The sequence below is a fragment of the Mercurialis annua genome, linkage group LG2 (genome assembly GCF_937616625.2).
Source record: "Mercurialis annua linkage group LG2, ddMerAnnu1.2, whole genome shotgun sequence".
NCBI lineage: Eukaryota > Viridiplantae > Streptophyta > Magnoliopsida > Malpighiales > Euphorbiaceae > Mercurialis > Mercurialis annua.
The window spans coordinates 57,235,138-57,506,425 of NC_065571.1; the positions used below are offsets into that span (position 1 = coordinate 57,235,138).

General features: G+C 31.2%; 35 protein-coding genes across 54 annotated transcripts; 19 read left to right on the forward strand and 16 right to left on the reverse strand.

Moving 5' to 3' along the window:
• Positions 1 to 6,326: 6,326 nt before the first annotated feature.
• Positions 6,327 to 10,629, reverse strand: LOC126669588 (ribose-phosphate pyrophosphokinase 4). The gene is made up of 7 exons (XM_050363096.2): positions 10,316 to 10,629; positions 9,350 to 9,665; positions 8,539 to 8,634; positions 8,368 to 8,436; positions 8,148 to 8,276; positions 6,870 to 6,969; positions 6,327 to 6,603 (listed from the first exon to the last, which is right to left on the reverse strand). The coding sequence occupies exons 1-7, from the start codon at positions 10,462 to 10,464 to the stop codon at positions 6,473 to 6,475; spliced, it is 990 nt and encodes a 329-aa protein (XP_050219053.1). The 5' UTR covers positions 10,465 to 10,629; the 3' UTR covers positions 6,327 to 6,472.
• A 2,283-nt stretch (positions 10,630 to 12,912) lies between these two features.
• LOC126667671 (pentatricopeptide repeat-containing protein At1g79490, mitochondrial) lies at positions 12,913 to 17,311 on the forward strand. 4 transcript variants are annotated; one of them, XM_050360707.2, is made up of 4 exons: positions 12,913 to 15,902; positions 16,304 to 16,484; positions 16,621 to 16,692; positions 16,930 to 17,311. In XM_050360707.2, the coding sequence occupies exon 1, from the start codon at positions 13,365 to 13,367 to the stop codon at positions 15,870 to 15,872; it is 2,508 nt and encodes an 835-aa protein (XP_050216664.1). In that variant the 5' UTR covers positions 12,913 to 13,364; the 3' UTR covers positions 15,873 to 15,902; positions 16,304 to 16,484; positions 16,621 to 16,692; positions 16,930 to 17,311. The 4 variants fall into 4 exon arrangements, with proteins under 4 accessions (XP_050216664.1, XP_050216666.1, XP_050216663.1 ...); XM_050360709.2 differs by having other exon boundaries at positions 16,304 to 16,390; XM_050360706.2 differs by lacking the exon at positions 16,304 to 16,484 and having other exon boundaries at positions 12,915 to 15,902.
• A 1,326-nt stretch (positions 17,312 to 18,637) lies between these two features.
• Positions 18,638 to 23,780, forward strand: LOC126667672 (chromatin assembly factor 1 subunit FAS2-like). Of its 3 annotated transcripts, none has more exons than XM_050360710.2 (13): positions 18,638 to 18,861; positions 19,321 to 19,441; positions 19,600 to 19,626; positions 19,746 to 19,818; positions 20,253 to 20,356; positions 20,455 to 20,669; positions 20,762 to 20,858; positions 21,516 to 21,588; positions 21,854 to 21,942; positions 22,036 to 22,174; positions 22,581 to 22,681; positions 22,784 to 23,022; positions 23,690 to 23,780. In XM_050360710.2, the coding sequence occupies exons 1-12, from the start codon at positions 18,748 to 18,750 to the stop codon at positions 23,008 to 23,010; spliced, it is 1,380 nt and encodes a 459-aa protein (XP_050216667.1). In that variant the 5' UTR covers positions 18,638 to 18,747; the 3' UTR covers positions 23,011 to 23,022; positions 23,690 to 23,780. The 3 variants fall into 3 exon arrangements, with proteins under 3 accessions (XP_050216667.1, XP_050216668.1, XP_050216669.1); XM_050360711.2 differs by lacking the exon at positions 23,690 to 23,780 and adding an exon at positions 23,110 to 23,145; XM_050360712.2 differs by lacking the exon at positions 23,690 to 23,780 and having other exon boundaries at positions 22,784 to 23,023.
• LOC126667673 (protein THYLAKOID ASSEMBLY 8-like, chloroplastic) lies at positions 23,554 to 24,967 on the reverse strand. The gene is made up of 2 exons (XM_050360713.2): positions 24,349 to 24,967; positions 23,554 to 24,029 (listed from the first exon to the last, which is right to left on the reverse strand). Exons 1-2 carry the CDS (start codon positions 24,721 to 24,723, stop codon positions 23,640 to 23,642), a joined length of 765 nt encoding a protein of 254 aa, XP_050216670.1. The 5' UTR covers positions 24,724 to 24,967; the 3' UTR covers positions 23,554 to 23,639.
• Positions 24,968 to 25,921: 954 nt separating this feature from the next.
• On the forward strand, positions 25,922 to 27,888 carry LOC126669873 (nifU-like protein 3, chloroplastic). Its single transcript, XM_050363505.2, has 5 exons — positions 25,922 to 26,149; positions 26,221 to 26,338; positions 26,632 to 26,930; positions 27,316 to 27,521; positions 27,642 to 27,888. The coding sequence occupies exons 1-4, from the start codon at positions 26,093 to 26,095 to the stop codon at positions 27,505 to 27,507; spliced, it is 666 nt and encodes a 221-aa protein (XP_050219462.1). The 5' UTR covers positions 25,922 to 26,092; the 3' UTR covers positions 27,508 to 27,521; positions 27,642 to 27,888.
• Positions 27,889 to 27,986: 98 nt separating this feature from the next.
• LOC126669874 (uncharacterized) lies at positions 27,987 to 29,926 on the reverse strand. The gene is made up of 3 exons (XM_050363506.1): positions 29,687 to 29,926; positions 29,288 to 29,461; positions 27,987 to 28,387 (listed from the first exon to the last, which is right to left on the reverse strand). Exons 1-3 carry the CDS (start codon positions 29,830 to 29,832, stop codon positions 28,150 to 28,152), a joined length of 558 nt encoding a protein of 185 aa, XP_050219463.1. The 5' UTR covers positions 29,833 to 29,926; the 3' UTR covers positions 27,987 to 28,149.
• A 3,172-nt stretch (positions 29,927 to 33,098) lies between these two features.
• Positions 33,099 to 35,168, reverse strand: LOC126666794 (cytochrome b-c1 complex subunit 7-2, mitochondrial). Its single transcript, XM_050359667.2, has 4 exons — positions 35,012 to 35,168; positions 34,760 to 34,917; positions 34,186 to 34,233; positions 33,099 to 33,417 (listed from the first exon to the last, which is right to left on the reverse strand). Exons 1-4 carry the CDS (start codon positions 35,103 to 35,105, stop codon positions 33,349 to 33,351), a joined length of 369 nt encoding a protein of 122 aa, XP_050215624.1. The 5' UTR covers positions 35,106 to 35,168; the 3' UTR covers positions 33,099 to 33,348.
• A 1,364-nt stretch (positions 35,169 to 36,532) lies between these two features.
• On the reverse strand, positions 36,533 to 44,245 carry LOC126670136 (plasma membrane ATPase 4-like). Of its 2 annotated transcripts, XM_050363804.2 has the most exons (16): positions 43,976 to 44,243; positions 40,968 to 41,087; positions 40,632 to 40,868; positions 39,779 to 40,540; positions 39,570 to 39,692; positions 39,374 to 39,478; positions 39,129 to 39,273; positions 38,859 to 39,023; positions 38,376 to 38,614; positions 38,251 to 38,283; positions 38,074 to 38,155; positions 37,803 to 37,963; positions 37,551 to 37,724; positions 37,293 to 37,475; positions 37,026 to 37,207; positions 36,533 to 36,923 (listed from the first exon to the last, which is right to left on the reverse strand). In XM_050363804.2, exons 1-16 carry the CDS (start codon positions 44,024 to 44,026, stop codon positions 36,827 to 36,829), a joined length of 2,859 nt encoding a protein of 952 aa, XP_050219761.1. In that variant the 5' UTR covers positions 44,027 to 44,243; the 3' UTR covers positions 36,533 to 36,826. The 2 variants fall into 2 exon arrangements, with proteins under 2 accessions (XP_050219761.1, XP_050219760.1); XM_050363803.2 differs by having other exon boundaries at positions 37,551 to 37,963; positions 43,976 to 44,245.
• Positions 44,246 to 81,609: 37,364 nt separating this feature from the next.
• On the reverse strand, positions 81,610 to 87,675 carry LOC126669579 (homogentisate phytyltransferase 1, chloroplastic). Of its 2 annotated transcripts, none has more exons than XM_050363086.2 (13): positions 87,390 to 87,675; positions 87,269 to 87,316; positions 86,160 to 86,431; positions 85,954 to 86,037; positions 85,775 to 85,849; positions 85,579 to 85,662; positions 84,911 to 85,000; positions 83,593 to 83,694; positions 83,390 to 83,485; positions 83,206 to 83,277; positions 83,022 to 83,117; positions 82,353 to 82,457; positions 81,610 to 81,897 (listed from the first exon to the last, which is right to left on the reverse strand). In XM_050363086.2, the coding sequence occupies exons 1-13, from the start codon at positions 87,433 to 87,435 to the stop codon at positions 81,856 to 81,858; spliced, it is 1,212 nt and encodes a 403-aa protein (XP_050219043.1). In that variant the 5' UTR covers positions 87,436 to 87,675; the 3' UTR covers positions 81,610 to 81,855. The 2 variants fall into 2 exon arrangements, with proteins under 2 accessions (XP_050219043.1, XP_050219042.1); XM_050363085.2 differs by having other exon boundaries at positions 86,160 to 86,434.
• Positions 87,676 to 89,406: 1,731 nt separating this feature from the next.
• LOC126668973 (pentatricopeptide repeat-containing protein At2g18940, chloroplastic) lies at positions 89,407 to 92,335 on the forward strand. Its single transcript, XM_050362236.2, has one exon. It carries the CDS (start codon positions 89,497 to 89,499, stop codon positions 92,008 to 92,010), a length of 2,514 nt encoding a protein of 837 aa, XP_050218193.1. The 5' UTR covers positions 89,407 to 89,496; the 3' UTR covers positions 92,011 to 92,335.
• A 760-nt stretch (positions 92,336 to 93,095) lies between these two features.
• On the reverse strand, positions 93,096 to 94,547 carry LOC126668974 (stemmadenine O-acetyltransferase-like). Its single transcript, XM_050362237.2, has one exon. The coding sequence runs from the start codon at positions 94,502 to 94,504 to the stop codon at positions 93,203 to 93,205; it is 1,302 nt and encodes a 433-aa protein (XP_050218194.1). The 5' UTR covers positions 94,505 to 94,547; the 3' UTR covers positions 93,096 to 93,202.
• Positions 94,548 to 95,807: 1,260 nt separating this feature from the next.
• LOC126667794 (adagio protein 1) lies at positions 95,808 to 104,348 on the reverse strand. Of its 2 annotated transcripts, none has more exons than XM_050360875.2 (2): positions 103,856 to 104,348; positions 95,808 to 97,983 (listed from the first exon to the last, which is right to left on the reverse strand). In XM_050360875.2, exons 1-2 carry the CDS (start codon positions 104,113 to 104,115, stop codon positions 96,375 to 96,377), a joined length of 1,869 nt encoding a protein of 622 aa, XP_050216832.1. In that variant the 5' UTR covers positions 104,116 to 104,348; the 3' UTR covers positions 95,808 to 96,374. The 2 variants fall into 2 exon arrangements, with proteins under 2 accessions (XP_050216832.1, XP_050216833.1); XM_050360876.2 differs by lacking the exon at positions 103,856 to 104,348 and adding an exon at positions 98,265 to 98,763.
• Positions 104,349 to 105,633: 1,285 nt separating this feature from the next.
• On the forward strand, positions 105,634 to 108,447 carry LOC126666616 (uncharacterized). The gene is made up of 4 exons (XM_050359440.2): positions 105,634 to 105,999; positions 106,089 to 106,186; positions 107,903 to 107,969; positions 108,079 to 108,447. Exons 1-3 carry the CDS (start codon positions 105,747 to 105,749, stop codon positions 107,954 to 107,956), a joined length of 405 nt encoding a protein of 134 aa, XP_050215397.1. The 5' UTR covers positions 105,634 to 105,746; the 3' UTR covers positions 107,957 to 107,969; positions 108,079 to 108,447.
• Positions 108,448 to 111,626: 3,179 nt separating this feature from the next.
• On the forward strand, positions 111,627 to 112,193 carry LOC126668782 (uncharacterized). The gene has a single exon (XM_050361958.1). The coding sequence runs from the start codon at positions 111,627 to 111,629 to the stop codon at positions 112,191 to 112,193; it is 567 nt and encodes a 188-aa protein (XP_050217915.1).
• A 4,627-nt stretch (positions 112,194 to 116,820) lies between these two features.
• LOC126668783 (uncharacterized) lies at positions 116,821 to 117,321 on the forward strand. Its single transcript, XM_050361959.1, has one exon. The coding sequence runs from the start codon at positions 116,821 to 116,823 to the stop codon at positions 117,319 to 117,321; it is 501 nt and encodes a 166-aa protein (XP_050217916.1).
• A 1,618-nt stretch (positions 117,322 to 118,939) lies between these two features.
• On the forward strand, positions 118,940 to 119,449 carry LOC126670658 (RING-H2 finger protein ATL34-like). Its single transcript, XM_056104732.1, has one exon. The coding sequence runs from the start codon at positions 118,940 to 118,942 to the stop codon at positions 119,447 to 119,449; it is 510 nt and encodes a 169-aa protein (XP_055960707.1).
• Positions 119,450 to 121,010: 1,561 nt separating this feature from the next.
• LOC126667056 (rust resistance kinase Lr10-like) lies at positions 121,011 to 123,650 on the forward strand. The gene is made up of 2 exons (XM_050360020.2): positions 121,011 to 121,261; positions 122,254 to 123,650. Exons 1-2 carry the CDS (start codon positions 121,015 to 121,017, stop codon positions 123,549 to 123,551), a joined length of 1,545 nt encoding a protein of 514 aa, XP_050215977.1. The 5' UTR covers positions 121,011 to 121,014; the 3' UTR covers positions 123,552 to 123,650.
• Positions 123,651 to 124,630: 980 nt separating this feature from the next.
• LOC126668808 (uncharacterized) lies at positions 124,631 to 134,213 on the forward strand. The gene is made up of 16 exons (XM_050361994.2): positions 124,631 to 124,827; positions 124,945 to 125,118; positions 125,391 to 125,570; positions 126,282 to 126,690; positions 127,469 to 127,587; positions 127,669 to 127,746; positions 128,222 to 128,362; positions 128,478 to 128,522; positions 128,708 to 128,871; positions 129,524 to 129,602; positions 129,688 to 129,773; positions 130,122 to 130,251; positions 130,341 to 130,473; positions 131,334 to 131,497; positions 132,649 to 132,838; positions 133,689 to 134,213. The coding sequence occupies exons 1-16, from the start codon at positions 124,708 to 124,710 to the stop codon at positions 133,892 to 133,894; spliced, it is 2,418 nt and encodes an 805-aa protein (XP_050217951.1). The 5' UTR covers positions 124,631 to 124,707; the 3' UTR covers positions 133,895 to 134,213.
• Positions 134,214 to 146,296: 12,083 nt separating this feature from the next.
• Positions 146,297 to 151,341, forward strand: LOC126670699 (probable receptor-like serine/threonine-protein kinase At5g57670). The gene is made up of 7 exons (XM_050364508.1): positions 146,297 to 146,691; positions 147,093 to 147,347; positions 147,549 to 147,706; positions 147,811 to 147,890; positions 148,509 to 148,644; positions 148,792 to 148,941; positions 151,036 to 151,341. The coding sequence occupies exons 1-7, from the start codon at positions 146,520 to 146,522 to the stop codon at positions 151,219 to 151,221; spliced, it is 1,137 nt and encodes a 378-aa protein (XP_050220465.1). The 5' UTR covers positions 146,297 to 146,519; the 3' UTR covers positions 151,222 to 151,341.
• An 8,537-nt stretch (positions 151,342 to 159,878) lies between these two features.
• Positions 159,879 to 161,691, reverse strand: LOC126668784 (uncharacterized). The gene is made up of 5 exons (XM_050361960.1): positions 161,462 to 161,691; positions 161,047 to 161,141; positions 160,764 to 160,962; positions 160,385 to 160,638; positions 159,879 to 160,237 (listed from the first exon to the last, which is right to left on the reverse strand). Exons 1-5 carry the CDS (start codon positions 161,689 to 161,691, stop codon positions 159,879 to 159,881), a joined length of 1,137 nt encoding a protein of 378 aa, XP_050217917.1.
• Positions 161,692 to 165,227: 3,536 nt separating this feature from the next.
• Positions 165,228 to 171,721, forward strand: LOC126667918 (VIN3-like protein 2). 2 transcript variants are annotated; one of them, XM_050361058.2, is made up of 5 exons: positions 165,228 to 165,461; positions 165,540 to 165,614; positions 166,475 to 167,138; positions 169,687 to 170,006; positions 170,214 to 171,721. In XM_050361058.2, exons 2-5 carry the CDS (start codon positions 165,596 to 165,598, stop codon positions 171,395 to 171,397), a joined length of 2,187 nt encoding a protein of 728 aa, XP_050217015.1. In that variant the 5' UTR covers positions 165,228 to 165,461; positions 165,540 to 165,595; the 3' UTR covers positions 171,398 to 171,721. The 2 variants fall into 2 exon arrangements, with proteins under 2 accessions (XP_050217015.1, XP_050217016.1); XM_050361059.2 differs by having other exon boundaries at positions 165,228 to 165,435.
• Positions 171,722 to 173,130: 1,409 nt separating this feature from the next.
• On the forward strand, positions 173,131 to 179,403 carry LOC126669909 (pentatricopeptide repeat-containing protein At5g48910-like). 3 transcript variants are annotated; one of them, XM_050363551.2, is made up of 5 exons: positions 173,131 to 174,949; positions 175,093 to 175,210; positions 175,378 to 176,290; positions 176,514 to 176,618; positions 179,288 to 179,403. In XM_050363551.2, the coding sequence occupies exon 1, from the start codon at positions 173,306 to 173,308 to the stop codon at positions 174,881 to 174,883; it is 1,578 nt and encodes a 525-aa protein (XP_050219508.1). In that variant the 5' UTR covers positions 173,131 to 173,305; the 3' UTR covers positions 174,884 to 174,949; positions 175,093 to 175,210; positions 175,378 to 176,290; positions 176,514 to 176,618; positions 179,288 to 179,403. The 3 variants fall into 3 exon arrangements, with proteins under 3 accessions (XP_050219508.1, XP_050219509.1, XP_050219507.1); XM_050363552.2 differs by having other exon boundaries at positions 175,388 to 176,290; XM_050363550.2 differs by lacking the exon at positions 175,378 to 176,290.
• Positions 179,138 to 181,298, forward strand: LOC126669911 (ribulose bisphosphate carboxylase small subunit, chloroplastic 3-like). Its single transcript, XM_050363553.2, has 3 exons — positions 179,138 to 179,403; positions 179,487 to 179,618; positions 180,856 to 181,298. The coding sequence occupies exons 1-3, from the start codon at positions 179,254 to 179,256 to the stop codon at positions 181,084 to 181,086; spliced, it is 513 nt and encodes a 170-aa protein (XP_050219510.1). The 5' UTR covers positions 179,138 to 179,253; the 3' UTR covers positions 181,087 to 181,298.
• An 889-nt stretch (positions 181,299 to 182,187) lies between these two features.
• Positions 182,188 to 185,578, reverse strand: LOC126670293 (uncharacterized). 7 transcript variants are annotated; one of them, XR_007638710.2, is made up of 4 exons: positions 184,845 to 185,576; positions 182,968 to 183,036; positions 182,656 to 182,720; positions 182,188 to 182,574 (listed from the first exon to the last, which is right to left on the reverse strand). XR_007638710.2 is itself a non-coding variant. In XM_050363991.2 (2 exons), exon 1 carries the CDS (start codon positions 185,488 to 185,490, stop codon positions 184,846 to 184,848), a length of 645 nt encoding a protein of 214 aa, XP_050219948.1. In that variant the 5' UTR covers positions 185,491 to 185,578; the 3' UTR covers positions 182,188 to 182,720; position 184,845. The 7 variants fall into 7 exon arrangements, 2 of the variants coding, with proteins under 2 accessions (XP_050219948.1, XP_050219947.1); XR_007638711.2 differs by lacking the exon at positions 182,968 to 183,036 and having other exon boundaries at positions 184,845 to 185,578; XR_007638708.2 differs by having other exon boundaries at positions 182,188 to 182,720.
• A 2,196-nt stretch (positions 185,579 to 187,774) lies between these two features.
• Positions 187,775 to 191,017, reverse strand: LOC126670526 (dolichyl-diphosphooligosaccharide--protein glycosyltransferase subunit DAD1). Its single transcript, XM_050364279.2, has 5 exons — positions 190,857 to 191,017; positions 190,721 to 190,768; positions 188,329 to 188,416; positions 188,198 to 188,241; positions 187,775 to 188,054 (listed from the first exon to the last, which is right to left on the reverse strand). The coding sequence occupies exons 1-5, from the start codon at positions 190,941 to 190,943 to the stop codon at positions 187,971 to 187,973; spliced, it is 351 nt and encodes a 116-aa protein (XP_050220236.1). The 5' UTR covers positions 190,944 to 191,017; the 3' UTR covers positions 187,775 to 187,970.
• A 10,735-nt stretch (positions 191,018 to 201,752) lies between these two features.
• Positions 201,753 to 205,299, reverse strand: LOC126666715 (AP2-like ethylene-responsive transcription factor AIL5). Its single transcript, XM_050359567.1, has 9 exons — positions 204,888 to 205,299; positions 204,407 to 204,809; positions 204,033 to 204,115; positions 203,769 to 203,777; positions 203,354 to 203,442; positions 203,190 to 203,263; positions 202,976 to 203,026; positions 202,812 to 202,888; positions 201,753 to 202,716 (listed from the first exon to the last, which is right to left on the reverse strand). The coding sequence occupies exons 1-9, from the start codon at positions 205,036 to 205,038 to the stop codon at positions 202,064 to 202,066; spliced, it is 1,590 nt and encodes a 529-aa protein (XP_050215524.1). The 5' UTR covers positions 205,039 to 205,299; the 3' UTR covers positions 201,753 to 202,063.
• Positions 205,300 to 212,779: 7,480 nt separating this feature from the next.
• On the reverse strand, positions 212,780 to 217,549 carry LOC126666719 (replication protein A 32 kDa subunit B). Of its 2 annotated transcripts, none has more exons than XM_050359573.1 (10): positions 217,258 to 217,549; positions 217,036 to 217,140; positions 216,355 to 216,452; positions 216,202 to 216,243; positions 216,023 to 216,100; positions 214,931 to 215,009; positions 214,730 to 214,810; positions 214,568 to 214,650; positions 213,225 to 213,293; positions 212,780 to 213,130 (listed from the first exon to the last, which is right to left on the reverse strand). In XM_050359573.1, exons 1-10 carry the CDS (start codon positions 217,369 to 217,371, stop codon positions 213,046 to 213,048), a joined length of 834 nt encoding a protein of 277 aa, XP_050215530.1. In that variant the 5' UTR covers positions 217,372 to 217,549; the 3' UTR covers positions 212,780 to 213,045. The 2 variants fall into 2 exon arrangements, with proteins under 2 accessions (XP_050215530.1, XP_050215529.1); XM_050359572.1 differs by having other exon boundaries at positions 214,730 to 214,816; positions 217,258 to 217,548.
• Positions 217,550 to 220,370: 2,821 nt separating this feature from the next.
• Positions 220,371 to 221,213, reverse strand: LOC126670118 (uncharacterized). The gene has a single exon (XM_050363783.2). It carries the CDS (start codon positions 221,057 to 221,059, stop codon positions 220,460 to 220,462), a length of 600 nt encoding a protein of 199 aa, XP_050219740.1. The 5' UTR covers positions 221,060 to 221,213; the 3' UTR covers positions 220,371 to 220,459.
• Positions 221,214 to 223,388: 2,175 nt separating this feature from the next.
• LOC126669996 (uncharacterized) lies at positions 223,389 to 229,950 on the reverse strand. Of its 2 annotated transcripts, none has more exons than XM_050363649.2 (15): positions 229,653 to 229,950; positions 229,384 to 229,519; positions 229,191 to 229,288; positions 228,615 to 228,711; positions 228,442 to 228,531; positions 228,291 to 228,353; positions 228,100 to 228,174; positions 227,939 to 228,004; positions 227,787 to 227,864; positions 225,909 to 226,019; positions 225,744 to 225,821; positions 225,540 to 225,659; positions 224,976 to 225,019; positions 224,858 to 224,885; positions 223,389 to 223,626 (listed from the first exon to the last, which is right to left on the reverse strand). In XM_050363649.2, the coding sequence occupies exons 1-15, from the start codon at positions 229,700 to 229,702 to the stop codon at positions 223,618 to 223,620; spliced, it is 1,143 nt and encodes a 380-aa protein (XP_050219606.1). In that variant the 5' UTR covers positions 229,703 to 229,950; the 3' UTR covers positions 223,389 to 223,617. The 2 variants fall into 2 exon arrangements, with proteins under 2 accessions (XP_050219606.1, XP_050219605.1); XM_050363648.2 differs by having other exon boundaries at positions 223,389 to 223,629.
• Positions 229,951 to 231,042: 1,092 nt separating this feature from the next.
• LOC126670671 (uncharacterized) lies at positions 231,043 to 234,678 on the forward strand. The gene is made up of 9 exons (XM_050364472.2): positions 231,043 to 231,252; positions 231,340 to 231,449; positions 231,532 to 231,650; positions 231,756 to 231,853; positions 233,081 to 233,168; positions 233,253 to 233,384; positions 233,576 to 233,678; positions 233,995 to 234,140; positions 234,274 to 234,678. Exons 1-9 carry the CDS (start codon positions 231,191 to 231,193, stop codon positions 234,316 to 234,318), a joined length of 903 nt encoding a protein of 300 aa, XP_050220429.1. The 5' UTR covers positions 231,043 to 231,190; the 3' UTR covers positions 234,319 to 234,678.
• A 4,364-nt stretch (positions 234,679 to 239,042) lies between these two features.
• LOC126668785 (uncharacterized) lies at positions 239,043 to 242,804 on the forward strand. The gene is made up of 3 exons (XM_050361961.2): positions 239,043 to 239,544; positions 240,050 to 241,745; positions 242,067 to 242,804. Exons 1-3 carry the CDS (start codon positions 239,459 to 239,461, stop codon positions 242,802 to 242,804), a joined length of 2,520 nt encoding a protein of 839 aa, XP_050217918.1. The 5' UTR covers positions 239,043 to 239,458.
• Positions 242,805 to 242,814: 10 nt separating this feature from the next.
• On the forward strand, positions 242,815 to 244,353 carry LOC126667396 (uncharacterized). Its single transcript, XM_050360357.2, has 4 exons — positions 242,815 to 243,011; positions 243,105 to 243,287; positions 243,369 to 243,425; positions 243,894 to 244,353. The coding sequence occupies exons 1-4, from the start codon at positions 242,838 to 242,840 to the stop codon at positions 244,119 to 244,121; spliced, it is 642 nt and encodes a 213-aa protein (XP_050216314.1). The 5' UTR covers positions 242,815 to 242,837; the 3' UTR covers positions 244,122 to 244,353.
• A 10,306-nt stretch (positions 244,354 to 254,659) lies between these two features.
• On the forward strand, positions 254,660 to 259,980 carry LOC126667590 (NADPH--cytochrome P450 reductase 1). Its single transcript, XM_050360593.1, has 18 exons — positions 254,660 to 255,189; positions 255,266 to 255,325; positions 255,416 to 255,492; positions 255,584 to 255,641; positions 255,740 to 255,823; positions 255,911 to 255,947; positions 256,345 to 256,414; positions 256,487 to 256,681; positions 256,777 to 256,869; positions 256,954 to 257,179; positions 257,258 to 257,341; positions 257,430 to 257,581; positions 257,814 to 257,910; positions 258,089 to 258,238; positions 258,332 to 258,409; positions 258,491 to 258,613; positions 258,734 to 258,847; positions 259,565 to 259,980. Exons 1-18 carry the CDS (start codon positions 254,818 to 254,820, stop codon positions 259,643 to 259,645), a joined length of 2,151 nt encoding a protein of 716 aa, XP_050216550.1. The 5' UTR covers positions 254,660 to 254,817; the 3' UTR covers positions 259,646 to 259,980.
• Positions 259,981 to 263,423: 3,443 nt separating this feature from the next.
• On the forward strand, positions 263,424 to 265,189 carry LOC126669827 (auxin-responsive protein IAA33). Its single transcript, XM_050363392.2, has 2 exons — positions 263,424 to 263,904; positions 264,795 to 265,189. Exons 1-2 carry the CDS (start codon positions 263,534 to 263,536, stop codon positions 264,874 to 264,876), a joined length of 453 nt encoding a protein of 150 aa, XP_050219349.1. The 5' UTR covers positions 263,424 to 263,533; the 3' UTR covers positions 264,877 to 265,189.
• Positions 265,190 to 267,038: 1,849 nt separating this feature from the next.
• On the reverse strand, positions 267,039 to 270,941 carry LOC126670581 ((DL)-glycerol-3-phosphatase 2). Its single transcript, XM_050364345.1, has 6 exons — positions 270,715 to 270,941; positions 270,272 to 270,496; positions 269,015 to 269,075; positions 268,721 to 268,868; positions 268,481 to 268,560; positions 267,039 to 267,331 (listed from the first exon to the last, which is right to left on the reverse strand). The coding sequence occupies exons 1-6, from the start codon at positions 270,797 to 270,799 to the stop codon at positions 267,208 to 267,210; spliced, it is 723 nt and encodes a 240-aa protein (XP_050220302.1). The 5' UTR covers positions 270,800 to 270,941; the 3' UTR covers positions 267,039 to 267,207.
• Between the last annotated feature and the right edge of the window lie 347 nt (positions 270,942 to 271,288).

Consider the following 271,288-nt stretch of genomic DNA (forward strand, 5'->3'; position numbering starts at 1 on the left):
AAGTTGTTTTAGCGCAACACGCGTTTGAGTATTGCACTAACTGTTGTATATAGTAGCCTGCTAGTAACTATAGATCTTTTTTATTTCATTGTTGTTTAATTCCAAAGGTACAAAAGATAAATTAACCTAAATCATCAATAATTAATTTTTTATCTACATGTAAATACTTTGAAAATAATCATATTGGATAATGATTTTTTTTAGAAATACTGGATAATGAACCTACTTTAAAAAATAACAAAACTAGAATAAATAAAATTTGAATTTATATTGTTATCTAATTCAATAAACAACCGCATATCTAATCTATTTATTCGGATCGGAATAGATTGGGACCACTATATAAATTATTAAAAATAAAAACAAATGACACTCCTAAACATAAGGCAGTGTAGGTCAGTGAACGAGATATTCCAGACAAAGTCTTTACAAGAAATCAAGATATATGCATGAATCATGGAAAAGCTGGCTCTTCTTTACCACAATTTTATAATTAATGTGACCTAATTTGGTTATGAAGTATTTTTTAAAGTTTGTTATAATATTATATTTTATAAGTTTGTTATGATAACTTATAGATGAAAGGTATAAAAAAAATTCTTCAAATTTTTAGAAAGAGCATATAATTTTGTTTTTGTTATTTTGCTTATCATTTAGATCCTTAATATTTTTAAACTATGCACATTAGGATTGAGCATCGGTTCGGTTCGGTCGACCGAAGTTTAGAAAATTTCCATATCATACCAAACCGAACCGAACTCTTAATTTGGAGGTAAAGTAACCGAACCATATCGACCTGAAAATAAAACTTAATCAAATATTTTAAGTGAAATAGGAAAATAAATCATTTGAAAATGATCATAAGTAAAATTTATAGACAATTAGAAATGAACGAAATAAACGATCAATTATCATTATCCGAAAATAGATTAACAAATATAAAATAAATAATAAATTTCATAACAAAACGTATGGAATACAATGATTAATAATGGAAAAATAGTTGATACACAAAAATTTACAACCGATGAACAAACCAAAATATTAAAACTACAAATTCTATATCTTACAATTTTGTAGATATATTATAGGCCAAATGATTAAAAAAGGCTAATCCTTTCATAAAAGTTTCACAAAAATCCAAATCTTTCAATTTTATCCAATTTGTCAAGAAACACATGATTTCGTTTCAATTTTCTCCAATTATGTAATTTTGCTCATGTGACGCCTACGTGGTGCTGATGTGGCATATGCCACACATCATCCACATAGGTACAATTGTGTAGTTGGACAAAATTAAAAAAAACATATGTTTCAAGATAAATTAATCGGATAAAATTGAAAGATTTGGACTTTTGTGAAACTTTTGTGAAAGGTTTGGCCATTTTTGGTCATTTGGCCTATATTATACGATGAAGATGAAGGATATAGCAGCGGATGTCTACTTTACCAATAAACGCTTTTAAATAACCAAAAATTTATAAATTATATAACAACCAAAAATTTAATCTTCAATATCACGTATTTTCCTACAAGCTTCTGGTACTTTTTTTTGTCATAGGCTAAATATTATTAAATGAAGTGTGGGTATTTACAATATAAAGGTAATAATTTTTCATCATAATGAGTGAGTCATCCCAAAATCAAATAATGATATTGTAAAACAATCATCCAATAAAACTTTTCGACTATCAAATGAGTCACTCAAAAAATTAAACTGAAAATATTTTTTACTTCAATTTCTTATCATCTATAAAGAAGAAGCCAATGTGGGCCTAACTTGAATGGCTAAAACGTCTCTAAGTGCATCGAAAGGTTGTGGGTTCGAATCACGCCTCGGTAACTAACAACTAACAATTGAGACTATAAGAATCGATTATCATCCGTGATAAAAAAAAATCTATAAAAAAAAATTAATTTTACATAAACACAATAACTCATTTAAAGATAAAAGACGTTGTAGTAACAACTTTTCCGTATGTGTCTAAATTTTTTGGTGATTTTGCCATAATTAAAAATGTCAAATATTAGCCAAAATAATAGAATTAGCCAATAAATATAGATCTATGGTTAGTTGGTTACTTTATTTGTAAAAAATATTTTAATTAATTTATTTATCACCATCGGATGAAATTGATGAATTATACTAATTTTATCTAATAGGAAGTAGACCATAACAAAGTAATCATAAAAGAAAGCCATCATATGTTAATATTTATAATTTAAATGGGAGCTAAATTTCACGATGGGATCAATTTAATTATACATTTGCATCACGTTAACTATTTGAATGTATGAATTAAAAATAAAAATCAAATGGATAACAGAAATATTCAAATATTTTCAGTTTTTTATAAATCTATTTGATTTTTCAATTTTGATCATTTTATAAGTTCAATTTACAAGTTAACAGTAAATCAAATTAAATTTTAAAAAATTGTTTCATTGGTTAATTTTTTAAAATTATATGTGTAAAAATTATAAAATTAAAGTGAAACAATGCATGGAAGTATTCTTCTAATTCGTTATTAAAAATATAAAAAAATTGAGCGAAACTGACTAATATTACTATTGGATTTATAAAAAGTGAATATATTTGATTTTATTTGGGACTATCAGGTTTAAAATAAAATGCATTATACACCTAAAAACAAGCTATAATTAAGAATACTAATTTCTGAAGAAAAAAAACTTTGATTTAGACACAAAAGACTTTTCATTATTGTTAACTAATTTTTGAAAGTGACCAACCCAAATACATGCCAAGAAAAAACAATTCATAAAAGAACAGAAGAACACTTACAAGAAAAAGAAAAGGGTAATTGATCCTGAAGATCACTGAACTTTTGAGTTTTTTCATTTCAGTTACTAAACTATTTTTTTTCATTTTGATCACTGAACTTTCATTTTTTTTCATTTTGGTATTTCAGGCCAAAAATGCTTAGGTGGCAGCCGGAAATTGACATGTGACAACCGGATTTTACAAGTTTAATTTAATAATTTATCACATATACATAATTTCACTTTGAAAATGAGTTTTTAGATTAAATAATGCATATATGGCAAGTTTTCAGGTTAAAACAAATAATTCCGGCTGCCACCTAAGCATTTTTGGCCGGAAAATACCAAAATGAAAAACAATGAAAGTTCAGTGATCAAAATGAAAAAAAAAATTGTTTAGTGACTGAAATGAAAAAATTCAAAAGTTCAGTTATCTTCAGAATCAATTACCCAAAAGAAAAGGAAAAGTTCTAATCAACAGAAGATTCTAAAACCACTTTCTTTTGGGAAAAAATGTTTTTAGAAAAAAAAGTTCTCAAATTCAATGTATCAGATTCTAAATATGACTTATCAATCAATAATCATAACAATTTCGGTCATTAAATAAAAAAATAATAGTGATGATAATAATAATAATAATAATTAAACAAAAAGATTTTATCTTTATAGAGTTGTACATTTCGCTTAAAATAAACCGATTTTATGAAAAATTTAATATATCAAATCAAATTGAATGAGTCGAGCTCGGTTATTTTTCAACTCGAATTGACTTTTTAATTTTATATGTATTAAAATTGAATTCAAACTTGTTTTACCATAAAAAAATGTAATTAAATCCAAAAAGGTTTGTTGTTTTAAATTCAAATCAAACCAAATTTATACGGCCCTATCTAAACATATTTCTAAGGTTGGAGTGCATATTTCATTTAACAGATTTTATTTTATAAAAATTAGAAATGTTTGAAGTTAAATTCAACCAGTCAAATTTGATTAATTATTTTTTAGATTTAATTTGTACCAAAGTTAAATTTAAACATTTTCATTATCAAAATTGAAATAAATAGAAAATTTAAAATTTAAGTCTGATTGCATTAATTTATTTGATTCAATGAATTGAGTTTGGTTGGATTTTTGTACACCCCTATCAAAAAGGAATCTCAACATATTTAACAATGATATCTTCTCATCCCACGTTGTTCTACCACATTATTCTAATTATATTAATCCTTCAATAATTATTGTCAAAAATAATTATTAATTTCATTGGATGCAAAGTACAAAGTGGGTTTATATGTTGTAAAGCAAACAGCATCATCATCTTAACACATTGATCTGGACAAGCTTTCCCCTTTTTCCTTGTAAAATTAAAAGAAATAATAAAAATAATAAATTATATTTATTTAATGTCTACATACATTAAAATCATTTGGTATAGCTTTTATGTTTATATTTTGAAAAAAGTAAAAGCTAAAAGCTATTTAAAAAAATTAACTAAATAAGAAACCATTTTGAAAAAATTGTACTAAACATGACGATTTTAGAAATATGTTATTACGCATATTCACTAAATAAATTCAAATAAAGAATCAATTCACCCCTTAACTCGATATGAAATATCAAAATGACACAAGTTCGTCAAACAGACAAAAAACTAGTAAGTGCGAAAATCGGTCAAAACACCATTCTGACACAAAAAAAATGAGTTAACTAATTAATCCAATTTTACTCTAATTGATTTTAATTAAAATTTTAAGTAATCCTAATAATTAAAAATCTAATTAATAAAAAGCTAGGAACATTTTCTACCCTTTTTTAATTAAGTTTAAGTAATTCTAATTTATCATAATTAGACTGAATTAAATCACTAATTAACCAAATCAAATCTAATTTAAAATCGTAAACTCTAACAAGCCTTAGATGGACTGGAGGAGCCAAAGACCGAGAGAGAGATGGGGGAGAAGATGTGGAGGCAAGAAGAAGATGGTGATGAGGTGATGGCGGCGGTTAGATTTTTAGTTTCAAGGTTTTAATTTGTAGTTTATGGTTAGATAGGAGTATAAAGAAAAAATATAAAAATGTATACCAAAAAGATCAAAACAATCCATATATTTTAAATAAAATTCTAAATGATATATGAAGTTTTAAAATTATATTGATTAAATAAATATTTAAAAATCATTAAACATTAAATTAACGAATGAGATAAATATTAAGAACTATTTTTAACTTTTTTTCATTTACTAATGGAGAGTGTGTTTTAAACACAGGAGTGAGGGTGGGGAAGGATATGATGGATCCGTTTTGATATAATTGTTGGTTTGTTTACCCTAATTTTACAAAACTTGGACCATTTTGATATTTTATACCAAATTTAAGGGTGAATTGATCCTTTTTTCAAATAAACTCTAATGGCAACAATCTACCGTTTATATTCATTTAATAATAAATTATATATCTTGAAAGAAGAAATCCTAACTACCATTCTTCAACTCTTTTCTTTCTTTCTTTCTTTCTTTTTTTGTTTCTTTATCAAATTGTTTTTGTAAACTGCTGATTATTTGAATATACAAATTAAAATATGAATTTCAGCATAATTTACAATTAGAATACAAACTTTAAACTTGATAATATTAGTTACCAACTTTTATTTTTTACCTATGTCGTCTTTCGATCATATTCATTTAAATATCAACTAATCAATTTGTAGTCTACAATAATCAGTAAGTGAAACATACAGATTGCTAAATTGTAGTTCAAAAATCTCCAAAAATACAATTTTTGTTATTCGATTGACATTCTCTTTATATACGACATATTTTTAATATAATCTTTGATCAAGTTATACAAAAAGCATTGTCCATCCCTAATTCATTAATTTTTTGAATGAATTGAAAGCAATAAGGCATCACTTAATGGGCAGCACATGGAATGAAGATTAGGTTAGGTTTGTATTAAGAATTAAACAAGGGAGCAGACAAGAATCTTAACCCTGATCTACTTGCCTATAATAAGTGTTTAGAAACATTTATTTTGTAGCTAGGGATGGATCTGTTAATTAGCCCACATGTTAATTCCATAAACATTTGGATTTTTTGCTGTTCAATCACATATACTTTAACTACGTGTCTTAACCCAACAACTTGGGACTGTTATGGCCAGATTATGTCTAATAATTTCTCAATTATTAGAATATATATAGCTGTAATGTATTTAAATTCTTGTTATTTATAATTTTTGCCCACTTATTTATTTTAGTAATTATTTTAGTGATAATTATTAATATTTTTCAAACCGGATCGAACGATTACTTTTTTTAGATCTTTTTTTAGTCTTTGTAGGACGAAAGTAGTAACTAATTAATAACTGTAGTCGACTCATATAATGTTTAATTTTTTTTACTAAAAATTGCTATTAATAACTAACCAATTATTTATTACTCTAGCCATGTTTTTTTATAGCTTGTCCCTGGTATATGTCTCTGATCCTCGAAGAAACAGGAAAACCGAACTCGAACTCGAAATTGAATTCACCGCATCGAATGAATATAAGATGAAAACAAGTTCATGCCACTCATAGAAACCGATGATTTCATGGAAAAAAAAAAATCGAAAAGAGCAAATTACAATTCATCCTCTGGTTCAAGAAATTATTGCAGGAATGCATCAACATCCCACCTTATTACATAGTTTGCTCATATTTGCAGAGCATCGGCAATGGATCCAGCAAGACTAAGAATCTCGAATGGAGCTTTATTCTCTATGGCTTTGACGGTGAAGGGGCATGAATCAGTGATCCAAAAATAGGCAAATGCTTCCTCTAAGCCTTTAGAAGAAATGAGAAAAGAAACAAACGGCATTTTGATCAAAAAATTGAATAATACAATTCCGCCGAGTAGAAATAAGAACGGGTAACTATGTTGTACATGAACGAAAATGTTAAAACGGGAAATGCTGAAATTAAAAATGGCAAAATGATATTTCTTACAAAAATATGTTGTAAATAAGAGGGCTTAGGAAAAATGCTCCCAAGATTCAACAAGTTTTTGTGCAACAGAATGTGGAAGTGTATGAATAGCCAAAGGATCTTACCATTTTTTTTATGTGTAAAACGCTCCCAAGAGCGCTTAGGAAAAACGCCATGGGTGACATATGCACTCACTTTTGCTGCACCATGAGCTGCCAATACTTTCTGGAAGAAAAGAAAAGGAAATATAAGATAATTATCTTATAAAGCCCGAAAATCTAAAAAGCCCGCCGACCCCGACCCGAACCCGGCCCATGAACAAGTCTAGTTCATAGTTAGTAACTTAGGAAAAAACAAAATGAGCAGGAATATCAACTATTTACTTGTTGAAATACAAACATCCAAGATTGGATCTATATGTATAAATTCATTTGGAACAATGAGGTAATTCCTGACGAAACTCAACTCAGCCGAATTGTTAACTAATAGCTATCTCTCTATTAGTAGTCCGAATTAAAACTCCAAATTCTGATCCATCTAATTTTGGACTGTTTGTGTCAATGCATTTAACATGGATCATAGTATCGACAGTGATGCAGCATAACACACAACATTTTAAGCAAAACAAAAAAAATTAAAATTGGAAAAGGAAGTATAAAACTAAAAGCACAATGCAAATGAGCAGCTTTAATACTTAAAATTCAAAGCAACCAAGCTCTTGAGGGCTAGAGATATCTTTAGCAATATAATGGTATAAATTTGGCAATTCGTTTGACATACTTAGTGCTAAAAATAGCCATTCATTATCATAATTTACTCATTTCTGAATACAAAGTTGAAATCAACACATTTAAAATCTCTCTTTGACTCTCATTTTACAATTCCCAAATTCACGGAATGTAAAACAGAAATCATAAACATTTTTTTTTGTAGTTAATATCTTCATTCGTAGTTTTTAACAAACTCATTGAATACGCTCAGTTGAATCTTCGGACAATTAGCTAGAAAAGAATGAGAGGAACTTGATGAAACTTATAACCTTCAAGAAGTAACCATCAAGTTATTCTATGACACTCGTTATCTGCCTCTCCTTGAACAGAAAATCAATGTTTGTTTTAAAAGCTAAAAAAAGCTTTGCGATATGAGACAAAGAAGTGACTAAATTCACACCAACATATGTAATTCAATTAAATCCTTCAAAATCCATTAGCAGAATTTGATTATAGAAATAAAAAGTTTAGGAACAAAATACAAAAATCGTGGAATTCATAAAAGTTGATGTCGAGAAGAAAAGCAATATGTTACAAGAAGCATATACCAACTGAACTGATTAATAGGAATGCATTACAAAAAATAATTAAAAGAACATAAAATTGAAAAAGATGGTTTTATAGAAAATTAACCTGACACTCGATAAGGGTGCCTCCAGATTGCACCAAATCGTCAACAATGACCACATGACAACCATCAGGATTCCCCTCCTTTATTCGAACTATCCTCTTATCACCTTCACGGACCTTATTGCACACTACCTAAAAAACAACAGATGTAAATTTCCAAAACCATGTGATAATTAGGACATGAAGATATTTTGTTTGTTAGACAAAAGTTTTGAACCCCGACCATGGGAAAATGATCCAACAGCTTGTGGAATCGTTTCCATGCTCCATCATCCGGAAATGCTATAACAATCTAGAAAACATCCATAGTGATATGAAATTCATTAAGGAAATAAATCAGATAACCAGAAGGATCATTAGAACAACATAAACATTTTTAACAATGCAAGCAAACCTTATCAGCGTCTGGAAGCTGGTGAAGACGTTGCTTTAACAAGGGAATCCCAGTGTCAAACAAAGGCAAAACCTGGTCCCCAAAATAAAACCTTTCCTGCATTTACCAAAGACAATTTATGTTACTTGATATTGTAATCTGCTATAGCTATGTACAAATTCATTCCCAGTATATCACTAAGGTCTAAAGACTTTAAACCTAGCTATATCTTAAAGGATCTTATGGCGTCAAATGTTTCTTTTTCCACAAGAGCAGACATTTTATTATGAGGAAAATAAGGAGACAACCATGTGGATCCAAATCTAACACGCACAGACAATAAACAATACAAGAAAACACAACTTAAAAAGGAGAGACCTCTGATCTGCCTGCTAAATGGTTAAAGATACTCCTTTAGAAGCTTCTGAAGAATAGCCAAATAGAAAAACCAAGAAAACCAAATTGCATAACAGACTAAAACAGGCAATCGTCTTTTGGGAAAGGACTCATCTACGACAATACTTTAACAAAGTTCTGGACAAAAAAGTTCATGTAATTTAAGCAAAAGATATGTTTTGTCCAAAGGAAAAGAATTTTGGCAACCTTTTATGGTGCCCTCTGGTACCAAAAATATTAAATATGATGTAAAAAATCAGTAAATGAGTAACTTTTCAGCAACTGATATGCTTAGATATATGAAAACTCGTTTGGCCTTTCCTTGCTAAAAAGATGAAACATTATAAACACACATAAAATACAAAAATAAATGCAACCCAATTAATTTTTTAAAAAAAAATCTAAGGAAAGGGAAATAAAATAACAAGATAAAAACCTGCAGAGCATGTATGTCGTAGATAACTAGACTAGTAGGGCCGCCCCTTGATATGGGAATATTTGATAAAATTCTCGCCATGGTAAATGCAGTTGCAACATCTCCCTCTTCTTCCATTCGCTCAAAGGAGCCAGTTGGAAAGAATGGCAAAACCAATGTAAAGGATGCGACAAACAGCCGTGGGAGTGCATATATGACAGAGAGCTGTTCAAAAATGACTGCTGGGGAAGAAAAGGCCGCAAGGAAGGCAACATGCTGACCTCGCATATCTTGTGCATTGTTGATAAAAAGATTCGGAAACCCATCATCAAAATTCCTACATATATTTACAGACAAATATCAACACCAAGGTACTCAATGCCAAGCTACAGGTAAACTAGTAACGCGCAGGCATAATATGCAGCTGAAGTATTCGTTAAAACAAAGCAAAGAACATATCTTTACATCCGATAACAAAAAGACGGCTAAATCATTCGTCATTAAAAATCGGGAATTCCTAGCCTAGCCAGGAGGGTTCATGTGAACCATGCTTGCAAAGAGGCCACTATACTTAACTCTGCAATTCGTAGGTCGACGAAGAACCGGTTGAGCCAAGGATTTCACAAATTGTTGCAAACTCCAACCCGTTTTCTGACTACTAAATATGTTAATTCTTTGGTTAGACTTCAAAGATTTTGCTACAAGTTCCAAAATTCTCAATCAAAATCTAATTCTTGAAATTCAATTATCCAACATCCTCTATTCAAGTAAACACATTTTACAGAAATACAACAATTATGAATCAAAAGAAACCAATCCCAACTCAACTAAGCTCGAATCTAAACCAACTACAAGACAATAAAAATAAATAACCAGCGAGTTACAGCTCCAATGGTATAAACGCTGAGTAGAAAACCGCTAAGTTCGTGGGTTCAATTCCTTCCACAAACATTTTCCCTCCCCAATTATATAAAAACAAAAGAATACCTCCAATTGATGGACTGAAGGTTGATAATGTCAGAGTGGGCAGCAACTTTAGTAGCAAGTTCTTCACATTCAGAGCAGTAAAAGAGATGAACTTGCGGCTTCTTATTATCATGTAGCTGCTTTTTTTGCATTTCTGTGTTCACTGCCATCTTTTTTTATTACTGCGGCTTTAGAAAAGCCTCTAATTTAAAGAAATTTAAGTTTTAGATTATGGGTATCTCGGGGAGCTGAAAAATAAAGGGTTTCTTGGGTTTCCGGTGACGGAAGCTGCTGTTTTTATTTGTCAGTCGTCGACCCTTTATATATATGTTTCCGATGGAGGGCTTCGGCAAATATACTCGGTGTCCTTTCTGATTTATTAGGCTTAATCACCAAAAAAAAATACCACTTTTTAGCCCTTTTTCAGTTGCATCCTGACGTTGTAATTTTGTCAGTTACACCTTAATTTGCACATTTGAATTTCAATTCCACCTTTAAAATTAAATTGGACTCTTTTTCACTCGGAAAAAATTCATAAAAACCCTTATATAATATTTGTTTGAACTCTTTTTCACACAAAAAGTTAAAAATGGATGACTTATTTTAACTTTTTTCAAATGAAGAAGAGATCAATTTAGCACTTAAGGATAGAATTAAAAACCAAAGGTGCGAATTAGGGTGCAACTGACAAAATTACAACGTCAGAATGCATTTGAAAAGGGGTTAAAAGGTGGGATTTTTTTTAGTGATTAAGCCTTTATTATATATCACTTACTTTAATATATACTATTATGTCAAAAAAATAGATTATTGAACGTATTTTTTTAAATTAACAATTGACTAATAGATTAATTAAAGATTTATTTTAGTAAAATAATGGTTTAGCATTTTCTTAAAATATTATAGTCTAATTAGTATATATTTTAAATTTTAAGAGAAAATGTTTTTGACAGTTTTTTAATTAGTTCAATTAAGAAATAAAAGATTTTATTAATTTCTTTTATTTTTGATAATTAAAAGAAAGAGAGAGTGCGTTTTTGTGAGAATTTGAACCTATAATTTAATAAAAAAATTGTATGACGCTTATAATTTATATGATTGGAGCTATAAAGGATACAGATTTTAATGAAGAAAATAAATAAAATAATAGTGTTTTGAACAATTAGCACGTTTTTCTTTTGCCATATGTTTATCTTCATCTACAAATTTGTCCTTTTCAACCTAAAAAGTTGGTAGATTTGAATGTTTAAACCAGTGATTTAGTGTTGTAAAAATGAGCCGGCCGATTCGGTCGGTCTTAATAAGCAAAATTAGCTGCTAATTTGATTGGAACGAAGGAAATAATAAAACAAAATTGAGGCAGTTTAGATTTTTGATCGGTCTAGTCCAAATTCAGAAATATCAAACTGATAAAAAAAAAGTAAAACATTTAATAAAAATAAAATATCTATTAAACCGATTTCATAGATCAAACCATAAACCGGTGGTCTATGTGATTCGATCAAGGTGCCGACCAATAATTTAAAATAAGAGAATTTTTCACCCATTTTCAATATGATCAGCCCACCTTTTTTTGAGGGAATTTTTACCCATTTTAAATATGATCAGCCCACCTTTTTTAAAAGATATCAGCAATCAGCCCACTTTATTTGTACACTCAGAAATGTGAACATGTGATTCGAATAAATATATAACAAAATAATAAATTTGTAATTTTGACCTTTAAAATAGCGAGTTTTTTTTTATCAAAGAATAATATATTAAGACAATAAAGGGATTACAACCTAAATCGTTAAAGTACACCATAGATCAAAATTACAAAAAAGTCAAACACAACCTGAAACACTATAATCGATCTACGAAATGAAACGAGACAACAATAGAAATCTAAAACACTATTTCTATTTAATGATTTAAAAAACATAAACTGGATCAAAACACACGAAAATCACACAAAAGATCAAAGAACATATCAATTTATTCAAAAAAAAAAAAAAACAAACACAAAGCAAGAAACGAGCTGGGAGGACGATGATTTCCGACTAGAAACCGAGAATCACCGTCTCCTGCGCTCGAAACCGATCAAAGTCGAATTTTCTTTCTCTAATTTTTTTTCTCTCTCTAAAAGAGATAAGGATCACCGCGACCAAGTTAATCTAAAATAGCGAGTTTAATTAAAAAAATTACATCGTAAAAAGTCGTATGCTACAAATATTTTAAAATATTCAATTTCATTGGTGAAATAGTAAAATAACCTTTTTATACATGAATAAAGTATAATTAGTTGTTTAATTATTCTTTTGTTACAAATTAATACAAATACAAATAAACTAATAAATTAACTCATTTTTTTAAAAAAATTGATATAAAAAAATTATTTATTAAATAATTAAAAATTATAACATATTCATTTTTTAAATATTTGTATTTATTTTCAAACTGAAATAAATTAAACGACTAAATTTTATTAAAAGTTATTTTATTCATAGATTTTAAATGTTCTTTATCTTCGTTTTAGATTTCAAGAAGAGGGGATTGGAGATTATGAATTTACAAAGAGAAATTGGAGATTTTTGATAAGTTGGTCGTTTTTAAGTGATGATGTTAATTTTTGTGTGTTTTAATGCTCGGGTATAATAGTTGTTTCTAATTACATGCGGATGAGTTTTTTCTGTGTATTGTTGACACTTCATTCATACGTAGGGAGCAACAAAGTGGAGCTTTTGTTAACGTTGTTAGATCAAGGCACCGGAGTAGCCTCGATTTAAAACGTTAAATGCATAAAAATTCAAAACGAGCCTATAGTTGTTCCCCGCTATAAACTGCAGGGGCATATTTGTCCCTTTTTCCATTTATATTAGTGGACTAATTAAGCAAGAAAGCTAATTTTGGGCTTGATTGCTACCATGAAGAAGTTCAGAGGACGAATTAAAAATTAAACCATGGCAAGCTAGTTTAGGGATACGCCTGACTTGCTAGAGACAAAGCGACAATCCTCGCCGCCGTATTGCTTCTTGCTCTCGCCATTCTAGCTTCTGGTAAGCATTTGAAATTACTCGCCCCCAATTCAATGTTTTATCTTAGTAGATTATGCCGCAATCAAATTCATAATAAAATTGCTAGGAACCCTAGTTTCAAACCTCATTTTCATGCTTCCGAACTTCAAAACTCTAGCTGCTGCTCAAATGAAGTAATTGACTGCTGTTTTCAATTCAATTTACCAAACTCTAAATTGGGTCTACACTCAATTTCCCCAATTTTTAACCAATGTAAAACCCCCAATTTTGTTACTAAAGACCTGTGCTCTAACTTTGTGAGGCATCACTGTTCTGGCACTGAAGGTGGGTCTTCTCTGTGGACTGAGGAGATAGAGTATTTAGATGAGTCGGGTAGTGTAATTTATAGTGGTAAGGGTATAAGGTCGGTTGAGCCGGGGCTCGATGACCATGTGATGATTGGTGGGCTGAAGAAGACAATTCTGAATGTTGCTGCAGTTGCTAAGATTGTTGAGATTGTTAAGAGGTGGAAATGGGGGCCGGAATTGGAGACGCAGTTGGATAAGTTACAGTTTGTACCGAGTATGACTCATGTTGTTCAAGCTTTGAAAATTATTAATGATCCTGATGGATCGTTGAGTTTGTTTAAATGGGCGAAGAGGCAATCTTGGTATGTGCCGGATGATGAGTGTTTTGTGCTGTTATTTGATGGACTGAATCAAATTAGAGATTTTGATGGAATTCAGTCTTTGTTTGATGAGATGGTTCAAGATGCGAATAGGGGAGGGATATCTGCAGTTGGTGCATATAATAGGGTGATTCAACATCTAGCTAAATCCGAGAAGTTGGAGTTGTCACTTTGTTGCTTTAAGAAGGCTAAGGATTCAGGTTGTAAAATTGACACACAAACATATAATTTACTTATAACTTCCTTTTTGAATAAAGGCTTGCCTTACAAAGCATTTGAGATATATGAGAGCATGGAAGCAGCGCAATGTTCATTAGATGGCTCAACATATGAGCTGATGATACCTAGCTTGGCAAAATCAGGTCGTTTAGATGTGGCTAATAAGCTTTTTCAAGAGATGAAAGAAAGGAAAATTCGTCCAACTTTTAGCATATTTTCTTCACTTGTTGATTCAATGGGGAAAGCAGGGAGGTTGGACACATCCATGAAGGTTTATACGGAAATGCAGGGTTTTGGACTTAGACCATCTGCAAGTATGTACGTTTCTTTGATTGAGTCTTATACAAAGGCTGGGAAGTTGGATACTGCTGTGAGGCTCTGGGAAGAGATGAAGAAAGCTCGTTTTAGGCCAAACTATGGGTTGTACACGTTGATTACTGAATCACATGCTAAGTCAGGAAAGCTTGATACTGCTATGTCCCTCTTTAATGATATGGAAAAGGCTGGGTTTCTACCAACCCCATCGACTTATTCATGTCTTCTTGAAATGCATGCTGCCTCTGGACAAGTAGATTCTGTAATGAAGCTGTATAACTCGATGACGAATGCTGGTCTGAAACCAGGTCTGAGTACATATACCGCCCTTTTGACACTTCTGGCTAGTAAGAAACTTGTCGATGTGGCCGCCAAAATTTTACTTGAAATGAAGGCCATGGGATTTTCTGTTGATGTGAGTGCCAGTGATGTTCTAATGGTGTACATTAAGGATGGTTCTATTGACCTTGCCTTGAGGTGGCTGCGTTTCATGGGTTCATCTGGAATCAGAACAAATAATTTTATAATAAGGCAGTTGTTTGAGTCTTGCATGAAGAGCGGTTTATATGAATCAGCCAAGCCTCTCCTTGAGACCTATGTGAACTCTGCTGCTAAAGTGGATCTAATACTTTATACATCAATTCTTGCTCATCTAGTCCGATGCCAAGAAGAGCAGAACGAGAGGCATTTGATGTCCATTCTCAGTGCTACAAGACATAAGGCGCATGATTTTATGTGTGGGCTTTTTACGGGTCCCGAACAAAGAAAACAACCAGTGTTAACCTTCGCTAGGGAGTTTTTCCAGGGCATTGATTATGATTTGGAAGAGGGTGCTGCGAGGTACTTCGTAAATGTTTTGCTCAATTACCTTGTTCTTATGGGGCAAATAAACCGAGCTCGATGTGTTTGGAAGGTTTCCTATGAGAACAAGCTTTTCCCAAAGGCTATAGTTTTTGACCAACATATTGCTTGGTCCCTTGATGTTAGGAACTTATCCGTAGGAGCTGCTCTCATTGCAGTTGTGCACACTCTCCATAGATTTAGGAAGCGCATGTTATACTACGGTGTTATTCCAAGACGTATCAAATTGGTTACTGGACCCACTTTGAAGATTGTTGTTGCACAAATGTTGAGTTCCGTAGAGTCCCCATTTGAGGTTAGCAAGGTAGTTCTAAGAGCTCCAGGGGACTCTGTTATGGAGTGGTTTAAGAAACCTATTGTCCAGCAGTTTCTTCTTAATGAGATTCCTTCAAGGGCTGATGTACTCATGCATAAGCTGAACACACTTTTCCCGAGTTCTGCTCCTGAAATCAGATCACTGACTCCTCCAAAACCGCTTATTTCAGGGAGAGCTGCGTAAATATTTGTGATAATTGAGATCAGTTACCAGGTGATTTACTTGTTCTGGAATGAATTATAAGTTATTACTTATTAGTTTCTCAGCATGGTCCTCAGTCCTCTTTTTTTTCTCTCAGTAAAGTGAGTGATATATGAGAAGCACAAACCGACAATAGACATAACAGGAAATCGAAATATGAGATGCAAAATGGATTTTATGTTCAATTGCTGCTACACAATCAAGCTATTTTTTTTATCTTACGTGTTGTTTTGTTGAAAGATGTGATTGACTCCTATGCCTAGCTATATTTCGAGTCCATTAGCTGATATCATAATCTGCATTCAGTTTTACATTTCCATTTTTTTAATGTCAACTAAAACAAAAAGGGACATTCTTGGTTTTCTAAAGTAGAGAGGTAAATCTGATTTACAGAAGGATTTAACTTTCTGCAGTTCAGTGCCTACGAGTAATGAAAAAAGGAAGCATTTCAAGTTGGAATAATCAGGAAGTGCTGAAACTGAAACTGTCTTTCCTTTTGGGTAACTTAAAAGCAAATCTCTTCATGGAAGAGAAATAGTTGAATCCTTTGGCTTGCCGATTTGCATAATGTTATAGCAGGCAGACTATTTTTATGTTAAGTTTGTGAAAGTTGAGCTTTAATTATATACTAGATATATGGGCAATTTATTTCTTAGTCCTATATGAGCTGAAAATTAATATTGAACAATTTTTTCGGCACGGTTCTAATTGTGTTTGTGCTTGTTAACAGTCCATGGAAGCAGAATTGAAATCCAACCATGGCTTCTCTTAGTGACTTGTGTAAAAACTAATTGCTCGCAAGGTGAGATCCCAGCAGACCTTCCTCCTTTTTATTCTTTAAAAAAGAACTCCTCTGTTGATGCTTTTCTTTTCATCGACTACGGATTTGCTTCAAATGCTGAAACTGAATCACATAAACTTTCCTTATTTGCTCGTTTATTTTTATTTTCATTATTGCCATGTGTTTATACATGCTTGGTTAAGATGCCATTGAGTGTTGAGAAAGCTGATAAAATTCAGTTCTTTATCTCTGTTTCAGAAGCTGTAAAAACATATGCCAGAGAATCTGGCTTGTTGGTTCATTTTGGAAGAGGAAGGGAGAGTTGAAAGTTCGTCAACGATGTCAGACTAGTTCTGTACATAAAACATCTGAGTCGTAGTCTTGATTCATCGGAGAACATGACCTCCATACGTGCCTGGTAACCGCTTTTTTCTGCCATTGCTACAAAATGTCAGCATCCGTCGAGAGAATGTGAGTAAGAGACTTGTGATTGATGGTCAGGATGAAACGGAATTGTTTCCCTTCCATTTGACTTAAATATCAATTTGCCCCTTAAACTTGCACATAAATTAACTGTATTATAAAATTTTGTTACTGTTATCAATTTGGTCCGGAATGGGGAAGCAAATTGACATTTAAATCCTCTCCATTTGTCTTTTAGAGCTCGAATATATTAGGAGGATCAAATAGAGTTCAAAAAATAGGCTCAAGTGATACATACAGGGAAGGAAAATACTGGAGGAAACTACAGCTTCTCTGAGGGCATCGGAGTCTCTAAATTAATATTTGATGACTATATCTTTAGGAGAGTCAATAAATATCAATTTGGCATTTCTCGTTTTCTTTTTGTCGGAAAGATTAAAATCTTCATTGATAGCAATTTGATGATTATTTATCAGAGTCATTCAAATAGAAGTCACCAAAATTCAACACCAAAAATAATTTTTTCTATCTTTAATAGTTTAATCATTTTTTAAGTCTAATATTTCATATATTTTTTAACCAATTACACTCATAAATTTATTCATATTCATCCAATTAATATATTTAATATTATTTATAATTAAATAATAATAAACATTTTAATTATAATATTTTATGTTATTAAAACTTAATTTATATTAAAATTATTGAAAATAAACATTACATTAATTTATTCAAATTAACTTAATAAAAAACTAAAACTAACTAAAACACAATTCAGTTCCTATAATGATTATGTTGTATCCACAAATACTCTATTAATATATTATGAAATTTATATGAGTATTTTTATTTTTAATTTGTTTGTGTTGCGTGAAAAATTGTTAAAATTGAGTATGAGTATATACCGCTATTTTAACCGGTTCATCTGGTACTTACACTTCCATTGCATCTTGAATTGTTGCATTAATATTTCGTTCTCATCAATTATCATGTTATGCATGATAATACATGTAGTCATGATTTCATATAGCAAATACATTTCTTTTTCAAAATTTCAAAGGTCTCATAGTAATTGTAAAACACGACTTTAAAACTTCAAACATACGTGCCACATCTTTCCTGCATGCCTCTGGTTCCATTGTATATATTTTATTATAAAAAATATATGATTAAAATATTTTAATATCATCGTGTGTAAAATTATTCTATGATATACATATAAATAAATCTTTAATTAAATAAAAAAAATTCCTGTTAAATTAATATGTAATCAAATTAAAAAATATTTCATAAAATATTTTCATCAAAGAGATTCTCATTGAAGTGAAATTATAAATATAAAAAATAATTTTATGAACATATACTGGTACTATGCTTATTATAATATTCATAATCCATAATTATAAAACCATACAATTGTTTTCAACAAAATAAGAATTACCACATGAATTATGATGCATATATATTATATATACACAATAAGAGAAGTATAGGGGCTAAATCAGTTATGCTCTTAAAGTTTAGGGCTAAAATTGTGTATTAAGCCAAACAATTCGGCTTACTGCGCTTTATTTGTTAATCTTCCCGCCAAACTGTCCCTAATCTTTGCTCATCAGACAGCGTCACTCCTCATTCCTCAAACGGAGAAAAATGAAGGGAGGAACTCTGCAGATCAACTGGCACGGCACTAAACCGGTACTAACCCTAGACTTTCACCCAATCTCCGGTCTCCTCGCCACCGGCGGCGCCGATTTTGACATCAAGGTACTCTCTCGCTTTATCATTTTTGCTCAGTTTTATTTGTTTTTAATCTGACATTTTGAATTCAAACAAATTAAGTTTTATAGGTTATTATCTTATGTTCGAATCAGTGTTTTAAAAACCGAACCGGTGGCCGAACCGGTGAGGCCACCGGTTTCCGGTTCAACCGGTTGAACCGGTTTAATGACCGGTTCAACCGGTTTGATAAATTTAAAAAAAATTCTGATTCACCGGTTTTTTACCGGTTCAATCCGGTCCGATCCGGTTCAATATCCGGTTTTTTACCGGTTCAATCCGGTTCAACCGGTCCAACCCGTTCCAATCAAAAGATCCGGTTTTTTGCAGTTTCAGACCGGACCACTGGCCGGTTCGCGGTTCAACCGGTCCGACCGGCCGGTCCGGTCCGGTTTTTAAAACACTGGTTCGAATTGTTTGTTAATTTTTTTGATTCGGAATTTTCAGATATGGCTAATAAATTCAGCAGGAGTCGGCGATGCACAGAAGAAAATTCCGGAAGCTTCGTTTCAAAATAGCCTTACTTATCATAGCTCTGCTGTTAACGCGCTTCGTTTCGCTCCTACTGGTAAAAATACAGAGCTAAATTGTCAAATTAATTGTGCTACGGATTTGAAATTGATGTGTATATTAGAAGCCTGCATAAATGACTTTGTAACTGCATTATCTAAATTGTCTTACTGCGTTTTCGTGTTTCTTGATTTGATTTATGTTTGTATTATGCAGGAGAATATCTCGCATCAGGTGCTGATGGTATGACTTTAGTTGCTGCGGCTATTTGTCTTTTGTCGTAAACATGTGAATTTACAATATTTTCAGTAATTTATATGGGAACATAGCAAGACAGTTATCTTAAGTTTAACTTTGTGCAGGTGGTGAGTTAATTATATGGAAGTTACACACCACGGAAGCTGGTCAAACGTGGAAAGTTCTCAAAATTTTGTCGTAAGTGCTGCTATCAGAATGCATTTTAAGATGCTTTCTTGCAATCTTTTAGTGCTAGTTAGATTCTCGTTTGTTGGATTTTTTCTTAAAAGTTATGATTATGCTATAATATTTTTTCATGCATAGCTTTAAGATGAACCTTATCTTTAAAGGATATAATCATTTCAATCAAATTTAATTCCACATAGTAAATGAATTATTTTATTGAAATGTTTAAAGGCAACATTTTAAGAAGATTTCCTTATCTTATGGTCATCAAAATAGTAAAAATATATATCCAGGCTGTCTTGATCTTGGACTTAGCTCTAGTCTAGAGTTCATTCCATTTGAGTAAAAAATTAAAGACGCTTAATTATATTTTTGCCTTACTTCCGCTTATAATTATAGTTATCAATCTTGATCTTTGGTAATTTGTTTTATATTTTGTGCATCAGATTTCATCGCAAAGATGTTCTGGACCTGCAGTGGTCTTCTGATTCTGCATTTTTGATCTCTGGATCAGTTGATAATTCTTGCATTATATGGGATGTTAACAAAGGTATGAGTTAAAAGAAAAACCATTACCACGAGGCATATTAGTTAAGATGCTTTGATTGTTAGATTTTTTTTTTGATTTCCCTTTTATCTTATTTTCAGGTTCTGTCCATCAGATATTAGATGGCCATTGCCATTATGTACAAGGTGTGGCTTGGGATCCATTGGCCAAGTATGTTGCTTCTCTTAGTTCAGATAGAACTTGCCGAGTATATGTCCAGAAGTCTCAGACAAAAGGAAAATGTGTTGATAAGATGAGTTTTGTTTGTCAGCATGTCATCTCAAAGGCAGAGCAGCAGACACTAGATGATACTAAGGTCAGAGAATCCGATGATTATCTCTGTTTTCTGCATAATTTAATTAGATTAGTTACATATTGTAGTCCTGATACAATGTTCTCTTGCTGCAGTCTTCCAAAAGCCATCTATTTCATGATGAAACATTGCCTTCTTTCTTTCGAAGATTAGCCTGGTCACCTGAGGGGTCATTTTTAGTTGTGCCAGCAGGTGCAGATATATGCATTTTTCATTTTAAATGAATAATATCATCAAGCTTTAATGTTGTTGATATCTCTTATGCTACATCCTGGTAACTTTTCCTGGAAAAAATGTGTGTTTTACTTAAACAGTGGTTTCCAATTTTGTTCTTTCTTCTGTTTTTATATCTGCTTGCGTGCTGGTATGTTTGAGAACCTTAGAAAGATTATGCTATTTCCTGGTATCAGGGGCAGCAGGTTAAAATACTTTCCCAATGTGAACAAATTTTCTAGTGAAACTTGGCTGTTCAATTAGGATGGTCATTGCTCTTTTGAAGCTGGAATTCAAGGATGTGTAATACGCTGCACGAAGATTCGTGAAACATTGACCATATGATTCAGATGCAAAGATGCAGATATCCCTTGCCATATGCTTCATTTTGTACTACTTCTATCAGGATAATTAAGTGATGCGTGATGCTGATGTTATGACTCAGTCTTTAATTACTAAACTTGCAAACAAATCATCTTGCTGTTATCTAATATGGAGTTCCCACTTACTTTTTTAGTTTATGGCAACGAATTTGCTATCTGACATACTTCATTTTTCCCATTAATGCAGTTAATTTGCTGTCATTTTTTGTCTTTTAATGGTATGGCTGTTCATTAAACAACTTTGTTATTGCAGGTTCTTACAAAATTTCATCTGCATCAGACACTGTGAACGCGACCTATGTCTTCTCTAGAAAGGATCTTACAAGGCAAGACATGCACTTGATTTTCTTAATTTGCTCTATGACATCCGATAAAATCAATATCTGCAGTCCATTAACACCATAATTTTGAAATCAAGCTGAACTTCTTTGAACGCATAGTGATCGACTAAATTTCTTGGAATTGATTTTACGATAGTTTTTTTATATATTTTATGTGCTCATATATTTGAGTTAATAAATTAAATCTCAGAAAATTTATTTTCTATCTTGCACTTACATTTTGTAGAATTATAACATGATATATATGCAGGCCTGCTTTACTGCTTCCTGGTGCCAATAAACCGGTTGTAGCAGTTCGCTTCTGTCCTATGGTGTTTAGCCTCTTGGGATCACATTCAGGTGTCTGTTCTTTTGGTTTTGTGGGGTGCATGATAGTTGAAAATTGAGTGTAGCTGTAACTGGTTAACATAACAAGTTTTTTTGCTTGTGCAGCTGGGTTCTTCAAGCTTCCTTATCGCCTAATTTTTGCAGTGGCAACTATAAATTCATTGTATATTTATGACACAGAAAGTACCCCACCAATAGTAGTCTTGGCTGGTCTTCACTATGCAGCCATAACTGACATTGCATGGTAAGCTTGTGTTTGATAGCTGCCAGAAAATGAATTTCTAATGGAAATCACTTCGTTCTGTGTTTACTTAAAGATGTATGTAATAGCTGCCAGAAAATGAATTTCTAATGGAAATCACTTCGTTCTGTGTTTACTTAAAGATATCATATGATCACACTCGTAAGCATATAAGAAAAAAAACTCTGGGATTGAGAGATACCTATCATTTCACTACTGAAAATTTTGTTGTCTTTGTATTTTCCATACTTGCCCCAATCTGATGGTTCTGTTCCTTCAAATTAGCCAGAAAAAGTGGCTTTCCAATGTACAGTACCCATATTTTGCTTTATGGTTGTTCTGGATTCTAGTTCTATCATTTGTTAATATTTTCTTTTTTGGAATGTCTGGTTCTGTTTGTTGCTTGAAGGTCATTCAATGCCAAATATTTGGCTGTGTCCTCTCAAGATGGATACTGTACGTTGGTGGAATTCGAACTCAATGAACTGGGGGTGCCCATCTCCTTGGAAGGTTTGTGATTTTTTTGTTTTTTAATTTGTTCATTTATGTTTATTTGTTAATTGTCCATTATTTGTCTTACTTTCATACAAATTATGTTTGTATATTTTATAGAACACAAGAATGATACTGTTCAGGTGAATAGAAGCCCAGTTATTGAGAATTTAGATGAAAAAATGTCCGAAACACGTGAAGGTGATGGTTCCATCACACCAGATAGCAGAAAAGTAGAAGTAGAAAGGAATGAAGGAAAGAAGAATATACAAAGTTCAGTAAATATACCCAACTCAAGTAAACCAGCAAAGAGGCGAATTACTCCAATGGTGGTGGACATAAATTAACTCAGTACTTTGGTGAGTCTGTAACTTAAGATTTCATTTGTATAGATTTATTATTTGTCTTTATTAGTGATTTGTTTATATTATTTTCCCACTGTTTAGGAACCCACATTTTCACTAGTAGGCTAGTGATAGTGATGTAGTCCTTACTTGGAACTGAATTTTGCTAGTCATCCTTGGTAGTTAATCTCGAGTCGGAAAATTACTTTTTCTTTTTGTTGTTCATTGACTGTTAGAATATACATTTGGAAACGCATCAAGATGCCATAGTGCGGTCACCACCACACGTAAATCCCGGACTTGTTGTAGTGCATTCATAATTTTTCGTATGTAAATCATATCAAGCTTCATAGAAGTTGGCTCTTACTCATGATCACTTATGCTTGAAGTTTTATTTCTATATATAGTTAGCGGATTTGATACAGAATTTCATGAAATCTTTTTTAACTCGGTTGTTTTTATCTGCATATGAATTAATTTAAAGCAATAGTATGGCAGAATTGAAATAATAAAGGAATAGGCACATTTTTAAATGACTGACTTAAATGCAGAAACTTAAAATTTAAAACCAGTTTAAGAAAAGAGATGCAGAAGACCAAATAGATTGTTTATAACTTTATAACATGCAAAACTTAGCGTATACCAAAAATTTCTTCTGGTGGATCATAAATATGTTTCTCAGGAAAAAGCTCTTCATAATCTTGCTTCACTCTGTTCCTTAGAAGTGGGTGAGGAAGAAGCCCCTTTAACAAAACCCTAAATGGTAATTCATCGGGTGGATCAGGCGATTTCTTCATGTCCTCGTATACGTTCATTGCATCGCCCGGAGATCCATCTTTTAAGTATCCCCTGATGATTTCTGTGTACATTTGAGAGTCCGGGAACAAATTCTCGCTTCTCATTGCTTCCCACAGCTTCATCGCTTCATCCATTTTCCCGTTTCGTGATAATAGAAGGACCAAGTCCTTGTATAGATACACATCAGGCAGATACCAATCTTGCTTTTGAATCACTTCAAATATCTGCAAATCAAAAGACAACATCAATTGCAATTACGAAAGTAATGCATTTCGTCAGCAATTTAGAAGCTTAACTGTAGCCGGCCACAGCTTATTACCAGACTAATCAGCTATTTCTTCAGCAAAAGATCCGGCAGCAACAAAGAAGTATGGTATTTTATGTACCAATTGCAATGCGGACGTTTTTTAGTACATGGAGTTGAAGTGTAGTGAGTCAATGCGGATACAATAAAGTCACGAAAAGAACAAAAAATTCATTGAGACATAACATCAAACACCATACAAGCACCATAAATTTGCAAAAACCTCAAATAGACAGTACCTTGATAGCCAAAGAAACCTCTTCCTGACGCTCAAGCTCAGTGAGAACAGCAATCATATCGAGTTTTAACAATCTCAAGACATGGGATTTAATAAACTTAGCAAGCTTCTCTTCATCATCTTTAAACCTCTTTAATCCAAGGACTACAAAAAGAGCTTCTTTGCCAATGAGTTTCTTGCCTCTCCAAAGGGGTCCTCTAGGCCTCCCGTCATGGTATTGCCTCGACCCACTAGAGTTGGGATTGTGACGGTTTGATATTGTGGTGAAGTCTAAAGCTTGGAATTGTGGAGGTAATTGGGTCTGTTTTGTTAGGTTTTGAAGTAGTGCTGTACTGAGTTTCACAAATCTTGATCTTAAAATGGCGCGAATTGCCATTAGAAGATAACTAGGTCGGCTTGTGCTGTGATAGGGCTACGTTCAGTTTTCCAAGGAGCAACGACGGCCGCGTTCAGCGTTGCATAGCAGGAGCAGAGGCGGCAGCGTTCGGCGTTCGACAGCAGGTGGAGAGGTGGCGGAGTTTGGCGTTCCACAGGCGGAGCAGTGGGAAATGAGGAAGAAAAGAAGGGACAGTGGCGGTGGAAGATTATGGGACGAGGAAGAGAGGCAGGTGACCAAGGATTCGATTTAATTTTTTTAGCAAATTACTGTGATCCCCCATATTTATCATAATTCACATTTTAGTCCCTTCTGTTTGAAAATTAAACTATATGATCCCCACTTTTATTTCTGGCACGATTTAGTCCTTCTGTCCACATTTGGTGTTAGTCAGCGGAGTTAAAAGATATGGATGAATTAATTTTCAAATATAAATGACAAAATCGTTAACAGAAACAAAAATGAAAGAAAAAATCGTTGAGAGAAACAAAAATGTTTTAAAAAATAAAAATAAATACCAATATAACTCTATTAATTAATTAATATTTTGTAAATTGAGTCACATGATCATTTATTAGGAAGAAATAAATTTAAAAGATACTGGTTAAATTTTTTTAAAATCATAAAAAATTATAAATAAATATATTTAGCTAAATAAAATAAAATAAAAAATAAAAGGAATAATTAAATTATTTAATTTTCAGGACAAAATAATTTATTTTTAAATTAACACCCTTAAACTTTAAGGGTTAATTGCAAATTGAATTACAAATTTTACTCTAATTTTCAATTACAACATAAATTTGGAAATTTGGAAATGTCAGTAATCAATTTTCATTTTTTGGCGAATTGATACACCGACCAATCATGCAATGACATGTGGCGGTAAATAATAATGTCCACATCAGTGCTTTTTAGATCGGTATACCAATTTACCAAAAATTAAAATTTGGTTACTGACATTGTCAAGGTTTAAAATTTGTGTTATAATTGCAAATTAGAATAAAGTTTGTGATTTAATTTGCAATTAATCCAAACTTTAAACCATTAGTCAATTAATATGTCATTATGTTTATATAGATCTCAATTTGGATTGACTAATTTAACACACTATTCAAATTTTAAATGTTTAAAATACTGAATTAAATAACCAGTAATAAACAGAGAAGGCAAGACGTGGCATCATTGTTTTCCATTCTATCCAAAATGTGTTAGCCAATCAAACTGCATTTTCCCCTCTCCCTCCATTTTTATTTCCACTTTTACAACAAATCACAAAACAAAGTAACAAACATATGAACTAAATTCACTTATTTTCTTAATTTTTTGTCTAACAATTTATCTCAAATTCAAATGTGAATTTACTTCAATGTTGAACCCTTCTCTTTCCCTGTCTGAAAAATCTCACCACTTCTCCATTTTTAAGGTAATTTACATTTGTTAGTAATAATAAATTTTAGCATTTCTCTTCAGTAACTGTTTGCTTTATGTCTACAGAATCCAATCTCAGATTCCACTAGATTTTCTTCTACTCAAAATGCTTTTTTTAGAGGACAATTTCATGTCAAATACTTAGCTCCTTTTAAGCTGAACCGGGTCCGAAGCAAATATTCAGGTAACTTTAATATCAAATTGTTTGTTTGTTTATCTATAACACGTTGCGCCACGACATTTTCACAGCAAGTCAATGAGCATCTACATAGAGAATCTTATAATTATTACGTATTTTTTTATCATTCATTTTCCACATGACTAGCGCACTTTGGTTTATCGCGAATGACATGGCGCAGTAATTTTATTGTATTTTCCCTTTGAGTGGGGAATGTAAGGATATGTATTGATATTTTAGTGCTAAGAATTAGTTTGGTTTGGTTTGTAATTGTGTTGTGGTGTTTATTGAATTTGAAGGTTTTGTGGTATCACCAAGCTGTGTGTTGCCATTAACTGAGGAGAATGTAGAGAAGGTTTTAGAGCAGGTGAGACCTGGTCTGATGGCTGATGGAGGCAATGTAGTTTTACATGAGATAGATGGTCTTGTAGTTGTTTTAAAGCTTCAAGGAGCTTGTGGATCATGTCCAAGTTCTACCATGACATTGAAGATGGGTATTGAAACTCGATTACGGGATAAAATACCGGAAATCATGGCCGTGGAGCAGATTTTGGATACTGAAACCGGACTCGAGCTGAATGAGGAAAACATCGAAAAGGTAACATGCATAGTGATCATGTGTATATTCACCATTTCTCTTGCAATTTGCAAAAAGGCTGTTTTCACATGTCACCAATGTCGCACGGAAACTTATTTAGTCCTATGTTTCGGCTTTTTGTTTCTGTTTCTAGAAACGTTTTCCAAAGCTTCAAACCTTTATATTTATAATCTATTCTCGTAAAAGTTTGTCAGTTTGCTGTTTTTTATTTCAATATTTTCGTTTCCGTGCAACACAGCATGTGAGCAGCAATACCATTGCGTCTAGACTCGGCTTTATCTACTAACTATGTTACAGCATTAGTAAATTTTGTTTGTTTTGATGCATGATACGAGTAATAATAGCTATGCATTATGTTAAAATGGTGGAACCGGTTTGGTTTCAGGTTCTTGCCGAGATTAGACCGTATCTAGCCGGAACAGGAGGAGGAGTACTGGAGCTTGTTCAGATTAATGATTACGTTGTCAAGGTTAGACTTAGCGGACCTGCAGCCGGGGTTACGACTGTTCGTGTTGCTCTTACACAAAAGTTGAGAGATAAGATACCTGCCATTGCAGCTGTTCAACTTATAGAATGAATCATCAACCAGAGGTATAGTTTATTGTAAAGGGAAAAATACTTCTATGTCATCGTAAAACTCTTCTTGTTCTCCAGTTAACATTTTGGTTTTATGATCAGCTTTTAATCTGAATAGTAATTATCTTCCTGCAGGATACAGCCTCTGCTTGTATCTAGAGTTCTGCATAAACCGAACCAAACTGATAAATTCGATTCCGTTTTGTTTGACACTACAAAAAATTTCCAATTTTTTTATGCGGTTTGGTTTTGGACATGAAAAATTTCAGTTAAGTTGTAGTACAAAAGGAACCAAACCAAATTGTTCGATTGGAAAATTTTGATATCCTTATAAATTCGATTCTGTTTGATTAAAAAACTAAAATTATGGTTCAATTCGAAAGCATACTGTATCTAAGAAGAATTTTTTCTATTAAAAGATGTCATCGTTCATAGGTTGTGATAATGATAATATCGTCATAGTTAGAATCTCACCAAACAGATTGAACTTTTGATTTAATTGATTATTTGACATAATAACATAATTACATTACAATGTATGTGAGTATGTTACATTACATTTCTGAATTACACTAACAGCCATCTTTAAACGTATTGTGCTGCCTCAAAAATAGTTTACATCTCTATTTTAAGTTACATTTATCTACTCATCTTCATCTCTTGATCCAAAGAATCTTCTGACCACCGCGGCTGCAGCCCCGAGAAACATGAATAGGACCAAGGTGTCGAATCCACCTCCCGCACCAACAACAACACCAGGACCCGGTGCAAAGAAAGAAAACGGTGACCAACCCCAACCACCGTAGAATGGCGAACCGTAACCATACCCATATCCACCAACTAATGGTGGCGCTGTTCGTGGGTTGATGTATATGTTCGTCCTAGCAAAAGATGAAGAACAAAATTCGATAAATCACTAATGTGAGACACATTACCAATATTTATATTGAGTGTTTTACATTTCATTAGTAAAAATGAGATGTTAACCATTGTTTAAATTATACTCGAATCTATCGTTGGTCATGCTATATCCGAGCATACGGAATAATTTTTCTTTGAGAAATTGAATTCCATATCAATTAACATAAAGGTTGTTAACAAATCAAGATTAAGATCATCACAAAATCATGCCAATGATTACCAAGAAAGAAAAGAGTATCTGTCAAGCCAAATGTTCAATGTTTTATAGTGTTGTTAGATCAATTAAAACTATTTTGGGAGCTTCACCTCACCTTTTGGATTGACAATTGTATCACAACAATTGAAAAATGAATATGTATTTCAAGTCTAATAGATATTCACGCATACGAATAAATTATTATATAATTATTTTCAACTCGGCGTGTTTGAAGTCAAACGTATTGTTCCGTCCTATATTTAAAAAAAATAATTGATATGTTAATTTCATGTAATTGGAACACCCCTTATAAGAGGGTTATAATTCATTAGTACCTAAATGTAAGGGGAGAAACAACAAAATACAAGGGAGAGATAATAATTTAAACCTAATCACCAAGAAAAAGCTTTAGTTAAATAAGAAATTAAACATTAAAATGGTGCAATTAATTAGAAGCTAGGTAGCATAGGCACAGACACGGAAAAACCAGACACTTGGACACGAACAAGATAAAATAATGTTGTTTTAAAGTTTCTTATATGAAAAATGAAACTTCATGTCTGAAACGTTAAACTTTTGACATGTTCTCAAAACGAAAAACGTTGATGGTTGATCAAATGAAATGTCCGCGCTACCTAGATTAGAAGTAAGTATATATGCATACCTTGAGTTATTATTAATCCTAGGGGATGACCTAGGAGCTGATGACCTAAAAGCTTGACCACCAACTCTACCCCCAGACTTGCCTGCTGATGCATCACCCACTGAACCAAGTGTCACAACTCCAGCTGCTAGTGCCACCATTGCCAATTTTGCCAATTTGTTCTCTTTTTTAACCCTTAACAAATGAACAACCAAAGAAACAACACAGCTTCCATAAAAGAATCCAAGAAACTGATTTAACAATCAAAACGAAAATACCAACAAGCTATAGATGATATATAAATGTTATGCAGTATTCTGCTAAGATCGTAAGTTCAATCCCTCCCACAAACGCTCCCATATCCGGTGATAGAAAAAAAAAACAATCAAAAAAAACATCAAGAATTATACTTTATATTACCTGCCAGAATCATTGGGTGAGTGGTTGCATGAGATAGCAGTTGAGGAGACTGTAATAAGCTTCGAGTTGGGCTTATGGTTATGGATGAGTGGAGTGAGTGAGTTGGTGAAGAAGCTTTGTTGAGATGAAGCAATTGCTATAGACATCTTCTTCTTGATTTTCTGTTTTTAAGTGTTTGTTAAGGTTTCTCCTTAGTTTGCAATTTCTAGAACTAAACACTACTTCAGATTTTGAGGCTTGTTTTGTCTTGACAAATGTAAATGGTTTTATCCATTTCATGATTGGAATTTGGCCACGTGGTGTTACTTTAATGGCCAACAATAGCTTTACACTAAAATCTCTTCACCCTAAATTAAAATTACATGGTTAATAATTTTAGTTGTTATTTAACTAATGATTTTGTACATAACTATCAACATCTTTTTATTTATTATGTTTTGATAACACGATTTTCATTTTTACATTAATCCAAAATTATTATATGATGATCAAAATTTATTTGATTGTCCAACGTTCATGTTGCTACTTATAAACAATTTTTTTAACACAAATTGCTAAAGTAATTTTTTGTTGATGTAAAAATAAAAGTTTGTTTATCGAATATAACAAACAAGATGATAGTAACAGTTCTATACAAAATTTATACTTCTATAACTGCAAAACTTTACTATGGAAATATAATAAACGAGTTTAATTTTTTATTTTAAAAATTAATCAATAAATTAAGAGCTACAAAATTTAAAATAAAAATACATTTGGACTATTCATATTTAGAGAATTAATTTTTTCTATTTTACATCTAGCTATTAAAATAACTGAAATTATTCTTTATTATTTTTAGGTCATAACTCATAAGCTCACATACATTTCACTTGTTAACAAAAAATAAAAACAAGTGAAAAGTATGTGAAGCTTATTGGCTGGTTTTCCCGGCTAACAATGGTTGATCCGTCGACTATGATTGATGTCAGATCCTTCTTTAATTTATAAAAAATGCATCGCATCGTTGATACATCTTGTGGTTATGCTAACTGTCGATCTATTATCAAAGAAAAACTTTTAAGTAGTTTTTTTTTTGCCAAAGGAACTTTTAAGTAGTTAAGTGAGTCTTTTTATAAAAAGCGTGTTTATGCCATATTTGAATAGATTATCTATACTATATATAAAAGCACGGATGGAGGGGGGACAGACACATTTACAATAATGTCCTTACTAATTATAAAAAATTTATTAGTTTAATTAATTATCCTAATCTAATTCATAAGCAATCCCCTAATACTATTTAAACTCTACCTTCAAATGCATAAGCTATTTTCTAATGCAATTAAAACTCTACCTTTAATAATAATAACATGTTATATTAATCCTAATTCAACTCATAGTATATTTTCTAATCCAATCAAAACTCTAATTTTACTCCTATTAGTTGTCAGATAAGAAATCGTCATTCTATCAAAAAAAAAAAGATAAGAAATCATTAACTTGAATAATAAATAAATAAATTATGTTTTATATGATTTATTAATGAGTCTATTTCCATTTACCGATAGGTTTTATCATCTTTGTTAATGGTAACAGAGTTATATTATATTGTGACAAGATACAGCTCATGATCCCCCATGTTATCATGAGTCTCCAAATAGATTCTTATAACTTATAAGTTAATTATCATTTAAGTCCATATCAAATTTTTAACTATAAATCAACCTTCAAATTTGCATATATTTTCATAATTTACATTTTATTATTTACATTATTTGAAACTTAAAATTTATTATCTTCAATGATAAAAGAAAGTGTTATCTTCATTTTGTAAGTATTACTAATTAATTAAGTTTTTAATTTAGTTATATATTTAAGGGTTAATTCCTAAAAAAATCACGAACTTTACACGAAGTTTCATTTTAATCATGACCTTTAAAAGTTGTCATTTAAAGGCACGAACTTTCATTTTGTTCGTGCCTTTAAATGAAAGTTCGTGCCTTTAAATGACAACTTTTAAAGTTCATGATTAAAATGAAACTTCATGTAAAGCTCGTGATTTTTTTAGGAATTAACCCTATATTTAATAATTAAAAGAATTCAGATAACTTATTTGATTATCAGTGTTAAAGTTTTATTTGTTATTAATATTTTAAGAAGCTAATAAAACATTGAGTAGCTGCATTGGACATATATTTTATGCTTAATAAATATATATTTATTGAATTTAATTAATTATTGAATTACAATATAGGGTTAATGTATAAAAATTAACCAACTTTACACGTTTTTTCATTCAAATCATGCAGTTTAAATTTTCTCATTTCCATGCACGAACTACCACTTTTTTTCAAATTCATGCACGGTGCTGAGTTGCCACGGTCCCAAGTAATTCGCTGAGGTAGAGATCATTTTACACCAATGAATGAGTGCCACCTCAGCACCGTACATAAATTTGAAAAAAAATGGTAGTTCGTGCATGAAAATGAGAAAATTTAAATTACGTGATTAAAATGAAAAAACGTGTAAAATTCATGATTGTTTTTACATTAACCCTACAATATAATAATGACAACTATGTGGAATCATATTTTAGAACAAGGTTCGATTCACCCCTCCGCTTATTAACTATGAATGAAAACGTTTAAGCTAAGTTACAAACTTACAATAGAGTAAAGGTCATTTCAATTAATATAAAATGCATGATACTCTATTTAAATGCTGATATATATGGTTTAAAAATAGTTTAAGATATTATCTAACTGAACAAAAAAATAATATTAATATTAATGAAAAATAAAATATAATGATATAGTTATAATAAATTTAGTCCAACTCATTAAGTATCTTTTAAACCAATTAAACTTCTAACTAATTTAACATTGATTATAATTATAAAATAAAGTATAATTATAACAAATTTAATTAATATAATATTACACTTTTAATTATTAGTATGTATTAATTAACATAATTAGTTGTCTTAATCCAACTCATTAAGATATTTTTAATCCTACAAAAACTCTGATTAATCTAATATTAATTATACGTAAAATATATTAGTATAATTATAATAAATTTAATTAATATAATATAATATTATATTTATTTCCAATTAAAAGTCTAACTAATTTAATATTAATTATAAAATAAAATAAATTTAATTAATATATAAATCGACGAGTCACGTTACGAGCCACGTGCGTAGCACGTAATGCGAAACTAGTATATAAAAAAGAATTACTTCATACATAAGGATTAAAAAAACATTTTCATATTTTTTTTTAAACTGCTCATCAGGACAACATATAGATATGCAAATGGTTGCCCTCAGGTAGCAAATGAACATTAACATGACACTGAGACATCATGCAAAACAATGAGAAGAGTTTGTGGATGTAAATGTGAATACTGGTTCATCTTCTTGATGTATCCTATAAAACAGTAAAATCTGCATGATTATCGAGAAGTTAAAACAGTTGTATCTGTTTGATTATTGGAAAATTTCAGCACAAGATCGACAAGTACTAGATACAGTTCAACCTCGAGGACAAATGATTGGCAAAAACAAACATATAAGGCAAAGACATAACAATCCATCTTCATTCGGTGGACAAGTGAATTTTCAATATGAAATTCATTCACTCCCATAAAAAAACTACATAGGGACGTTATGCAGCTCAAGGAAAGGTGCGCTGATACAGAGGCAAAGCTCCCAAAGCCTCACGTTCTGCTCTCTCCCTCTTCACCTGCAAAACATAAGCAGCAAGCCAATCTTATCACAACCATCAAATTTACATTGCAGTAATGTTCTATGTGCTTCTGTTGCAACAATGCAGATTATGCCCGTGATTCCCACTGCTTTTTGGGATTTCTCTTCATGATTCATGGATTTATCTCTTGATAACATGAAATAAGTAAGGCCCAATGACCCCAAAAAATTCAAACATTTGACACTTTTAGCAATTCTAACCAAAAGTGTTAATTTTATCAATTACAGAATTTGAAGGATTTTCTTGCATCAAATATAAGGTTTAACTTCCCAAATAGTCAGTAGTGACCAATATGTGACTAAATAATTCAGAAAATAGCATAACTGTGATGCAAATGACACTTCTCAAATAGAATTTCTATAGTGCCAAATGTTCAAGGATAAACACTTTTTAACAACACATATAAGGTAGATGAGAAAAAATCATCGACATAAAAAGGAATCAGAAAATAAACATATCTTAGCAAATTATCAAGCAAAATATTGAGTGTACATTGACGAGAACATAACTGAAGTGTCAATTAATACAATTAACAGAATGGAACTAGTTCCATATCATTCTAGTATGCAGAATGATTGTACATAACAATCAATCACTAATTCAATTCAATTGACACACAAGATATAAGATAACAGCATTCTTCAGAAACCACCCTATTAGTCATTTTCTGTAATATTAAAACTTCAAAGCATTCATAATAAATTAAATGCATTATGAAGCGCACAAGTTTGTGAAGGCACTTACAAGAGCCAGCATATCTTTGAGGTAGCTCCTAAATGGTGTTTGCATCGCCTGCCAAAAGACAGAGAGTCACAATTTTAGGTTCTTGCAATCCAGTATTAAATACAAAATGTAAACATCGCAACCATGGTCGTGCCAACAACACAAGTTCCATTTCATAGAGTAACAAGCACTCTAAAACTAACCCCAACTTAATAGTTAAAAGGGTTATTGTTGCTAAATATCCACCCCTTTAGCCCTTTTTTTTTCGATTTCAGCACAATTTAATAAACATCTCGCCTCGTATCCCAACCTTTTCATCATATAGCCCGGTTGCCGTTTTATGCGTTGCTTTCCCTCGTTTTAGCAGTTTGAATGACCAAAACGATATCGGATAAGGCACGTAGGCTATATATGCTAAAAAATGGAAGATTGGAATATATGGTGCCACGTTTTTATAGATTGTGCTTTAATCGAAAAAAACACGAAAGGTGAGGATATTTTATGACTAATAAAACCCCCAGTTAAAATAACAGCTAAATCCCTAATAATTCTAATAAAAAACAACAATATAGATTGAATAAAAAAATGCAATTACCTGAAGATCCTCGCGAAGGTACTCGTGCTTCATGGAGAGGTCCATGGCACGCTTGAGTCGCTGAATACGGGCATCCACTATCTCTTTCGGTAGCCGATTCAGAGCTTCCTTAATATCCATATCATAATACGGATCATAAAGATCGTCATATCGCAGACCTGAATTTCACAAACATTTTTACATCAACGAATCAATCAATAATTAATCAAAAATTAGGGTTTCGAGTAAACAAACAAACCAAAACTAACTAACCGTATCTGCGAAGGCGATTGGAGATGGTTTTCATGTGCACTTTAGCAAGCCAGTTCTTTCTTGGATCCAGGAATGATTGCAAAAACGACGCCATTTTTGTTTCTTCTTCCTCTAATGGCTGCTGCTAAGCTCTATGTTTTTTTATGAAAGAATCGTCCAGTTTTTTTTTGTGTATAAACGGTGTCGCTTTGGTTTTCTTCTTCCTCTTCATGGGCCTGCATAGCGGTTCCTTCGTCCAGGTCCATCTATCTCAAAAAAAAAAATGAAAAATTTACGTATTTATCTAAAAGAAATAAAAACATTTGTACTTTTATCTCAGTACGGAAAAATTAAAAAAATATCTTATATTTTTCTCTGATTTGTAATTTTTTCTTTTGAAATTTATTTTGCGTAAACAAACATTCTACATGACTAAACTAGTGGTCTAAACTCAGCCATCTAGACGTCAAGATCGCATATTCAAAATCCGGTTGAACCCTTTCTTAAAATGGAGTGGTTGCGGGCGTTCTACATCCCAAAATTTGACAATAATATTGAATTTCGGATCAGTGGAGTGAGTTCCTGTCATAAAAAAGATAGTAGATAGTGATCAAGATAGCTAAATTTGACATATTAAAAAAATGAGCATTATATAATTTATAGGGACAATAGAGTTATTTGCAGTTAAAAATATAAAAATGGAGTGCAATTATCATTAAGCATGGTATAAAAATCTCTACACCAAATAAGACTGGCAATTTCTGACACGACCTGTTTACACGACAAAAAGAAATTAAATGGATTTGGATTGAATTTGGGTTCAGATCATAAACATATCATTTCGTTTATGACACGGTTAAATAGCATGTTAAACCTATCTAAACATGTTTATTAATTATATGAATTAATTAACTTATTAAATTTGACCAAATATATTCATATAGTATAATCTATTAATATTATATCAAGATTTATTATTGTTTCGGAGGTTTGTTGTTTGATTATATTAATAGGCTAAGCAGATTATTAATACACGTGTTAAACATGTGATCTATAATGTCTTGTTTTAGTAAACGGATTTGACAGTTCGACGCGTGATTGTCTGTTTAATAAATTTGTCATGTTAGAGTTTTATATTCTAATACGATTAGTTAAACAAATCGTGTTTGAATTGAGAAAATCTGTGATATTACGACACATTTATAATACGGTGATATTTTGAATTGTCAGCTCTCTCCACATAATGCTTAAGGGACTTTTAATCTATCTTACATTTTTAGACTATACAAGCCAATATTTAAGCTTGGTTCACAAGGAATAGGAAGTAAGAATCCCAACAAGATTACACTTCCTACTTAAAAACCAATAATAATAGGCATGGTTAAATATCAGAACGTTTTTCAAGAGAGCATAGTTACCGAGCTTGAAGTAGCTTGCTAAAAGAATAAGTCTGAGCAAACTAAATCATTTAATTTTATCACCACTTCCAAAAACAACTTCTTAATTTTATAATGAAAATCACTAATAACTCAAAAAGAGAAATGAAATCTAAACTCCACAAAAGAGTACAAAGATAGAGAATTAGAAGTTGAAAATTGTGTAATAAGGTTACATTACCATTGCTCTTGGCAGAGCATGAGAAAAGTTGGTAGAAACACAAACCCTTTCTTCAAGCAATATAAAAAAAAAAAACAAAGGAAAATAAAAGTAAATTAGGAGATAACTATGGCATAGACATTTTCTCCCTCTCTAGAAAAGTATTTAAGCATTTCTTGATTCGTTCTCGTTATCAAACTGCAGCACTTTTCTTCTCGAGCAATGTTTGTTGCAGGAATTTTACACTGTGTAATGCTGCTGGATCGTATCGATGTCCAATCCCTTCAGCTTCACCACCGACTCGACATGACCCTTGAGGGTGTGAAGCTCACGCAGCCTATATATTGCAACCGAAAATGGGAAGTTTTTAGCCTACTGATTGTCATGAAACAGAAATAAACAACTAAAGATCAGCGTATGAGCGAAAACGGCGACATACCTTGCAACTTCTGCTCGTCTCTTGGCCTGCTCAGCAATCTCGGAAAGCTCTCTGTAGCTGCTCTTTTCATTGAAGATGCTAGCAGCTTCGGGTGGTTGAAGTCCGTGCAATGTTCTTTGAGCAAGAGCCCATTGAGCCTCTCTCTCCTCTTTACCGAAATCTTTCTTGGTGGAGAATGCAGTCTGTTGCACATGAAAAAAAAAATGTTATAAACTTTGTTCATAGTTATGAGTTCCTTATATAGATAATTGATTCTGGGAGGTATACTTTGTTATTGAGCAAGTTGTTCCAAGCCCTTCCGCTCAGGATGTAACGAATTGCGAACTTCAGAATGTCAAGTGGGAAATAGAAAACAATACTGTAAAGCCAGATAACCCCGGCCCATCCCCAGCCGATTCCTTTGATTTCTGCAAATCCCCAGTTGGCGTATACAGCTATCAGAGTTGCGACCTGAAAAGCGAGTCGATTAGCTTCTTATAGCATGTAACAGAGACAAAGAAGACACGGTAGGAAGAAAATCCATACCAGTTGTGCAATGAAAAAAGCGGTCAACAGTAGGAGACCAGGGCGTTCAACGAAAGACCAGCTGCGAGATCGAGTCACAAAAATGAGAGCCTGGCTCACAATACTGACTTGAAGATATAAAGCACCCATCATTTCCGGATTGTTTCCCCGTAATGATCTTACACCGAATTTGTCCTGCAAATGTGAAGAGCGGAAGTTTAGTTTGTGCATCCGTACCAAATAGCAGGCAAAGCGAAATGAAACAACACTTACACTAAAGAAGTCAGTGTCATGCATGACCCAGAAGAAAACAACAGTCATCAGACCCAAGTATCCTCCGAGAACAATTCCGGTTGCAAAAATCTCTTTTAGTTTCCAGCTATCAGGCAAAGGCGATGGCTTCACCCTATCTTTCGAGATTGTCATAATAGTCCCTGACCAACATCAATTTAAATCAGATAAATACTCAAATTATATGCTGATGAGGGGAGAGCAATCAGAGACAGGCTTAAAACACACATGTTAACATGAACTAAAAACTTACCGTCATTTAGGATAGCGATGATCAAAACCATGAAAGGAGAGAAGTCATACTTCCATATCAGAGCAATAAGCATGAAACCCAACTGCAGAATTGGAATCAAACCCAAATCACATTGCTGTAATGTTTCAAATGGAAAAAAAATCATCATTGCATCGTTTGAAATCAAAATCTACTTACCACAATACGGATTGTGATGGAAACAGCATAGATCTGCATAAAATAAAGTAAAAATGTTACTAATTGCTCCACCTTAGAAATAGAAGTTCATGCTTGACCAACAAGATAACAAGAATGCAACTAACTGTGTAATTCTTCATTCTCTGGAAGATACATCTGCTAGTTAGGACAGCACTGATAATGACACTCAACCCCGGTTCTGTCAGAACAATGTCAGAAGCGCCACGTGCAGCATCAGTGGCATCAGCAACGGCAATACCAATATCTGCCCTTTTCAAAGCAGGAGCATCATTAACACCATCACCAGTCATTCCAACAATGTGTTTGCTTTCTTGCAGCTTCTTCACGATTTCATATTTGTGCTCTATAGATGGAAAAAATATGATTATTAATAAGCATTTTGAGGGGATCGTCGAAAAGGATCAAGAGCAATAGGTGCCTATCCTTCTATAAATAGCCAGTTATGTAGCCCGCGAAGGGAAATGCCAAAACATGAAATAGAGGAATGGCATTTTCTATATATAGAGTTCCGGAAACGGAAACACCAAAACTTAGGACTCAACAAGTTCCCGTGCATCATAAATAGCCAACATCACAGAATTACTAACCAGGAAACACGCCGGCAAAACCATCTGCCTTCTCAATCAGCTCTTCTACAGGAAGAGAAGCGATGTTTGCATCCTTATCCTGACCAAGTAATGTTGCAGAAGGGTACATGTTTGTTCCCATCCCAAGTCTTCGTCCAGTCTCCTTTGCAATGGCAAGCTGATCACCTGGACATTAGCATTTCCATAAAGTAAGAATCAATATAGGTGAAGGCAGCTATAACTTATAACTTATAAGTGCATTTTCCCAAAGCAGTAAATGAATTATCTTACCCGTAATCATTTTGACATTGACACCAAGGTTGAGGGCTCTGCGAATGGTTTCTGCACTATCGTGTCTTGGAGGATCAAAGAGATTCAACAAGCCAACAAACTCCCATGGACCACCTGGGCTTTCCTTGGTTTTCTCAGGCACAGTCTGCAAAAAACAAAATAGCAGAACAATAAAAATTAAAGGTTATTTCAAAGAAAAAAGAGAAAAATTATAATTATTATTGTGTCAAGTCGATGAATTAAACCTGTCTGGCAACACCCAATGATCGAAGCCCACGTTCAGCAAACTTATCTATAACAGAATGAACTTTCCTCTTCAGATCTTCTCGAGAATTACACAAGGCCAATATCTGTTGGAAGAACAGATAAAAACAATTAGTTAATCTCTCGGGTAATAAAGATGCTGGACAATCGTGAAGAAAAATAAGAGCAAAAAGTTACCTGCTCAGGAGCACCTTTACTGCACCTGTGCCAGTTACCATCAGCATCGATATAAGTCAAAGCAGTCCTCTTATCCACAGGATTGAATGGCAAGAAGTGGACCTCTCTTATACCAGCTCTAGCCTGCATCCATTTCCGTACATTTTTAGTTAAAGATTGTCAACTGCTGCCTTTTTACTTATTAGAATGGTCGAGGCAGATAAATTTACCTCTTTGGGATCAGCGAGCATTCCGACCATGGCAGCGTCAATAGCATCCTGATTCTCAACTCTAGAAGCCCTTGCAGCAAGCAGGACCACATGATCTTTTTCAACTCCCTTCGGAAACACCTCAATCAAAGATTTGTCAATACTCAACTTGTTGAGAGTAAGAGTACCAGTTTTATCACTGCACAGAACATCCATGCCGGCCATTTCTTCAATGGCGGTCATACGTTTAGTGATGGCCCCTTGTATAGAAAGTTTGTGAGATCCAATGGCCATTGTCACAGATAAGACAGTTGGCATGGCAATTGGGATACCACCGATCAAAAGCACCAAGAGATTGTTAATTCCATCTCTGTACTTGCGGTGCTGAATCGGGTACATAACTATGAGCTCAATTAACATTCCAATTGCTATAGAGCAAATACAGAAGTTCCCAATGGAAGTGAGCACTTTCTGGAAGTGTCCAACTTGGTTGGTGCTGTCCACGAGATGAGCAGCCTTTCCGAAGAAGGTGTGTACACCGGTGGCTATAACAACGGCCTCGATTTCTCCTTGTTTGCAAGTCGAACCGGAGAAAATTTCATCACCAGGATGCTTGGTTACTGGAAGTGATTCTCCGGTAAGGGCAGATTGATCAATCTTTAACGGGTCACCCTCAAGAAGACGAGCATCAGCAGGAACGATGTCTCCCAATTTGACACTTACAATGTCTCCTGGAACCAGGATTGCAGCTTCCTCCTCATGCCATTTCCCATCCCTAAGCACCTATACATGCACAAAAAGAAACTTATAATTAAAGTTATACGGAAAGATCTAACACACTTTCTTGGTGATATAAAGTTATTTACCAAATTACCTTAGTTTTAGGAGCCAGGCCAGCCATAAGAGCAGCAGCAGCGTTACCAGCATTATTTTCTTCGATGAAACTGATAGTAGAGTTGATCACCAACAGACAAATAATACCGACAAAATCTTGCCAATCTGGGGGCTTTCCATCACCATTAGCCAATGCAATAGCCATAATTGCAGCAGCTTCCATGACCCATGATAGCGGATTCCACATGAACCCCAAGAACTTGAGAAATTTGCTTTCCTGTGTGATTCAACCATAGAACATTAGTACCATAATTGAATTGAGCACGACCAATAACATTTAGAACTCGACTCCATAATAATTGATTAGAATATTAACCTTCTTCTCTTCTAGTTTGTTGGGTCCGAAGATTTGAAGCCTGTTGGCTCCTTCCTCTGAAGATAAACCTTCTCTCGTACATTTCAGTTGCTCAAACACTTCATCAATGGGAATTCGCTCCTACAAACAGAAAAGATAATTACAAAGAGAGGATCAATATATAGTTAATCTTTAAAACACATCTTTAGTCACTCGAGTTGGTCGATTTTTCTTTTTCATACGCTTAACTTCAATAAATGAAGTAAGGAAAATATAAGAATGAAGTGACGACTCCACAATATCGAGTGAGCCATTTCAAGAGTGGGTCAATTATTACATCAATCAAAGTCTGATCTCAACAAATTACAATACAATATTCACAATGGCAAGCAGTAGTTCAAGCAACAACTTCCAAATTGGCCTCAAATCAACTTGAACCAAAATGTTGATAATTTTAAAGTCAAACCAAACTGAAATTATAAAATTTAAAAAATTTCAGATCAACCCGACCGAACCAATCAGTTCGGTTCCTTGGTTTGGTTCAATTTTTTGGTTCGGATTCACCAAAACCGAACTGAAATTTTTAACAACAAAAATCAAACCAAGCTAAACAGTTAAATTTTTTAAATGTTAAACTGAACCGAACCGAACCGAAACGATCCGAATATATTGGTTCGATTCGACTATTAAGTTTGATAGTGCTTTAACAAACCTCTACTCCCAAGTCATTTTATTAATCATGTTAGCTTTGTTGTCACAAAGAATGAGACCGAATCATATGAGAGCCAAGTTGCATGATCCAAACATACAAATTATTATTAATCAGTACCATCTTGTCATTTTTTTTAACATTATGCAGCTATGTGATGTCATTTAAAATATTTTAATTAAACTTTCAAAAAAAACATTATTTTAATTAATTGACCTCAGAGGAAATTCTAACCTACACCAAGCACATATACACCATCCATTACATATTTGACAACTTCACCAATAAAAATTTAATACGTGCTTCACCACTCAAATTATATCTTAAATTTTTATTTTGGCATAGATCCATTATATAAAAAGTTCCATTACCGAGCAAAGGGTCGATCCGGTACTTAAACTTGTGATTCAAGGTCAGATAATTCACTTCCAGCTTTTTTTTATCAATTAAGGACAATTCTCTTTATATTTAGGTTAATTAAAGAACAAAATAAATTATTATTTGATCCGATTCATAAATTCAGGAACCAAATTAATCCTTTACTAAAACAATACTTACTATTATCAGCTAGGAAAATAATAAATCAACACCCGAGTCAGCACATGGGTGAGGACTCGGAGCCGAAGGCAAACTCGGGCAAAGAACAGCCAATCATAAAAAGCGTTGACTCACCCGCAGACAAAGACACAAAATGACAGGAAGAAAAAGTGGCATGTCACATGGAACACTAGTAGAAGCAGCGACTCTACTGTCCCATGTGATTGATGCGTGCAAATCACGCGCTCCATAAATTCCAACTAAAAAACTACTTTTGGGTCATTGGTGCAAATTCCAAGAGAATTCAGGGGTAAAATTGTCAAATTAATACAAAGAAAATCATAAATAGATTGATGAATCCGAGAAATTACAAGATTAAGAAAAGAAAGTGTGTCAGGACCGTTGAATGTGAAGGTTTTTATTAAAAAAAGTAAAGCAACGGTTAAAAACAAAAAGCTAATTTTTTTATGCACAAATTAAAAGAAAAGAAAAAAAAGCTAAAGTACCACGGAATTGTACCTATAAAATTCTCTTAGTAACCAACAAAAAGCACACGCGTACCCTAACATAATTTCTATTTTGCTTAAATATAAAATTTAATACTTCATCTCAAATTAAAAATTGTACTTAACAAATTGTATTTTTAAATAATTAAATTTTGAAATTAAGATCTATCATCTTTGATACAAGTCCATGAACTCATGTTCAACGGCACCTTCAAATCTTCTATATTCTATATTCTGACTAATCGTTATATGTGCATAATAAATCATTTCCGAAGGAAAATCAATCTAAACCTTCCATATTTAGACTAGTCTCTATTCATGCAGAATAAATTATTTCCGAATCCAAAGTTTAACGGCAAAAAGCGTGAATACGGTTCATTTAAGCGCACAGCTTCGGTCACGAGAGCAGCTAACTAACTCATTTCATTTGCGCTTTAAGAATAATTAAGATCTATTTCGATATAACTTTTCAATAATTTTTTGTGAGATCGAATAGCAAACCCTAAGAGACTCAAAATAAAGAATCTTATTAAAACCAGTTATAGAAATAAATCGTAGATACCTAATTAGTTTTCAGGGTCCAATTAAACAATCAAGACTGTAATAGAGGCAGAATTTTATTTTAAGTATTTAAAGGATCTATATGAAAATATATCCTTTTCAATTTAACCGCGGATAAACTATATCTACTGATATGGTTCTAACAGTTAAAAAAACAAATACTCCAGTATATGTATATAACTAAATTTCTTAAAGATAACTATTAAAAAATAAATTCACCGTAACAAACAGGCAATAAAAATCAATTAAAATATCCACTTTCAAGAATAAACAAATACTTTTTATTTTTTAAAAATTAAAAAAAATAGTGAAGTAGCGAATAAAAAAACATGAGGTGGAGAATTAAAAAATAAAAAAAGTAGCGTATAGCCAACTTCTCTTTATCTGTCGTTTCTTTCACTTTCCTCTCTAACTTTCTTTTCACATGTGAAAGATCCACTTTCAAGAATATGTTCTCATTAAATAGTCAAACAAGTCTGTTTGGCTAACGAGAAAATTTTGAAAAAATTACAGAAATGAAATTTTGCTTATTCCTATCAATCAATCAATCATTCAGCTAAATAAAGATTAAGCAGATTAAACTCAAGAAAAGAAAAAAAAGATCAAGAAAAAGAAAACAAAGAATCGGCAACTGATCTAAACGGGAAAATCAAGAAAACAGTAAAAAGATCTCGCATGCAAATATAAATACAGATTGAGAAAGAAAATAGGTATACCAGATCAACAGTTTCATTCTTGATCTCCTCGAGAGTGATCGACTTAGCCATGGTGATTTTCTCGGGAACCAAACAGCGGAGGATTAAAGACTAAATAGAAAACAAGAAAAAGGAGAGGGCTAAGTGGCCATTAAAGAGAAGAAAAGGAAAGAGTAGAAAGAATAGAAGAAGAAGAAGAAGAAAATTTGGTGTAGAAAACAAAATCTCTCTCTCTATATATAATAGTATAAAGAGGAGGAGAAGAAGGGCTCTTTAAAATGCCTAAAAGACTCTGCCTTTTCTTTTTTCTGTAATCTCATTCTCACCCCGCCGTTTATAGCCCTCCCCAACTCGGACCTTTTCATTTTTTATGAAAAGAAAAATAATTTCTTTACAATTAATTTTTTTATATAAAAATGACATACTATACTATAAAAATAAATTATTTAAAAATTATATTAAACGGTTTTACTTTTATTATTTAATTTATTCTTAATTTTTGATTGGTAGTAAATCGGATATGATTATGTTTTTTGTGCATAAGTTTTAACAAAAACAAAACAAAAAAATTGACTCCTTGTGAAAGGCTGGAATTTTATGAAAAGGAGGCTTCTTAAATTTTAAGTTCGGCCTTAAGACACCTGAAGTTATAAATTTTATTCTTTTCAATCTCTGATTGCTAATATGTACGGCGTGTATATTACACGCCCCTTCACTCATTGTGAAAGGTTGAAATTTTTTATTACAAACATCTCGTTTGGTTCTTATAATTTTCATAATATGTTATTATGATCCTTAATTTTTCTAAATTAACTATACTCTCCTAATTTTTTTGTTTAATATCTTTTACCCTTTTAAGATTTTTTTCAAAAGATTAATACAAAATATGTTTTAGATCTCAATTATATTTACTTAAAATATGTTCTATAATTATTATAAAGGAATTAAATTTAATATTATTTATAACTAAACAAAAATTTATTTTATCTAATTTTAAAAAAAATGTTATGATGAATTTTAATAAAATTTAGTATTATTGATTACTTAATTCTACACAATCAATTAAAAAATTATAATTTTAAATCTCTATAAGATTTTACTGATTTTTAACTAGATTATTCATTTTATACTCCATTTTTAGAAATTATTATGCATCATATAAATAGATTATGTGTATATAGTATTTGATGTTTATTTAGTTGCATAGCATTTTAGTCATCTAACATACTTTGTACATATGTATGATTTTCTTTACTATGCGCTTAATAACAAAATTTAAATCATCAATGAATTGTGGAAATTTTAATGATCTTTTTATAAAATATTTAATAAAATGTACTTTTCTTTTTAACAATTCCATACATTTTATAGTAATTTTAATGAATATCTTATAGCTTTTATATTTTTATTAAATTATAAATATACATACTTTTTAATATAAATTTTTCAAATTTAATGATATTCCAATTTTTTTTAATTTTCACACGTTTAACTTGATGAAAATTGTTTATTTAATCATTAAAAAAAATATGTCAAGTTAATTGTTTTTATATAATTAATAAATTATAGAAAAATTTATTTACAATGAAGTACATGCATTTCTACATTATATGTGAAGGGTCTAAAAGCTAAAAAAAAATGAAGGGTCTAATATAATGAAATAAATAAGCTCAAGTAGTCAAGTGCATGAAAGATTGAACTGAAAATTTGACTGACTGAAAGGTTCTATTTGGTAAATATAGGGGCTTATTGTGCATTGACTATTATTTTTGTATTCTCTTTTTACCTTGATGGTGATGCTATCGATAATAAATGAATGCCTTGGGAGTCCAAATTCCTCCTTTAATTGCCCTTTTCATTTCATTTTCATTTTTCATTTTTCTTTATCTTTGCTCTTTATTAGGAAATATTATCCAAAAATATATGCACGTTCATCTGCCCAAACTGACCAAAAATCTAAAAATTAATATTATTTTGTAAATAAGGAAAAATAATTAAATCAAATCCAACTGAATTGAATTACAACTTTTAATTTTTATATAGTTTTGTTTTGAGTTTTAATTTTTTCCAAACAAATTTTTTATTCTAATTTTTTCGAGAATACACTTTTTGATAAAAAAAATTAGAGTTTATATGTAAAATAAATAAATAACGTATTTTTGAATCTTAAAATCAAACATAAAAAGAGATTTTAATTTTAACGAAGCCAAATCACACTAATGATTTTAGCCAATCGGAATTGATTATTTTGATTTTGTTGGATTTGGGTTGTGGGCTTTAACAGAAAATTTACTCATATATGGTAAGATGTCAAAACTTTCATAATTGTATCTTTTTTCTATTCTAGTATTTTTCTCAATACTAATTTTTTTTTTAGATATTGATTTTCTCTCGACCAAACAAAAATAAACAATGATCAATTATTTATATTTTAATTTTATGATAAATTTAATATATATATTTATTTTTTCATCAATTTATTTCATTGTTGTATTTGATCCAGCGCGTATAATAATGGGCACATACATTTCTTTAAATATCAATTTTTTCTTTTAAATTGTATGTCTGCATTAACACTAAAACTAATCTTTTTTATCAATTGACCCTTCAACTTGTCAACTTTTATTACAAGCGAATATATTTTTAGTATAAATTAATTTAAAATTAAATAAAATAAAAATTATAATAATTTGTTTAGATTCTAATGAAAATAAATATTAAATTAGCTTCTTTTTTTTGTCAAAAGTTAAAATATTAAATTAGCTTAATATTTTGAAAACAATCAACTTTTTTCATCTATAACATAAAGAATTACTTACAAATAATTATAAATTATCAATATCTTACAAATTATTTATTTTGATTGGTGATGGTGCATGGTCATCACGTATCAAGAGCAACAAATTATTATAATTTTTGTTATATTTTAAAAAAGCAAATTTTTTACTGATTGATCATCCCTTGTAAGTTGAGCTGTTGAGTGAAAAAATTGCCACTTGAATTTGGAAGTGAACGATATACGATGGGTCAGGTGCAAAAACCGGTAAATTGATCAAGAAAAACCAGTCTAAGTACTAGATTGATAACAAAATTAAAATATGCGTTGATGAACCATCACTTACAAGTACATGAGACAAATTGTCACTTAAATCAGTTTTAATATACTAATTTTTTATATTTTTCAATTTTATTGATATGGCTTTTTAAATGTGTAACTCGGCGATCCACCCTCTGCATTTAATGGTTATTTCAAATTAAATCAACTATTTAGTCTTCAGATAATTTTGATGATAAAATATTATAAATAAATATTTTACCAATATTACGCAAATTCCCACTTCACTAAAATATTCATGATGAAAAAAACAAAATTAGATTTTAAGAATTTTATAAATAAAAATAATATTCAACAAGGGAAAAATCTACAGCAAAACAACAGACTAAAAATTTAGATTTGATAAAGTAAAATCAATTTAATACCAAACTAATAAAAAAAGAAGCCACTGTCATAAATAAAATAATTGGCGGTGGTTAAATTCAAATTTAATAAACAATTGACGGGTAAGATTGAGTTTAAGCTGCAACTTAAGGGTGTTTTTTTAACATAAAAATTAAAGGCTGATGACTTCATTAAAACACTTTATAATTGTATTTGCAGAACTAAAATCAACACCAAATCTGTCTTTAATTAAAATAGTTCAAGCATGCTATACTAGCATGTTTCTTGATTACCCTGTAAATTTCATTTTCTAGTAGTGTATGATTTAAGTGTGTGTTCCATGTAACTGATAAAAAAAAAATGAGATTTAGACATTGTATTTTAAAGATAGACTATAAAATCGCTTGTCGATAAGTGATTATGCACTATTAAAATGAAAAAAATTATAGTAATATATGATTTTATCAAGCATTCATTTCGATAACTGCTAGCAGTATATCGAAATATTAATAAAAGCATTCATCTATTAAAATATAAAAGAATTCATTTCTAGTAGTATATGATTTAGTTGTGTGTGTTCCATGGAACATATTGTCATGTACTCCTTCCTTATGTTTCAGTAAATAAAATATAATTTTGTCTCACAATAAATTTTTTTATCTCAAATATACATAGAAAATTATATGTCAAAAATAGACTATAAATAAAAATGTTATTTAAAATATAGAATATTAAAAAAGCCATTATCGATATCTGCTTTTGCAGTACTCATTATCTTATTTTTGAAATAACTCACTTAAAATTATGGAGCTGTCATTTAATCTTATAATTTTCACATTTCATCATATGAGATTTAGCCTTGAGAAAAAAACGCCTTAAGATATAGCATATTACATAAATTAAATCTTAACATTTTAAAAATAAATTAAAATACTCTTTTATCAAATTAAAAATTAAAAATATACAAAATATACCTATTTAGATTAGATATCTATTTTTCTTTCTAAAATTATATGTTAATCGTATATCTCTTTTTTTATTAAGACATTTTTTTTCCATATTTTATATGTATTATAAGTTTTTTAAAATTATTTATACTTATTTTATATAGAAAATAAAATGTAAGATGACATAAAAGTTATTGAAAATAAAAAATAAATGAGAAAAAAACAAGGGAACTTTTATCTCTACTATTTATATGACTTTTAGTATCTTGTTAAATTTTTAAAAAATTAAAATATGTTAGAATGTGCCAGAAATAGCATCGATAATATCAACATTTAATATATTGGAGTAATATTTTTTAGACTAAACATACATATTTTTTATAATATCAAAAAATTGATCATGTTTTAATATATTTTAATATGTAAGCCTAATTAGTCTAATAATTCAGAGGTCGAAAATACATATTTATAAATAAAAAAATAAAAAGCTAGTTTGTTTTTCATATTTTTTATTGGCTGGTCACAAATCCAATATGTTTTATTTTAATTTAAAAATACAAAGAAATTCCTACATTGATGGACGTTATGCATATAGTCCAATTGACATTTTACTCCTTTTTTGGACTTAGGTTGATTTATGAATTTTTCTTATATATATAAAAGACATCTGAAATTGTCACTGCAGATGATAGGAATATATTATTATATTTTTGACGAGAAGGAATATATTATTTAAAATTTAAATATTCATACTTCAGTTCGAATTTCTTTTAATTATAATTAAAAAACAAACAATAATATATGTTGTAAGAAAGAAGCATTCTAATAATATTTTTGTTGATACATGGTACATGAATATCATGTATGGGTCCAACTATACGACGATAGTACGTATTTTTTTAACACATTTCAATTAATCTTCACTAAAGTAGATAGGTTCTTTGTAAAAAATAAAATTATATTCCTAAATTTAAAAATTAAATTGCATATATGAATATAGGCTGAATCTACGAACTCATTTTCGTTAAAAAATTTCAATAGCATTATTAAATTAATAGATTATCAATCAATCCAATTATAGGGATAATATTTTTGTTTTATTTTTTCTAATATTTTAACATTTTAGACAATAAATAAAAGAAGATACACATTATAAGTATTTAAGCAATGGCTAATTAAGTTACAAAAAGAGACCTCAACTTGCTTCTTTTTTCAATTAAGTTTACCAGTTTTGAAAATGATAATGATAATAATTTTATTGAATATATTATTGCACAAACACTATATAAAATACTTTTCTAAGTCAACAATTACTTTAGTTCAAACAAAAGTCAACAATTTCAGTTAAAAAATTGTCAACAGTATTTTGCTGAAAATAATAGTCAATATGCTTTATGGTAGACTATAATTGGTGATTAAAGAAATTAAAAAAAAAATCAGATAAATAAATGGTTTTTTTATTGAATCATTTGTAAACTTTAATTTTTTAGAAAATATAATTTTTATATATTTTTTAAAAAAAAACCCATCATTTCTTGTAAAAAACTTATTTATCTCTTTTTATAAAAGGTTTGTCAAAATAGTTAAATCATATGTCATTGTTGTAACTTCTAGTATCAATAGATTTTGATCAAAACTTACATTTTAACTGTGAAACAATTTGATAATTGAGCTTTGCACATTTTAAGGTTGGATTGTCGATCTCGTTGAAAAAATATATCGACCTTCATCTATACTGATAAAATGGTAATACATGTATTGGACTTGGACGAGGAAGGATTATATGCTTTTCACCACCTTGAAGCTAAAAAAAAAAAGATTATCTTACAATAAGAGAATAAAAGAAAAAAGTTCAATATAAATGAGGTGGTTTGGAAAGTGATTCTCCAATCGAACATTGAGATATCAACCTTGGAAAATGGTATTCGAACTTGGAAAGACCTTTCATAATAATTAAAGTGATAAAAAATGGAGATTACCACGTTTTAGTAAAATGTGGATGGTTCAATACATGACAAGGTGATCGAATATAACTTATCAGTCATACGAAATGTTGGGTATTAATTTTCAGTAGTTTTATCATTATTTTTTTGGTAAATTTTATTCCAAAAATTAAGATATAACTCGAAATTAAGTTTAGAGATATAGTAATAAAAAAAATAACAAGAATATATCTATATGGAAAATATAAATCTCATTATTAGTACTTTGAATATTATGTATACAAAAATTAAAAATACTTATCAACTATAGAGCCATATTTTTACTTTATGGCTATTTATAGAGTGATTAGAAATAAATTTTCAATAGTTTTTGTATAATTAATTAAAAGTTTATTATCTTATAACGAATGTTATAAATTATAGGAAAAGGAGTTGCATATGCTCCAGACGTTTGAGATCGGGATCATCTATGCCTCATAGTTTTCAAAAGTGCATATATACCCTTCATAAGTTTAAATGGGCTCTATTTAGACCACTAATGTTTTTCGAGAAAATATCATATATGTCCCTTACCGTGTTAGGTCTAAGGGTTTGAATGAGCTTATTTAAAAACATTAAACGCATATATATACCTTTTTTAATCGTGAGCGTATAGATAATTCTGCGCCCAAATGTTAGAAGCGTGTATGACTTTTATTCCTAAATTAAACTATTAAATTTTGAGGTATTAGAAAATCAAAATGCCATTGCCCATTGTTATTAGTTTTGATTCATTAATATTTGACTACAAGTGGTGCTCTTCTTGTACCCATGATTGGCAAATTTGAATAGGCAGCACATGTAAGGGCATGTTTCACATAATTTCTATGTTTGACATAAATTAGTTATTTTTAATAAGAAATTCAAAAAAAACTAAACAAAAAAGATTGACTTCTTTTTTATGGGTCCCATAAATTTCATAAGTCATCGCATCTACAGCCTAACCATTTGCTTTTCCCTTAAAAAATAACTAAATAACTAAAAAATAAATAAAAAATTTATAGTTTATGATTATTTAATTACGAATAATTGAATTTGTGGGTCCGTATATTACCGGGTTACATGATGTAGAGAGGGAGTTAGCAACTCGTACATGTCCACCTATTGACCGTTGGATTCTTGTAAAAGGTTTATACATAATAATGATAAACTAAATTAAAAGAGAGGCATATTAGTCCTATTAGCCTCATAATCCAAATTCATAGTATAAGCTTTTAGATATTCCAAGAGTTCAAATGTTGCCAAAAATAATTATGATAATTCTGTCTATATGTTCTTTCTTAAACTTGATCATTAGAAACAATAATCAAACTTATCCTATGCAATGTGCATTAATGAGTGAAAAATTACGTATAATACAAAAAAAATGTTATAATGTAATTTTAATTTACAATAATTTTATATAAATATTTAGTTGAGATTATAATTTCAAAATTTTAAATAAAATAAAATTATCTATAAACTATATTGATTTTTTTATAGAGATAGAATCTAATTATGTTATTAGTTAAAAGCATTGTTTTAAAAATCGAACCGGTGGCCGAACCGGTGAGGTCACCGGTTCAACCGGTTTAACCGGTCCAATGACCGGTTCAACCGGTTTAATAAATTTAAAAAAAATTGAAAAAAATTCTGGTTAACCGGTTTTTTACCGGTTCAACCGGTCCAACACCCGGTTTTTTACCGGTTCAATCCGGTCCAATCCGGTTCAGCCCGGTCCAATCAAAAGATCCGGTTTTTCACCTTTTCAGACCGGACCACTGACCGGTTCACGGTTCAACCGGTCCGACCGGCCGGTCCGGTTTTTAAAACACTGGTAAAAGTTAGTAATTAAATTTGTAAATTGGTCTTAAAATACTGGCCTTACTGGAGGAAGAAATAAATAAAATTATAAGCTAAGCAACTTGGCGTAAAAACAAACATAGTAGACAAAGATTACATATTTCATTCAAAATAAAAGTGAATTGTTTATACATGGATATTATTATCTACCTCGGGTCTTATTTCACTACCTGATCCAACACATATCGGATCAATTGAGGTTTCCCCCCCCCCAGGCCCCCATCAATGGTAGGAAGTGTGTCGTCAATTAATAGATTTTCAAAGTAAGCCTCTTCCTCCTCTCCTTCACCGGCCTGAAGCCGAGAGACGTTGTAGCCTAGATACCAACGCAATGCCGAGAGACATGTGTTCTAGCCTGGATATCAGTCTATGCCGAGAGACGAACGTTTTAGCCTAGATACTAGCCTAATGCCGATATACAAGCCTAATTCGAAATACCGGCTTATCGGAAAGACATCAGTTTAATGCCGAGACACGACCTAATGTCGATATACATGCATGCCTAATGCGATAGATACCGACCTAATGTTGAGATACCGGCCTAATATCGTGATACATGCATAATGTCGTGTCACGAGGGGATACAAAAGAAATACTCACTTCCCGAACATACATCAACAAGGCCAACACGGGCATCAATATTTGATATATAGGGGGACTAGTGACAAGATATCATTAAAGGGGCGAAGCAACCTCAATGAGACGAGACGTCAATAAGTCCAATATACACAGCTCCTGGATATGTCGAATCAACAACCGAGATACAAAACATAAGTCCATCAAAAATACAACCGTTGACACCTTGAGTAACCGAGATACCCTCGGACGAGGTACAAACACATCACCCATATTTCAAAGTAGAAATATCGAACTACCATCTATCTGTATTTGGTATTCCTATTACAAAAAGGACTTATCGTCCGAGGTTTGTACCTTTACTATCGAGATATAAAAAATATACTCCCTCCGTCCCGTTTAAGAAGGGACAAATGACTTTTTCACATATATTAAGAAAGCATTAATTATTATAGTGTTTTTTTATTTTACTCCTATTTATGATAGTGTTGTATTTTGTGTATAGGCTAATAGTCATTAATTATGGAAAGAGAAAAGGGGGTAAAAAAGGAAAATTCATATAAATTGGCACAAAAAACACGATATGGCCTTCTTAAGTGGGACAAATAAAAATGGGATATATCCCTTTTTAAATGGGACGGAGGGAGTAATAGATTATCTACTTAATAGGAAAAAGAGGTTCACCAAAAATTGTGGCTAATAATCACCCATGGACCCTCAATTTTAGGGGTACGGGCGCTAAACCCCCTGATGTTTAAAAACGGGCGCTAAACTCCCTAAACTTTTTGTCGGCGCTCACCATGACCCTCTTGGACGAAAATACCCTTTGTGCCGTCTTTTATTTGGCGGCTGTCTTTAAAAATAAAATAAAAAATTGACTGACACCATGTGTCAGTTGACACGTCATCAAAGACAAAAAAAATAAAAATACCCAAAACACCCCTAAATATAATATCTGATAAAAAAAAAACTCAACCCAAAATCCAACCACCTGTTCTAACCCAAACCACCCCAACCCAACCACCTCCGCCACATCACTGCCGGAAAATTTTCCGGTCATCTTCTTCAAGTGAAAGATGGCCGGAAAAAAATTTCCGGTCATCTGGGAACAGATCCAGGCAAGGATCTGTTCCAAGAACAGCAGCAAGGATCTGTTCCAAGAACAGATCCTTGCTTAGGGATGACCGGAAAATTTTTCCGGTCATTTTCCGCTCGGAGAAGATGACCGGAAAAATTTTCCGGCAGTGGTAGGGTGGCGGTGGTGGTTGGGTGGGAGTGCTGGTTGGGTTGATTGTTGTGGTTAATCAAATGGTTAGATTAGATTGGGTTGGTTTGTTTCTTTTTTGTCTTTTTCTAAATTAAAGTATGGGTATTTTGGGTGTTTGAAATTTTTAAGGTATATTTCTGACGTGTCAGATGATATGGCAGTGTCAGTTTTTTTTTAAGACTGAGAACTGACTGAAAAAACGGCGCCAGAGGTATTTTCGTCATATTTGGAGCTTAGGGGGTTTTGTGAGCACCGACACAAAGTTTAGGGGGTTTAACGCCCGTTTTTAAACATCAGGGGGTTTAGCGCCCGTACCCCTAAAATTGAAGGTCCATGGATGATTATTAGCCAAAAATTGTCTATATAAGTCACATTATGAGTAAACTATAAGGCACTTTCTTTTCTATTTACTTGATATTGCTTCTTTCTTTTTTCTCTTACTAAAAAAGACTGACTTAAGCATTGGAACAAACGTCCGGATACTCTCTTCCGACGTTTATTTTGACCGTAGATAGTAGATTTGAAGTGACACTTCCAGCATAGATATACCGAACATTTTGATGATCTATCATTTATGTTCGGATTAATTGTATTTTATGAATCCAATCCGTCTCACTTTTATAACCCGTAAAAATTTACGAATTGCCGGTCTATGTAAACATATACCAAATTGTCAATAGCGGCGGTCTATGTAAACCTATACCCGTACTTACATCCCTGTATGATGACAGACGCGCCCCTCATTCCTACATTTGACAATTGACAAGTCTTCTTCACCATTATTTAATATTTATTTATTATATTTAGTTCTTTAAAAATGTTTCTAATGTTAATTTCTTTTAGCAAACATGCCCTCATATTTAGATAAATTAGTTTTTTTTTTAATTGAAACTTAGCATTTTCTTGTCTACTATGTAAATATTTATATTTTCAGTTAATTCTTGCATAATTGTAATAATCATTGATTTTATATTTTATAAGAAGAAGAAGTATGTACCAAAAGAAAAACAATTTGTATAGTAAGTTGTGTCTTACAATTTGTCTGCACACATGTTAGTAATATAGTATAATTTGTAATATATAATTTAATCAAAATAATACTAAATAGCGGGGAAATGCTGAATATTTTTGAATGGAAAATATTAGCGGGTTGGCGCTTTCAAATACAAAACTTGAATTTTTATTTTCTGTACATTTTATTGAAAAATAATACTTTTAGTTCATGTTTTTCAATAAATGATCGCTATAAATAATTTAATTAATTTTTTTAATATCGTAACATGTATGTATATATACAATACTATATGAAATAATAAATAATAAATTTATTTATTTTCATTTAAACAGTTGAAGTTTTTTTTTTTTTTTTGATGAGAAAACAGTTGAAGTTGACACAGGTTGAATCGTGAATTGATGGCTCACACACAAAGCCTCAATTGTAGTAAAAAACAAAAAGAGAGTGAACCTGTTTTGAATTTTTCTTTTCGATACATGGCGTGCAAGATTAGCCTGCAGCCACACCTGCCTTTAACTAATTGGAACATTAAAATCTAATTAAATGTTAAACCATTTGAATAGTTTCAAACATGATCACAACCTATATATAAATGTAAATGGTGAAGTCATCAATATATAATTTAACTATTACCGATATTTTTCTGATAAAAATTGACTTTCTTACTAATTAATTAAAAGCCTCCATAAAAGTAATAATTAAAAGAAGAGAAAACAAAAACAAAAAGCTTCCACTTTACATAGATTGTATTGTAAACTAAATTACTTAGAGATTTATTCTCCTAATTTGTTCTCCTAATTAGTCAATTTAATAATTTCAATAATTTCATAATCTTAATAATTAAATTATAAAACTATTGCCGCTAATAAATATATATAATTAAATAGACCATGTTTATTGTTTTTAGACTTTTTTTACTAATAAATGTATATATTAGAAAGTCACAAAAAATAATAAAATTTTACTACTCAAAAATATTATGCCACTTAAGACTACAATTTTGAAGAAGGAGATATAAACCCAAAGCAACAAACACAATTGGGATTCATAAAGATATCCAAACTCATTCATAAAAAAAAGCTTAATCACCTAAAATCCCCTCACCTTTAACTTCTTTTGCAATTACACCGTAACGTGGGAATTTATTCAATTTTATCCAAATTTGGCAATTGATTAAGCCTAAAAAAATCGGCTTAATACATTTAAAAAAAAATAGCTCTCATAAAATTAGAATAGATGATATCCTTTAAAATTGTATTCTTCTTATGAAAAATATTTCTATTTCTCGTTTGCTCATTTAACTAGAACTCAAGATTATTCTTATCTCAAGCGATCATTTTTCTATCTCTTTTATTTATTGTTCATAAATTTAGTTGATTGTTTTTTTTATTATTGATTGTCATCTTTGATTAATCATTTATTGTTTGTGGTTTGTGATTACTCTTATAAATCACTTTGTGAATTTGTGTTTAATTTTAGAAAAACACTTATTGTATTAGTTTGGTGTTAAGCTCAAGACACCCTCCTTGGTGGATTATAAAAAATCACAATTTTTAATTAAGTAGTGAGGTATAATTGATTTGTGATTTGAATCACTGTATATTCTTGTTATCGTTTCTCTAAACACTTAATTTCTCTTCTAATCTTTTAAAATATAGCTACTAATCCTAATTCACCCCCTCTTGAAAATTTCACTACTAAAAATATAATTTTACTCAATTTCACTTTATTTTGTCCTAGTATAAATTTAGAATTTACGAGATTTAATCTCGATCAATGACTAAATTAAATTACGGACTATTGTTACTTTTAATTTCCGTTCATCGTATAACCTTTCGACTCCAGTAAAGATCACTACTAAAATGCTTGCTTTTAGCGACAGATTTTTCCTTCGCTAAAAGCATGAAATCCGTCGGTAAAATCCTCGTCGCTAAATTTTTGGCGATGGCCAAAAAATTTGGCAACAGATTTTTCAGAAATTGTCGACGGATTTTAGCGACGGATTTAAATCCGTCGCTAATTACCGACGGATTTTAGCGAGGGATTTAAATCCGTCGCTAATTGAAAAAAAATTGTAAAATTAAATTATTATTATTATTATTTAACCGGTCACACACCCGTCACCCACCTATCGCCCGTCGCCCTCTGTTCCCCATCTGTTGCCTCCATCATACACTCGCGATTTTTACAAACTTCCCAGTAGGTCACCCATCATTCACATTGCTCCCACTCATTGCTCTTTAACTTTGAAGTTCTCCCACGCGTAGCTCTACCTGAACCAGCTCAGCTTCTTGTTATATATATATATGTGTATATTTATATTTAAATGTAACAAAAAAATAACAAATACTTCATCCCACATTTTAAGATAATTATTTTTTATAATTAATATTTATTTTAAATAATTATTAATGAATAAATAAATAACAATGTTTTCAATATATTTCATAAATAATTATGTTATATTTAAATAATATTATATTTAATTAAAAAATAATTTTTTTTCTTTAATAATTATTTTCCTAAATAATTTTTTGATAAAAAATTTATTTAATTTAATAATTTATTTTTACAATTTAATTTTTATATTTTTTTAATTAGCGACGGAGGATTTAAATCCGTCGCTAAAATCCGTCGCTATAACGGATTTAGCGACGGATTGAAATCTGTCGCTACTCAAAGACGGATTTAGCGATGGATATGAAATCCGTCGCTAAATCCATCAAAAATAATTGGTGGGAGTGTTCCCGCCAACTTTAGCGACGGATTTTTCGTCGCTAAAGTTGGCGGGAACACTCCCGCCAACTTAAATGACAATTTAGCGACGGATTTCATATCCTTCGCCAAATCCGTCGGTAAAAAAGATTTAGCGACGAAATTTGAATTCGTCTCGTCGGTAAAATACAGTTTTTTAGTAGTGAATTATCCACATTCTCATTAAAGATCCTTTATCCACATTCTGATTTTACCAATCCATATATTAATCTCATACTCTTCAAATTATAATTACCACTAATCCGTCAGGATTTATACATATCACAATCTAGACATCAGAAGCTTACATCATAACGGTCTAGGGTATTACATCGGCTGTAAATAGAAAGATTGTAAATAGAGAGGTTGTCATCGATGTTGTCATTCATGGAGCGAAAGTGTGTAAAGGTGGTCTTTGTATTTCTCATTTGCTTTTTACTAATGAGTGTATTTTATTCTCTAGACCTTCGGTGGAGGAATGTAGAACTATTACAGATATTCTTCGGGTTTATGGGTCTAAATTCGGTCAATTTGTTAACCTCAATAAATCTGAAAACTTCTTTAAGTGTTGTTGTGCCTAACACCAGAAAGGATGAGATTCGTGAGCTATTATTAGTTCAAAAGGTGGGCAATCTTCCCATATATCTCGAGTTACTGACCATTATTAATTGGGAAATCAAAAAGGATTATTTTTGGCACCATCAGAGAAAAACTTTGGAATAAACTGAAGGGTTCGAAGGACATAATTATATATCTCGAAAGCAGGGAAGGAAGTCCCTATTAAAGCAATGGCTCACACAATTCTTACCTATATCATGCGTTGTTTTCTTTTACCAAAATTTTTTTATGATGAGTTACAAAATTTGATCAGCCATTTCTAATGATAATCAAAATAAAATCCATTGGATGAGCTGGGACAATATGTGTTATCCTAAAAACAAGGGAGGTTTGAGTTTTTAAAATTTCTCTGCTTTTAACCTTGTTTTATTGGTGAAGCATGTGTGGTGGCTGGTCTTCAGATTCTCTCTATTCTCGGGTTTTAAAAGTAAAATACTTCTCTAGATGTAATATTCTTGAGGCCACTAAAGGGTATAAGCTTAGTTATTTTTGGCATAGTGTGCGAGCTTCCTTTAAGCTGCCGCAATACGAGCTAGTTTGAAGAATTAAGAAGTGGATTGTTGATAGTTAGGTTCGGAGACCTCTTGTAAGAAGTAATCCTCCTCTAGAGGCAATGGTTAGTTGCTTGATTGAGTCCGAGACTTATAGTAGGAAGAGAAATATCATTGATGCATTCTTCTTACCTTTAAAGCAGAAGTTGTTCTTAAAATGATTTTGAGCCCTAGATTACCACCATATAGAATTATTTGGTCACATGCAAAAGAAGGTTTCTATTCGGTTAAAACCGACTATAATGCGTTTAACAATTGGTGCAACAACAGTAGGAGTGCAATATATCTTCGCTCTCAAATTCTTAGCCATGGAAGGTTGTGTGGAAGATTAATGTGTTTTTAAAGTTAGAGGTGTTGAGTGTATTGATATTTTCTCTCAATGTGTTTTAGAGTCATAGTCGCTACTGCATTTGTTGAAAGACTGCAACTAGTTTAGGGGTTTATAGGAGTATAATTACTCTTATGTTTCAGTTGTGTTTTGCTTATTTGTTGCTTGTTTTAGGCGTAATTATGCTAATATTTTTTGTTTAAGCGTTTTTCAGACATTATGCAGGTGTATTTATGAAGTTTTAGGCTAATTAGAAGCATTAAGGATTGAAATTGAAGTATAGCAGATAGTTGTGCAAAGAATCGGAGAAAACATGCATTAAGAGCAAAGGTGTTTACTTGCAATTTTGACCCCTTTGTATTAATTGAAGATTTTGGGATATGTAATGTATTTGTGTTCTTCATAAGACATACATTAAACATCCTAAACTTTTCAGGGAAATAAAATCAAACTTATATGGAGGTGTCTACATCGACTTATGAGGTCTTAATGTTGGTAGTCGTGGAAGAAAAAGTGTTACTCGGTGAGCAGAAGTGCCAAAAAACTACCTAAAAGAAAATTCTCACACCTGCTCGTCGAGCAGGCCTTCATAGGGTTAGATTCTTCATGAAAACTTCATCGTTTCTAACCGGGTTCGCACCAAACCTGACTGGAGGCTAGTTGAACTAAAAAAAAGACTTGCAACAAGTAGAACAAACCTAGCTACTATAAAGGCAAATTAAAACATTTAGTTGAGTTTTAAAAACCATTACATTAAATTAGACATTAGTTTTACAACACTTATTCTTAGCTTGTGAGCAACAAGAGAATTGAAAAAGGAAGAGATCAAAGACGACATCATGTTCGCAAATATTGTTGTTTATATTCTTCTTTCTACAAATCCTGTTGTCATTCTTGTTGTTAGTTTTTAAATTATGAGTAAATAAATCATAATTAGGAATTAACTCTTAGATTATGTTTTTTTTAATTTTTATTGGATTATGAACTGCGGAATCGGTTAAGTGTTGTTTATTTACCTAATGCTTTTGATTTTACATAATGAATTTAATTATTTCCATGTGTTTTGAATATAACTCGAGGAGTCCTAATTTAGAATAGGCCCATAATCAACCACCTGAGATTTAATTACGCCAGAGTGAATTAAAGAATAAGTGTTATTTAAATTTTCTTCATGATTTTATTGAAATTGGTTATTTAAAAATATACTTTTATGCGAGAGTGAGTTGTATGTTCTTTGATCAATTGAAATATGATAAATTTATCTTTCCACACTGGACTTTGTATTCTATATTACTGAAGCGATTTCGTGCACTTGCAGATTTTTGCCCAACTGTTTGTGGATGTGTTCTAGTTTGGGCATCTAATTGATGGGTTTCTAATGGCGAACATAGCTAGTTAGATTGAGCTGATGAAGGGCAAGCTGAACAGTCAGGATTTCATAAACTTTGTAACAATTTTGTGTTAAATTTGGACATCTCGAAATACAGCGGTTCATGAAAGAAATGTTGAATCTTCTAATACGGTTCTGTCTAGATGCAGCGCTGCTTCTGTTTTGCATGATTCAGGTGTTGCTGCAGAGGCTAAGGGCGTCAATGATTCTTCAGGTTGATTTGCTCCGAAGAATAACTCGCTGAAGATTAATATTGATCTGGCGATGGACACTGCAACAGGCGTTGCTGGTTTGGGATGATAATTTGCAATGTTGATGGCCAAATTATGGTTTCAACTAGTAAGAAGATTCTGTCACCTTAGAGTATTGCTATACAAGAAGAACTAGCTCGCTATCTACTTCGACTCATGTTTAGCCGTGGGTTATGGGTTTTCAAAAGTGATCGTCAAAAATGATGAATTGTCAATGGTTCAGACGATTCAAAGTGGTAATTTTGATGCCACACATCAAGATTTTGTTATTGGTGATATTCTTAATTTAGTCCTTAAATTTCATAGAATGAGGTTTGTTTTTATCTCTGGGGAGAACAATAAAACTACTCATGCGATTGCCAAATGAACGCTATCTATTTTTGAAGAAACAATAATTATGGAAGATATTCCTACCATATTTGGCTTTATACTTCCAAAGACGTTGCTTCAGCTTTCGAGTTTTAATAAACTCTCTATCTTTTCATTAAAAAAAGAATAGTAGTTAATATATTTGTTTGGTCTATATTAAATTTTTCAAAAAAAATTATTTATTTTAATTATTAATAGTAAAAGGTAATAATCTTTTTATGAATTAATTCAAATATTGTTTTTATATCTATTCAACTAGGAAAATAGATATTTACTTAATTTTATTTTGAAATGATCAAGAAAATATTCGACCTAAAACTTCTCGAAAAACAAGAGATAAAAAAATAGGGAAGTTCTTATTTAGATTCGGTCTATGAAAATATCATGGACTCATCCAATGAGGTGTTAGAGAAATGAGAAGAAAGAGAAAATTGTGTTTGATTTTCTAACACCTCATTGAATGCATGGAAAATTCATGGACCAGGTCCAGGTAAGAATTTTTCAAAAATATATATTTAAAAATTATCTATTTTCTTGGTTATTCCAACCTAACGAGGCTTAGAGTATTACTGCACCGACAAATTCTCCAGTAATCTTGGTGGTTCAAGGGAAACAACTAACAAGGCCTCCCATTTGTCCCCTGTTGGTAGGGCTGTCTCTTCCCGCAAAACCCTGCCATTTTGTGTAACTTTGACGCCAAAAGTTAGAAATACAAAGTACTCATTAGTTTCATTTAATTAAGGATTAGTTAGATTAATTATCAAAATTAATCTACTTTTATTGTTTATCTAAAAAATAAGAGCAAATTACTTTAAGATATCTCATATTTGTCATAATTTACAGTTTGATACCCCTTGTTTGAAAATCAAACGATTTGGTATCTCAGTTTTAATTTTATAAACTGTAAGGGCTTTCTGTTAAATATAGGTACTCAAACGTTAACGGTATGAAATGTGAGATACCAAATCGTTTACAAATGAAGTACCTAATCGTTTACATAATTGAAACTGAAGTACCAAATCGTTTATATAATTGAAACTGAGGTACCAAATTGTTTGAAAATAAATTCAAAATTATTAACGGAACTAACAAAAGGGCCTTATAGTTTATAAAATCAAAACTGAGGTATCAAATCGATTGATTTTCAAATAAGGGGTAACAAACTGTGAATTATGATAAATGTGAAGTATCTTAAAGTAATTTGTTCAAAAAAATAAACAACTCAATTAATTTTTAAATCATTATATACATCAAATATATATGATATGCATGTGTTTGATTTTGATAAATATTCATCAAATTAACTAATATTAAAATATCATATTTATCTGGTTTCAGTTAATTTTGAAGTTTTAGTTTTGGTGAAACTATTCAATTCAAATCTTTACGTTTTTTATTAATTATGATCAAACTTTTTGATTTTTACGATTACGTCCAATTTGAAATCTTTTGTGTAATCATGTCAAAAACTTTGAATCTCATTTTTTCAAAGTAAAACTCATCCAGAAACTCCGATACTATATCATTTTTGTTTAAAAAACCCCTATCATAAAAATCTTATCTTTCCAGTCCTTATATTACCAAATTTTGATTTTTATGCCATTTTTTGTGACTCGATGAAAACAATTGGTGGAGGGATTGGAAAAATACGAAAAAGGATATAAAATCAGAATTTGGTAAGAACAGAGGTTGGAAAGGTAATTTTTTCGGAGTTGGGACTTCTAAATAAAAATGGTGAAGTGCAGAGACCTAGGATGAGATTAGCCTTTTTAAATTCCAAACCCTGATGTTCTTTTAGTAATTGTGACTAAACTGTCATAGCAACTCCTTTTAGAATTTAGACAACAATTGTAAAATTTAGTCAAAGTTTGAATTATTTAAAATGAACATAAAATTTGAATTATTTAAAATGAAACTCAAAGTTTGGACATAATTACAAAATAATAATAGTTTAAATTGGATATAATCATATAAACTAGAATGTTTGGTTGTAATTGATAAAAGACGTAAAAAATTGAATTTAAAAAACAGTTAGCTTTTTACTTAATACTAGTTTCGCATTACGTGTTATGCACGTGGCTCGTAACGTAACTCCTCAATGAACAAATTAGTAAATTTATTATAATTATATTAATTTTTTTATTTATAATTAATATTAAATTAGTTATGGATTTTTGTAAAAATAAATATAATATATTCAGTTATTAATTTTTTTTATGCTGAATTTATTCTTCCTTTAATTTTATAATAATCATAATTAAATAATTAACTTAATTTTATTAATAATATTTTTAAAAATAATAAAATGAAAATTAAAATAATAATATATCGACCAAATGCAGTATTTTAATTTTGTAATTTAGTCAAACTAAAAGATAGATATTCCTACTAATTTGGAGAAAATTTCGTTATTTTCTACATACTAAAAACTAAATTAGAGATAATTTAGCTACCTATTCTAATTAGGACTTTAATTACAATAATGATTAATTAAATAACTAATTAGTTAATGACTATAAAACCTAAAAATGTCACTAAAAATATAGCAGTAAACTGAAAAGGACTATTCAGTAAATTTGCATGCCCCCCCATCCGTGCTTTTATATGTAGTATAGATATATATATTCAATTTTAAGACGTTGAGGGCATATTTGAACCATTCCGATTATTGAGGGCTTACTTGATCCTGTAGTTAAACTAATGACCCTTTCTCCTTTTTTTAAAATTAAAATTAGGTTTAATTACAAATTAAATCACGAACTTTAAAGTGATTTGCAATCACAACGCAAAATTTAAAATTTGAAAATGTCAGTTACCAACTTTTAATTTTTGGTAAATTAGAATACCGATCAGTCATGCAACAACAAAAATACCGATGTGGATGTATATTATAATGTCACATCGGCATTTTTAAGCTCGATGGTTTTATTTGCTAAAACATTGATGAATGAAATTGTCAGGTTTTAAAATTCGTATTGTAATTACAGATCATGCTAAGTTTATTATTTAACTTGCAATTAACTCTTAAAGTTATATATTATTTTAAAAATTTAATTGGTAGCCGAACTGGTGTGGCCAACAATTTCTTATCAGTAAAAATAAAATAAAATAGGAGAGAATCATAGAAGGATTTTAGGTATTTGCAAATAAATTTGTTTGTCGCTAATTTCTAATTACGGTTCAATTCACAGTTTAACTGTTCAATCCGGTTGGACCAAATTTATGATTAATTATTATAACATGAAATAATTAATCATAAACATATTTAATTAATCATTTATAAATGACGAGAATAGAGAATCATGGACGAATCATTAGAATGTTTAACATAAATAGTGTTCATTGTTGAACTGATTATATATTTACATCATAACAAATTATATTTCTTGGCATTGTTTAGCACGGCTTTTCGAATTATCAATGAATTATAATTCGAATATTATAAGCGTGTAACATCATCTTACTAGATAGTAAGTTCAATTAATTTCTCCTGCAAACTCTTTTTTTCTCCAATCATTAAAATAAAAACTTTTCAAATTGATAATTTTTTTTTTATATTCTATTCTTTTTTTCAAAATAACTTTTATACTAAAATACCTTAGCAAATGTGACATATATATTTTTGACAGTTCAATTATGGAACTCAGAGCGGTTTTTTTAAATAAAAAATGTATGCACACAATCAAATAAATACTAAAATATTTGAACAAATTACTTAAAAGCCCATGAAGTATACCATAATTAACAGTTTGGTACTTCTTATTTCAAAAGTCTATTTAATAGTCTTTCAGTTTTAATTCTGTTAACTGAGAGATCCTTCTGTTAATTTAAGGGATCAAATCGTTTAACTGATTGAAACTCGGGTACTAAGGGACCAAATAGTTTAATAAAATTAAAAGTGAGAGACCAAATCGTTCACAAAATTAAAGATGGGGTATCAAATTGTTTGAAAATAAGTGTCAAAATTAACGGAGGGACCTAATAGTTAACAGAATTAAAACTGAGGGATAAAAGGTATTAAATTGTTAATTATGGCATACCTCAAGCACCTTAGTATAATTTGCTCAAAATTTTTTTATTTTTATTTTTGTATTTTTATTGTTTAATATTTAATTGGTAAGATATACAGTAATAATCTATTAAAACAAAAAGAGCGTAATACAAGCAATTTGGTTTAGTGGTAGTTAAAAGAATTAACGAATGAAATAAATATTTAAATAAGAGCAGAAAAAGACAACATATGAGTCGTATAGAACATGTGAAAGTACCCAATTAAGAACATAGTAATTGTTCAACAAATTAACATGGTAAAATGTAACATCTAATTTATTAATGAAATATGTTTGATTGCAACACTTAATTTAATAATTACAGAGTCCACAATTATCTCTTTTAGTGGAATTCAAATCTGAATTCTTTTAAGGTGAAATTACAAAGTTAATTTTTAAAAATACACTTTCGATCCAAATTGTAGTTTTTACCGAATAATGTTAAATAAATTCATAAATTATATTTATTTTCTCAATTTAATTACGAACTTTAAAATGTCTCAATTGTATACATAAAGTTTCATTTTTTTTCAATTCGATGCATATAATGACGCGACATTCATTCATTGGTGGATCTAATACCTTAAAAATCGCGACCTTATAATCCCTTCTCAATTCTATCCTGATGTTGAAAATTTGTCAATTTTATCATATTTCGTATTTTATCGTTTCAATTGTACACTGAAATATTTAATTGACGTCGTTTTTATTTGAAAAAAAGTTTAAAAATATTCTTCATATATAGCATATATTAATTGTTCCCAACAATAAAACACAAGTATTTCTCCTATTCTTCCCAATAAAACACAAAGTAACTTTCTTTCTTATCATTTTAATGTAAAGTATACTTTACTTTGACAAATAAATATTACTCTCTTTGAAGCTCAAAGCCAAAATTGAGAAACGGGCATCAAAGGCACGCTTGCATTTTACAATTTATTTTTACCCTTTCAACAAATTGCATGCTTTGGGTCTTTGTTATGTTCTATTTCACACATTTGTGATAATTATTTATGCAAAATTATTTTTCCTTTCGAAATGACTTCACCATAAATTTAATACCTAGTGGTTTTTTTGTACTTCTAAATGTCAACTACATTAATAAATTTAAAGCAGCTCCTATCAAAGGTGTTAACAAGTCAGTTATCATATTTAAAAATAGTTATTTAAAAAAATATTTACAAGTAAGAAAAAAATTACTGCATACAATAATAATAAAAAATGAAATCTCTTAGGCTATATTTCATATTAGCTAGGGGTGGGCAATGAACCGATTAGTTAACCAGTCCACGAACATTATTTATAAACATGTCCATGATATTATAATTTTTAAAATTTAAAACCTAACATAAAATTTAAAACCGTTAAATACTTAATTGGTAGCCATTTAAAATAGTTTGAATTTTGGATTAACTACATAAAAATCATTACTATTGCACCAAATTTCAAAAATAACATGAACTTTAAAACGTGTAAATTATAGATACCACATTTCGTTTCTTTTCAATTTCATTATGGACACATTTTTCGGTAAGATTTCGCTGATTTGGACACCGGATAGGTCTGTCATGTGTCATGCCACGTCAGTAAAAATGCCACTAAAAATTTCCGCTGTTATTTTTAAAACTTGATGCAAAGATCATGATTTTATATGTAATTAACACTTAAATTTTTGGTTTTGTGATTTTTAACCATATACATGAAAATTATATTTCTTTCCATAAGAAAAACTATATTTCTTTCCATAAGAAAAAGGCCAAATGTCTTAAAAAGTCTAAACCTTTCATAAAAGTTTCACAAAAGTCCCGAACTTTCAATTTTGTCGATTTTGGCCAAAAACAAATTATTTGGTCTCAATTGTGGCCAACTCTCAATTTGATTTCAATTTGCCTATGTGGAGCCTATGTGACGCCTATGTGGCATTGCCAAATGTTGAAAGGTCAGGACTTTTGTGAAACCAAATAATCAATTTTTGGCCAAAATCGACAAAATTGAAAGGTCATGACTTTTGTGAAACCAAATAATCACTTTTTGGCCTAAATCGACAAAATTGAAAGGTCAAGACTTTTATGAAACTTTTGTGAAAGATTTGGTCTTTTTACAATATTTGGCTAAGAAAAACTATTTTAGAATCAGATTTTAATTATAGTCTAACAATAAAAACTATATTTCTTTCCATTTTTAACAAAAAATAATATAAATATTTATGATGTTGTCATATATATAAATGTGTGTGTGTGTGGGGAATAAGCGGAAATAATATAGAATCGTTCTAGACATACCTCTTGTTGATTCCACTAATTTGAATGATTTATGTCACTAAATTGTACGTATTTTTACTATGAAAAATACTTGCAATCCACCACTTTATGTACTATCTTTATTGTGTATATTAGTAATTAATAATCAGTAAATTAGTTTACTATGTAATATAATACATATATATAAGTATCAATTGAGTGCCATGAATAAATGTAATTTTTCAATAAGTTACCAACTTTCATGGAGTTGTAACCTTTTATTAAAGGTTGCAATACTTTCACATGCAAACCCATATTAGGTAATTGGATTTGGGTTAATCCGTCATGGGCGACACGACCCATATACCAACATCTCCCACTCGCACATGACGGCTTAGACCTCATTGTAAGATTTTCTATAAACTGATATAATCACAATTTTATACTAGTATACAGGTCGTGCGACCTATCGAGTATACCTGCACTCGGAAACTTATAGCTATGCATCTGTTAGAAATAACATAACAGCTTCTACCCTTAAAAATAAAATATAACTATTTTCACAGTACTCTAAAATATTCTTTTTGAAATGATAAACTCTAATCCTTTAAAAATTTATATTATATCTCTTTGGCTTAACTTGTTTTCTTCTTTTTCAGAGTCGTAGCGTTAAGTGGCATAAACTCTTTGACCAGATTTTGGGCACTTGTGACTTTTATAAACTAATCTTCTTAAAAACAAGTTATAAGAAATTTTTGTTTTAGAAAAAATAATATTTACTATTTTGGCGGTAGAAAATTCAATGCAACTTAGTTGTGGAAAGTTCTTTTCTTTTCTCTCATGAACTACTTGAATAAGTAAACTAGTATTATCATATATGAACTCAACTATAAATATCTTTTACATTATAAAAAATAAATAGTATAATTTTAATATAATTAATTTTTTTATCTTGTGAGATTATATTTCATATTTTATTTACTTATTAATATTATGTAATAGTAGTATTCAATTAATATTAAATATTTAAAATCTAACATTAAAATTTATACCAGTATAATAATTTAATTAAACATCTTTTGAAGCGGTACATTCTACATTTCTTATCAAGCACAAGGAAGACAGGCATCCCCAGCTAGATACAATTAATTGTTTCATTAATAAATTTATCCTCAATTATTTAGTAATAATCAACAAATATATATGTTTTTTTCTTCAACCAAAAAAAAAAAGAGGATCAATAGCTATAGGTATTAGGATGAAGAAAAGGAGAAAACATGTGAACATGTGAGATGTATTATAATTAAAATTAAGATTCATTTGGTCTCAATTGTTATAAAGACAGTTTGGCACTATCTCATTGCAATTGTACAATTATCCAATTTTGGACAACTATGTACCATGTGTTCTTCTTTCTTTCTTTTCATTATTAGCCTACTTCGAATTATAGCTAAATAAAATTAAATGATCAAAAATTTAAAAGTCAAATAAACTCAATCTATTTAAAGGAAAATGAAATAAAATAGTACAAAAAATTAAGAATGAAACCTCGACGTGCAAAATATACCGAACAATTTGTTGTGTAAATTTTCAGAACACTATTAACAACTTTAGAACTTCTATATTTAAGATTGTTCTATTTTTAAAATTGACGTCAATTTAACCGTAAGAATATTTATTCGTCAAGAATCTTCAATATGAAATAACACGAAAAACACGCAATATCGAAAAATATTCATACATCATAAAATGTTTTTATTAAAAAAGAAGTAGTAAAACTTGTAGAAATATAAATAGCAGGGGTAGAAGAGATGATATTTTTTCCAAAGGCCAAAGATCTTCTTCCTTTAACCAGTTGCGCATCCATAGTTTTTTTTGTAAGGTGGACAAAATTGTACAAATTTTTTATAAAAAGAGCATATTTGGCAAAATATAAAATTTAAGATGGGCATACACTATAAAGTTTAAGGTGGCGAAAATACATTATTCAATTCTATATTGATATTTATGGGTGATTTTTCATCATACCGTCCTTACTTTTAACTTTTAAAATAAGTTTCCATTGTGAGAGCTTTTGCAGAGAGAAAAATCGAAGAAAATCTAAAAATCAATATATAAACAAAAAGGTTTATAAAGTTGGTGAAATATGATATCCACTTTTAACTGGATTTTGTTGACCGGAAAGTATGTGTAGCATTAAAATAAACAAATTAAACACATATCAAGAATTCAGCTTAGGAAGCAGTATTTTGCTTGAATTGATATATATAAATATTTGTGGTCCTTGTGACATTCCTTCTTGAGATGGAAAAAAATATTTCATCATATATAGATTCAAGAAAATCTATATTTTATTACATGTTTTTCGTGGCTGATGGAGCAGTTTTATGGAAGAGTGATAGGCAATCTGTCATTGCTACTTTCATAATGAAAGCTGAATCTGTGGTATATTTTGAGACTGCAGTTCATGCATTGTGATTGCTACGTAGGAGCTAGTTGTTCGATGTTCCAATTAAAATAAATTTTACAAGTGCGAGCTCAACAGGCAGGCGCAAAGTTTTGTATGTTTATCATGCACTAAAAAATCAAGGTGCAAGTTTGCCTAGTAGCTTTTCTTAAAATACAATACATTTTCTCTAATGTAAAAGTTGACCTTAATCTGAATATACAATTTTTATAGCAAATTAAATTTAATTCAACTTTCCAAATTTAAGAGTTATGTGAATATTGAAAATCTTTTGAGGTCATAAAAAGTGAGCCTTTACCAAAATAAAATAGGCCTAATGTCTTAAAAAAATCCCGACCTTTCATCTTCTTTTCAATCCTACCCTGATATTATAAATCAGTCAATTTTACCATATTTTGCATTTTTTTCATTTCAATTGTACCCTAGAGCATAAAATTGACTTTTTTTTATTTGCCAAAAATTCTCTAAATTGATTCTTTTTGCATTAGATTAACTTTTTATATTAAAATGACCATTTTTAAAGAACTTTGTTGAGTTTTTGTCAAATAAATAAAGGCCAATTTTATGCTTCAGGATACAATTGAAATGAAAAAAAATACAAAATGGGGTAAAATTGACAAATTTTCAACGTCAGGGTAGGATTGAAAAGAGAATGAAAGGTCGGGGTTTTTTAAAACATTAAGCCAATAAAATATGTGTATGTTTGTGTGATCCTATAAAATACATTATAAGAGAATTTTAGATTTGCCAACCTATAAAACACTATTTTTATTGTGTACACTCAAAAATGCACATTTTTTAGTCATCAAGTATGAGATCGCAAAAACCTTGAGGGTTGAAAATCACCAAAAAAGTTCTAAAATTGTGTGTTAGTATTTATTATCACACTCAATAAAGTATATAATGCTGCTAGAAAGAGCAAGTGTACGTACGAGAGAGGTAGTTTTAAACCACATATAAGTACTAGCTCTAAAATTCTATACGTTCATTTTGAAATCTTTTTTTATTTCTATCATTTAACTCTTATCCTTCATTAATACCTATCGAGGAGTAGCTAAAAATTTCATTCCACAATGAATTTTTGTTATCAAGAATTCAGTCTTCCCCTTCTCGGTACATTCTTTAGATTTCAAAAACTATATCAAATTTACTTTTTTTTTTAGAAACATCTAATATTATAAATTAATAGGAAGCAATTACAGATATAAGAAATTCAGGGTAATTTAAAAATCATTCAGGAACTTTACTATAAACACTTTAACAATTGAATATTGACATTTTGGACATATATTCAAAAAAATATGAAAATTTTAATAATATATCTTATATTATATCTGAAAAGGGGCAAGGTTATTATGTGATTTCTCTTTTACCTTTTAATTAGACGTCCCATTGTACTTTATGAAACATATCTCTCACAAAAGTTATTCAAAGTTTTGATTTATGACCGCTAGGCAAAGGTTGATTTGGAAACCAATTGATTGATTAGTTAATAAAATCTTTTTTTTTATTAAATTTGGTAATTATTTGTTTTTACTATATTTGAGCATTATTTGAAAGATGATTTTATAATTATAATAAAGTAGGAAGATCAGTGTTTTATATTATTTTTGTGAGTGTTTATCTATGTATTGGTTGTGCCATATCATATTTACAACAAGTTAATGAGCATTTGCAATAGAAATTATTATTTAAATTTTTTATTATTAATTTTTCACATAACTAACATATTATTAGTGTTGTATAAATGACATGGCGCAACGGGTCCGTCCAACAATTTTTCTATTTTTGTTGAAGAGATATCTTTCTTTGCCGAGCATGCATGTTGTCTATTAACATTTTTGTATATAGATATGCTTGCCAAAAGAGGATGAAATTGTTGATTTGAATAATTTGAAATGCCAATTAGGTATGGAATGTAAAATATTTTTTTGCCATAAAAGAAAGCAATGCACTAGTGGTTTTGATCACATGAATAAAATATTCTTTTTAGTTAATAGCATTAAATGTAAGTTTAAACAAACAAAAGTATGTTAATTATACTTTTATCCCACAAGATATGCAAAGATTATTTTAAACAAAAAATAATTTTTAAATTGATTATTTTTGTTAACTTTTCATTATACTTTAAATTTAGTTATTTTATATTTTCAAAATCATCAATTGCATATTTTAAGGACACCCTTATTTCTTGAGAATAAGAGTAAATTTGAAAAATTAAATGTATAAAAACTATTATTATATGAATTAAGTGATTATAAATTATGATTAAAAGAATAAAATAAAAGTTATTAAAATTAATAGTTCAATTAAACTTTAAAGTATAATAAATTTACTTACAATTTAAAAAGCATAAATAACAAATTTACGGATGATCGTGGGAAGAAAGAAGTATAACACTACAAGGAGAAGTACATTTAATCTAAAATTTGAGGGTCAAATGATCTTATAAAAGGGTTGAGGGACAGATCATCTTAAAAAAATAGTTTGAGAGCCAAATGATCCTAAAATATACTTTGAGGGTCAAATGATCTCGAAATTTTACGATTGAACAAATCGAGTAACATGAAATCATTTATATTTAAAAAAAATACATAAAAGTCCGATAAAAAGATCCAATGCAATTTATGAATAACTATTAAAAAGGAAAAGACAGAACTAACCCTAGCCAAAATAGTTGAAAAACATACTCATATTAGTCAACAATATTGTAATGACCACATAGTAAATGCGAATGTTCAACAAAGGACAAATGTGGAGTAGAAATCATTTCTAAAAAGACTTGTGTAAAAGATGATTTGAAGACTTAATTTAATGGCAATGATATAATGTTCAAATATGAAAGATTCACATTTAAAATTTCTTTTTCATTATAATAAAAAAGGAAATTGAATTTAGCATAGCCCATGGTTGTGCAACTTTTTGGGGGTAGGGATTAGAATCTAGGGTTTGTGTACTATGATTTTGATGTGAATGAAGATGATGACTACCAAAATCAATTAAAGTTCATTCTTGAATAAGATAAGACTATAGTAAATTGGTGGCATTGATGTGCTTGTACTAGGTTTATGGCAAAAGTGGTGAAAGTATATATGAATGGTTGGAGATAAATGATTAATCATAATTTTACTTTTAAGTTGCTAATTTGTGTTTCGTTCTTATTTTATTATCAACAATAAAATAAATTTCTCATTTTTTTGGAGTTCTATCACAAGGAATATTATAAATAAATGGATTAATTACATATAAAATCACCACTTTTACACAAAATCTCAAAAATAACATGACCTTTAAAACGTGTCATTCAGGGCACCACATTTTGTTTCTTTTCAAAAACAACATATGCAATTTTTAGTGGCATTTTTGCTGACGTGGCATGAAACGTGGCACTCCCATCGGGTGACCAAGTCAGCAAAATTTTGTCTAAAAATGTGTCCACGTTGTTTTTGAAAAAAAAAAAGATGATGCCCTAAATTGGCACGTTCTAAAGGTTGTGTTATTTTTGAAATTCCATATAAAGGTGATAATTTTATATATAATTAACTCTAAATAAATTACAGGGCCAATAGGAGTAAGAAGTGAGTGCAATTAATTTTAGGGATAATTATTATCTTTTCACGAGGTCGTAATTATTACTCCCCTTATAATTTTTAAAAGTCAATTACGTTTGATTTAATACACCTATATCCTTTTATGGTATATAGTTAATTTTATTATTTGATTTAATTAAATGGTCCCGTTATAAAAAATAAAATCTAGTTTTCAACTATAAATTTAGTTTTCTTTTCAGAAAATCCATCATTAAAAAAAATTCAAATAAATTTTTAAAATAATTTATAATTATTTGTTAAACCATAATATTTTGTGACATTTTAATTTATTAAAATAATTTTTCACAATTAGTCATATTCATTTTTTTGGTTGCTCATATGTACAGACTCTATTTACAAAATTGCACTGGGCGAGACACTTATCCATTTAATTGTCAGGAAAACTTCAAATTACAAATTTTTTTATAATTTGGAGGGGGAACGCTTGTGGGAGGAATAGCGTTATATTCTTATTTATGCAATTCTTCCATCTCGAGCTTAAGATTTCATCACGCCGAGATGTTTGTAATCCTCGTCCTTTTTCTCTTCGAAAGCACTCGCTCTCGAGCTCATCAATACAACTTGTCAAGTTATTCATCTTCATCGCGCTAGAACTTCTACGGTGCATATATCATTGTCTCGATGAACTATAGCCAGTTCGTCGAGTTATTTATCTTTCTCGAGCTATTTTCCGTCTGCAGATTTTTATCTCGAGAATAGTATAACATCTCGTCGAGCTACGCATGAACTTTGAGCTACATCAAGTCTGCTTCTTCTTGGTCATGGTATTTAAATTATATGAGATTGTTTTATAATAAGTTAAATTAGTGTTTATTCTCATTTATCCTTAAAAAAGAAGAAGATGATAAAGAGAAGACATAAAATAATGTGCCAAAGTTTGGTAATAAGTGTGTATAGTAGAAGCAAATGGAGTGAAAAAGACTATGCCAATCTCTGTACCATGCTGGACCATATTTCCACTCACCGCACCTTTATAGCTCCTTCTTCGCCCATTTGCACCGTCTTTTCTTTCCATTCCATTCACTCCCACCTCATGCATTTTCTTGCACGTAGGGGGGGGCTCGAACACGGTTCCGACCGAACCGAACTATAATAAAAAATTAAACCGAACTAAATTTTTTTAAAAGTTGTAATTTTTTATGTCAAACCCAATCAAATTTTTTAATTTGGTTTGGTTGTTTTCAGTTAGCTTTACGTTAAAACCGAAATAAAATTCTTTTCATGGTCAAAAGTTAAACCGAGCATCTGAATTTTTATTTAGTTTTCGATTTCAGTTAGTTTATTGTACACTCCTACTTACACTAACATAGTAACAACAAAAAAGAAAGAAAAAGAAATGATGCACTTTTATGTGCTAATCATTCAGATGTTCATTAGCTCAAACTCTCATATCTTATTGTATTATTCGGTCGATATTCTTATCTTATAAAAATATTTGGTAACACAGAAAATCATGACAAATGTTAGTAAAAGAAAAAAAGAAAATGATATCAAAATGTTCCTTGCTAACCCCAATTGAAAACTTTCAATAATTAGAAAACAAAATGAATGAAAATTAGAAAATTTTAGAATGTAGCCTATACAAGAGAAATAATTGCCACTAAAGAAACAAAGCATCTGCATAGATGGTTATAAGTGATTGTACCCACCAATTTATGTCTACCAATACCCTAATTCTTTTAATTATTTTTTCTTTTTCCCCTTTTGGATGGTTGAACATTATTCTATCCTCGTTGATTCTTCTCTATCAATAGAAATTAATTTTATAACTAAATTGATCAAAATTTTATTTATTAGTTTAATTATAAGGTTACATAATTTACAATAAAAATAAAATGATTAGAAATATCTAATTTACAAATAAAATTAATTTAAAATATAATTATTTTTAATCCATGAGCTTTGATATCTTACACTATTAATTAATCTCTGACATTTGAAAAGTATTAAATATTATTTCTTACATTAAAGTTTCTTCTATCAGTTTCTGATAACTTTGTAATAAAAATTTATTGCAGATACTTTGAAGCTTGATATTCTACACTAAAAAAATGATATTATAAATATATATTAAATTACTCATTAAAAAATAAATATAAAATATACTCATTAGAATTTAGATCTTTCTTTCTAAAATTTCATCTCAATCATACTTTTTTTTTGACAAAATATTTTTTTTTCATTATTACATTTTCTATCCCATTTATATTTTTTTTTTCACAAAATGTGTATTGTTATTAATGCACACTTTTCACTATAATATTAGTTTTATTTCTAACATACCGATCATTATTAGGAATAGAAAAAAATACATGAGAAGAAATATAAGAAAAATGTTTCTCTACTATTAGTATTTATTATCATATTAAATTTGGAGATCTAAAAGTGTTGAGAAAATATAAACAATGGTAAAATATACAATATGCTAAAAATAAAAATAAAAGGATCAATTAGTATCATATGTCAAATCTAAAGGTGTATACATTATTTTATCTTTTTTAACTAACGGTTGATTAACGTAAAATTTAACAGAAGAGTATTTTAGTAGTATATTATTATTATAAAATTCAGAAATATTTTAATATTTATGTTAAATTTCAGGAGTTGATATGTAAAAATAGAGGGATCAAAATTGATATCCAAGTGGACAATAATTGGATAGTCTTTACTGGGATACTGCAGGGATTAGTTTATTAAATTTTTCTTGAGAAATGTTATAGGTAAAGATGCTTTGAATCATCTTCATATGGACATTGTCTTCAATTTTGATGTTCAACAATTTTAATGGCTTAAGTGCATAATAAGATTTCCACTAGCTCAAGTGGGAATATGGCATGTTGCCTGTCTTTTTCATAAAGGATCTTCTTTTTTTAAAACAAAGAATACAAGTCCAAAATACATTAAAAAAAACAATTACTACTTTTAATCTTCATTTTTTATGTGGCGGAGGCCGTTACGAAGTCCGACCGTAATTTAGATATGGCACAATTTAGTTAAAAAAAATTAAATATAATACAATAAAACGTATATACTAGAAAAATAATTATTAAAATTTAATGTGGGACATATTTATATAATTTCTTAATTTTTTGAAAGATACTTTCTTTAAAAGACAATTGAGGTAGAATCCAGGTACTGCCAGACCCTACTTTGGCTACATCGTTGGGAAGAGGTGTAAATATTATTTCACATATGAAATCAATTAGGGGTGAAATCAAGAAAAATTAATCAATAAAATAAACCGTGAGAGAGAAAATTATAATCAATAATTTTTCCTATACCAACAAGGGTGGAAATCAATATCATAAAATAATAATCTACATCTCTCTAAACTGATAAAAATTTAAGAAATAAAAAAATTAGTAGAAAAATACGGCTGAGAAAAATAAATATTTTACCATTTAAAAGATATATAGTAATTATACATGTTTACTAGTAAACATTCAGACATATATGAATTTATGTTGAGAGAAATGACTATTTATTAATAAAAATATATTTTACTGTTATAAAATTACAATTTATATATATATATATATATATATATATATATATATTATAGTATAGATTAAAATTTAGAAACGAAGAGTTTAGAAATTTTAAGTGAAAATTTTCCCACGTTTCATGAGTTGTATAGTCTCCGCCTCTCCTTTTCTCTCTTACTTATGTATTTTCTATTCTCATTTGGTGGCTATGAATTGTTTTTAATATCCAAGGCTTAACTTCAACGGTTATTATTGGAAATATTTCACCCATTCCTTTCGCATTCAATTTCAAAAAACAATCATATATTAATTGTATTAACTCAATTACTCTTCAATCGTGCAAAAATAAATTAATTAGAATTATAGATATAAAAATAATATAAATGATTTTAGGTCTAATGGTAAAAAAATTCAATCTTTTATGACTTGTTACAATTTAATCCAAACCTTTTTATTTTTATAATTGTAGTCAAATTGTATTTTTCTGTTGCAATAATAGCTTAATAGCCTAACTGAAGATAACAAGTTGGCCATCAATTTGGCTATTATTACAACGAAAAAATACAGTTTGACTAATATTATGAGATTTATTTAAATTTTTTTGATTAAATTATAATAAATCGTAAAGATTTGCGTTTACGGTCCTAGTATAATAAGAGTTTTCTTTTGCAGCAATAATGAAAGGTTATGCGTTGGGCTTCATTAGGAGTTACTGTTAGATTTTGTGTTCATTGAGTACAGTTATCAGTTATGTTCATAAGGTCAACTGCTAGGTTGTGGCGAAGAATCATGTTGTATGTATTTTTCAAATTGTAAAATTCATTATCTAAAGGCAGAACCCAGATCTGGCCCCTATACTTTACTGTAATTTTCATTTTAGACCCTCAATTATAAATAGATTCTCCTTTTCCGGTGTCCATTTTGTATACATTGTCCTTAATTATTATGAAAATAAAAAATATTATCCTTAGATTGAAATAACTAAGTATGAATTAATTAATCATAACGTATAAATTTAGGGACCGGAATGGCCCTTTTCTCATTAATTTTCTATTCACCGTCTATATATATTTGCATGTTAATGTGAAGAAATTATTAGTTGCATGGGATGTCAACATGAATCCTCAAGAACATGGCATTATTCATGCAATTACTAGTGAGATCCTATTCATATTTACAACATCATGAATCCAGCTTACGTGTATATTAAAATATGTGACACATCATAAAATTCAAAAAAAAAAAAAAATTATATTACCATCACCAGACGCACGTAATTTTAATCAGAAATCACAAATTTAAATTCTAAATACACAGCAGATTGTTAAATTTTATTAAGGAGAATTTATCGTTTATATAATTCTAGGTTAAAATTTAGTAGAGAACTTTCGATTTTTCATGGAATCACTTGAATTAGAATATCGCTAAAACAACTTGAATCTGAATTAATATTAATAATTGGGTTTCTTAAATCATAAAAAACAGTATGTCAGTAAACTGCTATTGGAAGTGGCAATGACAACGTTAATATTTAGGTATCCACCTATTGACACTACTGGAATCTGAAGTCATTTACTTGTCTTATCTTCTCTATTAACCGTACTCATTTAAAATTTGATTAAAATTAGAGATTAAATTGAATTAACTCATTTAACTTAGTTGTATATGTATATTAAAAATAAATAATGACTAAAATATTAATGAAAACTGAACTGAAAGATCATATCGTTTAATAATTTTCGGCATAAATATTTAGTTCTTTTAATTCTTTTGACAACTTAAATAAATAATGATAAAAATATAAGAGTGATAAGAGACATAAAAAAAATCTTGAAAAGTTTATGAATATTACTCATAAAATTATGAAGAAAATAAATTTAAGGAATTTATTGTATTAAGAAATGAATGAAAAGTAGGGAAAGTGCCTATCTCTAATTGAAAATTGTTGATGATGAAATGAGTGTTGTTGGTACGTTATATTAGGTATATATCTTAATTAATTGCCATTAAACTTTTTAAATTTTTTCTATCTAAATTGCCATTAAACAACTTTAAGTGAAAAGATTTGAATCTAACCTATAATATCTTTTCCTCTTTAAAATTAAACCAAGCAAAAACAATAGCTAAATAGAAGGGAAGGGACACATCATGCATTTTTGAATCATAGTTAGGATTAATTAAGAAACATGTGTTGAGCCATCCATTGTTTTTTTTTTCAAGTTGATAAAAGGCTCTCTTCATCCAGGTTTGTTTGCGAGGCAATTACTTTCAATTCCTGGTATTTTATATCATACTAGCTAAATGCTGATATAATATATTATATAACCATTAAAATTTGATATAATTTGATATATTATTCTAATCAATCTTTAATTCTTTTTAAATAATATCAGAAAACTCCCTCTATTAAACTAAAAATTAAGATTAAAATATACTTATTGAATATTTATTTTTTCTTTCTAAAGTTTTAACTTACACCTCTCCTTTTATTCATTAATATAATAATTTTATTTAATAATTCATCAAAAAAAAATATTTAATAACTTCTTCACCCGTAACTCAAATGATAAACTATCAAGCTCGTAAGTTCAAATCCTAAAAAAAAAAGAGGAATTTGCACAAAATACTCTGTATTTAGATTTATTTGTTTCAAATACTTCAATTTTAAAAATTTATATTTTTACTCTTTTTTTATAATGTTTCTATCTCTACTCCAAATAGAATTTTAACTTATTAGCATTTTTACTCCACTCATGTAAGGCACATGTGTACTTTTATTTTTTTTATTTTTTTCTCTTTCTTCCTTTTCTCTTTTCTCTTTCCTCTTTCTCTCTTTTTTCTTTTCTCTTTCCTCTTTCTCTCTCTTTTCTTTTCTCTTTCTTCTCTTCTCTTCTCTCTCTTTCTTCTTTTTCTTCTTTCTTTTCTCTGTAACTTTTTCTTTTACGTTTTTTTTTCTTCATTTTAATGAAATTTCTTAACAAATTCTATCTAAAAATTCAAGATAAAGAAGAATTAATTATGAAAAATTCGACCTAATTCCTCTCAAGAAATAACGAAGTTTTCCGCCATTCCATCGCCGTCATTGATCTTCTTCTTCTTTCAGAATTTTCTTCTTCTTCTTCTTCTTCTTCTTCTTCTTCTTCTTTTTCTTCTTCTTCTTCTTCTTCTTCTTTCTATGTTGTTTTAATTGTAGTATCGTTTTTTGGTTATTTTTTCAATTTTTTTTGAAGAAATCGTTTTTTTCTTCATTAATGATGTTTTGACATGGTTTTCAAACGCTTTTAAATTAATTTTAGAAATTGTTGGAAACTGTTTTTTCGAAACTGTTTTATACTGTTTGAAACATTTGTAAACGGTTTGAAACTGTTTTGTTGAAACTGTTTGAAACTGTTATTTTTTAGACTGTTTGAAAATGTTTTTTCGAAACTGTTTGAAACTTTTGTAAACGGTTTGAAACTGTTATTTTTGAGACTGTTTTAAAGTGTTTTTAGAAACCGTTCTAAACTATTTGAAACCTTTGTAAACTGTTTGAAACATTTTTATATTGTTTAAAACTGTTTTTAAATAACATTTGCAAATTATGTTTTATGAAACTGTTTGAAACCTTTATAAACTGTTTGAAACTTTTGTAAACTGTTTAAAGCTGTATTTTAGAAACTGATTGATACACTTGTAAACTGTTTGAAACCATTGTATAATTTTTTTGAAACGATAATAAATACGTCTTTTAAAAATTGTATGAAACCGTTTGAAATTGCATTTGAAACTGCATTTGAAACTGTTAGAAACCGTTTTTAATAGAACAAATAAATAAAAAAATTACGTTTTCTTTGTTTTTGGAGAAAGTTATGATCGTCGGATTTGAATTTCAAGTGAAATTTGAAGCGATTTGATTACGAATTAAAAATTCGAGCGGATCGGAAAATAGATTTGAAACTAGCAATAAAACTTTAAGAAATAGTAATAAAATCACAGAAATTAATTCCCTAAAATGTTATGAGTTGAAGATTAGACTTGATTTGTTGATGTGTTATTTAAAAAAAATAAACTGAAAAAAATGATTAAGAAGAAGAAGAAGAAGAAGAAGAAGAAGAAGAAGAAGAAGAAGAAGAAAAAAAAAAGAAGAAAAAGAAGACACTGAAACAAGTGGAGTAATTTTTAGGTATAAAAATAAATTGGACAGGTATAAAAATAATTGGCTGACACGGGTAGGTAGGTAAATCAAGTCCAAAAATTGTGGTAGGTAATTGCTAATATTTTTTTTATTTAGGTATTTCCCTAATTCTCTCAAAAAAAAAAAGAGTCGGCACAATTGGATTTCCACATTGATGACAATTTGGGGTAAGGTGGCCCAATTGGTTTGGACTTCCAAATTAAGTCCTTTTGCAAAGTAACCCACATCTATGCTACTAAGATTGTGAACATTATTACCACAAAGTTTAGGGGGCAAGTTTAATTGATCAATTGTGCTAAATTTAAAGGGCAAATTAAACCTTTGTTGGAGATTGTGCATGAACAAAGTTGCAAAACCAGCAATTTTAAACACTACAACACTACCATTATTGAAATGCTGCTAATGATACAAAGCATTATGAAGGTAATTACAAGCTTGCCACTATTTTCCTTCCTACTCCCTATTTGCTAAGAGAAATGAAGGAACTTCAGAAAGGCACTTTCAAGCAATGTATTAACATCTGCAGTTGCACAACTCTCAACATTCTCATCTTACAAGCGGTATCAGCAAATATTCCGCATAAAATAGCTGCATGACGAAAAGGGTTATCAATATTACAATTCAAACCAAATCAAACTGAAATTTTGATTATTATTTTTTTTAACTAAACCAAAAAAATTTATAAGAATTTTAAATCTTTTACACGAAAACAAATAGTTCGATTTTTTAGACAACTTATGTAACAATGGTAGTCCATGTGATATCAAGATGATGACTGATTTTTTTTTTTTGCATAAGCGTGCATTATTTGCTATATCAACATAGGCCCAACCAGTCAGAAGTTAACATAATTTAAAATTGATACAAAAAGTAGAGAAAAATATGTTAACTTCTGATTGGTTGGGTTCTTGAATGAAATATGAACCGGGGCTAGATAAAAAAAAATCATTTTCTAATTGCATAGTTTAGTTGATAGATTTTTTCCCATTTTGACAATTTTTGTATAATTCCCTGCTAATCTATGGAGGCAGAAAGTTGGTTACCTTCCAAATGAACATGTAGCAGGAAGTTATGGCAGCTTTGCTCTTGAGATCAACAGATTTGGCACGGCTCCATAGTAATGAACCCAAGATGATATGCCCCAGAACCTAAGTCAATGCAATACATGTTTGAAATCGAAACATAGAAACTGTAGATTTCGAGTAACGACTTCAGCATTCGATGATTAATGCATGCAACCGCATGCAACTATGGATTCCATTAATCTTAACTTAATTGTTTGAGATCCCTTTCATATTCATTTTCATGATATTTTATTTTCCTCATTAGTGTAAAATTTTATGGCAATATCTTTGGCTGATTTTAAGAAGGCGTAAAGGCATGAATATGCACATTTGTAAATAGCATCGCATTTCTCTTGGAAATGCAATAGAAGTGAACCTTGGGATTGAGGTGGAAATGTAAGAGTTGATATAATGAACAGAAAGTCTTGGAAAACATCTCTTCCTAATCCCAGAAATGATGAATAACTAGGAAATCTATTGCCTAATTGCCTAACCCTTCATTATTCCAGCCATGGAGCGGAAGGATAAGTCCGTGTTTTCAGATTTTTTTTGACTTTTTCTTTGCATGCCACAAAAATAAAATCTATGTCATGCAATATGCATGGTTAAAAGTGTGAAGAACAATTTAAAGAAACAAGAACAAATTACCGTGATATACTTGCTCCAGCTGTAGGACGATGCTGCTCCAACTAAAATAGCAACACCATATGCAATTTCAAGCAGAGAAATACAGATCCAGAAAACCTGGCAAGTACATAAGGCACAAAAGAACATCACCAAAGTAAAGCTTAAAAGAAGTTTGCCAGAAAATGTCAATTTATAGAAAACTAACCCGCTCTTGGCCCAAGCGCACGCTAAATGATCTTATTCCAAAAATCTTATCTCCTTCAATATCAGGTATATCCTGTGCATAACGCGTTTAAGAGGGAAAAAGTTATGTATGCAGGAAGCCAAGTACATACATTTCCTCCTTTAATGCCCTTAAATTCTTAAAGCTAAAGAGAAATACAATTTACCTTGAACAATGCTATAACTACCGAGAAAAAGCTCATGAATGCAGTTGCAAATATTAGAGGCGTGGTAAAGACAACAGGTCTTCCAAATACATGGGTCTGGAAATTGTCAAAACATTAGTCTTCAAGCACGTAAAAGTACTACATGCCACAAAAATGGCATTAGCTAAAGTCATCTCCTATATAGCATTAGAGTTTAAAGGCACCTGCATATGCAAATAAAAGGCAAGTTGAACTATCACGGCACGAACAGCTAGGATGCACATTGCTGCGACCAATGCAAACCTTTTCCATCTCAATAGTGGCAACTATAATACAAAAAAAATTATAAAGATCATTAGGCTAGCAAACAAACATTTGAGCACCGTGTCATGCCACTCCAAAAGCGCACATTGAAAATACAAAAGAAAATCCATTTGAATACCTTATTTTTAGTAATTAAAAAACAATGAATAAAGGAAAGTTTGCATCCTCCTCCTAACCTTTCAATCTCAAGTTATTTTCTTAACGGTTGTAGTATGTATTCTTTAATGATAGTCTTAGGCAACCAAACTAACATTTTTGTTATAATAACTACAAAATCACAAGCACAAAATCAACCGCAGTGCATTAAAATTCAAGATACTGATGACCATTCTTGTATTCTACGGATGATGTTGTACTTAAACAAAAGAAACTAAAGCAATATCCTATCAGTACTAAATGCACATAATTTGATACCATGTACTTAAAAGAGGAAGACAAGCCAAATAAACATCATACATACTGATACTGTTAATAGCACCCTTTCGGATATATTTAAGCAATAAAGGATTTTCAACATGCTAGACCCACTAGTAGCATGTCGAACACAAGGTGGAGGTGGGTATCATCTCATGTGTCAGACCTTAATTATGTGCACTGCAGACGTGGACAAATGGAGATTGGGATATGAGAAGCACCTTTTAAACCGAAAACCTTAATGGAGGCACAAACATCACATAAATTCCCTCTCATATTCAAGCAGTGTGATAACTTCAACTCTTTTAGCACATCGTTATTCAAATACTAAAAGAAAGTTTCATAATTATGATTTTACCAATCTTATATATACAAGGTTTACAAGTGACTACTGCTACTATCTATATGGTGTTATATGTGATGTTGTTTTCGACTACAAAGTCAGCCATTAGGATTTCAGAGAGAGAGAGAGAGATAGTTAGTTCAGGGACCTTTATATTGAATAAAATGAATTATGGAAGTCATATTGTCAGTTTGGAAAGTCTAAAATAGAAATTGACAACTCATTACACAACTTTGATCAATCATTTAGCATGAAGGCAAAGCTGAGAACAACAAGAACTTTTAATCAGCTATGCAGAGATTGCTCAACTATGCTAATAGGCAACAACATACAAGTACCATCTGGAGTTTAAAATGCTAAAAAAACTAGCCAACATAATCCTATGAATATTAATTAACAAACTGTTGCAGGTAAAGATTGATAAATCTAATGAAAAATGACCCATTATTACTAAAACTTACATTGATGGAATATGCTGTTCCAAGAACAAAACTGATAAAAAGAGCCCAAAACAATGGCCACGAACCAACAACCCATCCAAGCCAAAAGCTCTGTAATGCATTGAAGTAAGGTTAGTATGTTGTATAAGAAGTTGGATGCAATTGAAAATAGTAGTATTGCTAGTTCAATGTTACATGGCATATCATGAAGAAAAGAAATACATGCCTACTGCACCTTGCAAATGATATAAAAGGATACTTGATGGCAAAGAGAACAGCATTGCATCCCTCCTCAGCAATTATCAATATAATGTAAGCAGTTGCTCTACTTCTTAAGATGAGAAATATTTCATGCATTCATTGTATGTACAATCGATGTATTCTACTAACCATTGATCATGGTGAAACCTGGGTGGGACATACCATGATCAATGGTCCCGGCGAATTCATAGAGATATGCAAAAAGATTCACCTTATACTTTTCCCCTCAAAAAACATAAAGGGTGTTTGAGCTCATTAATTCACTGTTTAGTTATTGTTTGTACAATTAATAATATATGGACTCATATTTTGTAGGCACTTCAGTCATAAGGCTAATAATCCATAGTTTTGCAAAGTAAAAATGTAAAAATGAGAAAAAGAAGAATATTATGTTCTCTGCCAAATTATTTACGTCTAAATTTACATACCATTATGGAGAAAGATGTAACAATCAAAACACCAGTGCCAATGGAAAACTCTCCAGATGCCAATGGAAGATATGGCTTGTTAACCTGCAGCAGAACATGCAGATATAAGATTATCCTTTAAAAGAATAGAGAGTTGAGAGTCAATCTCATTCTAATAGTTTAAAATAATTTAAGCGATCAACTAATGACAGGGTACCTTGTCAATGTCAATGTCAGTTAACTGATTTAAGCCAACAATGTAGATATTCATCATGAGGGCAGCAACCACAGCCTGAAGTAGATAAAAGTAGAAAAATTGCAAAATAGTAAGAATTGAATTCATTAGGCATGTATTATGAGCTCTGAAAATTTACTTGGGTTATTTGGTCTCATCACCTCCAACACTCCTGTCAAGAATAATGGAGAAAGATCAGACATTTTCTGGACTGCAAGGAGAGAAACTGATACGATACTCAAAGCCTGTTTAAAAAAGGAAGCATTAACTTTAGCTCGTTTAATATTCAGTTCCTTTTTAATATAACAATATTTTTTCTATATCCTTTTTAAATCAAATCAAATCACATATCAAACTTAAACTTAACTGTGCCTATAACAGTGTGAGGACGCGAAAATCTGTAGAAAGCATCTAATGCACTGTGGACATGTTTTGCAGTATTCTCCGTAATATGAGCTTCAGGTTCAGATTCAAGGGGCTGTCCAGATGCAGCATGCACCAAGAAACTGGCATCATTTTTCTTGTAAACTGTAGATTTTTCTTCATTGCATCTGAGATGATGCTTCATACATTGACGCTGACTCTTAAGAGAATATCTTTCCATGAAGCTCCATGCTTTGCACCTCGAAACTTCAACTGCTGCTACAGAACCTCAGATCATAGCAGTAAGAATAATAACATATTGTCGTACGGAAGAGCACAAGGCTTGCTACTAGAGCACAGTATAAAAGTAAGTATGCTTAAATGAGTACAAGAGCAATTCTGAAAAAATGGTCAACTATTTTCCTAAACGACTTCATGGGAACTAGAATACAGAGAAGTTATTATATAAAGAAAACACTATAGAAAATTTCACATATCCATAGCACCATTCGTAGTTAAGCTACTTCCGCACCATGCGTCTATTAATCATGTTACCAATTTCTCAACTTTTTTCTCTACAAAATTGGCTAATGTGATAGATCATCCGATCATTATTTGTAGAATCATAATCCAAAATGGTAAAATTACACAAGCAATAGCGACATCCTTTGTTCTACTAGAATCCTCAATCAGAACTGTATGTAGCTGCTTTCATTCTCTAAGATCTCAACTTCAAAGTATATACACATAATTCAAACAGGTTACAATTTTTTATTTTGTGAAACACCATTTGACCTTAAACCCAGATCTCAACTTCAACAGTATCTCTTAAACCCAGATACCAAAAGTTAAAGACAAATTGCTACATAAAAGAAGCTAATCAGAAAGTTTGTTTCTTGCTCATTATAAAATTTTATCTTTGACCTTATCATTAATTTGAGTCAAACTCAATAAAAAAAGCCAGCATCAGAAAATATAGTTTATGTCAAGTCTACCATAACAAAAAATAAATAAAGAAAAAAGAGTCAAAATTTGTCAAAGAACTTAAGTAGCATCAATTATTGAAGAGAAACAAAAGAAAAAAAATTAATTAAAAATAGAGAGAGAGCTTACTTGGAGTATGAACCACTTTAAAATTGCTACTACTCAAATATTTTTTACCTGAAAACATAACCCAAATTGAATTAAAAAAATGAAATCAAAAAAACAAAAAAAAGAAGTGAAAAAAGCTTACCAGAAAAAAGACATGAAGAGGAAGAAGCAAGAAACAGAGACTCCATTGTAATTGATTCAACAAGCTGTGTGTACTGAGTGTGTTTCTCAGCTCATTAGAATTTGGCAAAACTGAAAAAATAGGCAACCAACTGCAAATGGGGTTTTAGAGTGTAAATTTGGAAGTTTTAATGTGCTGGTTTTTGTTGGGTAGTGTTAATGGGTCTGATCATTCATAGTACAGACATATCTCACTTTCACATGCCCTTGTCTTACTTCTAAGATGGCTTGCTAGTAAAAGGAAGTTCTACACATTGGCTCTCAATTTGTCCTAAATTTACTACTTCATGTTACCATGTTTTTATCTTTTAAATAGGCCTCATCTAGGTTGGATGTTTTCCTAATGAAAATTAACAACCGTTGCATTATATTATTCGTATAATAAATTAATAATATGTTAATTAAGTGAAATATTTAATAATAAAAAAAAATAAAAAAAAAATAATGATTTAGAAATGCAAGTTTCAAGAACTGACTGAGAATGCAACATGATAAGCTAGATCGTTGAGTTATATGGATTTTCAATAAATGCAAGATTAATTACAAATTAAATCACAAACTTCATTACAATATAAATATTAAAAGTTTGTAATGTCAATAATTAATTTTTATTTTTTTAAAAAACTGATATACATTGACCAATCATATAAAAACACATAGTCGTATGTTATAATATTTTCTCTTACGGAGGTGCTTTTTTTTATTTCGGTGTATCAATTTGCCAATTATTATTTACCAATCATGCTCGGTGTACCAATTTTGAAAGTGTTTGAAACTCTTTTATGAACTGTCTTCAAAAATAGTTGTCAAAATATCTTAAAAACCGTTTACAACCGTTGAAACGCTGTATAAAAAAATACAAGCGCAAGAGTACAAAATATAAAGTTCAAACACACTGTAGTATGAAAATCAATTTTTTATTTTCAGACTAAATTTTACAACTATTGTTTTTTAGGTATTTTACTAAAAGTGTGTGGTTTTTTACGTTATTCTAAAGTATTTAGCAGTAGAATATAAGTTTAATCGCTCAAAAAAATTAATCTTTTCTTCAATTGCACCTTGACATAGGGAAAAAAACTAACCGTACCTTACTTTATTTTTTTTTTGTTTAAAATTACACCCAAAACATTAAATTGGCCTCTTTTTATGAAAAAAAATCTTCATTTTTAGTCTACATTCTAATTAAACGTTAATGTTATTAATTGTACAAAAACACTTTTTTCCTCAAAAAATTCAACAAATAATAATAATTTTTTTATTTAATTTATATTAACTATCAATAATTATTTATAATCAAAAACCATAAATTATTTTTCGTAATTGTTTATAAGCAAACTGGAGTTTTTTCGTGGAAGAACAAACTCAGATAGGTTTGTTCTTCCATGAAGAACATATTGTTTTTTCAAGGAATATGGGGTGGTATTTTGGTGAACAGCAACATTTTTAGATGGACGACGGTAGTTTGGTAAAATCAGAGGAGTACGGCGGACGGTGGTGGGATCATAAGCGTTTTTTAGTTTATTTAATCTTTTAATAAAATTTAAAAATTAATTAATTTTTTTAGAAGTTATTTGAATGTTTTTAAAGATGAATAATTTATTTGTACTTTTCCAAACAAAAAAGAATATAGTATAATCTGTCAGTTTAGTTGTTTTGAACATTTCATTTTTAAAGTGATTAAATTGTAATTGTTTTTTGAGTTATAATTGAAACACAAAAAATCAAATTAAAATATAATTAATTTTTTTAGAGTATAATTAAAAAATAGTAACTAAACCTAAAATATATCCTCTAGTGACATTACTTTTGAAACAAAAACAGTAGATGTTTTTTCTTCACAATTTTTCGCATCACAATAAAATTAAAACTTAATTTGACATAATATTTATTTAAAAAGGAAATTCATTTTTAAATTAATTTTTTGAACCGGTTTGAAGCGAAACTACCGGTTCTTGGAAGTGGCCAGCCAAAGCTATCCATCTATTTACCGTTTCCCTCCCACAGCACTTGCTTCCTAAACTTCCCTTATCTAAACATCTTCTTCTCCACTAAACCCAAAACCTCATGCAATGGAAGGTACCCTCTTCCCCAACAGACCAGTTCATCCAATCCCCACCAAGAAACCTCCACCACCGCCACCAAACCCGTCTCTCAAATTCAGCTCCGCCAAACTTCCACCACCGCCTCCTCCTTCCTCTTCTCACCTCTCCGTCCACTTCGATTCCCTCCTCCAAAACCTTCTCAATCTCTCTTCCTCGCCACCTAACAATCCAAGATTGGCCACTTCCCTTCAAATTCGTAACCTTTCTGTCAAGAAACAGCTTCAACATGTTCAAGAAAGAAAACCCAATTCGTTTCTTGAATTTGAGTTTGAAAAAATGGAAGAACAGAAAGATGGTGATGATGGTTTAAGTAATGGGTCGGTTGAGTATTTGTCAAGAAAGGGTAAGTTGGTTCTTGACTCAATTCTTGATCAGCCTTTGCATAGTTTGAGTTCTTGGTTTGATTCTTGCAAGTTTGAGTTGTTGCAAGTTGATTTGATTGGTCTTATGAAGTCTTTAGATTGCTCTGGTAATTGGGAGAAGGCCCTTTTGTTGTTTGAATGGTCTGTTTTTAATTCTGCTAGTGTCAATGAGAATGGTGTAGAGTTAATGGCTAGAATTCTTGGTAGAGAGTCGCAGTATTCGATTGCGTCGAAGCTGTTCGATGTAATTCCACTTGATGAGTATAAACTAGATGTTCGCGCTTATACGACGATTCTTCATGCTTATTCTCGTACCGGGAAGTACGAAAGAGCCATTGCGATATTTGAGAGGATGAATGAGTCTGGTTTGTCACCAACTTTGGTTACTTACAATGTAATGCTTGATGTTTACGGAAAAATGGGCCGATCTTGGGATAAGATTGTAGGGTTGTTAGATGATATTAGAAGTAGAGGATTTGAGTTTGACGAGTTTACTTGTAGTACTGTTATATCTGCTTGTGGGAGAGATGGATTGTTAAATGAAGCTAAGGAATTTATTGCTGGATTGAAGGCTCGGGGATATAAACCGGGGACTGTTACGTACAATGCTTTACTTCAAGTATTTGGGAAGGCGGGAAATTACTCGGAGGCGTTAAGTGTGTTGAAAGAAATGCAGGAAAATGATTGCACCCCGGATGCTGTGACTTATAACGAGGTTGTGGCAGCTTATGTAAGGGCGGGATTCCATGAAGAAGGAGCTGCTGTTATAGATTCAATGGCCCGTAAAGGAATCATGCCAAATGCAGTTACGTATACTACTGTAATAAATGCTTATGGTAGAGCGGGAGAGATGGACAAAGCGTTAAGGTTGTTTGATCAGATGAAGGAACTGGGTTGTGTTCCTAATGTGTGTACTTATAATGCTATCCTTAGCATGCTTGGGAAGAAGTCACTATCTGAGGAAATGATGAAGATACTTGGTGATATGAAATTTAATGGATGTGCTCCTAATCGTATTACCTGGAACACAATGCTTGCAATGTGCAGTAATAAAGATATGCGCAAATATGTGAAACTAGTATTTCGCGAAATGAAAAATTGCGGGTTTGAGCCTGATAGAGACACATTCAATACTTTGATTAGTGCATATGGACGGTGTGGTTCGAATCTTGATGCTGCAAAAATGCTTGACGAGATGATAAAAGCAGGGTTTACTCCTTGTGTTGCCACGTATAATGCACTTTTGAATGCTCTGGCTCGTCGAGGTGATTGGAAAGCTGCAGAATCAGTCATCCAAGATATGAAGAATAAGGGTTTCAAGCCCAGCGAGACCTCATATTCACTAATGATTCATTCATATGCAAAGGGAGGAAATATCAAAGGGCTAGAGAGTATCGAGAGAAGTATTTACGATGGTGAGATCTTTCCAAGCTGGATGCTTCTGAGAACCCTTGTTCTTGCAAATTTCAAGCGTAGATCACTAGCAGGCATGGAAAGGGCATTTCAGGCTTTGCAAAACCACGGATATAAACCTGATTTAGTTATATTCAATTCTATGGTTTCAATATTTGCCAGGAATAACATGCATGACCGAGCTCAAGAAACGCTGCAATTGATTCATGATAATGGGTTAGAGCCAGATGTTATCACCCACAATAGTTTAATGGATATGTATGCCAGGAGGGGAGACTGCTGGAAAGCGGAAGAGGTACTTAAAATGCTAGAAAAAGCCGGTGGGAAACCAGACCTTGTTTCATATAACACAGTCATCAAAGGGTTTTGTAGAAAAGGGCTCATGCAGGAGGGTATGAGGATTCTATCTGAGATGACATCGATAGGGATTGGACCGTGTATTTTTACATATAATACTTTTATCACTGGCTATGCAGCGCAAGGCATGTTTTCGGAAATAAATGACGTGATCAGCTACATGATTGAGCACAAATGCAGACCAAATGAGTTGACCTACAAGATTGTGGTAGATGGTTTTTGTAAAGCAAGAAGATATGATGAAGCTATGGATTTTGTTTCAAAGATTAAGAATGTAGATAGCTTCTTTGATGATCGGTCTGTGCAAAGACTTACTACTCGGGTGCGCAATTATCTGGAATCAATATAGGTTGGAGATGTGAATTTTTGGGGGTATTCCAACGAGATGATGTTCATTAGTTTAGGAGCTTCAGGAAGAGACAATTTTTAAAGAAAAAAAGAAGAAATGTCTATAACTTGCTTCCAACTTTTTAAGGTAAGATTCCTTGTCGTAAATACATAGAAGCGATTTATTTTAGAAACAAAACTCTTAAGTTTATTAATTTCTTTTTGTAAAATTTGTGTTAACTTCATTTTGCAAGGTCTGTGATACTAATTTCAGTCCCGAACATATCATTGATGTCTTGTTAAGAAAATTATGGTACCTTGTGCAATATATGCATCACATTTTGGAATGACCATAAACTAGGAACAAATGGTGTGCAAAAACAGAATGCAATCGAATAACCAAATTGAACTAAAACAGCCGAACTGAAACAAAAAAAAAAAAATCAAACTGACTGGTTCTGTTCTTCTGTTTGAAAAATATAAGATTCTTATAGCTTCGGTTCAGTTCGATGTGGTTTGAACCGAATGCATACCCCTGCTAGGAACCGCTATATATAGAGAATGGAAGGGGCAAGACCTTAAGTATTCTGATGTTCCCTTGTCTTGGTTCTTTTTCTTTGCTGGCTATGTTCAGTTTTTGGTTTTTATTTATCTTCTGCAATTACATAATAAATGTATATAGTAATTTATACTACTTTATTCTAGGTAGGGTTGAGCATTCGATCGGTTCAGTTCAAACCGAAGTGAATTCTCCGAAACCGACCAAACTGAAAACCAACCAGCTCAAAACCAAAACCGACCAAAGAGAACTTTAAAATTGAACCGAACTGAAGAAAATGAAAAAAAGTTGAAATATCGGAACACAGAAAATTACCAAAAAAAATCAAGTATTCGGTTTATTGCCGGTTCGGTTAGTTTTAGTTTTCCAAAGTCAAAGCCGAAACCAGACCGAATAATTAAAAGGTCAAAACCGAACCGACTGAAAGTTATCGGTCCGATCGGTTAAACGGTCAGGTGGACATTTTACTCACCCCTAGTTCTAGGAAACAAGATCAAAGATGGTTTGATTTTGGTCACATATGTAGTTGAACTTGAAGAATCATTGAACATAACAAATGACAAAAACAATCCAATCAGAAAACAAATAATAACATAAAAACTTAAAAACAAAAGCACTCAAGTAGTAAGAAATCTGAACAGAAGACAGAGTATCATCAAGTGGTTGCTGAAATAAACTTGAGAAACTCTTGATTTTTCTCAAATTTGGCCATGTCTTTTTCAGTTAAAGTGACCCATGCCTCTATCCCATCGCCAGATTTTGTCCCCATCAGAATAACACAGTTCCTGACTGGCACTGTTATTGTACAAACTCTTATTGGCTTCCCCAATCCAAAGTTAATTTCATATAATGGAAATCTTGCCCAACTGCTGAATGTGTACACTTCTGCTCTTTCACCTCCTAAAGCCAATTGTCTTAGTTCTTTCAGAGGCTCTAAAGCCTTTGCAAACCCATCCTCTCCTTGAAGTCTAGTCACATAATTGCTATCAATTCTCTGTATCGATTTTCGAAGGATTCCGACTATTTCTTGTAATTTGACCTCTTTCGTTGCTTCGGGATATAGCGCTACGGCTAGTCGCCAAAGATTACCTAAGGCGTGTCCTGGTAATGGCGGAACCATCCTTCCCCTTATGTTCACTAAGTGGGTTGCAATAGAAGTCGGAGTCTGAGTCAGAGTTGGAGTCGGATCTTTCACCGAGTTTTCTCTTGTCACTTCCGTTGCCGATTTCCAAATGAGAGCTGTAACAGCTTCCACACGCGTCGGATTGCCATTTGCAATCTTCGCTTTTAGATTTGCCAAACTCTTCCTGTCGAACTCGAATCTTTTCGTTACGGTTTTCTCATTTTTAACCATATCGCTCTGTTTGATTATGTCTATGCCTTTCGGCGGGAAGAGCGTGGCTGAATCGAGACGCGGAGCAAGTGTTTGGTCGACGCCGTTTGCTGTTGCAGCCCAAGCAGTAAGGAAAGAAGCCATGGTTGCACCATCTGCAACCTTATGAGAAACACAAACACCAATTCCGACACTTCCACACTCAAAAACAGTTGCCTGAACACCTGTAATTACAGTGTTCTCGCCAGGCGTCGATTTGTAAGGATTGAAAGGGAAAAGCTGGTACAGCATACTAGTTTCAGGATTCCTGACAATCTCTGAAGCTGAAATATTTACTTTAGCCTGAAGAAAGAGAGCACCTTCATCGTTGCAGTCGACAGAAAGATTTCTGACAAGTTTACCCGACAAAGGGTAGAATTGAGTGAGAGTTTGAGACAGTGAATACTTCAAGTTGTCGAAAAATCCGACTTCGAAATCGTCAGAGGAGTAAAGAAGCAAGATTGGAACATAAGCTGGAGGAGCCAACTCATCTAAAAGACAGATTTTGAAGTTTCTGAGATGAGCAGGAGTTGGGGATGATGGTTTTATCATTTCTGTAGAGATAATCTCAACCTTCATTGCCATTCTGTTGTTTTCAGTTTGCCAGAAATTTGCCTCTATTTATACTGAGGCAGAAACAGAATGAGGCTTTTTTTTTTAATTTTTTTCATGAGGTGAAATTAATGTGGAATTTTCAGAAATTAATTACATTGACTATAAAAAATGTTTTGATGTGAAATTATTAGTCATTAGTTGAAATAAAAGATATTGTATTTAAAAATTGATAATATTGGAAGGATGCTTAAATTTGGTTAAGATTCAAAATCCTGGCAGGTTGTGAGATTCTTTTAGATGAATTTTAGGGTTATAATAAAATTGTAAAATATGCTAAAATTTATAATATATTTGACAATTAACTCTTAAATTGATTAACGGGTGATGGGTGAATAAAGTCTAACTAATAATGTCTTGTTGTGAATATTCAGTTTAGAATTGAATCAAAATAGAGCATCATCCTGGTTTCTGGAATAATAAAATAAATAGAACATTTCAGGATTACTATTGGATTTGGACAAAATATGGTATTTGCCATAAAACTTTAAAGTTGGTATTAAAAGACTTATCTAAATTTAGCATAATGTTCATTTATATTAAATGGGTCTCAAAGGACTTATCTAAATTATATTTTCATTTTATTATCGGAAAAGGGAGAATACTTGTGAAACGAATTGAACTCACGACCTAACAGAATGCTGCTTAGCTTTTATACTGATTGAGTTATAGCTCATTAGTTTATCTAAATTATATAGTTTTATAAATTTAGGAAATATTAATTTACAACATTGATTTCCAACCAGTAAAATTTGTTAATTTAATCAAGATAGTGAATAAAGTCTCCATTAGGAAAATTCTGTTGTTATTTTATTATATTTTGTTTATTTAACCATTAATAAAAATGATAACTATTTATGGAATGATAATAAATGGATAAAGTAATGGTATTTTATAAAAAAAAATGAATTAATCATAGAAGTACCTCCCCTTTTAGCTTAATTTTGTGATAAACCAATAATCTCTAACACAAATGGTATAGAGCGAGGTCCAAAATCTTTGAAGTCTTGGGTTCAAATTCCACGTTGAGCAAAATTGCAAATTTATAGATTTGTTGAAGACGAAGACTGTACTTGAAGATTGAAAACGAAAAACTATAGAATTGAGAGCTAAAAGTGTCGGCAGCAGCTAGCATTGTTCCGTCAAAATGATGAGAATTGTAAACAATACAATTGTAAGACGACGTATAATTGTAGCTTGGAAATAGTAGTTGTTATAAATAATGAATATATATAATCTCTACTCTGTAAAATGGCCTCAAACAGAAATCTAAGTATGAGAAAAGGGCAAGGAATTACAAAATTTATGAGCACAACAAAATACATACAATTTTCTTAGTTACATTCCACGCAGTACTTGCGCAATATAAACATGCACTTCTGTTTTTTTTCTTTTTTCCATTCTTTTTGTTCAAATTACAACACTGAATTAAGGCAAAGAGTAGCATAACAAGAAACTAAACCTACATTATATCGAGACCTACCTTTCTATCAAATACTTATAGTAACCTAACAAGCAAGGGTTGCCCGATCTACATCCGCCGGGACGGGGAAGGGAGAAGAGGGAAGGGCTTATACAAACCTCAGCGAGGGGAAAAGAGTTGCAAGTCACCTTATAGAGCACAATAATCGACAGAACGACCTTGTACAAGAACCCCGTACAAGAAAAAGTCGATAATCGACAGCCATCTAATACAAAGTCCTGACAAATCAATCAAACATTTTGTCGAGAGTTATTAGTGACCGAAACAACAGTTTCGGCTGCATTTCCAATAAATAACCTCTCACCCTGAAGTTAAAGGCTTCAGGTGAATTCTTTTTCCATAGCCTGCCGATACATATAATCAGATAACAGAACTCGCCAAGGACAGCTCGTGAAGCTCACTTAGCATCCACTCCTCCCCAGTTTGACCGCCAAGGACTATAGCTCTCGTCCCACCGACAACACACGTGCTATGTCCCCAAGCAAACCTCGGTGGTCTCCCGGGTACATTTAAAATTCTCCATGTAGGTTTTTCATCAGTTGGATCGAGGAGATAAAGCTGCGAGGCGGAATGAAGACCAGCAACAGATCCGCCAAAGATTAGAATTCTACCGCTAGGAAGGCTCATAGCTACATGATCAAGCCTCGGAGGCGGGGCTACCCCCCCTGGGTTTCCAGCACCTGGCATTCCACTTCCAGTTACGCATCTCCAACAAGGCTCCTCCTCACTCAAATCCATAGTGAAAACATCACTGGAACGGAATCGAAGAGGACCACTCTTAGCGAGACCACCAAACATCAATATTTTCCTGCCACCATAAACTGAAAGAGTGTGACCGAGCCTTGAAGGCGGTTTCCACACTGCTGGTATCTCCCTCCAGATGGGCTTCTCGATTGACAGATCAAGCAGAAACGTGTCACTAAGTAGTACTCCAGAATCTGCACACCCTCCAGAAACTATCAGCTTGGTTCCATCAAGAGTGCAAGAACTATGCCATGATCGGGGAAGTGGTGGGGCCAATCCAGAAATCTCCCGCCAATTCCGAGGCTTGGCATCCAAGTCAAGAACGAACACATCATTGAGTAAGCCCTGCGTTCCGCAGCCTCCGAACACTACTAAATGAGAGCCATTGACGCAAGATAGTGTATGACCCCAGCGTCCAGGAGGAGGGGAGCTCACTTGGATGTGTTCCCACTCCGGGTTGCTCGAGTTCAAATCCAATACAAAAGTGTCATTCATTGGTTGCATGTTAACACCTTCGCCACCAAAAAGGACAACGCGATTGCCTACTGCACAAGCACCAAAATTGCACCTTGAAGGTTCAACAGCACCTCCAACGGTTAGCTTTCTCCATGCTGCTGCTTCAAGAGTTGTTAATTCTCTTGCAAGCCGACCCCACCCCAATCTCTTTGCTCCAGGTACTGTCTCTAAAACACGTGTTGTTTCACTACCCCAAGCATTCTGACAGACCATCCTCCAAAGATCCTCGCTCTTAGTCAACTCATAGAGTTGCTTACAGACTGAACCAATCGATGCAATGTCTCTTGGAGTTAAACGTGAAAGTATTTTCAGAGACAGAACCTCATCACTCAACTGCAGTATCCCACAAACCCCGCGAGAAACATTGCGGTCCCCTTCTGGAACAGGACGGTAGGTGGAAAAGCCAGAACGAAACAGTTCACCTGATTTTGCAGATTCCTTAATTGAAGAACCAGGCACAGGGCCTAGATCGATATTTGCTTCCGTAAATAACTGGATTCCAATAACATGAGTAATTGTTTCGTCATCTCCATATATTGGTGTAAGCTGCAACCTATTCAATAGAGGAGATCCGTCTTTTCTGAAGTTCAATAATTCACCTTGGAATTCAATGCCCTCCTTAAGGCATCTTCTTATCTCTGAAACCACCGTGGAGTCGACCAAAGGATGCCTTCTTTTGGCAAAAGGTCCTCTACATTGCAAAAAGCGGCTGTAGATTAAAAAAATACAGTGATCAGAACTTATTCCATTAAAGCTACCAAAATCACTATCAAAAGTACCCCTGATACAGCAGCTAAAAACCCCTTGCTGCCATGAAAACCAAGGTTAGCAGGCTAGTGAACCGAGAAAAAGGTCATAAGAAACAAGGCAAACAGAAAAAAGAGAGAGCATCTTTTTACTAACATCACAGAATAAGAACATTTTGCAGTCAGTAAATAAATACCTAGCTTTGCTTTAAAAAAATAAATGAAAAATGAATGAAAAATTAACCAGTTGAGACCACAGACTTCTTCGGCTCGATAACCAGTAACCATCTCAAACTCAGTATTAACATAAACGATAGGATTGTGAGGTTCATGAGCATCTGTAATTAGAACAGCCTCTTGAGGAATACTCCTAAAAGGAAATGAAAGAGAACTACTAGCTTTACTATCATCTTTGACCGTAAATTGCTTGTCCTCGTCAACAATCAGATTTGAATTGCTACCCAACTCCATATAAAGATTCAAAAGATAGAAATACAAGATCATTTAATCTAATCCCATGACTGAGAATACAAAAAAAGTTAAACAAAAAACAAAACAAGTGTGTTTCTTGCAGTGTTCCATAATTTTCATTGTTGTTGATGAGTGTTTCAGACGCTATGCCAGTTACTCAGTGAGCATACGTCTATAAGATAGAAGATAGAGATGAATTCTGGGTCACTTCTTTTTGTTTTTAAAATGTGCCATGTGCCAGTCACATGCCTGCCCTTTGTTACTGATAAGATTATAAAAGATCTCCTCTCTATGCAGAAAAAGGTTTTGTTGGGTTCAGGATTTCTTCATTTACTTTAAAAACTAAATAAAAATACAAGTGTTTTACTTTTTCTCCATGAATTTTTTTTTTTTTTAAGAAGATAAAGATGAGTTTTGGGTCACGTTTTTATTGTTTTTTACATGTGCCATGTGCCAGTCACATGCTAATCTTTGTCTGTGATTTGGTAAAAGATCTTCTTCCAGAAAAGGAAAGGTTTCACACAGAAAAAGGTTTTGTTGGGTTCATGGCTTCTACTTTCTCTTGTTCTTTCACTTTAAAAACTACATAAAATATAGCCTCTTATGCACCCTACCCTTTTATAACTGCACTCAGTATTTAATAGCATTGCTAAAAGAATAACATAATTATCCTTAAACTTAAAGCACTATCATGTGAATATCCTAAAATACAAATAACACATCACCACAATTTTTATGCTTATCCATATAAATACAAAAAATATCAAAAAAATTAGAAAGTGATGTGCCAATGGTTTCTGAATTTTTTATAATATGTTTGGTCCTTTACTTTTTTCTAGTATTTCAGCTTTTTAAAAGTGGATCAAATGAGTATTTTTAGTCATTTTTCGATCACCGGAAAACTAACAAGATTGGAAATAAAATTTAAAATTTACCGAAATGGTTTGTCATTTTGATTTCATAAATACACGTGCATTATTACACACGCTACCATCATTTTTTGCTAGTATGACTGAGAAATTTAAGAAAAATATGAGGTTTATTTTTGTCTTTTTAGCACACTAAAATAACAATTTTAGAAAACTTCAGACACCGCTTAAATAAGAATACAAACTTAATTATCGATGATTCATAATTTCATTTCTTTTTCTGAACTTAATGCTCAAGCAATATGAGATTTGGATCACAAAAAGCATGACTAGCTTTGTGTTTGGAAACTTATAGCTAAAATTCTTTTCTTCATTCATTAATTTACTCATTTATACTGTTTCTCTATCATTTCTCGCTTCTTATTTTTCCAATATTTAAAATATTGATGATCAAGCAAATTAGGTCTGCGGAGGAAACCATTGTTGCACACAAAATGAGAATTTAATTTATTAGAATTATTGCTAATATTATAGCCTCACCTGTTAACTTAAAATTTAGGATACAATGGGTATGTAAGATGGTATTGATATAGTGTGTGATTTTTAGTAGCCCACATATAATAAATCAAATACAAAACATTTCATCACAAGGTAGAATGTGTATGTGTTTGTTCATACTTTAAATCCAAAAGAAACATGATGTATAGGACATGTTAAAGATAATAATAAAGCAATTGTTAGAATCTCACCTAATAAGAAAACAATTATTAGAATCACACACAATAATTTAGATTTATGTTAGAGATACTAATAAAATTATAATTGAAATCTCGTCCAATAATTTAAAATTTTGATTGGAATGATTAAATAAAATTTATGAATTGAATGATTATTTGACGATTTTAATATTATCTAATAGCTAAAGTGTTAAAAAAAAATTATTATGGTAAAAATAAATCAAAAAACTTCAATTAGCGTCTGTTTGGTTCTATTTTCTTCTACAGCTGATACCTTCCAACGATAGATGATTTGCATGGTGTTTGGTGAATTTCTTTAAAAAAAATTGAAAATGTATTTTGAAAATAATAACTTAAAAAACAATAGAATTTTGTTTTTTTACATGGTGAAAATATTAAATAAAAAAATAAAAACATAAAATATCTATACCTTAAATTTTTTAATCTGTATATCTATAATTTTTTAATAGATTAATTATATAAAGCAAGAGATTAAATATTACCTACTCGTAAAAAAATAACTCCAAAACGGAATATGCAAATGATCAGGAGCAAAACAGCTATCAGTTGCAGCATTTTAGATCTAACCAAGCACTTATAAAAAATAAATTTAGGAAAAACACTATATGCTAGCAGACACGCTGAGCCATACAAGAGCTTAACAGGAAATGACATATTTTATATAGGAGCATTTGTGGTTAGTTATTCAAACTTTTATTGCTTAAACAGAAAGTATGTATATTGATGAAGGATAATTGTGCCAGTGTATAAATTTGGAGTGTGATTCTAAAAGGGGGCAATTTTTTCACCAAATATTTGTGTGTTAGTCATTGCTCTAAAATTAAGTCATCACATGCATTCTTTCCTCTTTTCTATGAACTGCTTTTTATTATTGATTAAAAGCTGTTTTTCATTTACATTTCTTTATATTTTTTCTGACTTCTGTGAAACTTTCGTTTACACCATTTGTATTTGGTTTTTTTTCCTTCATTTTAAAAAAAATAAATTGCCACTGCTAGCTTAAAGAGACTATGTAAGATAATCAGAATACAATGTAAGCTTGTACTTCTTGTTACTGTAGGAAGTAGTGACATGCAATTCGAACATTTTATACATGAAAAAAGTGAGAAAGGAAACATAAGCCAAAAGTGAAATATGTCCTAAAACTTCCAGGAAAGAAATAAAATAGTAAATGTGAACTTAAAGTTACCCCTCATCATTATATTCTTCAAAAATTTCTTTTGAAAAGAAAAGGAAATACCTATTTTCTCCAAAAGCACATTTTGAGTCTTAGACCTCTACAAAATGTCAATAGATGAATCACGCACGTTTAGTAGCTCCATCGGTTTCAATATTGAGAAGTCAAAAGTAGCACAACATTGCTATTGCTTCTTTATTTTTTGATTGGGATCCTCTCAAGTTCACTTCAACTTGAGAGGTCAACTTCAACGAATTTACAGCATTCTTTACAAAAGGAATGGTGCAGATTTGTTGAACTTGATCTCTCAAGTTGAAATGAACTTGAAGTTGAAGGGATCTTAATCCATATTTTTTATCTTAGGGTTTAATACAGCATAACCATTGTTTTCTTAAATCACTAAGCCACATCTACTAGTCACTGTTTGTCAAAACTCAAAAACATCACCAAATGCAACTATACTTGGTGTATCATTCAAACTTAGTCTCGCAATTAACCAATCCCTAATAAAGCTTTAAACCCACACACCATAGCATTTTTATTCCGTCCGGCTTCACTCTTCTTGGCAATAATTCATTTACAATACAGAGCTTCTAAAGGCTCTAGCACATTCTTATTAATCTTCTCAAATTGCAGCAATAAGCTTTCTAGGCGTCCAAAGTTTTACCACAAGAACCAAGCCCATTTATTAAATACCATAATCAGCCTACCAAAATACCTAAATTCAAAAACACTAATGGCTAAAACTAGTTTACACAGAAAGATCAAGCTAATAACATTAATAACAGATTAGCTAAAATGCCTTAATAGTGCTACTTCCCCACATCACTATAATTAAAAGTGTTCGAATTTAGTTTCCATGGGTTATGAACTTATAAATTACAATGAGATGATATTTTGAGTTCAATATTGATAATTTGAATTTTATAGTGTATATTGCGCCATTAAAAATTGGAACTTTGAATGTTCAAAACAAATGTCAACCAAATTTGAACACCTCTGACTGTTATACAATAAACACTTTATTTAAGTATAAGAATTACAAAGGAGCTTAGAAATAGATTCTCAGGAGGTAGGACCAAATATAAACAATACAAAAGTCAAAAAAGAGAACATTTTATATAAACTAACAAAACTCTACACTTCAAAGTAAACCCCTAAGAAAAAGAAGAGAAGTGGATGACAACTAACCCAGTTACGACCAAGAACTCGTTTGGCTCGATAAAAGGCAATGAACATATATAACAGGATGATCAGATCCAAGAGCTACTATAATTACAAATGCTCCATAGCTCAGATGCAAATTGCTATCCCACTCCATATGAATCAGACACCAAAACAAAGATCAATATGAACGTGAACCATTCTAGAAAGTGTTTATTTTTTGTTGGAATGGTGTGAAGTGGAAGGACAAATGAAGAAGATGAGAGAATGCGTAGTGGGTAATGCTTGAGAAATTCAGCAACCATTCTACGTGAGGCAGTACAAGTCATTTTAGTACTTTTAACAAATTCCATGTGCCGGTCAAACTCATTGCCTAACCTTTGTTTTTGGTTTGGTAAAAGATCATCATATAGGGAAAGAGAAAGATAATATCTACATGTGTGTGGGTTAGTGTGCGTTGAGCTTGCACTTTTATGTATAGTGGTTATTTAGGTCAAGGACATGAGGCCTTTTACTTTTATTCCTTTTCTTTTTTACCCTAGGTAAAAGATAAGAGCCGATATTTAATTATCATCGAGAGTTTGGCTATGACAAGCAAGTTAATTTCTGAATGCACAATAAAGGACGCCCTTAAACTTGCAGAGAAAAAGTAAACTAGTCAACATTAGATAAGCTTCTCCCAATCATCATCTAATTCTTTTTCATTATATTTGTTGGAAAGAAAGGTAAATGCGTACCTCCTCTAAAAGAACATTCCAACCTATACATAGTATAGATAAATGAAGACATAATTACTAGCTTTTGCTTTCTTAATTTATTTTTACAAATCTAAGCCCTGCACTAACAATTCAACTACCTCAAACGCTCCGAAATATGGCCAAAACTATTCTCGTTGAAACTCTAAACTATTGCCAAAGCACATTTAGTTGGTGTGTCCTTCATGCTTAACCACACAACCTTTCCCGTTACTCCTAACCACTCTGAATCTACTTATTCACATAAGCATATCAAACCCTCACCATTCCTAGTAAATCTATTTAATTGTCAAAAGGACCCAATACCGCGACACAGTTATTCCTCTCCTCAAATTGCAGCAATTATCGGCTTGCTAAGCATCTAAATGTTCACCACCAAACACGTATATCACATACTCTAATAAACCTAAGAATTGCCTAAACCCAAATTTACTAATAACCTAACTACAATTGCACATAGAGAACAAACTTATAACAGCACAATTCAAAGTAAACACCTTTAAACTTGAAAACACATAACCAAAGCAAATAAACTCTAATTAACATCAACATAAAAGAGATTCTCAATCAAATAAGCAAAACCCTACGCTTCAATAAAAAAAATCAAAAAAAATTGAGAGAAATTTCATAGAATTACTAACCAGTTACGACCAAGAACTTCTTCAGCTCGATACCCAGTAACCATTTCAAAAACAGTATTAACATAGATAATAGGATTGCCAGTTTCAAGAGCATCCGTAACAACAAATCCACACGGTGCCGTTTGGAGCAAATTCCCTACAGGAAACGGCAGAGGCCCAATACCGCCGCTATTGTTACTACCATCGTCTTCGCCACTGACCAAAAATTCCTCTTCCTCATCGCCGCTCAGATCCGAATTGCTATCCCACTCCATAACCATCCAAGAAAGATACTGAAATTGTAATCTAACCCATTAATGGGAATGACCAAAAATGATCAAATTGGGGGTTTTGAAGAGAATTTGTTTGATTTTATAATTTGGGGGTAAAATGAAATGAAGAAGACGATGATGATGAAGAAGAAGAGGGGTGAGACAATGAGTGGTCGGTAATGTTTGATAATTTTTATATTTTTTTTCAGCTAAATGTTTTTTATTTTCTTTTGGACAAAAGGAAAAGTATTGTAAGAGTTTTGGGTTTGAAGTTCTTATTAGAGGAAGGGGTTTTCTTTGTTAGGTTGACAACTTCAGGGGTTAAAAAATAATTTAGCTTTTTCTATTTTTTTTATATAATTGGAGAGGGGATGCTTGTGAAACATGAAAGGGATAAGGTACATAAATGACCATAATATTTATTCAAAATTTTACTTGGCCTTTTATGTTTTTCCAATTTTAGTTTGGACCCTTATGTTTTTTAACAAAAAATACACATGAGTTCATTAAGCAGTCTAATGCGACACTCTTTTTCCGCCACAAAATTTCAACGTCGCAATGTCTGTTTGTAAAAAAAGTATAAAAATGATCCTCGTATTTATTCCGACTGTTATTTAGTTATTTAGTATTTTTTGGATCTTAATTTTAAACTTATATTTTTTTTGAATTGGATGTCTATATTAAAAAAAATATGGTGTGGCGTCAATTTAAAAACTTAGCGACATGCACAATCTTAATTTAGTAACAAATAGTAACACATAAACTATTAATTTTAGTAAATTATGATTTTAATTTATGTACACAAATAAATAACTAAATCTTTTTAACTCAAATTTTTGATTTGTTGTAATGTTTTTATATTGTTTTGTACTCGAGGGTTTAGCCAAATGGCTAAGTCTCTTATTGTGCATGGGATCGGGGGTTCCATCCCGACTCTCCACACGCTCTGTTTTGTGTAAGTTTTGTTTCGTTTGGTTTAAAAATTAAACAACAACAATAATAATAATAATAATAATAATAACCGATCTCTACTAATTCCCATTAACATCTAATCTATATTAGGGGGGTCACAGTCTTATTTTAATGTACTACATAATGTAGTGATCTAGTTAATGATTTTTTCCCTCTTTTCTTAGATTATATAATTTTAAAAGATGAATGATAATTAATACTACTAATACTAAATAATTGTGGTAAAAATATACACTTCAAAAAATAAAACTGGTGGAGAAAGAAATAAAATTAAGAAGGCCTAATTTCTTAAGAATGTTAAATATTTTCGGATTTCAACACTTTCAAAAAAATCAATTATAGTCAAATTTCATTAAATATATTTTCACTAAAACTAAAATATACTTATCACAACTTGGTTAAAGCTGGAATTTTCAATTTTTGTTATTAGAATTGGAATTTTTAATATTTTTTATTAGAATTAAAATTTTCACTTCTTTTACTATTAGAATTGATCCCATAGTTATTTTTATTTTTTAAGACATGAAGCTAAAAAGAGTAAAGTACAAATCAAAAGACAAAGATCTAATAAGTTGGTATGTGTGCTCGCTTTACTTCACTCTAACCCAACCCAAAGCCAATCCCTTTTTCACTCATCACTCACTCAATTTCCTTTCTCTCTAATCACAATGCCAATCAACAGAGACCCATCAACGCCGCCGCCCATGATCGGCAAAATCGGACCTTACACCGTCTTCATGACCCCACCTGCCACCCCTAAACCGCCGTCGCCGCTTTTTGAATCCCCTAAAAAGATGGTTTCTTCGCCTCCGCCGGTGCTTCCTCCGCCTCAACAGATCGACAAGTCTCTCTCTTCTCACTCTTTACCAAACGGTTCCGTTTCTGGGTTCTTTAAAAATGCTGTCACCAGAGTTCAAAATGGTATCTTTTAGCTTCTTAAACTATTTTTAAGATCATGGGTTTGTTTGATTTTCATGGTTTTTAATTGGGTGGTTGTGCTTTTTTTTCAGCTCATTCGAGCTTAGATGAGCATTTGGCACGGTGGTTTGGGTTGAATCAGTCCAAGTATCAGTGGGCGTTGGATGATTATTATGAGACCAAGGAATTGGTATGGTAATTTATTTTTGTTTTTCTGTTTTATAAATGTTCTTCATGTGTCAAAAATGTTTAATTGAAGGACTTAAATGTTATTTTCTTATTGTTTTGTTATTTGTGTAGCTTAAGATGACTGTCATAATTAAGGATACTATTAAATTTGGTAGGATTAAGATACATTGTTGCTGAAGCTAAAACTAGATTTAAAGTTGCTTAGAAGCAAGTGCTTTTTGATTTATTTTCCTTCCGTTTTGGTCCCTTGCCACCCGTCAAACCGGCTGTTTCATGCTTTAAAAGATTATGAGTTGTTTGGTTTGTTTCTTAATGTATGTAAAAATTTGGCATTGCTTTGATTGGTTTCTTTCATGGAAGCTAATTGCAGTATATTAGATGAGGTTTCATGTTTTTGCCCCCTTTTTTGCTTCTTCGGGATATATTATATTATAACAGTAGTGCTTATAGAATGTGATGATTGGAACAGAGAGCCAGATGAAGACAATGGTTAGTGTAGAATAGATTGACGGAATATGGTATGATGACGAAAATTTGATTTGAAATCAGTTGGGGAGTTATTCTGCTAATTATTAGTTAAAGCTTCAATTTGTTTTGTTTTAAAAAAGAAGAAATTATCTATATTTCCTTATTCTACCAACCAATCTACTGTCAAGATGGTTTATTTTACTGTTGAGTAGCTTATGCGTTTATCAATACCTTATGCATATAAGAGTAACTGTAATGACAATATGAACTCTTTGTAAAATGTAACTTTTAAGGGCTCAGTTGAGACCTACAATTGTGATGCAAGAGACAGAACAAATCACTTGGTATTACGGGTTAATTGAGTCGAGTTAAAGTTGTATTGCTAGAGGAAAAGCTGCATATGTTACAACTCATATACATTGAAATTTGTTGAAATTTCGAGTCTTTAACGAAGGAGAATTCGATTGAAATTCGCTTCCTATGGTCGAATTGCTGAAAATGCCTTACCACAGAAAAAGGACAACTATGTTATGCAGTTTCTTCTGCCCAGAGGACCTACATATGTTATGTCTTGTTTTCATTGTTCGTCAATTTTTTCCTTAAAAACAACCTGTGCAGCACTAGTATTGATTCAAATCAATTAGTTATCTGGCTCTATGCACTTCAGAATTGTGAAACACAGAGTTTTTGGTCCTACTTATCTGATTGTACAAAATGCTAAAAACAAAATTTGACTCCCCGGTCCCCACTATATAGAATATTAGTGAAACACAAGATTAAAAATTTTGTTTAGTTTTTCATATTTGTTTTGGTAAGAGATGCAATAGGTATTGCGAGAGGTCTCATAAATTTGGTTTCTCTTGTAATCCTTGCTCCTAAAGAAAATTAATTGCAAAAGACAAATATTCTTCCAAAATGAAGATTAAACAAGTAATGTAGATATTTATTTGATGCGTAAGCTACTCTTTTATTCAGTGGTTATGTTTCTGTATGATAGGACCATCAGGATTTACGCTTGTGTTTTCTGAATAAAACCGTGGATATGGCAATCTTGTAATCTAATGGTTCGAACTATCAATACAAAATGCAATGGTGGTTTATATGTCGTTACTATTAATGTTCCTAGTTTCTTACCATCTGTGTTTTTTTCATCGGATTTCTATTTTGGATGCTTAGCATAATGTTATAAGACTGTTCCTTAGTCGGTTCATCTCTTATGTTGCTTGACGTTTTAATTTCTCCATTGCAGGGAAAGGATGATCCAAAAGCTAAAGACATTTCAAGCAAAGTACAAACTGTATAATATGGCTGGGCCGGTACATAACATTTTGCATAACTTCTCTTTTCTGAATGGGTTTGTATCATTTTCTGTTTGATCAAAAATTAATTGCATATTTTGTTGTCCTCATGATTGTTGGTACGCAGTTTGCAAAACACGCGAGGATGCATTTTGTAGTACCCTCGTATACCATATAAGTAATTTATAGGAGACAACAGTGATCTCTCCGGATGTTTAGAAGGGAATATTGTCCGAGTAATTGGAAATCCGCCTTTCTGCAATTTGTAACTTAATGCAGCAGTTAACCATGTTTGGTTGTGTATTAGCTAGGCTAAGTTATGTAGTCTCTTTACGAGTCAAAATGTTTTTGCACCGGTTTTTCGGTTTGCGTAGTCGATGAAACTGCTGTCTCAGTAGAGTGCTCCAAGTTGTGGAGATGTAATTCTTGCTGTACTAAACTAAAGCATTGACTTTACTTCAGAGTGATGCTGCAGAAGTTAAACCATTTTAGCCAATTGTTTCTACTTCTTCCATGAATTTGATAATACTAGTTTCGCATTACGTGCTATGCACGTGGCTCGTAACGTAACTCGTCAATGAACATATTAGTAAATTTATTATAATTATATCAATTTTTATTTATAATTAATATTAAATTAGTAAAGAATTTTTATAAAAATAAATATAATATATTCGTCTATTAAATTTTTTTTCATACTGAATTTATTCTTCTTTTGGTTTTATAATAACCATAATTAAATAATTAATTTTATTTTATTAATAATAAGATATAAATTTAAATAATATTATATTTACCAAATACAATATTTTAATTTTGTAGTTCAATCAAACTAAAAGATAGGTATTCCTACTAATTTGGAAACAATTTAGTTATTTTTTACATACTAAAAACCAAATTGGAAATAATTTAGCTACCTAGTCTAATTAGGACTTTAATTACAATAGTGATTAATTAAATAACTAATTAGTTAATGACTATAAAGCCTTTATTTAGTAGTAAACTGAAAAGGATTATTCAGTAAATTTGCATGTCCCCCCCCCCCCTCCGTACTTTTATATATAGTACTAGCGTTTCACCACGTGCTACGCACGTGAGCGACATTTATATGACCTGTTGTATATATTATTTATTAATTCAATTATTAAATAATTAAATTTGAAATTAATATTTCCGTGATATTCACGTGAGCGATATTTAAATGACCCGTTATATATTAATAATAATTAAATTATTTAACTAATACACTTTTTCATAAATTATCATTAATTGTTGTCTAATTCTAGAATAGTCTATATATCACAAATTTAGTGTAATAGTTTTTATGGTTAATCTAGATAAACAAATTAAGATTGTTTTATGAATTATTCCATGTAAATAGTAATTAAAATTATCACAAATTAAGATTGTTAAATAAATAGTAATGTTTCATAAATTATCATCAATTTTTGTATATATTCTTATGCTCCATGCATATGAGTATTAAAATAAATACAATGTAAGAAGCAAACATAAATTACTTCCATGTAAGCTTATAGCTTGTAATGAAATACTTTCATGTAATAAAATTATAACGTATAAAAATCATAACATCAATATAGATATATTTTGTTAAAGACAAAAAAACAAAAATATGACATACATTATGACGGAAACTTGCATCTGCTTCGTTCTCTACTTGTTAGTAAGGACGTTAAACTTGCATCTGCTATTATTTCCTCCTTCTCATAATACTTTGTCCATATTCTCTTTTTGCAACATAAATTTTTGTAACTGTGAAGTCCTCGGATTATGTTTTATAGTGTTTGCTATATGACTCTTTATACCACATATATATTCATAGATTAAATTATAGTGGCCATCGGTTAGTTAACTTCTTTTTATTAGGTTTGGAATCCTAATTAGCTTCTATTATAAATTCTTTAATTTTTAATTTGCATTAGTTTATTAGAACTAGTTTCGCATTACGTGCTATGCACGTGGCTCGTAACGTAACTCGTCAATGAACATATTAATAAATTTATTATAATTATATCAATTTTTTATTTATAATTAATATTAAATTAGTTAAGAATTTTTGTAAAAGTAAATATAATATATTCGGTTATTAATTTTTTTTTCATACTGGATTTATTCTTCTTTTGGTTTTATAATAACTATAATTAAATAATTAACTTAATTTAATTAATAATATCTTTAAAAATAATAAGATAGAAATTTAAATAATAATATATTGACCAAATACAGTATTTTAATTTTGTAGTTCAATCAAACTAAAAGATAGGTATTCCTACTAATTTGGAGACAATTTAGTTATTTTTTGCATACTAAAAACTAAATTGGAGATAATTTAGCTACCTATTCTAATTAGGACTTTAATTACAATAGTGATTACTTAAATAACTAATTAGTTAATGACTATAAAACCTTTATTTAGTAGTAAACTGAAAAGGATTATTCAGTAAATTTGCTTGTCCCCCCCCCTCCATCCGTGCTTTTATATATAGTATAGATATAGATATAGATTAGGTTTGTACTTAATCTTGTAATTTTTTTAATTATTGAAGGCTAGCTTTGTAATTTTGTCTGTTCCCCCCCCCCTTCACACTTATAGAATAGTTATAGATAGATAGATATAGAATAGATAGATGTAATGTGTGTTAAGAGTTAAAGCTGTTGGCAATTTTATGTAGCTGGAGCTTGGGGTGTGCAAAAACCAAATCGAATTGAATAATCGAACTGCTAAATTTGATTTGACAAGGCCAAACCCATATAAACGTCCCTATACTTTACACTTTTTTTTCTATAGGTCCTTATACTTCATTTTTGTATTATTTGGTCCATCTATTTACTTATTTTTGATTTTCAGGTCCTTTGTGAGTTTTTTCCAGTCCCTCTACTTATAATTTTTATTTCCTCTAGTCTCTCTACTTACAATTTTTGTTTCCTCCAGCCACACAAAAGGACCGGAAAAAACTCATAAAGGACCTGAAAATAAAAAATAGGTGAGTAGAGGGACCAAATAATACAAAAATGAAGTATAAGGACCTACAGAAAAAAATGTGTAAAGTACAGGGACCTCTATATGGGTTAAACCATTTGACAATTTAAAGAAAAAATGTTTTTGGTTAAACTGAACTGAAAAAATTAAATTGGACTGACTTGTTTAGTTTGAAAATTTAATTGAACAGACTTGTTTAGTTTATTGCTTTTTCTAAATATATACATAAAGATAATTTAAATATTATTTTCTGTCACTTTTACATATTTGAATAAATTTATGCAACCTTTAATTTTAAATAAAAGAATTTCTGACGTATAATTTTAATTTTAAATCAGAATAATGCCTCATAATTGGCGCAATTTATATAATTGTTGGATCAGAAATGTTCAAATTACTTTGTAAGAGTATATTTGGTAAAATAGTTAATTGTAGTTAAAAAAATTATATTTCCTAAATTATACATAAATTTTATTATTTTTTTCTATTATCATAAAAATGTATAATTTAGGAAGACAAATTCAGTCTCCTACTAGGACTAATCAATAATCCAAACTACGAAAACATAAATATCTATCTATATTTTAAAAAAGGAAAATATTTTTCTCTCTATATATTTGTATCTTAGGTCAGATTATTCTCCAATTTGCATGCCCATCTCTCTCTCTAAAACCATGCATCGATATATCCTCTCCCAATTATCACCACCGTCTCCGCCGCCGGATCAACCATTATGGATACCTAACCACAATCACGTTACCCAATTTGACATTCTAATACTTATTTGTGTTCTGATTTATTTCATCGCTATTACAATATTTTGCTTATGGACTCTTCGCTTGTCTAATACTCACTACTTATACGATGACGAGGACGATGACGAACCAGAATATGTTCATCTCGACATTGAAAACGTTCATCGCGACGCTCGAATCAACGCTCGAATCGACGCTCAAATCGACGCTGCAGAACGTCGAAACACGGAAGAACGGCGATCGAGAAGGACCATTGAAATTTTAAAGTTATTCAAGAAAGTTGTTTACAGCAAGAACAAGGTTGATGATGGTGATGACGAGTGCCCTATTTGCTTAGAGAAATTCGAAGATGAAAACAAGTGTGTGGTGCTTCCTTGCAGTCACATGTTTCATGAACTGTGCCTGCAAAATTGGCTAAATAAGAATATTTCATGCCCTATTTGTCGAGCTGATGCTTGGAAGTTTGGCTTTGAAAATCAAGTTTAATGGGTTTGGCATATATTCAAAACCCTAACTTTAGGCCATGTTTGGTTCATGGAATGAAATAACATAGGATAAAATAGCTATTCCATGAAGAATGAAATACCTATTTTTTATTTTTTGAGAGGAATAGTTATTCCACAAAATTATGGAATAGCAATTCTGTGGAGTTACTATTTCATGAACCAAAGTGAGGAATAAATATGCAATATGGAATAGCTATTCTATTTCGGATATATTCCATGAATCAAATATGACCTTACTGGAATTTGGCTTATATTTCAAAACCCTAATTCGATCATTAACATGGTTCGGATGCTTAATGTTTGGTGAGAGACTAGCTAGTGGTTTAATTGTACTTTCTAAAGTTCTTTTGATTTTTTTTTTCAAATAATCATATTTTGTATTAGAGATTTTTAAAGAGTTATATGTTTAACAAGTATGTTATTTAATTTTGATTTAATATCCCAAAAAATCTCACTTTTTAGTCTTTTTTAATTTTATCCGATAATATAGAATCACCAATTGTACCCAATATATATATATATATATAAAAATTAGATATTTTTGTCTGTCGGTTTTAGAAATTTAGATAAATATATACAATCCCCTAATTACATATATTTTAAAAAATCTAGCCACCTCTCCTCACTTTTTTCTCTAAAAAATCCTAGCCATCTATAGTTTTTCTCCTAAATTTTTTTGGCTATCGTCAATGGTTTAGTTTTACTGTTGATGGTAATCTTCTATTTTTATTTTATTTTAATTTCATAAAATATAAAAAATAGCTAACTTTTTTATTTTATTGATGGATTGACATTTATTGACAAAGCGCAAATCTAATTCAATTTTCTTAAATCATGAATTGAAGATAGATTGAAAGTTTTTCAACAATAATGAAACCGTTTATGTGCTATAGTAATTTTTTTTATATGTTTCATTATTTGTCTTTTTGGTAATTTTGTTTATCATTTATGTATGAAAGGACTTTTATCATTTTTTTTATAAAAAGTTTGTTGTTCCTTTTTTATAAAGGATTTTTTAGATAGCGGTTGTATCCAATATCAGATGATGGAGAAATTTAAACGAAGACTGTACTTTATTCTTAAACAACTAGATAATTATTTATTGAGAAAACCACAAAAATATACATATTTAAATAGAAAATAACCAAAATACACACCAATCTAATAATTTACATTGATACCAAAAAAAGGTAAAAGTTTACATATTCTAACCAAACCACTAAATAGGAGACATGTGTCACACTCAAAGTCAAAAAAAAGGTCAAAAACGTGTGATTTTTTGGTCAAAAACGCGTCTGACGCGCGTCAGAAATGCGTCTGACGCGCGTCAGAAACGCGTCTGACACACGTGGCTGTCACATGTCAGCACGTGTCATCATGTCAATTTAATATCAACATGTATCATATATGTATCTGTTATGTATCTGGACTGTATCACAGCTACATTTTCTCATATTTCTAAAAACAAAAACATATATATATATATATATATATATATATTATTTATATGTATTATTTATATGTATTATTTATGTGTATCTGAGGTGTATAAATAATATATTTTAAATTAAAAAATATATATATCACATGTTTTAAAAACGCACAAATTATATTACAAAATAGTATATATTATATATATATATATATATATATATATATACATTGTATTTGAAAAATGTATCTTTCTATTAAATATTTGATGCTTGTCCCGATCTTTTTTTTTTTCATGTTGCACAAGTTTTCACTTTTCAGCTCAATATATTATTTACATCCATAATATATTTATGATGTATTGGCCATATATCTATAGTGTATTACAAAATATAGATGATACATAGATGATACATCAGTATTGTATTAAAAATTTATTATTGATTTTTCTTCTTCATATCTATGATGTATGAATGTTGTATTTATGATATATCAGTAATGTATTACGATGTATTGACAATGTATTCGTCATTTGAAATTCATTTTACTGAAAATTGTGAGTTGGAGACCGATTCTAGAAATTATTATAATCAATGATATATAATAATATTTATTTCGTTAAAATAATTAAAAAAAGATAAGAACATGTATTTACGATATATCATTGGCGTATCTATGATGTGTCCAATATGTATATATGTGATATATACATGAACAAACTGAAACAATAACAATGTAATATATTCATAAACAATAATTTTTTTTAATACATATCAGCGATGTATTACAATGTATCTATAATGTATCATTCATTTTGAAATTTATTTTGTTCAAAATAATCATTCTGAGTTGGAGATGGATTTTAAAAATTATAATCAATGGTGTATCAAAAAAAATTATTTCGTTAAAATAATAAACAAAGGATAAGAATATGTATCTACGATGATATGTATTTATAATGCATTGGCGATTTATCTACAATGTATTAGTGGTGTATATACAATGTATCGTTGATGTATCCGACATATAAAAATTATAAAATTTATATATAAAAATTGCTTCTAATATGTATTCGTTATATGTATCTAAAACGTGTCTTCTTATTAAGTATTTAAAAGTTTGATCCGTCCTTTTTTTCATGTTGTATGAGGTTTTGCTTTCAGCTCAATTTGTTATTTATATTTATAATGTATTTACGATGTATCGGCATGTATTTTCAGTGTATTGAAGATATAGATGATACATCGGTAATGTATTAAAATTTTATTATTAATTTATTGCTTTATATCTATGATGTATCGATGGTGTATTTATAATATATCGGTAATGTATTACGATTTATCGATAATGCATCGGTCATTTTTAAATTTATTTCGTTAAAATAATCCAAACATGTATCATCTATGTATCTGTTATGTATCAGATACATAGATGATACATGTTTGGATTATTAATAAAAGTTCGGTTTGGTTCGGTTCGGTGAAAAACCGAAATTTTTTACTTTCTCTATTTTTTAATTTTTTTATCATAAAAAAATTCTAATATTAAATAATAAATGTCTAATAAATATTTTTATATATTTATTAGCATAATTATATGTTGTATGAAATTTATTAGTTTATATATCAACTATAATTAAAATATTAAAACCAAAAAATATAAATTTACATAAATTTATATTTTTTTTATTTTTTAATAATTGTTCGGTTTTTCGGTTTTTAAAATGCTCAAACCGAACCGAAAACCGAACACCAAACTTTTATCTAATTACAAACCGAACCAAACCATATTCACCAAAAAACCAAGCTATAATTGTAATTTCGGTTCGGTTCGGTGAAACGGTTCAGTTTGATTCGGTTTTTGCACAGACCTATTTACAAGTGAAATTAACACAAAACCCACAAATCAAATAGAAATCTAAATCTACATTAGCTATGCATTCAGCTCTGACTTTAGATCTTATTCCCCTTTTCTTCAGTGACAACTTGTCCACTATTGGCCGGTTCGTCAGCACTTTCTACAATGGACCTAGAGAGAACGCACAAAAACAAAAAGCTTGCCTTCACACCTACAAATTAATCATATGAAATTCAGTTTTTCAATTTTAGGAGTTATCAAACACCAAAACAATGATTGAAGCATTTCATCCAACAAATTAACAAAGAGAAGGAAAAAGATAAACAAAAAATCCTCTCATTCACATCAATTATTTGCATCGTCGTCATTTTTCCGCTAACTGACGTTTCACCCGAATACTTAAACTGATCCAAAATATTCAATGAAAATAATTAAAAATAACCTAATTTACCTCAAAAACCATTTAAAATACTTATAAACTGATATACAATTTAACTGCGAGAAGTAACGATTCCTTAACAGAGAGACGCTCCATAGCTTTGGCGTAAATCGCAGGATATGGACTGAAAAGAGGAGAGCGGTATAGCAGCGATATAGATTCTTTTGAATGTTGTTTCTTCCTTTTCTTTATAATACACGTGGAAGCTTGAGATCAAAATGGGTATAGAATGTAACAAATATAACAGCTAAGTTATTTTATGTAAAACGCACTTGGTAATTGAGAAAAGATTCAAGCAGGTGGGTATTAGAGAAAATATTACCCGGTTAGTTAATTATTGTGTAATTTTCTCTTATTTATTTTATTTTTGTAAGTAGTTTGTGAATGATGCAGCATGTTTGTTTGTTTTATGTCAGGTTATCGAGTTTAGTTTTCGAATTTTTCAAATTTCTTACAAACTATAACTATTTCATATTCGATTTAATGAAATTTGACGAATTAAAAAAATTACATCTATTTTCGGGCACATTCTTGTTATTTTAATTAAACCTAAATAACTTTTTTAAAAACTGAAATAAAATAAAAAATTTATATAAATAAATCCTGCAAATATGTATAATTTAAAATTTGAATATAATTATTTCAATTTATAAAATTAACAGATAAAAAAGTCCAAAATCAGCCTAACTTATACATATATTCTATTTTTGTATCAGAAAAAAAGTGTAATAAAAGAGGACAAATTCAGTCTCCTACTAGGACTTATTAATCATCCAAATACAACTAGGATAAGATAAACATCTCTTTATATATATGTTCGTATCTTAGGTCAAACCATTCTCCAATTTGCATGCCCATCTCTCTCTCTCTACAGCCAGCCATGCATCGATATTTCCTCTCCGACTTATCACCACCGCCTCTGCCGCCGTATCAACCATTATGGATACTTTACCACGATGACGTTACTCATATTTTACTGGTTATCGGACTTGTTTGTTTTCTGATTTCTTTCGCAACTATAATGGTTTGCTTAGGTCCTCGCACTTCTAATACTCAAAACAATGAACATAACGAACCAGAACACGTTGAAATCGGCGCTGCAGAACGTGGAAACGTGGAAGAACGGCGAGAAGGAACGTTGACATTAATACAGTTGTTCAAGAAAGTTGTTTATAGTAAGAAAAAGGTGTCGACTAGTGAGGAAGATGATGATGTGTGCCCTATTTGCTTAGAGAAATTCGAAGATGAAAACGAGTGTGTGGTGCTTCCTTGCAGTCATATGTTTCATGAACTGTGCCTGCAAAATTGGCTGAATAAGAATACTCTGTGCCCTATTTGTCGAGCTGATGCTTGGGAGATTCATCTTGAAAATCAAGTTTAATGGGGTTTGGCAAATATTTTAAAACCCTAACTTTAATGGGATTAGGCTTATATTTCAAAACCCTAATTCGATTATTTTTTTGGTAAGCCCATCCGGTTTCCAAGGCTTCGCCCTGACTAATCCGGATCCGACCCGTGTCGCGCACCTGGCATGGTGGGTGAGTCTTTCAGTGGGAATTTCCTGCATTCACAAGGACTCGAACCCGAGACCTTGTTTAAGCGATACCAAGCCGCTTACCACTTGGACCAACTCCCATTGGTAAACCCTAATTCGATTATTAACTTAGGGGTAGTGAATATGAGTAACAAACGGGGTTTTAATTAGTGCTTAATTTGGCGAGAGACTAGCTAGTGTTTTAATTGTACTTTGTAAAGTTCTTTTGATTTTTTTCAAGTAATCATATTTTGTTTTAGAGATTTATAAAGAGTTATAGATTTAACATGTAATTTAATTTTGGCTTAACGTCTCAAAATGCTCTATCTTTTAGTCGCTTTTGAATTTCAACCCGACTTGTAAAATCGTCAATTATACTCAAATTCACATCTTTATATTTCATTTGGATTAATATTTTGAACTCTTTTCTATTCGAAAAAAATAAAAAAATATCTTATAAATGATTTCAACCCGACGTCAAACGGAATAGTCCAATAGCTGCCACTTTCATCCGCCGAAGACATGTGCACCCAAAACCCCAAGATGTCTTGCAATGTAAGATAATGTGTTTCAATTTCAGTCAAGCAACCCCACCAAAACAAGTCATCCTCACTGATGAGTCTTCGCTGAATTTTCAAGTCTGATATGAGTGAATCTTTTAGCTGAATAACCTGTGCTCCGGCTAATCCAGAAATCTGAATCAATGGTTGTAGCAGCAGATTAAACAAATCCTGTTCATAATCCTCTTCTCCATCTCAGATTGGATTCCTCATCCAAGACTTTTGATAAATAAGCATCTTTAGTCAAAGATAAGGTTAATAAAGAAGCATGAGAAATATATAAAGGATTATATAACTTGATTATATCAATCCACAAATCTCTCCAAAATTTGACCATTAATTGCCAACCAAAAAAATGAACCCTTCGATGAAACAAATTCCATATTTCGCTATTATCATTACATAATTTCTGAATACCATGTTGAATACCACGCCACATAAAGTTGATATAAATAAATTTTATCTGTTTTCCAATAAAAAAAGTTATCTCTTGAATATATATGACATAAGTTACCCTTTGTTAAATTATGTCGACTATAAATTTATATCCGAAGGTGCAAATAATTACCACTAATAAAATTTTGAAAATAAATAAAATTTGAAATTTGGCTATGATTGTTCCAATTTACAATATTGCCAAATCTAAAAATGTTCAAATTATTTTTTAAAGGTATATTTGAAACAATAGTTAAAATGTGGATATAAAAATCATTTAGCCTTATACATATACTTAATTTAATTTATCAGAAAATTGTATGATAAAAGAGGAAAAATTCAGTCTAGCTCCTATTAGGACTAATAAATAATCCAAATACTACTAGGAAAAGATAAATATCTCTTTATATATATTTGTGTCTTAGGTCAAATCATTCTCCAATTGCATGCCCATCTCTCTCTCTACAGCCATGCACCGATATTTCCTCTCCGACTTATCACCGCCGTCTCTGCCGCCGGATCAACCAATATGGATACGTTACAGTTTCGTCCCCGATCACGCTGCTCATTTTTTTTTATTGGTTATCGTACTTGTACTTGTTCTGATTTTTATCAGCACTGCAGTGGTTTGCTTATGTCCTCGCAATTCTAATATTCGATACGTTGAAGATAACGAACCAGAACACGTTCATGGTGACATTGAAATCGGCGCTGCAGAACGGCGAGAAGGAACGTTGACATTGATTCAGTTGTTCAAGAAAGTTATTTATAGCAAGAAGAAGAAGGTGTCGACTGGTGAGGAAGACGATGACGTGTGCCCTATTTGCTTAGAGGAATTGGAAGATGAAGACGAGTGTGTGGTGCTTCCTTGCAGTCATATGTTTCATGAACTGTGCCTGCAGCATTGGCTAAACAAGAATACTTTATGCCCTATCTGTCGAGCTGATGCTTGGGAGATTCGCCTTGAAAATCAAGTTTAATGGGTTCTGGCTTATATTTCGAACCCGAATTTTGATGGGATTTGGCTTATGTTTGGAAACCCTAATTCGATAATTAACTTAGTTTGGGTACTGATAACGAGGTTTTAATTAGTCTTTATTGTCTGTGAGAGAATAGCATGGGTTGTATAGTTATCTTGATTTTGTTGTTTGAAGTAATCATATATTGATTTAGAGATTTATAAAGCATTATAAATTTAACGGAAATATTATTTACTCTTTATGTATTTCTTTCTACTAGCTACATTCCATCGACATAATTTTAACGAGGGTAAATAGAGGTTCATATGGAAGACAAACCAGATGGCGGGTCTGAGAGCATCGGCGGAGTTAGAGGTGTTGACAAAATGCCGGTTTTTAATTTATTTAATTTTTAATAAAATTTAAAAAATTAATTAATTATATCTCTAATTAAAAAATTTGTTTGAATTTTTTAAAAAATAAAGGGTTACTGTCAAAAAAAAATCACGAATTTTACACGTTTTCTCATCACGCAGTTTAAATTTTCTCATTTTCATACACGAACTACCACTTTTTCTCAAATTCATGCACGGTGCTGAGATGACACTCATTCATTGGTGTAAAATGACCCCACCTCAACTAATTACACTAATGGAGCCGTCGCACCTCAACACCGTGCATGAATTTGAGAAAAAAATGATAGTTCGTGCATGAAAATGAGAAAATTTAAAATGCGTGATTAAAATGAGAAAACGTGTAAAGTTCATGAATTTTTATGATATTAACCCAAAAATAAAAGACTTATGATATCACCCTTATATTTAGTTGTTTTGAATATTTTCATTTTTATAGCATTAAAATCATCATAAATTTTCAATTTAGGGTTCAATTGAAAGTCGAAAATGCGAAATAGAATAAAATTGACAATTTTACAACATCGGAGTGCTATTGAAAAAAATTTAGAGGTCAGTACGTATTTTTTTTGGATATTTTGCCTTTATTAATTAATTAATTATAATTATTATATTTCATCTTTTCTACATATATATAAGAATGAAATATTAATTGCATGGGTAAAGAAAGGAATGGATAATTTTCATTGAAGGTTACATTTTTCATTCTTAAGTAAATTTTGATAAAATAAATACAAAAAATAAAAATGAAATATCTTCATTTTTGTTCCCTTTTTATTTATTAATCAGTCAAACGCCACGAAAATGTTTGATGACAAAAAAAAGATACTTTTTTTTTTGAAAAACTTGAGTTCAATTTTTATTGTTAATAAATATATTTTTATATAAAAATTATGGCTGCTATTTTATTCACGATTATTTTATTTTATTTTATTAAACTATTAATTAGTATTATTTTAGTCACGTATTATAATATAATTGATTATGCGGATATGATCAATGACTTTAGTTGCAAGACTACATGTAAGTACTTTTCTAATAAATAAGTTAAAAAAATTAACGTTGTTAATAATTTTCCTTAATATCACTTGGAAACTTCTCAGAAGCAGCAGATTTAGATTTAAAAATAAATAGGAGTGTTGACTTACTAAGTCTGTGAAGTATGAACAATGTATGAAATTTCAAAGTCATCGCCTGCAAAATATTATATATCCCTACCTCAATTATTTGGTGCTTATATTTTCCAATTCGCACTCATCCAAATCAAAGATACAGAGAGAAATGGGATTCAAAAACGAAGATTTTCAGCCTTTTCCAAATAGTGATTATCAGCAATTCCAAAGGAGTCCAGATGATTCATTCGACAAATTTACTGATCAGGCTAATTCCACTATGAAATGGGGAATTGCAGAATCTTTTGGTAACCATTTTACCATATATTTATTTTTTTCTGTTAATTATATTTTTTAAGGGTCAAGTCCAAATCTAGTTGTACTTGTACTAAAATTGAAGGAGTCATGTAAAGAGGTATTAAATTTTTAGAGTTAATGATTAATATTTTCAAGAGTTTAAGTCTGAATTATTGTTTTCCACCTAAATTTTTATAACTTGCTATTTATCTATTCACTTTATAATGCTTTATATAACTTAAATTCTCTTATAAAGAGAAGGTTTTAGTTAATTAACAAAAAGCTAAAATATGAGAGATGAATGGTAACTTTTTTAAATTGTATGAGGAAAACAATAGTTCAGACCAAAATTCATAGAGATAATGACGATAAACTCTAATTTTTATAGGAATTCTATTATTTACTTTATTTTTTTTAAAATTATATTTTTATCCTTTTATATTTATTTCATGAATTATAATTTTTTTTTATGAATGAAAATATATTAAAAGCCTTGAGAAAAGGCAAACCATCGCTCAAAAAACAAAACTGATTTAGAGCGAGGCAAAGACAAAGAATCAATCAAGAAAAATACAATCCGGGTAAAAAAGACAAATAATCAGAAAATTAAAAAATAACTATAGAAATTTTCCTTTTATGTGATATTGGAATTTAAAATTTTATCTAAAATAATCAAATTCTATCATTTAAACAAATAAATATTGATATGTTTTACATTTCGGGTCTAAAATATTTCAGAAATCAAAAACTCTTAAAAAATATAAAACTCATTTTAGAAATCTTAAAAAAATATTATCTATATCTTAAATTATTAAGTGGTTGTCTAATTTTTTTGGCCATGTATACTTCTATTTTAGTGAATTTATCCCCGAACATGCAGCTCATGGTCAACTAACTCCAAAATTATATAAGCCCCTTGATTTTATCATTTTTGATATATCAGTCTAAATTTGAACTTTTTTTTTTGAATGGCAGTTCTTGATATGTTTGTGTTGTTTTTCAGTACTAGGTGTGGTGACAATTGTAGCAATTACAGCAATAGTATATGCAATTATTGATTGTTTAAAGAAAGCAGGAAGTGCAATTCCAGGTTATGCTAGAATTGCTAACATTGACATTGATCATAAAGTTTCAAACCAACAATCTTCAGTAGATCATATGGCAATAACAATGGAGCAAGAATCTCAAAACCCACAAATTCAGTTTCCAACAATAGAAAGATTCCTCAGTAACATGGCAAGAGAGAAACCTGTTCGGTTTTCGCCTCAGCAGATCGAAGAATTCACCAATAATTGCTCCGACATTTTGGGATCGGGAAGCTATGGAGTAGTCTTCAAAGGCGTGTTACCAAATGGCGTGCCTGTAGCGGTTAAAGTTCTCACGAATCGTTCGAGTAACAAGCAATTGGAGGAGCAATTCATGGCGGAAGTAAGCACTATCGGAAGAACTTACCATGCCAACTTGGTTAAACTTTACGGGTTTTGCTTTGATTCTTCGGTGATGGCTCTTGTTTACGAGTATTTAGAGAACGGATCTTTGAACAAGTTCTTGTTCGACGAAAACCAAGAAATAAAGTGGGAGAAGCTCAACGAGATTGCAATAGGAACTGCAAAAGGTTTAGCCTATTTACACGAGGATTGCGAACATAGCATTATTCATTATGATATCAAACCCGAAAACATTCTTCTCGACGATAAGTTGAATCCAAAGGTTGCGGATTTTGGATTGGCAAAGCTGTGTAATAAAAGAGAAAATAGTAAGATAGCATTAAGTGGCGGTAGAGGAACACTCGGATACTCTGCCCCGGAGGTGTGGGAATGGAATCATCCCACAACTCATAAGTGCGATGTGTATAGTTTTGGGATTGTTCTGTTCGAAATCATCGGAAGGAGACGCCAATTTGATGCCAATGCTATCGAATCTCGCCAATGGCTTCCGAAATGGGCATGGGATATGCATAAGAACAAGGAACTCGACGTGATGTTATCATTTTGCGGGATTGAAGACAAGCATAAGAGAAAGGCAGAGAGAATGTGTAACATTGCTTTGATGTGCATACAACATTCACCATGTGCAAGACCTTTAATGAGTGATGTAGTAAAAATGCTCGAAGGAAGCATGGAAATTACGCATTCGCCTCCGAATCCGTTCCAGTATTTGGAATCTGCGGGTCTTGACATGATATCGAGCATTGGAAGTCTTGACGACTCGGACACGATTGCATCAAGAAAATATTTTTCAGAGAATTATCACCTTGCTTCTAAAAATGATACGTCTGAAATAGAGTTAGCCACTTATTAGATTTTACCTAAAATAGACTTAGAAAAATTATGGTAGTTGATTTAAGTTATAAGGTGATGTTACTAAAATTTTCATTTGTTATCATTTAATTTTATGGTATACTTATATCCCCTTTTATGTTCTTCGTTTATTTTAATAATTGTAAAGTTAATTTTATTGTAATTATAAGAATTATTTTATACTTTAAATATTTTATGTGATAGTTTTTATCACTTAAATTTGTGATCTAAGAATCTCTCACTCGACTTGACATTAGAAAAAGAAGATAGCTTGTTATCAATATTAGATGATTAAATTAATGTCTAGTTATCAAAATAATCCTTGAATTTTCATATGTCATTCAATTTTAGCACCAACTTTTAAACTTAACAAATATAATATTAAACTTTTGCAAATCCTTCAATTTAAGCATTAATTTTTAATAACAAAGTTTTATTTTAAATTCTATAGTATTTATTTTTAAAAATGACACTCCCACAAAATTTAAGTAAAAAATAAATAATGCAGCACCGGATGTTTTCATATAAAAAAGACGGTTGAGTAAATGAATGATTAATAATTCACTAATCAAATCGATTTTAAATAGTCCGTTTCACTATATCATTATTTTTCAAATTAATTGTTATTTTTAGTGTCTAATAGAACCTTTGATTCATTAACATTTGTCGATTTTTAATTTCAATCTCTATTTTAAAATATGGACCGAAACAATTAATTTTATTGGTTTGACTGCGAACCAAATGCCAATTCAGTTCGCTTTCTCTGAAAAACAAGAAATGTGGTTCAAGTACTTTAAACTAGAAAAAATTGTATGAGCCGGTAAACCATTCAACCGTAAAAACTGGGCAATTTTCATAAATTTTATTTATAATTAATTAATTAAAAAAAACTGCAAAAACTCATATACATATGTCTAGTACTCTAGTTATTTTGTCCGTGGTGAAATTGGAACTTATAGCAATTGTCTTGAATATTGTTATGTTTTTTGTGGAATTGAGGACTAATTACAACAAACTAAATTAGTGTAAGGACTAAATTGACAAAAATACAGAAAGTTTCAAGCAGGAAAATTAGAATGGGGTTTTAGCCTAGGGCTTTTGCTATAGCAGCAGCAGTAAGCAGGCTGCACAAACCAAAACCAAGAGAAAAACGAAAAATGATAAGCGGCGGCAGAAGCTATGTTTCATCACCGCCGGCCTTCTCCAACGACGCTAAACGACTTCTCGTTTGCTCCGGCAACTCAGTTTCAATCTTCAGCACCACCACTGGCTTACAGGTTTCACTTTGTCGTTATTTCCTTTTGTTTTATTAAGAAGTTCGTTACATAATCATTTTATTTAGTTAATTGTTACTGTAATTCCGTTTCTCATGAATAATCGGTGATTTTGTGTAGATTGTTTCACTGGAAGGCCACACGGCGGGCGTGACCACCGTGATAGTGGTACCGGGGAGTAAGATATTGAGCTATTGTTGGACGGCGTCGTTGGATGGAACTATTCGGTATTGGGACTTTTCCGTGCCGGAGTTGATTAAAACCATAGATATTAAGTTTCCTGTTTTCTCTATGGTAATTAATTGATTAATTTATAAGCTTAATTTTAATTTATTTGATATCTATATATAATCTATAGACATGTTAATTCTCTAGGCTGAAAAATGAGTTTTTTTTTTTACCAAATTTTCAATTTGAGGCATCTTAAATTCAAATCGATGCAGTTTAAGTGGTATATAATTCATTTTCTATATTCTATTTAGAGTTTGCTTGGCGAGTGGATATGAAATTAGTGTATGTGCATTTCCACTGTTTCTCTATCTATATTTACTTTTTTTTATTGGCAGGTGATTCCATCTTTGTTAAGCAAACAAGCTGAGACAAGTAAAGAAAAGCATAAACTTTATGCTTATGTGTCTATTGGAAACACTAATCAGACTGAAAATCAGTCTAAAACTTTACAAGGACAAATCAGGAAATGTAACCTCACTAATTCTGGACTTGTTGGTGGACTAACTTTGGCAGAGGTAGAGTTTCATGGCATTCAATTATTAAAAAACATTATTTTGTTTTGCTGTTATAAACACACAGCTCTCTCGAATTTTGAGAGAGATGTAAGATTGAAGTTGTGAATTGATTTGAAGTCCAGCAGTGGGGTACAGCTGATCTTTTTACAAATGCTTGTGAGGCATCTGCCTTTTGACTTGTTTCTATATGAACTATTTGATTCTATTGACAAATGACAATCAAGTGAAAGAAAAATAATACAAAAGTGAAAATTTAACAAGTAAAGGATAAACATATTCTAGGCCTGCTAAGAATTTTTAAGAGTTTGGTTGTTTTACGAACAGCTAGAAAGAATTATTCATGGGGTTTTACTATTGATTTTGAAATCATTACTAGTTACTACAGATTGTGCTAGCCTGCTATATCTCTCTTAATTACTGATTAATTGGACTGAACACTTGGAACTCAATTTGTTTATTGTTCCTGAAAAGGGTTAAACATGTCTAAGATTTCATTGTCTGTGGTATTTGCTAAAAGCTCTATGTTTCCAAAAGTAGTAGAAGGCAGTAGGACATCCTCAAAAAGTCTCACCTGTAATTGCATCAAGTACTTTCAGGCATCTTAGGATGTATTGTTTCGTTCAAGCATCTGAATTTTATTTTATTTGTTGAAAATGTCTCGTTCGTTGTTCAAGTTTTGTGATTTGCTTTCATTACCTTTGGTATTTTCAGACACAGCAATCAGAAACTTTAACTGTTAGTCCATCTGGAAAATATTTTGGTATCCGGACCAAGCGCAAGCTTCACATATGGAATGTTCCTAGTACAGACGCTGACCGTGTAGCGGTTACGAAGCTCACACTTCATCATACAAAAAACTTGGCAGCTGTTGCATTCCACCCAACTGAAAGAATTGTTGCTGCAGGAGATGTGACCGGTAGAATTTTGATTTGGAGGGGGTATGGAAATGGATCATTTGGTGGGAGTAATAGAGTAATGAGTGGAAGATCGATAAATAATGATGAAGAAAGACCTGGAGTGAGGGGTGATGATGATGCAGAGTCTTGCACCACATGGCATTGGCACCCTTCCGAAGTAAAAACGCTCTCTTTCTCTTCAGATGGAGCCTATTTATATTCAGGTATATACGAGTAAAAGCCGTGTTCTTCATCAGACATTTGCATAACCTGAGTATATTATAGTCTTGCATGGTTGCAATGGCTGGTCTAGCTATCTGATGTTCATAAAGCTGTCAATGGATTAGTTTGGTTTTGTACTAACTAGTATAATAAATGAATTGAATATGTCATTGGAATAGCTAAGTTGGATCTTGCATTAGCTGAATCTCAAATTTATTTATTGTTCATGCATGGCAAAATTTGAATTAGTTGCATTTCATTTTTCCTTTTAACACCTACTGTCTCCATCCCATTTTTTGTCTCGTACTCTGCTTTACAAAGTGTAAGAAAATAATAAATAAAATAGTGTATTTCCTTTTCTGTTCTTTGTCTTGCATTGAAAATATAAATTACAAATATTAACTACAAATAGTATTTTTTTGAATTAATTAAACTTATAAATGTTTATTTTTATTTATGATTTGAAGTTGGAAAAATAGAAGGTTTAGAAATAAAAAATAAAAAACGTGTAAATAATAGAAACAAGACATTTTTGGGACATGCCAAAAAAAAAAGTGGGATAGAAAATAAAGGGACGTGAGGAATATTTAAAAGGTGTCATAGTGCTGTAATCACAAAAATCATAGTAGATGCTTAATGACCATATGGCCATTGAATTATCATACAATTATCGGGTAGGAAAGCAACAGTGCAGTAGCTGTTGATTCTTTATTGTGTTAACGTAATGGCTTGCTTCTCTTCACTTTATATTTAAAATATGTGCAAAATTGTGTTGTTCAGGTGGAAAGGAGGGAGTTCTCGTGGTTTGGCAACTAGATACAGGGAAGAAGAAATTTTTGCCAAGAGTAGGGTCTCCACTGCTGTACTATACAGACTCTCCAGATCCTTCTCTTTCTTCAGTAAGTGGAATTCCTTTACAGGATACTTATAATTGTGGAACTAGTTTAGTTTACCTGTTTTACTAAATTAATTTTCCTTAGATATCATGTGCAGATAATCAAATTCATATATTAAAGATGCCTTCTATGGGTATTTTGAGGTCCATTTCTGGTATTAAGGTTAGTAATGACCTGTTTTCAGACTTTACAAGCTCATTTGGATATGCTTTTCTATGTCGATGTGCTTCTCTACTACTCATGTGATTGGTCGAAATGAGAATATGATGACTTGTACGCTTAGTAGTCTCTTAAATTTAAAATTAAAGATACTTTCTTTCAAGGAAATAAGAGATAACTTAAGGATTTAGAACAGAGCATAAAGAAAAATTAAAACAGAAATAGATGATTTAGAGATAGAGGGATTGAAAGGGAAAGAAAAAAAAGGCCTTAACTGTTCACTGTGATCTTCTTCCTAGAATAATTTTTTTTGGGGAAGTGAGGTTCTCAGGAAATAGGACTTTTTGACTGTGTTTGGTTGATACTTTATGTTTCGTTAAAGTAGGGACAATATGTTACATTTCTATTCCATTGCAATTTAAGGCTGCTCTTTGCTGATTTATTAATCCATTGAGAGGTTCTTGTCCTGTATTTTCAGCTTCCATGTTTATTTCCAGAGATGTTCAAAGGCTTATCTAGTGGGATTGCTTTCAATCATGATACTGGATTAGTTGCTGTGCGAGCTGAGAACTACTGTATCCAGCTATATAGTCTACTTGATGACCGTGGAATTTCTGAGGTGAGGAGGTTTAAAATGAATGATTCATATTCTACGTTGGATATTTCCTTAACACTCTTCTTGATTATGACTTTATCATATCTGAAGTTGAATTTTCTAAATCTGCCTCCTCTAGGTCCAAGTTTGTGAGAGAAACCATCAACCAGGCGATGAAGTCACGGTATATAGAGCAGCTCATTTGTAATTTTTGTTCACAAGATGATGCCGTTATTGGCATCTATGTGCACACTCTTTCCTATATTAGTTTTCTCCAATACATCCAATTTAGTTATTGCGATATTATAAATCATAATAAATATGGTTGAGCAAAAAGAAGCTAATATTCCTGAATTTTTTTTGTCAAAGGTTGTGGTGGCTTTAGTTGCTCTTTCACCGGATGGCTCTATGATGGGAACTGTTGAGGTGAAGCTTGCCGAGGAGGGTTTAGGTGGATTGGTGTGTCTTAAGTTTTGGGTATTGGGATCAGATAATAAATTCAGCTTGTCTACCATTGTTTATGAACCTCACAGGTTAGACCATGACTTATTGATGAAAATATTGGAATGAATATAACATGTGTGAGAAAGCCTATGTGGCAGTAATATTTGAGTTCGATTGGCATCAGGGCAGGATGGGGAGACGGATGTCATTCCCCATCCCATCCAAATGGGAACAGAGTTGTCTGCCTCCCAATCCCCGTGGAGAGGACTTTCTTTTACTAGATAAAATCTATTCAAAGAGATATAATATATGCTGTATTAATATCTAATATTATTTAGAACCTCTGTTGTATTGGATATATGTACACACACAATATATTTCGAGGTTGGGACAGGGATCCTTTAGGAGGAGAACTCGCCCTCATTCCTACTCCCTAAAATTTGTGGGGCAGAACATGGAATGGGGAATCCCTACAGTATTGCCATCCCTATGTTTGAGGTCAAAAAAAACTGAAATGTTACCTGACTTAATATTGATCTGTCACTTGATTTGGTGAAAATGGATATTCTCGCTGTGTATAAAAATGGATATTCTCGCTGTGTATAAAAATGGATATTCTCACTTAACATTTGTGCTGTCCAGCAAAGGGTCTTATTTCTATGTTATGGAATTATCTATTAGAATGCCAATAGATGCATGATGCTTAAGTATTTAATATCATTTTTGTTTGTTATTGGGCAGGGATGCTGAAATTTCTTCAATCACTTTCCATCCTACTCGTTGTATGGCTGTAACGTCATCTTATGGCGGGGATTTTAAGGTAAACCCAAAAACAGTTGGAATGTTGCTTTTTTCTTTTCTTATTGCCTTCTTGACAACATTTTGATTTCCTTCCGATGTTACAGGTGTGGGTTTGTAACAATGGCATTCAGCGGAAAGATCAAGTGCTTACAAATTCTAAGTGGACTTGTTATGCTGTTGCCTCATATAAGTATGAAATTTGTTTTACAGTGGACTCTGTTTTTTATTTGTTTTCAATATCTGAATTTATTAGATTGTGGAATATTGACTATCATCAAAGGCAATTTGTTGCAATCATTTTATATTAATATGCTAGCTAAGATTGAACTTGAAATCATTTTATATTAATCCTTCAAATTTAAATAATTTCTTTGATTCAGAGTCCTATGATTGAATTGTACACTTCACTTTTTTTTAGTCCCTATTCATACTCTTTTTGTCATCATAGCTATCTTACCTGGTGTTTAGTGATGTATTCTAGTGATACCATTCCAAACTAATTGATGCTCTTCCATTTGCATTTCTTCCTTTCTTGCAGAAAAAAGCCAATGACAGCAGCTACTTTTTCTCATGATGGTTCCGTTCTGGCAGTTGCTGCTGAAACTGTTATTACATTATGGGATCCTGACAAGAATGTTCTTGTGGCTGTAGTTGGGGAGATTTACTCAGTGAGTCGTTTGCATAATGTCATATAAGAAAATCTGTTCCCCTCTCAATTTATGCTATTCTTGATTGTATTTTATGCAACTTCGTGCAGCCAATTCGGACTCTCTCATTTGTTGGGACGTCTGAGTATCTTGTTTCTGCATCCTGGGGTTCTAAACCACATTTAGCCATTTGGAGCATGTCAAAGCTTTCTATGTCTTGGTCATACAGGCTTCATGCAGAAGGTGAAATCTTCTTTATTTTGATATGATAACATTTTCTATTTCCTAGCAATTACTTTGTTATTCATTTTTCCAACACCTGATGTACTAATCTCATTTCTCTGCTCAAATTGTAGACATTTTTTTTCTGCTTCTCTGATTTAATAAGTATCATGATTTTTCTCCTTTAAATTGAAGGTGTGCCTTAAGTTATTATAGTATGATTACTGGCAATATATGTTAGTAAGGAACAAGGCAGGAATATGGATTATGATGCTGTGTCTATATGGCTTTTGATTGGGCAATTGATATGGTCTAACTATGAGGAAAGCTTTCAATTTGATTGCTTCATCTTTCTAGCAAACCATACACTCGTGCAATGTGCCTTATTTGTAGCTTATTTTGTCTTTGTTTGCAGCATTATGAATCTTCTTATATAGCTTTACTTAAGTTATGAAAAGGTCATATTTTTGCATTGCAATAACTTTCTTTAATCTAGTGGGCGATTGTAAACTCTGACCATCTGTTTTTCTTATTAATAGAGAAAATACATCTAAAACCATCCTTGTTTAGTTCTTCTTTCTCAACTGTTGCCATGCTACAGTGGACTTCTTCTGTTCTATTTCTATGTACTCCTTTCTCTTGCTTTTGATGAACCTGAAGTAGGTTGTTTTGTTTGATTCATCTATTAAATTTATAGTAATTAAATCTGTTGCCATGAATCATTCTTCTCTGACATGCTTTTTAGAGCATATGACCAATGCACTAGTATCATTTTTTATTTTGGTTATTATCATCTCTTTGAAGAGGGAGTTGCTTTCCTGTAGTAACTATAGGGCTATGGTTGAGTCATTCTGACTTAGAGCTATGTCTAAACGGTGCAGCTGTAGCCAGTGCAGCAGATGAATCGTCTTTTGCTGCTCTTGTTCTCCTCCCTGAATTATCTAAATCAGATCAATCTAATGAAACAACTAAAACAAAAGATGGAGCAATTTTATTTTTCAATGCAGCAGATCCTGTTCCTACGGCTACGTGGTTGGTGAATAAGGTAATTTTTTTGGTGTGTCCATTGTCCAATATGATTAATTTTCCTTTCAGTGCATTAACGTGATTATTTTGCGGAGATTGTGTTTGCTGTTCATGTTTTGTTTTCTTTTTCTCCATTATTTCTTTTCTTCTACTTTTACTGGGTCCTTAGAACTATAAACAAAAGGGAACCAATAAATGCATAAGTAAGCTGTTGATGGACACCCATACATACTACCTCCATCCAACATGAGGAAAGATTTACCACCTAAGTAAAGAGTATCTAATCAATTCCTTAAGCAAGAGCTCGTATTAGATATGCTAATGAAATACTAACACATTTTGTGAGCGACAAACATTATACTGGCTATCGTGCAGGTTAAATTTTCTTTTTGACTGATCTATTATATCTAGTAAGTTCTTTTCTTTACTTTACCTGTCTTTGTATTTTCTAAAATGTACTGACTAGGGGACTAATATGTTGTCGCTATATAGAAGTATTCATATTAAGGTGCAACACAAAAGTAAGCCGCACATACATTTATAACCTCTGCTCAACATGAGGAAGTTTTTTTTTAACATTGATAGTATTTAATCAATAAGTTGAAGGCAAGATCAGAAAATATGCTAATAAAACGAACTCTTTTAGAGACTAAGAAAATTGTAATGGATGTGGTTGTGTGAGCTCTCAATTTTCTTATAATGAACGATGGTCTTATAAGTTCCCTCTTTTCCTTTTACCTTTCTTTTTAATGACGTGTAGTCAATTTAACCTTTTTTTGTTATGATGCACAGTCCAAGGAAACTAAAAATTCCATTAATTTTTAATAAAGATAAAAATGAAATATAATTTTGGTCTAAATTAAAGCTGAATTATAGTCTTTTAGTTGCATGAATATTATTTTCTTTTAAAAGAAAAGGATGTATAGCTAGTGAACACAAAAATAATACTTAGCAAAATCTGCGACGCTCCTTACTTTCCTCTATCTTCCTTTGTTTTGGGACTTAATGTAATGATCTGATTTAGAAAGGTTAACGGCATGCTATTGGTTTACGAACATGTCTGTTATGTGCTATTATCATCATGGGTTAACCTACTTCTTCTGTTACATTGACGTGGAATGCATTAGAGCAGAACGACTTTGACTTTTGATCAATCATCCCTTTGTGCAGGCCAATGGAGGGGCCCTTGCGTTTCTTCAATTAAATCAATCTTCTGCAGAAGAAAACATGGTTGATGGGAACCGGCCTGGAGCATTGCTTGCATATATAAATGGTGAACATGAGTATGTTCTATTTGATCCTCACGGCAAAGAACTCGGCACATTGAAGCAGAATGGTGTTCTTAGCCTTGAAGAAGCAGGTGAGTTTTCATTTATTTTGCACTCAATAGTCTGTGCTTGTGTTAATCCTCTGATTTCAAAATGGTGTGTCAAAACTGAATTTTTTTTCTATATACATGGCATTTTGGACTATGTGCATAAATCATCATGAATTTTGAGGGTGATTACAATATAAACACTGAAGTTCTAGTTATATGAGTAAAATTGTTGAAACAATTATTATTGGTGGTTCTATTGAAGTCGTAAAGTTCAAATGGCATTCACCTAAGCTGTGAAATTAATAACAATCTTCTAGTTGAGAGTTAGAAAAACTCTGAATCAAATACTATGTTTATCGTAAATTTCACGTGTCTTTGGAGTGTGAATTAGAATAAATGCAAAATAAAACATGTAATCATTTATCATCAATTGTGTACTTAATATAAATTAACTTGTTTAAGAACGTAGATGTTAGGAACGTTGTTTTATATTTCCTTAACTGACTTTAGATTACTAAAAAAAAATTAAAGTTATTGGTCCTTTTTGCATTAGAAATGTAAATTTTATTAGTTTTTCCTAATCACAACTGATGGTGAAGGAAAAGCTACTTTTAAATTTAGTTGCAACCTTTTTCTGTCTTTCCCGTACCATGTTCATGTAAATGATTGCACAAGAGTTAGCTTTTTCTTGTTCAATAACAATAATAATAACAATATTTTCTCCTTTTTTTTGTTGAGGGGTACAATATTTTCTCCTTTGAGTTGGTGTTTTTAGCTACCAACACTACGAACTAGACGAGAAATGTTCATTGAGACAAATTAGATCAGCAGATGGCTGTTTTAATTATTAATCAAGAAACCTAACCAGCAGTATTTTCCTTTGTTTTGTCAGGGAAATTCGGGTACGCATCTCTGTACGGGGAGCTACCAGAGATCGATTTGAAAAGAACGGAAACTTCATTGGTTTCATCTATGCCTTCTGAGAGGCCGTGGGATACCATATTTAGTGGCTCATCACATAATCTTCCTCCCCTCACTAAACTATGTTCAGCATTTTTGGAATCTCTGTTGGAGAAGAGGACTGCTGTTGTAGAGTGATGCTAGACATCGATACATCAGAAAAGATAAATTTCATGCAAATGCAGCAGAAAAAAACCGACAATTTATGTTAACAATGGGTTCATACTGTGCATTTCATCAAGTCGAAGGCAGTGCGATTCATATTTCTGAAGAGAAATTGTGATCGAGTCTGGAAGCAGGCTTCAGAAATTTTGGTAGGAAGTTGGTAGGAAAAATGGCTTTGTTTTCTTGGATTGGTAGTTTCAGAAAATGTTGTATTGTAACAGATTTGGCAGATCAAATTGTCATATATTTATTATCATTATATCAAATATGGTTTTTGCCTCAGGTTCTTTAATGCTATATATTCCCATTTGTTCAAGAAAGGTGCATAACGTTTGGTTTTGCACAAGAATTTAAATTAGTATTTCTTTATGAAGTTTATTGTATTATGTTTAGTTAAATTATTTAGATATTTTTAAAATTATATCGATGTAAATTTAGAGGTGTGAATGGGAGTGTAGTTTATGTAATTATAATTTTTAGAATTTAACTATTAAATTAACGTGAGCTAACCATTTTAAATCAATAAATTAGGTCTAGCTAAATCTAGAATATTAGAAACTGAATTTCAAATACTCGTATCATCTCCATAAAGGTGCCAATGTGGGCCTAGTTTAAATAGCTAAGGCACCTTTAAGTGCATCAAGAGGTTGTGGGTTCTAACCACGCCTCGGTAACTAACAACTAACAAATGAGACTCGAAAGAGTCGATTTCCATCTTTGATTAAAAAAAATAAATCTCCATAAAGGTAAACCAAATAAAATAGTAGTAATAAGTTTACACAAAACTAGAACGATAAATTCATCATTTACGAGATCAAAATCATATTGCACCAATTCACAAACTTGCAAATTTTAATATGAAGGTCTAATGGTCTTTAAAAAGCCAATTTTTTTTGTTGATTTTTTTGAAATTTATCCAAACCTTCTGCTAATTCACTTAAAATCTTTCTAATTCTCAAAATCAATTTAATATTTCTACCAGAAACGATAGGAAAACAACCAGAAACAATCTATGACGATGGTTAGAGAAACAACTTCTACTATGCCTCTCTTGATTTTGCGGGTGCAGTCTTATATATATACATTGGCAAGGTTACATATGGAAACATGCCTTCCCCCGGCCCCACCAATAAGTTTTTTTCGAGTCTTGTACTCCCTCCGTCCCATAAAGATAGAAAAAGTACCACCTTTTTTTGCCCATAAAAATAGAAAAAGTAGAGTTAGTTAAGTCAAAAATTATCAAAATACCCCTACATGCTTATCATAAAACATTAAATGCATATTTTGAAAAGATAAACAAATGAGTTGTAAATGCTATAATTAGTAGAGTGGTTTTGGGAAATGTACATAACTAATAAAGTACAAAGGGTAATTTAGACAAATTATCACAAATTACCTATAAATAACTACTTTCTTAATTCTTATAAAATGGGTACTTTTTCTATCTTTACGGGACGGAGGGAGTAATATATTCTTGTAGTTTATAAGTTATTTTAAGGTAATCTTTAAATTTTGAGTATATGCCCCCCTAAAACTTCCACTAGTCTACAAATATAGTATGTTTGTAGCTTTCAAGTTAGGCTTCAAAGTTAGCAACAAATTGATTTCATGGCAATGAAATGATAAGTTTTTGAATAGGGTGGATGCTCATTTATTAATTCTTATTAACTTCATCAACTACCCAAACCAACTTCTCTTGTTGTTTCACGAGTTGCCAAATTTTTATGCCTTTTTTTCTAAATTAATCGACACGCGTGCACCCATTACTAGGAAAGCAAAATGGTTAAACACTATGATGAAAAAAACAAAAAATGGTTAAACCCTACTTTATACTTTATACCATGCAAACAAACACAAGTCCTTTTCATTTTAATTGTTATATGTAGTACAACAAAACCATAAAGATGCATAGCCAATTCAATTCAATAAACCCTAAAGTACTTAAATCTATCCATTTTTCTTAAAATGAGTTAATTTTATTAAGATTATTCTCAATATTCTGCTATTTTCTATGCTAATTTCTACATAACGAATAATAAAATACTATATTTAGTATGAAATTTTAATTTTACTAATTTTAATATAAAATATTAAAAGAGGTGTTAATTAATTTAGCGTTGCATTTGAGTCAGTATTTAAAACTTAGGGATAAATTATAGCATTAAAGTTAGCGTTATATTTGAGCAAGCACTGTAATGCTCAAAGAAAGTAGTTGTCATCTCACGGAACGCAATTATATAAAAATCGTCTAACTGAACCAAGATAAGTTTAATTTGAATATTTTCATAATTTTATTCATGATAATATTTTAATTTAAATTTTTAAATAACAAAATTAAGTTCGAATATTTTATTATTTTTATTGTTAGTCACTAGTTGTTTTTAGTTGTCATACAATCTTTGTTATATCTTTTTATCCTACCGTTTCTAGTCATTAGTCGATTTTTTTGTTTATATTATTATTATCTGATTCCGGCTATGGTAACATCAACACAAAAAAATAAAGTTATTTCTCCAGCTTTATATGTTAAAATGAAAAGTAAATTCTTAAATCCTAGATCTCCCATTTACCTAGTTTTTTTAAACATGCGTGGCTAAGGTTAAATTGTTAATTAATTTACATATGGGATTAAGTGTAGGGAATATGTTTATAGGATACTTGATGGAGTTGTTTTGAGTGGTTTCAAGTGATGACCAAAAGCAGTTTCGATTCATGTGATGGACTGTGTTTGAGGTTATTCTTTCTATTGTCGCTTTCTTGAACAGAGCGGATATATCGTAACAGCCACAAGCATGCAGCACAGTGGGACACCAACAGCGTAGTGGCAAGTGGGAACTTCCGGCGGGGTCAGACCATTCTTTTAACGGAACCCGACCATCTAGATAAACTCTCGATGGCACTATTTTTGACATTTCACATTCCGGAACCTCTATATAGTATGGCCTTTTAACAATTCGTCCAAATGCTTTCAGCAAGTTTCATGTAAAAAGTAGAATTCGAACTAATGACTTTTGTTTATACTTGTTATCCACGCTTGAAATCAAATGAACCAACTCCTTAAGGCGTTTCTAAGTGCATTAAGAGATTAGGGGTTCGACTACTTCTCCGTAACTAACAAACTAACAATTAAGACTTTAAAGAGTTGATTATCATTTTTGACAAAAAAAAATTCTGATATATAAAAAGTGGAGCAAAAAAGGTATAATTTTAAGTTTTCTTCCGCAGTAAAAAGTGCTTAAGTTAAGTAAAATTGAGGAAAATTAATCAATTAAAGAAATTTAAAATAACAAGCATGAAAATATCAGAAAAAAGACAATCTAAATGGGGGAAAAAATCAATGCAAACATTAACACAAAACCAGAGAATCTGGTTTTAGAAGAAGAAGAAGAAGAAGAAGAAGAAGAAGAGAATGTATTAGGAAGAAGAAGAAGATTTTCAAATTACACTGCAAGCTCTACTCAACTGAGCTTATATACTAATCTAGAAAATAACCGTTTCCTATAACTACTTTGCTGACTCAGCAAGAAATGCAAAAAGCATGTCACACATGCTCTACATGTTGAATATGCCACGGATTGATGACATGGCTAATAGCAGTTACAAAAACAACTAACTTCCTGCTGAAGTAATCTAGCACAGCTGCAAAACTCTGCTGCAAGAAGGAGTAGGATATATAATCTGTGATACCCCCCCCTCAAGCTGGACGATATACATTGTGAGGACACAGCTTGGAGATAGCTGTTTCAAAAACATTTGGAGGTAAGGGCTTGGTAAAACAATCTGCTAACTGTAATTCAGACTTGATGGGAAGAAGATGCAGCAACCCTGTTCCAATTTTTTCTCTGATAATGTGGCAATCTATCTCTATGTGCTTGCTTCTCTCATGGTAAACTGGATTATGAGCCAGTTGTATGGCAGAATTATTGTCACAATAAACCTGGACTGGGAGAGGAATATCTTGCTGTAGATCATGAAACAAGTAAACCAACCACTGCAGTTCACAAGTAAGACTAGCAAGAGATCTGTACTCAGCCTCTGAGCTTGACCTGGATACAATTGTCTGTTTCTTAGCTCTCCAAGAAATCAAGGAATCACCAAGAAAAATGCAATTGCCTGAAATGGACTTTCTTGTGTCAGGACATGAAGCCCAGTCTGAATCACAAAAGGCTTTTACACTAGCTGCAGATTTAGAACTGAAGAAAAGTCCCTTTCCTGGAGCATTTTTGATATACCTCAGAACTCTATGTAATACCTGGAGATGAGCATTAGTTGGACAGTCAAGAAACTTGGATAATTGTTGTGCAGCATAAGAGAGGTCTGGTCTTGTTGTGCAAAGATATGAAAGCTTTCCTACAAGCTTTCTGTCAGTGTTTTAAAAACCGGACCGGACTGGCCGGTCGGACCGGTCGAACCGCGAACCGGCCAGTGGTCCGGTCTGAAACTACAAAAAACCGGATCTTTTGGTTGGACCGGGTTGGACCGGTTGAACCAGATTGAACCGGTAAAAAACCGGATGTTGAACCGGATCGGACCGGATTGGACCGGTAAAAAACCGGTGAACCATAATTTTTTTTAAATTTTTTTAAATTTATCAAACCGGTCATTGAACCGGTTCAACCGGTTGAACCGGAAACCGGTGGCCTCACCGGTTCGGTTTTTAAAACACTGCTTTCTGTACATTGTGTTATCTGACAATAGATCATCTGCATCTTTCATAAGTCTTTTAGAAGCAATCATAGGGGTAGGAACTGGTTTATGAAACCAGTATCAGTGAGAAAATCTAGTGCATATTTTCTCTGTGAAAGATTGATTCTAGCATTAGTTCTAGCTACCTCTAACCCCAAGAAGTATTTTAGAGTGCCTAAGTCCTTAATGCTGAAAGTGGTATGCAAATAACTCTTTATCTCTGATATTGCAAAACTGGAATTACTAGCTATTATCACATCATCCACATAGATCAATAGAGCAATGAAAACATTATCTGAACTTTTGACAAAGAGAGAAGGATCAGCAGTACCAGCTTTAAAACCTTGATCTGTAAGTGCATGAGTGAGTTTGGAGTGCCACTGTCTGCTAGCCTGTTTAAGGCCATAGAGAGATTTCTGCAACTTACATACTTTTGAAGCAGACATGCCAGTGTTGAAACCAGGTGGAGGTTGCATATATACCTCTTCATCCAAATCTCCATGCAAAAATGCATTATTTATGTCCAGCTGATGTAATTCCCAATTATGAATAGCTGCAAGAGATAAAAGAGTACGAACTGTGGTCATCTTGGCAACATGGGAGAATGTCTTAAAATAATCAAGACCTTCTTGTTGGGTGTATCCCTTAGCAACTAGCCTTGCTTTGCATCTTTCCACTTCTCCATTGGACTTGTATTTCACCTTATACACCCACTTACACCCAATAGCTTGCTTATCTGATGGTAGATCATTCAATATCCAGGTTTGATTAGTTTCTAAAGCACTAATCTCTTTCTGCATAGCTTCTGTCCAGCATGGTGACTTGATAGCTTCATTATAGTTTCTGGGTTCAGTAATGGCAGAAATTTGGAGTGAAAAACATTTATGAGATGGGGATAAATGATCATAACTCAGTACAGAAGATAAAGTATGTGGAGAGGTTGTTTGTTTGGAGATGAATAGAAAAAAAAAAGAGAGAAGTCTTTGAAATGAGCTGGTAAGTGAGAAGTTCTCTGTGATCTTCTCAGAGCAGGAAAATCCTGATCTTGAAATTGGTTTGGTAAGGATAATGTGTTAGAAGGTATAGAAGACCAAGGAGAAGTAGGTGAGGAAGGAGATGAAGGAAGTGAATTATTGCTGATACTGGATGGCACAGCAGTAGGAACTATGTTCTGAGTTTGCAGAAAATCAAAATCAAGCTCACAGGAACTACTGGATGTAGGAAGACTCTCATTCCTTTTATCACAAGGGAAAATATTTTCATAAAAGATCACATCTCTAGAAATAATGATCTGATGAGTAGTAAGGTTGTAAAGAATAAAACCTTTAGTTGTGGGTGGATAGCCAATGAAGATGCATTTCATGGCCCTTGAGTCAAATTTCCTCTTGTACTGATCAGTTACTGTTGCAAAACTGAGACAACCAAAGACCTTAAAGTGATCATAGGTTGGTGATATACCATATAGCATCTGAAAGGGAGTCTTCTCTTTAATAACAGGAGATGGAAGCCTGTTGATGATGTGTACAGCATGAAGAACATAATGTCCCCAAAATTGCATAGACAAACCAGACTGGAATTTTAATGCTCTTGCTATATTCATAATATGTTGATGTTTTCGTTCCACAATGCTGTTTTGTTGAGGTGTATGAACACAACTTGTCTGGTGTACAATGCCAAACTTATGATAAAACTCAGGATATGCAAATTCAAGCCAATTATCAGTTCTTATGATCTTCACAGTTTTTGAAAACTGAGTCTGCACATATGTAACAAAGTTGTGCAGATTGTTTCTTGTTTCTGACTTGGTTTTCATGAGAAAAATCCAGGTAAAACGTGAATGATCATCCACTATAGTCAGAAAATATCTGTAACCTTGTATTGAACAAGTAGAAATAGGACCCCATATATCAATATGTAAAAGATCAAAAATCTCTTTACTTGAAGATGTACTTACAGGAAATGGCAACCTTTTCTGTTTGGCAAAATGACATACATCACATACATCCATATTGTCTATTGAAATAGAAGAATCAAGTTTATTCAACAACTTTATTCTGCTAGGAGATAGGTGCCCCAGTCTGGAATGCCACACATTTGAGAACTGAGTTTTGTCCATATGTACTTTATTACAAGAAAAAACTAAGGAATCTTGCTTCATGATGTATAATCCTGCTTGCTTCTTAGCTATGCCAATCATTTTCCAGGTATTCACTTCCTGAATAAAGCAGGAATCATGATAGAATATTAAGCACATGATCTTGTCATCTGTCAGTTTGCTTGCTGATATTAAATTGAAAGTGAAATCAGGCACATGGAGTACATTGTGCAAAGTTAGATTCTCACTCAGCTGTATCTTTCCCATATGAGTCACTGAGACTAAATGACCATTAGGTAGTTTCACATGCACATTCTCAACAGCATAGTATGACTTAAAGAAGTTTAAGTTACAGACAATATGGTCTGTAGCTCCTGTATCCAAAATCCAAGTATCTTTGTATGATGTAGCAGTAAATAAACAAGAGTGGATGATACCTTGGTCATTATTCATTGGTTTGAAGCTGGAAGCAAGAGAGTTGACATGTGCTGTGTTGCCATGAGAGTTTCCAGTATTATCATGCTGAATGAGAGCCATGATTTTCTGACATTGTTCTGGTGTAAAGGGAAAAATAGTTCCTGCAGAAGCAGAAGGATCAGCATTCTTATATGAATTGGAACAAAATTGATCAACTTTTTATCCATGTTGTCCAGAATCTCCAGCTGCTTGAATGTCATCAAAGTTGGAAAAATCAACTTGATTAGCATATGATGTTTCTGCTTTTCCTTTTGAGTTAAAACCTGGTGGATAACCATGTTTTTTGTAGCAGATTTCAACAGTATGACCTGTATTCCCACAATAAGAACAGAGTTTAGGTCTAAACCCTTGCACATAAGTATTTCCAGGCCTCCTGTACAATCCTCTAAAGTTGTTTCCTCCTCTCCCTCTTGCATAACAAACATTATGTTCATACTCTGAACCTTGCTCTAATGATTCTGTATCATAAACAGATTGCATTCCTCCTCTAGCAAGCATAACATTTGAATCAATAGTGTTTCTTTGATTAAAAGATCCTGAAAACTGCCTCTCATTCTGTATTACCATAGAAAACACTTTATTCATAGGAGGAAGGGGCTCCATCATTAATATTTGCTGTCTGACTCCAGCAAATTGTTCATTAAGTCCTTTTAGAAACTTAATAACTTGATCATTGGAGTGATTCTTTCGAATCAATTGTAGAGCATTACAACTACATTTAGGAATGCAGATGCATATAGGAAAAGGTCTCATACTCACAAGTTCATCCCAAAGAGTCTTGAGATGTGTGTAGTACTCTGTAACTCCAAGTGAATTCTGCTGAAAAGCATAGATTTCCTCTTGAATGTCACCTAGCCTGTAAGAATCCCCCTGTGAGAATCTGTCTTTTAGATAATTCCATATGTCTAGTGCTGTATCCAAACAAGAAACACTATCCGCAATGGTTGGATTCAATGATCTGTATAGCCATGACATGACCATAGTATTGCACCTCTCCCAGGCTGGATACAAATTATCATTCTCATCAGGCATAAAAATGGTTCCATTAACAAATTTGAATTTGTTTTTGGAGATCAGAGCCTTGCGCATAGATTTACACCATGAGTGGTAATTACTACCATTTAAAAGAGTAGAAACTAAGATCAAAGATGGATTTTCATTAGGATGCAAGAAATAAGGACTCGACATTGCTTCTTCTGGTCTAAAAGTAGCTGTATTCGCCATTTTTTTAAAGAAAAAGAAGGTTTTAAATGAAAAGAAAAGGAAGAAAAGAAGGTTCAGATAACGAAGAAAATCAAAGGAAGAAGAAGATAGATCTAAGAAGAACCGAAGGAAATTAGAGGAAGGAGAAGATAGATCTGAGAAGAGTTTTTGAGAAGAAAGAAGATTCAAGAGCTGAAAGCTCTGATACCATAACACAAAACCAGAGAATCTGGTTTTAGAAGAAGAAGAAGAAGAGAATGTATCAGGAAGAAGAAGAAGATTTTCAGATTACACTGCAAGCTCTACTCAACTGAGCTTATATACTAATCTAGAAAATAACCGTTTCCTATTACTACTTTGCTGACTCAGCAAGAAATGCAAAAAGCATGTCACACATGCTCTACATGTTGAATATGCCACGGATTGATGACATGGCTAATAGCAGTTACAAAAACAACTAACTTCCTGCTGAAGTAATCTAGCACAGCTTCAATACTCTGCTGCAAGAAGGAGTAGGATATATAATCTGTGATAAACATACAAAAAAACAAAAAACACATGCAATCTAGCTTTCAGTTAAAGAACCAAAATTGGCAAAAATCATGAAAATGAACTTATCGTTTTTTTATGTATATAATTTAGATCTATTTGATCTGGATATGATGAAGCCTAACATTGACTATAAATGATTATCCTACTTTAATAGATTATTTTTTTATTGCGATTGTTATTGATTTATTTGTGTCTTGAATTGATTAAATTCATAGTTTAATTCATATTTGATGCATTGATATCTAATGAGAAGTCATGTAACCTTAGGAAAATTCATATATAGATTGTCGTTCTCTTTTATTTATCTTAAATTTTTTTGTCAATTTAGTTGCTGGTTATTCTTTATAATTATTTATCCATTCTAATTATCTATTTGATTTTAATTTGCTAGATAAATTAAAAAAAAAAGCACTACTCTTTATAGTCCTTGTGGATACGACTACCGAATACCATGCATTTTACTCGGTACCTTAACAAATTGGTTCGATTCAGTTAGATATGAAAACGCTAATTGTTAAACTTCAATTTGATTGAAAAATAAATATGTGTACTTATATGAGCATATGAATACGTTGACTTTAATGGTCTTTTCTTTCATCCCCCTCTTCATGGTATTAAAATCTAGGAGTAGTTATATATGACCCTTATTCAAGATTAATTATATGAAGAAGATCAAATTAGAGATAATGATTGAGCATACGTACCTACCCTAACATATTAACACCCACTCCCCCCAGAAAAAGTTGAAGAACTATACAAATATATGAAGGTTTTTAGTTAATATATTTAGGGTTTTAGTATAAATGTGGCATACCCTTGTCTCTTTGTATTCCCAACTTTAGGACCACACCCAGGGCGGATCCTAAGTGTACACGCTGGCCGGTTGGTCCATCTCATTTTAAAACAAATATATTTATCTAAATGTTTAATCTTATATTGATAATATTTTAGATTTATTTCCTTCTTTCACTCTTTATTAGTTAGAATTTACGGAACATCATTAAATAGACCTAGTTTTATTAGAGATACCAACTTAATCAAATAAATCATTGGTAGTATTAATACCTAAAATCGATTCCTAAAAGAAATGTATTATTGAAAAATTGAACAACTGGCTCAATTATTCGTGGATGGAGAGGAGCCAAGAAGTGGAATAAAAGACATAAATACAACTTCAAATTTCCCCACAAGACCCTCCAATCATTTTCTTTAAAAAGTGAATAAAAAGGAAAAAAATAAATAAGCTGAATAGTCTTCAAAATTCTGTCATTTTTTTCGATTTTATTTACTACTTTTTCCCCTCTCTAGCTAATTGATTGATTGATAAACAATTTGAAATAAATATAAATATTAAATAATTTAATTTACTTAAATTAAATTAATTAGTTTGTAAATATATTATACTTCCCTTATTTAATATAATAAAAATGTTTATATTTATTTATTTTTAATATGATTTATTATATTTAATAAAAATATATATGATAATTGTTTATTTAAATAGTAATTGTATTTCAATAATTTAATGTTTTTTTTAAGAGTGCTTATGAAAAGTTGTGCGACTTAATAGATAGAAATCTAACTTTTTATTTTATCCGGATTGATCGACATATGACTTAAAAATTATGTTATATAATTCAATTAAATATAAGATCAATAAAAGAACATAATTTGAAAATACTAGTCAGATCTCTCAAAACCATCTAAATCAGAAGATTATATCTTCTTTTCTTTTCTATGATTTCAATCAAAAGATGGCTTTTTTCTTGAGAACTCATGCATTTTTAAAATTTTATAAGAAATTGTAGAAGATTTTTGATGAAATTAAAAAAGGAATATATTGTTTATATTGTTTAAGGAGTTAGACGGTTCCATCAATATCCATAACTTCAGCCCGCGCTTAATTTACACTCACATATAAATTAGAATCTAGTACATATTTAATTGATCATGACTTAATAAAATGAGTGTTTATCCCATGCATTGGTTGTGCCATGTCATAATTACAACAAACCAATGGGGATTTGCGATAGGAAATCTTTCATTTATTACTTAATTTTTTTATTATGAATTTTTCCACATGGCTAACGCACCATTGGTTTGTTGCACGAATAACATGGCGCAACGGTTGCGTGCAATAATTTTTCTAATAAAATACTAAAACCCTACAAATAAAAAGTAATGAAACTATAATATTAATTAGAATTATAGTTAAACATGACTAATCATTTTGTATTAAATTGTGTTGTAGCTTTTTAAGTGGAAATGTAATAAGTAGGCAATCAATACTAATTGTGCATTTATTGGTTAACTACCACACAACACAAGCAAATTAAAGTAATTATGCCACACATGTATACTCACATCCTCTATCCTACACCATGGACTTGGTTCCTTTCTTTTGATTTGATTTGATTTTAATTTATTTGTATTAATCTGGCTACAATAATTTCCCCTCATAAAGTTTTGAATTCTAAATTCACAGTTTCAGAATTAAATCCAGGTATTAATAAAGCTATAACCATCAAATTTTTTAGTTTTATATTAAATAAATAGTTATCTATATTAAAGTTATGACATCTAATATCATAACATTTTCCTAATTAAATAATTTATAAATATCATAAGGAATAAGAAAGAAGATCTACCTATTTTTCTAATTAAAAAGTTATAAATATCATAATATTTTTCTAAATAATTTTATATTTTCATAATTTTAATCCTTTTTAATAAATACAGTCCTAAAAGAATTGAACAGTCTGGTCCATTAATTTGACGAGTTGGGATAATCAATCAAATGATTTCATATAAGCAATTTACGTCAGACACACACGTTGTGAATTGATTATCTCAATTTATAAAATTAATGGATGAGACTTTTAAATTTTTGTACAAATATGTATGCTAAAACGGCAAAATTATAGATATATTATCGTTATTTTTTATTATACAATTTAAAATACTCTTGTATGAGTCACTAATCCGATGAATTCAATACAGTAAATTTAATATAAATAAGGATAAATTATTGACTTTCACCATAATTTGTCATTTTCAATTTATTTTTAATTGCAGTTTAAATTTGAAATTTAACAATGGAAAATGTTCTTATTGTACCGTCTTATATGATTTATTTTCATTTGTTCATCCCTATTCAAAAATACATGCTTCAATTTCTCTCTTTAAATTTCTTTAGATGAATAAAAGCTTTATTAAAAAGCCACAAGAAGTGGCAAAACAACCCTACTCAAAGTTGTTTCCTTCTTTAAATTAATCCACTCGTTTATTGGCACAGCAAGTGGTATGATTACTATTTAACAATTCTTGATATGATCATAAGAGTAGCACAAATAATCTTATATCTAAATAGGTGAATAAAATCCTATAATATTTAATTTTCACAAATTTTTTATAAAATGAGAATGAGAATAATCTCTTGGAAGCAATAAAGACACACAACAAGAACACCATCCCTTAGAATCTCTCTCTTATTATTGCTTCCTTAAATTAAATTGTATAACATAGTAGTCACTTCTTGGTCTCTCTGTACTTCTTCTCTGCATTCTCAGTACTTTCATTACAACAATGAAGTACTTAAGAACCAACTCCTTAAAGAGACTCTTTTCTCTTAAAAGACATATCCTTGAAGAAAATTTCAGCATTGAAGAAGAAAAACAACAAGATAATGCCACTAAACCAGCTTGGAGATGTTTCTCTTATGAAGAAATCTTTGAAGCAACCAATGGTTTTTGCCCAGGTCAGCTCATTTTCTTTTATAATTTCATATTTTTACGGGTATTTGCAACAACAACAAAAATATATGTTCACGTTTTTAGCAATTTAAGTATAATTTTTAGTACAAAAAGATCCGGTCGTTTTTTCTTTAGTATTTCTGGCATAAAGTGTTGATGTCGTTTTTGACAGTTTTTAATGAATGAACACCATCGAATAATGACGTTGAGTTGTAAACAGCCAAAAACTTAAAAATTGGTTCTTTTTATACTAAATTTCAAAAAGTGTGCTTAAGTCGCTATAATCGTAAAAAGTGGATTTTCTTTACGATATCCATTTCCGAAAAAATTTATGGATTTTTAGCAATATTTATTTTTGTACTGAAAAAATTGATTAAGTTTTGTGCTTTTGTATTGTGGATATTAGATAACTTGGTTGGAAAAGGAGGGTATGCAGAGGTATACAAAGGAGAGGCAAAAGGTGGAGAAAAAATAGCAGTAAAAAGGCTAACAAAAGCTTGTAATGATGAGAGAAAAGAAAAGGAATTTCTTACAGAAATTGGAACAATTGGACATGTTTGTCATCCCAATGTTTTGTCTTTGTTAGGCTGTTGTCTTGACAATGGACTTTATCTCATCTTCAACCTCTCCTCTACAGGCTCTGTTGCTTCACTTCTACATGGTATGCATCTACTAGCGAAAACGCTAAAACCGAAAATCGCAAACTAAATGAACAAATTAATATTTTACACGTGAATATGCATAAATATAAAGTTTAAGATCGTTTCTGATTATGGATTCGACTGAACTCGACTCGAGTATTATTATGCTATAACCAATTGATATTTCTTATGTTTTTGTTACTTTGATTTTGTTGATATAGATGAGAAATTGCCTGTAATGGATTGGAAAATAAGATACAAAGTTGGCATTGGGACAGCTAGAGGGCTACATTACTTGCATAAAGGATGTCAAAGAAGGATTATTCATAGAGATATTAAATCTTCAAATATTTTATTGACACCTGATTTTGAACCATTGGTAATGTGCCCACTTAGGAAATTTATTTATCTTGCAATTAATTTCATTTCATTTTGAGCTAAATGATACATATAATATTGTTGTTTGTTTCCAAAATTTTATAGATTTCTGATTTTGGGTTGGCAAAATGGCTTCCGTCTCAATGGACTCATCATTCCATAGCTCCAATTGAAGGAACATTTGGGTACCTACTTAACTTTGTAACTCCTCTACACATAGGGATGTACAAAAATAAACCGAACCGAATTCGATTTGATTTGGGAGTAGAATAATGTCTGTTCATTTTTTATACAAAATTTTTGGATACAACTTAGCTAAAAAACTAACCAATCAAACTAGTTGAGTTCGAAATATTTTAAAATTTTTTTGGATCACAAAAATTTAAATTTTAGTGCGGTTTAATTTAGTTCGGCTTAAATCGAATGCGTATCTTAATGTCTATATATGTTTGTATTCTTCAAACGTTGGCTTTTTTAGTTATTTTGCTCCGGCTGGATGATGTTCGAAGCCGAGATTTTACAGTTTGTGAGAAAAAAAATTGGATATAATCGGCCAATTGTGCGGTCCAACTGATCATAAAAGCCGAAAATTTGATCCAATCGAGTTGGGCCGAATTGAATCGGTTGAACTAACAGTTGAACTGATAGTTGACCCAATTAGACTATAAACCAAATCTAAAACCGATTGAACCAGCAGCTGAATCGATTGAAGCTAAAACTGATAGTCCTACCAGTTCGGCCACCGGTTTGGTTTTTAAAACTTTAAAATTTTGTAAAAATTGAATATAAATTTTTTGGTGTAGGCATTTAGCACCAGAGTACTATATGCATGGAATAGTGGACGAGAAAACAGATATATTTGCATTTGGGGTATTTCTACTAGAACTCATATCTGGCAGAAAACCTGTGGATGGGTCACACCAAAGCATACACAGCTGGGTAAGTTTAAAACTCATTAGAGAATCTTTTAAATTCCAATAATTGAGTCATTATCAATAATTCAAGTTTTAATTTAGGGTTTAGTTCTTGGATCACATGAACAAAGTGTGTTTATAATAAAAATTATTGATTGATTTGATTTAATAGGCTAAACCAATACTTAATAAAGGAGAAATAGAAAAGCTAATAGATCCAAGGCTTGGAGGGGCCTATGATGCCACTCAATTTCAAAGACTTGCCTTTGCTGCCTCTCTTTGTATCCGAGCATCTTCTACGTGGCGCCCCACTGCCAGTCAGGTAACCAACTTTATAATAATCTCACATTTTTTCTATGAGTTACAATTATACTTTATTTAATTTGATTTAATTTGAAATTATAAAAATTATTATTGTTTAGTTTAGTTCGATTCAAACAAGTGAACCGAGCGAACGCACATTCATAGTGTTTTACATATAAACTTGATTTTACCTTGGAGTCGATTTTGTCGTTCACACTAATATTAGTTCGCCTTTCGTGGAAAAATGCATTTTATTTTAAGAATTTTTGGGTGATCGTGCTTGGTGCTTATCGAAAACTTATGATATACTTAAATTATTATTAATTATTCCAATTAAATTAGGAAATGTTAAGTAGATGGAGTCGGATAGAAAGTATGTATGCATTGAAGTTTTTTTATTTTCCGTTTGTTTGGACGTAAAGATTTCAAGTAAGAGTTTTGATTTATGACAATCTTCTATTTATGTACCATGTGAAATATTAGTTTACTGTTTGAGTTTTATTAAAACTCATGTTAATGAATTTTAAAATAAAATTTATTATAATTTTAAAAGACTATTTACAAGAATTTTATATAGCTTATAGATGTATATAATTAATTTCAAATTTTCACAAATGAGCTATATATAAGATTGTGATGGCTAATATTGATTTGCGGGTTTTAAGCAAAGATGTCTGTGTTAAATCTTACTGATAATTTAAAAAATTGAGTAAAGATACAAAACTTTAGAACTACACATAATCATTAATATTAAAAATAAGTGGTCCATCAATTAAAATTTTAATGTAGAGTGTAGGAGGTTCAAATGTCACACCAACTCACCATTTGTTCATGTTTGCATTAGAAAACTTTCATTTAATCTGTCTTATTTTTTATTATTATGATTAAAAAGTAAACTAAAGTTGTGATAAGGATCGTTACATCACATGCATTTCTATCCCGTTTATGATTTTTATTTGTTACCTTTCCGTTGACTGTTTTTTATGCACATAAACATCCTTTACAAATTTTTAGCATATTTTAATATTTGTTTATTTAAAAAAAAATATAAGACTCTTGTAATAAACTAAATGTCTCTACTCTCCAATTAAAAGTTAATAGAAATATATTTAAATGTCTTTATTTATTACATTTTTTGGTATTTAAAATTGTAAAATTTATGTACGATTAGAATCATTAAACCAAACCGTTAAAATCATTATTTTTTTATTTAAAAACAAACCGAACTATTTTGTCGGTTTGGCGATTGCACACCTATTAGACGTTCTAAATTTGAAAAAGAAACAAACATTTTTCTAATTTTAAACATTGCGTATTGTTGCTTATGTTGATAGTTGGCCATTGCTTGTGATGACTTTGCATATCATTTTCACCACTATTTAAGATTTGAAGTGGAGTGAAACATTTAAACTTAGATTTAGTCCAATTTAGGCGTCGGTAGCTTCGAATTCATTTTGGAATTTTTCACGCCACTCCAAATTGGTCATAAGATGTTCTATTTCACCTAACTTACGCAAATCTTAAAGCCTTATATTGCCTGAATTATGCCATGTGATTAGAAATATTACAATGTCATTATCAAAATGACGGGAAAATAATGATAGGGAGAGTTTTGTTGTTTATGTGTTTCTGCCCAATTTGAATTCGGATTAGTCGGTCGGTGATCGGATACCAAATAATTAAATAAAAGAATACATAACAAATGAAAAAATATATAAGTATCTATAATTGGGAAATTAAAATTTGTAACTCCTTCATATTTGTTATTAATCCAATAACCATGTAAAAAAACTGTATATATTCCATATAAAATAATTCCAAATGCTTTTTTATTAAGTAAGGAGAAAAGACATTTCAATTAAAATATTTTGAATTTAAAATTTCTGAGTTTTAAACACCTACTCTAGATTATGGCAATTCATGCATTAAGAATTCGTTTTAAAAATATGGATTTTTTTATGAAAAAATAATGTTGGTTAAGAATCAATTACATAATCATTTTACAAAGTCAAAATGTTTGATAAAACTAGATTATGAACACTAAAAAGGTTAATAAATTAACATTTTCTATATATTTTTTTGATGAATAACATTTTCTATATTATATTGATAGGTTCTAGAAGTGATTCAAGAAGATGAAATTGATAAAGAAAAATGGAAGATGCCAAAGGAAGAAGAGCAAGAAGAATTTTGGGGATTTGAAGATTTAGAATATGAATTTGATGATTATGATACTTCCTTCTCAATTTCTCCACAAGATTCAACATCTACAACCAGTTCTTTAACCATCTTGCATTAGGGTTTGATCGTACCTATTAGCTATTTTGTAAATAATTATAGGTCGAATCGTGCATGGGTCCTGACACTCGAGCCTTGGTTTTAAACAATATTTTTATAATGCAATTTTCTATAACATGCATTATTACTTGCTCGATTAAAACCCTAATCACCTTGTTTTGTCCTGGGTGAGCATTTGATCGGTTCTGTTAGAATTCAATTCGGTTAGATAAAATCAAACTCGGTTCATCGGTATTAAAAATCTAACATGCATTATTAGTTGCTCCATTAAAGTTTAAACCCTAACCATCTCGCATTACAAATGTTATACTGCTATATCTTCACTCTTTGTTGTTACAACCTAAATATTTCGGTTTGATTGAACTTTATTAAATCAAATTTGTTCACTATTGTCATCATTTTCAATCAATTGAATGTCCTCACAACAAAATTTTGATATCAATTGTTGGATCATAAAACGTAATGTATGAAAAAGTTCATTCATGATTTTAAATGGTTATGGAAACCACAGTCGTGGATCACATACCACATTAAATTTCAAATTCTAAGATTGTGGATTAGTAAGTTATTTTTACTTATATATTCCATATTTCATTCATTTCTTTCCAATACGAGATTTTTATCACACTTATTATTCAAGAAAAAATCAAAATTGAATTTCTTTTTAACCATAAGAATATAGTTTTCAATCTTACTAAAACTTATTTTAATGTTATTTTGAGGCGATTGGAAGATACTGGCTGAAATTGGTGACCTTGGTTTTCAAACAATTGGATGATTTTTTGTTTCTTTTGAATTTCTGTAAAATACCGAGGTATAAATTTTATGATAAGTTAAGTACTAAATAAGAGTGTCATATTAACTAAACAATCAAGAGTTTGACTTTTTTTATTCAAAATCAAAATTAGTTTTTTTTTTATAAAAATATTATTATTATTGTCCTGTAATTAGGTGCAGGATATTATCATTTCCTCATATTTAAAAATCTATTATTTAAATTATAATGCCTTTTTTCTTAACTAGTTTTGCATTACGTGCTACACACGTGGCTCGTAACGTGATTCGTCAATTTATGTATTAACTAACTTTATTATTATTATATTTATTTTATTTATTTATTTATAATCAATATTAAATTAGTTAGTGTTTTTATTAGAAATAAATAGTTATATTTTAATTTATTACTATTTTTTAAAAATCAATTCACATCAATAATATTTAATTTAATTTAGTTAACATAATTACTATTGCTTTTATCTCGTCAATGTCCATTTAGCTAACCATGAAAAGAGAGCAAAAACCTATAAGTTAAAAAAGTTTAATAAGGCAATTTAGATTGGTACAATTTATACATGCAAAAATTTAGAGTTGGCATGTTAAAAAAACTTGAAGCTCGTCTTGTTATTACACATGAGCAAGTTTATTGATTGTATTTGAAGCTTTTATTACATTGTAGTGTAACTTATGAAAGGTAATTATATCTAAAAAAACATTTTAGTTGAGTGAATTACTAATAGTATAGGTAGTTTTAACTGTAATTGGAAAAAATTAATATAGTTAATATTTCTAAGCTCATTAAAAGTTTGTATTGTAATCAAAATTAATCAAGAGTTTATCTAAAAGAGTTTGTATAATATTTAGTAATTTAGTCGGCAGTTTAAGTTATAATAGGAAAAAACTAATTTAGTTAATATTCCTAATCTAATTAAGAGTTTGTATTGTAATCCAAATTAACTAAGAGTTTATCTATAAGAATTTGCATAATATTTAGTAATTTAATTTAGTTAATATTTAAGGGTATTACCGTAAATGTGCCTGTCCCCCCCCCCCCCCACCATCCGTGCTTTTATATATAGTACTAGTTTTTCACCACGTGCTACGCACGTGAGCGATACTAATATAATCCGTTCTATATTTAATAATAATTAAAATATTAAATAGAATAGCTTAGTTGTTAGTAAATTGTAGCGTCGCGACATTTACATGACCCGTTATTTATATTAAATATTATTAATAAATAAAATATTTTAATTTACAAAAAATTATTTTGTATTTAAATTGAAATTATAATAAATTTAAGATAAGAGCTTGTAGATAATTATGTAAAAACGTTTAACTCATCACAAAATATAATAATCGATTAATGAATCTGTTTGACAGTTGGAATCAAAACATAAATAAAAAAGTATAGGATTTGAAATTTTAGTTATTTTCTTCATTTATTATAAGAATAGCTATATTAATTTAAGTATCCTAGACTGCTAGTTATTTTAATTTTAGCATAGATTATTAATAAATTATCTTTGTTTTTTTAATTTGTTTAATCAATTTGACATTAAACTTTTATTTGTCTTATCCTGCTGCAATTAAATCTCTATTAGAGTTAAATTCTTGTACGTTAAAATTATATTTCTAAATTTTTTTATATTTTTAATAAAAAAATAGAACACCTTCAATTACTTTTTAACATGTTATGGAGATCACATGCTCATATCATATTTGCCTTGCAATCAGCCCAATACCTTTCAATTTAAAACTTTGCGGCACTTTCTTGCTTTTTCTCCCATAAACGCTTTTGTATATTCACAATAAACATTGTTTATATATATGTTCTATTTTCAATAATTTAATTCTAAAAAAACAATTGCATCATTTGTAACAGTAATTTACGGTTCTTAAAACAAATAAAAATTCTCCAGTATATATAAATTACAATGACCCGTCAAAAACAATTAATCTATATATTAAAAATCAAGATAAAATTTGATAGTATAAATCAACCCCGCTTACAAAGAAAGCAAGCAAATAAAATCAAAATCACCAACTCACATTAAAAAAGTTGGATAATAACACTTTGAAATATGTCATGCACCATTGGAAGTGGACCTTGCGCTCGCTTTGACCGTTCGCATACGTAGAAAATAAAGGCGAGGGAGGAATCTCCAAATCATCTCTACAAAAATAAAAACATCAATTTCACCTCAATATCTATGATTATGATTTAATTAAGTAAATGAAAAAAAAACATCACATAATTGAATTAAATGTAATACAAATAATACAAAGTAAACTAATTAATGTTAAACCAATTGAGTGAACTGTATTTGCCCTAGACGTGGATTTTATAGAAATTAAAATGTATTTGTTTTTAACTGAAATACTATCTAATTTGTAAGACTTATGACTAAATTTCTTTTCTTTATTGAAGTTAGACTTCTATTTAATTTTATTATTTTATTTAAATTATTTTTATTAAAAAATTATTGTTCGCATCCATATAAAAGTCCTTTTTAACTTCATAGTTTGTTTTTAACTGAGGTGTAACTAACGGATTTTTTTTTTTAATTTTACGTAACTATTGCCAACCATACAAACCCTATGTGTAAGAGTTGGTAGTGAACTCTAATACTAACAATGAGCTTTTTTGTTTTTGATGAATTCTAATAGGACAGTAGATCATTTGAGAATTATTAGGTTCTTTTAAACATCAGAAATTAGTAATTGATTTGTTTCATATCGAATTTTACTGATAATTATTAGAATTATAATAGTACTCGACTTTTTAATTTCTTTTTCTAAAAAAAAAGACTTTGTAATTTTTTAAATTTTTAAAGGCTAATATCGTAATTTTGCCTGTCCCCCCGCCTTCACACTTATAGAATAGTTATAGATAGATAGATAGATTATCTGAATATAGATGGGTCTAGTTAGTGAGCTGAAGCCAAACACGTACTGCAAAGTCCAACTGTGAAGCCTGCATGTATAGTATTGAACATGGGCTTTTGGTTGGTTTGTGGATTGAACTGGGTTAGTCTTTGAAAAATCACATATTTACCTGACAAATATTTAAATTTTTCACTTCAATACAAAAAAAATACTTCACGTTTTTTCAATTTTTTATTTTTTATTTTTCATATTTGAAAGTTAATAATTTACTCCGTTATTATGACAATATCATAACTTTATTATAATATTATCATAATCTTATTCTACAAAGTTATTTTACGTATTTTATCATAACATTATCATATTTTATTAATACCGTTATCATAATTTTTGCATAATTTATTTCACATAATTTATGCAGAATTAGATAACATTTTCATAAACAATATCATATTATTATCATAAATTAATATAACATCATCATAATATATCATAATCGTATAATGCAAAATTAGTTTACGTACTTTATCATTAATGTTATCATAATTATTATCATATAATATTATCATAGTTGTATAATGCAAAAATATTTTACATTCTTTGTCATAACCTTATCATCACCTTTTAACATTATCTTATCATAAATATTATCATAACTATATAATATAAAATTATTTTTACGTAATTTATCAATACCCTTATCAGAATGTTATGATACCATTAAGATAGCATTATGATACATTTATGATAATCAAAGCACTATTTTTATATAGAAAATAGATTTTCTTGTCAATTTTTATATCTGAAACTAAAATAATGTAGAGTTTATAATCAACAATTCCAAACTGAAAGAAGCATCAATAATCAATATCAAAATTGAAACAAATATCAATAATCAATATAAAAAATTGATTTTATTGATCTTTTTCAAAATTACGATTTAGAAGAGGTATTTATAGAGAGAGAAAGAGAATATAAAAATTGTAAACAAAAATTCTAAAGCATATTTTGTAGATCTAAATTACAATAAACCGTTGTAATCATCACGAGTTAATAAAACTTGCTAGAATTGAATACGAAGGAGCGGCGGAACAGGACATCGACAATTCGAAGGAAAAAAAAAACGGGCTAGAGTGTGGGCTGGAATTACCAGACTTTGATGGGAGCTCATTAAACTCCTTAAACAATATAAATAGTTAGGTCACTTCCTTAATCTCATAAGAAATATTATCTGATTTCTCATAAAGTTCAAAGAAAATATAAGGTATAGAAAATAGAGTCATCTCTTTATTGAGATCATAAGAAAAAAGATCTGAACTTGGCGTGCTGAGATCAAAAAATATTGGACGTTTTCAAATCAGGTTTCGTTTCTTGATTTCATATTTGATTCAATTGTTTAATACGTGTTTTAAGTAATATACAAATCGATCTAATATGCTACCTTTTAGATGGTGCTTCTTAATAGAGGTCTAACTGCTTGTTGGATAGAAGTGGTCCGATGAACAATTCGATAGAATAATCAATGGTTAGTTTGGTAGTTGATACTTTCTTTCGTTCTTAAAGAAATTATAAAGTTAAAATCTTAGATATAGAACAAGACGAGATAACTATAAATATTTAATAAAATATTGAATATTTGAATGAACGAATAGTCAATACCTTAAACCCATTATATAGAGATAGATTGAGCAACATCTATATTTTTCTTATCGGATTTTATAGGATGACTCTTTGGGTAATTGGATTTTTTAGATTTAGTTCTTCTTAAGAGAATAATTTAATAAAATGATTTTTTTTAGGATATATATCATGTTTGGTTCATAATATCTATGAAATGGAATAGTTATTTTATATAAAATATTTATTTTTTGCTTTAATTTATAAAATAGTTTTTTTAAAGAATTGTAATTTCATAATTTTATGAAATAATCACTTCTTTTTAAAAAATAAAAAATAACTACTCCATTCGTGATGTAATATGCTATTCAATTCCATGCTACGTATACCAAACATGAGTATTTGTAATGCCAATTACTTAACTGATCGAGGTGGATGAATCCTAATTGATAGATACTATACTATCAGGGTTGGTCCAATGAAGAATGCCGATCTCTCAAGGTCATATTGTACTAATATAATTATATAACATTAAGAAGATAATATAGCATCCATTAATTTATAAGGAACCTTTTTTTTATTGAATAAATTATTCTGATGTCGGCGACCAATTATATTCCATCCTTATCTTTCTATATAATAATTTTTTGTTAGGCATTTGTCATTTTCACTAATATTATATTTATACTCAAATTAACACAATCTTTAAATCTACACATATAAATTATAATCATCGAGAACAGTGGCAGAACCTAAAACATATATAAATTAAGATTAATCAGTATAATATCCTTTTTTACCGAAAATGAGAAAAATATATTTTCAAACTATTGAATCAGGTTGATCCAAAAATCTACATAAACATGTTACATGAGATGAGCACATGCAGAGCATATATCAAGACGTGAATTATTACTAATAGTTAATCAGATTTCACCACAAATTCAACGGTACAATCATGACCATTAAGTAATCATATCCTTTCAATTATTTATAGTATTTATTTATGTTTTCATATAATATTCATAGAGGTAATATGACCTACAATTTTGCTCAGTGATATTAAATTCGTAGATTAGAAATTTTCGAAAAGTTGACGACTCTTTTAAATTTTCATTTCAAAATTAAATCTTATGAATCTTTGCATTGATTTCAACAATGAAAGTATATGATTAATTAATGTGTCAACGGGAGTTGTTCTAAATGGTAAACAGCTTGGTATTACTTAAATAATGTTTTGGGTTCGAGTTTAGTCAGAACGAAGTCCTGAAAATCGGATGGACAACCAAAAAAAATTAATGTCTTAACATATATATGCTTTTACTATTATTTTAAATAGTAATTTTCAATTACATGCTATTGGTATGAGTATTAGTTAGTTATTTCATTTATTATTTATTATCTATTTTATTATTATAATTTAATTTTTATTTTTATTTTTTAAATTATTTTATTTATTTAATAGAGATTATCATTAGTTACGTGTTATTTATTTGACCAAACATTAATTAATATCTATTTTTTAAATTAAAGCTTGCACCTGAATTAGAACTTAATTTGTTTACATTTCTTTTACATTTATCACATTATTTTAATATTAGTTAAATATTGTAATTTCGTTTAAATTTTATTAAATTTTTAGATAGAGATAATTTCATTAAAATTTCATTAAATAATTAACAATCAAATAAAAATAAAAACAATTTTAAGTTTACTGTTAGATAATAAAAATAAATGATAAAAATAATTGTAATAAATAATTTTTTATAGAAATGAATATTTGATAAAATTAAAATTTTTAGAGCTTAAATAAAGTCAAATGTTTCTTTTCTATCCGTAATTTTATTCATTTTATCAAATGTATTTTTAAAATATTAGTTAGATATTTTGATTTGTAAAATTTATAAACCGGGATAAATATATATAACTTTTATTTTAAATTCATTTTCAAATAAATAATTCTTATTTTAAACTCAAATTATTCTTCTTAAACTGAAATTAAATATCTATTGTGTAAAATAATTATAAATAAAATTAAAAAAGTTATGAAAATAATTTATAAAAATAGATATAATTTGAGATTTGAAAATCTTTATTTTAACTTATAAAATTGACGGATCAAAAATCTAAAATATATTTTAAAAAATATTTAATAAAATAACTAAGATTTTAAATATAAAAAATCATTTTGCCAATAATTATCGATGAAATGAAATATGAAAGGATCAACTACTCATATAAAAAGCCTTATAATTGCAATTTTATTATTATGGTGGGAAAAGGATAATATATTAAATGGGATATAATGGGTGGCATGGCCGCATGGGAAATTAACATCATTTTATATACACAAGAAGCTAACAAACTTTTAAACAATCATCACATACATCCTTATCTTTTGGCGTTTGATAATTATGTTTGGAACAAAATGTCAATTAAATTCACATTAAAATAGCAAATTTATATTAACTTGTCTACCAATTCAGCATGCTTCTATTTTATGGTGCAATTACATCCTTCTCGAGGCTTTGCTTGAGAAGAAGGTAGTTTAATTTTGGATATCTTTATCAGGTGAAAATTAGAAACTCAAATAGTTTTGATAAGAATAAAAACATTTAATTAAAATTAATAAAATCTAAAACAATTTAAATTGTGTTGTTTTATTATTGCCATAAACTTTGGCTTCCATCTTAAATCAATAAGTCATAAACAAACTATAGCATGTTGAAGGCCAAAATTTATAGAGGTGGAAAACACGGTGAATAATTATATTGCTAGTGGTGGAATTAAATTTTAATTTTAATTTTATTTTAGTTTTTAGTTCATCTCTAACAGTCGAAGTTTATAAATCTTACTTGTTTCTTAAAAAAAATATTATAACGGCAACTTGAATTAGAGTCCATCCTAATTTTATAGCAGAACGTTACCGATTATTACTCTCATATATAAAAATATCGATACTGCTATTGCGCTAAGATAACTGCTAAAAGGTCGTGATTAAAGATGAAAGTTAATAACAGTTGTAAATGTTAATAAAAAAGAATATAAATAGAGAAAATAATTATGAATGTTGATAAACAGTTGGCGATATTATTGGTAAAATAGGAAAGTAATTTAGTTTTAATTGAATAACAAAACATATATATATATATATATATATATATATATATATATATATATATATATATATATATATATATATATATTTACAAAACTGAAAGTCTGCATTTTTTAATGCAGTAAATTTTTCATATGAGCTTCTGTTACACATCCTTTATATTAGGATAAAACTGGAATATTTTTTGAATGGAAGATGATTTAATTAATCGAATCAACAGCAGTTACACGAGAGAGAAATTCAGAAAAGTGACAAAATCACTCCTGATGACCTGAAATGGAACTAGCATATTGCGCTAAGACATGCGCAGCTTTGTTCGCAAATCGCCTCACGAAAACAAAATAAACATTATCTAACTGCTTTGCTAGCTCAACACAATCAACAATAAGCACCTCAGACTCGACTAAACTTTGATTCCGAATTTCAAGCTCAACGTCCATAGCGTCTGATTCAAAAACAATCTTCTCTCGACCCTTAAGCCACCTGAGTGCCTCTCTAATACCCATAATCTCCGCTATACGAGGAGAATAGGATCCAAACCAACTACAACCTCGAGCCTGCACCACATTACCGTCACTATTCCGGACCACAATGCCCACTCCCATGCGCTGCTTCCCTGGAAAAACCGATGCATCTGTATTAACCTTTAGTCAACCTGCAGGTGGAGCCTGCCAAAGTAATTGACCATCTTCCTTGCACGGAGCAGCCATACGAAGCTAAGGAGAGGAAAGTTTTACCGCCGGCCATGAAGATAACTGGACACCTGCTACCCCCACAATCTCTCTAACTGAGCTGCCACCATTTTTCCAAACCATTTTATTTCTATTTAGCCAAATATTCCAGCTAATAAATGCAACAGTAGCCTGCTCCTCTTTAGATAACCTGCAAAGCCAATCCAAACACCATTCCTGGACACTTGCAAAACCCGACTTGGTCATGGAAATTCCAGACAAATTCCAACACTCCTTAGATACAAAACAATCATTAAGAAGATGGAGGGCCGTTTCTTGCACTGCACTGCAAACCATGCATGTAGCATGCACAAAAACACGTCGACTAGCCAATGCATCGACGGTCGGAAGATAACTGGAGCACGCTCTCCGAATGAAACTCTTAATATGAAGAGGAGTATTCAAATTCACACTTTGCTCCATAATTCAGTAGGATTCTCCATCACTAAATTATAAGCATGATTATCGAAACTCTTCGCACTAAAGTTGCCTTTCTTTTCAAATCTCCACCAACACCGATATTCGATATTCCTATTACTCACCGGAATGCTGAGAATGCGGCCAACATCTTCCTCCACAAACACATCTTTCACCAACTCTTCATCCCAACCTATTCCATCAACATTAAGAAGTTGATCAACAGTGACATTCCTCAAGTGAGGCGCATGCACAATCACAATCTAACCCGAGTCACCTTCAAGAAGCCAAGGATCACCCCAAACCGAAGTAGAAATACCATTCCCAATTCTAAGGGCCCCTAACTTGATATCCGCTTGAAACTCGAAAATACTTCAGCAAACATAGCTAAGGTTAGACCCCAAATTTTCCTCTAAGAACGACGAATACAGAAAGTACTTCGCTTTGAATAGCCTAACCATCAAATTATTTTTCACTCACCATACGCCAAGCTTGCTTTGCTAACATCGCCACGTTGAATTCTCACACTTTCTTAAAAACCCAATCCACCGAATTTTTTAGGAACACACAACTTTTTCCATCGAGGCCAATTAATACTTTTTTGTTAGTTTGATCACGAGCCCACCAAAACTATTCATCATCCTTTCAAGCTCCTCACAAAAATTATTAGGGATGAGAAAAACATTCATCACATAATTTTCATAGCTTGTGCCATCGTCTTGATAAGAATTTCTTTTCCACCTCTAGACAAAAATTTAGAGTTCCACCCTTTAATTTTATGCCACACACGGTCCTTAATAAATCCGAAAATCTCCTTTTTATTCTTACCCACGAGCACGGCCAGCCCAAGGTAGCAGCTATTATTCGCGGTCTCCTTTACATTCATCACTTCACGTATTTCCTTCCTATGCTCACTGCTCATGTTAGCACTAAATAAAATACTAAATTATAATATATATCAATAGGGTATTAGTGCTAAATTAAAACATTAAATAAAATTGAGCCTATTTGCACCTTTGCCAAAAGTACAAGGGGAAAATGAATTCTTTTTAAGTATGTTTTTGAAAGAATAATTTGAGAAGTTGACTCATCTTAATCTACTACATCAACATGCATATCATTTTCATTGGTGCAAATAAGATACTGTTAAATTATTTATTTATTTAATGTAATACCTTATGATTATATAAAGTATCCAATCAAATACATCTTTTTGCTCTTCTACAGTTTTTTATCTTCTCCCATCAGATGCCTAAAAACAAACTTTATCTACAACATTGTGCCACCAAACAAATGTTTGCCCCACTTTATTTCTTATACTTTTTTTTTGTTATTTTAATACTTTTATAAGAAAATGATATTCTAATATCACTTGTGTTATACTCAATGATTTACCAATATTCAATCTTCATAATTCTAAGACTCATATGAGTTAGTAAGGCGTTTTTTTATTTAAGTGAGACTGTAAGTTTGAACTATACTTATATATATAACCGTTTAAAATTTAGAATTAGAATTTTACCTTCCGCAAAAGACCCAATCGACTCGTGTGGAAATTAATCAGAATATGAAAAATTTAAATGTGCAGTATTATAGTTGAGAACCGTCCAGAAAACCTCGTGTACTTGTACCAATATTCAGTCTCCGCATCAATAGAAATATATTAAAAATTCAATCAATATTTAAATTATAAAAAATAGATGTTAATTTAAAATTATCGAAATTAAAAGCATATGTTATAATTACAAAACTTGTCAATATTTATGGTTCAATTTATAGTTAATTATTTATTAAATATCTTGTATATATTTTATAAATATTTTATATTTTTACAAAAAAATTGATAGTTGATATTCTTTTTTTTTTCTGTTAATTAAAAAACATCGGTAGAAGCTTGCAAATTATATAGAAAATTGAAATTGAAATTGTGAATAGAACAACAAAAAATTCTTTAATAAAAAAAGTTATATAAATCCAAGAACAGACCTAAGTTAAGACTGAGGAGGTTCGAGGCTCTTTAGATTTATTTATTTATAAATGACAAAAGTAATTTTGTTATTACAAAAAAAAAACATTCATGCTCTAAAAATTATTTAAAACTCTTTTCAGTATATTAAATGCATATAAATAAAATAACATAACATTTAAATACAGATATAAATTTTAAATTTATGTAAACAGGATATCAGTCTCAATTTCAAGCACATCAATTCAATTAAAAAAAATTAAATATGAAAACAAACAAATCAATTTGAACAAAAAAGACAAAATTAGTTCAATCTTAGCCATGATCACGATTCAATGAAGAGCCTCAAAGTTTGTTAAAAAATAAAATCATGACCATGAAATTAGTGATGCAAAAATAATGCAAAAGCTACTCAATAATAGACGAAAAATAGAAAAATAAAATTTTGCAGTCATAGCATTATGGTAGAGATTACAATTGTGCCCAAATATTAGAACATTAACTTCAAATAAAATCATCATTTTTATATATTTTTTCATTTTTAATCACGTTCTTTAAAAAAGTCAAATAAAATCATCACCTTTCATTTTTTTACAAATTTATCATGAATGTTAAAATTCAATGTATTTTTATTAACTCGACAACCGGAATCAACAGAAAAAGTAAGAGAAATATATTTTTTATATTAATTAGGACATTAGTTAGATTATGAAATTTATTTGGGAGAAAAAAGACACTCATTTTTCTCATCGGTGATAGATTTGCAAAAAAATGAAATGGTAATTTTTATTTGACACTTTTTAAAAAAACGTGATTAAAATGAAAAAAAAACGTGTAAAAGTGATGATTTTATATGGTTAACCCAACATTAAAGCATTGGACGTAGAGAGTTAAGACTTAGAGGTTATTGAACTAAATTATAATATAGACCATAAATTATAAATAAAAAATGTATTAACAAAAAAATGTAATTATTTAAATAATCATAACGAATATGTAAAAGTATTAGATTTTAAAATAATTTAAAATCATTAGACAGTTTGAAGTTTGTTATTGAAATATATTTTTTTAAAAATATTTTCAAAAAAGAAATATTTTTAAAAAATAACCAAGTTAATTTATTTTTGTTGTATACTGTGTATTATTATCATCAATAAATATCTAACTATATTTAAATAATATCAAATAAAAAGTATCTTTTTTTGATATATAATAAAAAGTATATTTAAGATGCATTGGATGTTTAATATATATAGAATACATGCATTTTAAAATATTGAGAGAAAACCGATTAGTATCTTTTAATTATAGGTTTTAACTTTGATATAAAAATAAAACAATAAATTTAATTAGATATTTAAGAATTAAAATTTTAATTGAAGTTAAATATAAAAATAAAAGATTAAGAATGAAAAGGTTACTGGGAAAATCATAAAAAACAAATCCATATAAATACAATGATTAATACTTGCAACTAGTATTCTAAAATCGAATTAGATCGACCAGTTCAATTCTTTTTAATATATTGACAAATAGTTCAATTTTTGAAAAAAAAAAACTATAAACATAAAAAATCATTGAACATATTAAATTGTAAAATATGTTTTTTTAAAGTTAGAATGTCTTCATAACTAATTATTTAATTTATTTTCTAGTTAGAATTTATGCTAGTGTTTAAGTTTTAAACATACAATTTGTATACTATTATATAAAAATATATGTATTCTCCATTTAACTTGATGAATTATAGTCAACCGGTTTAACTCCAATCAGTGGCTATATTGATTCAGTTATTTAAATATTGTCTGGAACTAATACTATCAATAAATTTTTAATTGATTTTTTCTAATAATTCAAAAACAAAAAGAAAAGGTTAATTGCAAATTAAATCACGAATTTTAGCGTGATTTGCAATTACAATATAAATTTTAAAACTTGATAATATCAGTAACCAACTTTTATCTTGTTCTTCAAAGTTTATCATCCAATACGTCCTTATACTATTTGTTTTTAACTTAACGGATCTTTTAATGGATGAAAATTATGAATGTATAGTTTAATCGCCATTAAGTGATTTACAATTGCCACGTTGGAAATACAAAAAAATCTCTGTATACATTCAAATTTTTATTTATTTGTTTTTTTTTTAAATTGTATCATGCAACAGACGCTTATGCTTATAATTTGTTTGTTTATCTGGTGTCTCTCCAAATTTAATGATGTACCTATTTTTTCGACGTGTTGATTTATGTGGACATTTAAATTCAGCCTCGCATGCGGGTGTAACCCACACTCCTTTTTTATTCCAAAAAATACCCATAAATTCACAATAAACTAAATATAAAGACTAGAGAATATTTTAAAAAAAAAAACATCAAATAAATAAATAATTTAAAATATAAGAACCTGGAGATGAATTTTGTCTTTTTATTATTTAGGATGTGAAAACAAAATATTTACCCTAGTAATAGGAATAGGTATGGATAGGGAGAGTACAAATCTGAAATCAGAAATCAGAAATCACAAATAAATTAGTCCCTATTTATTTTCATGCCACTTTTCTCTCTCTATTTCACATCCATTCCAACCAGACTCCAATCTCTCCTCTCACTACCAAAACCAATCAGACAGCACCCATCAAACCCACTTAATACATACGTATTCTAGAACCTCTGATATGCCATGGATTCGTTTGTTGTGGTAGAATTACAAGCTTTCTTCTTTGGGTATCTTTTTTTCTTTCTTTTTCTTCATCTGGGCCCTCCTTATTTAGAATTCAATTTCATGCCCTTTTTTGCTTGCAGGTTGTAATGTGCTGCTCTGCTGCTTATTGAGCTCGTTTTATTCTGTATTCCTGATTATGGATTTATCTGTTGAAGGTTAAATTTTCAATCTTTGTGATGTTTGCTGCTTATTGATTCTGATTTTTACTTTATTTTATTGATTAAAGTTTGTGTATTTACTGCTTTTATTAGCTGTTTATTGCTGAAAGTTGTTGAATTTTCGATAACCAATCTCAGCATTTTAGTATATTTTTTGGTTAAAGAATATAAATATTGTGGTTGGTGATTTTTGAGGTGGGTGAACTCTTTTTTCTGTTGATTATTTTATTTGATGGACCATTGTCTTTCTGGCATGCCACTATGTCATTTAACAGCTTGTTTATAGCCCCTGTGGAAGTGCAGAGGCATTATAAAGTTGAAATCTTTTTTTAGTTTTTTTTTATTGTGTGTTTGTTTTGTTGTGTGATGCAGATTTAATTTAAGGTGTATTAGTGCCGATTCTTAACAGAAGCATATAAGATCGTTCTGTGTGATATATATTGTTGATGCAGCTGAGTGGTTTTGTTCAGCAAGTCAACCATTTGGTTACATGTATTTGTGTATTAATAAGTCAAAAGGAAATGTAGAATAAAGGAGTTAATTTTTTTCCTAATGTGTTAGTTATGGGCGCAAGTTCGTTTCACACTGGTGCATTTAGTTAGTTAATTGAGTTCTTGGTGGTGGGTCATTGTCTTGTTTGATTTTTATTTTTTGCTTGTCAAGCTTATTGGTCAACGGCATCTTAGGTAGGAGAAGAGATTAGAAATATAGTCAGAGTTCTTTCTTATTTTCTACATATGCATACATGAATGAATACACATGAATATTTGATTAGAAAACTCTTGCCTTTTCCGGGTCTTTGCTTAGACAGAAGTCAAAAAGTTAAAACTTATTCCTCTTTTCCTCCTTGTTCCTAGGAAGTGCACTTGATCCATCCAAATGCACCAAGCTAAGCATGGATGAAAAGAGGGAGTTTGTCTATCAATTATCAAAGTGCTCAGGTGCCTCTGAAAAGCTGCAGTCATGGAGCCGTCAGGAAATTTTGCAGATTCTGTGTGTGGAGATGGGGAAAGAGAGGAAATATACAGGCTTGACGAAGTTAAAAATCATAGAGCATCTCCTCAGAATTGTGTCTGAAAAGAAAGCAGGCGAGTGCGATGTCACAACAGATGCTGAGACAGAACCATCTCCTGCATCTGTCCATATATCTTCTAAAAGGCAAAGAAAAACTGATAATCCTTCACGGATAACCGTTTCTGTGAACTATAATGCCAGCAGCAGCGGAGGAAATGATTTAGGTAATACTGTATACTGTAAAAACTCAGCTTGCAGAGCTGTCTTAAAGCAAGATGCTGCATTTTGCAAGAGGTGTTCATGCTGCATCTGTTATAAGTATGATGACAACAAAGATCCTAGCCTGTGGCTAACTTGCAGCTCAGAGCCTCCATTCCAGGCTGTTGCATGTGGAATGTCCTGTCATCTTGATTGTGCCTTAAAACATGAAAATACTGGTATTGGAAAAGATGGACATGACGGGAGCTTTCGCTGTATAGCTTGCTGGAAAGTAAATGATTTGCTTGGGTGAGTATTCCTGGATGTTAGTTTTATTTTGTTAATATTTAATCTTCTGCTTCTGAAGCCTGTTTACCGTGGTTACATATGCTTTATCATTTTGTATATCTTCAAATCCTAAAAAAAATATTAATAGAGATGTTAGTAATTCTTTCATGTCTCCTTTTTTGTAAGCCATTGTTATTTGGATGCCTAAGTTTTAGCTTTTGATATAGTATCATGACTGAATATCTGCGAGCGGTGAGACTAAAAGAGATAGAAAGGCCTTTCGGTAGCTTGAGATTATATGAAGGTGAATCATTGATATATTTTAATATTATGCTCTTTTTATGTCGTTGCTGTAGTTCTGAGTGATATGCCATGCTTCTCTCAGGACTGCTGAGTCATGGATTTCCTTTATTGCTGGAAGTTGATCTTTTATAGTTAAATTTTCTATTGGGGCTCCAGTGCCTTCTGGTACTGTGGTTTGTGATTTACAATGTCTGGAGACTTTAAAACTGTCACCTAGCTCATTGTTCTTTGTTTCACAAAACGCTCTCTTTATACTTAATTGGTTTGGTAACTCGATTACCATTTAATTTTTGCCTAGATGGCATCACATTTTAGGAATGGGAGAAGGGTATTCTCTGAGAGTAGTCCATACTTGTCTATCATCTTAATGGATTTAGATTCAAACAAAGCTTGTTGCAAATAAGATGATGCTCTTCAGACTTCATATCTGAGACCTTATTACTCTATTAAGAACTTCTTGCTGAAGCTATTGCTTTAATTTTGTCTTGAGTTTGCTTGTAGAACTTTTAAACTTAAAGAGTTATTTTCTATTCTTCAAGAACTTTCACCAGATACCCAAATTCACCCACCATTTTATCCCAAGATACCAGTGATGACTGCTGTTGATTCTACTGGTGCAGTATCGATTCGTGATTTCTGTTATATTTATTAACCCAAAGACAAAGAGTATTCTTAACACATGGTCTCTGAAAGTTGCCCAAAAATTGGCGTAACAATTGATATGATGGCACTTTGGATACATTTTTAACCGTTCTTTTGACTTCTCAGCTTTTCTACACTAAGTTTCTCATCCTTCATTCTGTTCTTTTCTTTAGCATTATTGCGCCTTTGTCAATTTCACAAAGTTATAGACTTTTAAGTACAAGAATGCAGAATCCAGGTGTTAGTGATTATCATATTTTTGGAATGAAGTTTTGTCACAATGGGTAGAGGCGCTGACAAACTTTTAGGATTGATTATGTGGTTTTGAACATCTGGAAATCTAATTAAGTTGACGTGGATGATTGATCTGTCATGTGGAGTTTTTGGAATTGGTACATGAAGTTGTACTGTTTGAGTAGAGGATTTGTACTCTTATTATTAGGATACCATGTCTACTGAATGAATGTTAGTCTTTCACATTGTTCTTACATATGAGTTCCAGAAGTTGATATAGAGCTTTCATCATGATAAATGCTGATAAATCATTATAACTTTATTTAAGCTGACAGTGAAGGAAGCTAAGGCTTTGCAGCAAATTAAAATAGGAAACTCTACCTTCCTGGAACTCTCGGGCGTTAAAATGATAATACTCAACTTGTATGCATTGTTGATTTCATCAATAAAGTCGGCATGAATGTGGGAAAATATGTTTGCAATATTTATTGGTGTCTACTAGTCGTGTTTTACTGCCTTTTCTTAATTCATGTTTGGCAGTGCTGAAAGCATGTCTAAATCTCCGCTCCTTTTTCCTTAGATAGTGCACTTTTGATCTGCGTGCAAATTCTATTTAGATTTACTGGTATCAAGCATTGACTTTCAGATCTTTTATTATTCAATGGAAGATATGAAGTAACTTGACGATCTTTATGGGATACTCTTTAACATCAGTATTTTGTTCCCTTACCTTTTTTTACCTGAAACAAAAAATTATTTTCAAGGCCTTTTGAACTATGGTTGTTAAACCCTTTAACGGTTGGAAGCCTAGTTTATGTTCTCCATGTGTTGTAACTTTATTGGGAAAATCCTTTGGTCTATCCCAACACCAAAAGCTCAGATTACTGAATGTTCATGAGAAAAGGCTACTGGTGACATCTTGTTCATGACCTGAGAAATATAGCTCTTAAGAATTTAATACATGAGATGTGATGATTTACCATCCAAAGCTGCGGTATCACTTCCTACAGCTTCCTGAAGAACTTGGAACATGATACTATTATTATTTTTATTGTCATTGGCTTATGAAAGATGAGCCGATTTGGAACATGATCCTCCAGGGATCTTTCATTCGCATTTTTTTAGTCAAGAACTATTGAACTCTTGGACTTCCGATGTACTCAAAAGCTGAAGTAATAGGTAGGGATGATAGGATTTGAACCCTTTAAATGTGTGTTTATTGTGGAACGACAAGCGCCTTTGATAATGACTTAATGGAAAGTAAGCACATACTTGTATGCCACACTTGTAAATTTCCTTGTGCTGCATTTGTTTGTTGCACGTAGTAACATTTCCTTAATGACCATGAATGTTCAACTAATTGTGTGATTGGCATTTTAATTTTGTTCAGATGCTGGAGAAAACAATTGTTGATGGCAAAAGATACCAGGCGAGTAGACATACTATGCTATCGTGTATCCTTAAGCCAAAAACTTCTTAACAGGACAGGGAAGTATAAAAAACTATACGAGATTGTAGATGAAGCTGCAAAGCAGCTTGAAGATGAAGTTGGTCCATTAACTGGCTTACCTGTAAAGATGGGTAGGGGTATCGTCAACAGACTTTCTTCTGGACCGGAGGTTCAAAAGTTGTGTGCTTTTGCTTTGGAGTCGCTGGACAAAATTCTTTCAAGTACGGTTATGCATCCATTCTCTGCTCCTATACCAAGAGGTAGCTCTAAATTCATCTATATTCTTTTGTTTATTCTATTCTGCAGTTTCTTTTCTGACACTTCTCCACCGAGATTTTTCTTACGGAAACTCAGAAAGTAATTAGGGTGTTGCTGGTGGAAATATTGTGTTTCACGTTTGGCAGTTCTGAAAGCATAAACTTATAAGAAAATTATCTTTCTGCTTTTCTTATGTGCAACATTTACAGACTTAAATGCAACTGCTTCAACAACGGTCCGAATTGAAGGTGTAAATTCGACTTCACTTGCAGTGGTTTTTGGTTCTGAAAATAATTCACCAGATACTGTTATAGGCTATACCTTATGGCATCGCAAGGCTGAGGATACAAATTATCCAGTAGAACCAACATGCATGCTGTTTGTTCCAAATACGAGGTTTGTTGTTACTGGCCTTTATCCTGCTACGAAGTACAACTTCAAAGCTGTTTCCTTCAACGACATAAGGAGGGAAATGAGCATGTGTGAAGTTCAGTGCTGTACACTGGATGAAGTCCCGAACTGCTCAGGTGTGGAAAGAAGTCAAAGCCCAGTGACCAATTGTAGCAGTCTTTCTAATCCATCTTCTATGGAAGATGAAACTAATCACAATGCCCCATGTCGTGACCAAATTGTAAACCGCGCTGACGATTATCCTAGTTTTAGTAAGGGTGATGAGAAAACATTTTCTGCCAATCAGTTGAATGGTATCGTAAGTTGTGATGGAGCAGGTGACGGTAGGACCTTAGCAGATACAAGTACAATTCCCTTGTTAGCTGAGGAACATGACATGCCGATAGTTACCTCCGCTCCTGCTTGTGATGTGAACAAGCATTCGCAGGAGAGCCAAATAGTTGATGAGACGAGCACCGAAAATGGATCAGATACCCCTATTCAGGTTGGCTTGGAATGTGTGCCATTTGTGAGTAATATGGAAGCTAGCTTGCCAATTACTCCCTGCAAGTTGGAAATGATCAAGGACGTGCAAGGAAGACATGGAAGGTCCAAATCCAGCAACAAGGATTTGTCGAATGGAAATGGGAAAGGAGAAGAGGCCCAAGACAGAAGCACGTCAAAGAAGAGAAACGGGGAAAGACGAGATGAAGAATGCATGGCTAATGCTCATTCAGACAGGGATTTGGAATATTATATAAAGGTGATCAGATGGTTAGAATGTGAGGGACATATAGAGAAGAATTTTAGGCAGAAATTCTTGACTTGGTACAGCTTAAGAGCAACACCACAAGAGGTTAGGGTTGTGAAGGTATTTGTCGATACATTCATTCAGGATCCGGCATCTCTTGCAGAGCAGCTTGTTGATACGTTCTCAGAATGTGTTTCAAGTAGGAATTCATCGACCGTGCCAGCGGGATTCTGCATGAAGCTTTGGCATTGAGACAACCTTACCATATTGTGACGATTAGATAACATAATTTACCACACCGAGCCGAAGCAGGTTCGTGCGGGAGTAATTCTTTAAACTCGATTAACATTATTGGTTAAGACTAGTTTGCCATGATTTACATATGTCATCAGCATTTGCCATTCATTAGTTGTAAGAGTATCAGATTTGATTTTCTTTCATAATATAGTGTCCTTCTCAAAATCATTTTAATTTTTGGAATTGGCAGTTGATGACTTGATGTGTTATGGTGGCTATAAATTCATATTAACTGCAATTGCATTATTATATAAAAAGTCCTTGAATGGTTGAATTTGATGTTGGTGCCATGCCCTTGAGATTGGTTTATTTTCTTTTCTTTTTCAGTTCACATATTCCAACTTTGACAAGAACAACCACAGAATTGGAAAAAGAAAAAAAAGACCATGATCTTATTGCATGGATTATTATTGGCTAATAATAAACTGTTCTTAGATGGTTTTATGATTGTTTTATGAGCAAATTACTCTAAGACCCCTCACATTTGTCATAATTCACAGTTTGGTATTCCTTATTTGAAAATCAAACGAGTACCTCAGTTTTGATTTTATAAACTATAAGGCCCTTCTGTTAAATATAGGTACCAAATCGTTAACGGAATGAAACGTGAGGTACCAAAACGTTTGCAAATCGTTTGAAAATGAGGTATCAAATCGTTTATATACCAAATCGTTTATATAATTAAAACTGAGGTATCAAATTGTTTGAAAGTAAATATTAAATTATTAACGGAACTAACAGAAGGGTCTTATAGTTTAAAAAATCAAAAATGAGGTATCAAATCGTTTGATTTTCAAACAACATGTACCAAACTGTGAATTATAACAAACGTGAGGGGTTTTAGAGTAATTTGCTCTTGTTTTATTAGTAGCAACAAGTATTGCACAAATTTTTATATACATATTGTTTTTCAAGAAAAATTATTGTACGCAACCGTTGTGCCACGTCATTTGTGCAATAAACTAATGGTGTGTTAGTCATGTGGAAAAGTTAATAATAAAAAAATTAAGCAATAATTAAAAGATATCCTATCGTAAATGTTCATTGACTTGACACGGCATTAACCAATACACGGAATAATCACTCTTTTTTAATCATTTGAGGAAAACGAGCACTTGTGAGATGATTTGATCTTGTGATTTGGGAAGATTGCTACGTTTTGTTAATTATCAATTGTCATTGTATTAGTGATTTTATAAGGCCTAATTACTTAAAAAATCCTCACCTTATAATATTTTTTCATTTATACCATGACCTAAGAAGAAGTTCATTTGTACCATTTTTTTGATTTTTCGTTTTCAACTCTACTCTAAAACACTAAATTGAACTTTTTTTATTTAGAAAAAACTTAAAATAATCCTTCATTTTTTAACTTATTTGTATTTTTTCAAATAGAAAAAAGATGATATAATCCTTCTATTTAATTATTTTTAATATTTTCATCCTTTAATTAATTAAATTGTCAAAAAATAAAATTTTGGGGTACAATTGAAAACGAAAAACCAAAAAAAGGGTACAAATGAACTTTTTTCTAGGTCAGAGTATAAACGAAAAAATATTTTAAGGTGAAGGTTTTTTTAAGTAATTAAGCCTTTTTATAATAATTTATATGCACTTTGAAGTTTGACATCACATATCGTATAATTGATTGGATATGAAACCGCCATAACTTCCAACAAAAGTAACAAGAAAAATAAATTGCTTCACTTTTTATTAATTTTCACTATCAGAAAAATACAATCTTGCAAAACTATTCACAATTGAATAATTCTTTTACTAAATTTTAATTTTAAATAGATATATACAAGCCACATATATATGCTCATTAATTTCTGAAATGACCAATTTTAATTTACTTTGCATATGACTAGAATCTCAACTTCTCCAGTTCTGCTTCTTTTACGAAAATGTAAAACCAAACCCCACATCAACCAAATCCATGCACACATTATCACCAATGGGTCTGCTTGTTTCACTTTTTTAACAAGCAAAATTCTAGCCTTTTATGCACTCTCACAAAATGGAGACATAAACTATGCACAAACTGTTTTCAATCAAATTGCATCACCCAATGCCTTTGATTTCAATTCTATGATTTTGGGTTTCTTTCAAGATTCATTACCTCAAAAAAGTATTTCACTTTTTGCACACATGAGTAGCTTGAGAATTGAACCAAATAGCCATACTTTTACTAGTTTGGTTAAGTGTTGTTCTTGTTTGTGCTTGCTTGATCAAATTCATGGTCTGATATTGAAATTTGGGTATAATTCTGATGTTTATGTTGTTAGTTCTGTTGTTAATATGTATTCCAAATTTGGTGAAATGGACTTTGCTAGGCAAGTTTTTGATGAAAGTAGGAATGTGAATGTGGTTTGTCGGACTAGTCTTGTTAGTGGGTATTGTAGTAATGGATTGGTTAGTGAAGCCCGTGAGGTGTTTGATAAAATGCCAGACAGAAATGAAGTTTCTTGTAGTGCAATGGTTTCCGGGTATGTTCAGAATGGTTTCTTTAATGAGGGTATCGAGTTGTTTCAAGAATTGAAGAGTTTTGGTAATGTGAAGTTTAATGGGTCTCTTTTGGTTAGTGTTCTTAATGCTTGTGCAGCTATAGGTGCATTTGAAGAGGGGAAATGGATTCATAACTATGTTGATAAGACTGGCATTTATAGTGAGGTTCAGATAGACACTGCATTGGTTGATTTTTATGCGAAATGTGGATACGTAAAAGAGGCAGTTGATATATTTACCAGAATGCCACGTAAAGATGTTACAACTTGGAGTTCTATGATTTTAGGGTTAGCAATCAATGGAGAGAGTCGAAGAGGAATCGAGCTTTTTGCAGAGATGGAGAGAAATCGACATAAACCAAACGCCGTGACTTTTATTGGAGTTCTTACAGCTTGTAATCACAAATCTTTGGTAAGTGAAGCTTATCGTTTATTCGGACGCATGATTACAGTTTATGGCATTGAGCCTGTGATTGAACATTATGGGTGCATGGTTGATCTGTTAGCTCGAGCTGGAATGATTAAAGCAGCGGAGATATTAATAAATTCAATGCCGATGAAACCAGACGGAGCTATATGGAACTCTTTGCTCAATGGGTGTGTAATGCATGGAGATGTCTATGTGGGGGAGAAGATAGGGAGAATTCTTATCCAATTAGAGCCTACACATAGCGGAAGATATGTGCTTGTGTCAAACATGTATGCAGCCAAGGGCAGCTGGGAGGAAGTATTTAGGTTAAGGAAAAGAATGAAAGAGAGGGGAGTAGTTACTTCTTCCGGCTGGAGTTTTGTTGAGATTGGTGGGATTGTTCATAAGTTTGTTGCTGATGATAAGTCCCATTCTCATTTTGGAGATATCTACAAATTTCTCAACCAATTGAATGAGCAACTTCATTGTTTTTCCATTGTGGAAAATGCATACTTTTGTGAATAGGTTGATTTCATATGCAGAACCGAAGGCACTAATGAAGGATTGAAGAACAAGTGAAAAGGACACATGGTGAGTTCTTTAGTTCAATTTTTTTTAATTGTTTCCTTAGAGAAGTTCGAATCCAGAGATCTAGTAGTTTCCCTTTAGCATATGTCGTTAAAAAAATAAAAGCAGTGAAGCTATTACTGATGGAGAGATATTACAAATGGCAGGTGAATGTTGTGAAAGGTTTAAAGTTATATGAGGACATGTTTACTGATTCCGAGCTGTCTAAGTTGATGGATTGTGTTAATGAACTCCGAGTTGTTGGTCAGAATGGACAACTTGAAGGTACATAGCTGAGCTCCTTTTTTTTTATGATTAATCTTCGGTTGAAGTTTCAGATGGTAATAAGAGTTCTACCGTTGTTTTGACGCGGTTAGCCATTCTTATTATGGCATTTCTACGAGCAACTTTTGTATTGAAAAGATTTTCTTTAACTAAAATCAAATTTTCAGTTACTTATAGGGATAAGTAATATCGAATTTTCTCGCGTTGGGAAAGAAATTCTGATTAAAATTGCGGCACAAGCTCTTCACACGTATGTTATGAGTGTTTATTTGTTACCATGGGATTTGAAAAGCCGAGGTGCATGAGGCATAGCTTGGATGAGATGGGAAAGGTTATGAGTTCAGAAGAGTTTCGGATGTATGGGGTTTAGGAAAATTCATGAGTTTAATGTCTCAATTTTAGGGAAGAATGGATGTCGTATGCTTACTCAACCTAATTTCTTGGCATCAAAGAGTTATAAGGCTCATTATTTTCCAAACACAAGTTCTCTTGAAGCTTCAATTAGTAACAGTCTTTTATGTGTAGAAGCATCATTTCTGCTCAGAAGATCATCTCTGAAGGAACGATCCGGAGAATAGTTAATGATAGGGATATTCATCAAGGGACAGATGCTTCACTGCCAGATCAAGAGAACCCATTTATTATCATGTCTTTATGCTGGTTTGAATGATTCTCTGGAGTCTTTGGCAAAATAGAAATGGAGCAGTTTGGCATCACATATTTAAACCAGCGAAAGAATAGTAATTATGGCAGCTTCTTTTTTGACAGATCAGTATGGAATATGGATAGGGTTGATTTATATGAGGATGATGGTGCTCGTTGCTGGACTTGACACGTGGAAGGATGGAAAGAAAACGCAATGCAGATGGTTCTCTGGAGGCAACGATGCAGGCAATGGAGGAGTTTTGCGAGATCATAACGGCTTAATGACAGTGGCTAAGAGTGGGATTCTGGAAGGAATTTGTGATGCTGGGCTGGCAGAAGTCTTAGGCCTATAGGAATTTCTTAGTTGGTTGAAAGAAAATAGAATTTCAAGGGTGAAGGTTGATTTGAGTTACTATGGTCTTTGGATTGATAAATGTAAGGTTTTTTTTAATGGGTTAAAGTGATTGCAGAATTAATTTTCTGTATAGATCAGCCAATTAATGTCAATCATCATCCAAATTATTTGTCTAGTTTTCTGTTTTGGGGTTACAATCCCCCAAATTTTCTTGAAATTTGCTGAGATTTGAAGGTTTTTAATAAAGATTGTCCTATGCTGAATTCAAACAAAAAAAGTAATATTCGTATATGTTGAATGTAGGTGAAACAGTCATTTGATTCAACAAGCATGTGAAATGGAATAAGAGAGAGCAGATTTCAGCTTGGAAGTGCGTTTTTTGGACATATACAAGTAAAAATCAAACAGGTAAGTATATTTCTTCAGAATTATGGAGTAACTATCCCCTATTTCAATTGTTCAACTAGAAATATTCTTTAATTAAGTATTTTGATGTGCACTAATTACTTTACATACTCCTGGCATTTTGTATACATGATCATATAGGAATCGTGTCGATTTATTTTCGTGACACAATTAAATTAAATATGAATACGATATAAACAATAACCGTATTTCATATGTGAAATCCAAGCACGGCGTGTTTTTAATATAGATTACTCGACATAATACATAGAACGATGCTTAATAAAATGTATTATCGAGTCAAGGTATTCAAATAGCTTGTTTAAACACATTGATTATCTAGAAATATATAAATTTATTTAATATACATTGGTAGATTTATTCACACGTATTAAAATAAACAACATAATAATCTTATAGTATAATGTAAAAATATAAAAATAATTAATAAAAAATTAAATAATGTTTAATTTTAAATACTAAATACATATTTGTTTTCAATAGACAAAATATAAATTTGGATCTTTGTATTTGTCCATTTTTTGACATGAAATCCATGCACTTCTATCTCTCAACGTGAATTTTAATACTTTTAGTTTTGTAGATGTTATGCCCTTTCGTTATGGAAATGAAGTGGGTCTTCACGTACTATTAATGCGACTAGAATAAAATTTTCTTATTTGTGTTTTTACATTTAACTTTTATTTTTACACGTAGGCCTTGTATTTTTATTTTTATCTGTATTAAATCCCTCAACATATTATTTTTCAGTCTTTTATGTTGGAGGAGTCTAATATCTATCTATATCTATACTATATGTAAAAGCACGGATGGGGGGGGACAGGCAAATTTACTGAATAATCCTTTTCAGTTTATTACTAAATAAAGGTTTTATAGTCATTAACTAATTAGTTATTTAATTAATCATTATTGTAATTAAAGTCCTAATTAGAATAGGTAGCTAAATTATCTCCAATTTAATTTTTAGTATGTAAAAACTAACTAAATTGTCTCCAAATTAGTAGGAATACCTATCTTTTAGTTTGATTTAACTACAAAATTAAAATACTGTATTTGATCAATATATTATTATTTAAATTTCTATCTTATTATTTTTAAAGATATTGTTAATAAAAATAAGTTAATTATTTAATTATGATTATTATAAAACCAATAAAAAAATAAATTCAGTATGGAAAAAAATTTAATAACCGAATATATTAGATTTACTTTTACAAAAATTCTTAACTAATTTAATATTAATTATAAATAAAAAATTAATATAACTATAAAAAATTTACTAATATGTACATTGACGAGTTACGTTACGAGACACGTGCATAGCACGTAATGTGAAACTAGTAAAAATAAAAGTATACAAACTTAATGTTAGCAAATGAAAGTGTAGAGATCTAATGTCAAAAACAAATAAAATGCAGGGACCTAAATGCAATATGCTTTACATCTACAACAATGTAAATCTATTATCATATCTAACTACAAGCCAATGATCTCTAGCTCAGTTGGTTAAGAGTGAGGCATCATGTCTCAAGGGGCGTGGATTCGAATCCCCTTGTGGACAAAAAAGATGAATATTATTGAAGATTTATGGAGAAGGCTACAAGCGTTAGAAGCGACGGATGCGGCATCGTCCCGCCACAATGGCGAGTCCTGTAAAGCGATGTATTCAACGTAACACGGCGTGGATGGCGTGAATGGCGTATAATTTATATATATTTGTAATGTCGTAGATGTAGTTAGTTTAAATTAATCTACCTCTGTTAAAAAAAAAAAAAAAAAACTACAAATCCAAACAACTCTTACGACACTAATTGATTCCCCAAAACCAGACGGTTTAGGTGATGTCTTCAACAGTTCAGAGAACTTGTCAGAAGCGCATTGCATGGTGGGTCCTAACTAACAAACGCTTGCCAAGTATTACTATGCCAAACCAAATGGTAGTGGTGACTGGTGAATGGTGATGATACCAAAGCTTCAAACTCTAACAAAACTCTCTAACATAACACTCAATGCTCTAACAAACCACGTATCACCTCACATCACATATACCTCGATTGTGTAAAAACGAACCAAATCGAATTTGATTCAATTTGATTTTCGTTCCATCTTCAAAAAAAAAAGTAGTTAAATTTTGATATAAAATAAATTAAAAAACTCAAACTGAATTGTAAACGGAGGGTGAGTATAGTTCGATTCATTCGGTTTGGTTTAATAAGATTTAAAACCAATCACATTTTAAGGAAAAAATAAAAACTAAACTGCTGCACTAATACAAAATTTCAGTTCAGTTAACTAAATTTTACCATTTGGTTCAGTTTGATTTGATTCGGTTTAGTTAATATGAATTTAGATAAAATTATACATAAAAATCAAATTAATATGTATTAATTAATACTTATATACGTGTGTTAGTTTATATACATATAAATTATATTATTTTAAAGTTCGGTTTTTCGGTCGGTTCGGTTAATTAATAGTAAAAACCAAATCAAAACTCCTTTTGGCATTTTGTTGAACTAACTCTATCATCTTTCCAAAATAAACACACTCACTCACTCACTAGTTATTTTTTCTTTGCTTCCATTTCATTCATCATTCTCTCTTTACCTCAAACCAAATGTCTGCTGCAACCTTCACAGCTTCTATTGCAGGTTCTGGTTATCATGGCCTAAAACTTAACTCAACAAACCAACATTTCGCAGCCAAAGATTCTGTTGCATGGAGCCGTAAGACTGTCTCAAATGGCTCAAAAACCTACTGTATGAAGGTAATGTGATGAATTATATATATTGTGGTTGGGAAATGTTAGTTGCTGATTGTGTTATTTTGGTGTTGGTGTTGATGATATAGACATGGAACCCGATTGATAACAAGAAGTTTGAGACTCTGTCCTACCTTCCTCCGCTTTCTGATGAGTCTATTGCGAAGGAGGTTGAGTACATGATCCTTAAGGGTTGGATCCCTTGCCTTGAATTTGATGAGGTAATATTAAGTTGATGGTTTATCTGTTATGTCATGCATGTTCAATTAAAACACATTTTCATTTTTATTTAAAGAAGATGTTAATATTAGGCCAAATGTTATAAAAAGGCCAAACTTTTCATAAAAGTTTCACAAAAGTCCTGACCTTTCAATTTTGTCGATTTTGGCCAAAAACAAATTATTTGGTTTCAATTGTGGCCAACTCTCAATTTGATTTCAATTTGCCTATGTGACGCCTATGTGGCATGTCAAATATTGAAAAGTGGGGACTTTTGTGAAACCAAATAATTCATTTTCGGCCAAAATCGACAAAATTGAAAGGTCAGGACTTTTGTGAAACCAAATAATCAGTTTTTGGCCAAAATCGACAAAATTGAAAGGTCAGGACTTTTGTGAAACTTTTGTGAAAGGTTTGACCTTTTTACAACATTTGGCCTTAATATTACTATAAGCCCTATAAATCAAAGGGACAGGATGGGTAGCTGTTCTTAACTATCTGTCACGGTCTAGGTAGCAATGGCACTTCATTCAATCAACTTTTTCCGGAAATTTTAGCGTTTCAGATACGAAACATCATTTTTCATACAAAAACCTTTAAATAACAAAGTTCCGCCGTGTCCGTGCTCTTAGGTCACAGTCACTGGTTGTTCCTGTTAGATAATATCATAATAACATAACTAATGTTAGAGCTTCATTTAACAAATTTTTGATGAATTGATTAATTGATAGTGTCTAACCCATCCAAAAATTATTTTCATAATCATAATCATGTTTCTCCTTTTTTCTAATTGCTGTCGATTTTCTCCTATTTTACTTCTTTTATAATTATCTCATGCACTAGATGGACACGTCATTTTATAATACATCTCATGAGTTGATGGATTTTATTTTTTTAATCTTTCCTTATTTTCTAATTCTATCATTACCTATGTAAACAGTAGATTAATCATCATAAGTATCCCTGTGTTAGTGTAATGTTTAAATTATTTACATATACAATCATCAACCTTTTTCTTCTATTTTTCATATCTATGTGTTAGCATGTTTATGTTATATACAAACACAGTAGTCAGCCATTTTTCTCTTATTTTACCTTCATTTTTCATTGCCTATAAAGATGATAGATCAGTCCTCTTTAGTATCCATGTATAATATAGAATGGTGGATGAAATTTCTTCTGTGGTAAATTTAGTTTTTTTGTTGTTAAACCTGATTAATAGTGTTGAAAATGTAATAGAAGGGGGATGTGCATAGAGAGAATAGCAGAATGCCAGGATACTATGATGGGAGGTATTGGACATTGTGGAAGCTGCCCATGTTTGGATGCAATGACTCATCTCAAGTGCTCAATCAAATCAATGAATGTAAAAAGGCTTACCCGAATGCCTATATCCGCTGCTTGGCTTTCGACAACCATCGCCAGGCTCAGTGCATGTCCTTCGTCATTCAAAAACCTAAAAAAAACTAAGCGTGGATGATGACGATGGGTTCTGTTCGACCAAATAAGATGGTGATGCTTTTGGGTTTATCCAAATGACAATGTTTTAATAATTAAGTTAATGGATTTGAATAAGCAATTTTTTGTTGTAAGCACATGATTTTGGGATTTGTTTTTAAATATGTGATGAGAAACGCCCATGGTTTGGCAAAAAAAAAAGATCTGCTAGGCAGTTTCTCTTATTCTTGCATTTCACATTCCACAATTTCCTATAAGCTAAAATAGGAAAACTAAGCTGTGGGTAGAAGCAATACGCAGGATAAGGCCAGGGTAAAGCAATAGTATTTGCTGCAATAGTAATTCAGGGAACTTTGAATTAAAAAATATTTGAAAGCAACTCAATGTTAGTCAACTAGAGCTAGATCTCAAGCGACTTAAGTTACATTTTGAACATAATACATTTTGAACATAATTCAAATATGCAAGTATTTGACTCGAGAAGTTCACAATCTTAATTGAATGTAAAGTATCTTACTAGTTTACTCTTAGGGGCCGTTTGGTTCAAAGTTGGGAATGGGAATCGGAATGGGAAAGAATGAGAATGGGAATGATTGTTTTCATTTTTTGTTTGGTTCAAAGTGTTGTAATGGGAATGGGAATGGGTAGAGTTTAATAAAAAAAAATTATTATTTAATTTTTAAATATTTTTTTATATAAAAAATTATTTTTTTAAAAATAAATTATTTTTAAAAAAATAAAAATATTATTTTTAAAAAAAAGATTTTTTTTTATTTTAAGTATATTTTTTAAAATTTAAAAATATATTTTTTAATAATTATATATTTATTATTTGTCATTAAAATATTTTGTTAAATTTTGATTCTCATTCCCAAAAGTTCATTCTCATAGAGTAAAGGGGGAATGGATGATTCCCATTGAAAGGGTAATCACATTCACATTTCCTAGTGTAATTTGACAAAACAAACACAAACAATGGGAATTATTCCCATTCCGATTCCCCCCTTTTTTTCCCCAACCAAACGGCCCCTTAATGTCTATCACACTCATACTTATATCTTAAATATACATAAAAAATATTAAGCGAGTCAAGCTTAGTCAAGTCTGAATATCTTAACTTTAATTGTGCTGAAATTCAATTTATAAATGATCAAGTTGGTCTCATTACCTTATCAAGTTTGAGTTTTGAAAATTCAGCTCAATCAAGTTTCGAGCTTCAAAATTTTGAGTTAAGTCAAGCGCGAGTTTGACAGTGTTTCAACTCGACTTGACTGAGGTACAACCCTAGTTAATGGAGTCTTCATCCTTGTCGGGCTAAGTGTATTTGAGAAACTCCAATACAGTCAGATGTCTTAAATACCAGCATATAAAAATGTACCTTCAGTCAGCAGCACCTAAGATTCATTTGAACTATTACACAAAAATGTCACCAACTCTTGGGGCCTGAGGTGGAAGCTATTTGTGCCCGCAATATAAGAGCCATTACCTAGCCAAATAAAACTACAGCAAAATATGTAGTAAAATGATCAGAAAAATTTCCGAAAGGTAGTCATAACTCGAGAAATCCATCAATATGCTGACCTGCGGTTGCTCTTGATAGAAAGCATCCATACCCACAATCAAAAGGAATTAGTGCCAATATGATCCTGAGGCATAACGTTTCACATGCAATGGCACAGTTAGAAACTTAGAACCACAAATTATGGTAATTTCTCACAGATCGAATGAATGCTTATCACATAGGCTGGACTATGAATCGCAAAACCCATGTCTAATCTAACCACTACAATGGCCTCTTGAATAGCACTATAAATAAAAAACAGAATACCCATACAATTATATTAGACTCTCATCTCAAGGAAATGCTAAAAAAACAAAACTAAAACCTCTTACAGGATCGTCCATTTGGATGTTCGATGAGATTCATCATTCGAGTCACTTCATACCTACAGATTTTTCCATCTGTAAAGAAAGCCGAGAACAAATGAGCAGCTGAGAAAAAGCAAACAAAGAATCGAATATTACATATCGTTCAGTATTCTAATTTCCAAGAACATAAGGTTTAAAGATGAGCAACTTCCACAAATAACCTCTCTACATGCTACGTGAAAGCACAAAACTTTGCATCTATTCATTGGACAAAATGTGGGGGTAACCTTTGCGCAGTGGTAAAACTGCTCTTTTACTCACCTGTAGGGTCATGAGTTTAAGGCCAATAACAGCATCTTTGAAATATTTAAGATGAAGGCTGTGTACAAATAAAAGATTCTACTTTCTCAATTATTATTATCCGTCTATCCTCCACAATCAAAGAAAACTACAACTAAAACAATCTTGCAAACTTCAACTCCTACAAGGTGCTTCATTAAAAAAAACTCAATCAAGAATTCAGCACACAACCTTAATTTCTTACAGCAAGAAAAATCTGAAAGCTGCTTTATTACAGGAGACACACAAGTCATTACACCTTCCACGCTCCCTAAAATAATGATGATGCTAAAACAAAATACAACAGCTGTTATCCAATATCATGCTTTCAAAAAAGCGGACATTCTCATACATATTTCCTCCAAAACCACCTTGTAACAGTCGCACCCAGCAAATGCACCCAGCCAGCAATTACATAGTATTTCTCAAAACTGTTTTTGTGAATCTTTTAGGCCAATCCACTATAGTTAATAAGTCTCCCTCGCTGCATTAGATGATCACTCTTTAATCTAGTTTTAAATTCAAAAGAAGCAACGCCAATATTCTTCTCATGACATTGCTCTCAAAAACCCTAAACAAGTCAAATAAATTACACCGCTATATGTTGCCCTCGCATGATAGTGGTTAACATGTTAACATAATTTTCTAAAATTCACTTTTTAAAAACAGAATAAACGTTAAGGAAGCGCTTGTTGAAGACCTCCTTACAATAGGTGATAGCGTCATATGCAACGCATGGAAAAAGAACAAAATCTCATTGCCTACTCAAAACCACTTACCAAACCCTCCTCAAAAAAGAACTAAATATTTTTCTACAGTCTTCAACCACTAGAATACAAGCAGACTGACTTATTAATACCAACTTTTCAGATATAATTTCTTAGCATTTAGAATTTTAAAATGAGCATGACTAGGTCACTGCAATTTCAATGTTCTCTTCAAATCAAAACTAACACCTATAAAACAATCTCATTCAACTAGTTAGCTCAGAATTATTCAACTAGTGTGAGATAGTACAAAGACCTTAAGCCCTATGACAGAGTTTCTTCGACTTTGTAGTATATTGCCATTCAGAAATTAATAATTGTAGAAGGAAAGACAATACTTGAACTTAAGTCAATTGAGTGAGGGAATATAAAACTATTCGACCCCAAATCCCAATAATTGTAATTCTTTAAGACTACACCAATCTATCTACATATGCTTAAGTTGTAGAACACAAGGGCAAACACATCTTTGTTCTTTGCATACCACAAGAAACTTCTATACATTCCCTTGACATCTACAGCGTATTAAACCACAATGCCAACCACTCACCAACTTAAGCTAGCAAGAAATTGACTGCACTCCAAGCTTCACAATGTATGAAATTCACCAATCATGAAAAGGCAGTAGATATCTCAGTGCTTAAAGTACTAAAGGACAACTAGCATTAGGAGTGTAGAGATTGAAAATTATCAACCAGAAGCAGCAAGCTACTAAACACAACTCAATACAAAAAGTAAGTGCCATTAAAAGCATTGAAACCTAAATTAAAGAACTAATAAAATTCGAATGCAAACCTTAGCGATTGCGCTCAGGAGGCAAAGGACGATTAAACCCTCCCCTACGATTCATATACTGTCTAGGCTGTCGTTTAGTAACAGCTCTAATCCCACTCACATCAGCCCCAGCCACCGGTTTCCCTTTCGTCGAATCAAACCCTACCGGAATCCCTAATTTCTTCATCATCTCCATCTCATCATCCTCATTCCCATCCACTGCCATGTCATCACCCTTCTCTTTTACCTCTTCTACTTCCCTTGCTATTCCATCCACAAAATCTGACACCATTGCCCTTTGCCTATCCTTTTCCTTCTCTCTCTCCTCCGGACGGTGCCGTTTTCGAGGCGGTGAGTCCGAAGGAGTCCGCTGGTGACGGTGCCGCCTGTGCGAACGAGATGGCTCCGGAGAGCGTGAGCGACGGTCGGGAGAGCGCGTGCGTGACCGTGTGTGGAGTGAACGCGTTCGGTCTGGTGACCGAGTTCGTGAACGTGTGCTGCGTGTTCTGTCTCTGTCACGATCGCGGTCCCGATCTTCTTTGTCTCGGCGTTTTTCTCTGTCCCGGTCTCTTTCACGATCTTCTTTGTCTCGCCGTCGGTCACGGTCACGGTCCCGGTCACGGTCCCGGTCACGGTGTCTGTCTCTGTCTCTATCTCTGTCCGCCATTAATGTGAAGGAAGATTAAGATATTCTTTTTATCAGAAAGATGTAATGGTTTAGCAGAGGTTTTGAAAAATTTCAGACTCCGATGGGTTTTAAGAAGTATACTAAGGTTTATTTTAAATTACATTTAAGTCCCTATATTTAAATTAGCATGATCAATTAACACATATTTTATTTATTAAAATTAGCAAAAATAATTAAACTAATTATTTATCAAATAATTTTAACAATAATAAATAATTAAAAATTGGTTATCGAATAAAATTATGAATCATTAATGTATAAACAATATTTTAAAAAATTAATTTTCCGTATAACTAATCTAATATTTAATAAAAATTAATTTTCTGAATTGAAATAATAAATCTGAATGCCCTTTGTTGGGAGAAGGATATAGTTATTCTACATTACTCTAATAACCAATTGGAGTAATTTTTTTCTCTTATTTGCTTGTTATCATTCAATTAGTCAGCTAATTGTGGGAGAATTATGAAATTATTCGAAATGCCCTTTGTTGGGAGAAGGATATAGTTATCTACATTAACGATAATTAAAAGATAAAAAATGAACTTAAAGCTGTAAGAGATTAATTTTAGTGTGATTAATTTTAAATATGATTGGCAACTCATTTGATATTCATGTGAATTCACAGAAAATTCATTTATATCATCTTAAAGAAAATTATGCATGAGAAATCAGTTATATGTAACAATTTATAGACATGAAAATATATATTGACATATATACTTAAAAAGCTGAACTGAAATAAATAAATAAAAATATTATATTTAAAGGCCAACGTAATTTGTTAATGATTTGTGATAAGATATTAGAGAGAACTAAATTGTTATTTATAAAAAATTTGAGGAATGTACATCATTCGCTTTCTCTTAAAAACTATTTATAAAAATATTATGAACTTTTAAATATTACATTCCTACTTTACTACTTATATATTTTTAATTTTTTTTTAATTTTTATTTGAAAAAAGATTAAAGATTTCTATTTTAGATCAATCTCTCTATTTACCTACTATATTCAAATTATCGTTTAATCTCTCTATTCTATTTGAGACTTTGGTTGATTAGTTCATTTAATAATTAACCTTTTTTCAATTTTGTTTCCGTAGTTTATATTAATCATTGAAATACTAATTTTCAATCACTGCATTGATAGTCGATTCATTGTAAAATACAGTTATTGCTGATATTATAAACAATCCTCGAACGCAAAAAATATGTGTCAATTTAGGTAGTCCAAAGTGAGCTGAAATCGGTCTCTTTCTCTTCTACAGATTGTTCGTTTACTTCTAAGGCGGCCCCTTAATTAATTTGAAATTGATGAGTCTGTGGAGAATAATAATGATAATTATAATTGCTCAAAGAAGGCTTCGCCGTGGAAAAAACCATCACCAAATGGCTTAGCGGCAAAGCTATTAATCCAGAGAGAAAAATTGAAAAAATCATATGAGAAGAAAAAAAAATAACGTGATTCGTCTTGTAAAGGCTTATCGGTCTTATATTCTCCGCAACATTCAATACTATGTGTTGGTTTTGTTTAACATGTTTTTATGTGTTGATTAGTAATGCAAAACTCCAAACAAATATAAATTAAAAGAGGATCTTAAAAGGGGATTAAATTTTTGCACGTGTATTAATCAATAACATTGCACATTATTATTGTTCGTTTGATTTTTATTTGTTGACAATTATAAATTTAAGTGTTTTTTTGAATTTTTTTTAGTGAAATAGAATGCACAAAATTAAAATTTATGAAGTTGGGAGAATCAATATTTTTCAATTTTTTTTTGTTGCATGATATTAGACTTTTTTTGGTGTTTTTTAGTATGCCTTTAATGTATTTTTAGTACATTTTGGTGGATTAAATTTGTTTTATTTTTATCAAAAATAAACTAATTAAGATTTAAAATAATGTTAAATAAATTCATAAACTATTTTTTTATTTTAACCATAAACTTTGAAATGTATCAATCGTATGCATGAAGTTTTATTTTTTTCCCTCAATCTATAAAAATTAGGAAAAACAAAATTTAAAACAATTGGTCCAATAGAAATATATAATTGTAAATATATAAAATTATAAGAATAAAAAAGTAAGTTAATCAGCACTCAATAAGACTCGCAAGTGACTCTATGAAGATAAGTATTTCAATATTCGAATCCAACTTGATAGTTGAGTCGAATAGCTCAAATAAGAGTTGGATTCACCCCTGTAAGAAAGCTTTAAAGAGGAGGATCCATGTTTTGCAGAGACAGATTAACCAGCCTGATACAAAAGGTTGGTGTAAGGTCACACCAAGTCTTATATATAAAGTTTTCTGTTAAACATTTAAATATCAGAGATTCTAACTCCAATCTAGCAATTATGTATGCCGAATTAATCAGTTCCGGACAAAGCAAAATTCGTGCATGGTTGACATCAAACTGCTCAAAGACTACAACTATCCCTTCAATAACCTCAACTTAACCTAAGAAATTCATTATCACCAAATGGAGCACCAAATTGCAGAGAACAAAATCAGCAAAGGCACGCTCTGGAGGTAAATCCTGTAATTACATCAACAGAACATCAAATTAATGTCTAGTTGTCGAAAGATCATATTACAAGAAGGATAAATGGTCCCACTCGGTCTTTCGAGATTAATTTGAATTTCACTTTCCACCCTCTCAAATTTAAAATATAACCTTACCTTGAATTCCTTGTTTTCTTTGTTCACCTGGATGCGAAGGCAAACTGCGACAAAAGATACAATTTACAGGTCATTATCACTTTATTACTTAAACAGGTATGTTTTCCCCTGAAAAACTGCTACCTACTTACCAGCAAGTACTGCTGTGCCTACACAAGAAAGTACTCCTGAAAGAAAAGAATTGAATGGAAATGATCCAACAACAGCCATGTAAACCACCTGTTAATTGGAAAAACAAGTTCAAAAAGCATCAGATCTGGACAACATAAACGATGAATAAACTCGCATAATATAGATGTCATATAATAGGATGTACTGAAATGATTTCGTATCTATTAAATCTAGTGAGAGTGGTAAGGAGCTTGCAAGGCTTAAACCATTTTCTGGCGGTGAGAACTGGAATAGAGGCATCTTATTAACTGGAACTAGATTTTCATGTTCAATTGAAAAAGTTATGTGCATGTGCTGATCATTTGCACAAGGTATACAGTTTTACCGAATTCCCAATTGGAAAATTCTCCGCAAATCATGACACCATACAATTTTAGTCTCAAAACCCTGTAAAGATACTATGTGAAACAACAAAATTTAACAAACCAACACCACCTAATTTTTTTCCAATTGAACATATGCAAGAAAATCAGGAACAAAGTGATAGATAACAAATCAGGACCCATAGGATTGCAGATCAATAGCCTCATAAGATTTGAACACAATTTTATTACCACTTTCTAAACACTTTAAACTGGAGGTTTTTTTTCTTTTCAGATTTGGATTCCTGAAACACAAGACGAAAGAAGGGGTTTTTTTTCCTGATGATTCTCCTAAAAACCCTTTAATATAACGCAAGCACATCCACCAGTCTCAAACAAACCCTTAGTGAGAATCAAAAATTCTGTCGTTATAAAATTATTAATATCTTTTATCATTAAATAAAATTTGTGATACTCTCATCTTACTACCAAGATTTGAATACTTCATGTGCAAGGGACAGCTAGGGTAACACTATAGAAATACAAGTTTGCCATATGAACTTCTAAATGAAACAAATAAAATCATTCAGCCTTACCAGAAAAATATTAAGTATAACATCAAAACAAGTACAGTAAATCACTCAATCTTTTCAAGCAACATGGTCAATTGATGTTGCAGTTAATATAGTAATAATTGAGGCTGCTAGTTATAACAGTAATAATTTTCCTCTAACTCTAATTAAATACAATGGGTCCATGACAATGACAAAGAAAGAATTCCAGCATTTAAAGTGACACCATGAGATAGCATGCAAAATATTCTTCCTATCTAACTATTGCCATTTAGATAATATCTTGTCACCTAAGCTGACACTAGACTGCTTAGAAGATTTCTCACTCCAAGATCCACTCAGATACCATGGCAAAGACTGAAACTATAGCAGGGAAAGCTATAGAGCAACAACAACAAATGCTAATATCATTTTAATCGTAGAAGAAAATGAGCTACATAGCAAATAAGATCTCATAATTATCCAGAATACCATCTAGAGAGATGTCTATATGGCCAAAAATATGATTTCATATCAACTGTCCATGTAAACGGGGCTGGAGCCTCAATGCTCTGCCTTCACATATTCAGTTGCTTATTAGCACCGACACTTTTTTTATGGAATTCACAGGTGGGAGTATATGCAAATCAAACTCCAAACGCATTTTGCAATAAGCGAGCATGAAAGTTCTACAAATAACAGAAGAACAATAGAAAAATCAAGCAAAGCACATGAATTGAGCGTATAATTAAAGATTCCCATCATAGTAAAAAACCAGTAAAAACAGCATGTAAGATGACAAATCCAGTAGACAAACTTCATCTTAATTCTCAAGTCACATGTGTGTTTTGAGATTGATTCTTCTCAAGGGGCACTTTTCTCCTTGCATGAAGAGACATCCAATTCTATTTCATTTGACCGGTATTGCATTAAACTACTGGACCAAAGTCCATATTAAATTGCACATTAAGATTGTTGCCAATTAAGAACGCCCAATAACAACGCATATCATATGCAGGTTTCACGTTTTGACAGAATAAGCAAATATATGTGTATGTATACAGATCACGAAGTCAGACTGTTAGGAACTAATGATGAAGTTGGACAAAAGAAACCAGTTATGCATAGCCCTCCCTCACCTTTCTTCAGCATAGAGTTTTGAGCCAAGTTGTTTACCAAAGTATTTTAAGCTTCACTTAGGCAAAGTCTTCAATAAAATAACACCCCCGAGCGAGGTTTAGGAACTTTCTCTCAAAGAAATTCTTTTTGTACATATTCATTTGACCAAAAAAAAAAGCAGCACAGATTTGTTTCTAATTCACAGCACTTAATCGATAGCACTGCGACAGGTATGTTTCTAATTCATAACACTTAATGTAATAGTAAATCAAGTTTTTTCACAGGGAAAATGTGCAATTACAAGTTTAATACATAAACTTCAAGATTTGTTATCTAAAGGCCTTATTCGAGAAGCTATCAAAAAACAAATCAAATTTTACCTGGATCACAGCGGTGAAAACAGCAAAACCTACATAGAGATCGATAATCTGCATTGCAATTTCACAACAAGATCAGATTAAGGTTAATTAAGTTTCCCAATTAAAATCATAAAAACTAAAATTAAAGAGAAAAAACCTTGAGAGAAGTGGGAGTAGCAGAGTATGCAGATCGGAGGGAATGGATGAGCGCCTGAGCGTCCTTGTTGCTTGTTGGTTTAACCATTTTTTTTCTTTCTGATTTACTGATTAGGGCTGTTCAAGTTCAAGAGAGGCTTATACCTTTAACTGTATAGTGTTGCTCATTACGTACATTAAGGTTTTTGATAAGAATGTCACGAAAAATAAAATGATATTTTTAGTAATAAAATAAAAAAAAATTTAATATGATAAATTATCAATAAAATAAATTGAAAAAAATATATAAGAAATTGAAATGATCCTTTAGCTACAGATAATATTTTAGTGTGTTTTAATTTTAAAAAGCCAAAGGTACAAAAAAAAAACCTCACAGTTTTCATAAAAATACATATCAGCCCTTTTACTTTTTTTGATATAATTAAGCCCTCTTTATTTTCAAATAAAACAAATAACCCCTTCCGTCCAACACCATTAGAAACACTCGTTGATGGCTTACATGTCTCTCATAATCATATAGAAAAAATATTCAAAAATAATTTTAATGTTTAAAATATTTACTGAAAATTTGAGAGGGAATGTCCTGTTTAGTTGTAGAAAATATTTTATGTTTTCTATTTCCAATTTTCTTTTCATTTTCTATGTTTTTTAATTTTTTATTTTCCAAACAGAAAACTAAAAAATCATAATTCTGTTTGCTTATTAAATTTTCTTATTGTTTTCTATTTTTCTATTTTCTAAAAGTAAACAACATACTATTTTTTTAAATTCATACACAATGTTGACGTGCCATTCATTCATTGGTTAAAAATGACCTTCACCTCAGTAAATTATACCAATAAATGAGTGCCACCTCAACACCGTGTATGGATTTGGAAAAAAAATGAAAGTTGTTGTATCTTTATGATAAGTTTTAAAAGACGTGATTAAATTGAAAAAATATGTAAAGTTAGTGAATTTTTATAACATTACCCCTTGTTAATATAATTAATTACTTGATTATATTAAATTTAAATTTAATTTTAAATTTAACTTTATTTTAAAATAATTAATTTTAAAGTATTCTTTAATTTATTGAACCGACCGCAGCCAGAATTTTTCATTTTTGGAAATGGCCCGGAACAATTTAAAGGGCGGTTCAGGACCGGTTCAAATGTCTCTCGAATTGTGAACAAACAGTTCTGAAATATGGCCATTATCTATATGCAAGTGGTTACTAATAGTTAAAAAAAACCATCAATAGTTAGATTAGATTAAATAAATTGTGACTCTCGATATTGAATTCTTAAATTAAAATTTTCAGTATTCTTTAAACTCGTTAAATAAAACTATTAATTATAAAAATGTGTTTTCTAAAAGTTATTGTTTATAAAGGAAAAGTTGGAAAACATCTTTTTGGTGTTTTCCAACCATTAGTTATAATATGGAAAATTAAAAAAATTGTTTTCTAGTTTTCTAAATTAGAAAATACTACAACTAAACACTAAATTTCATTTTTCAATTTTTTTAGAGTAATTTTCTGAAAAATAAGCATTATTTCCCACAACTAAATAAGGCATAAGTGTCCCAAAAGTAAATTAAAAGATTTTATTTGTTCAATTTTAAAACAACAAGGGTTTAATTGTTCAATTTTAAAAACACGAAGGTTTAATTGTGTTCTAAAAAAGTAAAAGGGATGATCTTTACTTTAAAAAAAAGTCGAGAGTTTTTTGTATCTTCTGCCTTTTAAATAATAAAAGTAAGAGTGAATATGATTCGGTTTAGTTTTGTAAAATTTAAAATCAAATTATATTTAAAAAATAAAACTAAAAATTGAACTACACCAAGTATCTATATAAAATATTTTTAGGTTTATGAGTTACCTTTTATGAGCTGTTTTTTAAGCCTAGAAATAGTCAGATTGATGATAAAGAAGATACAGTAAAAATATATAATTGTTAGATTTTTGTCCTTTTAAATTCTTTTATTTTGATATTGATAATTAACTATGAGTGTTTTAATCATTTTCATAATTAGTTTGTAAAAACATTAAGGAACACTCAAAGCGTAATTTGGAGTCTTCTAGAAAAAATTTAAAATTTCATATTTTAGATTTCCAAAGAGTTTGCTACGGGGTGAGAGTACTAACTAAAATAAAGTATTATTTTAAGATAACTATTAAAACTAGAGTACTAATTAAAATGAACTACTATACTAAGATAATTGTCTAATGTACTAACTCAAAAAGACTACTTAAAATATTTAATAATTAGTATTTTAATTATTTTAAATCATATACAATTGTAAATAAGATCAATTACTTTAGTTAGTATTTTAATTATTATTTGATACTTTTTACTTAAACTTTCTATAAATATAAAATTTAGATATCAATTAAAAATATTAAACTATTAAAAAAATATTAAAAATATTAAAAAAAAATTCCTAATTAACTATTATTTTAAATATAAATTGATAATTTGACGAATCATATTGCAAGGCACGTGTGAAACACGTAAAATAACACTGATATTTAGAAAAATTGTTCGTGTAATAGTTGGTGTTTGATTATAAAATGATAAGTTTGGAGTTAATTTAGAGAAAAAACTTAGACATTAACTACTTACTAGAGTATAATCCTCTCACTCCTCCTTATAAAATCACAACTAAAAGAACAGTTGTTTTAAGGAGGTGGTTTTGGCCTTTTGCGCGGAAAACCACCTCCTCCAATCTTTTTTCTTTCCTCTTTAAAATTAATAAAACCTAATTATTTTATTATTTTAATTTTTTTTTCTTTCTTAAGGTCTCTTTCTTTAAAGGATTAAAGAAATAAATTTTTGAAGAAGGTGTTTTTGTTTTGGGTGTGGAAACCCAGCTTTTAATTTTTTAAATGGTTTTCTTCAACTCTTTAAAGTTAGATCTACCCCATAAGTCTTAATTAATTTGTCTTCTCAAATAAAAAATCTTTCTTAAAGGTCTTTTTTTTATAAGACCGAAAAAATAAAAATTTTAAAAAGGTGGTTTTTTGGGGATGGAAAACCACCTTCTAAATTTTTCAAGTGGTTTTCTTCAACTCTTTAAAGTTGAGCTTTTTGAATTTTATAGTTTGAATTTATGAGTTGGTTGCTTATTAGTGCGTTCTAGATCTATCTTGTTATATTTAAATCGAAGATGCGGATGAAGATCAAGGAGCGAGCGGGTTCAAAGTATAATCGAACGAGTGTAAGAGATCTAGCTCCGCTTCTCTTGAACAAGAGCGCCGAATTTGGCAACCCTAAGCGGAAAAATTTACTCGTTTTCGATTAATTTTTCTTGTATTTTATATCTTCATATATAGTTTTGATTGTTTCTTGATTGATTTGCAATTGAAAGATCATATGTTTAATTATTATTATTATATGATTTTCATCAATTTATAACCTTTTAGCTTGGAATTTTTTTAGAAAACTCTTTATAAATCTTGATTAGTGAGTTTTAAATCTTAAATTTTAATTGAGTAGTGGACATGAGATTAGTTTGTGATTAGAATCACTAATCTCTTGTCGTAATCTCGTTAAACTCCACTTCCTTACTATTGTGTTTATTCCGCTTCAAAAGAAAATTTACAACCCATTCATCCCCTTTAAGGTTGTTGGACAAAAATTTATTCTATCTCTAAAAAAAATAGAATTTTTAAATTTATAGCGGATTGAAAATGGCCTTAATAATTACCAAAAAATTGAGTCAAAACAATGGTCACACTAGAAGGCATGTTATGTTGGTGGGGATGATTTAAAAATCGCCGAAAGGTACAAAAAAATGAAAAGGAATTATCATCCAAGATTATATGTAAGAGACGAGTAGTAGAGTAATGTTTTGATTGAGAACGCAAAAAATATTGCGAAAAGTAATTGTTTAATCTAAATTTTGATGTTTATGTATTTATTATGAATTCATTTTATATTTTAAAAATAAGAAATTTATGTAAGTATTACTTATAAAAAATTAGCTTGACGAAAAATTTCTTGCAAAAATATAAATATTAAAGCTTGGAAAGAAACATATTTCTACTTATTGAATCTAATAGTGTAAAAATATTAGTTGAATTGAGACTCTTTAATCAGGGTGAGTAAAAGTATCTGACCGAATGATTTAATCGATCGAACTAATATATTTCAATTGGTCTGGTTAGGTAAAAATTGTGAATTTAGTCAGTTCGATTTTGAGATTTAAGAGTTTTGATTTTCAGTTATTAATTCAGTTTCAAATTTAAAATATCAAAATTAACCGAACTGATTAAATTAATCAATAATTAAATTACATAAAATTAATTTTTCCTTGTACTTTTGTTGTTTTTATTAAACCGACCGAATTACCGATCTATTTGGTTCGGTTCTTTTTGGATATTTTTGTCGATTCGGCTTTTGATTAGAATTTTATGTTCATAAGTTCAATTATAAATATTCAGTCAATCAATCAGTTAATTTGATTTAAAAATTTCAGTTTGAATTTGACCGAATTGATTGACTGTTCACCCTATTTTTTAGTTTTTCAAACTATTTCCCTTTTTATTATAACTAATAGCTTTTTGGACAATATGGTTTTTGTTTGTGTCCTATTTGTATATTATTATCTTGTTAAAGTTTGTTATATGCCTCACTTTGGGTTTTATCCTTTAACTTTTTCTTTTGGTCTAAGGGTACTTGACCCTTTAATTAAAAGTTTAGGCTACCTTTTTGGTTGTGGAGCATTCAATATTTATATTTTAGAACATATCAATGTCTTAAAATCCTCTTTTCATCATGTTGTTGTTTTCTCTTTGACCCTTCTTCAATTTGAACACAAATGTGAAGGTTTCAAATTAGAGGGTTCCATGGTGATATGAATTTTTGAGTTCAATGGTGATAATTGCAACTTGGCTAAATTCATTTTAAAGTTTTTATACTACTAAGTTTTTCATTAGTTTACTTTTGTTCATTTAAATATCATATTACATGTGCATGCATACTTATTTTGGATGAGACAACTCGTTTTTAGAAAAAAACTTGTTAAAAGTTAATATATGTATTCTAACATCTAGTACATAAATGGTTAACATACATTTTGGTGCCTATACATAGTTTTCACTTCTAAATTTGGCCAAAAGCCATTAAAAACACCTTATTGCTTTCAATCATGCTGTAAAAATCTAGATAACCATTGCAGTATTAATGTCTCAAAAAGAATAATGTAATGCGCAATAGAAATTTTAAACTTTGAGAATAGAAGAGCTACTAAAATATAGATTTCTTTTTAGAACATGAAAAAGTAATATGTTTACCATTTCCATATTTATTCACATTTTTCTTTACTATTCTAAGCTTTTATGGCTTTCACAAATTTAATTATTAGGTTAGAAGTAGTAAATTTTTAGTTAAAAATTCATCAAAAAAATTTAAATTTTAGTTAATTCTACACATATTATAGGTCGAATATGAGTAGATTTGGGTCGGATCTAACGAGACTTGGCTCTTTTAAGTGCAAACGGCCAAGTGCAAATCTGGTTCAAATTTAATATTTGATATCTGAACTCATTTTATATATTAAATTTATACGAGCTTGGTCCGAATGTTTCAGACCTTAAAGTTAAATCAATTAATTGGACTTTTATCCAATATCAATTAATTAGTTTTAATAGTTAATTTAGGAAAAAAATTAAAAATATATATATTAGTTTTATAATTTATATAATTAATTGATTTAATTTAAAGACTGAATTTTATTTTAGTTTGGTTATTAGGTGAGTTGGTTGGGTTAGGAGTGTTGCCACGTCAGCAATTTGCTGAGTTGACAGTGACGTGGCAGACATGATGGTAAAAATCAATTTGATTAAAAAATAGCTATAAAAGGTAGTAAATATGCTAACACGGGTTAAATTGGCCAATTTTTAAAATTTTAGATATAACTGACACAACTCGCAAAACATTTGGTATTTTTTGGTGATTAATTTTTTTTTTAGTTTAATCACGTTATTTAAAAGTAGTTATATAAATTTATAATTTCTTTTAAATTTTTTTCCAAATATATCATTGTTTTCAAACCGGTGAATTTAAGCTGACTGTGCAAGCAGACCGTGATATGGTGTAATATTTTAAAATTAATTACATATTAAATCACAAGTTTTACATCTTTTATTAGTTTTATCACGAACTTTTTTTTTATATTTATCACGAACTTGCCCACTCAACCATCATATATGGAATCTGACGTGTTTTGCCACATTATTTTTTTGTTTATGCAGTCAGCTCGAATTTGTCGGATATTAAACAGTAATAGATTTGGATGAGAGGTGGCTGTTTTATATGAAATTTCTAAAAACGTGTGATTAAATTAAAAAATATAAAATAATAATTTATTATGTAATCAACCTTTTTAAAAATTATAAATTTTACTCTTCTATGGTACTGAAAATTAATGAAGTTGTTTAAATTTAGAGGAAGAAGAGATCGACATAACAAATTTACAAGACAAAAACTAAAATTTGAAAAAGACGAAAGTTTATACAATTTATGGCTAAAGAACTTTATACTAAGAAACAGGACCAACCAATGATCAAAAGCAGTCAACTTTCCTTCATTTTTCACAATGATAGCTTTTTGAAACTTTTTTTTTCAAAAGAAACATTAAATTTTTAATTCATCTTTACAACATTTTATCAAAATTAATTTTTAAAGTTTTATCGTCCAACCCAAACATTGAGAAGCAGATCTTATAAAAAATGAAGAAAAAAATTATTTATGCCTTTAAAATTTGACTTCAGGATTAAGTAATCCATTAACATCTGAAAAGACTCAGTTATGCCCGTAACATCTTAAAAAGTGAACAACGCATAAATGAGACGTTGAGACTTAAATGTTAAAATCGGAGAGTCTGATTGTTCATTTTTAAAAATTTTGAGGATATGTTTGAATCTTTTCAGACGGTGGTGACTTACTTGATCTTAGAGTCAAACTTTAAAGATATAGATGACATTTTTCTATAAAAATACATGAAAGAAAGGATAGGCTTTGAAATTACTATTTAGAGAAAGTTAGTATTTTTAAACAAAGTAATTCAATTTTTATTTTTTAAAAGGCTAATCATGTAATACCCCAAAATAATTAATTAGCTAATTGGATCACGTGTCCAGTTTGGATTCGCCGGAGTGGCGATATCAGAAAGATTTATGATAAAGATTAAAATGCATAATGTTAGTAGGTCGGTTTCGGGAAGTCAACGACGAAGTTATTAATATCATATGACAGTTGTAAAGTTAGAATTGGAATTAAAAGGAAAAGTGTTAAGAAAAGCCCAAAATAAAATATAGGGACCAAAGTGGTAATTTATCCACTTTGAGATAAAAATGGAAATTATCTCGCCAAGGTCCGCGAATGTTTTATAATATATGTGGTAAAAGTTTCGGGTCAATCGGAGACCTTTTAAAATTTGGACGCGGATGCGTTTTGGGCTAAATTGTAACTTTTGAGAAGTTTAAAGAGTTGAAGTGTAAATTAGCCAATTAAGCTTAAAGAATAGCAATTTGAAGACTAATAACGGAAAAATAAAATATTGGGTTAGTATTATTTATTGGATATAAATAATACGTAAGTAATCGAATTAAAAGGATAATTAAACCATTTAGTTAAATTAGAAAGTTAAAAGGAGAATTGGTTCAAGTTAAAGAAATGAAGGACTAAAGTGGCTAATTAGCCAATCTATATAAAGAAAAGGAAAGAGATCAGATGGAAGAAGAAGAAGGAGCGTACAGAAGGTTTTAGGCGATCAATTCGATCCGTCGCGGTTTCGCCGTTTCTCGTCCAAATCGAGTGATTCTCGCGCCGATAGATTAAGAATTCAATTCCCTATCATCTCTATGCTTCAAATCGAGGTAAGCTTGACGTTTTGGTTTAGGGTTTCGAGCGGTTTTACCGTTTTAATGATTTTGAGTTTGAATTCGACGTTTTAAGCTTGAATCTTGAGTTTTTGATGTTATTAAACGTTACGGATCGATTTAGCATGTCGTAGCACGTCGGAAATGGCCCGGGGAATGAACCCCGGGGCTGCACATCGTGCAGCACAGCAACTGCACGATCGTGCAGCGTACTGCACGATCGTGCAGCACAGCAACTGCACGATCGTGCAGCGTACTGCACGATCGTGCAGCACAGCAACTGCACGATCGTGCAGCGTACTGCACGATCGTGCAGCACACTGCTGCACGAACGTGCAGTCCTTCGTTAGCGGGTATTGTTAGTTTGGCTTCCAGAACCCTGACGCGACGCGGAAACTTGATTTCAGACGATTTCAAATCGCATAATCAATCGTGATTCGATTGAGTATCAAAACGTAAACTAAGACGTTTAAAAGAAAAGTGTGATTAAGAGATTATCAAAGTTAAGAGTCGTATTTGAAATACGATTGTGTTAACCTAAGTTTATAACTTAGGAGTTTGAATACTAAGCCCACGTTTATGGATTAAACGTATAGGTAACTCGATTAAGTAGCTGACGTACCGACAAGCTACCAAGCCATTTAGCTGGAGTGGGCACATGATTGGACAACGCATGGAGCTTACGCTTGCGGGATTATAATATTGCATATTTGGATAGCGGTCACTGTGAGTTGCATTTTACTTTCGTGTATTATATATATAAAGTTAATTTGTATAGATATACATATACTGTTTATACGCATCGCATGTTATGTAATTGATGAAATGTTATATGCTTTCTTAATTTCTATATACGAGAACTAGTATGCGATCCGAAGAAACTAGCTACCTATTGGGTGTCAATAGGCTGTGTGATCACCAGTATCGAGTCAGTCTAGTGTGTTTGCATTTGAGAAATGATGTGATACAGCTGGGAGCTGATGATGATTATGAAATTTACGATTGGGTATATGATTTTGATACGAGTGAGCACTCGGCTACGGTGTAGTCTGAAGTCCCCGTATCTAGTGGCTGGGCCACCAGCGAGTTGGACTCGCAATTGATATTTACGATTGGGTTGAATGATATATGATTATTCGAGAGATGTGTCGCATGCTAGGATATTAGTTTCGTACGGATCAAATACCTGTTTATATGTTTTACACTATTGTTTTCTTGAGATGCGATGTTATATTTTTATATTAATGCCGTTAGTAACTTACAAGCTCACTCAGTATTTCCCAAAATACTGACCCCTCACCATTGTTGTTTTCAGGTTATCGGAGTCGGATTAGACAGACCATCTCCTTTGTGTTGGAAGTCGTTTGACTTGCACAAAGCTCGTTGCCCTTTAGAGCTGCAGTAGTCCGTAGGTGTCTATATGAGATTTATGATTTAATTTCAAATGGTATTTGAAAAGTCAATTCTGATATAAATTTATAAATAAGTTGTTTATAAAGATGACGTTTTACCCGTTTGAATTTTGTACCAATGGCCTTGAGAGGAGTTGGTTATGATTATGACTAGAAACAGGGCGGTGCTGGATATGAGATATCGCTCGGTAAGACCCTGGTTTCTAAGAATTGTGCTGCGAACGTTTTCAGGAAAGGAGTGCGATATTTTGATATTTAAATTATAATACTTAAGAAAGATTTCTGAAAACGTATTATATATAATGATATGTTTTATTCGCGAAAAAATTATAATGGTTTTAGGCTTGCTACGGGTTCCGGAGCTACCACTCCCGTTCCCTAGCGCCGGTCGCGGCTCAATAATTTGGGTCGTGACAAATCACCTGTAAAACTATCGACCTTGCAATTTCTTTTCAATAACAGCCTCATCTTGTAAAAACTTCAATAGCACTCTATTTCGTATTTTTATATTTCAATAGCACACTAAATAAAAAAAAATAGATGATTTTACTATTATAATGATTAAATTTTATAAAATAACTAAATAAAAGGATCATTTTATACCTTTTTATAATTGAACAAATACAAATAAATCTCTTAACTTAAAATACCTCCAAATAAACCTTCTCCTCCACTAATTCAAATAAAAAATTAAAAAAAATTAAAAATTTATCATAAACATCTTCTCTGGCATCTTCTCCGGCATATTCTTCAACCCGAAAACCGCCGCTTTTCCACCGTCATCCTCCCATGGAGAATGAACAAATCTCGTCCTCCCATGGGAGGACGAGTTCTTGAGGAAGAACAGCTTGTTCTTCCTCAAGAAGAAGAACACTGTTCTCCTCAAATATTTTTTTTATTTTAATTAAATAATTTTTTTATTATTAATTTTTAAATGAAGAGAAGAGAGTGTTTTTGTAATATTTATAACATTAAATACTATTTAGATTATGTGGTAAGTATAAAGGATTTATTTTAAATTTTATCCAAATAAAAAGAGTTCAATTTAATACTTTAGGGTGTTATTGAAACGTAAAAATACGAAATAGGGTGCTATTGAGGTTTTTACAAATTTGAGGGTGTTATTGAAAAAAAATGAAAGGTCGGTAGTTTTACAGGTGATTAGCCTTTTTAAAATTTATTTTTACACACTTCTCTCAAACAATAAGTTTATAAACTTCAAAGTAAAAAGTGTTTATTTTTTTCAAATTTCGATATCAAAACGCTTATTGTATGTATGGATGTGAATCAGTCAATTCAACTTGAAATCGATCTAAACCGACCAACCCTAATTGATTAAATTTTCAAATTGAACTGAACCAAATTAAGAGTTTAGATAGCACTAAATTGAACTAAAAAAATTTGATTTGACTCGGTTTAATTTTTTCCACACCCGTGTACAACTACACTTATTTATGGCATTAGTTCCCTTAATTTACCCTTTATTCTTTTTCCTTCCATTAATATTTTTCCACACCAATTTTTTCCCACAATTTTTAATTTTAACAATTTACGCAAGCACATATACAAATACAAAACCTTTAAGCATGCATGCTAACAAGTAACATGAGACAAAATGTAAATGTTATGTGGAAAAAAAAATTCAAATTGATGTCAATTACAAGGAATAAATATTACAAAAAGGACTTTTTTTTTTCTTTTTCATTTTATAAACTCATGTCAGTAAAGTGAAAGAAAAAGCAAAAAAAAAAACCATAAAGTAAAGAGCTTAAGTTAGTACAGTCAGCTACTGTCAAAATAGCAAAGTTGGTCCCACCCAACACATATTCAAGATTGACCCACCAATCAGATGATTGCATGCTGGCCCCACCAGACTACTATTCTTCTTACCCTTTGAGATCACTTGCACAGATTCTGAGTTTGTTGAGCTCATTCTATTCCAAAAATTGGTGTCTGAAACATTGATATGTTTGTTTTTGCAGATTGTAGAGGATTCAGAGATTGTGCAATCCAATTTCCATAACTAGAATTTCCCTCAAAATTGCTATTATTACTATTTAAAGTAATTGGTGTAGCCAATGGGATTGAACTTGATGTACTATTTAGTTGCTCAAGATACCCACCATTGAATATCAGCCCCCCGTTGTTGTCGATCGAGTTGCTTCCCCCGATCAATTCCATTCCGAAACTACTTGGAAATTGAACACTCTGCGGAACGGTAGCGCTCGGGTTCTTGGCATTTTGGCATCCGAAGATGTTTGACCAATAATCATTTGGATCTTGCTTGATGGGCATTGTGAAGTTTAGCGTAGACGTTACGGGCTGATGGGACGAAAAGGGTACCGAAGATGCTGATGAAAGATCTCGATCGTCTGATCGAGATCCGTCGATGCTTTTGCTATCGGAAGCCGAGTCGGAAGAATTCTTGGACATCTTATTGCCTGATATTCCTCCGATGGGAAGATTGCTAGTTGCGATGCTTTTTACGTCGTAGCGACTCATGTCGAAGTTGGTCACGGCATTTAGGCCTCTAAATTTTATTGCTGCAATGTCATAAGCCTCGGCAGCTTCCTCTTGAGTACCTATAAATTATAATTGAATATATACAATTTTATAATTAAAGTTACAATAGTTTATACCCATCAAAATATGTATTTAAAGAGCAAAAAAAACTCACTGAAAGTCCCTAGATAAAGATCTTTATTGCCTGCAACTCTACCGATCCTCGCTTGCCATCGACCATGTTGATGGTGTCTACGAATAAAAGTAATACTATCTTATATCAAAATATACATTCATTTATTAAAGATCAATCGATATAAATAATTAAATATCACAAACCTTGTCACGCCTCTATAAATCGAGGCGCCTCGTGAGAAGCCACTGCTTTTCCTATAATATAAAGCACCAAGATTGTAAGTCGATCAAATCTATACAGAAAAATCGAACATGAGACTTTCATATAAAATACAAAGTTTTTATTACTGAGGTTAATTAAATTTTTTGAACTTAAAGTAAGTGTAATTAACTAATTGAAAAAACACATTTAAATTACCTTCTAAGTGATGCAACAAACTCTTGCCTTGTCATGTGCTTCATTTCTTCCAATTCCTTCTCATAGTTAGAAATCTAAATACATAAAATGAAATTTTCATTAAGAAACTAATATAATCAAATACATTTATGCAACAAAAACAATAATCATTTAGAAAAGCATACCGGAAAGTTTGTCGTAGTAGTCGGACCCCAATACTTAAGAGCTGCGAGATCATAAGCTCGAGCTGCTTTCTCCTCTTTATCATATCCACCTAAAAATATATTATCATAAGTAAAAATATATTTTTCAAAATGATAATTATGAACAATAAATGTATACTATTTGAAGAAGAATCCAAAGAAAGATTCTGAAATAGATGAGTACATTCATGAAAAAAAATGGAATCTTAAAGAAACAAAATCTAACTAAAAGTCCAATCTGAACTAGATATAAATGATGATAATGATGATGATTTTTGAATCACAGAAGAAGAATATTTAGTCACACAGTAAAATAAAAATGATGATTTTTAATCATACTTAAATAATGATAAGAAGAAACAGAAAATATAATAATGAATAAACAATTAAAACTTACCCAAATAAACTGTGTAGCAAAATAAAAATAATGATGAAGAAATTGGTGCATCCATGACCAGCAATCATCCGTCATTTACAATGCCAAATAAAGAAAAAGCAGATCAGAATCTCCATTAATAAAGCACTGTTAGCAGAACACAAAATTCAAAATATAACCTTTAAACATGTTAATTTATTTCATGTTATTGGTACAGATCTTCAAGATCCTTCAAAAATGTATAAAATAATTGGAAAAAACAGATTAATTTGATTTATTAATTACCTTGTCTTCCTTTTCTACTTTGTCCTTCTCTTCTGCAGCTATTATCCCATAAATGAGCTTCATATCTACCAGTCCACCTATGCCTGAAAAAAAAAACAAATGAGTGTAACTTGAAATTTTATTATCATCATCAGTACGGATTCAGAAATTTTTTCAGTCTAGATTTAGCTTATAATTCACTAGAAACCCTACCTAATTTTTCAAAGAAAATCCGACCCCGGTCTGGTGTCGGAACCTAGGCTAACCTTAGGCTAGTTCCGCCACTGACCATCAGAATCTATATTGCATGAAACCCTATATTTATAAACTATTTTCATTGGGATATTTTTCGTTTCAGTGTTTTCATTTTCGTGAAGGATAAGTAATAAGCTTACCTAGTGACGCCTCTATAAATGGAAGTACGTTGGCCAAAGGTGTCGAGAGCTTTTCTTGGAGCAGACTGATCGGCTATTTGAGCTTGGGAATGATGATGATGATTTAAAAGCTGTTGTTTACGGGTAATAATATCTGTTTGTTGTTGTTGAGTTGTAGAAGAAAATCCACGAAGAAAAGTAGCTGCTATGGATTTAAGGTCAGAGTCATATATCTGTGATGAATTACTACTGTCAGATACAGTAGGAAAGTGATGATGAGTCAGTGAGTTCGATAATGGTGGTGGTGCAGTAGCGGAGCCACCGCCGAGAAAATCTGCCAGCTTGGGTCCAGAAGCGGATCTTGTGAATATAGAGAGGTCTGTTGCGTCTTCATCAACTTCTTGTCCTCTATCTACTGCACTAACTGTAACACAAAAAACAAAAATAAAACATAAAAAAGATGGTCGAATAACGCAACTCAAAATCAAATGCATGTACGAACCTGAGGTGGAAGAAGAAGAAGAAGTGTTGAAGGCTTCAAAGAGAGAAAGCTGAGAATTATTATTCATGTGATGACGATGGTTAGAAAGAGAGAATCCAAGCCAGTTCTGATGAGACGGTGAAGAAGAATTCATGTTCATGTTCATGTTCATGTTCGTGTAATATATATAGACAAAGATGAGAATTAGAGTAACTTTGGAAATAACAAAGCAACAGAGTTTTGGTGTTGATGTTGAGAAGGGTGGAGAGAGATATAGAGATGAAAATGGAGTTAGGGTTGCACGAGAATCGAGGGTTTGATAGTATTTCTGTGAGTGAGGTTCAAATAAAGAAGAGAGTAATGGAGGATTGATAAGGAGACAGATAGAGACCAAGTGGAAGCTTTTTACGGGACGACTCGGCGGTCTTCTTTATCACCATTATCAACTCTTTTTTTAGTATTTCTTTTACTCCATCCATCTTCTTATTTGTATTCAAACAGTAGACCATACAAATAAAAAAGTCAATTTAAAAAAAAATAAATATTTTTAATTTACTTTTATAATAAATTAACCTATGGTTTGTACAAGTGATAAGCGGCTTGGCATCGCTTAAGCAAAATCTCGGATTCCAGTCTTGTGACGCGGGTCCGATTCAGAACCGAATAGGCTAACCAAAAAAAAATTAATAACATTGTTTATATTTATATTTTATTTGTATTCATTGATATTTTTATCTTTTTAGTCGGTTTTTGAATATTATTATTTTAATTTTTTTGTTTTTCATGTTTTCTATTGGTTAATTGATAAAGTAATAAATGACGAATTGCCTTAGTTAACTAATACTCCTTTCGTTTTAATAGAGTTGTGCATTTTTATATTATCACTTAATTTTAAATAAATCTTTTATGATATTTTTAGATAACAAATAAAATATCATATTTTTTTTAGAAAAATATACACAATAATTAATTTCAACCAGGCATCATTTTTTTTGAAGTGATTAGTACTACACAAAAGACTAATATCGACCAATGAGTTATCGCTCGAAAACACTGAGCATTAAACTGTTAATTCGCGAGTCCAATTCTCCCAAAATCTGATTGTAAAAAAAAGGAATTGTGTAGTATTTAATTTGGATCAACTTATTATCATATATATAAATTTAAAAGTATATTGAAAGTTATGATTTTTTCATGAATATAATTATTTTTACTTTTTCAATTTAATCATGAATGTTAAAACGTCTTAATTTTATGTAGAAAGTTTTTTTTTTCTCAATTCGATACACGCATCGAATTGGAAAAAAATAAATTCTTTTACATACAAATGAGATATTTTAAAATTCGTGATTAAACTAAAAAAATAAATGTTATTTATAAAATAATTTAATGTTACTCCTTTGTTTTTTTTGAGAAAAATTAATATCATCCCTTAAAAATATGATGAAACACATAAAATAGAATATGTCCCTTTATAAAAAAAGTAATGTTATATAAATTTAATTTTAACTCATTTTCTTTTAGGTTTAATGCCTTAAAAAACTCCGATCTTTCATCCCCTTTTCAATCCTACCCTGACGTTGAAAATTTATCAATTTATCTTATTTTGCATTTTTTTCATTTTAATTGTACCATGAAGCATAAAATTGGTCCTTATTTATTTGACAAAAAATTAAAAAAGTTCTTTAAAAATGGTTAATTTAATAAAAAAGTCAATCTTATACAAAAAGGGTTAATTTAGAGATTTTTTTTGAACTTTTGCCAAATTAAAAAAGGTCAATTTTATGTTTCAGGCTACAATTGAAATGACAAAATGCGAAATAGATTAAAATTGATCGATTTTTAACGTCAGGATAAAATTGAGAAGAGGATGAAAGGTCGGGATTTTTTTTAGACATGAGGCCTTTTTTCAATCCATCTTTTTAACTCAATCTGACGTGATATTAAAATAAGTGGATGGAGTAAAAATTTGTGATATAGTACATTTTTAAAGAAGAATTGCACGAATGAAATATTTCTACACCTAAGAAGGTTTATAGAAAATTGATTAAAAGTTTAAAACGGTGGATTTAAAGCATTTTTCAAAGAGAATATACAAATAGAGAATAAATTGATCTTAAATTTTGAAATCTATAAATTTAATAAATTTTCCTGTTACATTTATCCAATGAATTGAAAGTTAAGAATATAAATCAAAAATAAAAAAAGCAAAAAAAGAGGATTGGTAGTATGTTCGGCGGGAATGTGTTTGCATATGGGGCTTTTTAATTCTTCTCTACTCAATAAATGGTAATAATGATGATCTTAAAATGCCCCCATAAAGATACACCAAATTGAAAAAGCAAATTACTTTTAGATATTAAAATTGAATTTTACAGTACGTACGATTAATTTAAATAAATTATATTTAATTTCATAATGTTCAATTTTGAATTTATATCATCACTATATTTAAATCTTTTAAATTTTATAAATTTTATCAATTAGAGTGTATTTTTTAACCAGATGTTCTGGTTTAAATAAGTAAATGAAATGTTAAGTAACTTTTTTAATCAATTAGGATGGTATAGTAATGTTTTTCTAGTTTTATTAATTATAATTTAATTTTAAAAATATATTTTAGTTATATATAGTTAAATTTGTCCAATTGACTCAATTGAACACGACATATCACTACAAGAAATTTGCTATATTGTGACCAAAAATTTAATGACAAAATAAAATTTATCATTATACATGGATTTATTGTGATAAATATTTATTTTGTAGCAATTAAAGTGAAAATAAATAATATTGTGACAAATTATTCTTTTGTCAAATATTTTTGTCATCATAATAAGAAATTATAATTTTGTGATGTCTTATTTACCACAAAAGTTATTTTGTCACTATAGGTTATAAAATAATTGTGATGATAAATTTATTGTGACCAATTTTATCTTTGGTAACAATTAAAATAAAAATGAATGATATTGTGATAAATTTATATTTTGTCAAATATTTTTATCACTATAAAAAAATTTATTTTTTGTGATAAAATATTTGCGACAATTTTTTTATCTCTGTATATGTATAAAAATAGTTGTGATAAAATAAAAGTATACTCCTAAAATATTAATGAACATCAGACGGTTTATACTGGGTTTTCATTCTCCCACTAACCCCGCCTGTATTTCCCACTAACTCCCACTATATGTACTCCACATTTACCATTTTACGGGTTGTGTTGTGGAACAGTTCTTCTTGCCTTCTATAAATAATTAAATATCTTTTTCTCTCCCGTTCATTATATGATAATCTATACTGCTATCTGGTTGCTGAATTTTTTCCCCTATTGTACCTTTCAATCAGAAATTATTCCTTAATAATTCTTCTAATTTATTGTTGTTTTAGATCTCATAATTTTCAGTTTTTGCAGATTTCAGTTTTTATCAGCGTTAAATCATTACTTCCATTACCGTTTGTTTTTCTGTGTTCATTAATATTTCAGGATCTTATTTTAACAAGAGAGGGGCAATTACACATAAAAAAACTTAAAATGGTACTTTTGGTTCTAGAAGGGTGTATAATGGCGCAAATTGAGGTTCATCATCAGCTGGCTGCTGTTGCGGCGCCGATGCCTAGAGACAGTGGAGTGGCGGCAGCGACGAATGATGGCGGTGTCCCGTTCATGCCTACGTCTCTGTATGATGGAGATCTTGATCTTAATGCATACGTCTCTGATCTTGAATTTATTTTTGAAATTTGAAGTGAATTTATTTGTCCTATATTAGTTAGATTATCAATTACGATTGTAGATATTGTAAAACTTAAAGATTTATTATTAACAAATCTTGTATTTGTTTGGATGATTTATCATTTCTAAAATATTAAAAAAATTATATATCTATGGTTTTATGTGGTCAATGTTATTAAGTAATTATTAGTATCATTTTTTGATTGAATGTAAATTGTGACGTTTTTATTAATTTAGTGTTTTATTTTCTCCTTTAACAATATGATATTGCATTGAATACTTTTATTACTAAATAATAATAACAAAGATTTTTGATAAAATTTGGCCATAATTTTCATCACAAATTAAATTATGATATGTGATAATAAATATTATCATTATTTTAATTTAATGACAAAGTAATCATATTATAAAAATTATTGTAATTTTTTGTGATAAAAATAAATTAATCACAATTTAATTTTTTTTATAAAATTAACTATAATGACAAAATTATTTGCATCACAATTATAATTGTGAGAAATTTTATTTGTCAAATTATCAAATTTTGTCACTAAATATATGTATATATTATGACAAATTAATATTAATTATGACAAAATTTTAATTATTGTGATATAATTAATCGTCATAATTCATATCTATTATGATAATTATATTTTATCACAATAACAAAATTAATGGTGGCAAATTAGTATTTCGTCATAATAACGTTATTGAGACGAGGTTGTTTTGACGAACACGGTGACAAGCATAATTGGTCACAATAAAATAGTTATGACGAAATTCGATTATAAAGTGATGAATTTTTTTGTCACGATAAGTCAAATTTCTTGTAGTGTATGTTAATCATTGAATAGTATTTTTGTGATAGTCAAGTATATCTAACTAAATTAAAAAAATAAATATTTAAAATATTATTTAATAACTTGATTCCTATGCAAGTAAAATTATAGTTATATGTATATTATATTTCAACGTTTAACTTTTATAGGAATTTAATTTAATTTTTAAAAATGTTGCATTTCTAACTTTTTAATTATTTACATTGTATAGCATGTTTATGTTTTATTACGTTATTTTATACAAAATAACATCTTTTTTTTACACATTTTGTAATTTCATATTTGATGAAAAATGACTATAGGGTTTTAATGTAAAAACATAAAAATTTAGATGTGTAATGCAATATTTTAAAAAATAAAATTAAACTACCAATTAAAAAGGTAAAACATTCGGATTTAAAATGCATATAAACTGTAAAATTATTTGTATGTTTTAGTTAATCCAACTTGAATTTAATTAAATTTAATTGGTAAAATTTAATCTTTTTAATGTTTGAATTTTTGTAATCAGTAGGTCAAAAATTTAAAGAATAATGTCCCATGAGCAAATAAAGAGAATGGCAATTAATTAATTTGATGGTCAAACTTATGTTTTAGAGTAATGTGTTGGTCTATGAAATGAATCATTTCCCACGTTCGCTTCTTCTATTTTATTATTACTTCATCATCGCAACTCACATGACATCTTTTGTATTTTATCACAAGATTTTCTTCTCTTCTTATATATTTTATTTCAAAAGGTACTATATTATGATATTTTTTAATTTGTCGTTTTAATATTCTGTTATTTTGTTGTATAAATCTTTTCTCCTTTTTGTATGGACTTAGGGGTCCCAAGAGCATGATTAGGTTTTGTGTTATCCTACGGGTTAATATCTGAAAAATTTACTAATATTATGAGTTTTCTAATTTTAATTATATCTTTTAAAACTTATCAGAAAAATATATTAATTTTTTTTTCTAAATTCATACACGGTACTGAAATGACACTTATTCATTAGTGTAGTTTACTGAGATAGAGGTCATTTTTTAGCTGACACCTCAGCAAATTAATATTGTATATGAATTTGAGAAAAAATAATGTTTTTATGATAAATTTTTAAAAAAAATTATAAATTTGAAAAAATATGTAAAATTGGTTAATTTTTATGACAATATTCCTTAATTACTCATCTGCTATTCATAATTTTCTTTAAATAAAACAATAAATTTGCCATTTTTTTATAATTTTTTAAAAAATAAAATTTTAATTCATAAAACATGTATTAAACGAATGCTTCCGATATATTTTACCACCAAATTACTAAAGCAGTCAAGTAAATTTCAGCCATGTTAAGCCATTTATCGTTATATTTTTTCATATACATAGTCTGTGTATCATTTATATATACAGCCATTATTTTTTTGAGCAAATTATTCGGAAACCTTCCATATATGTCATAATTTGCATTTTAATTTCTTTTGTTTGAAAATCAACAATTTGGTCCCTCACTTTATTCCCATTGATGATTTAGTTCTTCCGTACATTTTTAGTGTTAGTCAACCGAGTTAAAGGACTAAATTAAAAAATAATAATTTTAGAAAACGATATGGCCGCATTTTTATTTTTATCTACGATTTCGCCCCTCAAGTTTGAAAATAATTTACCCTAAGTCCTTTGACTTGTTTCATTAACACCAAAAATAGACGAAGGGACAAAATATTCGATTTTCAAGCAAGAAGAACCAAAGTGTTAATTAAACAAATGTAAAAGGCTTTAAAATAATTTGCTTTTACTTTTTTAATGCGATAGTGAAATATAAGTAAATATGAGAATTATTTTTGTTTTGAACACACCGATAATCAAAAAACAGCTACAGTACATGTTTTATATATTTTTAAGATAAAAATGCTAATTAAAAAGAAAAAAATAAATATTAAAATAAAAAATATAAAAAAACTTGCACCCCGTTGATATTACTTTTTATTTTTCTAATGATCATTCATAAACTTTTGGTTTTCTAAACTTCTCCTTTCTTTTGTTCGTTCCTATCTCCCCTTCACACATAAATAAATGCTTTTAGTACAGATTTTAGTATAGTTTTACAATCTAGTCTTTTCTCTAGTACTGCTAACTACTAATTTTGTTATATTTCACTATTTAGTACAAACCTAAGAAGAAATAATTCTTTTTCAAAAGAAAAAGAAGAAGAAATAATTGAAATCTTCATCAGCTACCATCACCATGATTACTCAGTAGTAATTGATGCAGTTCTCTCCATAAATAAGAATATAAATTATTGAATATATTATAATTATAATTTGATTATAAATTTTAGATTTTTCTATAATTAATTAATTAACTATTTTATTGACCAATTTAAGAACTTTTTCAATGCCACTAAAATAGACCTAATCTCTTTTAAAATAAAAAAAACATACTAACATTTATTAAAAAAATTATTAAATTTCGTTATCCTTTTTTTCAATACAGAAATGCTTTTCCAAAAAAAAAATGAATAAGAGAAATGAACTTTATTTGACCATCAGAGCCCATAAATGGAAGAACAACCAGCCTCCAGAAAGACCAGTTAAACTTTGTTATGCAAATTACACTTATAATTGCAATTCAAAGAGTTACAATTTTTCTTTCATTTCTATCATACTTGGAAATTTTAAAAGAAAATGATAAAGAGTTCCAATCGATCTGTTTCATGAAGAACAGACCATTGAAGGTCTGTTCTTCAAGAACAAATCTGCGGGTCTGTTCTTAAAGAACATACCTTCAATGGTCTGTTCTTGCCGGAGCCGAAGAATTCTCCTCCGGGTATTGTTTTAAAAAAAATAAAAAAAATAAATTTTGATATTTAAAACTAGATTTATAATTGGTTTAGTTAGGTCTCAATATATTTAATTATTTTAAACACATCAAAATTCAATTATGTTTCGAAATTTTTAATTAGGATTCGATTGATTTGATCGGGTTTCAATGGTGTTAACTTAATTTTAATTGGTTTTAATTTATAATTTTATTTAATTATAAATATTTAAATGAAGAAGATGATGAAAATGGTTAAAAATATTTATAAATATAAAATTAGTAAGTATTTTAAACATTAAGACTGTCTTCGAACTTTTTCCTTATGAGCCACATCATCAGTTAACTGAGATTTTAAACGGAAGAGTTTTTTTGTTCAATTTTAAAAGTTAGAGGGTCGTTTTGTACCCAAAAAAAGTTAAAAGGGTTGTCTTGTACTTTCTGGAAAACTTCAGGGGTTTTTCTGTACCTTCGGCCAAAATAAAATGAAGAGAATACGTAATCTTAAAAAGTAAAAAGTTGAAGAAAAAAAAAATTCAGAGAAACTTGGGTTGATGAAATTTAGTGTGCCACCAACAGAAGAGAATAAAATATCCAGTAGTTTAAAATCTGGATAGAAGAAAAGCACCAATTCATCTCATACAATGCAGACAGGCAAGCTTAAAAAACGAAGCACGTAAACCTAGAGAGCGACAGAGGAGAAAAATTACAGCATAACCTGAATCGAGATAAAGATTATGTACCGATTGGTAGAGTGAGAAATCGCTTCAAATCGATGCTTGCTGCTATCTTAGAAATATGTTAACCATTAGCAGTTGATTTGAAGTGATCCTCATCAATTGTAGAGTAAACAGAGCCATTGTCAATCAGAGCCTGCAATTCTTCCCTGTCGGGCAAAAAAAGGAAAGTATGTATAAAGACGCATTTTTCTTCGCAAGTGCGTTCATGTATGACAGAGAGAGAGAAAAAGAGAGACGGACATGAGCTTATCCATTGGAATATTTAGCTGACGGGCAATGAGATTGCGGTTAACTCCATCCTCATTAGCACTGAATCAGTTAAAGATCCAAGAAAACAATGTAATTAACAAGATATGATATGGAAATTAAGCATTTAAAAACTGCAAGAAAATAAGACCATCAAGTGTGTATCCCGAGCATAATGCCCAATGTCATCAAGATGACACGGTATTTACAGTTGATAATGAGTAATGACAATAAAATCACTTTTAAGCAAAAGCAAGGAATTTCATTTCATTATGAATAAACAGTGTCTTTGTTCAATTTTGTTGCAGTATTATTTATTAGAAGTGCATCGTGTATTTGTATTATATGTACATCTCTGCAAGATCAGTTTCTGGATCATGCATAAACTTATGCATGTTCAATTGCCTAAAAATGGATACAAAATTCCGATTTTTTTTGACTTTTTGCAAATGTAACCAAAATTCTAAATTTCGGTCTAATTTTACAGCTTGACATCAAATCTATTTCAATTTCACAAAATAATTTAGCTGACAAATAAAACTATCAAAAATATGCACGTAAATTTTTTGTTAATTGTTCGAAACACAAAAAACACATGTCAATTTGAACAGTCAGTTATATTGGACTATAATACAGTCATGTTGAACGATTGCATAAGATTGGCAAAAGACGACAAAAATTAGATCTCTTGAACCATTATGCTTTTCTGAATCAGGTTAAACTACAGCATGCTCGGGATACTGAAAAAGACAACCACTTGATGATAGAAGTCACCATCCCCTAACAATCTATTCTTCACCTGATACTTGTGGCCTTTATATAAAAATTAATAATCAAAGAAGAGAATATCAATAATATATGATTGTAGCTACACTAATAGACAGTTCTCTCGTTCATATAAAAAATATCCAAACATACTCTCAATCATATCATACACCATGTCAAATAACATCATTAGGGTCAAACATCTTCAGTACTTCAACACAATTCATCCAAAATAAATTTCTCCACCTAAGTTACCAAGTACCAGAACAGACATATAAAATAAAATGAAAATACAAAATGAAACTCCATCTACAGCATATTTTTATATGGATAAAGATGGCTGATCTAACACGTGAACCTCGCAATTGAAAAGACAGACCACACCAACTCAGTTATTCTCATAGTTCAAGACAGAATAAGGCAAGTGTAGTATGACATGTTAGAAACAAGAATACATACGGCAGAACTGACTTGCAAATAAACACAAAAAGAAAAGCAAACTGCTTTCTTGTAGGAGCTCTTCTAAGTAAAGAAACAAGTACATTCAGATTTAGATATAAAATAGCACTTACGCGTACATGGGCTGCAGCAAAAATCTCATTATCATCTGACCAGTAGGACTATTCACTCCCTCGATGCTAAAAAAGGTAGAAGACTGGAAAATGAGCAGAAAAAAAGGGGATCAGCACAGAAATGACATTCAACGGCTGAGGAAAGGACAGTGAAAATATTACATGATCTTGTGGGGCAGTTTGGTAGCCTTTCAAAGAGGTGCCCATTGTTGAACTTGGCAGCTGAGCCTGTGGAGCAGCACCCTGAAGCTTATGAGAGAAGAAATAAATAATGAGATGTCAGTACCGCATCTCATGCAAATTACATCATGTTAAAAAAAAAAAACTAAAATTAGACCATAATTTTTTGAACTAGGTGGATACCCGTATCCTTGTATTGTAGAAATGAACGTAAATGCACTCAATAAAGTGGCTTGTAATCTCATTGAAGTCAGTAATAGGCCTGAAAACAATAATCAATACAAACTCAGAACTCCGATTATGTACTCTTAGATACAAGCCTAAAGAGAACAGACAAAGTTTAGAAAATTCAGGTGAGTGTTCAATTTGCTTTTGTGAAAAGGAAAAATTCTTGTAAATAATGCTCAAGATAAATAACATCAACCTTCAAAACAGTTTCACATTATAGTTCGCCAAAAAAAGATCAGCTGAAGTTTCTCAATAGCATACTTAAACAATTCTATGTTCCTATTGCTAGGCCCAATAGAGCGCAAAAAGAGACAAAAAGAAAATGAAAAAACAAATACAGGACTGGTGGTAAAAGGTTCCTAAATTTCAACAATAAGTTTCAAAAGCAAAATAAGTAAGAAACAACAGTTATTCTCCGTTCTGTGTGCTCTATTCCTTCAAAAGAAAATAGCATAAAAATCCTCCATGACCAACGGAGTTGACGAATCACACAATTTGCTAATAGAATTGAGATGACATTGGAATAAATGGATCCATCTCATATCTCATAAAAAATAAATTAAGAAATAACATCATGATCAAAAAAAACTATACACTTCTGATAAGTGGAAGAGGTGCAAAATCACACACTTCCTGATAAAGGTGACATAAAACTGCATCTATTGCAAAGTTATCTAAGGAATTTAAGTTCTTGTTTAAATTTAATAAGGTTGTCCAACCCATGAAAGTAATAAAAGAACACCATTAGGTTCATATACATGTTCATAATAACTATCCAAAAGTAATGGAAAAGAAAAGGAATAACCCTGAGACTATAGGATTTCAAGCTGGTGTTGGGTTGATTAGTAGGATAAAACATTAAACAAATAGAAAAGAAATTTAGAGCATTCATCTTATCTAACACCATAATTTAATAATTATCAATAATCAGAATTCAGTGTGGGGAGTAAAAAATATACAACCGTAGAAGAAAGTAAGATCCCCAATGCAAACATCATACACCAAATACTAGCAGAAGCTAAAAAGAAAAACAATCTAAAAACATACCTAATGGAAAAGGCATTTAAGAACCTTCTACCCTGCAGTCCTCTTAAGTGTCCGTGGATGCGCACATATTTGCCAACTCTGTTGTGGAAAACGATAGCAAAGACAATATTAGACATAAGTTTTGGAGTAGAAGAAAGAAACCACTTAAGCTATAGAACGTAAAAGGTTAAGATATTTACGTGATTCCCTCCACTTCCTCTGTGTCTATGCGTTCTTGAACCCTGTACAAACACAAATGTACAGTATATCCCCCAGTGAGGTAACAAAATAAAAATTTAAAATTCCAACAAATTCAATATATAAAAATCTATGATTCAAACATAAAAGATTACCATCTGATACATTCAATCTGTCCGGTTCCGTCATCAACAAGAAATGTATATTCACTTGCTTTATCTTCCTTTAGGCTTACCCTTCCAACAATTGTAACCTAAATACAACTTTAGTTATTTATCCCGTTTCAAAATCAACTACAAACAAAAAAAATTCAACGGCCTCTCTTGATAAACCATAAAAATATATTTGAAACTTCTGGAATAGCAAAAAAAAAGTGGAACATCCATCATACTATAAATTAGACTGCATGATGAATCTAACATGGCTAACAAAAATTTCACTCAAAAAATGTAACATGCCTCCTAACCTCAAAAATGAGTTTCTAAAATCTTTTTTATTATTTGATATATTAATTAGAGGTTTTTGCATATCAAATTCCAACGTTTCACTATTTTAGCGTTTAATCTCATTCTTTAAAATTTGCATCGCACATCCCAACCTTCCAAATTTTTTTGAATCTGTATTCTATAGTCCTTTTCACCAAATAAAGGTATAAAATGTGTAAAAAACAGCAGTGTTTTAAATGAAACGACACCAAAAAACGGCTATACGCTATGGAATGCCAAAAAACAGAACATAAATGATAGGAATTAATGCACAGAAACGTGAATAGATAACAAAATGTAACACTAAATATCGTAATTTTCAATAAACAAATTAACCTAAAAACTACTTACAGTGCTGACTTCAACACCATCAATGACAAAATTAGATTCATCGTTACTTTGTAGCTCAAGAATAGTCTTCACTGTCAACGGTAATAAGCACCTAGAATCGCGATTCTGCAAAAAAAATTAAACAGAATTGCTTTCTAAGTATATATATATACAGTGAACATATATAATAAACAGACGTCAACTCTTGAAAAATTAGAAGCAAATTAAAGTTGAAACAAATACTCTGGAATTAGGGAAAGACGAGGAGGAATCGGAAGGCTGAGTAGCCTGAGAAGGCATAAATCCGCCGCCCATAAATGCGGCGGCGCTTCCATCGAATTCATTGCTCCGATACATTTTTGCTCTCTTTGATTACTCAAAATGATTGATTTTCCTCTATTCCGGGGATTGAACGTTTTATTAAAAACTTCTTCTGTAAGCTTAAATCCCTAGAACTTATTTTTCACCCATTCCCGCCCTTTTCATTTTTGGGTTGTTTATGTAAACCTGATCTTGGGCTGCTCAGCCGGGTTAAACCAGTCAGCTGGAGTGATTAATATAGAGAAAAGGTACAAATACACCCTCTATGTTTTTAGTAAAGAATAGATGATCCCTTTAAGTACTGAAAGGTTTAAACACGTTTAATGTCTTTTAAATGGTTCTATAAGCCCCTTAATTTGAAAAAAAATAAAATTAGGGAAAAGATTCAACTTTTCCCCTGATATTTATTTTGAGGTATGGATAAGCCATCCATAATGAATTTATCAAAAATATACCCTGAAGTTTTAGAAACGACTCATTTATGTTTTTCTAAACGGTGTTAACCCTCTATTTCACAAAAGGAGTATAATTGAGCGATTTAAAAAAAAAATAATGGCTAGTTTAAGATAAATATATCACAAAGGGTTTATTAATTTCAGAGGAAAATATTAAGCTAAACCAAAACCTTAAACCATAACTATAAATCCTAAATCTTAAATTAAAAACACCTATAAATCATAAATCCTAAACTCTAAAATCCAAATCCTAAATAATAAACTATATCTTAAAACCATAATTTTTAAATTTTAAACTTGTAAACTCTAAATTATTCTTAGGCCTAAACATTAGATAATAGATTATGAACTCTAAATTATAAATCATAAACTGTAAACTATTATAAAGTTTTTAAGCTGTAAATCTTAAAACCTAATCAGTATACCCATATGCATTAGAAATACTGGAAATTCCGTGGCTAAAAGTGGCGGGATGATTCCCGCCAATATTTCTTCCCTTTTAGCGACGGATTTTGTAATCCGTCGCTAATACATTAGCGACGGATTCCAAAATCCGTCGCTAAAAGGCTTATTTTTATAAAAAAATTATTTATTAAAAAAATTATTAATTAAAAAAATAAATATTAATTTAAATAATATTAATTAAAAAAATAACTTATTACAAAAATAATTATTTATTAAAAAATAATTGTTTATTATTTGTTGTTTTTATTTAAAATAATAATTAAAAAAATAATTTATTAACTAGTTATTTAAAAGTAATTATTATGAAAAAATAATTACTTTATATTACGGGAGTAAATTGCGGGAGTAACTTTTTGTTACTTTATGATATATTTAAATAAAATATACATAAATATATAACAAGAATTATGAGTTGGTTGAGGTGGAGCTATGCGCGGGGGAACTACAAGGTTAAAGAGGATTGGGTGGGAGCAATGTGAAGGATGGGTGACCTACTGGGAACTGGGAAGTTTGAAAATTTACGATAATTGCGGTGGATGACAGTGTGTAGGCTAGTGTATAGCCGGTGGGTGGGTTACGGAGCGCGACCGATTAAATAATATTTTATTTTACGATTTTAATTAAAAAAAATTAGCGACAAAAAAAATAGCGACGGACACAGTCCGTCGCTAAAGATGATTAGCGACGGATTTTTGCCATTTAGCGACGGAAAAATCCGTCGCTAAATGGCTGTTTTTAAGTAGTAAACCATAAAACATAATTCACAATCAAAATAAATAATATCAAATAGTAGAATTTAAAAATATAAATTGATGTTATATAAAAAAATTATATAATAATTTATAATCTAATCACGTGATTACCTAATAAAAATTAATATGTAGTTTTAAATTAAAATGATTGTAAGCTATCCTGAGTGTTTTTTATTTATTATTTTATTTGATGATATATTTACATTATGGAAAGTAAGTTTAAAATAAAAATATAATATTTATTTAATAATTGGTATGTATTAATTACCCAACTCTTTTCATCCTAAATTATCAAAAATTATATTATTTGATAATAAATAATAGTATAATTATTCTCTTGTAATTATGAACTATTGTAAAACTTTATAGAAGTGCGAAATAATTCTTTAGATAAAATTATTAATTTATTATATAATGTAAATATATTAAAATTTTATAACTATTTTAATTTATTTAATAAATGTTTATTTATATCATATGAAATAATATAATTAAAATATTTTTACTTATTTTTTTTAATATTTTAGAAAAATATTCAAATCTATCTCTGATGTTTATCTTACGACGACTGACATACTTTTCTTAAATATATATTCAAAGTTTTAAAACGTAGAGATCCTCAACTAACATGTGCAATTATTCATAAAATAAAAAAACATTTAGTGCAATTCCGATTTATTCCCTTTTGCAGAACTTGATGTCTTGATGAAATCTTAACATTTTTGGTGTATACGAATGATTGCATAAAATTCACAAAATTAAACTGATACACCTAGCTATCATCTGTGTCATTAAAATCTTGAATTTCGATTTCATCTTCTTGGTGGGGAATATGGTGGATCAATTTGGTATAAATTAAAAATGGCAGATCAATTTGGTATGGTGGATCAATTTGCATGGCATAGTTCAATTTCATCTTATTTAATTTCGTGCTACTGTAGTGAAAATTCGTATCATTGTATTAAGAATTTCTCAATGGTATTGTTATAACCAATAGCTATAAAATTATATAGAAATTAAATGTTAACTAATGGAAAGTAAATCAAACTACATCAATTGAGATATAGATAATAGTTAAATAAAATTTAATAATCTTTCTATAATAACAAAAAATATTTATGCCTAATAAGGTAGGATTGGTTAAGTATCTTTTTGTTTCAAAAGAGAAAATGCTTTGTTTTTAAACTTCAATTTTACCAATATTTTATTTCAATGAAATTTACATCATTGTATTTACTTTAATTCCCATTTTAAAAGTTCACGGTCAATAAATAAGGAAATGAAATCTACCATTTGAAACATTACAATCAAGTGGTATAGAAATATTAAGCTAAATGGTATAATAAGAAATATTCTTCATTAATTAAGAAGAATTTGATCAAAACATGTCATTACTATAAAGTTCAATTCAATTATTTATGTACACAACACGAAATACTAATTATTAATACATCAAACTCTCTTTGCAACAAATACAAGAATTGAATTAAAATTCCAAGGACTACACCCATTAATTTCATGTACTATTGAATCTTTTGAATTACTTTTAGATAAAGATAATGCCGATGAACTTGATGATGACGAAGAAGAAGAAAAACTCGAATTTCGTGATGACCCCATAAAATCACCATCATTAGAACTAGAAAACTCAAAGCTTTCAAACTTACTATTATGATCATCAATTCCATTTTTATTAAATATTATTTCCTGACCTTTCTTGTTTCTCCGAAAATTCTTCTTTATAAATTTCAAAAACTTGAGCTTTGATTTTATAGAGAATTTAAAATGCTCTTCTTGATCCATGTCATGAATACATGGTTTTGGAAACCCTAAGCTAACAACAGCAGGAGGAGGACTAAGTGGTGGCAGAATCTCCGATTTGGGCGGATCTTTCGGAGTTCCGGGCTGCATTTCCCATTGAAACGGCACTCCTTCCGCCACATTTCGACAGTAGAAAAATCGCGACGAATAACAAACAGAAGAATTTCTTGATAGCATACCTTGAAGAGCTGGAATGTTTCTTTTCTCGACACTAACATGCTTTGCATTCATGTTTTTCTTGACCTAATATGAATTTGATGATTTGTCTGAATTTATTTTTAGTACCGAGTGACTGATGATAATGAAATCTTTGTAATTGTGTTGGATATATATAGAGAGAGATGAGTGTTAGGGTTTTCCTGTTTAGTAGCGGATGATAGAATATTATAGGGTTCATGATCCTGTTGTTTGGACGATTTTTAAGCTAAATTTTTGTTCCTTATAATATGTTATTTATTTAATTAGTTTACTTAATTATACATGCAAATGTGTACGTAATTATAGGGCTGATTGACTTTTTCAGTATTGAAGTTACTTGTTATTTGAGTGAGTTAAAGGTTCTTTTTGATTCAGGCAAGCAATTAGTGCTTTTCGTTAAGATAATTGCAATTTGAAGGGTTTTTTTGGTTATGTGTGGACGGTTGGTGTTGCATGTGCAAATACTGAAACCCTAAGCTATGTATGGTATGGCCAAGTTAATTCCTTGCTATATACCTCTCCATCAATCATTAATTTTCCTTTTATAGGAAATGTATAATCTCCAAGAAATTATTAAATGGACCAAGTTATGAGCTTTCTAATTTAGCTATCAAATTCCAGGGCAAGCAGTATTTTAAGAACCAATTCGACTGTTAATTGGAGGTCAACCCAGTTCAGTTCTTCCTTTAAAGCGAATTTTCAGTTATCGCTTAAAACCAATAAAATTCGTACGAATCGTGAACTATTGAACATGTTGAATCATAAGAAATTGACCAATTTTCATAAATTTAATTATAATTCCAAGTATATCAAAAGAAAAATGAAATAATCTATCTATAACTATAACTCGTTTATTAAATATATTATCATTTTAAAATCTTATCAGTTTGGTTCATCATTTTTATTACCTTTACTGATATATTCATGTCCATACTAATGTGGCACACTATTATATATTTTAAGTAGGTCACACTTTGTACACTTGAACGTACAATATTGCGTCATGACAGATTTAACTAATTTGTAAGTATATGTGATAAAAATTACAAAAATAATAGATCAAACTGATAAAATTTTAAAACTATAGTACATTTTACAAACGATTTACATATTTATGAATATATAAATTCATTTTTTTGTATTATTAAATTAGGATTGATTCATGGACATGCCACATCTATCACCAAGTAAACGAAATTTGAAGCCAAATTGGTGCAGCAAATATAGGACCTTTCTCATGGCTAAGAAAAATACCACATTTCAGAGGAAACTTAGGATTGATTCATTGAATTTGAATGTTTATATTGTTGACTCCCTTTTCTTTAACTTGAGGTTTCACTAACCAAGTGGAGATGATTACACATTCTACCTCTCACATACTATACATTAGTGACACGTATTTTTTATTATTTTTTATTTTAAAATTAGTGTTTTGTACTTTTAAATCAAATGATTGATATATATCAATTAGTGTTTACACGAGGAGTAGACAATAATTTTTCATTATTATGAGACCAACAAGAAGGTAGTTAATCAAATTATTAAAGCAAGTAAAGATAAAGTATTTTTATCTTCGTGTAAATTTAATTTAAAAATTTAGTTTAAAAATTTAATTTCAAGGTTTTTTAAAAATTAGCCTAATTTAAGAATTATCAATGTAACATTTGTTTGTAGTACTTTAATGACATTTTCGTAATTTTACACATAAATCTTTTAATTTAATTTTTAATATATAACGTCACATGTCAATTATAGAATTTTTGAAATTGAATGGAATTGGTATCACTCTTTAAAAGTAAATTAAAATTAATAAAATTGATAAGTTTAGTTACATTTAAAAAAAAATACAATGCTTTATAACGTTTAACAATTTTAGCACATTAGTCATGTTTTTTTAATTTTTACAATCGTCATGCTCTTTCTATTTTTTGCAACCCGATACATGTGACTAGTCACCGGCCAAATTATGCTGCCGTGGGGCGCCATAACTATTAACTACTGAGTCATGTCAGACTCAAAATGTTTTTCGTTTGCAAAGAAAAAAAATTGCCTTTTAACATATTTAGCAATTTAATCACAATCTTTTCAAATCTGGCAAAGAGCTTCACACATATAAAAATTATAAACTAAATATACAAAATAACTGATATAAATATAAAAAACTTAAAGAAATTTTGAATCATAATATTCTAAAATTGTATCATAAGCTTTAGTTGATAGAAAATTATAAATTAAACAATAAAAAATTAAATTATTTTAACAATTAATTTTTGAAATCAAATAATTATCGTTTAACTAATATGTAGTATTATTTTAGTTTGTGGATTTAGTAATTGATAGGCAATAATAATTGAAGTTGAACTAGGCTAGAAGGAATTTGGTTATACGAATTAACCAAAAGATTACATACTAATTACATAAACACTATACCTTACAAGTTACACTTAAGTTTTCAAAGTACTACAACAAAAAGAGAACTAATCTGCATTTTCTTGTCAAGATATACGAATTATACATTCTTGCTACCTGTCATGCATCTACTTACACAGCCACAACCTTCAATAATCTCACCCATAGAACACTTTGCAATATCATACTCCCTGCTAAACATATATACAGTCAGTAAGAGCAGCAGCCAGCAAACTAATTTTCAAGGTCTATCATCATATATCGAATCGATACAAATAGGGTTTCTCGGGTGATAAACAAAATGTGTCGATTAAGATTTAATTTAGCCGAAGTTTATGCACCAATTTAACACTTAACAAAAAAATAACCTTAGAAAAACTAATCTCAAAACTGCATTTCCAACTACCTCTCCATTTTGATCTTCAGGACATTTCAAATGCGCCAGAACAAAACAAAGTTCCGGCAATTTTAGCTATACTCAAAATGGTATACCGTACGCAAATTCGTATAGCATCAATGTTCAGGCAAAACTGAATAATAATCAGAGGCAGACTAGCTGATTAGCAGCCATGTTCGAAGTTAACAGCTAAACTAGGCCACAACTCCCCATGGCGAATTGCAGAGAATGTTAAAAATCATCAGTTTAATCTCTCACTTTTTAGCCTTTGTACTCTCATAAGAAAAGTCTCTTAAAAAATAGAGTGATCAACCAAAATCACATCAAGATAACCAATATATAAGAAGATTCCATGGTATTTAATTTTCTTTAGGAATTAATTGCAATACCTCAAAAACAAATCTTCAAAGCATAGGAAAGTATCTAGTTGTTTTACTTATTTGTCGCAAAGTTAAATTGATTTTTGTTGACAAGATGTGCTAGCTCAATTGTTAAGCACGTCCCAGGGACCCAGCTAAAACAGTACTTTATAATAGTTCTAATTTCTGAATAACTGAAATTGCTCAAAAAAATCAAATAATCTAAGTAAAAGAATTTTATTACAAATGTAAACAGTAAAAAACATAGTTGAAATTAAATTGAAAAATATTTTTATTTGTTATTAATTTTTGAATTTATAATGTGGTTTTTTGATGACTTATTATTTTGCTAATTGTAATTGTTATTGATATAGAGAAAGGGTAGAAACAAAAAGAATCTCTTTTAAAAAGTAATAGGAACTCGAATGGTTAATAAAACCTATAGTTTAGGAATTGACTACAGGAATTTAGAGTTTACAAAGTGATAGGACTAAAAGGTGCTTCTCTCCAAAACTTGTCTGACTTTTTAAAAGGTAAACTTGACTATTAAAACATGGCAACTTAAGCATTTTGGTGTCATCATTCCTTTCCTTTTCTTTGAGCATGCAAAATAGATGAACTCCAGTTTCAAACAGATTTATGGACAAATAAGCAAGTATTGCATACCTCAGATGGCGATGAAATAATAGATTCCCTGTCAAAATTCAGAAATGGTCATTCAACCTCCTGCATTTGAAATGCGCATTAATAAACTTGTCGTTAGAAAGAGAGAATGTGAGACTACCTTGGCCTCTCAGATTTCGCTAGATGCTTGGACATTATGGATGCCTGAATGAAAGAAAACACAGCATCAATATTACATTTCTAATCATACTCAAGAACTAAATGACAATAATAAAATGTCAGAAAATAAAAAATTTGTAGTTATTCTTTTTCAAGTGGTAACTGCAGCACAAACTATACAAGCAGATAAAAACATGTGCCCCCTATAGAATTTGGTAAAAGAGCAGAAAAATCAATTTATGAACAGAACTTTCATTTCATCCATTATGCACCCTATGAAAAAAGAATTCCAAAGTCTAAAGCCGTTAGAATACCAAGATCACAAAATTCAAAGAAGATGTATCGTTAACCATAACAAACAAGATATAGACAAAAAGTAGATAAAAGATTATCCTAAGATGCTGCATAATCTGCAAAATGTATCAAACATGCACCAGAATTGTTTTATGCAGAATAAAAGCATGCCACTTTAACAACACTTTATGAACATTTCATTTAATCTTAGATAAGAAACAAACTAGAATGCTATCAAATGTCTGCTATGTGTAATGGAAAGTTACATCACCTGCTCCTGAATTATGCTTCTTGCCTCAACGAGTTGAGCTTCAAGTTCAAGCTCTCTCTCAGATGCTTCGGATGTGAGTTCTGCTCCTTTATGTGCATCTTGCAATTCAACCAAACGCTCCTTCAAATTTAAAAGCATAACCACATTAGCCACTGACTATCACCAGAACACTTTGCTTGCAAGGCTGAAATTGCAATGGAAAACCTTTATGGAAGTCATTTTAGTACGGAGATTTTCTTCAATTTGATCTCTAGCCATGTGGAAGGGCAAGTCAAAAACATCCTGCAAATTGTGAAGTATTCACCGCAGATAACAGTTATTACATTGAGAATGAAGAAAAAAAATGACAACAGTAGGGAGTGTTCCTACCGTCTTTCCACCCAAGGGAGATTGTGAGGGGTCAGCTTCAACTTTTTCAGTGACTGCTGAAGATTGCTTGGCTGAACCATTTGGAGCATTAAAGAAATCACGCATATCAACCTGAAAAGCCAAGCTAGAAAACTGAGATCTAACTACACTTCCATGCGAGCATAATAAAGAGCTGAAATTTCAATATACTGCCATTAGGACATCACAAAAGAATCTCATTGGTTAGATTAAGATGTTAATGATTAAAAACCACTAAACTACTTAAAGTTGAAAAAAGTAAGATATGTGGCAGCATAGAGAATAACTGGTATTTAGATAGATTTATGCCAAAAATAGATTTGAGGAAAAAGAAGAAAGCAAAAGAAAAGCATGCATGAAGTTGAGAAGCATTACACTCAAAAGAAGAACAAATTGTATAAATTTCTACATGTGTGAATCCAAATCCATATAATTTCACGATGGAGAAACAGCAGTAAACACAGCAGTTTAAAGACCATGCACCTTCAGAATAGCATCAAAAGTAGCTAATCTTTAAAAATGTTTGAGACATGGTGCTGACCATCAGAGAGAATGGACATTTCTTTTGAAAATTATGCACAATGTTTCACCACAATATTAAATGACATTACAGTTTGTGATGAGCTATGGCTATAAATTAAAAATACAGCATTTACAAGACCATATCTTCATGATTGTGTCAACCATGGACATGGTGTTTTTTCCCTTTTTTTTCCTTTTTAAAGCTGGTTCTTATGATATTTGTCAAGATAATTCTGAAACATCAAAAACAATGGACATTTTACCTAGAAACTACCAAATAATTTTGTCAATTAATATCATGACATCCTAATTAGCATGAGGTTATGATAGAACCTCAAGATATATTTTTAAGAATTGGTGTACTGTAGAATCAACAAAAATCATCAAAAAATGTACAAACAAAATTTACAGTTCAAATTAAATCTTTCATCAGTTTAGCCTATGTTTATTTAAGCAATATCAGTAGAAAAAAAATATCTCCCAAAACCTTCAATTCACGTATGTCTCATTTCTTTTCTCCCTTTAATATTCATTCTTCAAACAAGAAGACTGTTTACTGCATCTTTACTTGCTTATAAAGGAAATGGAACGAAGAAAAGGTTTGAGCATGGGGGAATAGGAAATGATGACAGCGTTCCAAGGAGAAGCCCTTAATTAGCAAGGTAAACTTCATCCATTTACACCCTATTTCCTACATCTTAGAAATCGCACCCCCCTTATAGGAAAGGGAAAACGCCTTGGTTCAGAAACAAGTTATCAGTTTTCAAAAATAATTAAATTCAAAAACGAAATCTCATTTTAAAATACTATATGATACAAACTACAAAAAGACTCGATACCCATTTTTAATTTGATAACAATAACTATGAATCATAAAAATATATATAAAAATAAATATATTTAATATTTTTATTAAATATATATAAAAATAAATATATTTAATATTTTTAGATATAGGCGCCTTACTTCGATAAGGCGAGCGCTTTTTTAGCGCTTTTCGCCTCGGGCGATATATGGCTATCTCGCCTTGAGGGCGCCTTGCGCCTTAAACAACATTGACTATGATGGACCAACTATGCAACTGTAAACCACCATTCAGTTTCCTATAAAGCAACTACAAAAACAGGCAATGGTCAATGCCTTTCATTACATTGGGTCATGTCCATGATTTAAACTATGAATCCCAGAATTCAATGGAGTGGTCCTACCATTATAAACAAATCCCATGTTTAAACAAGCATTTGTACGACGAGACAATCATATGGTCTCACTGAGATTACACATAATAGAGAAACAAGGAAAACAAAATCATTAAAACACAGAGTGAATGACAAAAACCTGCATTGACCGCAACAGTGCCCTTAAGTCAGCATTCTCTGTTATCAATTCTTGATTTTTAGATTCATAGGCATCAACCTGCCAATAGAGTACTGAAATCATTAGTTCCCTATGGCAATGTAACTTCGAATTATACCAATGAGTGTACATACTATTTTCTTATAAAAATCATTATCGGTCTTCTTCCCATTCCACGTCCCACGTTGCCTTCCTTCTTTCTACAAATATAACAAGAAGCCATTATGCATAGATTGATAATCAACTATGGCAAGATTAACCAAATGATATTACTATGTGCTAATACTATTGGTACCTGAAGCAAATTCATTATCTCCATCCCCGATCTTGATTCCTTCTTTTTCTCCATCAATACTTGGTTTAGCTTTTCCTGCAAAACAACATAAACCCCATTTACATATTTTATCCACTGACATATTCACTCACTATGAAAATAACTAAGCAGTTGATCATCTTATAATGATTAAGAACATGAAAATTACATACCTGTAGCTTTATGTACTCCTTTTCCTTTTTCTTCATCTCATGTATTTGTTGAGTCCTCACTTGCTATAGCAACATCAATATATCAAGAGCACTTGTCAAAATCTATACTTCTCCCAACACAGCAGTAAAACTGCACCAAAAAAGGCCTAACCTGATTACCAATAACCATCCTCTGAAATTCATCCCGTTCCTGTTGAAGCTTTTCAATCTGAGCTTTAAAAGCTGCTGTAGCTTTGGCTTCCTAATCATAAAAATAGTTTCAAGGCTGTCAAGTCAAGTTTATAGCTGCAATTGTTAGCTTTATAAATATTACAAAACCCTAACCGTTCGTGTAATTGTTGCTATCTCCCTATCTTTGGCTTGTAACTGCGACTCAAGCCTCTCAACTTTTGCCTCCAATCTAGATAAATCTGATAGTAGTCTGAAATATAGAGACTACGCAAATTATCCCAGAAAACATACTTCGCAAAATAACCCGACCAATAATTTACAGTTGACTAAAAAACACATCAGAACATACAATCAGCCACAAAACCTCCAAGGATCAGATATAAAACCAAGCCTAAATTAGCATATATGAGGCCGAAATAAATTTTAAAACAAATTTATGCAAGAAGTAAGTTATGTTGTAATGAAATGAATGCACATCTTAACTCCTTATTATTTGGAAAAGGAATTACGCTAGTGAATTAAATCAAATTGAATTCCAACAAGATGGTGCCAATTTAAGCAAAAAAATCAATTCTTAATAGTTCTCTATCTCCATGTCGAAAGAATCACATTCCAGCAAAGAAATTATGAAATTTCCATCACTGTTTGGATTAAATATAAAAATCCAAAGAATTGAACTAAAACAGCTATATTTCCTGGAACAGAGTTAATCAATAAGTAATGAATCACCTCTGCCTCTGGTCATTAGCAGACTCTCGAAATTCAATATCGCGCTGTCTCTGTTGAAGTAACGAGTAGATACAATTGCAAGTCCTCGCAATCGAAACCTAACCCAAATCAAAGCCGAAAACAAAAAAAGTTTCAAACAAAACACCAGTAGAACACGAAATACAACAAAGATCAAGCTTAAAAAGGCGCTCACCGGATCATTGGCGAAGAGGTCAAGAGAAGCAGGGAAACCAAAGGTGACAAGAGTCTGACTTAAATACTTAGCACAATGCTCCAAGTTATTCACATCAGCAAATGCATTATCATTGCTGTTGCTATTATTATAATCTCTGCATTATCAAAAAAAAATCAAAACAAAACCCTAATTAATAAAAACAAAATTATGAACAAAATTATGAAATGGGTATTACAATATCTTTGAATTTTAAGCAATGTACATAAATTAGGAAGTAAATAACTAACCCGATTGAGATGGGTACTCTGAGATCTAAGTCTGTATCAGTAGATGGCATTGTTAGTGACAGAGATTGATGGAGAAATATTAGGAGCTGTAGTTAAAATTGTGATGATTCGTGAAATGTGGTTAATAGTTTTTTTTTTACCGGAATTATGGTTAATAGTAGTTGATAGGGACGATCAGAATTGAGATAATAGTGGTGCAAGTGCAAGGAAGAAGAAAGAAGTGGGTAAGAATTTGAAAACTGTTAAAATTCTTTTTGGCACAAAAATCTAAAAACAAACTTTACTGTGCTTTGTGCTTTGAATAAAATTTGAATGTTTTATGCATCTAAAAAAAAAACTTTTGAATATTTTGGGGAAAATATGTAACTGCTCACCGAACTTTGCACTTCTATAAGTAGATCCTCCAACTTTTGTTTAATTCAATTCAATTTTTAAACCTTAAATTTTATCATTGATTTACTGATGATTAGGATTGTGCAAAAGAACCGTCCGGCCGAATTAACCAACTGAACCAATAAATTCCAGCCGGTTCAATTTTGCTAAAATAGTTAATTTGGTTGCTTATTTGGTTATCAGTTCGGTTTGAATTTTAAATTATCCAAATTAACCGAAAGACCGAATTAACCAAAAACAATTCTCACAATTTTTCGATTTTAACCGAATCGACCAAATTAACTGATCTATTAGGTCACTTCGGTTTTGAAATTTTTTCTTATCTTATTCGGTTTTTGGCTAAAAAATCTTATTTGATCGAATTTGTTAACACTATTTGATTGAGCAGTTAATTCAATTAAGATTCGACCGAACTAACCGAATGCTCATTCCTACCGAAGATTACTCTAATAATTAAAAACATAATAAATTATCAATGAGTTATAACTCAACTGTTATATGCATTTGATAGTATCTGTTAGATTATGTATTTATTTATTTTTCCAATAGACGTTCTTCGTCTATAATTATTAAAAAAATATACTACTAAATTCGATAAAGTATGCCAACTAGGGATTTAATAAAACAAAGGGTCAATTTCTTATTTTGTGCCAACGTGGGCCTAACTTGAATGGCTAAAGCACCTCTAAGTGCATTAAGAGGTTGTGGGTTCGGCCACGCCTTCATAACTAATAAACTAACAATTAAAACTCGAGAGAGTCGAAAACCATCTTTGACAAAAAAAAATCCTTATTTTGTAAATTTTGATATTTTTATAAAAACCGCCAATTTAATTAGACGGTTTGAGTTAATCAGCCATTATTTTTTGTCAAAGTCGAACACAACCCGGTCAGACCAGGACTTTGCTCAGACATTTAGGGGGTATTATAGTAACTAGAAACTATTAATGAAACTACACCGTTTTCGGTCAGGTAAAACCCTAACCAAAGAAGAAAAGAGAAAAGGAAAAATTTCATCTCCTACCTTTGGACCCGTCCTCTGCAACAAAAACCCTAGTCACAGTGGCACCGTTTTAATTTATCTGCCTGCGGAAATAAGAGGAAAAGGCTTGTATTTCAAAAATAATAATAATTATTAATTAAAAGATGCAGCACGATGAGGTTATCTGGCAGGTTATCAGGCACAGTCATTGCAGTTTCATGGCCAAGTAAGTATTAGCACTAGTTTTTCCTATTAATATATTTAGTTTGACAAACAGTTCATGATTTGTTTTGTTTTGTTTATGTTTTTGCAGAATTACAACTGGTAACTTCTGTAGAAACCCTTACAACGTGACTGGTGTCTGCAATCGGAGCTCGTGCCCTCTCGCTAATAGTCGTTACGCCTCTATTCGTGATCATGACGGTAAAGTTTTGTGATCCTCTTATTGTTATTTGCTCTATGAATGTGATTTTTTGTTGATTTTATTTGTGTTGGTGCTTTGCAGGGGTGTTCTATTTATACATGAAGACTATAGAAAGGGCTCATATGCCGAATAAATTGTGGGAGAGAGTTAAGTTGCCAAGCAATTATGAGAAGGCGCTCGAGCTTATTGATAAACATCTGGTTGGTAGTTACTTGCTTCACATTTTTAGTGAACTATGTCCTATGGTTGTTACTTATAGGTTATGAAAGATTAAGTTGTTTTTTGTTTTGGTATTTTCAATGAAGATGTATTGGCCTAAGCTTCTAGTACACAAAGTCAAGCAACGGTTGACGAAAATGACACAGATGCGAATTCGAATGAGAAAGCTTGCTTTGAAGACAAGGTTAGCTAGCTATATGCTGTGTTATGTGTATTGCAGTAGAATAATTTTTTTTGATCTGTTTGGGCATGTCTTACACATTGCCTTTATTTTAAAGTTGAAAGTTCTCTAGTGTTTGTAGTTAGTTTCTCTCTTTATGAAAGTTGCATTCTTGTTCATTTACTTTTTAAGTGACGATAGTTATCACTTCATGGTGATAACCTTTCACTAGACATGTTTTCATCTACATCTTGGTTTTTATTTGTTTCTATTTACATCCTCGACAATTGGCACTTTAAGGGATTTGTGTGAGTGTCATTTATCTTGAGCAATTTTTATGAAAAAGGATTTAGTAGCACAAATTTGTTACGGTGGTAGGCAAAACAAAGATAGATTAGACCTCAAAAAGTCAAATATTTCCTCTTCTGGCTTCTTTTCTGCTTCTAGATTTTTTTTTTATTTACATCTAGCTTGTCTCGGACTATTCATGAGAATTAGCCAGTATTACTTTGTTTCCACTAAGCGTTTAATTTGTTACTGTTTCTGGATGGTTTAGTTTTACCAGGAGTTTGAAGTAAATACATAGATCTTTCTTATTTTAAAAGAGGACCATGATTAACTGGCTGCTTGTGAAATTGCTTTTTTTTGGTTCCAGCACAAGGCTGTTTTCATTTCTCAAAGATTCTGGTGATCTCTAAACATGTTTTAATTGTTAGAGGCTATTTTTTCTGTTTTTTCCAATTTCATTTTTCATGAATATTGGAGATTGATTTTGTAGTAACTCCTATATCTGTTAGGCTGTAAGCTAATCTATTTCTCTTGGGATTACTTTCTTTATGCTTAAAGAATTAGTCAAAAAATTCATGTTCAACCTTGAGAATGGGCCCACTTAGGGAACTAGCTCAGGCTCAAGCTCAGCTGGAAAGCTTGCTTGCCTTAGCTTGGTTTTCGTAACTTTATAGAGTTTACATATATATTTAGTAACTGAATAACGAAATGTTTGGTCTTGCTCACTGATCTTTATGTAAGGTTTTTTTCTGTATTAATCATTAGAATATTTGTAAAAAATGTCATTTCTTTTTCTTGACTTGAAGTTTGAGCTGGGTATAATTTGACTTGTGAAGCTAAGAAAATTAAGCCCAGTTCACTAGGTAAACTAAGCTGACCTTATCAATACAAAATTGACTCCACTCAATTTCTTTTCTGCGTCTACCATGACCATTGTATTGACTTCTTTGGTTTACTCTACAGGGAAAAGATTATTACTGCGCCAAGGATGAAAGATAAAAGAGATCGTAGAAATCAAGAGAAAGCTGAAAAGGCAGCTTTGTTGGAAAAGGTTCCACCTCATGGTTCTCATTTCTAACCGTACTTTATGTTTGCTTATCTATCATTTGTAATAAGGTTGATTGTTTTCTTGCAGAATATTGAAAAAGAATTGCTTGAACGTCTTACCAAAGGAGTTTATGGTGACATTTACAATTATCCTACTGAAAAATTCAATGAACTACTTGATTTGGATGATCTGCAAGTTGCTGATGAAGACAAAGAGGAGGTAAAAAATTTCTTTTAGTTATTATTGTATGTATTCTCTTGCTTACGTTAAATGGTCATTTTATGGCCTCGTGTGTGAAGTGAATGTGGAAAGGGAGGACTTATGTAGAAGCTTAATTCTTATTGTTATTGATTTGCTGACCAAGATATATCTTTTAATTTTTGAAATTCCTTCTTTCTATTATATTTTAGGAGGAACCTGAGATAGAGTATGTTGAGGCTGAAGACGAAGAGGAAGAAGACATGGAAGATTTTGGTGGAATCGATCTTACCCATGCATTTGATGCAGATAATGGTAACTATGTTACTAAATGTTTCCATTGCTGGATTTTCTCTTGAATAATAGAGTTTGGAAAACGAAATAAATCCTACATGTTAATGCATGCTTTTTTTGCTAGTTCCTGGTTATACATCCGGTTTTTCATATCTGTGTGTGTCCCTTTGAGTATCAGTTAAATTACAAAACAATGTTTGTGCTCATTTTGCATAGTATATTACTAATCATCCCCGTGAAAAGGGGAGTTTGTTTCGGATTTAAGTGACTCAAAATTGAACGTGAGGACTCATGGATTTACATTTATAATCTATTCTCTGTACACATACGGATACAGATGCAGAGGATGAAGATGAAGATGATGCTGAAGATAATGAAAAAGTCGATCACAAGAGAGTTAGAAATGAATCTGATTTTGCCTTACGAAAGCGTGACAAAGATGCTGGTTCTAAATTAAAGAAAAAAGCCAGGGTGCTTGTTGAGGTAAGAGTTACAGTAAGCATAATTTACTTTAGCAAGTTTGACTGTAAGCATGCTGATGTCCATTTTGTCGTCCAAGTACAAATTCATCTCATTATGTATTTGTTTGTTTATTTATTTGTGTTTATCTATGTAGGTTGAGCATGAAGGTGCTTCAGAAAGGCAAAAAGGCGTTCATTGATTGCTTATTTTTCAGTTCATCTTGCGAGACAGCCCATAGTTATCCCATGAAGTGTAGATTACTTGGCCAGTAGAAGTTCCTGAAGGCCATGCAAAATTTTGAATGCTATAGACATAGTTAAACCTTCTCCTGCGCCTTATCGCTGCTGTTCTGCATCCGCAACCACCCCCCCAAGAAAGACTTTTAAAATGTGAGTTTGATAGATTTATCTTTAGCGTCAAGTTTTATCTTTCTCGTTTTCTTTTCTAATTACCATGGGTTTCTTTTTACCAGTTCAGATATCTAATTAGTTGCTGTATTTGGATTTATGCATGTATACATATAATGAAACTTATCGAACCATATCCTCCCTTTTGCTTATTTTTCCCTTTTTGGACGAAATTACATTCGGAATCAGCTACTCTCAGCCAGCAAGGATGGTGGCATTCTTTGTGTTATTTTGATTTGTGAAATTGAGTTAAGGAGCAAAAACATTTTGTGGTCGCTGATTATGTTCTTATCTTTAATTAGGGATTGGTATTATTTGATTCAGAAAAAGAGAAAACTAGCCGTGGTATGGTTCTTACTTAATTGAAAGCATATTTAGGAAGTCTTGTTGGTTTCATTTTGCGTTATGCTCATTTGCATGACATTTGTTAAAAGTAGAATGAATGTATGCTAACTTAATATTTTCGTCTTAAATATTAATTTGCTTCTTCAACTTGTACGAATTAATCATTAGTATAAAAATTAATTTTATTATTAATTAATTATAAATCTATTAATCTCTATTAGTTTACTCTTTAATCTTCGTGCATGGAATCTTGGCCTAATTATTAGTGCATTCCTGGTTCCACATGTGTATTCGAGGCGGAAATAGGGCAGCTGACGAGGGTCGGCCGCCCCGCCTCACCGGCAAAGGACTGGTGTAGAGAAAGAAGTGAAAAAAAAAGGCTGCTTTTGAGAATAAACTTGGAACCAGGAATGCTCTAATAATTAGGATAACTACGGGAGATCAAACCAAGGACCTATGGGAGTCGGGTCTACCCCGATATCCACTTGAGAATGAAGTTGGAAATACAGATCATGAACCGGGGTTAGGAGCAATTTAGATTATTTTAAAATCAAGATCCGAGCTAGCAGTTATTATATGTTATTTTCCTCTTTTTATCTTCTATACTAACTTGAGCCTCAGAATAAATGATTAAAATCCTCTTCACATGTTCTTTTGTTGTTTAGCCCGACTTATATATTATCAGTATTACTATGTGATTAATTAATATATTTGTGACTTGTGTTTTCATAATATGTTAAAACGTTAAAATTAAGTTTGTTAATTTGATGGAAGATAACAAAATGACCCATTAGTTATATTTATAAGTTCAATTGTTAAAATGCTAGTCTTAATTTGTAAATTTTGGAGTTGATCTCATTGTTAATTTAAATGTTTAAATCGTGGTTATAAGTGTTTTAGTCGTGCAATATATTATTTATACATGCAAGTGTGTTATAAAGTGACGCAAGACTATAGTATAAAGAAAAAAAAATGAAATTTTCAAGTGTGATGAGGGCTTTTTAAGAAAGTCATATAGAAACAGCTTGAACACCTATAATTTCATGGGTGATGTTGGTCAGGTCTAACCAGCTGGTTCGCTTCTTGTGTTTTGTGCTGAATCTCAAACTTATACCAGAGCCGACAGAAGAAAAGCTAATTATTGTGCCATTTTTTAAAATTATTACTCCCTCCCTTCATATAAAGATAAATTTATTTAACTTACTTAACATTTAGTTAATTAAAAATAAATTAGTGTGAATTATTAAATTTAACAGGATAAAAAAAACTAATAGTAAAGACAATACAATTATAAATTTAATTGTCTAAAAATATCTCACATTTTTAATTTTTTTATTTATGACTCGAGCTTTCAAAATCATTAATTTTAACTTTTCAGTTTCAATTGTTACCATTTATCTGAATTATTATAAAAGAAATTAAATATACTCTTTATATTGTTTCTATTTTGTCTTTTTACCATTAAAAAATTCAAACATAAATGGCATATTTGAATAATTCTCACTCCAATTTAAATAAATGACTAAAATTTAAGCTGAAAATTGAGAAATAAATTAAAACCGACAATTTTAAAAGTTTAAGCTACAAATAAAAAATATCGAAAAAGTAGAGCTTTTTTATTAATTAAGCCTAAAATAGTTATGAAGTGAAATATATGGACATTGATTAAGGGTAATTGATTATGAAGATCACTGAACTTTTGAGTTCTTTTATTTAGTCACTAAATTATTATTATTTTCTTTTTGATCATTGAATTTTTAATTTTTTTGATTTTGATATTTTTTGGCCAAAAATACTTAAGTGGCAGCCGAAATTAATTGTTTTTTACCTGAAAACTTGTCATATATGCATAATTTAACCTAAAGACTTAGTATATTCTAAGTGCAATTATATATGTGATAAATTTTCAAAGTAAAATTAGTAAAATCTGGTTGCCACATGTCAACTTCCAGCTACTACGTAAGTATTTTTGGTCAGAAATATTAAAAAAATGAAAGTTTAATAATCGAAAAAAAATAATAATTTAATGACTAAACTGAAAAAATAAAAAAATCTAATAATGGTCCGTATTAATTACCCCGTGGACGAGAGATAGACAAAAGTTGAGAGATAGTTACTGAAATTACTTTTAATGAAACACCGAACAGATACTCTGCCAATTAAAGACAACTGCTCGTTTAATTGGTCAATTTATGTTCACTTTATATGGAGGGCTTGATTGTAAATTATGATAAATTAAAGGTTATATTAATAAAAAATGTTGACTAATTAAATAGTACTAGTAGTCAAGGTCATTGAAAGATCATGGCTATATGGTCCAGTTGTTTGGAGGAAGCTTTAACTAATTAATGATGGCTGGCAATTGACCACAAATTTCTTTGGAACAAATTTAGCCCCGTCTTTTTAATCTAAAAAGTAAAAAGTCCACATAAAAAACTCTAGCCTTCATAGTATTTTGACATCTTTTTTTCTTTTTTTATATTGTTTAATTTTATAAAACGTAATATATAATATTCACATTAGCAAAATTGACAAAGTTTTCTTGTTTTGACAACAAATTATAGGATATACTGGTTCTCTTTTTTTTTTAAAGCTGGAATTTTATTAAAGATCCGAACTTAAAACATCAACAAGAAAGAAATGTGGATAGGACCACTCCAGACGACCAGACTTGAAATTCACTGCTTTATCTAGAGTATGAGCGGCGGAATTCGTTGAACGTTTTACAAAGGCTATAATGTAATTTTACAAAGTCTTAAATAACAGTTACATTCGGAAATAATATCAGCAAAATAAGACAAATCCATTGAAGCATTATGCATAGCTTGGACAACAGTTAAGCCATCAAGTTCATTACGAACATTGGTCGACCTACTTGTCTGCAACCAACTTAGAGCCTCTCTAAAACTCAAGACCTCTGCCATTTTAGGATCAATTATGCCAATAAAAAGGACCACAAATGACTACCTGCAATAGCCGCTATGATCCCGAATAAAAAAAGTCAAAGGAAAAAAAACCTACATTTTATAAAGACAGTTGCATCAACATTGCAAGTAAGCATAACCAACGGATGAGGACACCATTGTAATGTAAGAACAAATACTACTGGTGCCCGAAGACGGAGAAATTTGTGCAGCATGCCATTGGTGAAGAAAAAACATAGCGGAGGTAATAATAGTTGTAGGAGTATCTCTAGAATGATTCCACAATCCAAATACACATGCAAGTTTTTCTAAGAAGGCAAAAATTAGAACTATCAAAGCAAGAAGTAAGCCACTATACAAAAACCAAATTGCCTTGAAGGCGATCATCATTGAAAAAGAAATGCCAACATTATCGTGCAAAAAGACAAGAGATTAAGGCGTGAAATTCAGACTCATCAACAATTAGACATAAAGGACATTGGCCCGGAACATCAGCTTGGCGATTGCGGAGACTATTTATCGTGGGGAGTCAGTCAGATAATGCTCTCCAAATACAATTCTTGGCAAGAGGGGGAATGTTCAAACTCCAAAATTTCTCCCAAGGAAATATGGTGTTGCGTGTGATTAAATTTTGAATTTGGATAGTTTGGAAGTACCCACTGCGAACAGTATATATCCTCTTATTACTATGTTGCCAAATCCAGCTATCTTATTTGTCAAACATTCGAAGTGGAATAGAGAGAATCCAATCTCGGTCTCTTTCATCAAAAAGATGATTGATCAAAGGAACATTCCATGCCCTACGGGAAAGGAATAGTTCGTTAACCATAGAAATATGGCATATCAGGGGACGAATGGTGGAAACAAAAGGATTATGAGGATCTAGAAGCCAAGGGCTGAAACCAACGGTCCTTCCAATTCCACTTGGTAGAGGCAAAAACCTCTTCATTTCGTACGTAGACTCGGCTTCGTAGATTCCATCTCATATTCCTAAAGAGTCTTTTACATGATTCAACAGATTTGATTACAGAAGATGTAAGTAGTAATACATCTTAGAAATCGTCGGGTATTTTTCCATCTGACAATGCCCTTATTTTATATGGAAGACTTTATCACCGTTCTATTTTATGATAAAAATAGCACACAATATATGCAACGGAGATTCTATAAATAATAAGTTATCCATTTACTAGATGATATATATACATATTAAGTATAATTGTTTATTGGCTAATCCCCCGAAAAAACCCCCACCTTTAGTCCCCAATTCAATTCTACCCCCACGTTGCAAAATCCTCAATTTTGTCCAAATTACGACCTTTTGACATTCAATTGTACCCTGAATGAGTTTTTCCTGAATTTTTTGCCAACTAGGCTGACATGTCACCCATTTCATTGCAAAGACCCTTTTACCCCCGCTGACTCATCGCTGAGTTGGACAAACCATGGTTGGGTCCTAAATCATAAACAAAACGGTGTGTTTTGATTTTAACCTAAAAAAATTACTCATTATGGCAGACTGAATCGTTTTGTTTCTGCCTCAGCTGAAATTCATCGTCTTCTTTCTTCCATCCTTTCTCTCTCAGTGGAACCCTAATTACTCAGTCTCTGAATCGTCCATTGTCTCTTTTCGTTTAAGTGTTATGAAAAAACCGTCTGCGAGATGAAGAAAGTATCAAGAATGGAAAAAGGAAAACGAAAAGAAGAAATACCATGGTTTGCACCTCCGACTATTCCGAAAGATTACAGGTAAGACTTCATCTTTCTTCCAATCTCTCTATTTTCCAGATTGAGAATGTATATTTTTAAAACCTTTGAATGTTAGGTTAAGTTTATTTGTAATGAAAAGCCCTGATTTTTTTGTGTTTATTCATCTATAGACAATATATTTTTGGTTAAAATGAGGGTTTAATTTTGTGGCACCGAAACAGTTAAGGGTTTAATTGTTCATCTATAGACAGTAAGCCCTAAACCTAAACCCGGATTTTCGCTTGCCATCCAACTTTTATTTAACTGTTCTTCTATAGCCAGTAATTTTTGTGTTCACTGAAGTTGTGATGGACAGAGTTAATTCATGGTTTTACTGGTTTAACTGGTTTTTTGTATGTGTTTATTGGTATGTGTTTACTGGTTTTACTGGTTGTTTGTATGTGTTTATTGGTTTTTTGTATCTATGTTAGGCCGTAGACTGTCAATCGTAAAAAATTTAAGTTAGTGTGTTTATAGTGTTTAAGTATGAATTATTTATTGGCAGGCGACCGTGTCAGGTCTATGTGGGCGTGGAGTTCAGTGACACATACCCTATAACACTGAACAACGAAGGGAAGATTTTGAAAGGTTACTGGTACAGAGACGAAAACCTCACATTTGAGGATATTGGCAATAGGCTTCGAGATATGGGATACCCGGAGGTTAACCGAATTGGGTATCACGAGCCGACAGGAAACTGGAACACGGTAACAATAGTGAAGGATGATATAGGCATTACGAAGTTGTTCAATGAGGGACACGCCTTTGGTTTCGTCAAAATGTTCATTGAGTTCAAGCGCGATCCTGAACCTGAAGAGTTTAACTTTGATATAGACGAGTCTGTTTGGGAAGCGTTTGAGAGAAATGAAGCTGATAAGGAAGCTGATAAGGAAGCTGATAAGGGTATGCCTGAACTAGAGATTGAGGATCAAGAGGATGACAGAGAAGGGCATGTACTAACTGCTGCTAGTGTTGGTATGGATTATCATAGTTCAGATGATGCCACTTACATTTGCGAGTCTGACACTGAAGATGACAGTGTTAGCGATGGTGGAACCGATTTTGATGACGAGTATACTAGTGCGAGGGAAACGAAGAAAAAGTTTAGAACTTCGGTTTGTGATAGAATATCTGGCTTGGGATTAGATGCAATGTTAGAAGCTCCGGGGGGTATAGCTAGTCATAACGGCAAGTATTGGGAAGGTGGGGCAGCCGGCAATTTAGATGCCCATAAGGCTATACAGGATATGGATAATGAAGAAGGATCTGACTACGCCGACACCGATGATGGACTTCTTACCCCATCGAGTACTGATGAGGATTGTCTTGATATTAGAAAGAAGAAGCGGGCTAGTAAGTTATACTATGACCCTACGTGCAATCATGAGGACTTACTGTTCAAGGTGGATATGATTTTCATGAACAAGGTGCAAGTGAAAAGTGCTGTTCAGCAATGGGCGATTTGTCGGGGTCATGACATTCGTTGGAGAAGGAGCGAGCGTTTACGTGTCGAGGCACGTTGCAAAGCTGGTTGTCCTTTCAAGCTCTATGCTAGCAGAAAAAAATCAAACACTTCCTTCAAAATTTTGCGGCTTCATAATGAACATACCTGCCAACGAGCAACAACTAACAGACAAGCTACATCAGAATGGCTTGCTAAAGAGTTCATCAAGAAATTTAGGAGAGAGCCTGTATATTCTGCCTCTTTAATGCAAGCTGACATGAAAGACAAGTACAAGGGACTAATTGTGTCAGAGTCAGCTTGTTATAGGGCTAGAGGGCTTGCTCTGGATATTATTAGAGGGTCACTCGAGAGTCATTATGCAAAATTTAGAGCATATGACGCGGAGTTGAAAAGGATCGACAAAGAAGGGCTGTTTCAGTTTTACACGATAAATGACCCAAATAGTGGAGCTCCAATATTTCAGAGATACTATGTGGGATTTTCAGGGTTAAAGAAAGGATTCCGCAATGGTTGTAGGCCTGTGTTGTGCGTTGATGGATGTTTCCTAAAGACATTGACTGGTGGGTGCCTGTTAAGTGCGGTTGCACGAGACGGGAACAACCAAATGTTCCCGGTAGCGTGGGCAATAACCGAAGCTGAAAACGAAGAGACGTGGACATGGTTTTTGGGCTTGCTAATTTCAGATCTCGGGTTTGGAGACGGCATGTACTTGACGCTAATTAGCGACCAACAAAAGGTACTCCAATCTGTCTTTACTTATACCAAATTTACAAACTTTTTTTTCATTATATAATTATTTGCTTAGTTAGTTGTGGTGTTGGTTTCTCTAGTTTATTGACTGCTTAGGTGATGATTTGGTTGTCTTAGCTGCTGTAATCGTTACTTTCATGTATTATGTTTTAATTTTGCATCTCCATTCATGTTACACCGTATTGCTTGTTAACCGATTGTTTAACTAGTGCATTAACTGCTATGTAATGTTTTGACTTGTTATGAAGAGTGTATTAGATGTTTGCATATGGTTATTTTCTCAAATGTGTCTGTCTCTTTGTAACAGGGGCTGAAAAATGCAATTGTGACATTGGTTCCTATGGCAGAGCATCGTAACTGTGCCCGCCACATTTACGCTAATTGGAAAAAGAAGCACAGAGATCCTGAGTTGAAGAGAATATTTTGGTGCGCCGTCAATGCAACAAATGGCCCAGACTTTGACAGTCACATGAAGACGATGGCAAGTGAGAAACAATGGGCATATGAGGATTTTATGGGGCAATTGAACAATGTGTTTTGCAAATCCTTCGTTAGGGAATATCCGAGGTGCGATGCTATTACAAGTAACTTAGTGGAGACGTTCAATGGTTACATTGCCAAGGCTAGGCAACTACAGCCCATTCATATGTTGGAGGAGATTCGTACTTCGTTGATGAAAAGAATGTACCTGAAGTCGGCGTTGATGGACAGTCATCACGAAGACATTTGTCCGAGGATTAGAGAGAGGATCGACAAGACTCAGATTTCGACAAGATTATGCGCTGTAACACCTGCAAAAGGAGGGACATTTGAAGTAAAATGTGATCCGGATCAGTTTGTTGTCGACCTAAAAAAGAAGATTTGCGGCTGCAGGGCATGGGACATAACGGGTATTCCTTGTAGCCACGCACTTGCTTGCATTAATTTCATGCGTTATGACGTACGTGACTATGTGCATGAGTGGTACAAGAAGGATAAATACCGTGCAACCTATGAATTCTCCCTTCAACCAATTAACGGGATCAAAATGTGGCCCAATGTATAAGGGCTCGACATTCTGCCACCTCCGTACAAAAAAATGCCCGGGAGACCAAAGAAAAACAGGAGGAAGGATCCTGATGAGGAGCCTAAAAAGGATCCACGCTTTGCTAGAAAAGGAGTGGCAATGACATGTCGTCATTGCCTTACGGAAGGACACAACAAACGTGGCTGTCCAGACAAGAACAAAGCTCCTGCTGCTAGGCCTGCAAAGGTATGTAGAAACCAATTTCAGTAACTTGTTGTTGCACTATTATTACTGTTAAAGTGGTAACACTTATTCAATTTGATGGTTTTGTCTTTTCAGCGTGCAAAGGGTCGACCAAGAGGACCACAATGGGTTGACAAATCTGTTAGTAGAGGCACCCCTTCATCTGCAACGATGAAGAAACAGAGGAAGGAAGAATTACTTCAACGTACAATTGCTGCACAGAGAAATGCCTCTACTTCTGAGCAACGAGCTGAAATTCATACGGTGTTGGAAAATCAGGTAACATAATCTGAAGGTTAGCAAACTGTTATGTTTTATAAGTTTATCGATTTATTGATTTGGTTTTTGTTATTTTGACAGGTGGTGCAAGCCGAAGGAATCAGAATAAACACGCGTTCAGGATTCGTATATTCAAAGGTGGTGTTTCTGAATTTTAACTTTTTGGTACTGTTGTTGGGTGCTGTTTTTATGTTAATAGTACTGCTTAGCATGACATAGCAGTTGTGATGGCTTGGTAATGTTTTTAGTTATTATTCGACTGTTTGTAGAGGTTTTCATGTTAGAGAAATTGGCTGTTTTGGTTGGTTTTAGATATAATCTTGTTTTGAATGTACATAAAGAGGATTTTGAGCTCTTTTTGGTTTCATATAAATTAAAAAAAAAACTTAAGTTTTGATGTTCTGTTTCATAGTCTTCTTTGCAGTTGGTACTGCTCACTGTTCTGTTCTGTTCTTAAGCTTGCATATGTCTTCTATATATTTTATTTTTAGTTTACTTTTGTATATTTAATAAGTTTTAATGGTTATAGTCCTGTTAACTAAAGTCCTTTTTTTGTTAGTTCCACTTTTTAGTTTGTAGTACTCAGTTTGGGTAATGTTTTTGCAGCCTGCTACGAATGACGGAGTGAGGTATGTTAGCGGAGCTGTGGCGACAGCTGCTGCAGTCAGAGATCAACGTCCACCAACCTCTACTTGCATTTCATCTCAACAAGGATCAACAACCACGTGTGATCCCCAACGACCAAGCTCTGTTATGTATAAGTCTACCGCGTCACAAGCTGCTACTCCTAGAATTGGCAAACTGCCACTAAAGAAGGGAAAGAAGAAAGCTTAGGAGCAACTAGGAGCTCCTTTTTTTGGGTATAGATAGCATAGGTGAAGTAAAAACCTTGCATTTTTTGGGTATAGAAAGCATAGGTGAAGTAAAAACCTTGCATTTTTTGGGTATAGATAACATAGGTGAAGTAACACCCTTGCTTTTTTGGGTATAGATAGCATAGGTGAAGTAAAACCCTTGCTTTTTTGGCTATCGGTTAATGTAAATTTTTTATGCCGATGTTAGCGTACATTGCTGTTGTTCATAGGTAAACTTCAAACCTATGGTTTTTTAGTGCTTTAGCTGTATGCAAAGTTACGGTGGTAGCTCAGGTGTTTTCGTACACCATGCTTTTTTTTAGCTTTGAAAAGCTATAGATATAGCAAAGGTGTTTGTACAAAACCTTGCTTAATTTATATAGTATTTTGTGTTATACTGTTATTAGTATAGTTTAACATGCTCCCAGGTACTCATTTTGTGTTATAATGTCATTATTTTCTCTATTAAAATGTGTTTTGAAACACAGCTCAGGATACACATAATGTGTCTTGCCTATCTTTTGTTTTCGTAATTTCAGTACATATATTAACGGTTATTAAGTGCAGGCAAAAACTTGAAATTAAATGGAATACAAATGCCTAAAACGATACAATAACATTACGTAGCTAATTGTCAACATCTTTACAAAAGGCCAAGTTCTGAGGCACAACTTAAATACATACATAATAATAATACATAAATTCAAATACACCAACAGTCGGTTACATTCAAAACACCTACTTCGTACCATAATTACTATACTAAATTAAACCGACTGCATAACAAAAACATGAAATTGCTGAAAACCAACACCCGCTGTCATCACCATCACTTTAGGATGCGTAGTATCACCATCGCTTCAAGACCTACAACACATAATACAGTCCATAGCTTTCATACTAAGGTAACAAAAGAAGTTGATTTGTACTCCTTGGTGATGCCATAACATAAACATATATGATATAAATACACAACATCATCAGAGCTTTTTTGCAAAACCTGGAACAAGATTGTGACCCGTATGATTTTCCATGAAGTTCCTGATTTTCTTTCCGCAGCCTGTCATTTTCTTCTATTAACTCCGTAACAGCCACGGTTGCTTTTTCCCGTGCCGCTTCTAATTGCCTAATTGTGTATGTCATTTCAGCAACCTCATATTTCAGTCCATTAATTTTATCCAACAAGATACCAAACTTCAATATGTGCTCATCCGACACCACATCGTCGTACCAGCGGAATGCACCACAGTCTTCAGGTGTCTGGTTAGCACATAAGATACAAAAATAAATTAATGCTCATCCCAAAATTTCAACAACAAATAACAACAAAACATGCAACTGAACAATGCAAAAAATTTCACAGCTCAATCAATGACAAAAACCCACAAACCAAATAAAATAACCCACAAATCAATTGAACAACCCATAAATATATTTTTGCAGCTACACATAACTGAAGAAGAAAACAAACCATACTTTTGTTTATACTCAACTCATTTCCACTAAGCATGAATTCAGCAATTCTAAACCTCAATTTTCTCGCATGTACTGGTTTAGATTCTTACCCTTGACTTCGAGCATCTCCAGAATTTTCTCGCAGGATTTGTTTTTGTCCATGAAGTATAGAGATACAACCTTCCATGGCAGCATCTACCGCGTTCCTTTGTCGGAGGAAGATTGAACAGATCGTCAGCGACATTTTCCAGCCTCAAAAACGATTCTGAATGTGAGATGTTCGACATCTTTTGCTCACAGTTGGTTAGGGTTTCAGTGACGGGCTTCAGTAAACGGTGATATATTATTTGGAGAAGAAGGGTTTGGGAAGAAAGGGTGAAAAGTTAGGTTAAAATCAAAACACACCGTTTTGTTTATGATTTAGGACCCAACCATGGTTTGTCCAACTCAGCGATGAGTCAGCGGGGGTAAAAGGGTCTTTGCAATGAAATGGGTGACATGTCAGCCTAGTTGGCAAAAAATTCAGGAAAAACTCATTCAGGGTACAATTGAATGTCAAAAGGTCGTAATTTGGACAAAATTGAGGATTTTGCAACGTGGGGGTAGAATTGAATTGGGGACCAAAGGTGGGGGTTTTTTCGGGGGATTAGCCTTGTTTATTCACATATAGAAGAGTTATTCATTTATAGCAATCAAGTGACAGCTTAACATAAAAGAACTATCTATCTATATCAAAATGAGTGACAAGTGTTCTAAGGGTTTAAATAAAACAACTATTTGAAGCATAATTTATAAATAAAATAATAATTTTAAAATTTGGAAAAATTAATTTTCAGTTTTTATGTTTTGTAAATGGACACACCAAAATATTTTTTGCTGGAAAAACGCTGGTGCAAACATTGAAACATACATTGTTTTTGTTGTCAAATTAGTCAACAAAAATAAATTAATGTTCTGATTGTATCAAATACTAAAATTTGTATTTTAATTATAAAATGCACTAAAATAAATAACTATTTTTATAATTAACAAAAAAAAAGAATTATTTATCTAATTAAATAAATGATAATTGAACATGAAAAAATTGTCTTGTCATTTTCAGAAGTAACAGGTTCACATCTTTTTTTTTATGATAAAAATAAATTTATAGATATTAATAAATTATACATTTTATAAATAAAAATTACTGATACTTAACAGAAGTAAACTTTTAGAACTCATAGTTCTAAAAAACACCAAAAGATAATATTTTTTATTCCTCAAAAATATATTATAGCCCTATTTTTATATTGTAAAAATTATAACAATAGGTCCTCTTTTTAATTATATTTATCCTTGATTTTGTTTCTGTGTTAAATTTTCTACATTTTAAGCTATATAATTATTTTTGATATTAAAACACAAAATGATAAAAAAATTCCACATAAAATGACACAGACAAACAAAGGAAATGTGCCAAAACAAATTAAAAAGACTAACTCATCTCATGCAAAAGACAGAAGGGCATATATGCTTTGACTTGAAATAAAACAATTCACCAATCAACCATATGACCCATACAAAACAGCACTAAATATTTAAAGTTTTTCTTTTAACTGTTATTTTTTTAATATTAATTCAAATTTACTGTTATATCCTCCATTTAATATTTATGCAAACTTCAATCCGTAATCAGAAAAATGCTGACTATTTTTTCTATGAAATTTTTAAAATTTTAATTCGTAACTAAAAAATCGCTAACATTTCAATATTTTTTTACAACAATCTATTTCTACTATTAATTAAATTCAACTTTTGTCGTACTTAATTTAATTTTTAAAAGTAAAATTTAATACAAAATTAAAATAATATTTTATAATTTATAATTATAAATATAAAAAAGCTCAATAATAAAAAACTTTTGTTTTTATTAAAATGATGTCCTGATTTTTTTATTACTAAATACTTTTTAAAAAAGTATATAAATTAGTTAATAATATTATATAAAATATAGATAAAAGAATTGTTTTTTTTGTCCTCTTTATGTTATTTTTAGGACACTTCATTTGTCACACAAGCCTCAATTAATAGTAAAAAATAGATGAAATAATTTTTATAAACAATTAATTAAACATAGTTGATGTTTAGTTACAAATTAAAATCTAATGACTTTTATTTCGGTATTTCTAATTACTAACTGAAGATTAAGGACTTTAGTATGAGAGAAAAAAAGTTAGGTATTGTGAATAAAATTTACCCTCAAATCAAACTAATTAATAGATATTAAATTTATTTTTCTTATTAAGTATGAATTTGACATTAAATATTTTAAACTTACACACAAGTACACATTAGGGGTGTTCAAATTCAGTTTGGGTGGGTTATTATCTTTTAATGCCCCAAACTGAATGTTAAAAATTATGTTGGGTTACAACCCAATATATTTGGGTTACAATATGTTAGTCACTCTAAATTAAGATGGGTTATTTGGGTTATCTAATCCCATTTTTATTGGGTTTTATCATTTGATCTTTCGTATGACAAGTAACTGTGTTTCCATCTCCATAATTTGCTTGTCGGTCACTTTCTACGCAGTTTTATGCCTTTGAATCCAATTTCCATTATTTAATTTGCCTATGTATAAAAATATATTATTGTATCTATGAGAACAGTTTGATGAAAGAAAAGTATTTTTTTTACATTTCTTTTTTTTTTCTGATTAAATTGTAGATATCTGTTTTAAACTTAATTTTTTTTTTTTATAAAAACAGCTAAAAGTCATCATAAATGTCATCTATAATTAAAATGAAAATCAGATTAACGTAACCAGTTACTAAAAAGTCTAATGATTGTTGTGCTATTTTGTTTTATTCAAAGTAAAAATTTTATTTTTTTATTTGAATTTTTTTTTTTTGGTAAAATGCACCAATGAGATATATTTAAGCTCAAACAAATCCTCTTTACAAGCAAATCAAATAAGCAGCCAAGTCAAAAAACAAAAATTAACTCTGCCAACTATTATAAACAGCTCTAAAACTATTTGTATCAAGCTTCTTTGAGAACAACTTCAGCAACAATTCATTCCTAATACGCATAACAGTATTATCAACACTTTCCCTCATTTTGTCAAACACCAACTTGTTCCTACTTCTCCATATATTATAAATGGTTGCAATGAACGCCACACGTCTCACTTTAGCAAGGAAACTTTTGCCCCTAGTCTTTTTGCTAAACCAAGAAATTTCCCTTCTCCACAAACCAGGTTCTCTGCTAATATTACATTTCTGCATAACCCTCTTAAAGACTTCTTTGGAAAACCGCACTTAAAGAACAGGTGGTTTATTGATTTAGAATCACACTCACATAACGGACACAAGTCATCATCAACATGCCCCCATTTAGGGTAATTGATTCTGTAAGTCACTCAACTTACCTAATTTATCAAAATGATCACTAAACTAAAAAACGCTACAAAGTGCTCATTGAACTTTTATTTTTGTATCACAGAGAGGTCATTATCCCATTTCCGGTCATTTTTATCACATGTGGCAGCCGGATTTTATTTATAGTCTACATCACAAGCCACATCATTTGGAAGAAAGTTTAATTCACCCCCTCAACTTTGTACATAGTTTTCAAAATAAAAATAAATAGTTTTGTTTACATTCTAATCATCTTTTACCTATCTCCTACCTATTTCCAACCACCTCCACCAGCCCCCACCACCTCTACCTTGCGACTACCACCCTCCTCCACGACAATTTGCCGCCGCCTAAACTCCTCCATATTTGAATCAATGCTCACTGTTTCAAATAACGGTCTGGGTGCACTTACATCGTGGAAAGTTTTTGTAGGCATCTATTTACGTTGTGGGTTAGTGCTCGTAACCTCCATTTTCAGTTCAAGAACTCAACTCTTTCACATCAACTCTGTTTCTTTTCCAGAAACAATAAAATATACACAGGATGCAATTGTTTCAATTTTAGAACATTACAGTACAACCATACCAGATCTATTAAACTAATTGAAAAAAGAGAAGGAATTCATTAGTTAATTAAATTCCATAATATAACAAAACCTTCAAAAGAGAAGAAATTGTCAATTGAGTACAGATCTAAACATTATAAATTAAATCTTTTCATATAATCAAAATTTCAAAATATTAAATCCCACAATATTTCAAATAAACTCATTTGGATTAAAGAACGGCAATCGACATAGAAAATCGGTGACGAAAAACAGAGAACGGCAGAGGAGCAGACGACGTCAATGAACTAAAGATTGAAGAAAGGAGAGCAGAAGATGACGACGAATAGAAAGATTGAAGGCAGATGAGTAATGACGCTGGTGTTGGAAGCTCAGATGGACGTTAATGTCGATGAAGTCAGAGGAGCGGTGGAGGCGGAAGTAGAAAACAAGCATGTGGAGGCAAATGATAATAGGGTTTTTTTGGGTTTTTTTCATTTAAATGAAATATATATTATTTGCCTATGTGTTAATTTGTAATTGGATATAATATAAAAATTTAAGGGTGCAAATTTTTTTTTTAGATGATGTGGCTTCTGATGTGGACTATAAATAAAATCCAGCTGCCACATTGGATAAAAATGATCGGAAATGGGATAGTGACCTCCCTGTGATACAAAAATAAAAGTTCAGTGAGCATTTTGTAGCGTTTTTTAGTTCAGTGACCATTTTGATAAATTGAGTAAGTTGAGTGACCTACAGAATTAATTACCCTTCAATTTATCTTTAGTTCTAAGCTTTCCTCTTATAGCAATCCAAGCTATGAAGCTCTGCTTTGGAATGTACCCTGGACTCCACAGAATCCTCCACCAATTGACTTTATCACTATCAATTCTGAAGAACTTCCAAGCCGAGTTTATGGAGAAGAAACCATTCCTACTTAGCTTCCAAGCAATGCTGTCCTCTTTATCCTCTTGAATGCAGAATTGACTTCTCACAAGATTCCAAGCACTGTCGATTTGATCATCCATTGGGTCAGGGAGCCTCCATCTTCCTCTATACCAAACATCTTTAACCTTAGCTTGATTAGGGACATCAGTATCAGGAATGAAGATATTTGGATATAGATCAGTTATAGTCTTGCCATTCACCCAAGGGTCATGCCAAAAGGAGAAATCCCCTTTCCCTAAAACATAATGAAAGCAATCTTTAATCTCTGGTCTCAACTTTATTAAGTTCCTCCAGCTCCAGCTAGCTATCAGAGGCTTAGTGATACCCCAAAAACTTAACATCTTCAACTTGTTCTTAATGATCCACTTAGCCCATAAAGATTCTTTATTAACAACCAACTCCCAAATATGCCTTATAACTGCAACTCTATTCCACAAAACCATATCTTTTATCCCCAAGCCACCTTCACTTTTCAATTTACAAACATCCTTCCACGCTACTAAGTTCCCATGCTTGAAATCAACACTGTCCCTCCAAAGGAAATTTTTACACATTCTCTCTGCTCCTCTTATTACAGCCATAGGAAGAATGAACAAAGAACTCCAATAGACTTGCATGGAGAAAAGGACTGAATTCACTAGCTGGAGCCTGCCTGCATAAGTTAAGAATCTAACAGTCCAGTGTGAAATTCTCTTACTTATTCTATCAATCAACCCATTACAATCATCTTTACTAAGCCTCTTGCTAATTAGGGGAACTCCCAAATATTTAATAGGCAAAGTACCCTCACTGAACCCCAACTCCTGCAACACAGATCTTTTAATCTCCTCATTCACTCCACTAAAGTAAACACTGCTCTTATTAACATTAACTTTAAGGCCTGTAACTTCATAAAAGTGATTAATAATGCTAGAGATCTGCTTTATACTTCTCATATCACATTTGCAAAAAATTAACAAGTCATCAGCAAAACATAGGTGTTTAATTTTCAAATCCTTACAGCCAGAATGATAAGAAAAATTGTTATCGCATTTCGAAATCAAGGCTCTCGAAAAGTACTCCATAACAAGCACAAAAGTTAACGGAGACATTGGATCACCTTGCCTTATACCACAAGCCCCTTTGAAAAAACCCTCAGGCTTTCCATTAATCATCACAGAATAATAAGGGGATCTAACACAAACCATAATCCAATTAACAAATCTAGCAGGAAATCTTAGACCTAACAAAATCTCCTCAATACAATCCCAATTGACTGAATCATAGGCCTTTCTAAGATCAATTTTCATAGCACAATCATTTTTTCCTTTAGCTTTGTGGTAATTAAACACTAACTCATGGGCTAAAAGAACATTATCACCAATTCTCCTACCAGGAACAAAAGCAGACTGAGAACCATCAATTAGGTACCTCAAACAAATTCTCAATCTAGTCGCAATAATCTTGGTAATACACTTATACAAGACATTGCAGCAGGAAATAGGCCTATAATCACTAAGGTGAATAGCATTTTCAGACTTAGGAATTATAGTAATAATTGTGGCATTTACCTGGTTTAAGAGTTTACCAGTAAAAAAGAAATCTTTGATAGCATCAGTTACCTCCCCTCCAATAACACTCCAGCTTTTCTTGAAAAACAAACTGCTATAACCATCTGCTCCAGGGGCCTTGTCGCTGCCAATATCAAACATTGCACTCTTGATTTCATTATCATCTACAGGAGCACATAATCTCAGCATATCTTCCTCAGGCACAAACTTTCCATGAGCCAGAATATTATAGTCCATGTGCTCCCTGGATCTGTTTTTGCCCAACAAATCTTTATAGAAATTAATTATGCTACTTGTAATCTCACTTTGCTCTTTAATGATTCTACCATTCACATTTAATTGATTGATCCTGTTAGCAGCATGCCTCTGCTTTAAAGAGTTATGGAAGAACTTGGTATTAAGGTCACCAAGATCTATCCACTGAACTCTAGACTTCTGCCTTAGGAAATTTTCCTCCAGTCTCATCATCTTTTTCAGGTGGATAATAATTGCTTGCTCCTCATCTATCAAAATAGGGTTCAAAGCATCAACCTGGATTTGCTCTTGAACTATATTCAGAACTTCTCTAGCCTTCTCAACTTTACCTGATATATCACTAAAATTGTCTCTATTGAGTTTCCTCAACACTTTTTTTAATCTCTTAAGCTTGTGGACAACTTGATACATCTTGAAACCCCTGATAGGTTCATTCCAGCTCATACTCACCACCTCTAAAAAAATTTGACATTCAGTCCATATATTAAAAAATCTAAAGGGTTTGCCAGGCCCCTGAACTGAATCATTAAACATAATCACCAAAGGGGCATGATCAGAAATACTATGATACATCACTCTAACTTCCGAATCAAAGTATTGAAATCAATTCACTGAAACCAACACCCTATCTAGCTTTCTCCACACTCTACTATCTCCATGTTGGTTATTAGTCCAAGTGAATAAGTTACCTTTCCAGTTCAGTTCATCCAACTTAGCCTCAATAAGACAATTCTGAAAATCCAAACTATCAGAATGACTAGCCATATTCCCTCCACATCTCTCATCATTTCTTAGTGTAGCATTGAAATCCCCTAGGACAGTCTAGGGATCAACACAACTTCTAAACAAAATCACTAAATCTCTCCATAACTCCCTCCTGCTCTCAGCATCATTCATACCATACACAAAAGTAGCAAGAAAATGCTTATTGCCGCAATACACATCACAATGCATCAATTGATTAGACTTAGAAATACATTTAATCTGCACTTCATCTCTATATATCACCCAGATTCTCCCTAACTCTGCACAATCATTATTATTTACCATCTTCCAACCGTTAAGTCTCAAACCACTCCACACTTTATCAATATTCAGATTTCTTACTCTAGTCTCAACAATTGCAAACAAAGATAGATTTTGCTTTTTCACCCAACTCCTTATCTCTGCATGCTTAATGGGATCATTTAGACCCCTAATGTTCCAAACCCCTATCATTTTCCCCTTTCAGGGGTTATGTTTACTTTCTTAACCCTTTTATCTCCAATAACACCAATTTTATTCACATCTGCAGCTTTGGTAGTACCTTGGCCAATAACTCCAGTTACAACTTTCCCTTTCCCTCTACTACCACCTGGGGTTCTCTTCATTTGAGTATTCTGGATCTGCAACTCCTCAGAATTACCAACTATCACCTTTGGTTGATCTCCCTCTTTTTGAATCACTTCTAAAAATTAGAGATAAAATAAAAGTGGCATGTAATTCGTGTTTTTTGAACTAAAATGGACCTAAACTTTACGTAAACATGTCAAAAATAATAAACAAATATTTCAAAATAGGTGAGGACTAACCAAATCTGTTTGTACCTTTTTATGCTCTTTCTCGCCTGAGCACAAACATGCTCGGTTCGTTCTCTTAGGGGAGGACGAATGGCGGTGAGATGGAGACCGAGAATTTTTTTAATTTTGTTTAATTATTTATTTAAGTATATTAATATTTTTTATGAATTATTTAATTAAATTAAATTTTTGGACAAAATAATTTTATGACCGCTCATATAAAAGAAAACCGGTTAATTGTTGGAATAAATATAAAATAGTAAATACCATCACCCTTAATATTAGAATAAAATAATCATAATCATAATAAAGAAAAAAATTAAAAGAATACTTCTAGAAATGGTTTTAATTAGAAACTGATTAGTAATTCATCTAAAAGAAAAAGAGGTGATGTGGTTCCTCTAAAATCCCAAACACAGGAAAAAAACTCATTTAAAAAATGCAAACTCTCCAAAAATGGCGTGTACACGTAACCCACAATAAACCAAAGTACACTGTATTTGGGTTATATGAATCTAATAACCCATTGGTTTATATTTAAACTACGAATTTCAGTTTGGGTTGGATTTATTCTTTTGGTTTGGGTGGGTTATAAAGATTTTGTACAGCCCTAGTACACATATATAGAAACATACTATTATTTTAATGAGTAATTATAGTTTTCTTATTTTTAGATTTTTGTAAAAGAAAAGACCAGATATTAGGAGTTTTTTTTTATAGTAAAAATTGTAAATAGTAATTACACGATTAGTCAAAATCCATAGTATTTAACTATGGTTAAGTCGGCATTGGGTAATCCTAACCAGTCTGGTTTGGTAGGCGCCTTTCTCTTCTTTTCTCTCCTACTTCTCCCCATCGTTAAAGCCGCTCTCTACTCACCTATATTTCTCACCCACCACCGAAATCAACCCAACAATCACAAATTCTTTCAATTTCGTCCCTCAATTTTGGAAGATTTTTGATGGATCCATCGGCAGAAACTTCATCAGCTATGAAAGCATGGCCGTTTGATCTGCTGTCAGCGATTATAAAGGGTAATTTTAAAGACCTGCCGAACGTTTCGTCGGAATCAGGTGGTGGTGTTGAGGTGGTGACCACTATGTTTAACGAGAACCGTGAGTTCGTTATGATTTTAACGACGTCGATCGCGGTTTTAATCGGGTGTGTCTTCGTTTTGGTGTGGAGAAGATCGGGTAAATCTAAGTCGGTTGCTCATGCTGAACCGCTTAAGCCGTTGATTGTCAAAGAGCTTGAACCGGAACCTGATGACGGTAAGAAACGTGTCACCGTCTTTTTTGGTACTCAGACCGGTACAGCTGAAGGATTTGCTAAGGTTCGTTACTCAGACCGGTACCTAGTGCTTTTGTTTGTTTCGGTTTGTTTGTTGATTTGGTTGAATTTGTTATCAGGCTTTAGCTGATGAGGCAAAATCAAGATACGAGAAGGCCACTTTTAGAGTTGTTGATTTGGTAAACTTGACTTTGTTTTTTGGTTGATTATGTTTTTGTAATTTGAAAATTTGATTTTGATTTTGAGAATTGTTGAATTATGTTTGATAGGACGATTATGCGGCCGATGACGATGAATATGAAATGAAGTTGAAGAAAGAGTCTTTCGCTTTGTTCTTCGTTGCTACGTGAGTTTATATTATTATGCATACTTTTCGTTTGTTTATTATGGTTTGATTGATATGTTTTTGTTGATGAATTGTTTGTATGCGATTTTAGATATGGAGATGGGGAGCCGACAGATAATGCTGCGAGGTTTTATAAATGGTTTACTGAGGTAACTTTTGATAGGTTTTTGTAACTTGGTTGAGTTGCCATTTTGGTTTTTCATGGATGAGGTTATAATTTATTGTTTTGTATTTGATTATCTCACAGGGAAAAGATAGAGAGGAATGGCTTCAGAATCTTCATTTTGGAGTTTTTGGCCTTGGCAACAAGCAATATGAGCATTTCAATAAGGTCTGCAATCTAAACATCGCTCGTAGCATAAAATATCTTTCAATGCAGTGGATTGATGTTTTATTGGCTTCTTTTTTTACGGGACAGATCGCTACGGTGTTGGATCACATCCTTGAAGAGCAGGGTAAGTTTTTCTATTTCCCGGTAATTTTTTTATTGATATGCGATTCACTTTAATTTTGTGTTTCTGTTGATTTGGTAAGTATAAGGGGGAAAAGAGAGAAGACGTACATGAAAAGGCTCATTATTTACGTCAATCATCTTTGATATGCTTATGTCATTACCTCTAGCTGAATTTCAATGGAATGAGTTTTATGCTTTTCCTTATGCTCTGTTTATATAATCTAAGTTTCAGTAGAATGAAATATGAATGTGCAATTAATTAGTTGCATATTTGTTAAGGATCAAGTAGGTAATGGTTGCTGAATTGCTGCAATATGCATATTGATATTTCTTAGTTATCCTTGCGCAACATTATGGATTTTTTCCCCTAAAATTAGATATGTTCTTTGCATTAACAGGTGGAAAGCGTCTTGTCTCAGTAGGTCTTGGAGATGATGATCAATGCATTGAGGATGACTTTACTGCTTGGTAATAAAAACTTATTTTCATTACAAGAAAAATTATATTTTGCCCATCTTATTTTTCCACTTCTGGTTTCAGGAGAGAATCACTGTGGCCTGAGTTAGATAAGCTCCTACGGGATGAGGATGATGCAGCAAATGCTTCTACGCCCTATACAGCTGCTGTATTGGAATACCGTGTTGTGTTTTATGATTCTGATAATGCAACTTTAGAGGATAAGACCTGGAGTAATGCAAATGGACATGCTGTTTACGATGCTCAACATCCATGCAGGTATAATTGATAATATGTACTTCGTATTTTTTTTATGGCAATTCAATTCATCACTCACCCTTTTTCCATCTAAATCTACTCGGTTTTCAACTTAGGGCTAATGTTGCTTTGAGAAAAGAACTCCATTCGCCTGCCTCTGACCGTTCTTGCACCCATTTGGAGTTTGATATAGCTGGCACTGGACTATCGTAAGTCATTAGCATATTAATTTCTGTTAACAACTCTAATCAAAATTGGGTTGACTTTGAACACGTGTTGGTTCTTTTCTTCAGATATGAAACTGGGGATCATGTAGGTGTTTACTGCGAGAATCATGATGAAACAGTAGAGGAGGCATTGCAGTTGTTAGGTTTGTCACCAGATACTTATTTCTCTGTCCATGTTGATAATGAGGATGGTACGCCACTTGGTGGAAGCTCCTTGCCCGCTCCATTTCCACCATCCACCCTAAGAACAGCGCTAACTAAATATGCTGATCTTTTGAGTTCACCAAAAAAGGTTTGCATATTTTTTTACATTATAATTTTTTTTGTCATGTTTGAAGTAATTGATTGTTCTGATGCCCTTGATTTCCAGTCTGCTTTACTTGCTTTAGCTGCTCATGCTACTGATCCAACTGAAGCTGATAGACTAAGGCATCTCGCTTCACCTGCCGGCAAGGTTGTGAATCTATACAATATGTTTTTTCCTCGGTTCAATCATTATCATTCTTTTCAAGTGGACATAACTTTAGATTTATTTAATACAGGAAGAATATGCACAATGGATAGTTGCTTCTCAAAGAAGTCTGCTTGAGGTCATGACTGAGTTTCCATCGGCCAAGCCCCCGCTCGGTGTCTTCTTTGCTTCAGTGGCTCCTAGGTTGCAGCCTAGATACTATTCTATTTCATCATCCCCCAGGTGAAAATTAATACGAGTCTTCATATATTCGTATTTTGTAGCTTAGATAAACATATTGGTCATTTTGACGTCTTTAGGGTTAATTCCTTTAGATATGATTTTCTAGAGCTGTTAATAATCATCTTGGAAGAGTAAAGGAGTTTCTGGGAAAATTTAGCCTGCATCCTTTTCTGTTATTTATGTTTAAATATATTTTAATTTTTCTAAAATTTTATGCGATTACCTTTTATAGGATGGCTCCATCTAGAATTCATGTAACTTGTGCACTGGTTCTTGACAAGACACCAACTGGACGAGTACACAAAGGATTGTGCTCGACATGGATGAAGGTATTTCTTAGTTTCCCTCTGGTTTTCAACTCTGTCCAGCGCAATTTGTTTACATTTATACTAATGTTAATTACGCCTTAATATCTTTATTATTCTCGTGTATTATATTATTGTGGTGAAAAATGTATTTGGATTTTATGCAGCAATTTTACTCATCCTTGTCCTTTTCTTCCCGCAGAATGCTGTTCCTATGGAGAAAAGCCAGGAATGCAGCTGGGCACCCATATTTGTTAGGCAATCAAACTTCAAGCTTCCTGCAGACACCACTGTTCCGATCATTATGGTTGGCCCCGGGACTGGTTTGGCTCCTTTCAGGGGTTTCATGCAGGTTTAACTTTTTAGATTCAGTCGTCTATTTCCATCCTTCATCAGGTTGTTGAGGTCTATAAGCTAATCTGGTTTCACACATTGCCTTATGTAGGAAAGACAAGGCTTGAAAGAAACTGGTGCAGAATTGGGACCTGCCATATACTTTTTTGGTTGCAGGAACAGTAAGATGGTGAGTCGTGTTGGTAAATAGATTTTGGCCTGATACTAATTATTTCGATTTTAATTAATTGACGTGTGTGGTCCTTTGCAGGATTACATTTATGAGGATGAACTCAAAAATCATGTTGAAAACGGTGTAATCTCTGAATTAATAGTCGCCTTTTCACGTGAGGGACCGAACAAGCAATATGTGCAGCATAAAATGATGGAGAAGGTACTTGATCTTCTCCTGTTACAACCGTAATCGATTATTTTCATTTAATTGCAATCTAATTAAGTGAAGCTTTAAGCTCAAGTTTTGAGAGTGTGCGTCTGTTATTTGCTGTGTATATAGGCTGCAGATATCTGGAACATAATTTCTCAGGGAGGATATTTATATGTTTGCGGGGATGCCAAAGGCATGGCTAGAGATGTTCACAGAACCCTCCACACTATTCTGATAGAGCAGGTATGCTCATATTAAGTTTTGGATTTATTGGTGCTAGTTAGGGGTGTGCAATCGGTTCATATTGAATCAAACCAAAATTTTGATTTTGTTTTTTATAAATTTAATCAAACTACATTGACAAAGATTTGAAACATTTCAAACCAAGCTGAACCAGTCAGTTTGATCATCATTTTTATTTGGTACAGTTTGTACCAAAATTGAATTGATATTTTTTTTACTTTCAAAATCGAATCGAACTAGAAAATCAATATTAATAATGGAACTGAACCTAATTTGTCTGTTCGATTCGGTTCTTCTGTTCTGTTCGTTTTTTTGCTGTTGGATATTGTTTGGTTTCCACCTACCTTTTCTTGAAGGAAATGTGCTTAAAAGACAGCCACATTCTACATCTTTCTCAACCATCAATAATTAAATGAAAAAAGCAAAAACGAAAAAGTAGGCAATCAAAGTAAGGCCCACCCACCACTGAGCCTGCTGCTTTTTGCCCAAACCGTTTTTGTGGTTCAGATTTGTTTTTCATTTGCTTTTAGAATGTAAAACTACACTCTCATATCTGCATGTATAGAAATTTGCCACATCGCCCGCCCTGTCTCTATCCTCACCGTCTTGCCCTCTCTTTTTAATGGCCAAAATGAATGCCTCACCATGATCGAACTTCCATAATAAACATCCAAACTTTCCGTGGATTAACCATGTGCATTTTTGTTGTTGATTCAGGGATCTCTCGACAGTTCCAAAGCCGAGAGTATGGTGAAGAATCTCCAAATGAACGGCAGGTATCTTCGTGATGTGTGGTGATGAACTCTCGACGTAAAATATTTATACGGAAGCCCTATTGGGATCAAAGAATTTATGAAAAATGCTTACTTCTTCTGCTGGCTTATTATCTCGATAAGAGGGTCATCATAGCACTAGCGATTCTTTTTTTTTTTGGCTTACTATATTAAGGATTTTTTGGTTCATGTATTGTATGTATACAGAGTAATAATGATATTAATTATTATTATGATTAGGTTTAGTTTATGAGAGATCTAATTTTCTTTGTATGAACCAAAAATGGTTCAAATGTTGTTATTCTCTTGTATACGTAACATAAAAGTTTGGATGAGTAATTATGAATATTAAGTTTCGTATACCAACTTCCATTATGTGCTTCTAACTTATCCTCATTTTTATGTTATGATTTGAACTTTTCAGCCTCTCCCCACTTTATTCCAATTTGACTTTTCCACAGTCTGTTTATTTTCAATTTGTCTTGTACTTGTAAAAAATAAAAATTGACTTTTTTTAAGTGTGTTCCGTATAAAGTTGCCACATGACCATAAGTTACTTACTTTTTTGGCAATTTAAAAAGAAAACTATTATCACCTACTAAAATTATTTTCACTTTTACTTTTTATTTTAAAATTTTACTCTATTTACAATTTTTAAGTATTAAAAATATAAAATTTTCTTTTCCTTATGGAACTGAATAAATAATGAACTGTTAAAAAAATTGATTTTAAGAGATGATCGTAAATTAGTAATTATTTCTAGCATCTTCAAATTCTAAAGACTTCCAGGATTGATAAACAACGCTTTTATAGTCGCATTCGTGAAAGGCAGAGTCAAATGATTTTTTGTCCTTTTATTCCACAAGAGGCTTTGTTCTTGTTATAAATGGATATAATTGTATTCAATTTATTTAAAAATTTACTTTTAAATTATATAAAATTAATTTTATATTGTACCAACAAATGATTTTATATAAGCCGAAATTATAGTGGATCACTCTCTCGCATAGCAACTCCACCATTTAAAAATAGCACGGTCCTTATAAGGTGAACAAATGAATCTTGATGGATATAAAAAGTTCTTTAGTATCAGATAGTATAGAATAAATTTTATTTGTGATTTTTTAGAATAAAATGAAGTCAATTAAAGGAAAGTGTAACAAACTTAATAGTAAAAATTTGAACTCCTTTTACACTCTTTAAAATTCAAATTGTATTTTACATGGAATTGAATAAATAATTTGTTTAGTACTCCAAGATTTGGTGAAATCACTAGATATATTTTTATGCTCCACTTGATGCTCCCTGCAGGATGTGATTTTTTTTTCTTTAATGAAATAGCAGAAAAATATATTCCATGGAGAAAGTTTTAATTGACTGGTTTCCAAATATTTCAACATTTAAATACCTGTAGGATAGTAAGATACATATAAATTTTTTTAGGTCTAATTACTTAAAAAAACCTCACCTTGAAATAATTTTTCGTTTATACCCTGACCTAGGAAAAAGTTCATTTGTACCCTTTTTTTGATTTTTCGTTTTCAATTGTACCCCAAAATTTTATTTTTTGGCAATTTAATTAATTAAAGGATGAAAACATTAAAAATAATTAAATAGAAGGGTTATATCATCTTTTTTTTATTTGAAAAAATACAAATAAATTAAAAAAATGAACGATTATTTTAAGCTTTTTCTAAATAAAAAAAGTTCAATTTAGTGCTTTAGGGTAGAGTTGAAAATAAAAAATCAAAAAAAGGGTACAAATGAACTTTTTCCTAGGTCATGGTATAAACGAAAAAATATTACAAGGTGGAGGTTTTTAAAGTAATTAGGCCATTTTTTTAATAAGTAAATGGAGAATAACATTTTATATTTACTACTTTAGAATATAGTATTTCTGAATTATTTATTAATGTGGCTAATAATTCAAACTCCATATTAAGCAAATGTCACTTTCAAAAGAGAGATTGCGATTGGTCGTTTGGTGGTATTAGTGGAGACAATTCAACAACACCAACAATGTTAATTTTCAAAGCAATTAAAAGAGAAGAACCCAGAACCAGGCCATGGGGCATGGTTGTGCAATTCGTTTTTTAAATTTAAAATTGAATTAATTTTCTTGAACCAAATCAAATCAAATCAAATCAAATTGGGTGGTGTAGTCAATTCTTTTGTGGACTTTCTTTTCTTTTAAAGAGATAGAATCTAAATACGATGTTAGTTGGATTTTAAAATTTTAAGTTGGCTTTATAAACCACTGCACTATTGATATTCAAAATTAAAATCTAAAAGATACATTAGAGAGTTTTAGTTACGGTCTCACTAGTAAATTCGTTCTTTTTTATTTGACTTAAATTTATTTATATCTAAAATCAATTTGTACTAAAAATTAATATATTTTTATGATATCGTATCAAATTTATCAATTTAATATAACTATTTAATTTAGTTCAATTTATACAAACTCCAGCAATAATCATAGTCTGTGGACAACACCTAATTAAGCTTTTAAAACCATGTCCTGGGAATTATTTGGGGTTTTAGTTGAGTTGAAAAATAGTTGGATTTTAAAATTTTAAAGTTAGCACTATAAGTGATCGTGGTTATTGGTCGAATTGACTTATAAACCGATCAAATTTTGGATTGGGTTTAACCGGCCTAAATGTAGAGAGATATTGGATTTGGGTTGATTCAATGATTCTCGAAATTAGAACCACTGGTTCTAGTTTCAAACCGATTTCGGTGCAACAAATTTCAGAACTGGAACCTTTGGTTTTGATTTCAAACCTTATGTTCTTTTAAAATATATACTATTACTTTAACTTATATATATATATATGTCATACTATATTTGCTTATAAGATTATTTATGCCTCCAAAATTTATTTACAAGATCAAGTGAGCTTTTAACATTCAGAAAAGTTCAAATATACCTCTAACGTCTTCAAAAGTGAACATACAGACATCTATTTTAACTTATAAATAAGACATTGGATGTTTGGTTGCTAAAATTATAATATATATATATTTGAGTATTTCCATGTTATGTACTGTAGATTTTGACAGCCCTATAAGTTGACTACTAATATATATACAGGCTGCAGCCTCACTATCTGATAATGAAACCATTGATTTCACACATAAAATTTTGGGCCAGGACCCCTCTTCTTAGAATAGATGGGCCAGATTTTGCTGAAAAGGGACTGTCATAACATTAGAGAAAGCAATTAAGCCCGAGCATCACCTCAGACAGAACCGATACGTTCGCCTACCGCAACGCTGTCGTTTCTATAGCCCATGCAATCCAATTTACAAGATCTATGAGTATTTTTAGGACATTTGCTTTGTTTTCAAGCATACTTTTTAACATCCCCATGCATAAAATGCAATGTTTTGTGGGGGTTTCAATAGTAACAACATGCACTATATTCTATAACAATGCAAATATAATTCAAATATCAACACTTTCTTTTGCATTCACAAGCAACCAAACATCCTCTCTTTCATATTCAAACATGTACTTTCATAGAGTCACACACACATACGGTGAGCAAAAATAAACTAAACTGAATAATCGAATTGAACTGACAAATTTAATTTTTGCATTGGTTTAGTAGTAAAAAAAATCAATTTATTTCAGTGCAAACCGAAAAAAGAAATGGAATTGTCAAATTCCATTTAAAAAATTAAAATACTTTTAAACATTAATTCAATTCAATTAAAAAAAATTAAATTTTCTCGATTTGAACCGAATACACACCCCGTACACACCTATCCCTTGGTTCACCACAAAAGCTAGTTTCTATTTCTCTTAAACACCACCAAACATCAAATTAACTCTCCTCAGTTTCCACAATAAAAACACTACTTAAATTCTTTCTTTGCATACAAACAATTCAAGAACAACAAAAACATGAGTTACAGTTTCAATGCTGATCAACAAAAACAAGACCAATCTTTAAACAGAAGATGGCAAGACATCAAAAAATCTATCTCCAACTCTCGATCCTTTCCGGGTCTTAACGACGACGACGATGCTCTTCTTTCGACGGTTGTTCCGCCGGTGACGGTGGTTCTTGAAGGCCGTTCAATTTGCCAGAGAATTAGCCTCCATAAGCATGTCAGCTACAATAGCTTAGCTAAAGCTCTCAGACAAATGTTTGTTGATGATACCACCGCCGTCTCCGGTACTGAGTTGGATCTGACAAATGCTGTTCCCGGTCATCTCATTGCTTATGAAGATATTGAAAATGATCTTCTTCTCGCCGGTGACCTTAACTGGAAGTACGTATGTTGTAACTTTATATTACTATCATTTCACACATCTCTCTATCACACGTTTATGGGTTGAATTTTCATGCATGGCTTTTCTTCTTATTGATATTTTTATTAATTTTTTTTTTTACAATTCATTAGATTTATAAATATATTTATTGATAATTTCATAATGAAAAAGTGTTAGTAGAATGAATAATTATGTAAGTGGAAAAAGGTACGACTAATCCATTATTTTAGAATTTTGGATTGAATATATATATATATATATAGCCTATGACTCACGATTGTTCTTATTCTAAACTCATGAATATATATCGGGCTCCTTCTAGTTTCAACTTTCAACAATATTATTCTTGTAATTGATAAAATAATTGATGATTAGAATGGTTTATATATATTGATAGTATTATTTGCTTTTTGTTTTAGTTTTGTATATAAATACTAAAAAATTGTCAAATTATATATTCATTTTATTTTATGATAGATAATAATTTTAAATGATGCAACGTCTAACTAGATTGTTAATGTGTCGGTTTTTCTTTTAAATAGGCAAACGGAAGTGGCTATTTTAGAAAATTTAGATCGGAATTTCTTTTTCCAAATAAGATTAAAATTTGGTCACATACAAAAGAAACTTAAATTAGTTAGTATAAGTTAAAATTAAATAAATATTGTTATTATACATGAGCGGTTGGAATTGTCAGATGAAATTCAAAAGTGGACAATAAAATATTTAGCAGCTCTATTTATAAACCTTTTATTTTGATAATTGATTAAATTTCAAATTGTTCAATTTTGTTCCAACTTCTAAATCAAACATACATTTCATTTGATTTGTGCATGAAAATTTAATAAATTTGATATTTATATTTTGGTTGCATTTTGCGTGTGGATAGGGATTTTGTACGGGTGGCTAAGCGGATTAGAATATTGCCAATTAAAGGGAATGCAAGGAAACGAAGAGAAGGGTCGACATAAGATCTTGTGTTAAGCCCTAAATAATTATATTATATATATACATCCATTTCCTTGCTGCAAAACATCATTTCCCATGTAGCTATTACGCGTTTTGTTTTTTTTGGCAAAATCTATTTACAAGTTTTTATATTTTATCACTTTTGTTTAAGAGGTTCTTACCATTTACATTCAACTTCTTAGTCCTTTTACTGCCATTGTTTCTATTTTAAGGTCCTTATTTGGACGGAATTCGTCAAGTGTGTTGCACTTTCCATTAGCGAAAATCTAAGAAAATGGTATAAATTTTTTTAAATAAAAAATGGTATTACAAGGACTCCTACATGAATTTTATTTATATTTTTTATATGCATAACTCAGTACCGTTAATATTTAACGGCGGGTAAGCACACTTGCCAAATTTCATCCTAATAAGGACGTTAAAATCGAAATAATAGTAGTAGAGGGACCAAAAAGATTGAAAGTGAATGGTGAGGACTTTACAAATAAAAATGATATAATACAAGAATTTTAAGATAAGTTTAGCCTTCTTTTTCCAAGGATATCCAGTTTTGCCATGTGTATTTCATTTGTACTGAATCTTGAAAAAATGAGGGTTCAAGACTTCAACTTATAATATTACTAACTATTTTCACAGGCATAATGAATTCATAGTAATATATTCAAATTATGATAAAATGGTAAATGTATTATGAACAAAAGAATTTAACAGTTTGGTTTGATAATGTTACATTTATTTTAATTAATCTTATTTAAAAAACAATAAAAAAAAGTCTAATTAATTTCTAAAAAATAAAGAATCTAATTTTTAGAATTTAACACAACATCTATCAACTAAATTAATAGACTAATTTTTTTAATAATTTTTATTTTTCTATTCATTTAATTGATTCAATCTAATTCTAAATATATTTCGGCCTAATTCGATTTAGTTTGAATTTTATTTGATTTTGTTCGGTTAATTTAATTAAAATGATTCAAAAGCTCACCTTTAATTAGGGTTGTGCATTAAGTAGTTTAGTTCGGTTTAATAGTAAAATATCGAAAATGATCAGCTTTTGAAGAAAATAAAAATCAAACTGAATTGAGAGGGATAAACCTCGACTCATTTCAATTTGATTTTGGTTATACCAAAATACAAGAATATTTCTTCTTTTTGAAAAATTTAATGCTTAAAATTTTAAAAAGTTTAAAAATAAATTTAGGCTAAATTCTAATATATTATACTTATTATCATTTGAACATATACGAATAATATATTTTATTTTGAAAAAATATTTTTATTTTTTAATAAAATGATATTATATATATATATATAACTAATTTTTTTTAAATTAAAAATCAGACCGAATTAAAAAAAATTATAATAAATAAATCGAATCGACTATTTTAAATTTGATTTCAATTTCATTTTTCAGTCGGTTTTGTTTAGTGCTCACTCCTATCTCTAATAGAGAGGAATCTTTGTTTAGTAAAATAGAGTTGGTTAGGGAGGACGAGTTTTAGGTAGTGTTGGTTAAGCCATTAATTTATTGTCTCTACTAATAAAAAGGAATTGTGACTTTATGATACAAATGGGTCCTTCTATTGTTCTTCTTACTACATTATGACACTTTTTTAGCCCACCCCACAACTATTGCATTAAAGCACCAAATTGTGTGAACATCCTAATAATACTTCTCTCTAACTTTTCACTACTTACACAAGAGATTTCTCCGGTAGCCTAGCTCAATTTTAATTTGTAACCCCTAAAGATTTTATTTCACTTTCTGCAACATTAATTTCTGTTTGTTAGGTGCAATGGTATCCAAACTGGAGCTGTTCAATCTCAGGTGGAACGACCAATTCCAAAACTTTGAAACCAATTTCATTATATTTAGTTGGTTATGACTAGGGGTGTGCATTCGGTCCAAACGTATCAAAGCGAACCAACTAATGACTTCTCGATATTGTATTATTATGTCAAATTTGAGCTCGATCTTTGAACTTATATCTTGATAGGGTGCAAGTCAAAATGGAGACGAATCAAAGTTCAAGTTTGATAGTTTTGGCTCAACTTAGTTCCACTGTAACCTAATTATGACAAGACTGCCTGTGGAAATGAAGTTTTGTTAAATTAGTTGGTCATAACTTATTACAACGCACTAAAGTTTTTGAGAAAAGAATATTGAAAATTTACTCTGTTCAATAAACCTGCTCAAACTGTCAGCAAGTACAAGAAATACAATGTGATAGTACATATGTGTCCTGACATGGCTAAAATCATATCAGGAAAAAAAATGAATGTCTTTGCAATGTGCAAGGCATGGTTATGAAATTTGCAAATTTTTAACTTTAGTTTTCGAAAGGTGGCAGGCCCCAGAAACTTGGGTTGAAATCCAATAGTGAGCTCAAAACTTGGTCGGCGTCTGCGTGATACGAGCTATCCAGTCTTGGATCTGGAACCATTACTACATGCCTGCATAATGTAAGCAGGAAATAAGAAATCAACCATTTTGAAAGTTCAAAAGAAAAATCAATTCACTTTTGGTATAAACCGAACAAAACAGAAAAAAAAAACGGATTCAGTTCAGTTCGGTGTCATCTGAATGCACCCCCTACTCCACACCATCACTTGTAGTGAGAATTCAGTTGAATATCAACTATATTCTATCACATGAACCATATCAGATCTACCAATGTAGGCTGAAGACAATAATAAAATAATATGCTAACACAAGAAAAGATATAAAGGGAGAAATAGTGAAAAGAGGCAAATGGAAGGCAAGTGATAGAAATTAGAAGGAAAAGCAAAACATTCCGTACAAAGTCTCCAAATTATTTCCAATATAAAACTGATGCTGAGTAAGAAAATCAAAATTTATCACAAGTGTAAGTTAACATTGGATATTTTTGACAAAATGTTTATGAAATCTGGTGTCTACTCTGACCAAGGACTTGGTTCAGGAATTAGGGCTTCCTCATATGATCGAACATGATATTTTAGTAGTTGCTTTCATCTGGTTTGGCTTAAAAAATCAGTTCTATTGGAACTAAATGAAAGCCAATCTCATAGTCTAGTATTATAGCTGAATCAATCCATTTATTTTCTTCACATGTTACTAACGTCAACCGATTGATAAGCACAGTTGTGTAAATAATAAGTGGATTAACATGATTCAGTATATATTACTGAAAAAAGGATGGACATATTTAGAGCAAATAAGTGAAACCCAAGTATTACATTCTAGTTTGTATACTCAAAATAAAATTAATAATTATAATCTGTCATTTGGTAATAAGGCCTCCAAGTGGAAAAATTAGTTGTTGTACTCCCAGAAATAAATGACATGACACGGCATATATAAATTGTGTTAACTAACATGATCCATTTACATAACACTCTTAGTGTTTCGGTTTTCTTCATTTCCTAACAGTATTCTGAAGATATGCTTTAGACACGTACTTGGTAGTCCTATTTATAGCTTTATATGCTTGATGCTTGGAATAAGAATCCAGTAAAGAAACTGATAAATGTAGCAAGAAATGCATAATTGTAACAAAGGTCCTATAAGAAAGGGCATAAATATGTTGGAATTTGAAAAATGTTACTAAGTCGAGTACTTACATTCCAGCATTCTTAGCTGCAAGAACACCCGAGGGTGCATCTTCGAAAGCAAGAATCTTCTTTGGATCTACTGAGGCACCCTAACAATTCAGAGACATAAATTACTGCACTGCTTATTCTACTGTTAAAGATAAAAAGTTAATTAGGGACAAAGCAATAAAGTGAATCAGCAAACCTTTACCCTAGCTGATTTACTTCCATCATCAGTTACAATGATAGAAAAACCTCCGGAAGAGTTACCTCAAATCTCCTGGCCGCAGCAAGAAATACATCTGGTGATGGCTTGCCTTGTTTAACTTCTGGATCATCTCCAAGAACAAAATGATGCATCAAGGAGAAAAGTTCACCGTGTCTTTGTGTTTTCAATTCAAAATGCCTCTTATGAGAACTGAGACAAATATTCTGTTAATATAACTCAAAAACTTCAAGGTTAAGATCACACTGCAGTTAACTATTGTTACCCTGAGCTCTACTTTTCCCTTCCAAAAACAAAACATCAAAGCTAGGCAAAAATGAATAAAAAATGAACCGTACCCAGTTGCCAAGGCCATTGGTATTCCTTTTGCATGAAGATGCCTGATCAAACGGCTAGCTCCTAGGATAAATAAAACATTAATATGTCAGTGTGGCTAACTGAGAGTAAGAGATGTTACATTAGAAAATATAAATTTATTAGTTCCCGTAGGATGCACCTAAGTCAAATTAATGGCTTTTGCAAAAAAGATTGGATTATTGATAAAAATCAGTGTCTGAGACTTTTTGTTTCAGTTCATGATGTTCACTTTTGTGCTATCAAATGAACAAGCAGAGATTAGTTTTGCATTGGAGACTTTCTTGCATGTTCAGGTTACTGGAATAATGACTACTGATTAGACTCAAAAATAATATGAATCATCATGTCAGAAGTGAGCAAGGAAGGAACCTTTGACCAAGTGCACGAATGCAAGGCAGGAAATTCCCTAATCCTACTTGCTTCAATATAAAGCAATGGTAGTGATCACATTATGATGTAAGGTCATTCGTATAGTATCAATTATTTGGCTCGTGATATGGGGAAATACGTTATTTTAAAGCAGCTATGCTCAGCTTCGCAGCTATGCTCAGCTTCAGTAATAACAATGCTTTCACATAAACAGTCAACAGCAGTTTAAGGATTAGCAAACAACCCCATAACGCATTTCAAAACTCAGTGCAATTTGAGCTTGTTTAGGACATGATAGAAAGCATTTTTCTTACCAGGACATTTTTTTCCACTGCCCTAATCTCTAAGATTTTCATCACAGCAAACGCATTACTACACTAATCGAAGTTAGCATCCATACCCGAACCTTATATGCTTCTTCCTGTGCTCTATTTTAATAAGCTCATAAATGCCAAAGCTCATTCTACCAAAGGATTATAAATTATAATGAATAGTAATTACATTTAAGAATTATCCACTAGGGCTCAAATTGCTTGCATGAGTATCTCTTCCACTTGTTGCATTTCCTGCAACTTTTTTTGTGATTATTTTCCAAAAATTGCTCTATTTTTGTCATTCCTCATCCCTGATTTTCCTTGAATTTTCAGGAGATCACGTAAGTTGTAGCATATTTTAATTTCCTCCAAAATGGCCAACTCCTTTTAGTTAAAAGAATAAGAATCCGATTCTAACAGCTACAATCTTTCTGAATATAAGATTTTGACTAGCTTAATTTTATTTGAATTGAATTCATGCATCATTAGACTTTCTAGACGCTCTAATACAGATCAAAAATGTCAAGTTAGATAAAAACCGAGAAGTACGATAACCTGGCATAAGATCACTTGTAGGAAACAAGCTCCGCAACATCTCCTCTCTTTCGACAAGAAAATCCTCAGCTGAAAGAGATTCACTAATCCCCGTTTCCTCAACGAAAATACGAGCTGCTTCAATCGCTTTCTTCCCCATCATTCTAGCCTTTAGACCCCAATCAAAAGTTTTATTGAATCTAGCAAGTATAATTTCCTGAACTTCCGTATAAAATTTCTCCGTGTCTGACATGTACAGCAGCATAGCCACTCATCAAAAAGAAAATACTCATAGTTCATTTTCCAAGCAAGGAATTACTAGAGCAATGTGATCAGAAAGCAAATGCATTAAATTTGAAATCAAACCCACATAGCATAATTTGTGTAAAGAAAGTAATTCACAGTCGACAACTATTTTGTAGTAATGAAATGATAATTAAAATTAGCTGAGTGATAAAATTTACCGAGTAAAAGGCCATCCATGTCGAAGATGACATGAGTGATGCTGGGCTGGGGTTTTACTGAAAGTGCAGTGGAAGAATTGGCCATTTTTTAGGGTAAGTTTTTGGGGTTATGGAGATTTCTCGCAAATTTAGAGGTTAGTATGTTGGAAGATCTAAATTGAAGTACTAATATAATCGCAGTTGAACACTAAATTATTATTTCCCAGTAAAGAGTTTACCACGACGAGTGGAGTGATGCTACAAACGTTCATTTTGCCCCCTCAATTTGTCAAACAATCATATAAGCACATGGTCATTGTTTTAAACTAGGGATAAGGTACAAACATGACCCTAATATTTATCCAAAATTTTATTTGACCCCTTTATGTTTTTCAAAATTCAATTAGGATCCTCATGTTGTCACTAAAGTATAAAAATGACTTTAATATTTTGAAAACTAAAATTTAGACTCTTATACTAGATGGAGTTAAATTTCACCGTTAAACTGAAAGTTGTTTTTGCACTTTTTATATCTTTAGGAACATTTTCAAAGATGCAAAATTTATCCTCATTTTAATAATGAAATGTAACTCCG

Bases quoted from the DNA above. Each gene is read 5' to 3' on its own strand.
- LOC126670526 (XM_050364279.2), bottom strand. From the start codon at position 190,943: ATGGTTAAACCAACAAGCAACAAGGACGCTCAGGCGCTCATCCATTCC. The intron at 188,242-188,328 runs GTAAGTAGGTAG...CTTTTGTCGCAG, and splicing joins AGGCACAGCAGTACTTGCTG to TTTGCCTTCGCATCCAGGTG. The intron at 188,055-188,197 runs GTAAGGTTATAT...ATGTAATTACAG, and splicing joins AAGAAAACAAGGAATTCAAG to GATTTACCTCCAGAGCGTGC.
- LOC126668808 (XM_050361994.2), top strand. From the start codon at position 124,708: ATGATAAGCGGCGGCAGAAGCTATGTTTCATCACCGCCGGCCTTCTCC. The intron at 125,119-125,390 runs GTAATTAATTGA...TTTTATTGGCAG, and splicing joins AGTTTCCTGTTTTCTCTATG to GTGATTCCATCTTTGTTAAG. The intron at 128,523-128,707 runs GTATATAGAGCA...TTTTTGTCAAAG, and splicing joins AACCAGGCGATGAAGTCACG to GTTGTGGTGGCTTTAGTTGC.
- LOC126669996 (XM_050363648.2), bottom strand. From the start codon at position 229,702: ATGCCATCTACTGATACAGACTTAGATCTCAGAGTACCCATCTCAATC. The intron at 229,289-229,383 runs GTGAGCGCCTTT...GATTTGGGTTAG, and splicing joins ACCTCTTCGCCAATGATCCG to GTTTCGATTGCGAGGACTTG. The intron at 228,005-228,099 runs GTACCAATAGTA...TTATATTTGTAG, and splicing joins AGATAATGAATTTGCTTCAG to AAAGAAGGAAGGCAACGTGG.
- LOC126670699 (XM_050364508.1), top strand. From the start codon at position 146,520: ATGAAGTACTTAAGAACCAACTCCTTAAAGAGACTCTTTTCTCTTAAA. The intron at 146,692-147,092 runs GTCAGCTCATTT...TGTGGATATTAG, and splicing joins AACCAATGGTTTTTGCCCAG to ATAACTTGGTTGGAAAAGGA. The intron at 148,942-151,035 runs GTAACCAACTTT...TTATATTGATAG, and splicing joins GGCGCCCCACTGCCAGTCAG to GTTCTAGAAGTGATTCAAGA.
- LOC126670581 (XM_050364345.1), bottom strand. From the start codon at position 270,799: ATGGCCAATTCTTCCACTGCACTTTCAGTAAAACCCCAGCCCAGCATC. The intron at 269,076-270,271 runs GTTATCGTACTT...TATTTATCCTAG, and splicing joins TACAAGTGATCTTATGCCAG to GAGCTAGCCGTTTGATCAGG. The intron at 267,332-268,480 runs GTAAGTACTCGA...TACATTATGCAG, and splicing joins GCAGCTAAGAATGCTGGAAT to GCATGTAGTAATGGTTCCAG.
- LOC126667396 (XM_050360357.2), top strand. From the start codon at position 242,838: ATGCCCGGGAGACCAAAGAAAAACAGGAGGAAGGATCCTGATGAGGAG. The intron at 243,288-243,368 runs GTAACATAATCT...TTATTTTGACAG, and splicing joins ATACGGTGTTGGAAAATCAG to GTGGTGCAAGCCGAAGGAAT. The intron at 243,426-243,893 runs GTGGTGTTTCTG...ATGTTTTTGCAG, and splicing joins CAGGATTCGTATATTCAAAG to CCTGCTACGAATGACGGAGT.
- LOC126667671 (XM_050360707.2), top strand. From the start codon at position 13,365: ATGTTTTATCTTAGTAGATTATGCCGCAATCAAATTCATAATAAAATT.
- LOC126670671 (XM_050364472.2), top strand. From the start codon at position 231,191: ATGCAGCACGATGAGGTTATCTGGCAGGTTATCAGGCACAGTCATTGC. The intron at 233,385-233,575 runs GTAAAAAATTTC...ATTATATTTTAG, and splicing joins CTGATGAAGACAAAGAGGAG to GAGGAACCTGAGATAGAGTA. The intron at 233,679-233,994 runs GTAACTATGTTA...ATACGGATACAG, and splicing joins TGCATTTGATGCAGATAATG to ATGCAGAGGATGAAGATGAA.
- LOC126666715 (XM_050359567.1), bottom strand. From the start codon at position 205,038: ATGAACATGAACATGAACATGAATTCTTCTTCACCGTCTCATCAGAAC. The intron at 204,810-204,887 runs GTTCGTACATGC...TTTGTGTTACAG, and splicing joins TTCTTCTTCTTCCACCTCAG to TTAGTGCAGTAGATAGAGGA. The intron at 203,264-203,353 runs GTATGCTTTTCT...TTATGTATTTAG, and splicing joins CTACTACGACAAACTTTCCG to ATTTCTAACTATGAGAAGGA.
- LOC126670658 (XM_056104732.1), top strand. From the start codon at position 118,940: ATGCACCGATATTTCCTCTCCGACTTATCACCGCCGTCTCTGCCGCCG.
- LOC126669911 (XM_050363553.2), top strand. From the start codon at position 179,254: ATGTCTGCTGCAACCTTCACAGCTTCTATTGCAGGTTCTGGTTATCAT. The intron at 179,404-179,486 runs GTAATGTGATGA...TTGATGATATAG, and splicing joins CAAAAACCTACTGTATGAAG to ACATGGAACCCGATTGATAA. The intron at 179,619-180,855 runs GTAATATTAAGT...AAAATGTAATAG, and splicing joins CTTGCCTTGAATTTGATGAG to AAGGGGGATGTGCATAGAGA.
- LOC126668784 (XM_050361960.1), bottom strand. From the start codon at position 161,691: ATGAGCAGTGAGCATAGGAAGGAAATACGTGAAGTGATGAATGTAAAG. The intron at 161,142-161,461 runs GTGATGAATGTT...TGTTTGCTGAAG, and splicing joins GCACAAGCTATGAAAATTAT to TATTTTCGAGTTTCAAGCGG. The intron at 160,963-161,046 runs GTGACTCGGGTT...TTGATGGAATAG, and splicing joins TGATCCTTGGCTTCTTGAAG to GTTGGGATGAAGAGTTGGTG.
- LOC126669827 (XM_050363392.2), top strand. From the start codon at position 263,534: ATGAGTTACAGTTTCAATGCTGATCAACAAAAACAAGACCAATCTTTA. The intron at 263,905-264,794 runs GTACGTATGTTG...GCGTGTGGATAG, and splicing joins GCCGGTGACCTTAACTGGAA to GGATTTTGTACGGGTGGCTA.
- LOC126667590 (XM_050360593.1), top strand. From the start codon at position 254,818: ATGGATCCATCGGCAGAAACTTCATCAGCTATGAAAGCATGGCCGTTT. The intron at 257,911-258,088 runs GTATTTCTTAGT...TTCTTCCCGCAG, and splicing joins TGTGCTCGACATGGATGAAG to AATGCTGTTCCTATGGAGAA. The intron at 258,239-258,331 runs GTTTAACTTTTT...TGCCTTATGTAG, and splicing joins CTTTCAGGGGTTTCATGCAG to GAAAGACAAGGCTTGAAAGA.
- LOC126669579 (XM_050363085.2), bottom strand. From the start codon at position 87,435: ATGGAGTCTCTGTTTCTTGCTTCTTCCTCTTCATGTCTTTTTTCTG. The intron at 87,317-87,389 runs GTAAGCTTTTTT...TTATGTTTTCAG, and splicing joins CTCTTCATGTCTTTTTTCTG to GTAAAAAATATTTGAGTAGT. The intron at 86,038-86,159 runs GTTAAGTTTAAG...TTTTTTAAACAG, and splicing joins CTCACACTGTTATAGGCACA to GCTTTGAGTATCGTATCAGT.
- LOC126666794 (XM_050359667.2), bottom strand. From the start codon at position 35,105: ATGGCGTCGTTTTTGCAATCATTCCTGGATCCAAGAAAGAACTGGCTT. The intron at 34,918-35,011 runs GTTAGTTAGTTT...TGTGAAATTCAG, and splicing joins CAATCGCCTTCGCAGATACG to GTCTGCGATATGACGATCTT. The intron at 34,234-34,759 runs GTAATTGCATTT...GTCTTTTGGCAG, and splicing joins ACCTTCGCGAGGATCTTCAG to GCGATGCAAACACCATTTAG.
- LOC126669588 (XM_050363096.2), bottom strand. From the start codon at position 10,464: ATGGCAGTGAACACAGAAATGCAAAAAAAGCAGCTACATGATAATAAG. The intron at 8,635-9,349 runs GTTTTTATCTTG...TGGTAAATGCAG, and splicing joins ACGACATACATGCTCTGCAG to GAAAGGTTTTATTTTGGGGA. The intron at 6,970-8,147 runs GTTAATTTTCTA...CTTTTCTTCCAG, and splicing joins GCACCCTTATCGAGTGTCAG to AAAGTATTGGCAGCTCATGG.
- LOC126668782 (XM_050361958.1), top strand. From the start codon at position 111,627: ATGCATCGATATATCCTCTCCCAATTATCACCACCGTCTCCGCCGCCG.
- LOC126667918 (XM_050361058.2), top strand. The intron at 167,139-169,686 runs GTGAGTATTCCT...AATTTTGTTCAG, and splicing joins AAAGTAAATGATTTGCTTGG to ATGCTGGAGAAAACAATTGT. The intron at 170,007-170,213 runs GTAGCTCTAAAT...CAACATTTACAG, and splicing joins CTCTGCTCCTATACCAAGAG to ACTTAAATGCAACTGCTTCA.
- LOC126668783 (XM_050361959.1), top strand. From the start codon at position 116,821: ATGCATCGATATTTCCTCTCCGACTTATCACCACCGCCTCTGCCGCCG.
- LOC126669909 (XM_050363551.2), top strand. From the start codon at position 173,306: ATGACTAGAATCTCAACTTCTCCAGTTCTGCTTCTTTTACGAAAATGT.
- LOC126666616 (XM_050359440.2), top strand. From the start codon at position 105,747: ATGCCAATCAACAGAGACCCATCAACGCCGCCGCCCATGATCGGCAAA. The intron at 106,000-106,088 runs GTATCTTTTAGC...CTTTTTTTTCAG, and splicing joins TGTCACCAGAGTTCAAAATG to CTCATTCGAGCTTAGATGAG. The intron at 106,187-107,902 runs GTATGGTAATTT...TCTCCATTGCAG, and splicing joins ATTATGAGACCAAGGAATTG to GGAAAGGATGATCCAAAAGC.
- LOC126667056 (XM_050360020.2), top strand. From the start codon at position 121,015: ATGAAATTTCAAAGTCATCGCCTGCAAAATATTATATATCCCTACCTC. The intron at 121,262-122,253 runs GTAACCATTTTA...GTTGTTTTTCAG, and splicing joins GGGAATTGCAGAATCTTTTG to TACTAGGTGTGGTGACAATT.
- LOC126667672 (XM_050360710.2), top strand. From the start codon at position 18,748: ATGAAGGGAGGAACTCTGCAGATCAACTGGCACGGCACTAAACCGGTA. The intron at 20,859-21,515 runs GTGCAGATATAT...TTGTTATTGCAG, and splicing joins ATTTTTAGTTGTGCCAGCAG to GTTCTTACAAAATTTCATCT. The intron at 22,682-22,783 runs GTTTGTGATTTT...TATATTTTATAG, and splicing joins GGTGCCCATCTCCTTGGAAG to AACACAAGAATGATACTGTT.
- LOC126668973 (XM_050362236.2), top strand. From the start codon at position 89,497: ATGGAAGGTACCCTCTTCCCCAACAGACCAGTTCATCCAATCCCCACC.
- LOC126667673 (XM_050360713.2), bottom strand. From the start codon at position 24,723: ATGGCAATTCGCGCCATTTTAAGATCAAGATTTGTGAAACTCAGTACA. The intron at 24,030-24,348 runs GTACTGTCTATT...TTTGATTTGCAG, and splicing joins AGGTTTCTTTGGCTATCAAG to ATATTTGAAGTGATTCAAAA.
- LOC126667794 (XM_050360875.2), bottom strand. From the start codon at position 104,115: ATGGTTATGGAGTGGGATAGCAATTCGGATCTGAGCGGCGATGAGGAA. The intron at 97,984-103,855 runs GTTAGTAATTCT...TTTAATCTACAG, and splicing joins GAAGTTCTTGGTCGTAACTG to CCGCTTTTTGCAATGTAGAG.
- LOC126668785 (XM_050361961.2), top strand. From the start codon at position 239,459: ATGAAGAAAGTATCAAGAATGGAAAAAGGAAAACGAAAAGAAGAAATA. The intron at 239,545-240,049 runs GTAAGACTTCAT...ATTTATTGGCAG, and splicing joins ACTATTCCGAAAGATTACAG to GCGACCGTGTCAGGTCTATG. The intron at 241,746-242,066 runs GTACTCCAATCT...TCTTTGTAACAG, and splicing joins TAATTAGCGACCAACAAAAG to GGGCTGAAAAATGCAATTGT.
- LOC126670136 (XM_050363803.2), bottom strand. From the start codon at position 44,026: ATGGCTAAGTCGATCACTCTCGAGGAGATCAAGAATGAAACTGTTGAT. The intron at 39,024-39,128 runs GTAAGATAATTC...GCTAATGTCCAG, and splicing joins CAATGTCAAAATGATTACGG to GTGATCAGCTTGCCATTGCA. The intron at 38,615-38,858 runs GTTAGTAATTCT...TTCCATCTATAG, and splicing joins TTTTGCCGGCGTGTTTCCTG to AGCACAAATATGAAATCGTG.
- LOC126670293 (XM_050363991.2), bottom strand. From the start codon at position 185,490: ATGGCGGACAGAGATAGAGACAGAGACAGACACCGTGACCGGGACCGT.
- LOC126670118 (XM_050363783.2), bottom strand. From the start codon at position 221,059: ATGAATGCAAAGCATGTTAGTGTCGAGAAAAGAAACATTCCAGCTCTT.
- LOC126666719 (XM_050359572.1), bottom strand. From the start codon at position 217,371: ATGTATCGGAGCAATGAATTCGATGGAAGCGCCGCCGCATTTATGGGC. The intron at 214,817-214,930 runs GTATCCACCTAG...TTCTCTCATAAG, and splicing joins TCTACAATACAAGGATACGG to CTTCAGGGTGCTGCTCCACA. The intron at 213,131-213,224 runs GTCCGTCTCTCT...TTTGCCCGACAG, and splicing joins ATTCCAATGGATAAGCTCAT to GGAAGAATTGCAGGCTCTGA.
- LOC126669873 (XM_050363505.2), top strand. From the start codon at position 26,093: ATGTTGAACCCTTCTCTTTCCCTGTCTGAAAAATCTCACCACTTCTCC. The intron at 26,339-26,631 runs GTAACTTTAATA...TTGAATTTGAAG, and splicing joins GGTCCGAAGCAAATATTCAG to GTTTTGTGGTATCACCAAGC. The intron at 26,931-27,315 runs GTAACATGCATA...GTTTGGTTTCAG, and splicing joins ATGAGGAAAACATCGAAAAG to GTTCTTGCCGAGATTAGACC.
- LOC126669874 (XM_050363506.1), bottom strand. From the start codon at position 29,832: ATGTCTATAGCAATTGCTTCATCTCAACAAAGCTTCTTCACCAACTCA. The intron at 29,462-29,686 runs GTAATATAAAGT...TCATTTGTTAAG, and splicing joins TCACCCAATGATTCTGGCAG to GGTTAAAAAAGAGAACAAAT. The intron at 28,388-29,287 runs GTATGCATATAT...ATCTTTTGCTAG, and splicing joins AGGATTAATAATAACTCAAG to GACGAACATATACATCAACC.
- LOC126668974 (XM_050362237.2), bottom strand. From the start codon at position 94,504: ATGGCAATGAAGGTTGAGATTATCTCTACAGAAATGATAAAACCATCA.